This window comes from Astatotilapia calliptera, chromosome 20, assembly GCF_900246225.1.
Source record: "Astatotilapia calliptera chromosome 20, fAstCal1.2, whole genome shotgun sequence".
Taxonomy (NCBI): Eukaryota; Metazoa; Chordata; class Actinopteri; order Cichliformes; family Cichlidae; genus Astatotilapia; species Astatotilapia calliptera.
In genome coordinates, this window is record NC_039321.1 from 5,361,069 (window position 1) to 5,604,695 (window position 243,627).

A 243,627-nucleotide genomic window follows, 5' to 3' on the forward strand; every position below is an offset into this window, starting at 1 on the left:
ACCCATTTAACAGATAAGCTTTAAAGCTATAATTTCTTCACTTTTGAGCCCTTATAACAGCAGTAAGTACTTCTGCAGGAGCCATGGGACATATAATTTCAAAAAGGAGGCAAACTATTATTTTATTAAAAGTGTATAGCCACAGAAGGAATATAAACACACCAGTCAAGACTCTAAATTAGTGTGAGGGTGATCTTTATTAAATTTATTAACCTCTACTATCTATTGAATCTGTTAATCTTATAACCCGTGAATTTAAAGTGAACACGAAGAAAAGGACCTAAACGCAGGACACAGGAGGCAAAATTAAAATAGTTAAACTCTTTAATAACTTAGCAGCGGTCGCAAAAAAGGGCAAATAAGACTTGGAAAGGAAAAGCAAAGGTCGATAAAATGAGTAAAAAAGCCATAGGGGAAGACAAACACGATGAACCACAGAAAGAGAAAAAGGAGAATTCTGGATTGTAGAAAAAGCCGAACTTGTGAAAAAATGACAGCAAACACGTGAAGTAAAACTTAGAGGGAGTGAAGACAAAAATAAATGCTTATAAATTCATAGATGACGAACTTAAACGAGTCCTTATAGTTTTTATTCATTTATTTATTTAGTTTTACATCTAATTAAAACCTGTTGACTTAGTTTTTCCTTATTCCTGTATAAATATATATATACTGTTACTATGGTGAATATTAGTTTTTCAGATAATGGGGTCTGTTGGCATATTTCCACAGTTCTGCTGCGAGCACACACATGACACCCATCTAATGTTCAAACCTTTTGTTTGTGAGGGGCAGCCAATCACAGGCAGGTTTGCTTAACGGGAAAGGAAGGGAATAAATCATATTCTGTTTCGGACAGAATGTGATTTGGGGGGATTAACAGGGATTATTTTGATCTTTGAATCATGTAAATCTATTCTATTAGAGTCAGAGATATAAATTCAGTTCAATTCACTTTTATTTATATAGCACCAAATCAAAACAAGGAACTTTATATCGTCATGTAAAGACTCTACAATAATACAAAGAAAACCCCAACAGACCTGCTTTAGCGACAGTGGGAAGGAAAAACTCTGTTTTAACAGGAAGAAACCTCCTGCAGAACCAGGCTCAGGGAGGAGCGGCCATCTAACTTCAGTTAGTCTCTGTATTGGGTTTAGCTTTGGCTAGTTTTAGTTTACTTTCTGTGTGGGTTTTAATCGGGGTTTTTTTATGTTTTCACATCATTTTTGTTCACACCTAGGTTTGACATTTAGTTAATCATATAGTTATAAAAGCCATAGCCTTTATTCTGAGTGCAGGAGTATGTTTACACTGTTCCTCTGGTACTTTTGTTCCTGTAAATGACCTGATTTTTTTCCCCCACCACTGATATTAAAGTGTTTTCACCCTCAGTGGCAGGCCATCTCTCTGACCGTCATTGAGAAGGTGCAGATAGCAGCCATTATTCTGGGTTCCCTGTTCCTCATCGCCAGTATTTCCTGGCTCATCTGGTCCTCCCTCAGCCCCTCAGCCAAGTGGCAACGTCAGGACCTGCTCTTCCAAATCTGCTACGGCATGTACGGTTTCATGGATATCGTCTGCATAGGTAAAAAGACAAAGAGACACAAGACTGACACACAAACATAAGATGCTTTCATAAGTGAACGTTTGGGACGTGATATAGTTGTTCTGTCATGTAACACACAGCAAGAAATAGTCAGCTTCAGATGTGTTTGCACTACTGGAAATTATTTAGGTGAAGAAGCTGCAGGAGGCTGCACACATGACACCAAAGAAATCGGGTCATTACTCAAAAAAGTCATGCATTACACATATTCTTTACTTTTTTTAAATGCAATGCATTATTTTACTCGTTATATCAATTTTCGTTACTTCACAGCAGCTGTGTGATTGCCAGAAAAGAATAAAACACCAACATTTTAATCTGCACACATAACTGCTTGAATCCCTCTTAAAAAGGACATTGTCAAGATTAGAGCATGGGAGGACCCAAATGATGACTTAGGAAGCAAAAAGTAAAAATAAAACAAAACAAAAAAACGACAACACAAACTAAGAAGGTCGATGCATGAGATAGGAAGCACAGGTGCAGGGAAAGATGGACCTGAGAGGTAAACAGATGGTCTCACAAAGAAGAAAGACTACATATACTTACACAAAGAGCTGATAGTAGAACAAAACACAGACTGGAACAATTAAGGGGCAGAGAAACAAGGAAGAGGAAAGAAAGAAAACCTACAACAGGAAGTAACCAGAATAAAATGACTAACACTGATCGGTGAACCCAGAGTGCAGGATGACATGGAAAAATGCAAAAGTAACATAAGAAAAACAACAAATATTACAACGACCATGACAAACATATAGGAAGTCTTTCTGAGGTTTTCAAACACTCGTTCATGGCTAGCTTTGTGCCAGCATCATAGACTGTGTATAAAAGATGGCAGCATCTTGCTTATGCAAGTGCTTGTAGAGGTTTGATTTGTTCTCAGCAGATTCGGGACATCTTGGCCGTCTGATCACAGCTGATCTCAGGATCGACAGATGAGCCAGGAGATGAGGACTCTGTGTGACCACAAGGGTCACAGCGAGTGGGTGTGCACTGTTAAGTTTAGTTAGGTGAGAAAAAGGGGAATTAGAGCCATAAAGAAAATTGCTACAGGCTAAATGGGCAGCGAAGCAACAAATTGAAAAGAGGGTGTCCACTGACCCCGAGACCCTCTGCGATCCAGGCCCGTCAGGGATTTAGAAAAACTCCTTCTGGACATAAAGCTGTGTGATCTGTCTAAACTATTATATAGAACATGTGAACATTAGTGTCATTTCAGTGTTCAGTGAATGTGGTTAAATTTAAGAAAAAAAAAAACTTTCGACATGCTCTAATTTTGCCAGCCACCTATCCCACATGTCATGTCTTCATCACAGAGATTAAATTTATTGAAATTATGGTATATTCATGATACCGATGCTCAAATAATGCTAAACAAAATTAATATTTAAGGTAGTCTTAGATTTAGATCGTGACACTTGGAGTGGATGTAACATTTATTTCGTTGTACACTGTAAAAAAAAAAAAGTAATATAAAAGTATTTTACTGTGTATTTTACAGTTTTGTACTGTTTTTCTAGAGTATCATTAAATTTACATAAATAAACTGATTTTACATTTAAAATGTAAATTAATGTAAAATCAATGTAAATGTAATAAAACATAATTTTCTCATTTTTAAAATATATTTGTCTGTACATATGCATATTTAGATTGTTAAAATACATTCACAAATGTATCATAATTTCACAAATATTTGTCCGTTATTATTTGAAAGATTGAACTGTTAAATTCAAATGTAATGTTATGGAGAAATATATAAAATTATTCTTATAAACTTTTTTTACATCACATAATTATTATTATTATTATTATTATTATTATTATTATTATTATTATTATTGTTATGTAGGTCAGCGGTCCCCAACCTTTTTTGCGCCACGGACCGGTTTATGCCCGACAATATTTTCACGGACCGGCCTTTAAGGTGTCGCGGATAAAAACAACAAAATAAAACTAGTACCGGTACCGAAAAAAAGAAGATTTATTCATAACACACGTGAAAGGAAAACCGAGTTAACGATAAAAACGATAACAAAATAACGCTGAAAACCGATAAAAACCCTGAAAACTATACATTTCACACCTGAGCCTCAACTCTCGCGGCCTGGTACCGAATGACTCACGGACCGGTACCGGGCCGAGGCCGGGGGGTTGGGGACCGCTGATGTAGGGCGATCGTGGCTCAAGAGTTGGCAGTTCGCCTTGTAATCAGAAGGTTGCCGGTTCGAGCCCCGGCTCGGACACTTCACCACCACCTACTGGTGATGGCCAGAGGGGAATTATAAAGTGGAATTGTAAAGCGCTTTGAGGGTCCCAAAAAGCGCTATATGAATGCAACCCATTATTATTTAAACCAACTGTTAACCTTATATTTCTGTACATTTAAGTATTATTATTCATATTGCCACATTCATTGACCTTTTTTATAAGTAATTTCATTGTTTAATCACGTTACAATGTTCCTAGTTTAATGTTCAAAAGCACTTGAAAAAGGCAAAATCCCATGTAAAATTAGGGCAACAAACTGTATTGTCATTACTGAAAATAACCGTATTTTCATGTGAAAGTTATTTTCTGGTATTTTCTGGTATTATTTTGGCGCCCCAGCTGCCCGAATATTACTGTTTTTTTAGGATTTGTTTTTTTTACGGTGTAGTTTTTAATCCTGTTTTTTTTCCTGTTCAAAGCGGCATTTAATTTCCTCTTTTAAGTTTGTCAGAAGGTTCAATAAACACTCCAGTTTCAAAAGAATTAGAATTTTATGCCAATTATTAAATGGTTCAGGCAGTTAAGAGAGTTTACATGTGTTTTTTAGCACTACAAATATTGTGTGGATTAACGGCGACAGCTCAAAAACACTGTTAAATTGAATTAATTTAAGAAGTGTCAAATTTCAACCCATCCCTATATACTTCAAGGGGTTGTAACTCTGAAAATATTCATAGTATGAAGGTGAAATTTTCCATGGCTTGATTAAACATTTCATATTGTTGGTTGATTAAGATGAGGTTGAATGATCCTTATTAAGAGGGAGCATATTCAGTTTGTCCAACTAAGATAAATATATAATATTAAGAGTGTAAGGTCAGATTTAGTGGCTTTCTGATGCACTCTGTCATTATAGTCCATTATTGGTAAGTTGATAAAAGGTTACAAACTGGCTAATGTCCAATTCTCATACCCTACCTCCATCTGGTAAGTCCTAGAAAAGCTCAAGGTTGGGAATTGACTCCGTTTTTGGAGCCAGCCTCAGTGCAGGTGTGAAAATGTCACACAGGAGTCGTTGACTGCAGGAGCTGAAAACATGAAAAGATGTAGATCGAAGGCTTAGGCTGCATTATGCAACATCAAGACGAGCAAAGAAAAACAGGATGCACTGTGCAATGACAAAAATATTAATAAACATAAGTTGGATTATGCAAGGACAAACTAGCGCGGGGATGAAAGCTTGTATTCAGCTCACATTTTTCTGGCTTTTAAGTTCATGCACAATTACAACACTAAGCAGGCAGATGGTGCATAGGTAGGAGATAACAACTACACTAAAAGCCAAACAAATTTTTGATGATGTTGCAGACTACAAGAGACTGTTTTTGGGGGGAGGTTTGGAGCGACTGGCTTGATTGTTCTTGTGTAACTGCGAGCTGCCCGCCTAAGACAACAGTGAGAACAGATGGCATCAGATATCTGTACTGTGATTACTGCCAACTGTCTATTCTCAACCACAGATGAGATGGAAAGTTTCTACCTGTGGTGCCGATGCAGCTCTCGGCTACCTTTCATGAAATATCTCCTGCCTCCATGCACTGTCCTTCACCTTCTGCTTTCTTCCCCACCCAGGCCTAATCATCCATGAGGGATCGTCGGTGTATCGAATCTTCAAGCGATGGCAGGCTGTCAATCAGCAGTGGAAAGTACTGAACTATGAGAAATCGAAGGACTTGGGCGACCCGGTGAGTTCGAGCAGTAAGACAGGCGCTCGAGGCTCTCGCGGTAACCCTCACGGTCTGGCCAGCAGCAGCAGCGGGCGACCGAGCAGGAGGCTAAGAACTATTCTGAACCACCACTGTGGATACACCATCTTGCACATCCTGAGCCAGCTGAGGCCCAACGACCCGCGGATCAGCGCTGCCGCCAACCGGGAGGTGGTGATGAGGGTCACCACCGTATGAGCGGCACGACAGGATGAGACCCCGTCTTTTGTGTCCCGATGTAAATGACAGGAGGGACTTGATGTTGAATACTAAAGACTAAGTAACAGGAGCCCCGTGAGGAGCTGAGTGATGCCCGGAGCATCAACAGACAGCACACACGAGGGTTTCTCCTCTTGTTTCATACAACAAAAGAAAGCCAGATGCTCCTTTTCAATAATTAAAGAACTGATGAAAATACAGGATTAAAAAGCATTAAAAGACATCAAACGTGAAACATGTGAACAGGCTTTACAAACCTGATCCAAGATGATGAGACGTTTTTTCCAGTTCAATATCAGGATGCACAGAAGCATTTTTTTTCTTTGTTTTTAATCCTCTTGGTTTGATTTGTATCTCTTCTTCTTCTTCTTCTTGTGTTTTTTTTTTTTTTACTCACTTTGATTTTGTACGGATGTATGATTTTAGAGGAAATCATGTAACTCCATACATGCCAAGCATTTCCAGACAGCTATGTATCATGATCTTAAAAAAATTTCTACAAGCTAAACCGATGCTGGTAAACAGACCGAAAACTGAAACTAAACAAACATGTGGGCTCCACAGAGGTGACAACAGGACAATAAGTCATAATGAGTAAAAAAAAAAAAATGAAAAATGAAAAAAAAGAAACAAAAAAAAATAAAGAAAGAAAGAAATCAGTAAGATTTCAGTTACACTTTTAACCTTTCTGCAATAAAGATACGTATGTACATTTCACAGGGAATTTTGCATGGGTATATAATTTTATTCTTGATCACATTACATAAGCACATGACAAAATTTGCTCTATTTCGAATGGTGCTTGCCAAAATAAACACTTAAACATCCAATTTCATCGCACCAACTTTTTGTCAGCAGGACAAATGGCAGTGTGTTACAGCTCTTTCAGCTAAAATACAGTTTGTTGCTGCTGTGTGCTGATTCAAATTTGATAATAAGTTAAATCATTGGATTAAAAAAACGGGGATCGGATGATCTCTTACTTCTCAGTCTCACTCAGTCTCTTATTTACCCAACCTGTAGCGTAACGCATGGTTTGGTTGAGTGTGTCATTGTTTTTCTGGTGTGGAAATGTAGTGATGTGCTGGAAATAAAGCGGGACATCCTTCATTTAGAATTTTTTTTTTAAACTTGATTAACCCTATTTACAGGGGATCAAGTCTGTTTTATTTCTCTCTTTTTCTGTCATATATCTATATACTGTTACTATGGTGAATATTCATATTAAACATGACCAAAGTTTCAAATAATGAGGTCAGCTCATGTGCAAATAATTTCTGTGATTTAAAAGCTCAGGCTTCACACTGATCTAAACACTCATTCTCAGGATGTTTTTTCCAACTCTTGGCTCTGTATGATGTCAGAGAAAGAGAGCGTCCCTAACATGGTCATCTCAGGCCATTTAACAGGTGACCAATCAGAAGAAAGTTGGCTTAATGCAATCATTTTCAGCTTCTTCTCCTAACTTGTCCTTGCCATCAGTGAAGTAAAGGTGTGAAGGAGAATTTATCAAGGGTTAGGAAAAACCCTCTTTATCACACATTCACACTTAGAATCGACTCCTTGTTTCATGAAGGAACCAACAGTGAAAGTATCAGTTACAAAAGCTGGACATTTTAAAGGAAAAGCATCATATAATGTAATACATCTTATTTTATTTATCTTGTTTTACCTTCTTTTAGAGATGACGCAGTTTAACTCCTTCACCCCTCCTTGGTTCAGTTTAATGCGAAGCTATAAATCTAATTTTGTCTCATGCGTCACTTACCCCAGCTTCCCCAAAGTAAACACTAATTCACGAAAGGCTGCAATGCAGCAACAGATAACTAATGCAAAGTGAACCTTAAATGCATTTTGATCAATGAATGTAGATCATCATGTGGATTTGGAGAATTTATATAAATCATGGTGTCGTGGTCTCCTAACAAGTGATAAATAGACTTATGCAGCACCTTTAGCTGAGCACTCACAGCTAAATCCACCGATCTTCTGATTGGTAGCCCCACAACGAGCGAATGATCCCCAGTTTGATTCTGGGAGGAGACACAAATCCCCTGGTGGTTGTGTCGTGAAGGGCATCTGGTGTAAAAATCTGCCAAATCAAACATGCGGAGCGACCCGCTGCGGTGACCCCTGGTGAATAAGGGAGCAGCCCAAAGTAGCTCGGCTATTTAAATCTGTGAGCTTCGTGCGAGGCGGCTCGTCGATAAGCAGCAGATTTTGTTCCAGCAGTGTGATTTTCAGAGTTCAGCTGCGAGTTTAACAGGCTGCTGTTGACAACATTTCAGCAGATTATGGCATGAAATGAAAAACACACTTATAATAACATTTACATGATATTCGCTTCTTTGCCAGTATTCCTGATCATCTTCATGAACGGTCAGATGGTCGGTCGCTGTGAATAACAGGATGGCATTTCCTCCTCTCTTCTCATAAAGGATGATTAAATCTATCGTCTTTTGAGGGAGGGGAGACAGGAAGCACTGAAGCTCCTTTCTTCAGTATTTGGAGACTTCAAAAGGCTCTTATTGTGGCCCCCATGCAGATACTTCAATGCCATTTCACTTAGAAACCTTAGTATTCAAACACACCCCCAATATAGGATGAATAAGCACTATGATTCATGCAAAGCTACCCTAAAAGACTAAAAGGATAAAAATAACATGTTGCAAATGTTGGAGTGTAGTGTACTATTGTAGTTTAAGACTGGATTGTAAAGCAGACTATTCAGCAAAAGGTGAGAAACAAACTGCATGACTAAGCAACTCCACCAGGAACATAACAGGCCATGCAACAAGGCAAAGAGGAGGCCAGGACTATCGGTGCATATAACAAGTGAATATCAACACAGACAGGAAGTGAAACCCAGAGAAAACAGGAAACAACCCTACAGAACACCAATAGAGGAAACAGGGGAGGCAAAAATAAAAAACTCAAGACAGGAAGCAAAATGAAATGATGAGTCAGTGCAAAGAATTTCACAGCAACAACCAAGATATTTTAAAATAAGAAAAAGAAATGTAAGTCCAACAGTACGTCTCAGATTTTAAGAAATTCTGCTGTAGAAAAGGAAAGTAGTCTGTCAGACTCTTTGGGTATAAATTGTAAAAGATAAATGTGTAAAATGACAAAAAAAAGTTCTGTTAGGCGATCGTGCAGACTGTCCTGTTAATTCACAGAATATATCCTTATTTTATTTTTTAGCACTATTGTAAAAACCAAATTTCCATAGCAGTCGAAAATGTAGTGAAAAAAACAGGAGCTTTCTGTCATTTAACTGTTTATCTGCTACTTATGATTTATGCTGGTGCATTATGGCTGCAAAAATACAGTTAAAAATCTAAACTCTACGTCCTCCTTCACATTTTCCAAAGCCGCCCAGTGGGCCAGACTGGAGCCCCCAGGCTTTATTTTTGACACACTTGGGCTGGAAGCTATGCATACCGTCTGAGAGGGTCTGTAAAAAGGAATGGCACTGGCATGAATAATGGGACTGGCTGACTGAAAGCGGCGAGTCGTAGTTTGTATTCCTTACTTGTGATGAGTTAGAGCAATGAGAAGAAGAGCCAGAGGGCAGGCTCGGTTCCAGGAGAGATGAAGAGACGGCAACCAGAGAATATGGATTTCAGCGGAGGGTGCAGGGCTGCAAGCATGGATCTCCACGAGGCAAGGCAGGTAAGTCTTACAGGTAGGTAAACAGTTTCCTTAAACACGACACAGAACAAGAGACTGGAGTTACATGGTGAGAACAGAAGTCATCAATGAGAGCCAAATTACTGCGATAGTGACATAGAAAAACATTAAACACGAGTCCAAACATAACCAGCCTCAGCGGCCATGGCAGCATAAATGTTCCCCTTTACATTTCAGGTAAAGACCTAAGAACTAAGACCTCATCCAATGCATAGAATACCAACCCATTTCACAAGCTTCAATATCATAGCTTTTCCTACCTTTGGTCATTTAATAAGAATTAATTGAGCCTGGTGTTAAAGAAAAGTAGTTGATCTTTAATCTTGCCCTTGCCCGAGGATGACAACCCAACAGCTGTGCAGGAAGTTTGGTGAAGAACCAGCAGAACAAAAGTTTATCTGAACCCTTCTGCCATGCAGCTGGTGGTGCATAAAATTAAGCCTCTGTTCTCTGTCTTTGAGTCCATAATTTGTGTTAATATTTACATTCAAACATCAAAGTGATGAAGCTAATTACTTTATTTTACAACAGAAATAGTCTTGTGGCCAATCAACACACAGTCTTTACACTCGGTAAGGATAAAGGCTGCTCAGTCTTCGACCGCCAGTGAAACTGACTTCCTTCAGCTTCAGATTTCCTTTTTGTAGCCATTCTGTGTCAGCTAGTCCACAGTTACAGGTGCTGTAGAGCTGCACCTGTGTGTTTAGTTCTAGCTATAAATGGATGAGACAGAATTTTACACTGACACGAGAGCCAGTTTAAAAACTGCAAAGGACCAGATCTGGCACAGTGTGAGATGAATAAGGATCTTTATTGAACTTTGAGTCATGCAAAGCTGAATTCTGTCTGGTATGATCATTTTTTTCTGATACATCACTTTTTGCTGAACTGAAACTGAGATTTTGTTTAATAACTCAGGGTTTTAAGGCTTTTATTTAGCCTCTAATTCCTTTTTGATTAGATGGATGTAAAAAAAAAAAAAAAAAAAGTCAATTTTGCAGTTTTTCAAATCTCGCTCACAGATTTGTTGTATTAATAACTGTGTCTGATTCACAGAGCCCAAGGTTGTTCAGCTTGGCCTCACAGCTGTTACTGACTAAATCTGACTCTATCTATATGCTTTTTCATTTTAAAAAAATATCCTTACACTTAAAGGATGACTAAAAGTCTTTCTGTAAGAGCCAAGAAGATCACAGTTAAAGTCATAGTTGGTTAAAAAGCTTATTCCTCGAAGAGCAGGGTTCCAAGGTCCTTGAAGCTACAACTAGCTTCCTTCTGCTTTAAATTCAACAATAATCATCATCATCATCATCATCATCATCATCATCATATTGGTCACAATTTTCTAAGTAAGCCATTAATCTTAAATCATAACCTTGGAAAAGCTGGGCATCTTATTACTTTCTATAAGACTATAAAAGAAACATTACCAGTATTGTGGCAACTGTGCTGGGAGCTCTCTGCCTGAGGTTAAAGTATTAGCCAAACACAGACAAAAACAGCAAAAAGTATATTTTCTTGAGTATTTATGCAGCATTATCTGCACAGACGTGTCCGGTGAAGTAATGAGGGCTTCAACAGACGTTCTTTTGTGCCCTGAAGTATGATGCAATACTGGGTTTTACTTAAGAGTTTGCATAACCTTAAACTAAAACATCAGACCAGAGCACAACAGTCCCAGCAGATGTCATCCTGAATCAGCTGACAGCCCAGCTGATTCTAAGCATCTATTTAATGAATCGCATACATACCTGCTACTGCAGTCTGCTGCTGCACACATGCAAGCCGCTTTGCAAACCACTTCCATGAGCTCACAACACATATTTCAACACAAACACGTGACCCAGTCATAAAACAGGTCGGGAAATTTGTACCAAAGCCTCCACATGTGTGCTGACAAATGTCGTCAGCTCATCAGTAAACATCTCCTGCACAGTTATTTTAGTTATTTTAATTTTGTAAGTGAATTGACTAAAACTAAACTAGACTAAAACATCAACACTTTGTTTTATATATATATATATATATATATATATATATATATATATATATATATATATATATATATATATATATATATATATATATATATATATATATATATATATATATATATATATATATATATATATATATACACTTTTTTTTTTTTTTACATTTAATAAAGTATAATCGCCTCGACAGGGGCAAATAACAATAATAAAATAAATAGGTTCTCTGTGCCAGCGTTGATTTTATTAGTAATTCTTTTTTCCCAGCTCTAGTCGCTCAGTTTGCCTGTTGTTAAAAAGAACGATGAATCCGGAGTTTCAGAATATAAAACCAGCAGATGAAGCTGGTGTGTGATGTTCAAACGTGGAGAGCACCGTGTAACTGAGGCGTCAGTAAAATAAAAGCTCAGCACAGTGACACATCAGTGCAGTGAGCTCTCAGCAGAGTGGCGCTTCCGGAGTGTAAATCAGTCAGCATTTGTCGCCACCTAGTGGCTGCTCTCATTGTTGTAACTCACTCCAGAGAATGGCTCAAGTCTCTCTTGGACATAAAAACAAATCACAGCTCTTGCTGCTGCTAGAGGGCGTACAGACACCTGCAGCAGGAGGTGACTGCACTCTTTAAATGTATCCTTGCAACAACATATCTGATAAGGACAATAATTATGGCTTTGGATTAAATATGTTCATTTTACAAAGCAAACATCTCGATTTTTAATTTTTGCATGAAAGCAACCCTGTTAAATTCACATTACATGTAAATACTGCAACAGCAGTATACCACAATTAAAGGGTTGAGAGCATGGCATCTTTTGTATTTTTTGTTAATAATTTCAACATTTTAAAAATTAAAATACAAAACAAACACACATTTTGTCTCCAGCTTCCAGTATGTTTGGACTCTTAGTGTTTTAGAAACCTTATTCAGACCTTTTCACCTGTCTGCCTGTCTGAGTAGTTTTATTTCTCAGCTTCGCTCATATTCTTTTCTTTACATGTTCTCTTTTTAGTTTATGTGTTTAGGATATTATAGCACGGATTTATAGTGTCACATAAACTTTTAGTGTTTAATGGGATTTGTTGTTTCCTGTTGTATAAAGCTACATAATCACAGGAACTTGTTGTCATGTGCAAGGAAAGATAATTTTAGCCCCTGAGTGTCCTCATTAAACTGCACTGTTGATGCAAGCTGCAATTAAATCGTTGTTTGGTCAACAAGACACCAATCTGCAACAGGATTAACAAGGATTTAGAAACATTCTTCTCTTCCACATCCATTTCTTTGTCTTGTCTAATTTTAAATCGAATAATTTTGCACCACAGTTGGTTTAATTAACTGTAAAGCAAACAAAAGACGTGTTTTATTGTACTGTGGGATTTTAAAAATGAAACAAACTATTTAATCAGTATTCTTGTGGTTAATTTGCACTATTTAAAGTTATAACAAGAGCAAAACACACACAAGTTTGGTATCTTAACACTGGCTCACAGTGTTTTTAGATTCATTGTCTCACTTTTAACAAGCCAGTACATTTAGCACATTGTTGCTCCTAATAATAACTTCATTATTGATTGATTTGCTAGTTAAACAGCAGTGATAAGTGGCTTGTTTTGCCCACTCTGGTTTCTGGACGGTTTCCGGGTTATAAATTAAGTTTAAAATAAATAATTAATAAGCTAGTGCCGCCCAATTTAGGGACCTGACTCACACCAGGTGTCTTGAAAGATGATTACAGGTTAGTATTAAATGACTAAAAGCTAAATTCTTTAGAGAAATGTATCTAAAGCTACAAATTTACCTGATTAAAAGTAAAAGTAAGTTTCTCATGGACACAGACGTGCGTCAACCTCGTTATGGAGGTTGTGGGAACGGCTGCATTAGGTTCCTTTAATTTATGTTTTGATGGTCTTCTGTCAGTGTCTGTATTGCTAATCCCGGCAGTATGGAAAGGTGTTGATGTGTTGTGTATTTGTATAGCTGTCACTATTAATTAACCATACTCACTTATTTTACAAAGCCAATGTCGAGACTCTGAATAAAACCAATAATGTGACATCTTTGTGTACTATAAGTTTTACATTTTGGAACATTTAACCAAATGGGGAATCAAGGAACTCATTAAAATCCCAATAATATCCATGCTCATGATAAGTGGATGTAAACCTCTGATTACAACTGTAGCATTGCTCTTATTTTTTTAATTCAGGTTTTATTCAGGTTTTTAAATGTTAACGTTATACTTAAGTTGTCAGAGATTAATAAAAAGCTGTCAGATAATACAAATATACAGCGTCCCTAAAAGAACATGAGGTGTGGCGTGAAAGTGAAATTCCTTTTTTATTCAGACATTGAGACGCAAGTAAAACTTTAAATTCAATTTTGCATAATAAGCAGTTAAAGTCTGTCTATTCTAATGAAAGCTAAAATGTGCACAGAAAATTACCATATACGTACAGAGATGTGATTATTCTTTTACAAAACCTGCTATGTAAGTCAGGCTATAAAGATACATATATTTTTGAATACAAAAAAATAGGTTTTCGTGTAAATTTCGCAGATAAAAGGTTAATAATTGCGTTTAACGTCCAAAGTTTGAAGCGGTAAAGTGAATAATTTCACTTCCCTGTAATTTGAGAGCACTCTAGTCTGTTTATGTACCTGTCACTACCTCATGTGGACTTTACTTTGAAAATTGCAGCTCGGAACGTTTGATGTGACTTTAATTTTGAATTGAAGCCAGCACAAAAAAGAAAAAAAGAAAGAAAAAAAAGCTGACGCGTGGATTTCAGCTTCACTCCCACCCGGACGAGTGTGAAAATTAATGTTTCATTAAAATATTAACCAGGTCGTTCGCTTTATTTTGAAATCTCCTGCACAAGATCTCATTTCCTGCTGTTCAGCTCAGGTTGTTCGGGCAAACCTGGTCACGTGGTAGAAAGTGGCAAGAGGACGGGATCATTTATCAAAGTTTAAGGTTATATGTGTGACTTTGTCCTCAGGGAGATTCCCCTTCCTCCTCCTCCTCCTCTTTACCTGCACGATAAGTCAACACCTTCAGTCGTGGAGAGGATGTCCAACCTGCCGGATGTTCCTGCTCCGCGTAAATTCCACTGGATCCAAGAAGGAAGCGAGGACACGTTTAGCGGCTTGGAGTTCAGAAGTTTAGTTCTGGTTTCGTCCGATGAGAAGATTTCAAAGTGTTAAAGACACAAAGAAGAAACATGTTTTCCTTCCTGCGCTCAGGTGAGTTTTCCCTTTGGATTGTTTCCTCGTGCAGCACAGGTGATGATGCCTGGAGATCTACACAGACACAAATTAAAGGATATTATAGTGACAGATTTATCGTGTCACAGAGTTCATATTAACCTAGTCGTGTTTATTGGGTTTATCGTTTCCTGTTGTATAAAGTTACACTATCACAGGAACTTGTTAGGTAATTATACCCCCTTAACTGCCCTCATTAAATTTACAGTATTGATGCGAGCTGCAGTTAAATCAGTAAAGTAACCCGTGTGTTATATTATACAATTCTAAATGACTCTATAATAAAAGTAATTGTCCATCTGTGGAAGTTTAATTGTACCAATATTATTTAGAAATGTGTGATGAGCGCTGTAAACAGAAAATATGTGCGTAAAATACTGATACTTATAAATGTGTGATTACAGGCTTCTTTTCTGATGTGATTTCAAATAAAATGCTTAATCATTTAAAAAGCATGCTGTTATGAATAAAAACTGTAACTATTGAGCTGAATGAGCAACAAAAGCAATGTAACATTATTTTTGGGGGGCTCAGGCTTTTATTAGAGGTACACGGTGGGTGTCTGCATCTGTTAGCCTGTAAGACTGGAAAGTGTCTGATTGAGAGAAGCTTCATTTTTCAGCATGACAGTGATCCCAAACACACTGTCAGTGCAGTAAAGTCATACCTGCACAGAAAAGTATACAGTGGAAGTCTATCAGTCATGGATTGGCCTCCCCAGAGCCTGGACCCCGACATTATAGAAGCATTATAGGGACATCTGGACAGAGGACAGAAGAAAAAATGAGCCAACATCCAAAGTAGAGCTTCGAAAGTCCTTCCAGAGGCCTGGAGAACTAACCCCGAAGACTGGTCACACCAAATATCGACTTTCAAGCTCGTTATAATTGTACAAACTCTGTTTTTTATCTTATATTGCACATGTTTCAATAAATCTTTGCACCTTTTTCACATTTTGCAAGAAAAATTTAAAAACTGAGGCGTGACTCAAGACGTTTGCACAGCACCGCACATGTCTTTTGAAGTATTAGAATACATAATACATACACATATGAGAGAACTGAGTGGAGCCCCGACTACACATTTGTACATAGTTTCTCATAGTTTTCTGTGTGTGAAGGATTTGATTCTGTGTATGTACTCTGATTACATAAATCACTTTAATCCCAGTATAATTACCTGTTTGCTTCCAGGCAGAAACCCCGCTCCTGAGCAGATCCACATTACCTCGCTACCTCCCAGTATTCCCACAGACCAGGAGCCAGAGCAAGCTGAAGGACAAGGTGAGGATGTTTATCCTGTACACAGCGTTTTTTTTAAGGACTCATCACATTTTTATGAAATACATGAAACCTTTCAGCCAGACTCACTCAGCGACATGGAGCGCTACAGGAAGCCGTTACAGCGTCGTGACAACAAAACACAAATCTGCTCCGTGTCGGGGGAAGTGAAGCATCAGCTCCTCTTTTCCCCTAAAAGCAGAACAAACTGTTGACTTTTATCGTATTATTAATTCATCTCTGTTCAACCAAGACTCGAACTTTGCTTTCCCTTTCCAGGCGTTAACAACTTGCCTCCAAATAGATTTCTCAACAAATTTGTGTACAAGTGAATTAATTTGAGTCCTCTGATTTTTTTTTATTTTGCATCTTTTTTCAATTAAAATATGGAGACCATTAAATTACTAGCTTGCAGTATTTCTGTCTCCTTTTGGAGTCTCATTTCACAGCTGACCAGGGTTATGGTGGTGCATCTTCCACAGACATGCATCTTAGGTTACCTGATTCTAAATTGGACGTAGGTGTAAATGATGGTTGTCTCTGTGCTGTGGAAACCTCTCCTAGATATACAGTGGGGCAAAAAAGTATTTAGTTAGCCACCGATTGTGCAAGTTCCCCCACTTAAAATGATGACAGAGGTCAGTAATTTGCACCAGAGGTACACTTCAACTGTGAGAGACAGAATGTGGAAAAAAAAAATCCATGAATTCACATGGTAGGATTTGTAAAGAATTTATTCGTAAATCAGGGTGGAAAATAAGTATTTGGTCACCTCAAACAAGGAAAATCTCTGGCTCTCACAGACCTGTAACGTCTTCTGTAAGAAGCTTTTCTGTCCCCCACTCGTTACCTGTATGAATGCCACCTGTTTGAACTCATCATCTGTATAAAAGACACCTGTCCACAGCCTCAAACAGTCAGACTCCAAACTCCGCCATGGCCAAGACCAAAGAGCTTTCGAAGGACACCAGGAAAAGTATTGTAGACCTGCACCAGACTGGGAAGAGTGAATCTACAATAGGCAAGCAGCTTGGTGTGAAAAAATCAACTGTGGGAGCAATCATCAGAAAATGGAAGACATACAAGACCACTGATAATCTCCCTCGATCTGGGGCTCCACGCAAGATCTCATCCCGTGGGGTCAAAATGATCATGAGAACGGTGAGCAAAGATCCCAGAACCACACGGGGGGACCTGGTGAATGACCTGCAGAGAGCTGGGACCAAAGTAACAAAGGTCACCATCAGTAACACACTACAACGGCAGGGAATCAAATCCCGCAGTGCCAGACGTGTTCCGCTGCTGAAGCCAGTGCATGTCCAGGCCCGTCTGAAGTTTGCCAGAGAGCACATGGATGATACAGCAGAGGATTGGGAGAATGTCATGTGGTCAGATGAAACCAAAGTAGAACTTTTTGGTATAAACTCAACTCGTCATGTTTGGAGGACGAGGAATACTGAGTTGCATCCCAAGAACACCATACCTACTGTGAAGCATGGGGGTGGAAACATCATGCTATGGGGCTGTTTTTCTGCCAAGGGGACAGGACGACTGATCCGTGTTAAGGACAGAATGAATGGGGCCATGTATCGTGAGATTTTGAGCCAAAACCTCCTTCCATCAGTGAGAACTTTGAAGATGAAACGAGGCTGGGTCTTCCAACATGACAATGATCCAAAACACACCGCCCGGGCAACAAAGGAGTGGCTCCGTAAGAAGCATTTGAAAGTCCTGGAGTGGCCTAGCCAGTCTCCAGACCTCAACCCCATAGAAAATCTGTGGCGGGAGTTGAAAGTCCGTGTTGCTCGGCGACAGCCCCAAAACATCACTGCTCTCGAGAAGATCTGCATGGAGGAATGGGCCAAAATACCAGCTACTGTGTGTGCAAACCTGGTAAAGACCTATAGTAAACGTTTGACCTCTGTTATTGCCAACAAAGGTTATGTTACAAAGTATTGAGTTGTATTTTTGTTATTGACCAAATACTTATTTTCCACCCTGATTTACGAATAAATTCTTTACAAATCCTACCATGTGGATTCATGGATTTTTCTTTCACATTCTGTCTCTCACAGTTGAAGTGTACCTCTGGTGCAAATTACTGACCTTTCTCATCATTTTAGGTGGGGGAACTTGCACAATCGGTGGCTGACTAAATACTTTTTTGCCCCACTGTACCTTCCCTCTTCCGTATGAGATCTGGGATAGGCTCAAACACTCCTGAATAAGCTTAGGAAAAAGGGATGGATGCCTGTATTAGACCAGTGATTCCCATAGACTGTATATAAAGATGGACATAGCCACTGTGACAGTGGTTAGTGACATCTTGTTATGAAGCACGGAGCTTAACATGTCTGCCGTCTGTCATATTTTGAAAAAAGGCGTAACAAGCAAGGGCGGGGTGGATCTGACAGCCTGACAGGTTTATCCTCCTTCCTGACTTGAAGAGTGGCCACATATTTTCTAAATACCTTTTAAACCTTTGTAAATACTTTTGTAAATAGTCAACGGTGCAATAGACTCAATACTTGAAATGTGCAATTCACTTGTATTTTTATTTTTATTCCTATTTATTCTATTTATCCCCTTCGTATATTTTATTTATATTGTCTCTGTATTTATATATATGTGTGTGTGTATAACTCTAACTTCTGTCGGTGCTGTGCTTTTTTGGAAATCGAATTTCCCAGAGGAACCCACCCGAGGGATTAATAAAGTTCTATCTTATCTTATCTTATCTTATCTTATCTTAAACAAACAACTGAACACATAAAGTCACCAGTAAAGTATTTACTGAGGCCTGTTTTCCCCACAGGCATCTATACAACTTAAAGGCTTTTTGCACCCTGCTGGACAAAAGAATACATGTTTAAGGCGCCTTCAGATTAGCTTTTTACCCTTTTTTTAACTTTATCTTCGATACTTTGCACACACTCAGTCCCCAGTCCTTTGTGCTGCTCCCAGATGGTGGGAATTATAAGACTGTACCAAATCAACAACCCCGACTGACAGCAGGAAGGAAATATGATCACTTTTTTCCTGTGGCACAGACCGCAACTAAACACCGGTGCAGACGACCGTCCACCTAAAGAAGAGAGGGAGTTGGTACAGACCAAAGTGACAGCTCCCTGTCTTCTGGCTTCAGCTGGACTCAGGATGTCAACAGCCTTCAGCTCGAGTGTGTCACCCGCCTGGAAAAGCTGGTTAAAGTTAGCACGATCCCAGGCTAAAGAGACAAACTGCAAACCAAATGTGTGCTCTGAGAGACACCTGGTCTGCTCAGTGTCTCGTGAGACCATGAAGGCAGGACGTACACCGGTTGAGTGGGGACACTTGTTAGATGTCAGGCTAGATCTGTCAGCGCAGAGGTGTGCGCACTTTAAAGACGTGAATTAAAACAGTGCTGAATTATGCTAAATATATGCTAGACATAGTAGAGAATAACCGGTCCTTGTTTTAAAAACAAGATTTTTTTTTAAGGAAAAAGTTGAAAACTTCTGTTTTCTTTACAATTGGAGAAAATTTGTTACAGTTTATAACTAAAAGTTTGTTTGCAAACTCAAGTGGAGCGTCCACAGTTGAAGTAGACTTAAATCATATATGATGGTCTATGGACCAGTTCTGGCCCTGGGGCAGTTTTTCGCCCATGATCTCCATGTTAAAAGAAGAAGAAGGCCGTGAACCGAGGATATATCAGCAGACGTACGTTTTTTATTTGTTTTTGTAAAGGTGTGCCTTGAAATTTTGGCTTGCCCTTTGGTGTGCCCTGGGCAAGAGCATTTTGAGAAAACTGCTGGATTGAAAGTCTTTAAAAAGTACAAAACAATAAAGAAGACGTTGCGATGTGATCAAGAGCTCCTGAGCGGTGATTGTTGGTCACCTGCTGATTGAAGGTAAAGAGAGAAAAACCTGGATCTGAGTGTTTCTTCTGCTTGACTCAGAGAAGTTCCTCAGGCCGTGAAACGCTGCACTGCATTTGTAGTTAATGCACTTCTCAAAGGGCATTTCCACTCATAAACATATATTGGCTGTTGCTTATTTTGGGCTGGACAGTATTGCTTAAAATGCCATCAGGATAGATGTCTAAATATCATTCAATATAAATATTTACAATGATAAATGTCAGCATGTTGTTGATTTTTTTCCTGGCAGTTTCCTGCCGAGGATTAGGCTGATGCTGGTCGACTCATGGGGATCGGTAATGTTCCACTCGCTGCTGTTATAGGATGTGAAATAGTCTCAGTTTATGCTGTTCTGATGTTTGTCACATTGGAAAAAGCCCCGAAAAACCTCTCCTGAAGTAATGACAAGTTCTTATGAATTATAAGCTTAAAATTGATCAGCTCTTTGCTGAATATTTGAGTTTTTGTTCTTATTTTATTTATTTTAAATTATGATAATGATTTTATAACTTTTCTCTTGGATGTTTGAGCTTCACTGTGTATAAGGATTCAGGCAGAAAACTCAGGATCTTCTGCCGAAAGCTTTTCTGAGCTCAAACAAAATTTTACTTTAAGCTGCAAAGCTGTGAGCAGGATTTATGTCATGGCTGGTCTTGGAAGTCACTCCTGGTCCAACGGGCAACTTAAACTGGGTTAATGTGTTTTAGAAGCATTAAGACACTTTAACTTTACACAATGTTCTTGATATGAAGAAGAACAAGTTCTGAATGTATTCGTGCTCAGCCATAATTGCAGCTCGTCTGCTCAGATAAGACTGATGCAGCTCATGTTCCTGATAGCAGAGACATTGCTGGCTCAGATTAAGAGACTAAAACAGGAGAAACCTGCTGTAAACAAAAGCCTTCACATGACCTGGACCCCTGAAGGCTTCAAAAAACAGGAGGAACAGGGAGGAGGCATAACCCATCACGTGTTCTGGCTGAAAAGTGAAAAGGCGGAAAGTCATTTTGCTAGAAAGTTGAAAATAGTTCTACAAAAAAAAGGGCAGCAGACTAAGAAGTAAATGTCAGAACGGATTATTTTATCAGGGGTTTTATCATTTTTATTGCTTAATTGATGAAAGGATGTTATTAAACAACTAGAAAGCCCAGGATGGATATCTAGCAGACGGTGACGTGTCCAACATCAGTTAAAGTTGGATTTTCAACCAAGACCAGACATTTAGAAAAGACAGTCAGTTAGCCATATTTTTTTAATATTAAAAACTTCTTTACACCACTGCGTTCTCTCTACATGTGAAGCATTGTCTCATGGAGTGTTGCATGATGAGCTTATTTGTTTAAGCCTCTAAACCTACCATTTCCACCTGCTAAGTCAACACAGTGATGCACTGTAACTCTGACGCCTCTGAGCAAGAGATGCCCGTCCTTAAAGTTTGGAGAAGTGTGGCACTTTCCAAGCAGATTTAGACACACGTAATTTATTCTTTGTCTTTTCGTTGACCTTAAAACCTTTTAACCATAACTTGATGTTGTCTAATAAAATATTCTTCAACAAGTTTTCGCTGTTTGGGATGAGCTGTGTGGAGATCTGCACGCGGACAGTGGAAACGTAGACCTGAGCCTAAACTAAAGACTCTAATGTTGACTTTCCAGCTCATAAAGTCATGTTTTTAAAGGATTTTAAATAAGTGTTTGCTGGGTGTGAGATTACTGTTTAAAGCAGAGTATTTTTTATTGTATCTTCAGTTATGTGTTTGGGGCCCTGTAATCTCAGCAGACACATGGTTATAGTTAATAGATGTTTGGATGGACGATAGACTTTATCTGTTTAAAGGATAGGATTTACAGAAAACGCAGAGGAAACAGAATAAAAGAAAGGAGACAAAACACATCTGACTGAACGTGGCAGCATTATTACCTGCACCTCTGACAGCAGTTAAACTTTGGTTTATATGAAAGTTTAAAACAAAACTGCATTCTCAACAAGCTAAAAGATAAACATGGAACTAGGGCTGTTCGATATAACGATGTATATCGATGACGATATAAAAACATCTATCGTTTCATCTTACGCTATCGTTTGTTTCGTGGTGTCGCAAAATAAACTGTTTGCGGCAATGTTTTTTTCATCGTTCTGATGGTCACTGTAGTGGCTATATTAATTTCTTAAAGTTCTCTCTTTGTCTTATATTTAATATAACCACACTACTGACGGACAAGCGCCTTTTTTATGCGTTGTCGTTAGCAACAGCGACGGTAACACCTTCGCGTGTCCGCTTGTTTATGTTCCACATAAACCTTTCACAATAAAGCTCAAGATCCTGTTGAGACCTTTCAAAATAAACTGAATCACGTGAAAGAGCAGACTCAAACGTTAGAACAGGCTTTTCCGCAAGTCGAGCTGCCCGAGATTCACAGAATTTACAGAAAATTAAAAAATTTTGTGATTTATATCGTTATCGGGACGATAGAATTCTTATATCGGGATATGAGATTTTGGTCATATCGCACAGCCCTACCTGGAACACATTATGTTATTATACTATAAGCTTCGCATTTTTATGTATATATCAGTTGTTTTCCTACCCGTCTGCCTGCCTAACATGCTGTTTGTGTGTTGTTGACCTGTGTAAAGTTCACTTTTCTACTTTCTTACGATGCTTTTGTCATTATGTTGGTGTTAAATTTCAGCGGATGACGTGGTTGAAGAGAAAGGGGTGATCCAGACCACATACACTCACAGAGTACACTCCACACCCTCGGTCTTCCTCCAGAATCACAATGATGAGCCTGTTTCCAGCACTTACCTTGATGAGAAAGTCCCTGTCCCTGAGGAGGACGGCGAGGTAAATCAACCCTGGATTACATATGCAAACCTGAGTTAAATCAAGATTTGATGTTATTAGTGGTGCAACTTTTGTTTCCCCCTGCCACAGAGGTGGATAAGTCTCCGCAAGCTCTGGGCCTTCACCGGCCCGGGGTTTCTGATGAGCATAGCCTACCTGGATCCAGGTAACATCGAGTCTGACCTGCAGTCAGGTGCCAAAGCTGGCTTCAAGGTAACTGAGATCATGCTTGGTTTGTGTTTTGGTTGATTAAGAGTTAGCTTATGTCAGAGAAAGTTAAACTGAAGTCATTTTTATTTGCAATTATGATAATTATTTGGTAATTAACTATTTTTCCACTATACTTCCCAAATTATTTTGTACAAGCAGCAGTTTTGTCCCCAAATATCTAAGTTATAACAACACAGGACCAAGAAAGGCAACAAATTCAAAAAACGTTGATTACTTGGTTACTAAAATTAAAAAGAAATGCAGCCTTAGTTAAAAAACAAAGTTAAACATATCTAATATTTACAGTGGGAACCTTTTGTTTTAAAATATCTGCTCATTTTAATTTTTTTGCCGGCAGCAAACTTCAATAAAGTTGAGACAGGGGCTGCTTCACCTCTTCTTCACACTCTGTTAGTGTTATTGAAAGCATGAGTTTCTATCATTTTGAAATAAAAAATATCTTCCTGTTCTTGCTTGAGGTAAAATTTGATTTGCTCAACAGTTTCTGGCCTTGTTTATTGTTTAGTCTTTTACTGTCTTCCAAATGTTTTCAGTGGGTAACAGGTCTGAGTGAGTGTACTGCAAATACAGACTGATGGGTCGCACGTCTTGCTTTTTTAAACTTGGCTATGTCACCATGGTAACCTATGCTGAACACATCAACTGGTCCAGAGCAGGTTACGTTCGGATTTCGGTTTAAATTTGTCTGAAAGTGCCACATTCACTAATTCTTTTCTCTAAATTTCTTTTTAACATTTAATCTGTTGAGAAGTACCTCACAAAGTTATACCAGCACCAACTGTGCGTCACATGTATGGATGAGGAATGTGCATAAATATGATTTTCAGCTTGGTCCTAATCAGATGCCCAGTGTTGGAGTTGTAGCAAACACAACATGCATTAGATTAAAAAAGAATCACTGTGTTTGTAGGCTGTTTATCACCAAGCTGATTTAGTCAATGAAATTCACTCCACACTCATCCGACAACTAAACCAAAGTGGTTTTCTCCATCATCGCGCTTTGGGCCAAGTCAGATTTTAAGTTTCTAACTTTGCAGCTGTCGTGTTAGAAATAAACAGCAGCACTGCAGTGAAAGCTTGAGTATTCACAATATTAGTTGCAGATTTATTTGCAGCACCAGTGGCATGTTTAACCTCTCATATTATTTATAAATTTCTATCTCCTGGTGTAGGCAGCAATGAAATAGGTAGCTCTCAATGACAACATTTTGTGCAGAAGAAGACTTTAATGACGTGCCGTGTTTCCACTTTTCTGTGAGCGTGCACAGTCTTTGTCTTTCCAAGCTAATACAAAGAATGTCTGGCTATATTGAACTTCCTTTCAAGAGCGTTAGCAAGCCCGTTTAGCGCTCAGACTCAGATTATGGAGCATTGCTGCTGGTAAATGTGCAGAACAGACAAAGCCTTTACCTAAATCATCATGTGTTGCTCTGCAACCTGTAGATACCTTTCAGCATTAATGGTTGCTCCGGTTATGTCATTTGTTCTTTTGCATTTCAGCAATATTTCTTGAAAGACAAGTCCGACTTTGAAATTCACCAGTCCCACAGCACTGCAGGTCAAAGTTTAACAAAAGTGTCCTTTGCCCTTAAACAGGTGGAAACATTCCTGAACTTCGGAGTCGCATCATTTAAACTGAGTGAATGTTTACTGAGACTGGTGTAAGAGTGACCGGGCCCTAAGCCTTAATCCTGACCGTCAGTCTTGAGGTATGCAGGGCTTTTAAAGGTTGTGAGCCTCAGCCAATCACAGCGACAAGGCTGCAGCACAGTCACAGAAAAGCAGTGCTCAAGAGTCTCGTAGCGGCTCAGTAATGTGAGGATTAATTATTGTTAATTAAGACAAAGTTAATCTGTTTAACATTTTTCAACAACAATAAAATTCACATTGCTTCTCATAAAATAACATAAAAAGCTTTGAATAAAACTAAATGCAACATAAGACTGTGTAAAAGCACATTAGAAAGAAATTGGTTCAAGAATTAATTGGTTTTAATAAAAGGCAGTGGCAAACAAAAAGTCTTCAGTCTTAGTTTACCAGAACACAGAGTTACTCCTGCTTTATGTGAGTTTGTTCCAGACATGTGGAGCAAAAAGCCTGAAAGCTGCTGCTTCTATGTTTAGTTTTATCTCTGAGGACAGAAAGCAGACCTGTACTGGGAGACCTGAGGGGTCAATACGCAGCAGACCAGACATGTAAAACATGCTGGCTTATAAACCGTTCTGTGCTTTATAAACCAGCAGCAGCAGTCTTTTCAAACAAACATTGAACACATGTGCTGAGAAGAAGTGTTAATTGATTTAATTCAGATAAGGCGATCAAAATATGTTTGTTTGACAGGAAAAAAAGAAAGAAAGACATAAACAGATTATATTCAGAGTTCTAAAATGAAATAAGAATATAGATGAAGAGTAAAGCATCATCTCCGTCATGGGGGAGGCAGAGGGAGTGCGAGACATAAGAATAAAACTGCATTTCCTTTATCGTTTTTAGGTTTTCCACCAAAGAAAGAAGTATGTCGCAACAGGGGAAGTAGAAGCAGATGGTAAAAAAGGGGTACGGGACTCGTGAAAGTTCACGTCAGGTTAATGTGGCCGCAAAACAACAGTCTCTTTTCACAGAAAACGCGCTCACACTGACTGAAAAGCAGAGGCGCTTCATAAAATGCAAAGGTTCCAGTTTTCTATATGCGCAAATCTGTTTCTGTCAGAGGGCCACAACTTAAGATAAAGAAGTCAAGCTGGGCTTAGACGTACTTTATTTATCCCAAAGGTTGATAACTTGCTTTGTTACAGAAGATAAAACATTGACACAACCAGTAACAACATATAAAAATAGCTCAATAACAGACAGTAGTGCCAAAAAATAGAATTACTTTCAAGTAAAATACAGTTGACTATAATCTAAAAGAAATTTATATAAGCTGCATCGCTCCAAAAAGTAAGTGGGCCCTTGATCATCGGTGTAACACAAAGTCCGTTACACTTCAGGGCTATATTAGTGTGCAGTCAGGAACATAAACCACTGAATCAGTTTATGCTTCCTAACTGAAGTTTAACCGTTTTTTGTCTTTTTTTTTGAGCAGTGTAAAATGGCTCAATAACACACAATAAAACAAAAATAAAGCGGAAATTCTAAAAATAGGATACTAAAGGTAGTAGAAGGAAAGGTATGAGGTTTAGTTTTACAGAGTTGAGTAAGTGTAATAGTTAAAAACAGAGTCTTGGGAATAAATTAATGTCAGTGCTGTCACAAAGCCAAAGCAAACGTGGTTTTATGTGTGTCTGTGTGCATAACAGAGCAGAACTTTCAGAGCATGTTCACACCTATAGTTCGTTTACTCTGGTCTGAATCAGTCGATGAGTTTGTAAACTTGTTGCTTTTCCTTGTGGTTTAGTTTGTTTTCACACAGAGAAAAATCCAAATGAACTCCAAGCTAACCGAAATGAGTCACGAACAAACCACATAAGAATATTCGGTCTGCTTATCGGCCAGATGTGTCTGGGGCGGGAACAACAAAAGTAAATACAGGAAGCAGGTGCCGTGTTCTGGACTATCAGGGAACACGGAGAATTTAGGTTTGTTTCACAGCTAGCTGCCAGCCCGTACAGATCCTTGCACGTCTACCTTGCTGCATCTCTGGATACAAGACAAGCTTGCAATGTACCCATGGTAGTTGGTTCAGATCACGTTCACAGGATAAACAAACCGTTCTGAAGTTCGTGTGGAACCGTACCAAGACCCGAGGCGATCTCAGTACGGTTGTTTTGGTGTGCGATTGTTGTGTTCACATCTGCACAAACGAACCGCACCAAGAGGGAAAACAAACCAGTTTGATTTAAACTGATGAAACACGGCAGCTGTGAAAACAGCCTTAGACAAAAGATAAGAACCACTGATTCAAACAACCTCAAACTACACGTACTCGAGCAACAACTCGCTGGGTTTCAAGCTGATCGAAGGGCAAATAACAGACAGAACGACATACAGAGATTTCATAATTTACTGGTGGTGTTTTAAACCACTTCCTGGCTTCAGTTTCTTTTCAGATCTTAGGGCAGCTTCACAATCATGTTACCTATCAGCTCACAGGCTCTGATTAACTGTTCGGCTCTCTGCCCTCGTCCTTTCAGCTGCTCTGGGTGCTGCTGGGTGCCACCATCGTCGGCCTGCTGCTGCAGAGGCTGGCGGCTCGGCTAGGCGTGGTCACCGGGATGCACCTGGCTGAAGTCTGCAACCGCCAGTACCACACTGTGAGATACGTTTGCCGTTATTGTCCTATTTTCCGTTGTTGTTGTTGTTGTTGCTGCTGCTTCTGCGCTCTCTCTTCTCATCACCGTTCTAAAACACGAGCAGGATGAAGTCTGACTGAGAGGCTGTGAGCAGAAGCAGTCTTAGTTTACTGAAACTGCCTCCTTGCATTACAAGCACTGCTGTTACAGTAGCTGTAATCCTTGGATTATGCGTCTCAAAACATTAAATCAAACCAGCGTGAGCCGGTGACACTTACAAAATAGTGACAGCATGAATTATTCATGTGGATATATTTTTAAATCCAGCTTATAAGAAATATTTGCATCTGTAAAACATGAAGAGAGAAAATAACTGTTACAAATGTGCCTCTGTTTGCTCTCTTTCTGTCCTCTCAGGCTACACTGCCCACTGTTGGAAACATTTTTTTAAGCTTCAGTAGGGAAACGTATGCAGAGCTGCATGAATGAATTGACTTCTTATCTTTGAATCTGTTAACTTTTCTGAGTTTACAGGACTAGTGACACAGTTGAAAATGCAAATGCTTTGACTGCCGGCTTGGTTTATTAATTGATTTATCGAATGATGAAAAGCTGAAAAGAAGTCCCGGAAAATTAATTTGTGCCTATAAGTCAAAGGTAAATTAAGGCTGTGTCCTCAAGCAGGAATGCATGAACACCTTCTGCCATCGTAAATTCACTTTATATGTTCTTGAAAAGGTTTAAGGCGCAACCTGTCCCAGATGGGATGGGAGAAGAGCGGGCAGAGAAGGCTTCTGTCCTACATCAAAGTCCTTGAATTGTGGTGTGACTGTGTATGATTGTTGCACCTCCACGTCGACATGCCTTAAACCAATAATTCTCATTGTGCAGCTTCAGCTTTTCTGTCCTCTGTTCCTCACACCTCGCTCACATTTTTGCAGAGAAGAGCTTAGACATAAAACTAGGCCTTCATTTATCCACGTGAGCAGCGTGACGGCAATGACCAACTGAAGCAGCAGAGGGCGAAAGGTCCTGACTTTTATTGTCAGGAGATTGCTGGATACTAATTCAATAAAAGTCCAGTAAATACGGCACCAATCATGCTGTTTAGTGCTTTACAGGTGATGGACAAGCTGATAAGACAGCTGAATTCCCAAACACTGTAAGAAGCAGTAGTTGTGCCACAGAGTAAAAATCTCCAACAATAAAAGGTTTCCTCACATGCCGGATGTGTTGCAAACTGAATTCTATGTCAGCTCAGACCTTTGTAAACACTGCCTGACTCTGATAGGTGCCTCGTATCATCCTGTGGGTGATGGTGGAGCTGGCGATCATCGGCTCAGACATGCAGGAGGTCATCGGCTGCGCCATCGCTTTCAACCTCCTCTCGTCTGGCAGGTGGTGTAAACAGACTAAGCATCAGTTTAACGGCCACTGGGACTCAGTCGCAGTTTGATGATTGCCATAAAATGAGTCGATTACTTCCTTGGCGATGATCTTTTCCGTTGTTTGTGTTTATCCACAGGATCCCCTTATGGGGGGGTGTCCTCATCACCATCACTGACACGTTTGTCTTCCTCTTCTTGGACAAGTACGGTAGGTTGGATTAATCACTTCCAAACTGTACGTCGGCATGTCAGCAATAAATGAAGCACGCCGCTTATTTTTTGTCTCTGCAGGTCTGAGAAAGCTGGAAGCCTTTTTTGGTTTCCTCATTACAATCATGGGGATCACATTTGGATATGAGGTATAAACACTTACACACGATTATCTGGAAATTAGTTGGGGGGGGGGGGGGGGGGGTCTCTCAATCAGCGGGTCACAACATGTCAGTGGGGGAAAAGTAAGCAAAATATTTTTAATACTACCTGGAAGTCCCTGGATCCAAAATGATGTCCAAATCTCAACCGGATATTTTTTTTAAGAATATCAAGACAATAGACCTCATTCAATAATATGTGTTCAGAAATGTTCTTACCCCTGTGCAATCACACTCATTCTCAACTTGTGCCCACTGTGTGAAATCTGCTTATTGCCACTCCTCCATTTCTCTGTATAAATAAACACACTAACTTGAGATGAAACTGAGAAAGTTAAAGTTGAAGTTGAGTGACCTTAAATCTACCCTCACTTCTGATTACAAGCTCTGGGTAGTGACTGAGAGAATGAGATGGTACAAGTGGTGGAAATGAGCTTTCTCCAAAGGGTGGTGGAGAGAGGGAAATCAGTCAGACTGAGAGTAGAGCCACTGCTGCCAACATCGAAAGGAGCCAGCTGAGGTGTTCCACACGTCCTTCCAGTAGGAGGTAGGAGGAAAGGCTCAGGACATGCGAGAGCGATTATGTCTCTCAGCTGGCTGGGAATGCCTCACTGTTCCCCTGGATGAGCTGGAGGACGTCCAGGCTTCTCTAGAAGAGGAATTGATGGATGGACTTTCGGCTTCCATCGATTATTAAAACAAGAAAATAGAGATATTTATCAAAATGATCATGATTATGATTTTTTGGCATAATCAGTAAGTCATAGTGGGAAATATTGTTTTGGTCAAATGTCACAACATCCCTGACACCTCGACAAGATCACAGACTCCAGGAAATACAGAGAAAGGCAGTAATCCCGTAGACAAGACAGAGGAATGGAAAGACAGGGAACCACTGGGAATACTAGGAACAGAAGAATGTGGGAAACTCAACAAAAGAGGAACCAAAGTTATATAAATACAAAAAAAAACCCACAACACATGAGCTTCAGGTTGTTAAGACTTCACTGAAAACCACAAATGTCGCATTGAAATCTTTTGATCACCGTGTTAAGATTTTTCCTCTAAACATCACATGAATGTTTGTACCAAGCTTGAAATGTGCCACCCAACACTCACCCTGAACTCTGGTGGTGCAAAATCACCAAGTGTCTCTGGTCTCTTCAGGTTCGTCCTAATTTACATCTTCTAAATGTTTTGCTTTTGAAATCACTCTTTGCTTCCTTTTCAGTATGTAACAGTGGGTCCAGACCAAGGCCAGCTGCTGAAGGGGATGTTTGTGCCGTACTGCGAGGGCTGCGGACCCGTCCAGCTGACTCAGGCCGTCGGCATCGTGGGCGCCGTCATCATGCCTCACAACATTTACCTCCACTCTGCTCTCGTCAAGGTCAGACAGTAATGAAATCCCTGCTTAATCAGCTGTGTGAAACCTGCATTGGCATCGTCAGTGAGTTTCTAAATCTTCTCTCTCAGTCTCGAGAAGTAGATCGGTCAAACAAAAAAGAGGTAAAAGAGGCCAACAAATACTTCTTCATCGAGTCGACCGTCGCACTGTTTGTCTCTTTCCTCATCAATGTGTTTGTGGTGGCCGTCTTTGCTGAGGCTTTCTATCAGCGCACAAATGAAGAGGTGGTAAGTATCTCTGCAGCTGCTTTATGATCTAATAAAAGTTCAGAGTCGAGATGGAAATTCAGCAGTCTGTTTTGCTTTCCTCCCTCCCCCCGTTTTCTTTTTTCAGTTCAATGTCTGTAATCAAACAGGCAGTCCGCATTTAGACCTGTTCCCTCTGAATAATGAAACTCTCAAGGTGGACATCTACAAAGGGGTAAGCGTTTATGTATGGGCTCAAAATGTGGTCATAAATATTTTGTACTTGTAAATCACTTTTGTATGTGTAAAAAGAATTTGTGTGTGTAAAAAAGATTTGTGTGTGGACCCCTGCAAGTTACAAGTACGAATTTTTTCTTCCTTTCATCTGATTGGTCAATGTCATGTCAATCACAAATGTAACAATCCAATCAGAGAACAGATGGGTTTGGCTGTTGGAGGGGCGCTTTTTTTTGAAACATGATAAGAAAAGTCTGTGACCATTTAAATGTATAACAAAACAAATATGTTTACAAATAAACAGGTAAAGATACTGTTGAATGCACGCCTCTCAGCATATTTGCTCATACCACATGTTTAAATTGAGTGCGATTATAAAGTAATAAGACTCAAACTACAGTGGTCCCTCGTTTATAGTGGTAGTTACGTTCTAAAAATAATCTGTGTGAAATCCGCGAAGTGGCTAACCTGATTTTTTTTTTTACAGTTATTATAGCTGTTTTAAGGCTGTAAAGCCACTCACTACACACTTTATACACTTTTCTCCGACAGGCTCGAACATTTCCACACTTTTCTCTGGTTTAAACACTCTAAAAGTTCAAACCTTCGTAGAAAAATAAGTCCAGTATTATAGAACGAAACGAAAGTCACCCGCGGTTGCCTTTGATGGTGCAAAACATTTCATCGAAATTTTTGTTTGTTGGAGAAAACTTACAAACATACAGTACCTCACTTCAGAGTCACATTGGTAGTGATCGAAGATTTAGGTAAATTTGACAAGGTGAACCAATGACTGTATAAAACATGGACGACGCGACAGCTCCCCAAGAATGAAGCCAAAACGTCTCTATCGCCCCCTGGTGTCTGGCTGCAGTATAGGTCATAAACCCCGCCTCCTCCATGTTAGCGGATAGGACCATTGACAGTCATTGAGGTGAATCAGAAATACTTTATTAATCCAGAAGGAAATGGTCTACAGCCAATCAGAATACAGAACACAATGTGCTGTTTAAAAAAAAAACAAAAAAAAAAAAACATGCAAAATTGCATAAAAAAGATCTACAAAACAGTGAGACCACGAAAGGTGAACCGCGTTATAGCGAAGGACCACTGTATACCAAAACTTGACCTAATTTAAAGATTTTTAAGGTCATCTCCTTGTGCATGTCTGAAATGCTATTTTTTTTATGCTTCTTGCAATTCCCGTTGAGATCAGTGATGAACAACAGCTAAAATCGAAGTCTGTGCAAAGATGTGAATTGATGCAAATTCAGACCAGGTGACACATTTAGAGGCAAACACGTGTCTGCAAGCTTTGATCCACACAAAATGCGAACTTTGTTTTTTCCTTCAGAGCTGGCATCAATTAAAAAAGCTGCTGGAACGCAATTTAAGATTTTGGCCCATATTCACATGATAGTGTTACACAGTTGATGCAAATCGTCCGTTTAACCTCATCTATTCAATTGACATCTACCATCCGAATGTTGCAGCAAAAATAAAGAACACTTTTCTCCTATTGCCCAGTTTTGCTGAGCCTCTGTGTATTGGAGCCTGTTGCCTGCTCTTAGCAGACAGGAGTGGCACTGGTGTGGTCTTTTGCATTCAGAGATGCTCTTCTGCATGCTTTGGTTGGATTTTTTCCCCCGAGAACAGCTGCTCCCTAGATATTTTTCTCTTTTTCGGGCCACTTTCTGTAAACACTAGAGATGGTTGTTAATTATTTAAATCACAACGTGTTTAGCAGCAAGTTCTCTTTACCGTTCCTGAATGTATTGATCTGCTAACATTTAATTAACTCATTAGAGCTTTGCCTTAATAAGCAGTTGAACTGTATCTAATGAAGTGACCGTATGTAGTGGAATTACAAGAAAAGGAGTGAACGAACTTAAGGGAAAATATTTGTGGCTTTTTTCAGAAACTGTGTGGACACATTTGGTCTGAGCATACTTATACTTGCATATGCATGTGTGATTTCACCACAGAGCTTTAAATTGCACAAAGAGCTATCATCAGCTTCTGCGTCAAATTGACTCAGAGCGCTTGCTGGGGATCATCACTGATCTCCAGCTACGGCCCAGAAAACAAATAGAAAAGCTCGGGGTCATTTCTTATTTTTAAATTTAAAGGCTCATTCATGCATGTGTTGCTACATCAGATTATCTATCCAACCAATCACTCGTTTTATTTGCTGATTATCCAGCTAAGGTCTGTCCATCACATTCTATTGCCGTATATTATGTCGTTTTCCACACTGTTATGAAATATTCCTGTAATAAATCAAAGACACCCATCAGTACAGCTCATTGGGCTACACTGTAGGGAATAAAGGATTCCTACGCTGTAATTAAAAGCAGAAGTTATCCGTGAATTCACAGAAATTGTTGTTTTTTTTTCACTATTTTAAAAAAAGTGGTGTGTTTGACGCCCCTGCTTGCGAACAGAACTCGGGGTGTTTGTAGCCTCCGTGTAGTTTATTCAGTAAAACTTAAAAGCACATAAACAGGTCAAATTTGCAGCACATAATGACAGGATTGTGTTTTATATAGTATTTCTGAGATCATCTGGATTCAAGCCCTGCAGGAAATGGTGACAATGACATTAACATGCATTTATTCTTAACTCCCTCTCTGGTTTTAGTGGCAGCAAAGTGGGCCTGCGCTGGTTTTGCAGAGCATGTTTTCTGTTTTTTATCCACTGTCATCTGTGTTTGCGTGTCTGTAACAGGGAGTGGTGCTCGGCTGTTTCTTTGGCCCAGCTGCTCTCTACATATGGGCCGTGGGGATCCTTGCAGCTGGTCAGAGCTCCACCATGACTGGAACATACTCCGGCCAGTTTGTCATGGAGGTCAGTGAGAAAGGAAGAACCAGATGTGAACAAAAACCACATGTAAAGCTCAAACAGTGGAAATGTCAGCACTAACTCTTTCCCTTTAACGCAGATATGTTCTCCCATTCTTTCTTTACTTGAGCCCTTTATTTGGCCTGTTCAAAAGCTCCTGCGTGTAATTTACTTATTTACTTATAATCACGTACAGCTGCAGTCGGTTTGCTTCACTAAATCTTTTGTAAACAAGCCCCGTTTTCTTGTAAATGTCACCGACTCATTTGTTCTTCTTCCCTCAGGGCTTCTTAAACTTGCGCTGGTCACGTTTCGCTCGGGTGTTGCTGACCCGCACGCTTGCCATCATGCCCACCCTGCTCGTGGCCATCTTCCAGGACGTGCAGCACCTGACAGGCATGAATGACTTCCTGAACGTGCTGCAGAGCATGCAGGTCAGACAGAGGTTAAAACCAGTTCAGCTTCATTCAACCATCCGCCAACAGCACCACTATTCTTTTAGGCTTATTTATCTTTGTAGTGCTGTTCTTATTAAGTGCATTAAGGTCATTAACATAACTTAAATGCACAAGCAAGCAGGACTGGTTTTCAGGTTTTGGATCAAGTTCTAGGTTGGTAAAATCAAAACAGGCTGTACTCTTATCGTTAAATGATAAGATAAGACTGTCTAAGTGGCAATAAGAATGCCTCGTTGGAAAAAAGAAACAGGGTTGACCCAGTTGCTTCAGATGTAATCCTGCAGTATGAAAGAATTTATTGTCTGTAGTGAATAAAATGTTGCCAGACTGGGTCCAGTTGCTTCAGAAATATTGAATACACAGCACGAATGAGTTGCAAAGCATCTTTGTTACTTAATTTGTGTGTAATTAATGTTCCTGCATACTTAATATACACTGATTCACAGTCCCCAAGGAAAGCAGGCAAACCTTAGGTCCAGGCATTCATGTGGATATTACTTTGATACATAATAACTACTTTATTTTCTTTAAAGGAACCCATTCTGTTCTATTTCAGCTCTGTATAATTATCCCCAGAGGCTACTACAGTAGCTTTAAGCAGCTTAAGCATCTCTCCCTTTAAGCTGACTTCTTCTGATTGGCTGCACCATACAAACAAAAGGTTTGAGCGGTAGATGGACGAGTTTCTGTATTCCTGAGATGACCATGTTTGTGATATTCGCTCCCAGATATTTCATACTGATCCAAGACAAAAAACCTGTCTGAAACAGTTTATGCCTAATTCTGTGGAGAATCTTTGTAGAGCCTAGGATGTAACTTATGTAAGGGCCCAGTGTCATTGCCCACATGTATGCTTCTCTAGTGTGGTGCATACGTGTTAATCACAGTGCCTGTCCCGAAAGTCCTAATATATTATATTGATGCTATGATTATTATTCCTTATACTGAGGCGGTTATTGTTATTCTCTCGCTGATAAATTCAAAAACAGCAGTGAAAATGTTGCAGGTGTTAATTACCATTATAAGTCAGGTTTACTCATCGTGGTTTGTGCTGCTCAGTGTGTGAAAACAGTTAAATATGATCATTAATCTTTATTGCTTAAAAACAGCAATATATCATCTGGACGTTTTCAGTGGGAGAAACATTTTATCACTCCCACTGAAATTGCTCCATCCAGATGGATCGGCTTTCTGGGATTTCCTTACCTGGATGAGTGAGCGTGCATTAGGACAGATGCATGCTCAGATAAGCTAAGCAAGACAAAAATTACAGGGGAAAAATTCAGCTGTACCACTGTCTGCATAGTGGGATTGGTCATGTGTAGAACTACATCTTAAAACTGATAAATGAACATAAAAGAGCTTAAAGGCATTAAGCCTCCTCAATTGAAATCACTGTGCATCACTGCAGATTAATTTATACATGAGGTTTCTTGAAGGTGTTGACTGCAGCAGCTACAAACACTGCAGCTATGCATCATTGTAGTCTATCATTATAACAGCAGGTGTCCTGCAAACAGGTGTAAAGAAGCATTTTCACTCTTTCCATAACTAGGAAGGGAAAATGTTTGCTTGTGCGTACATCGTACGACATTGTGTATAACTACCTTCATCATGTCTCATTTGATCTGTAATAACATGTCTACTAATATGTTTTTGGGGGAAGTTTTCATAACATGAGGAACAAAAACCTCAAGACTTCCTCAGGGTTTTTTCTCAGGGCGAGGTGTTAGCTAAAAACCAGAGTTACAGAGTGGTGTTGTGGATTATAAAGGCAGTGGGCATGGAGGTTTTAATGGAAAAACACGAGCTGCATCTGGGAAATGTGGGATCAATCCTTTTTGGGGGACTTTAATTTACTCCTCAGTTTCCCTCAACTTTACAAGCACCTAGAATCAAACAAACACCACATCCCTTTGAAAAGATAAGTTTGGACACTTATTCCTTAGAGACATCAACACTGAACACATCAAAACCATGCCATAGTTATTGATATGGAAATATTTGTTGGCTGTCAAACAAACTCAGCTGGGTTTTGGTCAGATTGCTGCAGAGGTCAGGTCACTCCATCACTCTATTTCTTGGTCAAGCAGCTCTTACGGTGCTGCTGGAAAAACAAATTATGGCCCCACTGAGCATGAACCACATGGGATGGCGTTTCGCTGTGGGATGTTGTGGTAGCCATGCTGTTCAAGTGTTGCCTTGAATTCTCAATAAATCACCAACCGTGTCTCATGCTTCACAGTGGGAACCACACATGCAGATAACATCCGTTCACCTTGACTGTGCCTCACAAAGACACAGAGCTCACATCTGGATTCATCCAGATGTCTAATATTTGTTCCTCCAAGTTTTCTTCTTCTTCTTGGTCTTCTGAAGTCTTGGTTTCTTTGCAGCATTTCTATCATAAAGGAATCATCAGTGGTCTGATGTGAGCTGTAGTCTGAATTATTGATTTCCAGTGCTCAAACTTCCAAACTTAACAAGAGAATTTCTAGATTTTTTTTAAGCATTGCTTAAAAAACTGTTGTTGTTTTTTAACCAAAAACATTTACAACCTCATAAAGCTGAATCTAATGATACTGTGTAAAGTTAAATAAATCCAGTCGAGCCATTTAAGACCACTAAAATCAACAGTTTTGCTCTGCATTGCACAAAATAATGAAAAACCTTTTAAATAAGTAGGGTTTCTAAAAATGTTAACAGTAATACTTAGTGTATGTAGTATTTGAATGTAGTAATACTACATTCAGTATGATTATTACAGCTTTAGTTAGTTATTTGCTGTTAACTAACAAATAGTTGATAACTAGTAATATCTCCAGAATTTATGTAAACCTTTCACCACCAGGGGGCAGCAGTTTAGCGGGAAATGTTTTTTAGATGCCTCACTCCTCTTTGAAGTCACTCATATAAAGCCAGGGACACCTTGTTGTTCCTCCTGTGCATGCGAAGCGTTGTAGGAGAGTCACCCCCGTGTAAACCACACCTGCTTAAAACCACAAGTTCCTTTCCTAAAGCTAACATAACTGTCTCCTTGGAAGCGGCCTCACTGTGTGGAGTTTACTTGCTTTCTCCAGGTATTACAGCGTCCTCACACAGTCCAAAGACATGCATGGGGTTGAGTTCATTGATATAATTCTAAATTTAGTTGTATATCTCTGTGTCAGCCCCTGCAGCAGAAAGAAATAAATAAGAAGATCTTTGTAAAATCTCAAAATACACAATTATTTAAAAAGTACATCAAGATTACAGTCATTTGCAGCACCATCTTGTGATACAGACTGGTATTACATCAAAGACCAGCTCTAATTCATCTTCAGTAGATATCACTTCAACACAATACATTTGAGATGTGTTTGTTTTTTCACATGCTCCAGTGTTTGGTGTATGGTAATGTGTAGTGTGAAGCCTAAAATAACCAGGCCAAAGCCAATCAAGTAAATAACACGGTGCTATGTGAATGGACTGAGTGCAAAGACTGAGACTTAAATGCTGCCAGTTTCATTGATTAGCTCTGCCAACAAGGAGCCTGCCAGACAACACAGAGGGACAAACAAAGGAAAACATCTGCCAGTGAACTCCAACACTTCAAGTGCCCATAAAAACAGGAAAGCAGCTAAATAAGTATCAGAATAGTAAAATGTACCCTTTTTTCACTGATTTGAACTTCCTCATTTCATTACCTGAGTATTCTACCTAAACTTTACTACAAGTACAAGCAGACATAGAGGTAGCTAAAAAGAAAAAAAATTACAAAATCACTCCACATGTGCCAAAAGACTTCCCTCTGCACCTCCCAGTGGACGAAGAGGTTAACAGTTGGTGTGATCATTTAGTGTAACACATCATCTTCTTCTTCTTCTCTCCCAGCTGCCATTCGCCCTCATTCCCATCCTCACGTTTACCAGTTTGCCATCTCTCATGAACGAGTTTGCCAATGGACTGTAAGTAAATCAAATCAAACCTGCTTGTTTTTATTATAACCCTGTTCTTTAAACAAAGCAAAATACAAATCATATTATAAATGCGTATATATATTTAAATATATATTTAAATGCAAAGTGATGACACTGAAAAATTGTGGGGTTTTTGTTTGTTTGTTTTTTTTAAATAAAAGCTTCTTTTGAATTTGATACCAGCAACACCCTTAAATGGGAGCAACAAAAGACTGGAAAAAATGAGTAAAAAAACGTGATGCATCATCTGAGAGCAAATGCAGTTAATTAGTAACATAAGTATAAAATTACACAGAGAGTACCCCAGAGAGGAGGACTTTAGAAGCAAAAATGAGAAGGGGTTCAACACTGTGAGAGATTACAAGGGCAATTTGTTTAATAATTTGGAAATAATTTTCTTCAACATCAAATTGAAAAGAAATAGAGGAATTCATCATCTCAGAGAAATCTCTGTATACAAGGCAAAAGTTTAAAAGAGCTGCGATGCTGCAGTTAAAATCTCTGCATGGGCTCAGGAACACTTGGGAAACCCTCAGTGGTGCATCCACAAATATAAAGTTAAATATCCACCATGCAGACAGATCTAAACGCCATCAAGAAACGCCTGTTCAGGGCTCATTTAAGAGGCACTGTGGCCAAGTGGAGAGCCTGACCATCCTATGTCAAAGTTGGTATCTGTGCATGGATAATTTGCATATCTTTAAAGGCACCATCAGTGCTTAATGATGTGCGTGGGTTTTGGAGCAACATAAGCTGCCCTGCAGACTTTAGCAAGTCTTTGCCAAACCATGTTCTGCACGGTTCCAGACATGCCAAGCACGAGGACATAACAAATATAACAAAGGCAACGGACCGGTAACCCATGGCAACGGACAGTTAACCCATAACAACGCATGTAAACGCATGGCAACGGACAGTTAACCCATAACAACGCATGTAAACGCATGGCAACGGACAGATAACCCATGGCAACGGACAGTTAACCCATAACAACGCATGTAAACGCATGGCAACGGACAGATAACCCATGGCAACGGACAGTTAACCCATAACAACGCATGTTAACGCATGGCAACGGACAGTTAACCCATAACAACGCATGTTAACGCATGGCAACGGACAGTTAACCCATAACAACGCATGTAAACGCATGGCAACGGACAGATAACCCATGGCAACGGACAGTTAACCCATAACAACGCATGTAAACGCATGGCAACGGACAGTTAACGCATGGCAACGGACAGTTAACCCATGGCAACGGTCAGGTAACCCATGGCAACGGACAGGTAACCATGGCAACGGACCGGTAACCCATGGCAACGGACAGTTAACCCATAACAACGCATGTAAACGCATGGCAACGGACAGTTAACCCATGGCAACGGACCGGTTACCATGGCAACGGACCGGTAACCCATGGCAACGGACAGTTAACCAATAACAACGCATGTAAACCCATGGCAACGGACAGTTAACCCATAACAACGCATGTAAACGCATGGCAACGGACAGTTAACGCATGGCAACGGACAGTTAACCCATGGCAACGGTCAGGTAACCCATGGCAACGGACCGGTTACCATGGCAACGGACCGGTAACCCATGGCAACGGACCGGTTACCATGGCAACGGACCGGTAACCCCTGGCAACGGACAGTTAACCCATAACAACGCATGTAAACGCATGGCAACGGACAGTTAACCCATAACAACGCATGTAAACGCATGGCAACGGACAGTTAACCCATGGCAACGGTCATATAGCCCATGGCAATGGACAGTTAACCCATAACAACGCATGTAAACGCATGGCAACGGACAGTTAACGCATGGCAACGGTCAGGTAACCCATGGCAACGGACCGGTTACCATGGCAACGGACCGGTAACCCCTGGCAACGGACAGTTAACCCATAACAACGCATGTAAACGCATGGCAACGGACAGTTAACCCATAACAACGCATGTAAACGCATGGCAACGGACAGTTAACCCATGGCAACGGTCATATAGCCCATGGCAACGGACAGTTAACCCATAACAACGCATGTAAACGCATGGCAACGGACAGTTAACCCATAACAACACATGTAAACGCATGGCAACGGACAGTTAACCCATAACAACACATGTAAACGCATGGCAACGGACAGTTAACGCATGGCAACGGTCAGGTAACCCATGGCAACGAACCGGTTACCATGGCAACGGACCGGTTACCATGGCAACGGACCGGTAACCCATGGCAACGGACAGTTAACCCATAACAACGCATGTAAACGCATGGCAACGGACAGTTAACGCATGGCAACGGACAGTTAACCCATGGCAACGGACCGGTAACCCATGGCAACGGACCGGTAACCCATGGCAATGGACCGGTTACCATGGCAACGGACTGGTTACCATGGCAACGGACCAGTAACCCATGGCAACGGACAGTTAACCCATAACAACGCATGTAAACGCATGGCAACGGTCAGGTAACCCATGGCAACGGACTGGTTACCATGGCAACGGACCGGTAACCCATGGCAACGGACCGGTTACCATGGCAACGGACCGGTTACCATGGCAACGGACAGTTAACCCATAACAACGCATGTAAACGCATGGCAACGGACAGTTAACCCATAACAACGCATGTAAACGCATGGCAACGGACAGTTAACCCATAACAACGCATGTAAACGCATGGCAACGGACAGTTAACCCATAACAACGCATGTAAACGCATGGCAACGGACAGTTAACGCATGGCAACGGTCAGGTAACCCATGGCAACGGACCGGTTACCATGGCAACGGACCGGTAACCCATGGCAACGGACCGGTTACCATGGCAACGGACCGGTAACCCATGGCAACGGACCGGTAACCCATGGCAACGGACAGTTAACCCATAACAACGCATGGCAACGGACAGTTAACCCATAACAACGCGTGTAAACGCATGGCAACGGACAGTTAACCCATAACAACGCGTGTAAACGCATGGCAACGGACAGTTAACCCATAACAACGCGTGTAAACGCATGGCAACGGACAGTTAACCCATAACAACGCATGTAAACGCATGGCAACGGACAGTTAACCCATAACAACGCATGTAAACGCATGGCAACGGACAGTTAACCCATGGCAACGGACCGGTAACCCATAACAACGCATGTAAACGCATGGCAACGGACAGTTAACCCATAACAACGCATGTAAACGCATGGCAACGCATGTAAACGCATGGCAACGGACAGTTAACCCATGGCAACGGACCGGTTACCATGGCAACGGACCGGTTACCCATGGCAACGGACAGTTAACCCATAACAACGCATGTAAACGCATGGCAACGGACAGTTAACCCATAACAACGCATGTAAACGCATGGCAACGGACAGTTAACGCATGGCAACGGACAGTTAACCCATGGCAACGGACCGGTAACCCATGGCAACGGACCGGTTACCATGGCAACGGACCGGTTACCATGGCAACGGACCGGTTACCCATGGCAACGGACAGTTAACCCATAACAACGCATGTAAACGCATGGCAACGGACAGTTAACGCATGGCAACGGACAGTTAACCCATGGCAACGGACTCCTTGAACAGAAACACAAAAGCCTTTTCTTGTAGTACAAAGGAAGTGCTGAGCAGCTGAAATTTTATACCAGGCACGAATCTGAAAATATTTTGCTTTCAAATATAAAGCAGAAAGTCTCCTTAGTTTCCAAACTGAGATGAAACAAGAGTAAAACCTTACCATTGTCCCGACCTTTTTTTTTTTCCCCCCAACTGGGGCATCGGTTTTTCAAAAATCCATAACATCTATTATTTTCATCAGCTGATGTGTTGTTTATGTGCCTTTTTAGCGCTAACACATCATCTGAACTTTTATTGGAGCGTGCCTCCCTTTAAACTTCACCCGTTCTTATCTTTCTGCAGAGTATTTAAGATAGGAGGCGGAGTGGTGATCTTGATCGTGTGTGCCATCAACATGTACTTCGTCGTAGTCTACGTGAGCATGCTGGGCAGCGTGTGGCTGTACGTGCTGTCGGCTTTCCTGTCCATAGCATACCTGGTGTTTGTTGGATACTTGGTAGGTAACAGCAGGTTGTATGGGAGCTGTCCTTGGCAGGGTTTAACTTTGTTTTACTGAGTGAACATTAACTTCTTGGGCATTTAATAGTCAAAGCGTGTTTTCACAAATCTTCAGAGAATTATCTCTGAGCTCCCAACTTAGCCTAAAATTATTAAAAAGGAATTCCAGCTTCAGAGTGATTTTGGAGCAACTCTGAACAAAAAAGGGACCAAAACTTTTACGTCAGTGAGGAGGTGTGGTTGTGGGTTTAATGGACCTTTTACTTTTTACATGCCAGAGCCCATCGATGACACGCATATAAAGGCACAATGCAATTTCTGCAGTTAAGCATTGTTATTACAGTGGCATGTTTAAATTGAGTTCAATTGGTTAACTAACCAGCCAATCAAAATGTTGATCATCAGCGAGATACATGAGAATTGCTCTTTGGGTCCATCTTTCACTTTTTTCCATCAGCAACTGTACAAAATATAGGAAAAGAAACACTCAAAGGCAGCTACGATAACCTTTAATTAGTAATGTCCTCTTGTATAAATGAACACTATGAATCAATCACCACATCTTAACCCTGTAACACTGTGTCGTATTTTTAATTTTTGTGTCAATAAATTGCACAAAAATGCCAGATATTGTCCTCTTGCATACACGGTGGGGATAGCAGCACAGAACAGAGCAAGATCAATGACAACAGATTTGAGGTTGTTTAAGTCAGGAAAGTCAAATCAAAGAATTGGAGTGGAGGTGTGTTGTAAAGTGATGTGCCGATACAGGCCAGAGCTATAGCATGACCAGGTGGATGCAAGGATTTCAGCTGACGAGATTTGGAGTTTGGGGCAGAAATACCACAAATTTACTGCTTCTAGCCTCGTGGCCGTCAGTGTTTGCTGTTTTTTTTTAACACAAAAAATTATTTTAAGATGTTAGTTATCATACTAAGCTTTTTAGACCATTAAAAAGTGATTGTCTGACTAAGTTGTCGGTGTGTATCGCTCTTGTATGTTTGGGTAATTTTGCTCCTTTTGCATTGCATTCTCTAATTTAAAGTTATGCAGCCACTTTGAGAAGTATTCAGGTCCCTTCACTTTATTAACACTTCTTTTGTTTCGAGTTTTAAAGCCTATAATAAACAAAATAAAAATATTTTATTTTTTTAAATGTTAGAAAGTCTCCGCTCCACTGAGCAGTACATAAACAGAACTGTTTAGCCAGGACTTTGCAGAAGCAGCTGCAGCTTTAAATCTCTTTGCGAGAGTGTCTGCAGGATTTGGACACCTGGATTTGGGCAGTTTTCTTTCCAGCAGATCCTCTTGAACTTTTCAAGGCTGGATGGGAAAGCATCTCTGGACTGCCGTCTTCATCTCCGCAGATGTTCTGTGAGGTTTAAATCTGGTCTTTGGCTAGTCCACTCAAGGACAGTCTTAGACATGTCCTGAAGGCTCTCCGGCGGGTCTGAATGCTTTCTCAAGTGATGCATAACTTGAACAAATTCATTCTGTAAACCTTTTTTTTTTTTTTTTTTTTTTTTTTTTTTTTTGGCCTGTGTGTGTGTGCTTTTTTTCTTTTCTTTTTTTATTCTGTCTTTTTTTGTGCTGCAGGTGTGGTTATGTCTGATCGCTCTGGGGGTGTCCTGGCTCGATCCGAGCACCAGGAGAGGGAACGACACGACCATCCTGATCCAGCGGCAGCCTGAGTTTGACTCATGACATTCGGGTCAAAGGTGCATCTGTGGACAACCTGACTGACTGTGTTTAGCTCCAGATGAAGTCTTATTTAGTCCCAAGTTATTTATACGAGATGTTTGTTGACTTTCAGATGAACTTTGACGTTTGGTTGGTGCTGTACAGATTTTTTTTTTTTAGTAATGAAGAAACAAATTTATTTGTCACTGTAACTTTATTAAAAGGTAACATGCTGATTGTGAAAAGCTTAGGTGAATTTTAAAGATTGACAGGTTTACAGACGTCTGATGTTTATAATCATTTTTTGAAGGACTTAATATGACAGAAAACGTGTCAGGACTTTTTTAAGAAACCAAACAGACTGAATCCCTGTGAAGAAGATTTACAAATGATACCCAGGCTTTTAAAATCAGTGGTTTCATGTTCAGGAGGGAGTTTTAAAGTTTTAAAGACAAATTCATGTCTTCAAAAATGCCTTTCAACAACAAGGCAGTGACGTGCTGGATTTCAGCAGACATATTTTATTTTTACAGCTCACTATCACACATTTGCTCAAGAAGCTTCAGAATCTCAGCAGCATACGGAATCTTCTGACATGCAGCAGAGATAAGGAGAAACTTCCCCAAATGCAGGAAGTCGCTAAAGAAAAAAAGAGGTCAGGAAGAGCCGCTGAGGAAGGATCCAGGATGTTATGCTCAGAAAAGCAACAGTGCAGACTTCCAATGTGAACAACTGAGATGACAAAATTAGACCTTAAACGTCTGAAGAAACTGAATTTATCGGAGAGGTGTTAAGACGTGATGAAAAAAAGAAATATAAAAATAAATGAAGTAACAAAATCAGCTAAAATTGCACTAATATAATTAAACAGGAGAATAACGTGTAAGTTATTAATAAACAGACTCAATTTTTGTTCTTAAACGGCGCTAGAAGTGTGCAAAAACAAAGTTTTCTGGAAGTTCACTTACAAACGCTAAAGACCGCTTCAATCCAAGAAATACAGTAAACAAACATTTTTTGGTTTGGTTACATTTTTTGTATTTTGAGCTAATTGAATTCAAACTGCAGTTTCTCTTTCAGCCACAGGGAGGTGTTGCAGGCTTCAGGAGAGACTTCTCATTTACAGTAAACATTTCACTACCACAGCTTACAGCATAACACATTAAAGGACATGCAGGCTTACATCATGCCCATGTGCAGTCACCAAAAGCAGCGTTACTGTGTGAGACTAAATGACTGCTGAGCGCTGAGACTCACTGCTGCTGCTGCTGCACATGCCTGTGGTGGTATGTCAGAAGAGTTGCAACTTATTGTGCAACTGAGAGCCAAACACTGCTTGTTTCACTGTTTGAATTCCAGTGCTGAAGTGCTTCGGCTTTGCGAGCTGAGCTGAGGCGGATGAACAGGTTTTTCTTTGCATTGTGGCGGGGAACTTTTTTTTTTTTTTCCTTCTCTCTCTCTCTCTCTCTCTCCCTGTCATGGAGGCAGACTTATGTAAGAGGGGAGAGTCTTCCCACCGCCCCTCTCTGTTTTTGTTTTTCTCAATGAGCCAATGTCTCCCTGCCTAGGCCTCACAGCCTGTCCAGTAGGCCCCTTTCCTGGAAACATAGCCTAGCAGAGGCCACTCAGGGGCAGGCCTGTGAGGTGGGAGGGTGGGGTGGGGGGGCTCTTCCAGCAAATCACATGATTTGACCCTACAGTCATAGCTCTACATGAGGCTCAGATGCTGCAAGAACATTTCAGCAGCCAGTTTGTCATCAGCATGATTGGATGCGGCTTTAATGCATGGCAGAATGCATGAGGCTGTAAGTAGACTCCGTGCATCCCCAGGTGTGACATTTTTGAAGTAGAAACACAACATCTAAAGGACAGTGTGTGTGTGTGTGTGTGTGTGTGTGTGTGTGTGTGTGTGTGTGTGTGTGTGTGTGTGTGTGTGTGTGTGTGTGTGTGTTCTTTAAAGTCAGTTATGTCATTTATTTTTATGTTGTTGGCCTTAATGCCAAAATAAACTTGATGAACAGTTTTGCAGAGATTAAAAAAATATATTTTAGTATTTGATTATGCTCACCATGATATTTAAAAATGTAATATTGATAGAGTGTCAATAATGCACATGTGATAATAATTGTTTTTTTGTGTGCCATTTCCACAGCGATGGTTACAGACTCTCCTTTTGTAGTCTTTGCACTTATTTTAAGTTGAAGTTATTTGCCATAGATTAACATTGTAGCTATTTTTCTCTCTGTATATATTGCAATAATATTGATTCAGTCTGACAATAATTGTTAATTGAAAATCCATTATTGTGACAGCCCTACTTGATGGAAATTCAGTGATGTGTTTCATCCAATCTAAAGCTGATGCATCGGGCTTCTTTATTGTGTGTTTGTCTTTTATATTTCCAGTTACGTTGCTGTTAGAGCAGTGGTTCTCATTCTCAAAGTGGGGTCTGGGTTCGTAGCCATGAAGCAGTCTTTGCCTTCCCAGTAGATACATCTCTGGTGTTAACCCCAAATCATTCAGTTTTAATGCTGAAAACCTGCATTTAAAAATGATCAAACTTACACAAAACTTCACAGTTTCATCAATTTATCTCGACTGTTTTGGCCAATATTAGAACACAGTTGATGTTACTAAAATAATCATTTGCTTTGAATTAGTTAATTGACCTTCATTATATAATAAAGAACACAAAGATGTGAACATTTACACCATCCAAACAAATATCTTGTGCCCTTTACTCCCACTCATTTCAAATATGAGCCAGCAGAAGCTCTGATATGTTGTGACACATTATGCCACGTGTCTGACGTAGAAAGGCTAAAAATAATTCCCACGTAGTAATTTAAATACTAGCAGGATTAAAAGGTGGTTCTGGGAAATGTTTCCAAGAACCCCCTGGTCCCCGGCCCCCAAAAGGTTGAGAACCAGTGTGTTAGAGGTTAAAAAGTCAATGATTGATTTTTTTGTTTTTGGACAAATCTTTTGATTACCCTTGTTATGGTAGAAAGCACCGTAGTGTTTTTATCACTGTGGCTCACCAGAACTCACTGTTTTAATGAGTTTCAATTATTAAAATCATTAACTGTGTTATTGAATTGTAAACAAAAAGCTCCACACTGGGGTGGGGGTGGGGGGTAGAAAATGCAATAAACACTAACATGGCTTCACATGTTGACTTTAAAAAATGCACGGGTGCACTTATTGCTCTTAAGTGGTTGCGCTTTGGTCCCGTTAGAGCACTGGAAGATTGGTGGAGGGTTACGCCTGCAGCACCCCCTCAACCCTTAGCCCTTTTAACAGCTGCTGACCCCGCTGCTCTTTTGCTGTCTTGGAGAGGAATACCAGAAGATGAGGGCAGCAGAACGCAGGCACTGATAATGAATTTCAAGTTGATTTAGTAAACAGTGGCATCAGCTTTAAACCACATGACATTTTCAAGCTGTGCGGCCCGTACTTGTTTTGTATATATTTTTACACCGAGCTGTCAGTGCTGCCTTAAAATGTCCCACACCAGGAATGCAAACAGCGGGGCCATTCTTGTTTATGTCTTGCATTGTGGCCGCTGTGGGCACTGGCTGAGCTCGCGGTATAATGGGCCCACATGTGTTTGGAATGGACCGTCTCAGCTGTGTAGTTATTCCTTTTATTAACAAGCTGCTTCTTCGTTTCTTCCTACAGGTTTACGGTCTGTGCCGCTTTCAGTGTGCTTTACATGTGTGTTTCGTGTGGTTAAATATAGCAGATATGTGCTGTTGCTTAATTTCACACCATATTTGCTTACTGTATGCTGCAGGGGAGAGGATCACTTTGATTTACTCAGAGGTCTTTGAGCTTTCAGAGGATGAGGAGGAGGCACTCTGCAGAACCTCCACGCTGTAAATATAAATATCTGGGGACCCGATGGTTGACCACATTGCCTAACATCATGTCAAACCCACTTCTGTTTATTTGAGCAAGGTCAAACAAATGTGTTTTAGTTCCAGCTGCTCAGAAAATCGCTATACTCGGTGTAGTGAAAATGATTATATAACACACAGGATTTGTCTGCAGTTCAATGCAACTTATTCAAATGAAAAACAACTACAACCACAACTGTTTGTGATTTTTCCCCCTCCCTCCCGGATGAATAAGTGGATGTAAAGACAGATAGCTTTATTAAATGCCACGCTGCACGACTCTATTTCTATATGATGCAACCATCCTGCAATGTTTATGAGCAGCAGCCTCATGCTAAAGTACAGTAACTGCAGCACAGTCTGAGTGCGTTATTGCGCAAATGTTCAGTGATTGCCATAACACAGTGGCTCCCAGGGCTGGAGCCGCACCCCCCCCCCCCCCCCCCCACCCCACCCAAGCAGTTTTAGGCAAAAAAACAAGTTTCATTTTAGTAGGAAGTGAAATGAAAGAGAAAAATGAAAGGAGCTTGGGTCATTGGTTTCACTCTGCCCTCTCTTACCTCCGTACATGAAGCTCTCCCATGTACTCCCGCATGGGGTTATATCTCTACCAGCAAAGCCTTTCACGTCTCCATGAAGGAAAAGGTGAAAAGCTCTTCCTGTCACATGGATTAAAGGTGATTATTTCAACTTTTAAATGAATCTTGTACAATTGTAAAATACTTTGTTTTTGAAAAGAGACACTTGAATCTTCTTACAGCCAGGGTTCTTTAAAAACTCTTATGTGCTCACGTTTTACTACTGCTACAAACACAGATTCCCTGTGTATTTGTTTAGTGTTTATCACTTTTATGTCCTTCAGTGAGCCCGGTGCTGAGCTCTTCCTACTCTTTTTCTTCTAATCAGAGGTTATGACATTGGAAAAACCAGGAATTTAGGGAGGTAAAGTAAAAGTTAAGCCAGAGGAAAATGCAAATTAGAGGCAGAAATCCAAGTATTAAAAACACTAAAAATAATGATAAAGCAGTATTTGCGGAGGTGCTGGTGGGTGTGTTTATTATTCTGGGCTATAATTTAAAAAAAATGGTAGCTGGTCATCTGGTTTAGAGGAATCATTATCTTTTAAAATTCATGGTAAGAGACTGATGAGAAGCCTGGAAGTTAAGTTAGCTCATGCTCGTTTCTCAGGCGGCAACCTATCTTTTGGCAGCAGATTGAAGGTTGTGCACCAGTCCCTGACTCTGCAGATGCCAGCACTCTTAAACCCTTTGATGTCACCCATCATTGTACCTTCTACAAGAACCCTTCAAATAGAAAAATACTTTTTTTTCTCCCCCATTTACAAAGCCATTCTTGTATATATTATGACTTTTAAGGTTTTAAAGTTTAGGTTAGAGTGCACAGCAATGCATTACCTTAGATATCTCTCTTGTGACTGTTATTATTAAGCGGTCTTGGGTGAGACAAGTATGTCATTGTATGTTTAAGCTCATGTTCTGTGATGTTTTATAAAAATGAATGCTCCTGCTTTTCCTTTTGTGTCACCTTGTTCTTGATTTTTTTTTTATTATAATTATTTTAAATCTTACATATATGTGTGTTTGAATGTAGAAATACATTTCTGCATATATTCACAGCCTTATCTTGACAGACTGCTAGTATCAGAACTGTGCAAAGCCACTTTTAAACACTGATCTGTTTTTTTATTATATATATATACATAACTTTTATTCGGCATTCTGTAATGTACATTTTATCTCTGTGTCCTTTTCTTGGTTGTATTTCTATCCCTGAGAGATGCCAAACAACATTTCAGAGTACCTGAGCATAGTTACACTATAGATGATTTATATTTTATGTAATTTACATTGATTTGCCCCTGACTAAATAAAGGTTTCTATAATTACTTGGACATGATCACAATTTCAGCCACCTCTGATTTAGTTTTAATTAGAATAATGCACGTGAACAAACAACAAAATAAATAAATAGCGTCCCTAGTGTTTAGTTTAATAATGAGTGTATTTTTTTTATTCCTCGTACACTCGCATGTTTCTTGATTAAGTTGTGTTCATCAGCATTCGTTTATTTATTTGTTAATAATTCACAAACAACGTGATCTCATTTGTTGTACGAGCAGCGCTGGAATGTGTTCGCTGCGGCGCGTGCTGGCCGGGGAGGAATGCCTTGACCACGCCTCCCCTCCTCCCTGGTGTCCAATCAGGGCGCGGGTACCGTTTCAAGGCGCCCGCGGAGTCCCAACCGTAGAAAAACAAAACCTGGGATAACAACAAAACTCTCGTTTTACACCCAACTACGAACCAGAATTCGTTTTTCCGCGCTAGATCTTCCGTACGCGATCGATCCTCGCTGTTTTCCGTCGCTCCTAGTGGCCTCTCGGGCGATGTTGTTTATCTGTAGTAACGGGGGGCTTGAAACCGCCCTCCCTTGCCCCATTTCCTCGGTTGTTTTCCTTCTCTCGCCTGGATTCTCCATGTTGTTGCTGCAAAAGTGAGGACTCTCAAAAGAGAGGGGGGCTTCTCTGCGATATTACCAGCAATACAATCGGCACATCCGAGAAGACGGGCCGCACGGAGTCTCAAATAGCGTCCGAAGAACATATCCAAGTGCCTTGCCCCCTCCCCAGGCGGACCCTCCGAGGGAAGAAGAAGAAGAAGAGGCGGCGGACGGGAGAATAATAAAGAAAGCCAGGAACAAGATAAATCCTACTCCCATCGAGGATCGTAACTGAGGCGGATGACAAGTTAACTCGGCGAATAATAACGTCAGCTTGTCAATAAAACCCAATGAGGGATGCCCATCAGTACTCGGGGACAGGATTTGAGGATTTTGAGGGCTCCGTGATTGTCAGATGGAAAGTTCTGTTATCACCCAAGTGCAAAAAGAAGACGTCCAAGTGTCACCGAAAACAGGTGAGATTGGGTGTTGTTTACATCCCAAATATTCCCAGTACTCTCTTTTATGTGTACTGTTTTCTTATAAGTGATTAGTGCGGTAAGAAATCGCGTAGTGCGCCCTTTTATTTGACAGTTGCGCGCTGCGGACGCGCGGTAAGAGAGGCGTATTACCCTTTTTTGACATCCACCACCGAGCAGAGTGTAATCTTTACATCTTATCGCTGGAAAACACAAAGAGACCGTGCCGAAAGCTATCTTAATGTGTTTATTCTGTTTTGCCACAAACCTGTTGTTTTCCTCCACCAATCGACTGCTGTTGAATTTGGAAATAAAACCGTGAATATGAATAAATCCCTGTGTTTGTTTTTGTATCGGGGGCCAGATCACCGTGTAGTTCAATCTCCGTCACTATAGCTGAATTAATGCATCGGACGTAGGCTCAGGTACAAGTTCACAGTCTCCATTACGCACCGAGCTTAGTAGCTATTGTTGATCCAGTTTTTGCCTCTCTTTTTCTTTGGCAGTGTGTGTGCTCTTGTTGTGCAAACCCATCTTTCTGGTGTATTTTTTTTTACCCCCCCCCCCCCCCCCAAGTTGTTCTCGGTGTCGTTGCCATGCCCAGCTTTTCCAAAATAAAAAACGAGCTGCTGTATTTATATCTATCGGGTTCCAGCTCGTTTGGCAACATCCCATATCCTTCTACTACTACCACCAACACCAGGTCGAGAGAACACGGGGAGCCCTGCCTGACTGTCACCACAGGCAGCACTTACAGCTCGGTGTTTTTCAGTCTTCACAAACTACTCTTCGTGTTTTTGTTAATTGACCATGGTGGTCACATATCCGTGCGCCGTCGCTGGCTTCACGAAATAATGCTGCGCTGCTCTTTTTTTATTTATTTATTTTTATTTTTATCGTTTCATTTGACAAAACAGCCCGAGTGGGATTTGTATTACACCATGCTGTATATTACAGGCCAAGAGAGCTTTAAGGGCTGCTGATTATACAGCAGGATTGTATAGAAATACCCGGTGCCGCGGTATTGACAGCGGAATGCACAAACACACCCCTCTGCACACGCCCGTTGTAGCGCCGTTTCAAAGATTTCGTTGTTTGCACACTTTGCTTGCGCTTGAAAGAGGCTTTGCTCGTTGATTCAGCCTCTTGGTTGTAGTTATTACAGGTCTGTGGTGCTCCAGGTCATGTGTTGGTTTTACAAAATAATTCTTCAGCATTATTCTTATTATTAATGTCATTTTGCATTGCGTGTTTTGTGAGATTAAGGGATGTTTTGGATTTTGGATCCGTGTGTGTGTGTGCGCGCCATTCATAAAGCTCTAAAAGATTAATCTCCTTCTTCTCATCTCTCCATCCTTTTACATGCAGAGGAGATCTAATGTATGCTGTTATGTCACACATGGCCAATAATGTCTTCCTGTGGAAATCAATAGGCTGATTTGCATGGCAAGATGCACATTCGTGGGCTATAAATAATGGAGGTTGTAGTTTTTCCCAGTGAAAATGCTGTGTGCAGAATTACCAAATCAAGATCCAGTGTCCTTTGTCTCCTAAACATGGAGTTGTGCAACATGCTTGTTGTTGTCTGCATTATGTCTTCAGAGTGTAGAAGTAATAAATGTATAAATCTCTGAGTATGCAGTTGTTTGTCACTCTTTTCCACACTTCCTCTTTCTAGCAGGGACTAGAGAGTGTTTATGAACTATTTTGATGGGTAAAAATTCTGCAAGTCCTCACATGAAATGCACTACAGGGGAATCACAGGGATGTTTTTCCTCCCTTTTCTTACACTGGCGGTGGCACAAGTCTTTTTTGAGGCTGGGACGCTGGTGGTCACAGTGGCTGATCAAAGACCTGCACAGAGCACTGAGGTGTGACTGCCTGTCCGACTCGCTGGCTGCCTGACTGCCCGACCAGCTGCCGGTCTGGCTGTTCTGGCTCGCTTCAGGCAGCCCCGAAAGGTCCCCGAGTTTAAAATGGTTGGAATGTTTTCTGTCTGTCGAAAGGTACTGCTGAAAAGTGTGGGTTTTCCCGCCCTCTGTGATTATATAACATGTACCAGCCATTTCCAGCAGCAGCAGCAACAGCAGCAGCAGCAGAGGCATTAAAAACAGATTTCATGTGGAGGCTGTGCCATCCCTGTGGACAGATGGATGGTACCTTCAGGAATTAGAGAAACTCAATCTGTGTGTCACAAGCAGCTCCTGCCTAATTATCTTTTATGGATGAAAAGGAAAAAACAAACAAGAAAACATTTCAATGTGTTTGCATCAAGATTTCATTTTGGTATAAGAAAAAAGATTAGATAACATGTATCTGACCCAAGTTGTGGGCTGTAATTCAGGCCTCCACTCACCATGTTTCCCATGTTGACGACACACAGTTTCAGTGTCCGACATTACTTTTTTTTACCAGTAGAGATGAAAATTTTACTAGCCCAACCCCAAAAACGCAAAATTAGTTATTGCTAGTTTTTAATCTAAATTTGCAAAATAATTAATAAATAAAACTTTAAAATAAATGTTTTGTTAGCAAAGGGCACTCCCCTCTTTGAACACACTCACAGGGAGGCTTTTTGTCATCTTTTAAGTTTACAAGAAATCTTTGCAAACGAACAGGCAGCCTTCATTTTATCTTCCTCTGGATGTAGTTGTGCCATCGCTGCGTAAAACACATCAAGTTAAAACTATCTTTGTGGACATTTTAATGTAAAAACACCAACTGGAAGAAAAAAAGTCCTCCTCGTGAGGGTTCATTTTAGCCAATTTGTTTCACAGGTGAACTCAATTTGTGGAAATGCAGTAGCTGGCCAATCAGCTTGCTCCACATACCTTTTTATTGGTCCACAAACATTGGGAGCACTGGTTCTGTTGAGTGCTGCTGTTTCCTCATGAAGCGTGTTTGTGTCTCTGCTCCCGGCAGGCCAGGTGAGCCGGTCTGCCCTGAAACAGCCGCGGAGTTGCAACATCTTCAAAGCGCTTTTCTGTTGCCTCCAAGCTCAGGATGGCCCCAAATCACCAGCACTGCCGCCGCCGCCACCGCCGCCATCACCCTCCCAGCAGGGATTGCTGGAGTCACAGGAAAATGGGATGGTTGTCAAGGTAACAGTATTCGCATTTCAGAGATATTTCCGCACAGCTGAAATCAATTTGAAGACCTCAGCTTCAGCCCCTGCCTTTACTTTTGTTTATTTAAGATCTTACTTCCTTGTTGCACACACCCACACACAGACACACACACACACTGCTTGCCATAAAAGAGGTGTGTGAATAGTTTAGCCATCTGTACGGATAAACTTAACACGCTGTTGTAAAACTGCACTTATTGTTGTCGTCTTTTTACAACTAAAACCACCGCTGCACCTGCTCTAAACGTCTTGAAAGCTAACCGCAACTGTCTGTGGATATGGAATCACTTTGATGTTCTCGCTTTATCCCCCCCACCCCCCGAAGGAAGATAAGAAATGAGAGAGTGACTATCAGTCCTTTAGGCAGGCAGAGAATCGGTGTATTGTGTTCCTCATAATTGCTGAGGTGGAGGGGAAAAAAATAAAATAAAGCTCAGAGCGCTTGCTGGCCACGCTGGTGAGCGCTGTCAGCTTGATTAGGGCTTCACCACCATGTTAGGGGTATTTTAATGAGATGCCATGTTTGTTCATGTTGAGGCGTGTCCTCCAGCATCAGGAGCAAACAGCAAGCAGCATCTGTAGGACCCTGGTTATTGTCTGCCAGGCTCCTACTGATATGAAACCAAATTAAACATTTGGCACCGCTAGCTTTGTTTCATTTGGTTTCTTGTGTTTAGTTGAACAAAATTGTTCTAGCAGTCTCCCAGCACCCCCTCCCCAGCATAGTCTTTCCTCGATCTTAATTTGCCATCCGTAATAGATAAGCCATTTCTGTTATGTAATAAAATTAATAATTAATTTCACTTTGCCTCTTCTCATAAAGAGGCTGGAATGAAACAAAACTAAGAGTGTGTGTGTGGGGGGGGGGCTGGCTATCTGAAAATGAGTTTGAATCAAGGTTATCGTTTTCCCCTGCAGGTGAATTCCTGTTGAGTTTGACAAGATGCATTGGAGAAATACTGCAAAAAAGACACATGCTAATCATAAAGCTATACCACACAGAGGCTGTTACAGTAAATCCTTAAACTTCCACACATGCATGCTTAACAAAAACCAGTATAATCGAATTTCCCCAGAGGTAAAAATCCAGACCAAGCTTTCAGGTTTTCCATATAACTCAATGCCCTGTTGGCTACTTTGTGTTTCTCAAGTGTAATGATGAATATGACAGTCTACATGCATTTCTTTAGCTATCTGAACCAAACCTGCTGCCTGAGGTGACGGCCCAGGACCAAGGGAAGCTATGTGTGGTCATAGACCTGGATGAGACCCTGGTGCACAGCTCATTCAAGGTACCGCTAACACCGGCCCAACATTATTTCAGCATGTTTACCCATGTCAGTTGGTGATTTGATGTTTCAGCTTTTCCTTCCTGCAGAAATGACAGTTGTATTTGGGTAACATTGATTAAACGACCGCCTGTCTATTGGGCGTGTTTCTGCTGCGATTCTTTGTTTCTCTTAGAAAAGTCGTCGCATGTGTTTGAGGAACATCAAAGCGAGTCATATTCTATTTGTGTAGCCTATGTGCTGTGATTTATGGCAGCGATGAAGAGCCTGGTTCTTGCTGTTCAGCTGTTATGTAATGCCATGTGAATGTACACAGCGTGGCTCATGTGAATGAGCATGCCAACCATCTCCCTCTGTGTTCTCCCTCCAGCCTATTAGTAATGCAGACTTCATCGTGCCTGTGGAGATAGAGGGGACCACACACCAGGTAAACTACTCTGTATGAGTGCCTTTCCTGTAAGGGGGTGGGGGGGTGTATGTATGTTGTGTTTGCAGTGGTTGCTGAGCTGAAAAGGGATGGGTCAGTTAAGTTTTTTTTTTTTTAAGATGGTTAAACAGAGCCCTCTAGTGGCCAGAATTTGAACAAGACTGCACAAGTCAAAGTGGATGCATCAGCAGGAAAATGAGTCATTTCAGCTAAAATGTCATTAATAATTGATACAGTGCCTCTGCAAGGAAGATTTTGAAATAAATACACAAGTATAGCATTGTGTTGATCTTTGGGGCACAAGGTCTTAAAGTTGGACGTGTGGAAATATTAACTAAGAAATGTGATTCGAGCGACCCCTGTGTGATGGTAAGGAATCCTGTGGGCCTCTGCCTGGTTCAAGTAATCCAGGATAGGCTGGTTAACACTGCACGGCCTATTCTTGATTACTTGTTTCAGGAACTGGCCATTAGCAGCTGACGGATGGAAATGAATCGTGCAGATGAACAAAAACATGGAAATCCCTATTAAACCTTCACGCTTTACAGACTAGTTGATCTTGCAACTGCATTGATAATGGACATGGCACAAAATCTTTCAGAAGTGAGAGATGCACTTTTTTTGTTTAAATTGTATGTTGTGTACTTTTATTTCCACTTGAACACTTACAAGATCCCAAAGCAAGCTGCCAGTTTAAGAAGTTATTGCTGCACTGATCTTACCAATTATCTGTAGTGTCTGGAAGACTAATAACTACCTTCTCTTTAAAGTGTTCTCCATGTATTGGATATCTTTAGGATTGGCATATTTCTCTTTATCTTGTGCGAAGTCTGCATTTGTTTCAGCTTCCTGTCTTGATAGTGTATTTTTTTAAAGGTGACAGCTTCCTTATCCTGTTTCCCAGTTAGTTTTAAAAACTTGTGTGAAATCAAGCTGAGGCATAATTATTTTTATAAGACTTAACATATTCTAAGCTCTACTTTACAAAAAAAGCCTTGTCCTAGACCTCTTGAGCACTAAAATTATTATTTTTTTTTTAAATATACTTTAAGCTTCATTGGCAGTATTTGGTTAAATGACAATCATGTTTGTTGAGCTGTTCACCAACCTCTTGCTTCCCTTTCAGGTGTATGTGCTGAAGAGGCCGTATGTGGACGAGTTCCTGCAGAGAATGGGCGAATTGTTTGAATGTGTGCTGTTTACAGCCAGTCTCGCTAAGGTACGTCACATCAGATATTGACAGTGATCCTGAAATTAGATGCTGGAATAAAACATGAAGATCTTTGTTTAGCTGATGTCTGATCTATCAGATCTGCTTTCTCTCACCTTTTTAGTTCCCTCTCTTACTCTAACGTGCTGGTAGACACCTTAGTGAACACCCACACCCTCCATGCTTAAAGGAATAGATGGGTGTCAGTTTATACACAACTCATCTTAAAGTCTTAGTGCCAGCTGTGTCCCAGCTTAATATTCTGTAGCAGCTTGGGACAGCTTAGCCCAGCCTTGTACATCCCTGCTCTTCCCTCACCTGCTACCCAATCCTCCCACCAGTACGCAGACCCGGTGACGGACCTGCTGGACCAGGGAGGAGTATTCCGGACCCGGTTGTTTCGGGAATCTTGTGTATTCCACCAGGGCTGCTATGTCAAGGATTTAAGCCGCCTAGGCAGAGACCTCCACAAAACCCTCATCCTGGACAACTCTCCTGCCTCTTACATATTCCACCCAAATAATGCTGTGAGTTTGGACCAGTCTCTGCAAATCTGGTGCACACTGCCTTTCATAAAGGACTTAGTTGGTTGTATGTGTCAAATTTAGCTGTCTGAGAACTTGAACCACAGAAGTGAATTTGCTGTATTTGATCAATCAAGCCAGGAACATAACCAAATTATGAATCTGTCTGTACTAGGAAAAGGTTTTCCTGACCAATATGATGTAAAACCGCCAAACTAAACACTTGTCTTTAGATCTCTTTTTCCTGAAACAAAAGGTAAAAATTACTTTAGTTATCATAGGTTGCTGTTAAGGGTTGAATTGGCTTTGTGTTTACTTGGTGCACGCTTAGCTAGGGTAGATGCACCTTATATAATCGAGTGTTTCTTTGCCCCAGATTCCGGTGGTGTCGTGGTTTGACGACGTGGATGATGCTGAGCTGCTAAACCTTCTTCCTGTGTTTGAAGATCTTAGCCAAGCTGATAACGTTTACACCCGGCTGGACCAGCTTCGTGGACAATAGCTTTCAACAGACCTGCTCGACTCCAACGGGAGCAGCAGCGCTAAAGTTGACTAAAATAGCCACATGTATTCAGAACATAGACATACGTTTCCAGACTGTTCTCTTTGCCTGCGCACAAAATCCTTCTGTTTAGAAAACTGCATTGGTATGAGGTCAAGGAAATTCTAAGCCTGGGGAAAGATTGTTGGCTCAATTGAAAGTGTATGTCACAAAGTGAGGCCTCTCCTCTGATCCACAGTGCTGACAATAATCACAAATCACTACTTTTAAGCACCACGACAGAGCTGCAAACAACAAAAAAACACCAACCAAAGCACTCCCATCACAATCACTCCAGTTGGTATGAATTTTAAAGGGGTTCTTTTGCCAAAGCAGAAGCTTGCCTGTCCTGACTTGACTTTTGGACATTGTTTTTTTGTTAATTGTGCCTTGTATGGAACAACAAAAACACCTTTTCTAATAAACGATTTTATACCTTTCATTTTAATAGGCTGTTTTATAAGGAAATCTATTTTTAAACGGTCAGCGCGGTTCCTCTATGCAACCCAGTTCTGTGATCACATGGACAGTACCTCTTGCGTCGCCAGTCAAGCAGACATTACTGTAGCCTTATTTAACTATAAATGGGTGTCAAAACAAGTGTATTTAGTCATTTGTATCATGAAAGTGGTTTCTACATAACATGCAATATAAATCCTAAGTGGTCAAATTGACATTTGATACTATTGGTTATAAAGTTGGATAAATGGGGTGAAATCTCGTTTTTGGTCCTTTCAAAAACAGACACTGGAATTTTTTTTAATTTTTTTTTTTAATTGTTTTTCATAGGACACATTTATTTCTAAATGCCACAGTTTTAAGTCATAGCTTAATATTTCATTTGTTACTATATTCTTCTATTGCTCAATGGCAAACAACTTGCACTTTTATATTGACAGTGCTGTAAGTAAAAGCTGTGCCTTTTGAAATTAGGACAGAATGGTGTTTTGCCTGAACAGAGATTTGTAGGCATACACACTGATGTGTCATGCTGAGCGTGAGAAAACACTGTCAGGAGCAAGTTTAATGCCAGGGGCTGCGGTACTTGCAGTGCAACACTTGAAAATATCAAATTTGATATATTTGGGTTTCTTTTTTTTTCTTTTTTTTTTTTTTTTAAACGTGTCTTTTTCTATATTTATTGGCCAAAAACTTGTGTCCAGTACTTCATAATGCTCAACCCTGTGTATTGTAATCCGTTTGCCTGTTTTGAGGCTGGCCTTGTGTTTAACTGTTTTATCTGTGCCTAAATCATGCACGTTTTGCTGTCAGAATTAACTATACAAAACCTTACAGTTAAATCAGCGATCGGATGTAAAGAGGAGATTCAATCATTCAAGCAAACATACATTTGAAATCCAGTACCACAGAGATTTTGAGAGGTTACGTTTTTTTGGGGGGGTTGAATGTTTTTTTTTTTTTTTTCTATGATGTTTTATGTCTGCATGTCAACTAGTGAAACATGACAATGAGAATATTGAAACCAGTTGTGATGACCAAAAGTATTTGTTTAAAGTCACAATTTGTCTTTGTATGAGAATAAATCCAGAACTTAATTTTTCTCTACCTGGTCTGACCAAAACTCTAAAAGACCTGCTACCAATTTTTATTTTCAAATAAAAATTGGTTCTATTTTACTACCTTTGCGTATGTGTGTTTTATGCCATGTTACAAAGAAAATCACTGTAGTGTATTAAATATCTTTAAATATTTGATTAAGTTTTTACATCTAATGAAAGAAAAATTACATGTTTGTACAGTATATAGTACTTTCATGACCAACTTTACTAAGGTGCTGTTTTTAGGGAAACATTTGGGAACCAAATTACTTTTTGTCTTTTTTTTAACTTCATTTCAGAGCAGAGAATAATTTGTTTACTCGTTTAGAGTTCTAAAAAACTACCATCGTACAATTCGTACTTAAAAAGAAATAACATAATAAAGATGATACAGGCTTTTGTGGACTATTTAATTTAGGATTTTTCTTAAATGGATAAAGCGAAAGAAAGAATTTAAAGCTTAATTGGGAACTAATTTACACGTCGAAACATTTCATTGACCAAAATTAATGTTTAGTGGAAGCTACTTCAAGTATTAAATTTAATAAATATTTAAGATGTAACCATAAAGAAACACATTTTTTGCACATTTTTCTTTTCTTTTGCAGAGCTTAACAACTAAGTAACTTATACAATACAAAGTGCTATATTTTTGTCATTATAAACTATTATTGCATAGGCTACTTTTGGTATAATGACTAAAACATAAGTGAAAATATTTCACATGTTGCATGCAGTTGCACCATTCGTCATGACTGATATCTCGGTCATATCATCGAACTTATATTTACACTCTTATATCCTCCTTATTTCGGTTTGATTAGAAACCGTTGAGACGGTTAAGTGGTTTCTTTACAGCGTTTATTTTGTGATCAAACAAACGTTGTTTTTACAGCACTAAAGACGCTTTGCTGATGATATCAGTTACATTTTGTGTCGGCCATTTTAGGTGCACCGGTGACATTCTTCGATGACAAACCAGGCAGTGCAGCATAATATAAATGTTATTCGAAAGTGAAGAGAAAATAACTTGTAACGTTTAATGTTTTTGAAAAAAAGAATTCATAATTACAAACAGCTAGTTGGCTCATTAAATCGCATTAGATAGCCGGTGATATGTCGTACTTTCGACCTCGCTGCGCGTGACTGGACTACAATCTTCTGGGCGTTTCCATGGTGACATCAGCAGGCTGACACGTACGGTTTTGTTTTAGAAAAAAACTTAACTGTAAAGCAGAGAAAAGGAAACAGCTCGTAACAGAGAGGTAAGTAATATGCAGGTACAAATGCAACCGTTTTGTGCTTATCGTTTTGTCGTGTTAACTGGGGCTGAAAATAACCGAAGAAAGAAGGGAGACGTCGAACTGTGTCGTTAGCTCGCCAGGCTTCTTGTTATTTGATGGGTACTGGCTAGCAGCGTTAGCTATTAATACATTCCCAGGCGTCTGCTTTTTGGCTGTCTGGTGCTCAGCTATCGTGTCGAATGGCTTATTCTCGTATTTCTGTAAGAATAAGTAGTTCAAGCAGTCACCATGCTTCCCGAATCGGAGGCATGGCGACTACTAAACAGGTTGTTAGCATGTTTGTGTGCTAGTTATGGCATAAAGCTTGACATTTAAAGCTAACCTGTTGTGTAACTTCATCAAAGTAGACTACGCACTTCTAATCTTCTGTGTGAATTTCCTTAATAATGAAAGTAAGAATCACATTATTTTCATAGCTTAGACTCCCAGTTGCTAAATTAAAGGTTTAGATTTGCTGGAAAATAAAGAGTATGGGGTTCGTAGAAAGGCCCTTGTCATTGTTCTAATGTTACTATTCATGTTATAGTGATAACGAAATCGCCCTATGTATGAAATTTTAGTGTGAGACGCTTGTATAGCTGTTGAAATTGCTGCAATGTAAAGGTACATACCTCACTCTGAGTTGCTCAGTCACTTTCATTAAAACTTTGAGTTGTTTCTCTACAACTTTAGACACCGACAACAGCTTCACGATACACAGCTCTTTTCAAAAAGCAAATTACTTTTGTGAAACTGAAATAATTATGCTTTTGCACCAGTGCATTACATGCAAGCAACCAGATATTAAGTTTTAAACTCAATAAGTTGGCAATATTTAAAAATGCTAATTTGTTGGTTCAAAAAGTTAGGGTAAGCTTAATTTAAGAATGTTGTGCTGTGCTATCTTATACTGATTGTGCATTGCTAAAGAGAGAGAAAACACACGAACTTAAGGGTATGAGAATGTAAACATAAAGCAATATTCTGAGGTGCTTTTTAATTTTAAAGGATCTTCACAAAACCTTAGTTTAGCAAATTAAACTTATAACTACTAAAACTACTAGAAGAAAATATAAATATGGATATCTGAAGTATTTTTTTTTTAAGAAAAGTAAGAGAAATTGTACACAACACATATCTCTCACTTTGTTTTGAGACTGATCAGGTTTTTGTCATGTGTCCTATACACTGCACAGTTTGACAGATTTAACATTTTTAAATGTAATTTTACTTGATAGGTGTGATGCACTTTAACACAGTTCCTACACAGAGCATGAAACTGATGTGCTGCAGTTTAGCTATCTCAGCTTTTTTAGCATATCTGTGCCCCATACACCACAGTTACAGTTAGACTGATTGCACCATTCATGTAGGTTACTGCAAAATAACATTTACAGTAGCCTGTAAATGCAGTAAGAGTACATCAAGTGAAACTTGGGAAATGCATGACATAAGGAAAGGATGGATAAAATGCATTAAAATCTGAGACCAAAATGTACTTTATCCAATAAACTGATCATAATTATGAATAAAAAATGTAACACAGTATCACAACTGAAATAATAATGGATAAATACCCATGTGAGTCACATTATTTAGAAATATTAAAATTATGTAGTCATTTAAACAAGAGTGCACAATTGTTGGCATTCTTGTGCTTTTACGGTGTAGTAGTAGTTTTGTGTATGAAGGCCCAAGAAGATTACATTCAAGTTTTTAATTAAAAGAAGAACAAAGTGTGGTATTCTGCGCATAAAAATACCTTTAAAACTGATCTTAGTACATGCATTCTTAATCTCCTCAAAAACAAAAGTGCACCTACACAATTGAGCTAAATCTCCCAATCCTTACAGGTTTCGGAATAACACATTGCATGCTGTGTTGCCTTGTTGTAGGCAGCGAGAAAAGTACTGGGGTGCTGTGTCTGAGTGTGAAGAAGTAAGTTGTGTTATAAAATTAGAAACTGAGTGTAAAGAGGAGAAGGGTTTGGCACACTTGGTGAATATTTTGGCTGCAAGTGTTAGTGGCATCAGTAATCACCGTTACTATTTAAACATTCAGAGAAAACTGCAAAGATATACCCAGTTTCTTTCCACTAATCATTAACAAATGGTTGCACTTGTACTACCTGCTCCAGGCTTACAGTCATCATGATAGAGGAGTTTTTACTCTTACTGTTTTAAGTGGAGCAGAAGTTTAATTTACGTTCATATCTGTTAAGAGAAGACAGCGTTTCATCAGAAGTCTCATCAGATCTCAGTCCCTGATTTCACCATGAACGTGTTTGACCGCAGCATCAACATTGATGCCCTCTTCAAGTTCTCCCAAATGTACGTAAACAATTTATGTGGTAATGAAACGGTCGTCATGGTCTGCTTTTTAACTTGCCCTTTCATCACTCATGCCTCGTTCATGTATTATCCCTCTTCCTGCAGATCTCATTCCACCCAGGTGCACTTGAAGAATGTGTACTCAAGCTTGGCAGTTTGTATGTTTGTGGCCGCTGCCGGCTCCTATGTCCATGTCGTCACACGCCTCTTTCAGGTAAGCATAACAAGATGCCGCTTGGCCTAGCTGTACATGTACCTGTAGATGGTCTCCTACAGGAAAGTTTGTTTTATCCTCCTATGCTAATATAATTAACATAAATTGTACCTATCTAGGATCTGAAACTATCAATCTCAGATATTCAGTATATCACTATGCAATATCTTTTACATGTCAGATTAATAAAAAATATATTTGGTTACAGCTAAATAGAAGGGTACTCTGTCTTTATGTAAAACAAAGGAAAAAAAGTAGTCCTAGTACTGACAGCACTTTTATTTTCTAAATATTTTATTTTATAAATGTTGCCTTATAAAGGTCTGCAGCACTTCATTATATGGATGCTGATCTCCACAGTGACCCTAAATCAAACACAGTCACACAGCTAAGGTGGGAAGTTAGTCCAACAAAGACCAGCTAAACTTTCATTACTGATATTTATTTATTTCATGTGATTATTATTATTATTATTATTATTATTATTATTATTATTGATGACAAGCTCAAAATTTGTTGCACAAATTTCTCTGGGGATGTTCTGCTGTTCTTCGGGCACATTTTAAGCTCTTTTTTTTGTCCTCTGTTTCTCTTTAAAACACCCCAAAGGTGTTTGCTACTGGATTTGAGTGAGGTAACATGTGTCCATTCTGCTACAGTCTACTTCCTCTGTTAGTTGTCTGCAGCCAGGCAGGCAAGTTGTCACCCAGTATTTTTGGTATTCCTAACAGGCATACCTGTAACCATCCATAAATCCAGACTTTTCCAATACTCCTCAGGCTTCTTTTTATATTCATTGCATTTTTTAAATTCTTGGATGTCATCTAAAGCAGCGGTCACCAACCTTTTTTTGCGCCATGGACCGGTTTATGTCCGACAACATTTTCACGGACCGGCCTTTAAGGTGTTGTGGATAAATACAGCAAAATAAAACCAGTATCGGTACAAAAAGATGGGTTGGGGACCGCTGATCTGAAGAGAATAACATTATGCAGTCACTTTCATGCTCTGTCATAGAAAGTGTTTTTCTCCCTCTGATAATCCTCCTGCCAAGCCTGAAGCACAAGGGTCAGATTGTGCAAGCACTCGGTCAGTGACATTGTGGTAGTAGGAAAGACATCCGAGCTCGACTAGTGGCCTATTCTGTACTTTGTGATTACTGCTTCAGCTATGTTCTGACTGATTTCTAGTTGTTAACAGAACTTCATGTGTCCCCTTTTCCTCTTTTATGAAGAGCTTGCAATCAAGTTTCAATTCCTCAAAGTTCTTTCACATGTGGAGCTGTGATGCAGACAGCCCATGTGTCCAAACCTAGAAAGCTCTGGAACAACCTATTTCATAATCATATTTATTCATTAAGGCTGATTGAGCCCATGATTTTCAGTGAGTTGTGTTTCAATAATCAACATTTTCTAACTTGTGTGAAGTAATCATAGGTGTAGCCTATTTTGAAGCCTGTATTTCCAGTGTAGTGTGTCTCTCCCTTCACCCTGGATCATCGAGTGGTGTTGGATGACTTTGCGTGATGAGTCTTTCCTTCATCAAAAACAAGCGGCTCATGATAGGTACTGATGTTGGCGTAACAGAAAGTTACAAATATTTATGTTCTGGCATCAAACTGGTTTAAATGCAGTGAAGATGTTTCAATAGTCCATCAGAGAGGAAATTCAGTTCCCTCAACTGAGTAAGTAATTCTTTTTATAGAACTATAAAAGAAGTATTTGGAAGTATATAAATCTGTATTTTAGTTTTTGCATTACTGCTTGGTTCACAAACCTAAATCTGTCAAAACAATCATCAGTCAGTAAAAAAGAAAAATAGGCGTGGCAGTCTCATGAAAATGAGTAAGATCTCAGGTACGACTCAGGCCATGTTTGTCATTTATAACAGGCACGTCTTCACGTCTTGTACCCACGCTCACACAGGAAGCGGCTTCAAGCAGCCACAGGCAAAATAACCACTGACAATGCAAAGTAGCCGGGTCCCAGGTGAGGTGAGGAATTGAAGCCACTGCTATTAAGAGCACATGATTGCAGTGATTTCCCCCCCATTTCCATTCCCTTATTTTGTGAATTCGTGTTGCAAAACAAATTTCCACAAGGAAAGTAAATGTGACCAAAAGGCCTGTGTTTGCATTGTTTTTGGCAGACCTGAGGGAAAGTTATGGAAATCCAGCCTGCTCAGATACTATGGAGCCCAAAAAGCCAGCTGATTGGGTGGTTTGAGCAGGAAAGAGGAGGCACAGTTCAACACAAAGAGGATGTTTGGGGGGGGGGGGGGACATCAGACATAAAGTAAATAAGTGGGCCAATTTAAAAAGACAAACAGTGGCTGCAGTGGACAGTTTTCATTGTTTAAACACTTGGTTTCACTTCGCGAAAAAGTTCTTTCGCTATTATGTCTTCTGTCCACAGCATGACCAAGAATAGCCCACATTACTGGTTGTTCCACATATTTTTATGCCCTCCAAGTCACAGTACACAACTACAATATGTACAACTAACATACCAGACATGTTGAGCATGGGCATCTTTGTTTTTGATTATTCATTTAACTTTACAAGTAACTTCCCAAGTTTTGATGCAGTTTCAACCAGTCTGTCATTTAACTGATTATTGCACAGAGATGTACTCACTTGTGTTGTGTAGTGTTTTTACTGGACAGAATAACACCAAATACTGACAGCTTTTCTTCAGCAAGTCTGCTGCTGAGGTGGCTTGTTTGAGATGTAGTTTTCTACTAATACGATTTTGTTCTGCTCTTTCTTTGTTTTGATTTGGTTTGTTTTTTGTTTTTTTTCCATTACATTTGAAATTCAGGTAGTTTCCAGAGTAAGTTTGACAGTTTCGGTTTTGTTTTTAATGTTCGAAAAGTTTTACTTTCGATTGTGTTTGTCAAGGGGAAGATTTTATAGCTTCAGAATGAATAAAACAGGACAAACAGATCACATTTTAAAAGTCTCAATAGGTAGACAAGGCTTCTCAAAGTGACAAATACTAAGACTAAAGAAATTTCCTTTATATTTGTTTTATTAAGTCAGTAAGAACATAATAGTCTGTTTGTTTTTTTTATCAGGTTTTTATTCCAGTTCAGTTACCTAAAATACTTCTTAAAGCTTGATTTAACTATAATAACCTTGATCCTGACCTTATTCTCACGGTAGCAGATTATGGTTGTTTACACCATCATGTGCTGCTGTAGATGATGGTGTAAACAACAGGTGGTATTTACTGTCTAACAGATTTTTTTTCTCCCCTTAAGGTTTAAATACTGTGAGAAACCTTGGTTGTATTTGTTTTTTGTTGTTGTGGGGTTTTTTGGTTTTTTTTCCTCTTTGTGAAGTATAGAAGGTCATCGATGGTCATTTACAGTGAGCATTATCACCACTAAGCCACTCAGCACATACTTTGAAGCTTAGTCACCTCTATTCCATGTTTGATGTGATAACAACAACAGCTTTTAGAAGAAAATGGGGGGGGAGTCTCACCATTCATCAGCCATCTTAGATTAAGTCTGAGCAGGGCTTTTAAGCCACTATTTAAGTTAATTGGGACAGCCAATTTTAAAAGTTATTACTGGGAGTCAAAAGTCAAATCTAAATTAAAAGAGGTAAGTGTCTCTGTAGTTATTTGGTAGCAAGACTTGGACGTAAAGACTGAAAGACGTAGGTGACAAATTGGAAGGAGCACAGACATTTAAAACCACTGGCAATAAAGAAGTCCAGACGCTTTTCTTTGCAAGCTCCTTTGACTACGATGACCTGGATGACTGAGAACCTTCACAGACACTGGCAATAACCATGAAAGAAAATCATGCACACATGAAGAGACACCATAGAGCAAATGGCCATAACAGAAGCATTTATTGCGCATCACAACTCTGCAGGTGCATTTCAGATAATGCTCGTACAATGGGTCAAAATACATGTCTGTAATTTGAATCTGAATTTTTATATAAGTAGTTTATTAACACCTTGTAGCTTTTTTTAAAATAATGTATTGTCTTGGCCACAGTACTGGTACCTGTGTTTACCCTGTACCCCTGTTTTTTAGGGTGGTGTGCTGTCTGTGCTTGGATCCCTGGGGTTGATGTTCTGGCTTGCCATGACCCCCCATAACCCTGAGACAGAAAGGAAAAGACTGGCTATCCTCGAAGGATTTGCCTTGCTCACAGGTAAGTTCACAATGTGTTACTGTTTGTGTGCTCAGAGGTGAATGGTCTGTAATTATGCAAAAGCCTAACACAGTGTTTACTCACCAGGTGTTGGCCTTGGACCCACACTGGACTTTGTCATCTCTGTCAATCCGAGGTAAGTGACAGATTAAACTTTGTCTGCTAACAGCTCAGTGAGTGAAAGTTAGTCACATAAATCTGAACCTCTTTATGCAGCTCTAAGCAAACCAAAGAGTCAATAAAGAACATATTATTTATTTGTCCTGGTATTCTTCTCCTCAGTATCATCGTGACCGCCTTCGTGGGAACCTCTGTGATTTTCATCTGCTTCACTCTCAGCGCCCTCTACGCCAAACGCAGGACCTACCTGTTCCTTGGAGGTAATTGTGCTATCTGCCACCCATAACTAAGACAGTTTACATCAGTTTTTGTCCATAAGACAGATTATAATTATTGTAAACTCAGGGTTCACGCTGTAGTTTGTGGATCCAAAAACAGATTTAAAAAAAGACCCCTCTGTATGTTTCATTTAGTCACAAATTAATTCACAAGTTTAAGTATTCGAGTTAAAAACAGCCCAGTGAAAGATTTTTGTTTTTTAATATTCACAAATATACTTGAGAAATAATAAAAAAAGCAAAACCAAAGCACAAAAAATACAACTATCATTTTAGGTGGTTTTATTTAATTTTTTTTATATTTAGTCATCTGATATTAGAAAGTTTAAACAAATACTAGATGATATAAAATCCACAAACTCTATACCTGGTAGCTACTGAATGAGTTCAGGCAGAAACGGTGCTTATATATTCCTGGCATACCTTCTTCTCATTACTGCTAAATACCCTCTAAAAATTGTATTTATTTATCTATTTATTTATTTTTAAATCAGCCAATTAAATACAAATGAAACCCCTCAAATGATATTCGCTGCCCTGATCTGGAAAAACCTTTGTACAAGATCTCCAGTTTACTCTCCCCCCCCCCATCCTCCACCCCCCTAAGAACACCATTTGCATTATTTTAAAATATACCAAATTGTTAAAGTGACAAAACTGACGGACTGAGCAGTCAGGGAAATAAAAGCAATCAACCCAGCCTAAATCTATTACAGTTTTAGGCTATGTCTACACTAGCCCAGATAAATTTGAAAACGTTGTATACGTCTGAAAATGCTCCGCGTCCACACTATTGTTTTAATTTGTTTTCACAGAGTTGTTCATCCACATTGAAACGGCCAAAAATGCTTACGTTAGAGTACTGCGCAAGTACTGCCCTATTTCTGTCTGCCGTTTATTTACTTTCCGGCACTTTGAAACATCGTGGCAAAATGTTAAGGAAAAGCACCGAGTTTTTAAAATGGACTAACAATGAGGTGTTGTTGCTGCGAGTAACACAAAGGTGCAAAGTTGCAAAAGCGAGTGAGAATTAAAGAATTTGAAGAAAAGCTATGTGGAGCATGTGCAAACTGATATTAATCTTTAATGCGGCTGTCACAATTGAGAGCAAACAAAACAACTGCTGTGTAATGCCCTCCGCTATCTTAGTTTAATTGGTCACATGACTGCATCACATGACTAAAATGTGTCATCGTTTTCGAAAAGGCTCCGGGTTTGCTGTCAACACTGTGACGTGAAAACGGCGTTTTCAAAACGCTCCGTTTTCCTTGACCCAAAACACCGTCTCAGTGTGGACGGGAGGCCAAAACGGAGAGAAAAAGATGTGTTTTCAAGCTAAAACGTATTAGTGTGGACATGGCTTTAATCTCAGTTCAGTTTTGGCAGCAGTGAACTTTCCCTAAGAGCACAAATTCACTCACTCGTCAGTGCAGCTGAAACCAAAGTGAGTAAAAGTGCAATAAGAAAGTCTGTCTGGAGCTGATAAAACTTACAGGTTCACTTACAGCATAGGTGTCAAACTCTGGCCCGCGGGCCAAATTTGGCCCGCAGCCTAAGTACATTTGGCCCACGAAGCCATACCAAATTACTATTAGAGCTGGCCTACTGGTATTATACAGTTAATATATATTGTTTAGTATTAAGCTTTGCTTGTTCCATATTCAGTTTTTCAGCAAAACTTGTTTGAGTCCATAAGAAAAGATTCATTCTTATATCTAGAGGAAGATTTTTTTTTTTTCAATAAATATTAGCGTTAGCCCGCGACTTTGTTCCAGTTTTGAATTTTGGCCCACTGTGTATTTGAGTTTGACACCCCTGACTTACAGAAATCTTGTAGGTGTGTTTGTCTCTAGATTTCTCACCTGGGCCAGTTTCAGCTTTCCATTCTTTTCAAACTGTTGGAGCGTTTACCTCTATAATCCAGAAATCTCTGAGCTCCAGTACATCTGTATTGTTAGCAGTAAAAACTAACATGATTGTACAACAGTGACAACAGTGAGCATAAGCTAGGTTTTAGACAGGCTTTACACCCAAAACACCCTAATCTGGGCTTAAAACTCTACCAGATGAGGCAGTCGCCCCCTCGCCTGATTTTTGTTTTTGTTCAATTTGCTTTTTCTTTTAAATTATATCTGAAGCTCAACAGAATCGTAAAAGGGTCCGTATAAGTTTAGGAACTGTGTGATGTTTAAGTTACTTAATCATATTAAATAACCAAATAAATAAATTAATAATAAATACAATTTTTCAAAATTTTCTTATATATTCATAAACCCCTGACATTAGCGGTAGCATTATCCAGGAAAAGTGATGCCCAGCTAACCACTTTGTCTCCTCAGGCACACTCATGTCCGGCCTTTCCCTCCTGTTCCTGATGTCTCTGATGAACATGTTCTTTGGATCTATGGTTCTGTTTAAGGTAAGTGAACCAAACAGGGCCATCCACCCTCTGCTAGAAGTTTGATCAGCTGTAAGTGAAAATGTGCCGTTTAACATCGTCATCTTCTCTGACAGGCACACATGTACCTGGGGCTGCTCATCATGTGCGGCTTTGTCCTGTTTGACACTCAGCTCATCATCGAGAAAGCAGAAAACGGGGACAAGGACTACGTCTGGTGAGGAAATGTGCTCACTGCTAGCAAAGTTCCCATGAGCCCTTTATCTGCTGGCCTACATTTCCCTATAACCAAATGCTGTGCAAATGCATCATCCCACAGTGAGCCATACAACTGAGCATCAGTTCTCAAAAAAAGTAATTTGATGCACCACATTGTATTATCAGACGAGCTGGCAGCTCGTTCTACTTGATGATGTTCTTCAGTCGGTCTGACTGTATCTCAGCTGACTGATTTCTGTAGCAGAGAGGGAGATTCTCAGTTAGTAGACAACAGTATATTTGACGATGACCCCGAGGCCACGACCAGTTCTGATAAAAGACAGCATAACTCTTATTTGGGTAACTGGTGTGTTGAACAGTCTGTTATATTTAGTGACAAGAGTTGTGCCTGTGGCGGCTGATTAACTGTGACCACAGCCCTCTCTGAGAGGGTGGAGTTTGTTTTTTGGCTGTGCTGACGGAGCTGTTTTGAAGAAACGTCATTTGAGGTACTCCATCTTCAGGACTTTAAGCTGGGCTGTTGGATTGTTGATGGATCAGATGTGTAATGTGAAGAGCTGAGCCGGAAGGCAAAGCTTTGGCTTTATTGATCCATCTTGGTAAATCACCTGGCTCACATTTAGACCAGTTCGACTCATTGCAAAGACTTTGGGTGTAATCACGCTGCTGAAAATGCTGCTTTGTGTTCGCTTTGCATTCACTTTCCAAAAGATTGATGGAGTTTCCTCAGCTTGATAATGGCGATAATGTCCCCCCCAACTGTTTTCCTGCAGTTCATCAGAGCGATTTCTTTTCCAACCAAGAAACCGCCATATCATGTTATGAGGCCACAATCGATCTACTCAGTGCTGAAGATTGATTGATCGGTCTGGGCCTAGAAAAGCTGCATACTGTATGAAAACGCCCAATATGTTTTTACAGTTCAAAAACCACCTCTGAATATCTGTTTTTATTTTTCAGGCACTGTGTGGACTTGTTTCTTGATTTCATCACCATCTTCAGGAAACTGATGGTCATCCTTGCCATGAACGATAAGGTACTGATATTATATGACTGCAAAATACTGTCTTTGAACATTTCCAGGAATGTCTAGTGATGGCTTGTTGTAATAACAAAAGTTGTTTGTGTACATTTTAACAGTTAAAAATACGTAAGGGAGTTTCCCTGACGGTCTAGTCTATTACTCTAAAGCTATAAAGAACTACAAAAGCACTTTAGTTGTTTTGGCTCAGTCCCAAATATACCATCTTGCTGCTGTACAAAGTCATTAGAGCAACAAATGTGTAGTCTTCACTGATGTAAATGGTCTCCATCTTGACTAAAATCATCACTGCTCAGCTGGTTTCACAAACTTATTTGTAAGACCATTTTTGTGAGCTGTTACTACAGAACTTAAACATAAACTGACTTCAAGCTGAAATCCAGTGAAGTATAAAAAGGCTTATTGTTTTTTGGCCTTTTCATGCTTAACAGTAACAGAAATATAAAATATGTTTCATATTTATTTAAAAAAAAATGCTGATGTTCTAAAAGCCAGTTCACTAAAGTCACACAAAGAGCACATTTTCTTATTTGGCCCTCATGAATTTGAGCTATGCAAATATTTGTGGTTTCATTTGCTGAGGTTTTGAGATATCTGAGAAAGCACCACAGTACAATGACAGGAAATTTTATTAGTGGTCCACAAAAACAGTGAAAACTGAAACTTAGCATTGTGGATTTTCACAAACAGGGTCACAGAGATCTAAACATTCGTAGTGTTAACGTCTTAATTTCAGGAAAAGTTTGTTTTAAAGCTTTTTTTTTTTTTTTTAGTATTCTTAATTTTAACTTCAGACAGAAGGTACTTGGTACTTTTAATTTTAGTTAACTACACCTTGGACAGTTTTCATTTCACTTTATACTCCAGACACCTGTCTAATAAACTCGCATGCACTCATGAAGAAAATCATGTAATGAAGAAATAAATGCCATACTTGTAGCTGTAACTGTAATTTAAAACTGGGACGTCTGATTGTATCTGAGTGATGACGATACTCGGAGACGGGTAACTAAAAATATTCGGGATCTTCCGTGTGATCAGCGCGGCTCAATATCCTGAGGCTGAAGTGAGACACTCTGTTTCATAATACATAACTACAGCACTCACAACAGCAGCTCGACCAAACTAACTGTCTGTGTTTGTGTTTTTGTTTTCAGGACAAGAAGAAGGAGAAGAAGTAAAGAGTCTTTGAGTAGCAGGAAAAAAAAACAATCAGAAAAGGCATAATTTGCAACGCACTTGGTGCTTTTCACTTTGTCTTCATTTTGAAATTTAACTCCTATGTGGTCTTACATTGTTGAAAATTCTTTGATTTATCATATACTTTTTTTCTAAACTTACAAGGGTTGAATGTAAGTTTATGGTATGGTATGCTCGTCCCATCCTGGCTGTGAATGAATACTTTAACGCTGCAGTGATAACGCTTGGCCTGTAGAGGGGAGCGTTGCCCTATGATTGCTCCCAGAAGCTGAGCGGCACCTAATGAGGATTTTTTCATATTTACTTGTTCTTTAGTGCCATAAATTAACATGATAGGCTCCTTTTTATAGTGGGTCACGTGAGCTTCTGAAACTGATAATTGTAATATTTTATGTAATTTCATTATTTATAGTTTTCCTTGGATCTCTTAAGTGAAATGTTGCCACATATGGTCCCATGGTTTTTGACAGCAGCTCCTCCTTTTCAGAAATTTTCCTCTGATTTGTTTTGCTCCCACGTTTTTTGGTTTTGGGTAAGAGTGAAGAGTGCTAACACTGATTAAAACCCCAGAAGCCTGTCAGACTTGTTATGATCTACACTGAACTCATTCAGAGGGACTCTCAGCCACTTGCTGGTTTGGATTTTGGATTTTGGCCTCATTGAGGAGGAAGAATTGCTGCCATCTGTCCTTTTCTCTTTCATTTTGTTCCTTCAACTTGGATTGACGGGCGAATGATTCAGACCGCTCCCCTTGTAAATCTGTTGTCTAGACAATAGTTTGCCAGATGATGATGTTAACCTGAAAATTTGGCATCTGTATAATTCCTTTTTTTCCTCTTTTTGCCTTTTTTTTTTCTTTTCAAAGTGTATACTGTGAAAATTTTATTTTGTTGATGTAAAACTGAAACTAATAATTTGATACATTTGCTCAAATAAATGTGTTGAACGTACTGAGACAAAGTGATTGTGTCTTTATTACAGGCCTCTGTGGTTGTACTCTAATCTATGTAATCTGTACCTGATGTGTTATAGATGTGGGGGCATCTGTGGCTCAGGAGGTAGAGCAGGCCGTCTACTCAGATCCCTGTGTCAAAATATTCTTGGGCAAAATACTGAACCTCGAGTTAGCCCTGATGCATCCACCAGAGTGTGTGTGTTTATGGGAATGCTGGGGAAGCACTGAAGCATAGAAAACAGCAGTTTAGCTTTTAGAAAATGTAAGATTTGGCTTTGAAAATTGTTATTCCAAAGCTTTGAATCCCCCCCTCCCAAAAGGACTTTTCTACTCAGAAAAAACACTTTAAACAGCCTACCTCTTTCTATCTACCATCCACACTCTGGTGGGCACACCAGAGGGGAACTTGGGGTTAGTTTTTTGTTCAAGGGTGTTTGGCACACAGACTGGAATCAAACCACCAACCTTCCAATCAGTAGGTGACCTGCTCTACCATCTGCACTACAGCCAATCTGTGAAGCAGAAAGGTTTTGGTGCCCTGAATCTCTCAGTAATAGCACAAGAAACAGCTTTTCGTCACTCATAATAAAACTGTAGCTTTTGTATCTTGCATGATGTGGTACTGATTATTAATTTTTTTATCGTGTTATGCATTTGCAAATGTTTTTATAATTAATGCTTCAAATATTCAAATATATGTAATTTTTCAAATAAAAAAAGCTAATTCTAATTTTTTATTTGCATAAAATATTCAGAAATAAATTATTGCCTTGATGGGAACTATAGGGGCAGGGATAGCTCAGTAGGTAGAGTGGTTGCCCCATGATCGGAAGGTCGGGGGTTCGATTCCCCTTAACAGCTACCCTGAGGTACCCCTGAGCAAGGTACCGTCCCTACACACTGCTCCCCGGGCGCCCAATGGCTGCCCACTGCTTCACTAAGTGAATGGGTTAAATGCAGAGAGCAATTTCCCCACGGGGCTCAATAAAGTACAATAAAGTACACTTTCTTTCTTTCTAACATTTGTCCTCAAGCCTGTAAGATGTTAGAGAGATGTTAGGCCCTTTATTCTCAGTAAGATTATCGCTCACCCTAAGGGGGCAGTTTAATTTAAAGAATGTAATTTACATATTTTTCCTCTGCCTTGTAGTGCTGTTTAGCTGTTTATCCATCTAGATTGCTTTGGTGTGACTTACCCAGTTTTTGAGATGTCTGCCTTTTCTTGAGTATAATTTAAATCAATAGTGTTTTCTTTTTGGGGTTCACAGTGTTAAAAAAATACATTTGAAAGTCAGCAAAAATGTCCAAAATTATTACCCACTTACTGAAAGAAATCTACAAACATTGTTGTGAGTCATGTCATGGAAGAATTTTAGTGTTAGCTGTATGGCTCACTAACATGGGAGGATGTACACAATAGAAAAGATTCATGGAAGAAACCCGTCGCTTTATCTGTGAGACATAAACATAGTCAAAACATGCTTGTGACAGTCACATGGCTGCAAGCAAGATGTACTGTTTTTGTATCATTGTTGAGTTCTTGGTCAGTGTTGCAGTTACTTCATGAATGTAATCCCTGTGAGCAAAAGGGTCAGGCTTCAGGTTGCTGCAAACACTCTGCTGAGACAGTTTTTTGTACTTTTGGCTCTGTATGATGTCAGTGAGAGTGGGAATTCCTAGTAAGACCATCTGAGGCCCAGAAAGCCCACCGACCTGCTGTCAAATACGTCTTCATTGGTCTGATTTTGAAGCCTTAAAACGAATGTTCTCGCATTTACAGTCTTTGTGTTTGGAAACTGGATGCGCTGAATAAGAGGTTGATGTGACTAACTCAAAGGTGAACAATTTGTCAATCACAAGTCGTTGATACAGTTCTTTGTCCTGTTGTATGACTGCATTTGGGCCACGGTTTATTTGTCAGACAGAGAAGAGCACGGCTGACTCGATGACCGCGAGGTGCTGTCCTGTGTCTGCAAAACAGGCCAAAATCATCACCCTCCTACCACCGTGCAACAGTTAGTATGAGCCGCTTGTGCTACTGTGCTGTGTATGACTCGGTGCATCTCCACCAAACATCTCCACTCCAAAGTATTGCGGTTTACTCAAATGCAGCTTTTCAAAGCTAAAGCGTGCTGCCATGCTCTTTTTAGGCATGGCAGCAAACAAGCCGCACTTGTTCAGTCTTTTTCCAATTGTCTTGTCATAAACTTTAAAATGAACACGTTAATTGTGGCCTGTAGAGTCTGAGAAGCAGCTCTTCAGTTTTTTGCAGTTTTGTCTAAATATGGCACTTGGAGAGCGTTTGCTGTGACGTCCACTTCTGGCACGATTGTGGCAACATGTCAACACAAACCTGAATGCTACAGATGAGAAAAACTGCTTGAACTTCTGCTTTCATAGAAGTGCTCACACTCACTGATGATCAGTGAATTTGATTAGCAGAACCTGGCTGGTTACCCTCTATAGAAACAGTAAGGGGGTAATTCGTTTTTCACAGGACTCCACCGAGTTCTATAAAACCTCTTTTTCACAACTGTGCAAATAACACTGCAGATCCAAGTCTGTGAGCTACTACAACCTCATATAGTTACTAAAAAAAAAAAAAAAAGACTCAGACAAAACTAAATCAAAACATTTTAATTAGAAAGTTGAAAAACGGCAGTAGGTACATAGGACCTCTATTTTTGCTAGGGAACAAACGGCAATAGAGATGATGCAACACAAAATATGAAGATAACCTACTAAGCGAGGAAACTGCAGTTTTCACAGAAAGATTACAAAAAAAAGATGACTGCAAATGATGAACATTTAAAATAAATAAATAATAGAAATACATATTCATTGAATAGTGTAGCCATTTCTCTTATCTATGTTATTATTGCTGGTATATATTACCTTTAAATGTATTATGATTTCAAAACAAACATACTCTGACAACCTTCCTTGGCCGCAAAACAATATCAACATGATCAATAAAATCGTTTATACATTTAAAATCGTGATGCATGAGTTTCGCAATTAAGAGTCACAGACATGAACATTCATTTTTTTTAAAAGGCGCTCCATGTTTTTTGTGGGGTTTTTTCTATTTTTTTAATACATTATGCGGTGAAATGATGCCAAGAATAGAATGGATGTATTGATACAGTACAGTACGCCATCTGTTGAACCCCTCGCCAATTTTTTCTGACGTACGGGACGAAGCTCCATCTACGATGAGAGAAACGAAAGAGAGGTCACCGAACGACAACTGGGAGTGACAACTTTTTGTGCTGCTCATTAGCTTGGCCATGCGTTTTGTTGTCCTGTACACATGATTTAAAGAGAAGTGTCCACAGTCGAGTCTGATCGTGAAAAAGTGAACAACCTATACGATTTGGGTGGCTTTTGGCTTCACGTTTATTGGAAATCCTGAGGAGATCAATCCATCTTTCCAGTTACAACAGCTGATGAGACGTCACCAGTTTTTTCTTCGCGGATGTCGACGGGGAGCAGTCTTCTTTTCCTCAGCAGCATCTCAGCGCAGCCATTGACCAGGAGACGCGTCCTCCCCGTCGTCGTCCTCCTCCTCCTCCCTCTCCTCCTCCCGCCCTTGGCTGCTTCATCCTTGGCTGCCGCAGGATGACAGACTGTCGTACAGAGAATCGCTCAGAGACTCTGGAGTCTCCAGGACCTGAGGGCGACTTGGGGATAGGGCTTCCTCTGGCCGCTCCCTGAGCAGCTCCAGCCCGGCCTCCCGGCTCATCTCGGGGACGCTGGGTGTGCGCGTCTTTCCCCGGCGGCTCATGCCCGATTGGGCGGGGACGGGCAGGCTGCCTGGATCAACCACCCGGCTGGAGGAGGGGCCGCTGGCCTTCGTGCTCTGAAAGGAAGCAGAAGGATGGGAAACATTTAAGGTCATGTGCTGTCGTCTTATGTAACGCCTTCAGGTGACACTAAAAAAGTGGGTTACAGGATTCATCCAACTGTAAATTTTTAATATTCAGCTGATGAATAATTTGTACAGGGAGAATGTGGCTCTGTGTTTTTTTACATTATGTAAGATGTAAGTGCAGATTTAAAAATGTATCCCTTCTTTTACTGCCTGTAAAGGATTTCAGCCTGTAAGTGACCCAGATAAGTCTTTCTCTCATGCTCTTGCTAAGCACTTTTCATTAAGTACAGAATAATATTCTCATTAAACACTCGTTAACGAAAGCATAATAACCTTCAAAGCTTCTCTGGTTGTTCTTCCTAAGGACTAGTCTCTAGTCTCTGCATTCTTATTCTTCAGTTTCTTAGTCAAAGCTGGGATTGGTAGTTTGAGTTTCACTGCAGATGAAAAATTGATCTTCTTTGAGTTGTCTTGATCAGCGGAGGATAAGAGCTTGTGTCCACAGGAAGTGTTTTTTGCACAATTTTCTATAAAAAGCTCAGCGTCAGTGACACATGGAGTCCTCAGCTTTTATCTTTCCCCAGTTTACGCCGTCAGTGAAATAGTTTTGGAACGGTGCTACACTTGTTAACGTCACTTCTCTTTCACCTGCTGATCGAAATCAAGGCAGGCTGGGACTTGAAACACCGTCAACTAAGGCTGTCACTATATTCAGGTTGTCATGTTACAAGCATGCACTTGACAATACAGTAAACATTCCAATGGCAGGACAATTACAGTTAACAGCAACAGCATTTCTATAAAATGCAAACAGAAATCAGTTTCCCACAACGCCCTCCCCCAAAAAACAACCCTCAGTATATTAGACTGTTAGTCATACAGGCGCAGTTAAACAGTCATTACTTTGCTGAGTTGTTGTCTCCTCTTGTTGCTCCTCACCTTTTGTGTGCGTTCCAAACATTTGGGTAAACAGTAGCTCCTCTGTGGAACTGTGCTACTGTGCCCTGCACCTTGACTCACAGGAGCCTATTCAGGTTTGTGGATGGTCTGATTGAGTCACTGCAGTTTAGTGCAGTCATGTAGGCTTAGAGACCAGTTATTAGGGGGGGGATGTGTGTGGTGAGTAGTTGTGGAGAATAGCAACTATGGTAGCAGAATCAACTCATAGTATCAATAATAATGCTTAATAATATCAATATAAAAATATCAGTATATCAATGTAACCTTGTCAGGTCAGTTACCTCTGAGAAACTTCTGGTCTCTAGGAAAAAAATACTATTCCCCCACTGGTTGACAAGGGGTTACTGGCTGTCATGTATTGTGTCAAAAACCTCATTATGATTGCTTTTGTTGCTAGCAGATTCCCACAGTCATTGTAGTGTGTATAGAAGATGCCAACTTGTCTGCAAACACTTGTAATTTCTCACTAAGTGGTTGTGAGACTGTGTGACACAAACCAGAAACTCAGTCAAAGCAAAAGCGGCGTCTTTGGTTTAATCGGTAAGGTACAGCTTTTAATTTGAAGGCGAACAGTCTCCCTTTCTTGTTTGCGTTGCAGTAATTAGTTAGATACGATTTGCAGACAAGTCGATGTCTTTCATGAGGATGGGTAACTGCAGCAATCTGCTAGCAACCAAAGCAATCACAAGGTTTTTGTGCAACACTTCTTTGTGACGTTTTTCCCTAGAAAGGGCCTGTAACTGGGGCCTTGTCCGGGATGATAGTAAAGTAATAAAGTTATATGGATAAAATAAAGCTCATAATGATGTTTACTGACAGGAAATAAAATAACAAAAAACTGCTAATGATATATCACATTATTACTGATAATGTGAAATTTTATTTGCTACAATAATTATAAATTGAAATTAGTGAAATAAATTAATTTCCAAAGCACTTCCAGGCCCAATAGTCAGTCGTGGTAGAGGATCGTGGTCGTTACTGACCAGCCAGTTATTTATGATCTACGAACAAAAGCATTTTCTTCATGTGTTGCTTGAATTGAATGTTGCTTCTAACCCTGCAGAGGTGTTCCAAACACCGGAACTGATAAAACTGACAAAAGATTGAAATTTCTTCACCACAGTAAAAACAGGAAACGATTTCAAACTCCTGACACGTGCACAGCTGCTCTCAAGCACTGCAGGTAGAAGCGAGAAAAAAAAGCGTTGATTAATTTGATGGCAGAAGAGATTTCTGCGTCGCAAACCAACCAACAGTATAACCTCTTGATTGATCAGCCAAACAGCAGAAGTGCCGTGCCTAACCTTTCCCGTAAAGTGAAACGTCGTTGTGTTTTCTCCTTTGTTGTTGTCGTCTATGCCCCTCAGGGCCACCGTAGTTCTGTAACCTAGCAACAACAAGTGCTCTGAAAATGAGGTCATGGATGCTTCCACTGCAAAAAATAAATAAAAAAATGTTGCTGTGGACTCAGAACCAGAGTCTTGTGCAGATGTTATGTGCACACCAAAACAGAAAAATTAGCTCATCGGTCAGGAGTTTTTCTGACTCAGGAAGGGCTTTTTGTTGGTTTCTGTGGATGCTGTTAAACATACAGTAAAGGCGGTGATTCCACATTACCTTAGCTATCAGAAATCTTTGCATTCTTCAGTTATTTCTCACCATTAGTTAATGAAATACGTCCATTATGCCTGAGTACATCAGCAGCTCTTTCTGTGCTACAAAACAGTCCTCACAACTTCGTTTGAAGACGATAAAAGGTGCATTTGAATAACAGTAAAACCACAGTATGCCTACCCCTCTGAATGGTGATCCAAAGGATACCGCCTCCTCCTCTTCCTCCTCCACTGCCAGGTACACCTCCGCAGGTCCTGCTGGAGTCTTCAGGTTGGGGAAAGTCCAAGTCTTGGAGCGAGGCGAAAACATGTTCCCTCCATGTGCCTCTTTGTCTGCAGATGGAACAAATAAAGATGAGTTTGTGTTTCTTGTGCCGAGGATTTTCTCCCGTGGGTTATTACTGAAGTGAATTTAAGAGCACAAGTACTTGTCGAAATTCCCAACATGAGGAAGGTTAAAACTGTTTAAGTGTTAGGCTAAAATGGTTACTACAAAAGGGAATAAATGTGTTTTGTAACCATGCTACTGGAGCTTCATGGCTTTGCAGAGAAAAGGTTTGACCCAAAATGAACCAGCTAAACATTTAAGAGGGATATTGGTGGTTTCTGGAGGATAAAAGTTCTTTAATACTGTTTCCTTTATAATTCTATATTTCTTAGTGTCCTCTTTATGCTTTTATTTACACTCATACCATCCTAAAACACATGAACGTAGGGCTGGGAATCGGCGTAACAGATCCCATTTAAGTAACACTGTCCAACAACCTGACCTCTTCCATCTGTTATTGTTATGTCTAAGTGGGGCGGAGTGTTGACACCTTCGCGGATGACGCCGGCTGAGCCTCTTCCCTCCAACACGGACCCGTACTGAATGGTGGGAATCAGCTGCTTGTGTGGAGCGTAGCAGTCCTCCTGTGATGTCAGCTCTCTGTCCAGGGTGCGAGCTCGCCGTCCGGCTCTCCCTGGGGAGCCACCGCCGGAGTGGTGCTCGGCTCCGCCCTTCGTCTTAGACAGGCCCCGTGCAGCTACACCGCTACTGCAGTCGGGCAGAGGGAACGTACCGATGCCGCTGTCCAGGGTGTAGGTGGAAGCACCGGAGCCTGCGGAGGAAAAACACGGGGGAGGGAGATTCAGCAAATGTGAATTAATGAACTGCTTGCATAATTTAAGAATTTAGAAGAAAAAAAAAAAAAGAAAAAACTTCACAAAGCAAATGTGTAAATTGGTGGCGTCCTCATTTATTTGATCTTTTACTGCAGCCTCAGAATGAGTTCCCCTCGGGGGTGTGCCCTGTTTGTTCACCTTTGATATGCTAACAAAGGTGTGAGGCAGCTTATTTCCCCTCAGTGTTTCAGTCACGCCCTCATGGAGCATCGCTGATTCTCAGTGCCTGAATGTGTGATCATTTACACAAATAATACCGCAAAAATACTGAAAGTCCTTAAGGAAAAGTGTGTAATTATTATCTACAAAAAACATGCTTAAATTATAAAAAATAAAAGTACTCAGTGAAAAGTACAGATATTAAATGATTGGGGATTAATACATTATCTACACAGAGGTATTGAAGTTGATCGTAAAATGATATGTCTAATTGCCATATTTCTTTTTTTTAATACTCAAGTTTTCAATGCAATCATCAGCTGCCCTATCCTGTCCTCAGAGAAGGAGAAAGCAACAAACACAATCCATTTACTGTGAATGTGAAGCCCGGATGACACGAAAAGATAAACAAAATTAATTGACCGTTGAAAGGTACTAGTTCAAATTCTTTTATTTTGAAAGTCTTTGGACTACTGTGTAAGTCTTCAATATCCTTCAGCTGGTGTAGAGGATCCCCATTCACCTCTGATGGGACAATATTTATAATATTTAAAATGTATAATATCTAATATTATATAAGCTCTAATACTATTGCATAACATCGAAATGTGTTCAGCAAAGTTTGGTAAAATGTTCCAATCTGAGGAAGGGCTCGTAGGATCACAGTAGCAGTGTTTATTTCCATATTCCTTATCATAAAAGCAACATTTTAATATTGCATCCTGTTGGTGTGAAGCTAAGCTAGGCCACTGCGCACAAGCAAAGTAAATAGCAACTTTATATTAAAAGTGCAATATTTTCTCTCTAAAATGTATCAGGGTAGATATATGAAAGATTAAGTAGCAGAAATACTCAAAATAGTTTCATTTTTCATCTGAACGTACACATAGTTTATATTGTTATCACTTTTCTTTCTTTTTTGCATTTAATTTACCTACTTCCCTTCCTCTCTGTGAATTTCTTATTAACCTTACTTCCCTGTGACTTCCACCTAAGTCTATTTTGATCCTCCACAAAGGCTGCAAACCTTTTTAGACTCCCGGCAGACTTATCTTACCTGCAAAGTGTTGAGAGTGAACTGAATCTGCGAGGTTTTCATCTGATGTGATCTTGCCGATTCTTTCTGATCCCTGCATGAAAGAACAACAGAGATGCAGAAAGAGCCGTGACTGTGCGGAAATCTTCAAATCTCAATGCAGGAGACAAGTCTAACAAATTAGATGCCAGGTTTAGACTTGAAAGTCGGTTCAGTGTAAACAGATTCGACTCGATGAAAGAGAGCTCCGTTTTTAATGTCCTCCCTCAGGTTTCTTTTAAACTCTGTTAGTCTCTGAACTGCAGATTAATAAGTAAAGAAATACCTTCTCCATGTCGTCGTGACTGGTGGTGTGACTGATGATGTCGCTCTGCTGGGTGAACACCGGCTTCGACGTCTTACAGTCGAACGACAGCCGTCGCTGGGGCACGCTGATCATCTCCTTTCCGTCCACTCTACATTTAGAGTCAGAAACGGCTTTATTGGCCAAGTCTTTGCACACATACAAGGAAGTGGGCTCTAGCTGTACACGGTTTACACAGCTTGGATTTGTTTTGTTTTTAAACCACACACAGGCTGATTAAAAAAAAATAATGACGACGTCTTTGATTCCTTTATTTAGACATTGAAGACGTTTTACATAAAAAGCAGCATTCATGTGATAGTTGGTGTAGGAGAGGAAGAGCTGTCACTGCTGGAAAACGCTGGGAAAGATTCATGATATATCTCAGTGGAAAGTTTCCTGTTTTCTTCCTGCATTAATTATGGATTTTAAAACGTATTTAATTAATGACCGTCATCAGCATGCAGGAGGACACTTGCACTTTCTGCACCGTGAATTTCATCATTTACTAGGCAGAAGACTGGGCTACCTTTCATTCATTATTCAAGGTATGTGGTATTAATGAAAGTTAATAAATAAAAAGGACAAGGGGAGCTGGTCAGATTATTACTGATTAACCTTTTTTTGAAAGACTAACATTAAATAAAATCTCCCAGCACTCAGTGCAAGTTGTCGTATTTCAGCAGTTTCTTGTTTTAAAGGATGTTTACAGTGATCTTAATCCCTGGATATATATACATATGCAAAAAGCTGCTCCAGACTGGTGCTTGCGATTAGTATTCAAATGCTACTTGGCTTCTACAGAAAATAATTCTTGAGTTGAGACCAACATCTATAATTGATTTTGCATGTACTAAAAGCGGCTTACATCTCTGCCAGGAAGAAAGAAGAAGTGTACTTTCTTAAAATATTACATCTCTGATGTCCTTTCTTGAGTCCTCACCTGTTTAGCAGCTGTTGCATGAAGTTGTCAGAGCGCGCTCCCCTGTACATGACCGCCAGCTGTCCCTGAGCTTGATCCATCACCACCTCACACGAGTGACCCCTGCCTGATCTCTCCACATAGGCCCGCTCCTCCTCCAGGGCTCTCCTCAGCCCCTCGGCCTTCTCCATCAGAGTCGAGATGTTCAGACCTTCCACGCCTTCTTTACACCTGGAGGCCATTTTCACAGAGTCCCTGCCGACCGAGGGAATGTTTATCTTCCACTCCTTCTTCTCCTCCTTTGCTTTAGTGCCGTCGGTCTTGCGGCTCAGCGCGGGGAGTTTGCTCTTCTTCAGGCCGAACCAGCTCGCGATGCCGTTGGAGGCCTTCTGCTTGACCTCTCCGCCCTGCCCTCCTCTGTCCTGCTCCTGAAGTTTCAGCACGTTCTCCTCGATGCCCTTCATCACCTTCTGCTCGATGGCGGATTGCAGGGTGGGGACCGGCAGCGACGGCTTCTCCACCTCAGATGCCGGAGGTCTCGGAGGAGGAGGCGGGAGGCTGTCTCCGTACATTGGATTCTTTTTCCCTTTCCCGCTGATCTTGGTCCTCTCCTCTGACTTGGACGAGTAACGCGGGGCCTCTGCGGACTTGCCCCCTCTGTGGACGGACGGGCCTTGGCAAGGTTTGGACGGTGACTTTGGAGGGATTTTGTTGGGGCTGTTGCTACTGTGAGGAGCGATGCTGGCTTTAACGTTGTAGGCCAGATTCAGGGAGCCAGGACACTTGATGTTGTTGCGTAGTACCTGGGGAGCATCTGTGTTGGGTGACGGCAGGCCCATTTTACTCTTCGGTCCCTCTGGCTTGGTCACACAGAGTTCTTGTTTAACCAGTGCGGGACCAGAAGATTTTACTGGCTGCTCATAGAGCTGAGATGACCCCGGATACTTCAAACCACCACTGCTACCTTTAGGCTTACCGTCCGAAGAGTCTGTGAACTTTGAATGTCTCTGTTCCTCCTTGTGGATCTCTGCCGTCTTGCCTCTTTCTTCTCCGTAGGTGCCTTCATTCACCGCATCAGTGGGCCTGAGGCCGCCTTGTAAATCCTCCGAGCTCCTCAGCTTGCCGAGCGCAGCCAGTCTGTCTTTGAAAGCGTGGTGACTCGAGTCGGCCTGAGATCTCGCCGCCCCAACCGTAGGCCTCTTGGGAATGGACGAGGAGTCACTCCTCCTGGTTGGAGGTGCAGGCGGACCCTGAGTGACCTCAGAGCTCGCTATGTTCACCTCCCGTGTGTGCCCATCCTGCTTCTCTCTGGTTTGTGAGTAGTTAGTTTTGCTCTGAGCTTTGCTGAGGGCAGAGGAGTTGGGTAGGCTGTGATGATTAACCCACACAGGGCTGTCTGAATCCTCTTCATCATCTGATGTAGACTCTGATGTCGATGAGGACGACTGCTTTCGCTGAGGCGCGGGATTCAGGACGCTTTCTGGTAGCGATTTAACAAGCTTCCTCTCACCAGCGTTTGCCTTAGTTTGAGATGGAAGAGTGGTTCTTTTCTCCTGACCTTGGGTTGGTTCCTCCTCTTTAGAGCCGATGGACATGTCACAGACATTTTCATAATGAGGGACCCTCTGAGAAACTTTGGGTGAGGAGGAGGGAGCGCCGATCTTTGAGCCCACAGTGGGTTTAGGTGCAGACAGGCTGCTATAGCTTATTTCCTTAGCGGGTGGGGAGCAGGTGTCTTCGGGCTGTGGAGGGGAAGTTGGTGCCGAGTGTGTGGCGGGGTACGACTCGGACCGGGCGGGTGGAGGAGGGGGCTGCCTGCACCTCTCAGTGGTGGTCGCTCTGCGTGTGGGAACAGGCGAGTGGTAAACCTCGTAGTTATTGGTGCGGCAGGGGATCCTGGAGTTGCGAGTGAGCTGAGGGCTCAGGCGGACAGAAGAGGTGGGAGCCTGCGACTTCTCCCCCATCGAGGGAATCTTTAAGAACTTGAGCAGTTTGGATGGGGAGTTGATAGCAGCGGCTTTAACGTCGCTGAGACAGGAGGGACTGGGGCTGACGGATGCGCTGGCTCTTACACAGGAAGCCTCCGGATCTGTGCCGTCTTTCTCAGGGACGGCTGAGGGTTCATCACCAAATGAGAGCGCCAAACCATTGGGAACGCCATCGCTTGTATCCAAGTCACAGTGGGCCTCCTGTGCAGAACTAGGCAGGTGGGAGGTGGCACAGAAACCAGTGAGCTCTTCAGAGGCACTAGCGTTTAGCTCCGAGTTATCCTCCTCTCCTTCCAGATTCTGACTGGCTGCTTCTGAGATGGATGAGTGGGCGGCGGCGCCCGCTGGTTGCTGGTTGGCTTCATTCTTGGTGCTCTGTTTAGACTCTCCCGCTCTGGTCTTACTGTGACATTCACTCATAGCAGCTGCAGGAACTATATGGCTCTGGGTGGCTTTTGAAGGACTACAGACATGGTTGCATGGCTTTGGAGGGCTCTCTGGGCTCCTCTTGCAGTGTAAACAGCAGGTGTTCCCCCCCTCACACTTCACTGCTCCGTCACCATTCACATGCTGGTGTGTGTCTGTGTCCGAGCAGGAGCAGTGGCAGTGTGTGTGGTGGGATTTGCACTGCAGCGGGAGGGGGTCCGCAGAAGCCAAAACAGCCTCTGTGGACATGAGCACCTGGCTGTAGTCGCAGAAAGACAAGCTCGTCGTGGATGGGTGGAACTTGAGGGGGTCTGTCTCCTCCATCTTGCGCAGGACCTCCAGGATGTGTGCTTTCTTCTTGAAGAAGGGAGACAGGGCCTCCATGTTGGCGGCGGGGCCACGAGGGCCCGGCGAGGCATGTTGTGTGCGGTAGCCATTTCCCTGTGGACAGACACAGATTACCATCAGTATACAGTTCACGGAGAGAGCCAAACAGCTTAATTCATCGGGACCTTTGAGTGCATGCGTACAGGAAAGAGGGCGAGGGAGATTAGAAGTGGAGTCTTTTTTTAAAGCACAATAGTTGAAAGCAAAGCAAATGTCAGAGCGGTTCAAACATCACACGCAGATGGGGATTTTTGTCTGATTCAGAGGCTCTTATGGTTTGTAACAGTCACCTTGGCTTGTGCTTCAGTCTGTGCCGGCTCCACCTGTTTGGCCGAGTCATTGTGCAGCTGTGCATTGTAGTCTGGGAGCGGTCCCGCCTGAACCTGTAACAGGAGATTCATGAGGCAATTATGATGAGACTGTATATGCTACAGGCTATTATATACACAGACGACTGAGAGCTACATTGTCCTGGCATCGGCAGAAACTATTTAGAGTACAGGTGAAAAGAGCGAGCTCCGTACAGGCCCACTGTCGTTGGAAAAATAACGAAAAATCAGCAGCTTCAGCGCTGCACTAACACACAGGTTCTTAAAATATACTGAGACATTATTGGATACCTTGCATTAAAAAACCCCAATAAAATATAATCAATTATTAAATTCCGTTATTAAGCAGTTAAAGTAGTTCAAATGAGCGCCGCTGTGACAGTTTGCAGACAAACTGCAAACTGACTGAGTGTGCAGTCCTGCCTGTTAAGGCTGGTAGAGAAAAGAAATCAAAGTAAAGATATAATTTAAGAACCACGCTGAGGAAAGAAGGAAGTGCAGGCAAAGACAAGACATGTTAGAATGACGAGTGAAAAATTCTAACTTTATTTATTATGGATTTGCAATGTGAGAAGCACTGAGAGGGTGGCAAGTGGGGGATAAATATGGAACAACGGCAAAGACGTGTGCCGTTTCTTGACGATAATGGAGCTAAAAAGCACTCAGCGAGTGGTGTTCAGACCACTAAAAATATACTCCGCAGCAGTGTCTTTCCAGAAATAATGACCCGGGCTTATAAAAAACTGAACTAAACTAAACAATACAAAACTCATTGTGACTAGTTTTCTAAAGCAACTATTTTCCTTCTATCAAAATAACATCTGCCAACTTTATCGCTGAAGGAAGCGCATTGCTGCTCATCCACCAGCAACAGTGCAACAGGATGTAGGTATCGAGTGCATTTCCCTCAGCTGAGCTGTAATATTAGCTACATGGGTGCTTGTTTTGGTTGGCAAATGGAAACTATAGAAAGAAAAAAGTGTTTACAACAAGGTCTTTTTGATAAATCAGATCATCATAACAAAAAGCATGCATGCTTTTTAACCTCCTAGGACCTGGCGTCCACATATGTGGACATCACATTTTGGGTTATTTAGACCAGAATACTCAATTTTGCTCTACAAGGGCCCGATATCCACTTATGAGGACATTATACTGCTACTGTTCCATCAAAATTTTAAACGAATATCCTCATATGTGGCTCTCATCTTTCTTAGAAATAAAAATTAGGTTAAAAAAATCTGGTAAGTCTTTATTTTTACATTCATCCCGTCCCAATCAGCCCAAATATCAAAGAGAAATTAACAATGCATGCTGGTGGAAGAGTTCGGGACTTAGGATAAATAAATATCAGCAAAGTGCCATTTAGTTCCATTATATTCAAAAGAAAGCAGACATTAAATCTCCACAACTGGCAAACTCATAAAAACGTACTGGATAAAATCCAGTCCAGCTGATAGCCACTTGGGTCCTAGATTCAGGTGTTTGCTTTGTGATTTTACTTCACACACTGTCAATAGTGACACGAACACAGAACCATAACCATAAGGGACATTTGCTTCACAGCAATCTTCTTTTAAGGTGGACCTTTAATGTTTTCCAGGTCTATATTATTATTATTGGACTCTTACACTTCAAGATAATCTTCATTTATCTCATACCGAGCCTTTGGTGCACCTGCTCTCTGAAACGAGCCATTATATCTCCTCTCCCTTTAAGCCAACATTCTCAAACACAAGTTTGAACAATAGGTGGACGTTTAGCCAGAGCCCTGTGCCCGAGATGACCATATCAGGGACCGACATCATACAGAAAAGAGGAGAAAAAAAATGTCTGAAACAGGGAATTACTTGTTGGAATTACTTGTAGATACAATGACCTCATAATTTTCATGTATAAACAGTATATATGAAATGTATACATGACAGAAAATTAGGAACAGTGACGCATTTTAATACTGTGTGTCGTAACAAATACGTAACACAGGAATTATAGAAACACAATGGAGGGTTTCTGTTACAGTCTTTGGTAAAAATGTCTTTTGTTTTCCAACTGATGCAACAATCTTTGCCGCTTAGAAATCCTGCGGCTGTAAAGGCGACTTTAGAGATGGTCCGGCACAAAGACTCAGTCCTCTATTTTATGTTTACCAGCAGCTCCAAACACAGCAGGTTATGAGTATAGGAGTGGCTGAAGAAAAAAATATTTTCCTTAGTGTTCTGCAAGTTCTGCACTGGGAATCTGATGCTTTCATACTGGTGGACTGCAGAGATGGCTCTGCACACAGACTCATGCCTCTAGCTCATTTAATTTGCAATATGCACACCAGCAGAAACAGAACCATCAGTGCACTCACAGCCTGCCGGCTAAGCTTTGTGCAGCCTGCAGCAGAAATAAAGTGCAGCTACAGAGATCTCATAAACTCGGTTATTTCTAGTTACGTATTCAGTATTTTTTTTGTCTAAATAGAGAAGAAACGGAGTTTGTTACCTGGTAGTGAGCGGTGGGGTGGTTGGGTAGTTTCTGCTGAAAAAGCTCACACAGCGCTCGGTTCTGTCTCTCCAGGTCAAACACCAACATCTTCAGCTTGATGCACTCCTCCCTCAGATCCTGTTCACAGACACAGAGCAGTGAGACACGATGGATGGCGCTGAGTCTATAATCCAAGATAAATCAAACCTAAATATAGATATTTAACTTTAAGTTACCTTTTGATTCAGCAGAGCTTGGACCACATGGTTGGCAACCTGATAGCGTGAGAAAGCATTTACATGAGTTTATGTTTCGTGAGTGACTTTGCAGATTTTATAACTTTCATCGTGGACTCACCTCATCCAAGCATCTCTCGTAAGCTTCTCTCTGACTCTCATTGGCCAGCACGAGAGCTGAATTCTCTGCCTGCGAAGCAAATGATGAATAAATCATGTAAACATGAAAAAAAAACATTCAAAGGTCCCAGTATATGCTTAGTACCCAGCAGACACCAAAACTACCACTGCAGTCCAGTGCAGTAATTTCCCACATATAACATTACAATGCAAAAAAACAGATGTTGTAACATAAAACACAATTTAGATGTTTTCATTATCATCCAACCAGAAAAACCTGTTAGAAGCAAAGCCTTTAGGAGCCATTTGACATTTGGTGTAATGAGCTTATTACCAAGACTCAAACAGAAGAGGCCTGAGGAAGTTACTGATTCCAGTCAAGAAACAGTATGCAAGATTAGGCACAGTAAAATGTCAATTGGCTGTTTTCACACTGTTTTTTGTGGCTTAAAGTCCCAATGAAAAGCAAATATATATCTTCAAGTTTTAAACGTGTGTCTCTGCGTCCATTCTGCTAATAATGCTCCAGAAAGCAAAATATTAGAATTAAATCATTTTGGTCAAACATAGTTAGATTATTTTATTTGAGAGAAGACAGGAAGTCTGGGTAAAGCTACTGGTTTGTCTGCACTAACACAGGTGCTTTTGCCACATATTACCTTCCCACCCTCAACAATTTATTTTAAAATCCACCCACGTGGACACATGTAAATATGTCACATCGATAAACGTATCAAGGCAAGCTTCCTTCAAGCAGCCTGCTAATCCCCAACAAAACGATTTTGTTAGCTTTAAGGAGAGCTAGGTGGTGAGTAGCTTCTGCAATTCCAGTCAAAGCTAACCAGCTGCTACCTGTAGAGTTATACTGGAGTGTGCAATGTGCTCATCTATCAGCAAGAAAGTGAATAACTGTAACTTTGTCCTTTAGAACATTAGCAAAGAAGTGTAAACTTAAATCAATATCAATAAATCATTGCAGTCTTTGTGAGCAGTTTCTTTCCTTTGATATCACCACCTTTAGATTTATTTTTACATTTTAAATTTCAATTTGAAGCCTTCACAAAGTCAACATTCAACATCTGGGTTTATGTAGCCAGAGCTGTGCACCCAAAACGACCGCATGAATTGTCTCTTATGGCCCAGATTGTGTGGTCTAAAATAATACCAACATCAATGACAATTTATTGCCTGCAGTTGCTTTTGTATGTAAGAAATCTCCACAGAACTAACGGGAAACAGCAGACAAACGTGTGTCGCTGCCACTGGTGGAGGTGGTTTGAGTTGTCAATGATCCCAAAGAGGACGGCGAGTCTTTCGCTCCCTCACCTCCAGCTCTCTCAGTCGGTCCATGAGCTCGCTGCTGTTGTCCTCCAGGTAAGACTCCACGTCTCCCTCCTCGCCTTCCTCGTCCGAACCAAAATCCTCGTCGCACATTCTCTGTTCTGTCTCATCAGACATTGTTTTCATCTGCAAGAAATGAAGGTTGTTACCACATTACGATTAATCTGAAAGCATGAGACCAAAAACGTCAGTCGCTCGGTGGGGCGTCTACATACAGTTCATCTTATTTGTGGAGAAATCACACAGTGTAGACCAAAATAAGTCATAATGAGGCACCAGCAAGATTGAGCCCATCCTTCTGTGCTTTCAGAAATGGAAATGTTAAAGTTTGCAGCTCTGAGCTGTCAAAAAATACAGAGAAAAATAAATAAAATGACAAACTGACAGTTGTGATGTTAACTGGCAATCTCTCAGGTGATGATGTGGAGTAATTTGAAAGCAATGAAACAGAGAGTGTTCGATTTACAAATATTTTTTTAAACTAAAGAGTCGTGAAGTAACTGAAGCACTTCTTTCGACTCACAATCCAAACACAGACCAACTCAACAACTTCTGCCCAGCAATAAATACTAAAAATAACCCTTATCGTCCGATTTGTTGTATGCATGGTGAATAAAAAGGAAACCATGAAATTGTCACGTCTGACACACTGCTGTTAATCAATCAGTCATTTCATGTTGTCTCAGTTCCTGCTGCCTGCGTCTTATTTGTGCTGTTGCTGTAAACTCCACCCGTCTGGCTCTCCAAGCAAACCAAAACAAACACCGGGGATACCAGTAAACTGCACCGAGGCCTGTTTTACATCAAACCCTGTTTTCATCTCCAGGAGTGACGTTAACGTTATTACCACCATTAAACTCTGTCTGTACTCTGACAACAGCAGCGTCTCGTTTCAACACCACTTCAGAGTGAAGCCCTCTACACTCCACGCGTGAGCAGCCTGTTACTGCCTCCGCATCGCAGTACCTACTACATATCGAGGATCGCTCCACAAATGCATTAATCCATGGATCCTGCGTTGTTTCAGACACTCTGGACAGAGATAAGCCTTTGTGTCCATATTGCACTGCTTCAGTAAATCCACAGATCGACGTGCAGCTCCACGCTGAGCAAACCGGCTGCCCGAGTCTGCGAGCATGGCACACTGCGGGGCATATGGCTGAGCACCAGTCCATCAGGCACGGCTCCAGGTGTGTCTCAGAGTACAGAGAGAGAGAGAGACAGGAAGTAGGTGTGACAAAGTGGACCCAGATCCAAAAGCCACATCTTAAAGAGTCATTAGAGCGGATGAAACAAGGCTGATTCTGTGGCTGGAGGCCAATCAGGACCTGGCACACTTTCCTGTCTTCCTGACACGGACAGGTGACACACAAACAAACCGCCGTGTGCACTTAACGCATGCAGAGAGGCTCTAATATTCAGGGCACAGTGTCCAACCTCAGTTCTGTTTCCTGAAACATATTTTGAGCCTGAAAACCTGAAGTTGGCATGTAAGGTCGTATTATTTGAAATCTTTCTTTATTATTCAACCAAAACAGTTCAGGTAATATTCACTGCGCTATCCACACCACTTCACCCTTACTGTTATACAGGGTGACGCCTTTGCTCTCTACCGTCAGCCCTATATACACCCTCCTGCTGCTATAAATACTCACCGGAGAAACAAATCTGGATTAATCCAAGGCTGAAAATAGTCCCAAAGAAACACACGATTTACTCCCGATGACTATGGTTAGGTAAAAGCTATGTCCTTCCACTCCTTTATTAGTGTTTTTTACACAAAGTTACACCTGATTCTTCCTTTTTAATCAGTTTTCAACATATATATATATATATATATATATACTAACTTATTGGAAGTTACATTTCTACTTTTTATAATACACAATCTGTTCTTTTCCAATTATTCTAAATATTCTTGACTATTTAAATACTTATCTGTACTTTAATTTTAATAACTGTACAGTACTCTGTTTTGGTAACTATTGTCCATGATGTAAATATGTAAAAAAATGTGTGTGTTTCTGTTCTATGTCCTGTGTCCTGTTCTGTTTGTATATGTGTTTTTTTGCTGCTGTTACAACCAAATTTCCCCCTTTTGGGACAATTAAAGGATTATTCTATTCTATTCTATTCTATTCTATTCTATTCTATTCTATTCTTGTTTTGGTTGCTAAATGCAGCAGAGTATCACCAACTAGCTGATAAAGTGACAACTGCCATTTTTTGGCTGAGAAATGAAGCCAGTGTAAGAGTGCAAATGCAGTTCCTCTCATGGCCACTTGACTGGACCTCAGACTTGAGTCCCAGTCCTCAGACTTCCACCGTAGCCTCCATCCTCTATCCAGACCTCTGCAAACTAACACGGCAGTGGCCACAATCTGAAGTTTGAGACTAGGATTCACCATCTATGGCCTGCTGAGGTAATACAACGATAATGATTAGCCTAAGCTAATGATGAAAGTATTGCAAAGCTTATAAATTTTAAGGATTAACAACTAGCGTTGGCGGCGACATTCCCAGAAAAGCCATCATTGAAGCAAACAGAACATTTTCTTCTGCTGCTATCGAAACCCGAGTTGATGCTCATTATAAAGTAGCCACAGGAAATGCGAGGTGCTCGTCAGCAGTGAGCTTACAGCCATCAGTGAATCAGTCTGAGATTTCTGCATTAGTAACAGTCAGAGAAGGAGCCACGGTGAGCTGTTAGAAGAAGAGCTCCAGGCGACTGCTGCACGCCTCCAGCTTCGCAGCACTGCGCCCTCCTGTTGACAGACTCATGCCGAGTGCAGCAAAAAGTGACGGAAAGAGAAAAATTATTACCAAACTTCTTTATTAAAGTGAAAATAATTTAACTTTAGACACCTGCAGCATGAAACTGGGTTTGCTGTTCCCACCAGTGACTGAGATGAAGTATTTCCTTGTTTGTGACGAGTAAAAAAAAGGACGTGGATGGGGTGTAACTTTTTAGTTTTTAAACTTAAAGAGAGGGTATCCCTTTCAATATTCTATAAAATGTGTGTTTGTCACTACAATATTAACAGAGAAAAATGGGGGACTTTTATTTTGGAAGAAAATGCTATAAAGCTCCAGTTGGTTGCTGTAAAGCTGGATTGGTTATGAGTGACAAACAGTTTGCAGCAGAGAAACTCATGCAACATGAAGGAAACAGCAAAGGTCAGCAGTTTAGAGAAATTTAAGCTGATATATCAACAACTTCTATTTGTATAAAAGTTTTTCACTTAACCACAAACTGAGGTCGAGTGAGTGGCTGAAAAGATACAAGAACGACCGTTTGTCTCTCTCTCACTTCTTCTTTCATTATATTTGGTTTGACACTTGTCGGGAAGCTTTTACTACACTTACACTAACACGTCGTTATGTTGTCAACTCAGTTATTTTTATTATTTCACTTCACCCGTCTCTTGTCAGCTACACGTCACACACACAGTGTGTGTGAGGAGCAGCAAAAGGAGGTGCACTCAGACGGAGCCGGTAAACAGCAGCAGCATGCAATAATGACCTACACTGAGCTTAAAGGAGACTAGTCTGAAGAATTTAAAGTGATTAACATGAACCTATAAATACCATCCATCCAGCCCATAAGCAGAGAAGCCCAGTAACTTCCTCCAGTTCCTGTATCCTCCGCCCTCCGCCCAGTAGGACACGCCTGCAACACCTCACCCAGGAGGTGCCCAGGAGATGCTTGAACCACCTCAGATTGCTGGTTTCTATATGAAGGAGTAGTGGCCCTACTCTGAGTCCCTAACAAATGACTCCTCACCTCATCTCTAAGGATGAAGCCCACCGACCTTCAGGGAAATCTAAAATTCATCGTTTGTATCAGCGATTTTTTTGGTCATCGCTCGGAGTTCGAGGCCATAGGTGAGGTTAGAGAGGTAGACTGACCTTTAAATCAACAGCTTTACTTTCACACACACCTCTCTGGACAAGCAGACTGGTATAGCCATCTTCTCTTCCTCCCTAACTCATGTAAAAGATACTTAAACTCCTCCATGTGGTGCAGCAAAGCATCCCTGACCCGGAGTAGCCACTCCACCCTTTTCTAGCTGAGAACAATGGCCTCAGACTTGAAGGTGGTCATGGGAAAAAGCTGTATCGCTGCATTATAAAATAAACGATGAGAAGCCGAAGTCATTTAAAAACAAACAAACACACTGAGAATCTGTGAGCTGTTTCACAAACGTGTCATCATGTTACTGATGGATTAGAACCGTATATTAAGACATTGCAGAGATGTTTGTGGACACCAACTCCAATGTCAAGTGCCAAAAAATGCATCATTTTAATGTCACGTTATTGGCCCAAGTATTGAAGTACAACAAGCCTTAAATATGAACTCAACAAATGCACAGAGAATTAAAAGCACTGATTGGAAATGTTCAGTAGCTTCTAATAGTTTAAAAACATAAAAAATAAAAACTCAGCAGAGACCCACCAGGCCTCGTGTAACAGGAGCTGTTTGCAAAGCGTTTACGGGAAGATTATCGAACATCGCTGGGCTGTGAACGCCGACTGACAAACCTGAGCAGCACCATCCAAAGTGTAGGCTGCTTATTGAGCCGCGATCGACTCCACGCGGCCGAATCTACACGTATAATGGAGGGATGATCAATGAACCCCATCTAAGAACGGAAGCAGATATTAGTATCGTTCCTGCATCCAAGGTCAAACGGATGGCTGAGTGGTTATAAATACCAGATCTTCTCTTCACTAATGCACATCAAAGCTCCGGGCAGCAGGATGGAGCAGCATGCACACATCCCTCTGTGTGTGTGTTTGCGAACATTCACATGGAAATTACAGTGTGCACCAAAAGACAACAAAAGTGATTCTAAATATAACACGAAAATGTGGTTTTGCCTTGGCTGCTGTGGTTTTTCTTTTGAAGTGCACAGATAATGTCACAAGCCTCTCTGGAAAAAAAAACGAAAAAAAAGCCACCAGCAAAGAAGCATCTGTTAGAACGAGTTACGCTCATTTTTATTTTTATTTTACAATTTACGGTATTCGGCTTCTTGGGACATAAAACAGCAAATCTTCACATCGACAAGCAGCCAGGCTGAGGTTCGATGACCGAATAATTGATCAACAATCAATTTTTTTTCCTCAGCAAATATATCGTGTGCCTATTGACTAATCGGCTATAGACTGTACAGAGAGATTATTTACCATAAAGCTAAACACAGAAGCAGCTTTTCCCCTAAATGCTGTGCAAAAGTCTCGACCCACCTTCCATTTCATCACATTTTCCTAAGATAATGGGAAACAGGTGCAGCGACTTATTGAAATATGTGCAAACATACATGGAACTATAGTGTTTAAGGTTTGTACAGTTCTAACAAGCCTAAAAGTCAATATTCAACACAGTCTGACCTCTTTTAGGCAGTTTTCTTGTACTTTAAACAGTCTTCAGAAATAGTTTCCAGGCTTTTTTAAAAGACATTCAAAGCTTTTCTTTGTTTTTTTTTATCTGCTTTTGTTCAGTGCTCTGTCAGGATGATCCCTGCTTCAGTAATGTTGAGGTCCAGGCTCTGGGGAGGCCAATCCATGACTGACAGTCATCCACTGTGTGCTCTTCTATCCAGGTTATTGCCAATAAGACACTTTTTCAAATGTTATTGTATGATGTAACAAAGTCTGAGGGAGCTTTTACTAGAAAAAAGTAGAAGAACGGTGTTGGGGATTTAGACAGAATCTCTAACACCTCTAGCTGGCATGCATCCCCACAGCTGTAGACGCTGCTGTAGCTCTGTAACTGTAACCTGGATCCACTGTTACAATGGTAGATTCTCATATTAGACATGAAGAAACTTGAATTCTGCTCTAACGCTAATGCCGGTTCAAAATACACGATATCAGCCCATCTAATCTGGACCACATAGGGCGTCTGAGACTGGAACAAAAAGTTTATCATCTCATCTTGCACACTGTGTCACAATGGACAAAAAAAATGATGCTCCAACTGATACGCCTCATAAAGTGTGACAAAACAAAAATGCCACAAAGTCTTTCCACAACAGCTCACTCACTGTCGTGACGCTGACCGCTTTTTCTGTGTACGACTGCAAACATCACAAAAGCAGAAGGCGGCTGGTGTAGATGTAGTTTGATGTAGCTATGAAACTAAATTGACCACTGATGTCAGACATGCTGCGTCAGCTGCCATTATCTGTTTACATTCTTTGTTTTAAAAAAAGAAGCAAACTCTAACTCTTTTTCCCCCATAAAGACGAAATTTGACGACCTTTATATTCAATACACATGCGGTCTGATGACCTTCAGAATAAGTTCTGGGATTTTCCAGTTTAGCCCCAGTAAACTGTACAGGCAGAGATAACCCTCTCTAATAATCGCAGTCATTTTGTTCTGGAAGCAGGCCTGAAATCTGACAAACTATTCAGCTCAGAAAAGAGAAACAACTTTTTACCCCAGGCAGGCATCCAAGGTGGAAAACAGTTAAACTATCAGCCATCATTTAATGACAAATTGGCTTCTATTTTTTAATTTCTGCACTTTTAATCAATGACTAGCAGATAAACAAAATCCCAGCATTTTGGCTAATGTGTTCACATCATTTAAAAAAAAAAAAAGTATTCTTACTAACAGACCTCTTTTAATGCAGTTTTTGAACACACTCAGAAATATCTGGACTACAAAGCGGGATCGTATTTCTCCCACATTAGCTTCCCTTCCTTGGCTCCCTGTTAAGAATTGAATTTAAAATCCTTCTTCTCACATACAAAGTCCTGAAGGATCAAACCTCCATCACATCTTAAAAACCTTTTAGTATCATGTTATCCCAGCAGAGTGCTTCGCTCACAGACTGCAGGCTTACTTGCGGTTCTTGGAGTTTCTAAAAGTAGAATGGGAGGCAGAGCCTCCAGCTTTCAGGCTCCTCTCCTGTGGAACCAGTTTGGGAGACAGAAACACTCTCTGCTTTAAAGATCTGATTTAAAACTTCCCTTTTTGATAAAACTTATAGTTAGACCAGGATCAGAAGCATTTCTTAGTTATGCTGCTATAGGATAAAGCTGCTGGGGGGTTTCCCATGATGCCCATTTTCTCTCCACTCCCCTTTCTTTTCACTATTAATGTCTTTAAACACCATCACTCCATGATGCTAACTTTTGGCTTCTTGTTTGTGTTTTCTCCCTTTCTCTCTATGGTCTACATTTTTCTTCCTTCTTGCCAAGCACAAGTTTTCTTTCTCATATTGTGGGCATTTACTGTGCAATTTTAAGGGGGTTTCAGCACGACTACACAAAATCTAGTAAAGCCAAAAGGTGGGCAAAGGAAGAATTCGTTACATTTTGAACCAGATCTGCAGCGCTGACCTTGGCAGATGATGCACTCGCCGACTGCTTTTCTGCTTCATTCATCTGCAGATAAATTGTTTCATCTACAAAGTGTCTCAAAACTGTGAAATATTTCAGCTGTAGCTGCCTCGTTTTGTCCAGCTAACAATCCATAACCCAAAGAAATGCAGTTAGCAGATCATCAATGAAAAGGAAAAGCATCAAAAGCTTCGCTGCTATTCATTTTCGGTCTCAGTGTTGATTTATATCGAAAGTAAGCCACATATTCATTGCCATTTTGTTGGTACTACAGAGATAAACTTGCTGTAACATCTTTGGGAAACACGGAGAGGGGGAGGTGAACTAACAGACAGGGAGTGAGGGAAGGAGGGAGTGAGGGAGGGAGGCTACTTCTGGCTGCTTTCTGAACTGCGGTATTGTCACGATGGGGGTGGTATAAGAGGCTGTGACTGGCCTGAAAGTGCACACAGAGGCTCATTGACAGGGCAGAGGAGAGGAGGCTCGGTGGGTCCCGGCGGGGCTGCAGCAGTGCCAGCAAGCTCCTTCCACAGACTCACAGCCGCTGGTGCTGTCAGAGAGAAACCACGAGGGGAATGCAAACGGAGTCGATGCTGCTGCTCTGCTCAGCTCTTTTTTTTTTTAATCCACCTACTACTGAGCGAGGCAATATTCTGAGCACATTTTTATTCATCACTGAGAGCAATTGACGATAAAAAAAAAAAAATGTCCTTGCGACGGCATATTCTGATAGGATAGTGATGCGACAAGGTCGATGTGGGATGTTCATTTATTCACATCTGAACAGCCTGATCGCTGAATTTATTCTCAGGTGCAAGAAAAAGACTTAAAGGGATATTCCACTGATTTAAACATGTATTTAACCATCACAGTGGGGAAACTACACAGACTGAGAAATTTAAAAATAATAGAGTTATATCAGCTTTGGGTTGAGAGTTTAATTTAGCCATTAGCCCTGTAAGGTAGGGACCATACTCTGCTGCGGACAGCGTGGATGAGAAGTCAAGCCTGCTGTAGACGACTGCAGTGCAGCATTTCTGTGGACGACTCTGTGGAGTCACACATGTCAGCACAGAGCCTCAGTCCTACCCTTCACCAAGATCCGAGCATACTTGTGCACGCAGAAAGTCTAAAACACTTTTATGGTCTAATTATTCTTGCATCCCTTCACAGGCTTCCAGTAAAATTCACAATCAACTTTTAAATTCTGTTACCAACATATAAAGCTCTACATGGAAAGGCCTTTACCAGAACAGCCGGCCTCGCCAGTCCTCTGATGTGTGCATGTCGGGATGAATGCCTGACTGTATGGTAATCAGGCGATAAACTTAAATTAATAATTAAACTACCTGATGCTAAACAGTTTGCAAAAAAGAAATCTTTCGCCAAAACACAGAATTACAGTTATGATTGGTTCTCAGCATCCTTCAGCTGGAGGTGTGCCATTTGACAAGAGGGGGCATCCACACTTTCACTCAGTGTGTGTATCTTAATGGAGGATCCACCACATTAAAGGCTTTTAAATGAAGTAGACTTATGTGGAAAAGAGTTAAAAGTCCCCCCAACACCAAGTCTGCACCAGTGTGAACTCATAACGCATCCCACCCACTATCCAAACCTTCTGTTTACCAGGGCCAGCCAATCAAAAGGACGGGCTCTAAGAGATAATGAACCGAGAGGCTACACCAGTATAACATAAATAAGGAACTGCACTGGGAATCCCAACAAGCTTATCAGGCATCAGAAACAGATACTGTTTGAAATAATCGGTCAAAGTATCAGCAGGTTAACCGATAACAAAAATAACTGTTAGGAGAAGGATGTGATGAGTTGCAGTGAATGTAATATTCACTCGTTCCTTTATGCATGAGCAGTAACAAACATCACAGTCACTGTGCACAATATTTGCATTGAGTGGGCAATAAAATCCATTCCTGTGGAACCAGTTTGGACTCGTGGGACAGAAACTCTCTCTTCGACTCTCACGTTCAGCTTCAAACTTTCGTTTTGGTAAAGCTCACGAACGGGACTGGATCAGGTGACCCAGAACAAATCCTTAGTTACCCTGCGACGTGCTCAGGCTGCTGCAGGACTTCCACGATGCAGAGAAGCTTTCTATGCATCTGTTATTTCCGATTTTATAATCTTTGCATCTTCATGCTCCCTGCACCTTTCAACTCTGGAGCTGTATGTTTCTGATCTACTCCAACCGATAAGACTAGTGCAATTCATCATGGCCTCCAACCATGCATGTCACTGTATCCTACATGATAACTGGACAAATATGTCCAATACTAATAATATCACAATAACCCTATAAAGTCTGTTAAAATCATCCATAAATTTATTTTTGTTTATTTTTAAAACAGTACTGGCAACTTTAACTTGTATGAAGACATATTCCTGCAGAACTCAGATCAGACAGCTCCAAATCACAGGGCACCGTAACACCATCTCAGAGGAACCGACGTTAGCCCGAACGCTGGGTAAGCAGAGGAGCAGCAGGAAGACAACAAAATCGTAATTAAATTAAGAATTAAATTAAGAATTAAATCTTCAACAGTCTCCAGAGCATCACTCAACAACATAACAGCAGCCTGACTGCACCTGCATGAGTGACTCGGTCTAACTGGGCTGAAGTGTTGTGGGAAAGTGAGTCTCTCCAACTGCAAGATGGGATCCAGCCAAAAGAGAAGAGAGCCAATATAAACCACAAAATGTGGCCCAAACTGTGCTGCTGCTGCTGCTGCACGAATTCAAACCACAATTATCGATACCTTTATATACTTCTGTACTTCTGTACTTCCAACCAGATTATCAAGATAATCAAGTTAAAACAATCATCTGTCATTTTGCTCTTTTTCTTCTTTTTATCTGAAGTCAGGTCACAGTGGCAGCAGCTAAACTGGGTATTCCACACATGCTTTCTCCTAGCTACACTTTCCAGTTTCTCCTGTGGGATCCCAAGTTTCTCCCAGGCCAGATGAAGCACATAATCTCTCCAGTGGGTTCTGGATCTACTCTGAAGTCTCCTCCTAGTATGGCATGCCTGAAAAACCTTCAGGTAGACATCCAGGAATCCTTTGGACAGGAAGGAACCGCGACTCTACTCAGAGCTGCCCCTTGGTGTCTGAGCCCAGGCACCCTGCAGGGAAACCCATTTGACCTCGTTCTTTTGGTCAGCGCACAGCTCACAGGGCTGGCTGAGGCAGATTTGCCTTAGCGTGAACCAAGACGACTGAAAGAGACTTTGGTCATCAAGAAAATTAAACCCTGCTGGGAAACGTTTTAGCTTCGAGGAGTCTGGAGAGGAAGTTCAACAAATGCACGAAGTTGCAAAAGCTGAGGTAGTATGATGAGGATTTTTTTTAAAAAGGAGCAGCCCCCGCTGAGGCCCAAAGGTTGTCTTCACTGGCTCTGTCTGAGGTTTCTTTCTGTTAACAGGTTTTCTCCCCGTTGCCACCGACAGCTGCCTCGGTGTCATTCTACACTACTTTAAGGTTTTGGCCTTGCTGTGTAAATTCCTAAAATAAACTCGGCCAAAAAAAAGTCTTGGTTGTTTTTTATGTCTATAGAAATAAGGAAGCAAACAAGAGGACACGAGCAAGGATGCACGCATAAAGAAGGGATGAAAAAAAAAAAAAGAGCAAACAGATAAGATGAAGGTCAAAGTGAGCACAAAGTGTTTTGTTTTTGTAAATGCACCCTTCTGGAAAACACAGCCACTCAATCAGACATCGCTAAGTGTAAACACAGGGCAGCGAGGCGCCGCGTTCGCAGCTAAAAGCTCCAATCAGTGAAGAAAACAGGCAGGATCATGTGTTAGCCTCTGAGCCAAGCGGGCATGTGGTGCTTTTGTTCCTCCTAAAATGACTCAAGCGGATACCTGCGTATGAAAAATGTGAGCTGCGGGGACACTGCTGCACATTCATCAGCAAACAAATAAAGTGCAACTTGACACCAGAGGAATACTAACATGTCTTCTGCTGGAAACAAATAGCTGTGGTGTCCTTTAAACAAATCAGCCAGCAGCGACTGCTGCAAAGGACGGATTAACTTTTCATGGGTGTAAAGCATTGACACAGAAACTACCAACAAGCCTGATGACTAACAAGCAGGGAGACGGAGGAAATGAAACAGAGAAGTGGCACCGAAACCGAGTCAGAGATACATTTTTTTAAAGCTCAGACAATAAAAGAACTGAAGCAAAGGACAGAAAGGAAAGTTAATCTGCAGATACATTCATGATCGCCTGTTTTTTAATTGAAGATGCAGAACTTTCTTTGTGTTTGCTCCTTCTTAAATGTGAGCATGTGCTATAAAATCTATTACGGTTATATAATTAATATTTACATATAGAGTATACACATATAGGTTTGAGACTTGGTGATTAGTAACATTTTTATATCAATAGTGTGTGAAATTTTGGTTAAACACTGCAAAAAACCTCATTTCCTCACTTATCTGGTTAATGAGGCACACGGATGGTTACAGCTCCTTAAACGTGAGGATGTGGTGCTATTCTCCTTATATTAGATTTACAGTTACTGTATGTGGAACAGTTTGTGGTTTGGTTTTGAGATTTTGTGCACGAAACACCAAAACAATAAATCATTAACTCAACAGGTAGCAAATTAATACCGAGCAGAAGATTTTCAGCTCATTTAAAAACAAATATGAACATAACAGTTTAGATTAGCTTTCATTGCATGACATTTAAATAAACAAAATTGATGCCAGCTGAGTTTTCATTTAAATTTGTTATATGACTATTTTGCATCTTTATTCCGATACTTCCTGCCACGTTGCTAGCCGATTTGAATACGCGCTCCGACGCCATCGTAGGATTGGACACGTGCCAAGGAGTTTGAGGGAAACATTAACAGTGAGTCACGTTTTCCCTTTCCCCCCCTTTTTTCTTTCACAGTAACATCTTCACAATAATGTGCTGTGTGTGTGAGAAAATTGCTAAACTAGCACAGTCTAATCTGAGTAGTCTAACACAGGGTTAACCCAGCTGTGTACTCTGGGATTTTGAGTGAGTATGAGATTTAAATTTAATGGTACACATCAAAGGGTCTGATTAATAGTGAGGAAGTAAAACAGATGCTTTCTTGTGTGAAGGAAACTGTAATCAACTAAACTGTGGGTGTCACGCTGCAAGTGTGCTTTCAAAAGTGCCTTTGTTTGACATTGTATAACTAAAAGAATAACTGGCGACATTTAAGACGACATCCGGGCTATTTTCTGCAAATACGAAGGAGCGTGTGCCTTTTATATGTGACATTTTATAAGCTCAACAATGAATCAATTTGTACACAAAATAGTAAATAATAATTATTAGCCTTCAGGAAATCATAACATTATGAATCATGTACTCACCTGCGGGGTCAGCTCTTGTAATGATCCTTGAAGAGGAGTCAGTCTCCCGTCAGGCACCTCTGTCTCCCAACAACAAAACCACGGAGCTGGGGGCGAGAAAACCGGGACATGTTTTAAAACACAACAGCTCCGAGGCTGAAAATCTCCTCGGCACAATGCATGAGCGGACTCCCGGGAGGACACGGAGAAGGATATCTGAATCTTGGATTAGATTGCGGTATTTTATGGAGAACATCAAGTCTCTGTATTTCTCTCATTTCATAATTTGACACACATTTGTGAAGATATGAAAAGAAAGGTGCAGTTTTAACCCCCCATCAAACAATGGGGAAGAATCCTGGATTCAGATCGAGCCTTTTTTGGAATAATCCTGCTAACAAAGACGAACCAACCAATCACAGAGGCTCCTCGGTGGAGGTAATAAACCCCCGGCCTCATCTTTCCCCCTCCCATCCTCCTCCTCCTCCTCTCTGCATCTTAAATCATAAGAAGAAACCGCAAAATCTGCCCGTGTGTAACCAGATCTCAAAAAGTTTGATGCCGGAGTTTAAGATGGGGTTTGAGGTCAATGTCACCTCTGCGATGGGACGCGGGGAAAGGCCGCAGCCTTCCTCGGCTCCACAAGCGAACAGGAAACCGAGAGGAGAGGAAGATGCTCCCTTTGCCCTCGGGAGACACCGGCACTCGGCAGACGCCAGCCATGCAAAGACCACAAGCCCCCGCTCCTCTATCTCGCCCTCTTTCCTCAATCTCGTCTTTCCTTTCATCTCTGAGTCATTGTAAAGTGTAATGAAAGAAAGATGGATGAATAATTCAGTAGACAGGATTTAAGAACTCCCCTTTTATGTCTTTCTGAGAATGCAGGACAGTGCCACACAAAGATTTCCTTTAAAGTTTCAGCCTAATGTGGGATTCCCCCATTAATCGAACTCCCCGTTAATTATGCTCGCTTTCTACAAAGGTTTACAGCATAAGTGGGGCGCCGCGTCTGCAGTAGGGTCTCCTCAGCCAGCGTTTTTTTTGTCTCGTCAACACAGAAATGTTTGGGCGCCGAACTGCAGTATTAACTCTTCATTTCTTCATTTCCAAACGTGCTCTATAAGGTAACGGGGCCTGATCCTGTTAGATCTTGTCAAACTGAAATGGGATTAGAGGTGTTGAGCATCTGCCCACTCAATCTGGGGTTTTAATAGAGCAAGAGCAGATCCGCCGTTCTGGCCTTGGTTTGCCAGGTGCTGAGAAACGGAGACCACAAAGTGGCCGGCAGATCGAGAAAAAGCCCTAAACAAGACTCTTACTTTCAAATCCTTTTTTTTTTTGAAGGTGGGATGATAAAAAATTTGAAATATTCAAGGAGGCAAATTTAGGTTTTCAAAGTGGTTTGGTGGGATGCTGGGGATGAGGATGAGGATGAGGAGATTCATGGAATGAGGGCAGGGATAGGGGGAGAAAATTCAAAGGCGACTCAGCCAAAGCAGAGCGAAGAAATGCACAAAAGCTTCTTAAATCATGTCAGTCTCACTCTTGGGGATAGGCAAGGCCATCCGAGTATATGTCAAACACCACCCTTTCCATCTGCCAATCTGTAAAGGCAAAGACTGAAGTTCTCGCTGTGTACGCAAAGTGTGTAGGCGGGATATGTAAACAATGTGACAAAAACCTCAATCCTCACACGCTGGAATTAAGCAAGACTCGGGAATGGCTGAATCTCTCCCAAAAAATGTAGGCCAAAGTCATTTTTTTTCCTCGTTTTCTGCAGACGCACAGTGGTCGGTATCATTAATACAGATGCAGATAAATATCAAAGTGGAATAGAGATGTGTGTGAGACAGAATCAGGCTGGCGGGTTCCCTCGGCACCGCTTCCTGTCTGATGTTTGGCTACATGAACCGAGACGAATCGCACACAAGCAATATTTGGGATGAGGAGCGAGAGGAGGTGGGGGAAGGGATGGATGAGGAGAAGGAGGAGGAGGAGAAGGAGGAGGAGGAGGGGAGCTCCCTTCCCAAAAGAGGTCTGAGAGATTGGAAGTGAGCCATGCAGGTCTGAGAGCAATCACACAAAACGCAGGGATCCTTCTTAAATCTGTGCCAGCCAACCTCCACACCCATGGAGGAAGCACATCAAGGGTCCCTTCATCCTCCTGATATCACACATTCAGGCAGCATTCAGGCAGCACACCATCCACCACCTCCACCCACCCTCGTGCACGTTTGGCAGATTTATGGCACTTTGTTAGCGGGAACCAAAACAGGATTTGGAGCTGGTTCAGCCAAACATTTAAATAAAAAGGACACAGAGTGTTAACAGTGCTCAGCCTGCTGCTGTCATAAAATGTAAGCTAACCCACGGATATTAATGCTAACCTAAACAACTCACACACACATATGCACACAGGGAAATCAGCCCTCCTTTAGCAGTCATCTCGTGCCTATTCACGTCAAGTCAACACCACAAAACACGAGTCCCCTCGCTGTCATTTCAGGGAGAAAAATCTGCTTCACTTGGACACAGAAACAACATCCCAACAGGCAGACAGAGCGCCGGGCGCTGAAGACCATGTCAGCTGTAAAAACTGCATCACCAATACAAATTAACCCCCTCCTCCCAAAGTACACATTTTGGGTCATCTCACCTTTCTCCTTCTGCCTTTTCTGTCATCCAGTCATCTGAGAGCTCCTCACACCAGAATGAAACGTAAGGCACGAGAAGCAAAGAGGATAAAAAAGACATGAAAGGAGGCCACAACCTTACATTTCTGCTTTCCGGCCGCCGAGGAGATTACGTCCCCCCCCTCCCGCACCACCTCCTGTTAAAAGTGCCGTCACTTTGCGAGCGTGGCGAGGAAGCCGGTTTCCTCTATGCTACAGCTAGAAAAGGCCTGTCCTTGGGCATGAGCATTGTGTATGTGTCTGTGCTGTCTGCAGAGGCTGCCATGCCTCCCATTGTTCCAGGGCGAGTGAGGCAGGCTTCCTACCCCAACAGACCCTGCCTACTACAACAGCTGTGGACCAGCCCCCACCTCCCAGTTGCTCTCCTTCTCCCCTCCTCCTCCACCTCCTACAACTCCTGCCTGTGCTGCTGCTGCTGCTAAACATTAACCCCACAGCTGCCGGCTTGGGTCATAAAGAGGAGGAGAAGGGGGAGTTGTTTTCACAGGAGACCCTACCTTGTACGGACAAAGGGACGTAACAGGGAGAGGATATCCGACATCCCGGCCGAACTGACAGCAGCTCTGCACAGAGCCATTAAGTGCCCTAGAAAGAAAACAGGCTCTGCACTAAGAGGATTGTCCTTCTCTTTCACATTGGCAGTACGTGTTGGACAGAGTCCTGTGCGACGGCACAGAGGGAAAGACTGGAAATCAGGAGGAATCAGGAGGCTCCAGGTTATGATTACTTTCATTAGAAATTATAGTCTCAATTATTCTCTGCTGTGGCTTAGAGAAAATGGAGCAAACACAGCAGCTAGAGTTAACAGAGCCCAAATTATGTGCCGAGATGAGGTGACGGGAGGAGAGGTCCAATTCAGGGACTTCGGTTCATGGAGGTGAGACCTAGCAGGCAGCGGGTTCAGTTCAATTTGATTTATTTAGCACCAAATCAACAAACCATGCGGCACAAAGCTGTCACCCTGGGTTTGATTCTGTCCTCGGTCATTTGCTGCACGTCTTCCTCCTCTTCTTTGGATTGTAATGATATTGATATGATAGTGGTTAAAAGAGTCATTGAGGCTATTATAAAACCATTTACATACATCTGTAATTTATCATTTCAAACTGGTCGATTTCCAGACAGAATGAAAATAGCAAAAGTTATACCTCTATACAAATCTGGAAACAAACACCATTTCACAAACTACAGGCCTGTCTCTTTACTACCTCAATTCTCAAAAGTTCTTGAAAAACTGTTTAAAAACAGACAAATTTATAGATAAACATAAACTACTCACTGAGAGTCAGTACGGATTCAGATCAAGCAGATCAACATCATCAGCACTATTAGATTCATTAGAATACATCACAAATTCCATAGACAAAAAGCAATATGTGGCTGGGTTATTCATAGACTTGACAAAGGCATTTGACACTATAGATCATGATATATTAATAAGAAAACTGGAACGTTATGGTGTCAGAGGGGTAGCTTTAGATTGGGTCCGGAGTTATTTAAGTGACAGAAAGCAGTTTGTGAAAATAAATGGTGGTTGCTCCTTATGTATGGACATTGCTTGTGGTGTACCCCAAGGGTCAGTTTTGGGTCCAAAATTCTTCAACTTGTACATTAACGACATCTGTAAAGTGTCCAAAGTATTAAAAATGGTTCTCTTTGCTGACGATACAAACATTTTTTGCTCTGGTGATGATCTGCAGAATTTATTGGAGGATATGACTAATGAAATAAGTAAAGTGAAGTTCTGGCTTGATAAAAACAAATTATCATTAAATTTGAATAAATCTAAACTGATGTTATTTGGAAATAGTAGTTTAAATACAAATGCAAAGATTCAAATAAATGGTGTTGATATTGAAAGAGTCAGTGAAAATAAATTTCTGGGGGTAATAATAGATGAAAAACTTAACTGGAGAGCTCACGTAAGATATATTCATTCCAAAGTATCACGAAGCATTGCAGTACTAAACAAGGCAAAACAGGTATTCGACAGAACATCACTTCATATTCTCTACTGTTCACTGGTTTCACCATACTTAAGCTATTGTGCAGAGGTCTGGGGCAATAACTATAAAACCACATTACATTCACTTTTTACTCTTCAAAAAAAAGCAATTCGAATCATCCACAATGCAGGTTATAGGGAACATACAAACTCACTATTTTTGCAGTCTGAAATATTGAAAATTGACGATACAGTGAAATTCCAAACAGCACAAATTCTATTCAAAGCAAAAAATAAAGAACTGCCAGGTAATATTCAGAGTATGTTTTTTTTGAAAGAAGGAAGTCATAATTTAAGGGGTTTTTGTAACTTCAAAACAATGAAGGTACGTACTACAAGAAAAGGCTTTTGTGTTTCTGTTCAAGGAGTGAAACTATGGAACAAACTGAATATGGAATTAAAGCAATGTCCAAACATAAAACTGTTCAAAAAGAGTTATAAAAATATGATCTTCTCGATCTATAAAGAAAAGGAAAATATTTAAATTAAGTGAATGTCTCTATTTAAAAACAAACAAACAAACAAAAAGTTCATGATGTGATATTATAGTATATAGTATATCAGAAATCTGTTCACTATTTTTATTACAAATTATATCAGTAAGGAAGCTGACTAAATATTCACTGATAATTTATGGCAAAGGGGTGGGATTAAATAAGTGTATACTTCTTCCCACTCCCTTTCAACATGTAAATTAATCAGAATGGTTTTTTGTATGTAATTTGTATAGTATTTTTTTCTCTCTTATTTCTTTTCTAAATGTACTTGTATATTGTACACATGTTGAAATAAATTACCAATCAATCAATCTTCTCTCGCCCACCTTTCCTGTCTACTCTCAAACTGTCCTTTCATAATAAAGTCTAAAAAGCACAAAAAACATATCTGTGAAAAAATAATAATGATAAAAGAGGGGATCCACAAATGGCAAAACTGCTTTTTAAAACTGTGAATTTGGATATCTTAACATGGTGAGTCTATAGGGATCGACCGGCCATTAGAGCCAACCAAGTGCCCGTTAGAGGAACTGCAGTTCCTCTAACAGACAGTGTTGCCTTGACATTTCAGTCTCTGAGCCATTTTTTTCATTACACACACAATATTTGAAGTATGGGAGGAAACCTGAGCATCAGCAGGAAGAAAATGCACTACATTCAGGTGTTAGAACACACTCCGTGTCATCAATATTTCCTCATTTGACAGCTGTAATCTGCCCCACTCAGCAGACTCTCTCTATCTGTGTATCTGTTTCCATGCTTGCTTGTTTGTTGTTCATCAGTCCTGGAAGTTGCCACTTGTGACCCACCAAAAGAAGAAAGGTTGCACCGATGTTGGTGTAGCCACAAATAAAATGGAATCTATCGACTTTAGTAGCCGATGTTTATGTGTTGTGCAACATCCGTTTTCAGCCTGACCCTAGCTCAAAACCAGTCATAGTGGTTGTTTCTTTATCTTCTGTTGATAGCTTTAGTTAACTTCTAGAGGTTCTAACCTTTCTTTCCTTTTTTTTTTTTTTTTTTTTTTTTTTTTAAAAAACACAGAAAGAATTAAAGTTCCCTGAAAAAGTCTCTTTTCTCCAACCCACCATGTAAGAGTCAAATTAAAAATTAAACAAGTAAACTAAACTGTGAGTCTTTTTTTGAAAGCCTCTGATAATTACTTTTTAATAAAATATGCTGCTTTATTTTCTCAGTACAACAGTCCCAAACCCAAATGGGTCACACATTTCAGAAGTATGGGTGAGAAAATGTTTGGGGTCTTTTTGGTTTTAAATAACTGAAACAGTTATTAGTTCCAGATTAATCGCTTCAATCGATTAATGAGTTAACAGTGTGGCTGTTGTGCAGCAATCTTTGTGAATGGGGGGTCACGGCTTCCACAATCAGCGTCTTGTGTGAACCGGTCAGCGCCCTGGCAGGTTTCTCGGCACAGCGTCTCGGTGTGGTTTCTCTCCCCAGGTTTTCACCCGGTGTGACTCAGCTGCTGTCCTTATTAACAAGGCCACATCATCCTCACATACCAGACACAATAAACCAAGTCTGATGACAAAATGACTGGGAGCCACGGCAACAGCGAGAGGAAGAAAACACGGGTTTCATGAGCAGAATGTGGGAGGATAATATAATAAAGCAATAATGGATGGCAACACATCCCTGCAGCATCCCTGCCTCCGTAAACAACTCTTTAAATCGCAGATATGTAGGTCCTGATTTAAAGTAATAATATGACCCTAATTAACCAGACAAAAAAAAAGACACCTAACCCAAATTGACCTTGCCCCACACCAGACATCCTATAGTGGAAATCAAATGCCCCGGGGCACTTACAATTGTATTCAAATCTCAACAAAACACCCGAGCCCGTTTGGCAAGTATAGAGCTGCCCCAGATTCAGTTCCTGGGAAATGAGACTGTTTGTTTTTCCAAGATTAATGCTGACACTCATGAATCCCATATGGAAAAAATCACGGGAACCCCCAAAGACAAAAATGCTGCTTTATCAACTCAAATGAGCTGTTTGTCTGCGGAAAATTTCACAGGTCATCATCGAGAATCAACCACAACAAAGAAAAAAAAAAAAAAAAAAAAAAAAAAAAAACACACGACAGATGCCGAGCCTCACATCAAAAATCACCCAGATCAAAAGAGCTTGTGTCCACTGAGGATTTATCCTCTTATTGCTGACACACATGGCCGTCCTGCCCAGTCTGTACTCACCACCAAGCCTCTAATCTGTGTCCGCCTAGTGGCTGAAAACTTTAAAGAAGCCGTCCTAATCATCCCACCACCACGTGAGCAATTAAACCGTTTCTGCTAAACTCCCAGGGTTCTTGAAGGGCATTACATTCATTCACAATTCACATTACACTGCGGTACAGACAAAAATAGTGTTTCTGTTTACTTTCAGCTCCTCTGGAGAGACTAAACTCTTAGCACTAAAAAAATGCACTTAGGGTACAGAAACGCTACCTCACTAATGGTTAAAAAGCTGTAAACCAGCACCAAAATGACAGTCACAAACCAAAAGCCACCACTCTCTTAACCAATAAAAACTGTTTGATGTGTGTATTCTTCATGTGTGGCCTTCAATCCGGCACTCAGTCATCAAAACCTTAAAAACCCATGCTATAATCATTGAAGAGCTGCAATAAAAACATGTAATCTGTATTTATTTTGACCAATTCTTAACTTTTTAACTGTAGTTTTGAAAGCAACAACCAGAATATCTTTATATTGTTGTTTGGAGAAAGCAAGACGTTTGAAGAAGACCTTGTATGTTTTTGTACCATTTAAAAATTACATTAATCTACTAAATAATCAGAAGAGCAAAGAAGTAAACGGCTTGTGGTGTCACTTTGTGATTGCCTAATGTCTTTCAAAAGGATGAGATAAGAGCCATCTGAGTCCATCTAATCACCCCAAAATCTCTTTTTGCTTTGCCAAACTACACCCGCCAATCACAGCACTTTGCAGAAGGAAGTGTTCATCCTGTGATGAGACTGCGAGTCACAGCATGACAGGATGTAAGCTCGCTGCACGCTTGTTTTTGTTGGCGGATGTAGACAGAAAAAAATAGTCCCTACATGTTACTGCTCATGAGGTTTGTGGATTTTGTGAGTAAGTGCATCATAATTTTAATAAAGAGAAATTGATGCTGAGCAGTATTTAGTTGCATTATGTTAAAACGACTAAAATAGGCGATGCACGCAATACAGATCAATAAACAGCAGTACAGCTGGCAGGAAAAAAAAACATCTGAATTTTATTTTCGGGTGAGCTGTCTCTTTAAAACTTTTACTGATGCTCGGTGAGGAATCTGCTATTTTAAAATCTTCCATTATTTTCAAATTTACATTTAAAGAGCTTAGAGGAAGTGCTACAAGTAGGAAAAAGTAAAAGTATGGAAAAACATTTTTAAACTTGGCTGTGGTGGAAAACTTGGTGAAGTAAAGCAAATAGTGACAATGTGCAATAGAAAGAAACCTGTTAAATGAATCATGACAAACCAAAGGAGAGAAGTGCAGCTCTGTGCGGGACATCACGATACTCAAACCTTCATCAAATTCAGATGATTTTTCTCATTTTGTCATCATAAAAGGTGATTAATTGCACCATATCTTTTCTTCTCCTTTCAAACTGCATCCAGTGGGAGAATTGGCAAAACAATTCCTCCAATATGCCTCTAACAGTAGGGAATCCGCTTTTTTCATCTGCTTTGGCCCATTTTTATAAGACTTGTGAGCAGAGATGGGCAGTAACACGTTACTGTAATCCGATTACTTTTTTTCAAATAACGAGTAAAGTAAGGGATTACTATTGCAAAAACGGTAATTAGATTACCGTTACTTTCCCGTAGGAACGCTGCGTTACTGCGTTACTAAAACCGTGATTTTTTTGCGAGGATGTCTCATGACAGTGACGTAAGCGAGTGCGACGTTCATGGCAACAGCTGTGTGCAGATCAACAATGGATCATATATCGAGTGCGGGAGAGAGTATGAGCGTGCAGCGTTTAAAGCGTGGAAGTACTGACCTTACTTTGAGTTTGATTCCATAAAAAGTGATAAAAACATTAGTGTCCGTTGTGCGTGGGAAGAAAACTTCTTTTTACACCGAAAAACCCCCCTAAACAAGCACCGAGTGCGCAACGACGTAATGGGAAATTCGCAGAGAAACTCGCGGATTCTTCCACTGACCGCTGCGACACACCTGCACCAGGGCAAACCTCCGCCTATGCCACTCCTGCTTTACAGGTGAAAATAGAGCAACAGGACCGCTGAGTCTTTGACTTTATTTATTTTCTGCTGTGTTTTACTTGCATCTATTTGAAAGACTGAGTGTAAACACAAAAAAATTTTTTATTTTATGTGCAGAAAATAGGTTTAAATGTTAAACTAATTTATTCAAGTCAGAGAATGTTGCATATAATTAAATTTTTGCTTGATGCATAAAGTTAAAAGATTAAAACTAATGAAACAAGTTTTAAAAAGAGACTTTTCCATTTGATTACATTTTGTATGATGGATTATGTAGAAAAAGTAGAATTGGGCTGAAAGATCTATCACTTTATCACCTCTTCAGGTTTTAAATCGTGTTTTTAAAAAGTAACTAAGTACCGTAATTAATTACTTTTGAAAAGAAGTAATCAGTAAAGTAACAGGATTACTTTTTTGGGGAAGTAATTTTTTCAAGTAACTTGACCAACACTGCTTGTGAGACAACCAGATAAAAATTGGAAAAGAAAATCATGGACACACAAAGGGAGACTTAACTTTAAAAGGCTCTAACCCAATGCTCTGCTTTGTTGCCTCAGCAGGTGGAGAACTTGCGTGGTGTTGCGGTTAGCCAGAAGTGTGGACCTAAAGCTTGAAGATCATCTAAAGAGCAGAACAGTCCTGTCACCAGAGGAGTTTGAGTATGTCCAGCCACAGAAAGAGAAACAGCAGCCCGATCAGTGAATAAGCTGGTATACTTGACAGGAAGGACTGCATCTAGATGGCTAGAAACGACTGGACTTTCAAAATAAAAGCAAGGCATAAACTGATAAATGTGCAGGTAAATTTGGCACATGCCCACCACCCTGGTGCCACTTAAGCCTTAAGATATTTTTAATGTGTAGAGATACTTTTCGTCAGCAGCTGTGAGAGTGCTACAGTCACGCTACCTGTGGAGGTCTGACAGAGCAGTGTTAGCACTACCATATCGAGCTCAGAGGGAAGTCAGGTGCCCTCTTTGATATCTCCGGTGGAGGAAAAGGTGGGTGATAGGAAATCACAGTCAAATTTTTCCAAACATGCACTTACGACTACTTGATGCTTCATGTTGCCGACTGAACGACCGTTTTTGCAAATGTTTGAGAAGGCAACTTTAAATGAAGGCAACACAGAGACACCTGAACAGGCACTCAAATATAACCGAACATAAGATATACAGATGTTTTATTAAACATACTAATGTTAGTAATCCCTGCACATTCGTTCAGATTATAGCAAGAAGATTCTTGAACGATTCAGATGCTTCCCCTTTCACACTATGGGTTTCAGGGTTTCTGTATCAGCAATGTTTTATTAATATACTTGATAAAAATAACACAGGTCTATGGTTAACTGCCACATGCAGCTCACACAGTACATAACGCATCTTTGTGGCACCTGTGCACAAAAAAACCTAAGCTTGTCAACCCGCAGCGCTGCGCATCAGCAGTTAACATGTCACTTGAAAAAGCTGAATGAAGGGCTGTCAGGGGTTTGTCATAACGCTGCTGTGTCAGGCATTAATACACACAGACATCTGTATGGGATGAATGGGACATTGAGGGAGTAGCTTCCCTTCTAAGAGGGTCAAAGACTGAGAGCGCCGACATGACCTGAATGAGGGCTGGTCACATGTTACCCCGAAGCTAACACAAGGGAATGAGGATAACTCACAACATAAAAGGCCTATTGTAACCCCCCTCCGCCATCCACTCTACCCCTCGAGTGAGGATCTTCAGCAGCGGCTCAGAGAAACTCAATGGTACCAAAAACCATGAGCCAAAGGGTGATAGAAATGCATCTTAATGGAAGGAAACTCGAGGGGAAGAACATCTCCTGGAGGCATCCTGGCAACGGTCATGTGGCCGACTTCAAATTCAATGCAAACAACACATGAGACGTGACCTGTGACAGTGTCACGGCGCCGTCTGACAGCTCTGTCTCAAACACGCCGTTCGCACACTTGCAGCTCTTCATGTGCTGATTACATAAGATGACATAGAAACCCCCCCAACCCCCAAAACAAAGAACAGCAGCAAACAAACCATCCAGACAGGAAGTGAAACAAACGGTCGACTAATCAATGATCCACAGAAACATTTAGGGCATCAGCTAATGATTATTACTTTAATTACTTAATCTGACAGTTGCTCTCTACACGTTCATAGTTTGAGCTTAAAACTGTTGAAATGTCATCAAATGTTTTGTTTTCTCCAGGAAAGACAGAGAATTCATTGCAAGAACAAAGAAGAAGCAGCTGATGAGGTCATTTCTATTTGCTCACAAATTACAATTTTGTGCCACCAACACAGTTAATCATTATATTTGAATATTAACCACACTATTTTCCAGCATAAAGACTCTTTTGAGCGATAACTGAACAAAAGTTGTCTGTTAAAAGGAAACTTTTTTTTTTTTCCAAAGCAGAAACATGAAACACTTCCTCATTTTAAGTTGTCACTTGAGAGGATTTGCTGCATGTTTCTAAAACGCAAATATTTTTGGACTGTTGTTGGGGAAAAACAAGTGATTTAAACCTTCTTTTCCATAACACCAGAATGTGTCTTTAAAGTTTAATCAGAAGAAATTATTTTTTCATGCTTTTATACCCTCGGTTTCAGCCCAGTTACAGCCTGAGCTTTTATGTCGGTGCTGATGACGCCCCTCTCAGAACAGTGCAGTCCCTTTCCTTTTGGTCCCCAGGCCACAAATGACACTAACAACCTCTGGTGACTTATCATAACTCTTTGAGTTTGGCGGAGCTCTCTAATAACTGTCAGTTGCTAACAAAAAACTTACACACTGAAACCAGAATCTGAGCCAGAAGACAGAGATACTTATGCAGAAGTATCTACAGTGAGATCTGGTGACCGACGAGGCCATTTTGAGTATAATGAACTCATTCTGCCTTCAAATCAGTTTGTGATGATCCTGCTGGAAGCAGCCATCAGGAGATGGGCACGCTGTGGTGAGAACGGGAATATTCAGGTAGGCTGTGGCACGTAAATAAAGCTCAGTTTGTACTAAGGACGGGACGGATCCATGTTTTCATGCTGTTTCTTACGGTGGCCCTGAGAGGCCAAACGGACTGCAACTTAAGAAAACACCAGCGATAAGAAAAATGCTGCAAAAGCACACAAATAATAATGGATTGCATTTATATAGCGCTTTTCGAGACCCTCAAAGCGCTTTACAATGCCACTATTCATTCACTCTCACATTCACACACTGGTGGAGGCAGCCACAGTTGTAGCCACAGCTGCCCTGGGGCAGACTGACAGAAGCGAGGCTGCCATATCACGCCATCGGCCCCTCTGGCCAACACCAGTAGGCGATAGGTGAAGTGTCTTGCCCAAGGACACAACGACCAAGACTGTCCGAGCCGGGGCTCAAACCAGCAACCTTCCGATTACAAGACGAACTGCCGACTCTTGAGCCACGATCGCCCCAAAACACAACAGAAATAGGAAAAAACACAACAGAAATAGGAAAAATAACCCAATAACCCAACGGACCAGTTGCAGGAACCCAAAACATGGTAGGCATGTTTTATCATGATTCATATAATACTGATGACGGATTTTTAGGCTAATAGTTATGCTAACACACTTACTTCTCATCTTTTCTTTCCTCACAGAACCGATAGATCCTTCACTTCTTTTAAGTGTCTCCCAGCGCAATTCTTAGCATATTTTGGTTCCTGGAACTGGTCTCAACTGGCACAAGGGAAGGGAACCCGTCAGGTTATTGTATCCCCAGAAACACTTCCCTTGTGCTTTTGGAAATCTGTTTTTCCTTATTTCCATTGTCGTTTTTCCTATTTCCTTTGTGTTTTGTGTGCTTTTGCACCGTTTTTCTTATTGCCCGTGTTTTCTTAAGTTGCAGTCCGTTTGGCCTCTCAGGGCCACCGTAGTTTCTGCCAAATTCTGACCCAAAGATCAAAATGTTGCAGCAGGAACAAGAGACTCATTAGATCAGGAAACATCTTCTAATGGTGTGTGTTGTAAACCGTGGCCTCAGTTTCCTGTTCTTAGCTGATAGGAGTGGCCTTGTGTGAGATCCTCTGCTGCTGTAGTCCATCTGCTTCAAGGTTCGACATATTGTTCCTTCATAGATGCTCTTCTGCGTACTGTGGTTGTAACAAGTGGTTTTATGGATTAACTGTTGCCTTCCTATCAGCTCCAAGCAGTCTGACCGTTATCCTCTAACCTCTGACATCAACGTGGCATTTTGTTCAAGGACAATCAGCTGGTTCTGAAATATTCAGACCGACAACTATGACACACTCAAAGTCACTGAAATCCCTTTGATGCCCAGTTTGAACTTCAGCGGGTCGTCTCGACCACATCAACATGCCTAAATGCACTAAATGCTGCCATGTGATTTAAAGACTGTGTTAACAAGCAGTTGAACGAGTCTGTCTGAGCCACAACAAGCTCATTTAATGAGTGGATAATACTTATTTAATCAAGAGCCTCATTAAATTGTACAGACCACAATTTACTTGTGTACTCTTTGAAAACACAACCAAAAATGCTTGTTTATTTTGATAATAATTACAAACTTAGCCCTTTTTCAAGCACAGTGTTACAGTGTTTCACAGTTTGGATATTTAAACATTTAAACTGTGCGGCTTTCCAAATGTACGGCTATAGCTCAAAAGTAGGGGGTGGGAATTCTTCACATGCAAGCAGGTCTTCCTACCAGTAACGGAAGGTTTGGTGTACTTTATCGTAGTCGAGATCTTTGAGAGTAAGCAGTGCCTACTGTTGTGACATCACAATGTTATTGAATTCCTGACTGCTGAAATATGAGGCGTGCATTTGTTCCATTGAATGAGTGTTTAAAAAGTTTCACTGTGCTTATAAAGCCACCAGATCTTTTTGATAATAAAAAAAATCCACAGAAATCGCCCTTCCTATAAAATCAAACCTTTAAATATTTTACCTGTGAAGTTTAAAGAAAAAGTGGTTGAGAGTGTTCTCCTTTTTGCCATTTACTAGTCCAAAAACAGCTAGATAAAAACATCTTTGCTAAAAAAGCAAAGATGGCATAATTTGTTTGTTTCTAACTTTTTTGTTAAGATGACATTTGGTTGTGTAAGTGATACCACGGTTCCTGCGGAGAGACTTTTTTTTTCCTTTACTCAGATTTCTCAGATTTTAAACCAACTGTTTGTTTTTGGACTGTTGGTTAAAAGAAGCAGTTTCAAGACATTGCCGTGGGCTCTGCTAAATCGTGATTTTCCTTCATGTTCTATTAGATTCATTGAGAAAACATCTGGCACATTTTTTTAGCAGATGGTCCATCGCTGCCATTTGTGGTTGGGCAAAAAGAAGCAACTGTCTGAATAAGAGCTGTAAATCAGAGCCGTGGGGTACAAACGCCCATTGAGAGGCAGACAGTTTAATGTAATGTGCGCAGCCCCAAGTGAGGATGGAGTGCTAATCCACCGACATGAAATGTGACACCGGGATGTGCGGGGTCTACAGCTGGGGCTATAAAAAAAACCTTAGTGTTAATTTGCATGAAGCTTCGGCTTAGTCGGACCTCATTAGGAAGTCAGGAGTTGTAACCGGCGAGCCATCATCACCGGCTGGCTGTGGTCTGCCTGGCTGATGGTGTTTGCTGTGCAGCAGAAATGGCTTACAGAGAGCACAGAGTCAGCGGCATCAATCAGTCAGCAACTCTCTATGGAAACAGCTTCAGTAATTTTAAGATCAAACAAAGTAAAATATTCTCTATTTAAGCTTCTCGTACGCAAAAATGTGATGCTTTTCTTGGTTAACTAAAAATCGTGCTTTTGAGACGAAATCTAGAAAGCAAGCTGTAAAAGACGCATTTTCTACATGTAATAAAAGAGAGAAATAATTATGCGTATTTAAGGGGTGCATTACACCAAGCTGCTGCCAATCAGTGAAACGGGGCGACAGGCCCTAGACCAGACTATCTTTGCATAATTCAAACTTTAAAATAATCCCTGTTCATCTTAAACTGGGCCTTGTTAGAGCTACTCACTTCATCTTCTGCCTGAAACAAGGCGTTTCAGCTCCTCTCGCTTTAGGACAACTTTTTTCTGATTGGCCCCTTATTGGAAACTTTCACCATGTTTAATATCTTCATCCAACACTGAAACAATATAGGAGGTGAGACTGCTCCTACACAATGTAAAAACTGGAAAAAAATCTGGCTGCTCCGTTGACATTAGGAAGGAGTGTCGGGGAAATCCTTTTTTCTCAGTGCATGAAGCTCCATTAGCACTGGGCACAGGACCACCCACAGTGTGTCAAATGGTAAGCCTTCAAATCGATTTTAACATTTGCGAAGTGGATGAAGGTGCAGGTAGCCAAATATGATGTGATGGTGGTCCCGGTATAACTTTCAGGTCTACAGTGAAATCGTAGAGCTTACAGCGTAGCGCTGGGTTTATACTCAGCTGCAGACACCACAAGGGAGTTCTTCGTTCCAGTTATAGATATTTGAAATCCGACTAAGGGTGCTTTAAGCGTGCATTGTAGTTTTGTGTGTCTGCAGAATTGTCTGAGTGGTTATAAAACATTAAAAAAAAAATCTGATCCGTCTGATGATGAAATGCACATCAACCAGACCCAGGCAGGTTCGTGGACACGGAAACGATAGCACACATTTAAGCGTTCAGAAGTTCCAGGGAGCAAACTAAAAATAGCATCAAGTCAGGAAGCTGCCTTAACATGTCTAACAACAGGACTGTAAACATGAGATCATCCAAATTTTAATCAGAGAAGGTTTGTCGCATTTATTTTTTGATCACTCCTCATATACAAGACAGAAAATAAAGAAAAGGACACAAGAATCTCCTAAATATTCCTTAAATATGCCTCCACCAAGGCAATGTGCAGGTTTATTTGCCCTGTTGAAAATCATTTTAATATACATAATCTTTAAGAAACATAATTGTGGCTACAATTATTTTTACTTATGCAAATTCATTCTCTTTCTCTTGATGAAAACCCTTCTTTTTAAAGTAGTGCTGTCAGCGTTAATCTAATTAAAATGACGTTAACGTCACAACCGCATTAACGCGGCAAATCTCCGTTAACAAGTTAACGCGGATCGCCCCGTGCGTGGGGCTGCAACACGTGAGCGCGCTTAGCTTGTTAACGCGTTAGCGCCGTGCAGCCCGATGCATGGGGTGACCTGCGTTAATCTAGATTAACGCTGACAGCACTACTTTAAAAATCTGAAACATTGTAACATCTGCCTTTGCAAGAACAGCTCTTTGTAGCATTGTTATCACTTTGACCTTCAGATCAATCTATTGACAAACCAAAGCAGACAAAAGCCTTTTTTTAATCAGTATTAAAAGCCAGTCAGTAGTAATGTGTTTCGGCTTCTCCAATGCCTCCTCACTTTTAATGACATCAATGATTACCTTTGCATTTTTAAGTTGTTCTTTAAGCAACTGTAATTGTAACAATTTGCTTTTTTTAAGCTTTTAAAGACCAAATCATGATTATATAACCATGAGAATAATCAATTAAAAGAAAATGTTCAGGTGCAGCCTCGTTTCCCTGTGTAAACTTTAAAGCAGCTTAGTCTGATTCCAGACGGTGATCTTAATAAATCGCTCACATGTGAAAAGATTCAAAGTATGCTCCGCAGTCCATTTCTGCGATCATAAAAACCCGGTAATGAAAACCATTTGTTGTGGCCCCTGTAAAGGCAGGTTTCGTACCGCTGTAAATACTCCGCAGAGAGGTGCCGTCCTCTGCCAACCAGACGACGAGCTCGGCAGGCAGAGGAACGGCTGCACGTCGTCCACCGCTGCACCACATTTCCATGTGTGTCAGCAAAAGCCTTTACTACAGGTCTTCGGTGACTCATTTTCACATCAAACTGTTGAACCCTGACATGCCTGGAAAAAATGTGAAGCTAGAACAAGACATGCTGCTGACGCCAGACGAGCCGATCCAGGACAAAGGCTGCTACAGCGTCCAGTTTAGAGAGCTGCAACGAGGCCACTCTGAAACAGGTGAAACCAGCTCTGGCACAAAGATTAGCGACTTATCCAGCTAAATTTGGGATTAAGTCAGGATTTAGCAAGTCACCTATGTGCGCCATTCCACCACAGGAGCTTTTACGTAAAAGCTTAGCGAAATATCCACGTCTACACTCAGCCAGCTTTTTGTATTGGCACCCATATTACAAGGCTAAAAACAGGTAACTCCTCTTACTGAGTCAAAGACCAAATTTACACCAAGGTAGTTACATTAGTAAAAGTTGTTTCCCCTCAGTTTTTAACCTCCGTTTTCTTTTACTTTCCTAAAAAGCAGCCAAACCTTCTTTTGGATTTTCCAGCAAACAAACCACAGATCAAAATGTTTTACCCCCAAAATCTTTGGGAACTTTTAGCACTCTGGTGTTTTCCACTTTATAAGATTTTCAGCTTGTAGTTTTGGCCAACAAGGAGAATATTCAGAGGTAACTTGGATAATCTTTATACTGATTTTGCGATCTTTTACCTCTTTCTATTGACAAATACAACACTTTGGTCAGAGCCACTGAATTTGTCTTAAGGCAGGCTCCTGACTGTGTTAAAAATGCACATAAAAACTCTATAAAATGCAGTAATCATGTTTTATCAGCTATTTGCAACATATTAGTCTGTTCCAGTTGTTTGGGTTCATCTTATATATTTCACGTCGCTCTAAGTAAGGCCTTCCTGCTGCAGTATCTATATATCCTCATGGGGATCATCATTTCATCCCCTACCATATTAAATTCTCTATCTGATGCTGCAGTTGGGGATTAGCTTGTAATTAACTACTCTGCCTCATTTCAAACAGAGATAGCAGTCATCCGGACGTTTAGCTCGGTGAAGGCTGATAACCCAAAGAAGATCCAGAGTGCGAAAAAACAAACAAACAGCAACACCAGAGAAAAGATGGAGCGCAACATGGACATTTTCTGCAAATTTGGCCACATCTGCTTGCCAGCCGCAGCAGCTCAAACTCAACCAGGATTCAGCCTTAGTAATCATCATCATCATCCACATCCTTTTCCCAAGTTCTGGCCAAGAAGAAGACCTATTTATGGTACAGACTATATGGAGGGTTACATATGGAGGGAGAGCTTTGTTTGAGCTCCAAAGGGGGGGGAAAGTGCTCTATATCTCTCTGACAAACAGTCTCGATGGGAAGATGTTTTTAAAGCTGTACGACTGGAGCTGATGGGCGAGGTTTTTGAAACAGGAAGCTCATGAGATTCTGAAAACACTGAAGCTGCAGAAGCGGCTCGCCAAGCACCTTGTGGGAGGCGAGCGGAGGGAAGGGGGGAGAGGGATTGAAGGAGTAAGGTGGGGGTGCATAAATCTCCTCAATAGCAACTTATTTTAAGACAAATGAAAATGAACTGCAGCAGTGCACAAAGACACACTGTTCAAGGCAGGCTGAATTAAAAAGAAAATCTCCCTCTGTCGCTATTCTTTAACCGCAGAGTCATCACGGGTCACGACTCCAAGTGTAAATCTGAGAGAGGAATCTTACAAGATTGTTCCTCCGTCCAAAACTAAACAAAATGTGGCCATTTAATCCTCTTGTTTTTTTGGCAAGGCAGGACGTGGTGGGGACCCGGTTAGCTCGCGAATTGATTAAAACTTCATTCCAAGCCATATTTTCTCTGGCCGGACGGATGAATCGAATGTTTGTTACAGCTGCGGCGGCTAAAGTGGTGTTTTGCCAGCTTCGATGTTTGCACGACCGCAGATTCCTCTGTAGGGTGGCCTCTGCATTTGGTGGGAGCTCTATTAGCATTCCTCGAGCACGTTCAATCATGCATATTTTAGAGGCCACATTTGACACAGCAGGCTCCGGTGCAGTTTGCGCGAAGATGGAGAACACGAGGTCAGGGCCTCAGGCTGGCCGCTTGTGACTCATTTGGCTGATATTCTCTGTGATGTGCACACAAATAAGCAGAATAAGCTTCGTGTTGAGGTGGCGGGGGTTCTGGGGGGAGTAAACAAAGGGCTTTGGGGGAAACAATGCAGGGGGAGATAACTCCTTTGATGTGAGTGTTTGTGCTGTGAGCGTGGAAACAGTTGGGATGAGGATGATGATGCCTTGCAGAGCTCCCCGTCAGTCCCGCCTCCTGCTGTGAGCTCCGTCTTACTGCGCCGACTCTGTAGGCAGCTGATGGATATTTGCTATGCTAATGCAGGAGTGCCTTTGGTGTATAACCATGGTAACTACACTACCTGCATGCATCAGACAGTGGGGTGATAAATGGCTGAACTGATAGCTGATAGGGAGCAAGGCCCAGCCCCAGCCCAGCCTATCTTCAAAGCACGAAGAGGAGGTGGGGGGGATACGGAGGAGATAGGACGACTGCGGGAGGCTCTGACCTGTCTGCAAACCCCTACCAGACTTCAAATCGATTAAATTATTGTCCCGTTGCTCTTTCCTCCCACTTAAAGATGCGAACAACCACCTAATAAACTGATATTTCACAGCCTGACTGACCTTGAATGTCTGAAAGGTCCGTTGAACCACATGTTATCTACCAAAGTCATGTCAGCTCTGAGGCCGAAAGGATTAGTTCGTTAACGCTCAAGCAACCGAGATATTTTAGTGACTTTTAGAAAAAAATAAATCACAGTATGGTCACTTATGACGATTTAATGGCTGCACTGTTGTTCATCGTGTTATTCCATTTCCACTACCCGTGGCAGATATTCAGAATTATAGTTATTAATGGTTTTAAATCTTTTTTTAATGCAAAATCTTCATCATTTGAGTTGTTTTCATTATCGGTTTGGTCATTAAGTATCTGCCTCGAGGCTTCTGAGGCAGTAAATCTCGCTGCTCTAGTTCTGTTAGCTGTAAAACATGATAGTGCAGTGATCCACACATGTTTGTGTCACACCTTCTTGCATCTGTTTCTCAGATTTATAAGACACATATGATTTATTAATGCAATTTGCTCCAATCTCTTCCACAACCTAAGTCTAACTTTTCGGTCTTCTTTAACATAACCTCATTTTTATTTACGTTGTTTTACAATCAGTGTTTCATATGTAACAGTTTTGCGCTCTCTCGCAGTATAAGACCGTCACTATGCACCCGGGATGCTTTTACTTTAACCGTGTTGTTTATTTATTGCGGGCTGTTTTATTTTCACGCTTCATCCCACTGCTGTAACGCAACATTGATCTCACAAGCGAGAATAAAGAGTCTATCTATTAGAAAAGTAGAATAAAATGCACACCTCAATCTGTAAGGATGCAGAATCTCATATACACAAAGTGACTTTTTGCACAATACTCAGTCTTTCGCACATTTCTATTGCACTGTTGTGTCTTTGTTTTGGTTTTTTTGCAATTTCTGCACATTGCACTTTATGTAGTCCTGTGTTGATTGTCTGTTATATGTCATACGTAGCATAGATCTTGGAGGAACGTTGTCTCGTTTCACTGTGTTCTGTACCACTGCACATGGTTGGAATGACAATAAAGCCACTTGACTTGATTGGCAGAAACTGCATTTTTCTGCCCCCTTGATCAACAAAAATATTTTATAGACTTAAGTAAATGGGATCCCAACTAGAAATAGTATTTTAAAGAACGACTTCATTAGGATTCTGGTGATTTTTCAGCAGTTGGATCTAAATATAATCACACTAGCATGTATAAAGACACAGCTGGGGTCACTCAGTCATTTGACGGTTTGTACTGCAGATTAGCCAATCAGGAACTGTGTTGCTGTATCCTGTATCAGACACAGGAAATCTTTTATACCTCGTGCAATAATTTTGCACAACACGACACATCTGTCGAGCAGAGGATCCGCTGTAAACTCAGCCCGGCTGTGTTTAGCACACGTTGTGTCTTACATTGTGCTCCAGTTGTTGTTTTTTTAACATTTACATGAATCCATTTTTAGTTCCATTTTCTCTCGTTTCAATTGTTTGACTTTATAGATTAGCAGCGATCGCCAAATTCGAAAAGTCCTGACAAACGACGATCAAAACATTTTCTGCGACCCAACAAACTTTAATACCATCTCGTATCATCGCACAAGCCGAAGATTTCCGATGACTCATTCACAGACTTAGCTGATATTTCTTCTCCATTAACAGCTTTACTTCCTCTACCCGATGGCCACTCACTACATTTGTAAGACAACCTCTGGATCACAAATAAGTCAGAAAATGAAGAATTATGTCGAACCTCTCTCTGTCTTTCAAAAAGAGCTTATTTTTATTTGTTTATTGTAAACTACTCCTAAAGCTGACCTGCACTTCCTCCTCGCCTCACCAGGCGAGATCCTATTATAGTTTTTCGTGTTATTAGTTATGTTTACAGTATAATATAGTATTTTTAACAAAATGTAAACAAAAACAAACAGTCTGGTTCGAGTGTCCCACATTTCTTTGTTTTTGGTTAACTCGCGTTTGGTGGTGTCACTTTTAACCTTGAAAATTGGAAGGAACATTTTTCCTCAACTTTTTTCTCCAACATTTTAAACACCAGAAAAAAACCTTTACCTTCTCAGGATCCAGTACTGTCATTTTGTCAGTAGCTGAGGCGACCAGGAGGAATGTTCAACCAGGAGGAGACATCAGAGGCAGACCCAGGACACCCCGGGGACTTAATTTCTCCATCTCAGCTAGTTTGGGAATGTCTCTGTATCCTCTGGGGGGCTACAGGGGGTGGCTGGGGAAAGTGAGGTCTTCTTTTGTGCCTTATCTGCGACCCAGATAAGGCACAAAAGAAAATAAATGGATGGGGGCCTTTTGGAGTGAGTCCCTTGATACCAAGATATATCGGTCCTCTTTTAAACAGCATCAAAGTTTGCATTCTGTGGTCAAAGGCTGGATGGGTGGTGGTGGTGGAGTCAGTTTGTTAGCCAGCAGATGACAGTTTTTATCCCAGCAGGGACTTTGTTGTGGTTTGTTTTCACTCACTTCCTGCTTTTACTGCTTTCACTCGCTGCTTTGTCAAGACAAACACAGATTGTGTTTTGGGTTCAAATACACACTTTCACAACGTTAATGTTACATATAGGAATGAGTCATGTCCAGTGATTTTAAATGTAATGCAAGCTGTCCTTTACAAGCTATGTGCTGAGTAGGAAGTGACATCTGATGCTTGTTTGAGCAGGGTTAGCGTGAAGGCAGTCTGTGGGCAGTCAGGGACTGCCCGTCTACCTGCAGACAGCGGCGTTACATTGGGACAGAGTCACAAATATGCGGTACCACCGGTCTGTGGGCTACTCCTGCTTGTAGCCCACAGACCGGTTGTGTCACATGTTGGTCTGTCAGGCAGCCGTGGAGAAGAGCAAAGTTATCTGATACAAAGATCTGAAGTGAAACAATGTGTCAAAAACAATTTAGTGTCGGCAGACGCTGTCTGTTCTTTTCATGCTTAATGTTTTTGTCACACTTGTCCCATTCCTGGTGAACGCGGCTGTCACACCCTTCCCTGTTTTGGTCCACTCGTCAACCGGTCGGCATTCGAGGGCCGTATACTTAATCCATGTCCAGCGACATGCCATTGGGATTTTGGAGGACTGCATGGAAACTCATTTGCGGTGGGTGAAAATCTCTCTCAGTTTGCTGTCCAAACGGAAACGCGTACGCAGACGGATACATTTGCGGGGCGATAAATTACGCTGAAGCCGTGCTATAACCCCGAACACCAAAGGACACCGTGTGTGTGCATCTGCAAGACTCCATTAGTTTTGACAAAACAGCAGCATTTACAAAGGTCATATAATTAATCATTCTTGGTGGCTTTACTGCTTGTGCTGAACTTTGAAATCATGAGTAATATTTCTCTTTATAAATGATCCTTTAATCTCTTGACTACTTTTTGAATTATGAATTGGTAACAGTTTCCCTGGTCTGCTGTGTTTTTATAGGGATTTTTAACCATAGCTCAGTTGCCATAAGGCACTGGCCTGCCATCAGAAACACACTGGCTTGCAGCGACCGGCCCAAAGAACACTTTAGAGGACAACCTGCTGCCACCAAAGCCACAAACTCCTTCAAGAGGACGTCTTCAAATATTTGTCTGACAAATACTTAATTTAGCCTTAATTGAAAATACAAAAAAGCACAAACTCTTCACACCACTGAAACCACTTAAAGCTATTAATAAACAAGAAGAAATCCAGACACAGTTACCATTTGTCAAACCAGAAAGTTCAGTTCCCTCCAAAAATCACAGTGCCCAGCCTCAAATGATAAACTTTGTTCTTCAAACTAAATCTGTAGTTTTCTGGTTTCTGTTCCTAGTTTTTTTTTTTTTACAGTATGAAATGTTTTGATGAATCGTATCTGAGCAGGTTTTAGCTGCGAGACAGTAAAAAGTCCATGTGGAGAGCAAAGGAGGTTCTGAATGTGACAAAAGTGCAGTTTTGAAACCATCTAATGTCTAGCAGGCTTCTTTAATTTATCTGCTTCAGTAAACAACGACTAGAGGATGGAAAGTCTAAAAAAACAAGTCAGTTACAGTTAGATCAACCTTAACTGCAGCTTCAGCTAAAAACGTTGGCACTCTTTTGGATTCAGAAAAGCATCAGGCAGTGGCCCAAATCAGAGACAAATGGGTGCCAACATGGTGGTTGCCTCCATCTTTTATACGCTCTTACCCCCAGAGGCTAAGCTGATGGGTTGCCAGATTATCAAAGTAGCTGCTGATGAATTTTCTGCAATAATTAACATTTTATTAGTCGCTTACAGTTTGCAGTAAAATAAATAAATAAATCCACATCTGACTCCCTTTCTTGTTGCTTTACTCATTTATCAAAATTGTTGCCGATTAATTTTCTGTCCATAAACGAACAGTTTGGGTCGCCTAATCGTTTCATCTCAGCTCAATCCCAGCGGATTGCAACCGCTAATAAAGTTTTTAATAACTGAAACCAGTTACTAGAACCAGCAGCCAAGTTAAACACTTACTCCATGCCACGTTTCCCCCTCTGCAATAAAGCCTGAACAACGTATGTGGCGTCTGCGCGAAGCCGGCTGCAACAAGCTGTGGCACACAAAGGCGTGCAGAACATCTGTGGACAATTAGAGGCGAACAGAGCGGGCGAGCACTTATACTGCCCATTACACTTGAATATGTCACTGGCTTGACTTCTCATGATGTAATGCGGCTATCTCAAAGTTGCATCGGGATGGAGCGCTCGCAAAACTTCAATCGAGCTCAAACACAGGCACACAAACCGTAAATGTGATCTTGCGAGCGCAGAGTGGAACCACATTTCTCCGCACAGCAGCCCCATAATACTCTCATGCTCTGAGGTCATTTTATCAGGAAGAACTGCTCGGTGCGCTGCATGTCCCTCACCAAATATTGTTCCAAATGTGACACATTCAGGCCTTCTTGTTCTGAAATCCTCCCAGCCTCATGTTTAAATTCTTCCAGTTACGTGACTCAAACAAACACATGCCAGTAATTCCACCCAGTTAGCAAAGGTAGACTTTCACATTTACAGCTCTGCACGCCTCGCTGCTGTGGTGTGATATAAATCCATCTTCCACACAAACAGAGAGGTGGTTTGCTCACTGTTGTGCAGATGTTTTCCCAAACATCTGCTAAAGTTTCTCTGAGCTCACTTTAAATCTGTACTTAAGATCCTGTGATCCTGCAAGTAGGCCTTTTTGGCATCGGCAGGCAATTATGGTGCAATCTTCAGATTAAAGCAGCAAGAATAGACTTTGCTTGAAAGCAGGAGGCATGATGTATCCTGCAGTTACATTTTTATGATAAATATGTGTATATTTATTGATTTTTTTAAAGATTTACTTACTATAATGAGACTTATGTTTAGCACCTAAGCTGAAAAAAGGGAAAATCCATACTGGGAGTTCTCTAATGGTGCTTCAGATGACACCATGATGACCTGAAACTACAGAAATCTAATACTGTGTTGTAGGGATGGTCGTGGTTTTTCAAATATTTGACTATTTATTAAATAATAATAATAACAAAAAAAGCAAACAAGTGGTTACTGACTGTTGCTTTCTGTTGTAATTAGCAGCATCTATAAGTAGTTAATGGGCTTGTACAGTCAGTGGGGGCAGTAATGGACCTCGATGTCAAACCATTAAACATTTGAAGGTGCAGAGAGATTAGATGCTACTCTACAAATCTGTAAAGTCAAAGACGACCGCTGGCAGAAAGTTCTGAAAAACAAACATAAATGTGATCCAGTGTAAACTTCACCAGGTAAAACCTGCAAACAAACATTATTCCCGTAGTCAAAACCACAAAAAACGCTCCTTAGACATCCAGATGTTCATGCTGTTCTCACATACAGTAGAGGTCCAATCAGAACGCCAACTTCAACCATGAAATGTTGATCTGATTATTCCAGTGAATGAATAAAACGCATGCAACTGACAACTAATAGTGTTAATAAATGTTGGTGAACTCTTTTCCACATACAGCATTACCAAAGCTTTTATTTTGGAAATATTTTTCAAACAAGACTAGGTGTCAATCACAACTATGTGCTTTCATATGAGAGGGACTCTATTGAAATGTACCAAATATGAAAAAAAGGCCTTTTCTTGTAATGCCCTCGGTCCATTGAGGGACTGGGGACCTCTGGGAGTCTTCTCTGGTGCCTGGCATGGCGACGCTGGCAGATGACTCTCATGGTTTGAGCTTGTCTCATCCTGCAGATACTTGATTCGATTGTTATCTAGAGAATTTGGAGGCTTCGGGATCTTTGTTGTGTTCCTCGAGGCGTTTCTGTCTTTTCTGTTGGTCTTGGCAAGCTTCTGCAGGTGTGGTTGGTTTGCCAAAGCTTACAGTACATGGCTAGTAGACGTTGATAGATTGTACATGAAAGATGGATGTTTTAAATCTGTATTCCTCGTGATGACCTGCAGGGGGCCACTGTTCTGCTTGCAAAAACATGTCTATGAGAAAATGAGCCCTTCTGATGCCTTCTATGGCCTCAGTAAACACTTTCCTGATGGATTTCATGAAGTCTGTTCCCCATTAGAGTCAGAAAGGACTCGAATGTGATGTTATATGTTATGACATGATAATACCTATAAGCACGCGGAGTCCCACTCCACCCTTTGCTTGTCACTTTCGATTTCAAAAATATCGATATGGTGACAGTCAAAATGCTCAAGTCAAGCTTTCAAGATGGAGCTTCACTAAGCAATGGTTGACGTCACCATGGCAACATACAGTTTATGTACAAGTCAAAGTAACCTTTCAATTAATGAAAGATTTCCCAGCACCGCACTGCAGATGTTCTGAAGTTCACAAAGAGCTCTTAGAAATACATCTTTAAAGTATCAAAAGGTTTAACTGAGTGACCTCAAATCCTTGTCTCAAACAATTTTGCTGGGAACTAATCAGTCACTGTGTTTAAAATATGATGTAACCGTTTCTAGGTCCTTTGTGCCATGCGGTCAGAGCGGATTTCTTACATGATATATGGTGTTTGTCTGCAACTGCCAAAAACAACAAACTACATCATTACAAAAGCAGACAATCTGGACGAGGAACCGAACGTACGTCATTTCTTCTCAAAGCAAAAAATCAGGTAAAAGCAGCCTGCAAACACTAAAAGATTCATCGAGCGTTTCATTGCAGATCTTCAGTGAAACTTTAATATTTTACAGCCTGAATTCCAGCCATCTCTGCAAGCCTATAATTCAGCATGGTTCAAACAATGCTTGCGTCCTCGTTTCTTCTGACCTAAAGCTTGGTCCTTCTTCAGAAAACGATGAGACAAAGGAAACAGCATGAGCGTATATCTGGCCTTGAACCAACAGGCACAGATCATTAAAACTGATGTTTTTCCTCCAACAATGAGGACTCTTTAATAGCTGCACAGCAATTTCTAAGATGTTTTAACTCTCGTGTAATCGCAGAACGGCCCTACAACTTGTTAAGATTGCTGGCACATGTTTTATAACCTATAAAATTCCCCACAAGGTGAAAACAAACAAGAAACAATTCACCCCATTCAGAAAATGTGGAAGGTATCACAGTTAGTAAAATGCAGCTTTGTTAACACGAACCAGCAGATGGTGATAAGCTGTTGTTGTGCTGGGTGACATGGATGCATGCAATCTGTTGCTTTCACTGACGAGTTGAACTATCAGAACTTAAACAGGAGAAAAACAATACGAAAACATATTTTAATAGCCAGCAGAGAAAAGGTCCAAAATTCTCCAGTTTGTACTTTACTTTGTCTTTTGTGATTGAAAAAATTCAATGACATCACATCAGGCTTTAGGAAATCTTAATAAGAATCCCAAAAATAAATCAAGAAATCACTGCATGTCTGTTTGGTTTCCACGAATCTCAATAGTAAAGACTTTTCTGGTCTTAGTCGCTAGATTCTAGTCTTAAAGAACAACATGATGTTCATATTATAAATTATGGTTCCCATTATAGCCAAAAAGAGCACTAAAAGTAGCCCCAAGGTATGTATCACATCTAGTTCCATAAAGCTAAAACAGTGACAGCCAAAACTCGAAGCTTCACCGATACATCCGATAAAGTCCAGGTGTCCCACTGGGGCATCATCCACTGATTTCATATTAGCTGCATTCACATATCTGCCAACTACTGATAAAATACCAGAATTTCACTCACCTAAATCGAATCACAAACTTATAGGATGTTTTGCATCACAGTGAGCTCCAGTGTATGTGAGCACAAACCTAGCAGACACCAGTCATCTCCAAGGAGCCACGCCCCAGACTCCAGTATCCATACAGGTAAGTTATAAAACAGTTCAGCCCATGGTGTTGCTACGAAGTGCGAAAAACTGTCCACAGAGACCAACTTTATTTCTTCTATAAGGTTTTAACATGAGAGCATTTTTGAGAGGCAGCTTCAAATTGTGATTTCAGGAACTGCAGTCATTGGCACTCCAAAAGTTGCCGTTAGAGTGGCAACAACCTTGTGAAGAGGGAGGAAGTTGTACTGACCAGCTGGTTGCACAGAGGCCACCTGGAAGCTTTGTAGACAACATTTCGACAGATGGAGACACTTGTGATTTTTGCTGCTTTGTCACAGTCAGTTGCTGTACTATCACTAAAAGACTGCATGCAGCTGAAACTTGTCCCCATTCTATTAAAAAAATGAGCTTTATTTAAGATGGCGGGTGAATGTGAGGGGCCGCTGACGTGGTCCCCATCTTTGGAGCAACCATTTCAAAGGCAGCAAGATTGTGCCGTGGTCCCTAACCACTGTTATCCGTACTGTAACTGTAGTATAGATTACACGGAAGCTATGTCCTGCTTTACCATATGGTCTGAGTTTATAAATGAGCCTTGAGTGACAGTGACAGCTACTGTTGCCAGCTTTACGTCATTTTCTAATATTTTCTAAATAAAACTGTTGTAATGAAAATAAACCCTGCACTGGTTTAATGCCATGTTGATGAAAATCAGTTTGTTGACAGTTGGATTATGAAAGCCAACAAGGGCAATGATATTTTCCAGATGACTAGATTAGGTTTCTTTTTAAAAGTTGTAAACAAACAAAGAAACAAAGACAAAAAGCATCACCGTTCTTGTTATCTATAGCCTAACAAGGCCTGACCAGCCGTCCTACAAAATGATCAAAACAAAGTTTTCACCAAATCTGCAAAATCAAATGCAGATTCATGAAGGTTCGACTTCTGCTTTGTGAATGTCATGTTTAATTCAGAAAGCAGCAGGCAAACATCAAACGTCAGAAGATCTGATGAAAATATGGCATTTCTGTTTGTTTCATGTGTTAATTAGAGAAAGGTTATCCACCCCTGTGTGACTTTTCATATCTGCAGTTTATGACCTGCTTGGTTGCATTTTCATTTTATCAGCACAACTACCAACTATTGCAATGTTTAACCTGTTTTAAATGCACTTATTCCGAAAATGATCACTTTTAATTCCTCAAAACATTTTCAGACTTCTCCTAGACAAGCAGATCTGCCAGGATTAGTTGGCTGATTACAATCACTGAAATGTGGGGATTGTCTTTTTTACCCCTGGTGTAAAAGAAATGATTTAATTATTTTTTAATTAGACACAGCGAGTCCTGAACTTTGGGTAAGTGTTTAAAAATGATAAAATGACCTGTGGAACACAAAATATCTCCATATTAAAGACTGACTGCTTGGCATTGCGCATCCTGTTGTTAAGCGGGACTCTGGTGGTTTTCCAAACTCATCATATTCATACATGCACACATATCAATTCAGACTGGAGGTCAGCGCAGACCAGCTGAAGTTAAAATTCCTCTAGTCTGCACGGTGAAAGACACATTTTAAGAGGAACTGGAGCTCAATTCGGCTGGTAAAATAATCAAACCAACAGCTCTCCTCCTTAAAAATGATCTGAACTTCACATAAAAAAGGGTGGCTCATCCCTCCTCGCATCCATGCTGCAGACACATTAATTCATTCACGAACATCATTGTGAGGCTGATTTATTCTTGATTTAAAAATTCTGGTTTGTGCAGCGTCAGCCTCCACTCACAGCCTGAATCTCTGACAAAGCCCACACTAATGAAGCGCAGTTTATTTCCATTATAAACTGCCTTTTCTCTGCATCGCTGCGAGATGACAAATGAAAAACGAGCCGCACTTACAGGACTCGGATGACAGTTCCTTTTCCATGTTCCCTTTTCAGGTTTTCGAGGCTCAAACGGCGACAGGATGTATTTCAGCTCCCGCGTAACGCAGCTGAACCAAACCAGAGCTGAGCTTGGGAAAGCCTCCAGGTTTTTCCTTCTTTTTTGGCCCCTTTTCTTGGGGACAGGCCCTTCAAACCCAAACCCTGCGCCGAAATGGGTCCCCTCCGCCACGGGTAAGCGCGCTGTTACGCCCTTGCGTTTCTCCCACAAACGAAGAAAACGCAGGAAAAACGCCGCAGCGTTTAAGGCTGAAGCAGCCCGCAGCAGCAAATCAACATTTTCAGCTGTGAATCGGCGCAACCTTTACATGCCCGGTGATGTTAAAACAATGAAGCGCATGCAAACGGATCAGTGTCGGTATTCCTGCGAACCCATCGGCCAGCCGAGCATTTCAGCACATGAAACGGCGTTTTTCCGTTTTTGAAAAACTCACCTCATTTGGATGGAAACTGCCGCTGTGTTGCCATGTCCGGTAAAGATAAAACTATACTATTTTTTCTTCTTTTCTTTAAAATCTCTACCTTGGGCTCATTTTTGCGGCGGTGTCCTGCTCCCCCAGCAGCGGCCGCTCTCCTCCTCTGCCTCGCCGTTTAAGTGTTTGGGTTGGAGGAAAAGTGATGTCATTGTATGAAATTTCATTACCCGCCCCACTTTTTTTCCCTTCTTTCGGAGGCTGTCCCACGTTGCCAAACATAACTTCGCTATATACTTAAAAAAAATCTGCCCCGTATGTGTGGTTTGCCGTGCCTTAAAATACTCCTGCAGGCACCACCGATATGGACACGACCAAGAAATCCATCAAAAAATAATTTGTGGTTGAAAGAGTGACATTTTTAAAGTTAACACACAAACAGCTGAAAACCTGATACAGCACTCAGGCTTCAAGGCAATTTAACCCAAACTAGAAATAATACAACCGCATGACAAAAAGAAGGAGGGTGAGTGTATGGAGCTAAAACTGGACTAGAGGCCTTAAACAGCTATTTTTCTGAAGGTGACCTCAGGCTTAAGTGCAAATCTGGACTCGTCTATGTGGAACTGAAACATGCTCGAACACTTTACAATACAGCCTGTGTTTACTGGTGTTTGAATGGAGATGCAGAGGAAAAGAACAGCTGGAGAATAAACAAATCTGGGTGCGAAATGACTTCAGCTCCAAATTTTCCTCATGTACACTTGACAAACATGCACTAAACTGCACCAAATCTTTAGTACTCACAGAGGGAGTAAATTACAGAATCCTTCCAATGGTTCCTGTTATCTAAAGCCAGATGAAGGTTTCTTAACAATGTGTGAAAGCACAAACTACATCTGTTAAAGGTTTGTTGTTGATCATAAGCATAAAACAAGTTTAATAACCATATATTGTCTTTATTCATTTAAGGTTCCCTTTTCTCGCGCAGTAACAGCTGAAGCTATAAACTGCTTTTCTGCAGGAATCAACTATAAATTTAAGCAGTGAAGCATTTGCAGATCAGCACACATGTCCTGTACTTTTTATTTATTTGTAACTACAACCAATGAAAATGTGGGAGATAAATGTGGGTGATGAAAAGGTTTGCTGTCCTGCATAAAATGAAACGACTGGTCGCTCAAACTGAAACACAAAACCACCTTAGCAGACAATAAAAATTACATCAAGTATTTTCGTAAATACTGGCTACAAGGGCATATGCAACAACAGAATGTGTTAAAGTGTAATAATGGGAGAAAGTTTCCAGTTGCTTTAAAGTTTTATGGAAATGTGTTTTCTGCTGCAAACATGCCGATCAGAAACAAAGTTACCTAAAACCCCATTTATTTCCTCATCTTTATTTCAAACCAGGCAGTAGGAGCAGAAACAGTGAGGCACATTACAATGATGTTTATAACTGAAACTGCACAGTGTAACATTTTACCTAAAACTTCAGTTTTCTCCCTGCATTCCTCTAACATGTCCAGCTGACATTTCTGATCCAAACGCTTCCCTCTCAGCTGACCTTTCCCTGCACCTTCACACGACTCACCTGAAACGGCCTCACACTGGGTGACGTCTCATCTCAGGCTGGATTTTCTTTAGTATGAAACCAGGAGTCTAGTTCCCCACATGAAGTACAATATGCTGAAAGGTTATTATGGAATTTCTGCCCATTGATTCCAAAAACATGTCGCCTACTCCAGCTTTCAGTCTCAGTAGGAGCCGCTGAGTACTTTAGTACCTAATGTGGGCTGTATTATAAACGAGTAGCAGTGACAGTTCTTTGAAATGCTGGTTCATCTGGGAGCGTCGGCTGCAGCAGAGTCGATGTCTTGGAGCGAATTGTCAGTCGTGTCTTCCTCACCTCCGACTGCCTCTGACACCACCTGAGTGGAAGAACAAAGATAAAGCACATTTACTGCTAGTTCAGATCATCTGTTTGTGTAAAGGGCTGACAGCACGGTACAAAAGCTTCTTTTCAAAGGGTTCAGTGATTCTCTTAACCCCACTGAACATCTCACTTCATATTTTCTTTACACCACAGCTTTCAAAGTTTTGATGACAGATTGCAAAATCTAGAGTGACAGACTGAGGGGCAGAGAAGAAATACAACATCAAATAAAATAAGCAAAAACGAATAATTAAAACTCAAACTTCCCTGGCAGCACAGGACAACCTGCAGAGAGGCTGTTACATTCCTAACCTGATGCATATGGAAATATTATAAATGCTGCTCTTATTTTCAAACATGTCTATGACAGACTGAGTAGTCAGTCTGACACGAGGTAAGGTCTGAAATTTTGTGTTTTAAAATTTAAGTGTCAGAAAAAAGGTTTTAGTTAAGAGGATTTAATTTAGTCCAGCTAAAAGTGCATTTGTGTTGATGGAAAATGCACAAATCTCATTGCCTCCACCGTATGCAGATAAATTGAGCTTAGGCATGTAGTGACTGCACAAAGGCCTTTTTTGTAGCAGGAGAAACCCAGCTGCAGGTAAAGCCTGTAATGAGTCTGTTCCAAGGACTGTAATTGTTTTGCCTCTATATAGTTTATTCTTTAGTGAGATGGCAGCTATAATTCGTGAATACATTTGCTCTCAGGAAATGTTAAAGGGTACTACTGAAACTGGAAAACTTGCTATTGGTGTTGTCCTGGACTGCTGCATCTTAGTATGTAAAGTAAATGTTATGGTCTGTGGGCCACTTTGTGAACCACAGCTTCACAGACTGAATGTGACCAGCAGAGGTCTAAAGGTCTTTGCAGACCAACATGTACATGTTGTAGCAGTCTATAGCCACTGGGGGGCAGTCACAAATACGCCTGTTTATTGCATGTTTGTTAATACGAAGTTTATTTTTTATTTTCTGGGAACTAATCAGTCACTGTGTTTAAAATATGATGTAACCGTTTCTAGGTCCTTTGTGCCATGCGGTCAGAGCGCATGGCACAAAAACATGCCAGGTTCACTTTCTTCACTGTCAGTCACCCAAGCCCCCCTTTTTCTTAACTGAGGCAAGATTTTATGGATATATTTTAATTTTTTTAAGACTTGTGAATTTCTCTCTCTCTCTCTTTTGAAGAAAATACAGCTATGACACAACACATGCCAAAGAATACACCTGTAATTTGTTATTTGTATCCTTTGTATTTGTTCAAAGGTGTTCATAAATTAAGTCAAATCATGTCAATTAATGTCAAAAAATGATTTATTTTTCTTCAACACTGTTCACTCATATGAAGACAATGGACATAAAACAGATTAATTTCATAAAGGAGACTGCATCCTCAATAAAAGCTCCTAAAGGTACGTCTGAGATAGAGAACAAATAAATAAAAAAAATAAATTCATTAATAAACTAAAATCAACCCTAACCTTTTTTGAGTTTTCTTTTTTCCTGTGATCAACCTGAAAATGTTTTCAACACAGTACAGTTTGAATTGAGTGCATCAATGTTACCTGCCGCAATAAGATATTCACGACGACAAAACCCCTGATTGAGAGTTAACCTGGTTGTTCATGATGGCGTCCACATCTCTCTCTGAGAGTTCCTGCCCTGAGGTGTCAAGGTCCTGGTCTGGGTCCTCGCCAGTCAGGATGTCCATCGGGGCCTCAGCTATGGCTCTGATGGTTTGGTCCTCCAGGGCCAGGGCTGTGTCAAACTGCAGAGGGGACGGAGGACCCTGCATACCGTCCCCTTCCACATCCAGGTCCTGCAAAACAGAGATGCTCAAAATTGCTATTGGAGGCATTTTTGATGGTATATTTATAGAAATCCCCCCGTGTGTATTTGTTTTTTAAGCTTGCTTTCATAGCCATTTGTTTCATTTGACTCAACCTGAGATCAATATTAATGGATCTGTTAACAGAAGGATAACATAGAAGCTTATATGTCCCTTTATATGCAGACAAACAGCTATGTTGGTAATAACCCACAAACGGCCCATTCAAAGTGAGGAAAAACCTGATTGGGCAAACCGTACCAGCATTTAAGATGCTGCTTTACTGAATCATTGTAACCTGCTGCACATGCAACAGTCTGTCCACTTGCAACCTCTGCCCCACTTGAGCCAGACTCCCTCTCCTTTAAAGGGTTAAAATCCAGAATATATAATTAAATATAATTAATATTTGAAATGCATATTTCAGACTGAAGTAGTTTTATAATAGTCATTAAAGTGGAATAAATATTCCTATGTAATAATTTTACAGTATTTTTTGGAGGGGTGAAGTTTTTTTGTCATTAGGGTAAAATGTGTTAGGATTTTTAAGGCTCTTCCAAGGGTTAAAACTCCTAAAATGTTTCCTACCATAAAGCAACTTACTTACTCAGCTTTTTTTTTTTTTTTAACTTTTTAAAAAATTATTAAACAGATATTGTCCCATTGATAATTTGTGGGCTCGCACAGTGACACAGTGGTTAGCACTCTGTCTTGAGTTAAATTCCAATATCAGACCAGGGAGGTGTCTGTGTGGAGTTTGCATGTTCCCCGTGTTTTTGTGTGTTCCCTTTGGATTCCTCCCACAGCCCAAAGACATGCAGTTAGTGGGGTGATTCTTAATTGCCCATAGATACAGACAACCATTTGGTTTTGTGGTAGCCCTGCGACAGACTGGTGACCTGTCCAGGATGTACCCTGCCTCTTGCCAAAATTTAAATTTTTTAGAGTGATCACACTTGTCAATTTGCAGGTCATCAGTGACACTGTCGCACAATTACATCAGTTTACGCTTGCCATTATGGTGTTACCAAACCCTGCAACATTCCCCTGAAAGATCAGTCAGCACTCAGAGAAGAGTACAGGTGTCATCACACAGAGATGATAAAGAAAACGTAACTGGGTAACTTCAGTTGTAAAAAATAACTTGCTCAAGTAAAAGCCTTTCGTCTGCTGCAATTTGTAACTTTCTGTAGCTTTTCTTGTTTGTACTTTTCTGCTCAGTAATGCATTTAAAATAAGTGTGGAGACCAGCAACCTCATTAAACCGAAAAATACTCTACTCCAGAACAAAAAAACCAAAAACATACTACAGCAGCATGACTTGGTACACTATCCCCTGCTGTGGTGGAAACTTTACAACAGCTTGTTGAAAAACGCATTCAGACTGATACTCATCTTTCACAAGAGGAATTATGTGGAACGTGATATGTGTATTAGAGAGAAGAGGTTGGTAGGTGACTGTCATTTCTACGTACATCGCTGAACTCGAGAGGGAGGTTTTCTGTGGGCTGAAGCTCTGCCGCACTCAGGTACATGTCTTTGCTCATAGGGGTGAACTCCTCCTGTGGCGGAGCCTCCTGCTCGGGCTGGTACATGGGCGGAGGCAGGGTGAGGTGCAGCGGGCAGCGGGGGTCGTCTGACTGACCCATGTGCACAGTACGATCACATGGAACATCTTTTAACCCTGGACACATTTTAAAAAGGATCTGGTTGCTGTCCTGGTAGATATCTGAACATGTGGCTGTCAAGGAAAATTTGATTATCAAAAAGAGAAAAAAAAAAAAAAGATAAGAAAAGAGAGAGAATACCAAAAAACTAATTAAAGGGTAAGAGTTGCGGAGAATTAATGGCAAGCTGCACTGATGCTTCTCTGGAGGCCCTCTGTTGTCCAACGCTTGCACCGATTTCTAATTGGCTTTCAAATGTCACCCATCAGCATCCAGCACCTACAGTCGGCCCATTTTCATTCTCTAACACCATTTCATTGTAAGTATATGACAGTGAGACAACTGCCTTCAAAAATCATGGTTTGTATTCATCTGGATTTCTCAAATCTTGTGCCTGATTAAAAAACAAACAAACAAGAAATATCTTAGAAATATTTAGAAAGCCTGATAAACGTCCTTGTTGCATTAAAGTGATGCCTTTATGGTTTTGTAGAGCATGTTAATGATAAAATTCTCATGTCTGGGTTCAATCAAACTAAACTGGCTATTGAAAGAACAAAATTCTTAATATTCAATAAAGGAAAAATTGTTATTCTCACACTGTGAGAACTAAAATGCAAGACTGAAAAACATGAAACGTTACGCTAGTCAAAGTAGGTTAAGAAAGATTTTGTTCCTTCCAACTGAATTGATTAGCTCCTTTGTTTTCTGGGAAACAAATCAACAGACCACAGGAAGCTGTTTATCTAGGCTCCCGTTGAAACGAACAGCTACTACAAGCTGCTGGTCTTGATTGGGGCCAAGGGGAGGAGGGCGGAAATGAGAAACGTAACTGAAGAGTGTAGAAATCAGCAGAGAGCAGATCAGTCTACATCTGGCTCATTCATTCAACAGAACAGAGCTTTAAAACACACTCCATTCAAACTTAGTCAAAGCTAACACCTGTTAGCTAACAGCTTACCTTTGTCTCATCAAACCTTTCCTGGTGCATTATGAGGAGCTGAATGAGATCAGCCTAGTGTTAATGTCCAGCACAGAAGCAATACGAGCGGAAATTAAGCAAAGAGAGTCTCATTTCATGACACGTCTTCAAACACAGCTCCTCTTTTCACTGTGGAGCATCTCTGCACTCAACTCTTTATCTCTGGTAACCATTCTTGAATGAAGCCACAAAGCCGCTCCCAGCTGTTAAGAGAATATTACACTAGCTAGCATCACCCAATATGCCCTTTGGCATTAAATTTTGTATCTGAGTAGTTACTAGTATAACAACAATAGCAATAGCTTATTTCACAAATCATATAAAATTGTGTGTTACAATGTTTGCCCTGTTAAATTTGGCTGTGCATCATTTAACATGATCTTATATTAATGTACATTGGTCATTTGATTCATTGTGAGTGGAAAATGTGTACAGTTGGTACAGTCCCCCTCTCAATACAGTATATATTTTACATTTAAACCCACCAATTGGCAATAGAGGACAGTCTGTTCACCGCTGTTAAGCTGGTTTTGAAAAATTCATATCATACGTGATACTATGATGAGTATTCCACCCATCATCTTTCATTCAGTGATTATTTAGTCACACTATTAAAGCCATCAGAGGATACGTGAGACACAGTGTCGGGCCATAGGCAGGCAGGGATTGGTACATCGGGTTCCCTCCATGAAGGAGATGCATTTTTCACTCACTGTTCTTGTGTGTGGCTACAACCGAAATAACAAACAAACATTAGATAATGAAGTGAAACGTAATCATAAACAGTTGACGTTTTTTTAATTATCCCTCTATGACACGACTGCCAGAGAATATAAGTAAAGAAAATGTACAGATTTCTTTAAACTCAGTATCAATTCAAGTTAGCACCTGAGGGCCTCCTTCTGTCACAGCCTGCCTCCTTTCCCTCAGCTGCCGGTGCAGCAGGGCCTCCACCCCGTACCGGCGGCGGTATCGACGCAGAGCTTTAAGCTTCTTCAGGTTCTCCCTCTCCTTCATGGAAAGACCTTCAGGCCCTGTCAGGAGGCTGGTACCTGTAATCAACATTAAAAGGTTTGTGTCACTCAGAATTAAGAGGGGTGAGCAGTAAAAGCATAAATTTGTCCTATGATTACCTATAGCTTCATGCTCCATTTTGCGGTTGTGCAGGTATCTGCGCTTCTTCTCTTTCAGCAGGTGCTGCAGGCGTTTGAACTGATCAATATAGAGGGACTGGAGTCTGATAAGTTTTTCTCGAGTGATTAGCGCCACTTCTTCTGCAGTGTACACTCCTGCATGTCTGCCAACACATAGCATTGAAAATCTAACGTCCATTGAGTTTCAAAACAATAAACTACTCAGTATCTAACAATTTAAGACTAAGATAAGTAATTCTTAAATCAACATACAACATTATGTTGTGCCACTGGATGATGAGCTCAGGTATTAAGTCAGAGGTATTAAGTGATTAAGTCAGAGTCATCACTAACAGCTTGTCAATAAACACGATTCGAGCCTTTGTAGGTTTGCATATTAACTACTTACTTTTTTAAAATTTTCTGTCAACGTTTTTAGCAAAAAGAATGTAAAAAAAATCTAAGACTTATGTGTGCCTTATAGTCGTGAAAATACGGTAAGACGATTGAACTGCTTCACTTCCGTCTGCCATTTATTTATTTTCCGGCTCTTTGAAAGGTCGCAGCAAAATGTTGAGGAAAGGTGTCGAGTTTTATCTGGAGCATGTACAGACTGATATTAATCTTTAATAGGGCTGTGAAAATTGAGAGCTAACAAAACAACTGCTGCACAATGTCGTCCGCCATCTTAGTTGAACTGGTCACGTGACTGCATTATATGACTAAAATGCATCCTTGTTTTCGAAATCTTCCTTTTTCGCTGTCCACACAGCGAGGCACATGCAGCGTTTTCAAATTTATCCACTTTGGAGAGTGTTTTCAAACCAAAAACGCCGTCTCAGTGTGGACGGAAGGCCAAAAGGGGGGGAAAAAAGATGCATTTTCAAGTCTGGACATGGCCTAAGCCTTCTATCTTGAACTACAGATTCTTATTCAAACTACATAACTACACAATGTGGGTTGAGAAGAAAATCTTAAGAGCTTACTTCAGAGGATCCTCGTGATCACTATCGATGCTGTCAGCCTCGCTGTCCGGATCTCCTCTCCACGTCTGGTCCAATACCAACGGCCCCTGCTCTTCCTCACTCAGACTGTCCTCATCTAGGAAGAGGGAGGAATTAGTGGTATTTTTATCTGACTTTTGGTAGAGCATGCTAGCGGGCCATCGTTATTACCGTGTTTTTTGGAAAATACGGCACACTTAAAATCAATCCTTTGACTTTTCTGAAAATCAACAGTGCCCTTACAATCCCGTGTGCCTTATGTATGAATTCGGGTTGACCTCGAAACGATTTTATGTACACGGCGCTTGGAAATCTGTCAAATGTTTTAGTATGACTTTGCTAGGCTAGGAAGCCGCACCGCTTGATGGATTGTCGGAGCATTACGGCTATCGAAAGCAGGAGCCTCGCGGAGTGATACGTACGGTGCTTCAACATAATATTACCGTATTGTGTGTGTATAACCTCTTTTTAACTTTTGTGGATATTGGTTATGCTGAGGATATGTTGCTCAGTTTCCACTGGAAATACCTTTTGGTTAAACTGTCAGCAAGGAATTTGCATTTGCACTGTTAAATTTTTATATAACTTTAATGCAGATAAAAAACAGCTGCTTGTTTAAGTGAAAATACATTGATGTTATGTGGTTTTTTTGCACTAATAAAGTTGTGGCGTTGTAAAGTATTTTGTCTAGTGTCAATTATATCGTCAGTTATATCGTTATCGCAAATTTTCAAATGTATATCGTGATAAATATTTTTGGTCATATTGCCCTGCTCTACAACTAATGAATGAAAGCTATAAACTTTTTAATCTTTTCACAAGTGTACCAAATAACCCAACAAATAAAACTAATAAAACAACAAACAGTCTGTACAACTACATCAGCTTAACCCACATGCACCCAAATTACTATTTCCAAGTCAAAAAGTGGCCATTACCTAGAATGCGGCTGGCTTCAGAGCGTCCTCCATCAAGGCTGTGTGACTCTGCTCGGCTGTACCCACTAAGTTGAGACAGCAGGGCCTCCGGTGACGGACCAGAAGACGCCTTTCTCATTTGAGCTCGAAGAGCCATGGCATTCCTGCGAGCGTGCTCCGCACAGAAGGTCACTCTACAGAACAGACATTCAAATTGAAATTAGGAGGCTGCATGGTACTGATGAGTTTATTTACATTCCCCCTTCTCTTGGGATTAAGTTCCCATTAATGAGATTCACAGCAGATAATGATGAGATTTAATTTGTTTTTATCGATTGTTAATGGCTGATTTAGACCTTCCACCCACCCGTCTTTCCTCTCTGCCTTTGGTGCGGCATTGGGACACCGCTTCCCGTTCTTGGCAGAGACGTAGCTGCACTGTTTGTAAGGCGCATTCTTGTCCTCCAAGATGTGTTTGATGCAGAATTCCAAGCCTTCAAGTCGTGGCTGAGAGCAGGGCCGCTGGGTGAAGGAGCAGGCCTGTGGCTCCTGAGGTCGGGGTGTCTGGGTCACCCGGTTCCGACTTGAGGGCAAAACATGAATCCGTATCCTGTTCATTTCAAGCCTGCATTAAATGTAATAACAAAAAATAATAATAATAATAATACATTTTTCCTGTTCACACCAAATGTTTGTATGGCTGCATGCATGAATAACAGTAAGAATTCCTATAAAAACATTTGTTTGAATGTTGGAATAATGTTGGCTTCTTTAATGTATTTTTATTCAAACTACTAACTTTGGTGACCAACAGGCTGGTATTTCAGAAACTGCTGATCTAGAGATCAAAGATGGGTCACACAGATCCAACTCTAGGGTTTATAGAGAACAGTATGAAAAAGAGAAAACGTCTAGTGAGCAGCAACATGTCAATAGAAAGAAATTAGAAGAGGCTAGACTGCACTGAGCCGATAGGAAGGCAACAGAAACTCAGATAACCGCTTGTTTAATCAAGGTATGCAGAAGACCACAGCACGTCAAATCTTAAACCAGATGGGCTATAGTAGCAGAAGACTGGACGATGATACTCCTGTAAGCTAAAGCGAGCAGGAAGGGATTGGAAAAGCAATGTCTGGTCAATTTAATATATACTGAAAGGCCAGGATCTGATGTAAACAACATGAAGCTCCATCCTATGTTGTATGACCAGTTCAGGCTGGTGGTGTCGGTGTAATGGTCGTTCTACCCACACTTTGTTAAAATCCCACAGCATACCCGATTCTGACAATGTTCAACCCTTTATGACCAGAACACTCATCTTCTGATGGCGGCTTCCAGCAGGATAACATACCGTGTCAGAAAGGTTTAAAATGGTTTTCTGAACAATTACACTGTACTTAAATGGGCAGGATAGATACTCGTGGTTTTTCGCCTTTTGATCCCAAATATAACCAAAATAGAAAAAAAAAAGCATATTGAAAATATGCACATAAGGTGTAATTGACCAAATCACTATGAGTACTTAAATCTAAATAAAGCTGTATAAAACTAAAACAATGTTTTCATGTTATTGGTTTACTGACGGGCGATGTCAGATGGTCGTTATTAACATCAGTAAAAGCTTATAAATGTTACGCATACAACCTAAAGGCAATTGTAATAAGTAACAAAGAGTAATAAAGGCCGCATTAATGTAAGAGAGAATGGCTTTTTTTTTTTTAATTCAAATATAAATCGAGGAGACAAACTCCTCTCTGCGTTAATGGATAAACTCTAACCGGGCGCCACACCGAGCTTCAGCCCGCCTCTCCTTACTGCGTCACTTTAACAGTTAAGACGGCAGTCGCCATCTTTGATCAATCGCTGCTAACGGCAGCTAAATGCTAATTTTCTCATTTTGCAGCGAAGATAGCAAGTCGGTGCCACAAAATTGCCGTATCCCTCCATAACGCCAACGTGATTGTATGCCAGAATATGAACATATCGCTAATTTCTATTTGCGGCCCCCTACCTTTGTCTCGGACATCCGAGCTAGCGTGAGCTCCCGAAGAACACTGTTACGTCGATTTTCCTGCATTCCCTGTTAACTGCCACAGCCGCCGCTTACAATAAGTAACCCCGCCCACCTAGAGATCCGATTAGCCAGAGCGCCGGAGTGAGGTAGCCCATTGGCCAATCCAGTTGCCATTCAAAGTGGCATCCACCCAATGTATTTACACTTTTATCATAGACCAGGGCCTCGAACTCTTTAGAACACAACTTGACCTCAAGAGGGCTACACTTACAATACCACTGGATAATACCCCCTATCTTTTAAAAATAGAAGAAAAAAACAGTATATTTTGAAAACATTCAAATGTAAAACTTTGACACACCATGCATTTACAAATGATGATATATCAAGTAGAGTAAGTGCAATTCCATCAGTTGCTCTACAATGCTTGTATTACCCCTCAAACATATTTTTTTTGCAAAATATAATGGGTAAAACTGGATCTTCTTTCAGGGCAGATCAAGCTCCTAGACCGCATTTGACACCCCTGGCATAGATTGATTCACCTATAAAATGCAATGTTATTGATGAGCCAAAAGCAGCACTTTCTTAAAATATTTTTTATTGACTTTGAGAATAAAGCAACCACATTATATCAAAAAAAAGAACAGTGTTCACATATTTTAAACGGGAAAAAAAAAATCTCAAAACTTTTTCTTTTTCAGACCTGAGTGTCACTGAAAACACCAAGACATGAAAACACATGAAATTTATTGTAGCTATATGATTTTTGCATTGTTAGGTTGCATGAGTGTCGTCCGTTTTTTCTTACATATGGGTTTTAATATGAAATGTGTCCTTTTTGTGGCTTGTTCACAACAAAATGGTAATACTTAAAATGGAAGCTTTGCCCAGATTAAACAAAATGTTTCAAAAACAGTGGCAATTTCACACCAGAAAATCTATTAGTCTAACCATTATACACGTAACACTTTGTCAATTGCATTGTAGGCAAACCTACTGAGATAAATATTCAGTGCATTTACTGTTTCCCTGTTACAACCAAGAATAATAAAACCTCTGCTGCATGAGCAAGAAGCTTCTCTTTTCAAGCACATTTTCAAATATATGAAGGGGGTAAAATATACAGCTGGACGGCTGATTTGCTGTGCTACATTACTGTAAAATAAGAGCACTAATCCTAAACAATTAAGTTTTATGAATAGGCAATAACCTGCTTATCTTGCCAACAAAATCTGGGTATTGGCCTTCATGCTCAAGAAGTGGAGGTATATAAATAACCTGCTGGTCACATATGATTCTGTACAACCACAGAAAACATGCAAACATGTTTTTATGATGAATGATGGCATGTGGGCAGATAATAAAACAAACCAAAGTTAAATATCCACCAATTTAGTTTAGAGGAATGCACTCGAAAGACAAGTTTAACATGATTAAATCAGACCAGAGTGAAGTGACAGCTACACTAGGGTTTACACTTTTAAAACATCCCCACAATTAGATAAAAACAGATGAGCTATTAACTTTTATACTGTGTTAAAACTCTGTATACTGTGCTTATTAGGGTCTAGCAAATCTGGGAAAAAGTTTTTCCTGACATAATTTCTTGTCTTCTGAAAATTATACATTTCCATATATGATGCTTATTTCTTTGTCTTTGCATTTACCTGTGATCACCCCAAAAAAATGAACTCCTGAGGAAAAACAATAAGGAAAGAGAAATAGTCTAGATAGATGCTCTTTTTGTTGAATTTCCTTCATTGTGACCAAAGTGCACAGATGTTTCAACCGTTTGTGAACAGATGAATGTTCTTGCTATGAACTTAGTGTATCCATTCAAGAACCAAATATGAATATTTTACAACCATTTAAAACAATGACTGCAAGACTTAAAAACTTAAAGTGAAAAGTACAAGCTTTTCCTAATTTACATCCTTTTTTTTTTTTGCAAATTTGCAAATATAAAGGTTCCAATGTTTGTTTTAAACATTTTTTTTTTTTACATTTTTTCCTCAAATCACCAAATAGCACAGCAAATATAACATATACATGAGGGATGAAGCCATTTTTATGGCTCACAGAAAAAATAAAAATGGGAAAAATAAAATAAAGTAAAAAATATATCGAAAAGATGGCTTTGGAGACATGCACTCTAACTAGGCTGTACAGTCTTAAAGAAATGACCATCTGTTCCAAAAGAACAGAGGTTTAACCCTAAAAAAAGGTAGAAAAAGGGGACCTTTTTTCTTTTTTAAAATCATTTGATCAATAAATAACACCCTATAAAAACATTATAAAAAGAATCAGTAAGAAGACCAACCAGGTATGTCATGGAAATTTTTCCAAACAAATTGACATCCTCTAATTCCCGTCTTCTTGTCACATATCATTTGAATTTTTCAAAAAGAAAAAACAAAACACTATCTACACTTTCCCATGATTCTTCTTGTCTCACATTTTGCAAGTCCCATTATTGCCCCACGAGTACGCCATAAAATCCATTGTTACCCCCAGTACATTTCTCTGCTGTCACACTGAAGACTATAAAATGTTGGGTGGCTGGAAAATATCATACAACACTTTATGTAACAAGATGATCAAGATGTCAAGTAAAATGTACATAATGTGGTTTCCTGATTAGGAACTTATTTGGGCAAAGGCGGCAGTGGGGGAGGCGGCTCCGTGGGCAGGGGAGGGGGCCTAGGGTTGTTTCCTCTGGAGCTGCTCGAGTACCGATAATCACCATACTGAGATCTGTAGTCAAACATAGACTGCTGGGACGGCTGCACACCCTGTGCACTCAGCAGTGAGTTTAGCATCTCAAAAGTGTCCTGGTACTCGTTGGACTGGGCTCCGCCAGCTGAACTGTGACCATTAGTGTCAGTTTTGTCGCTTTTGGAATGCGAATAGCTTCCTTGGTGGTGGGGGAGTCCCAGAGATGGAAGAATGTCAGAACCGTGCCCCAAAATTTGTCCAGAGGAGGAAGACAGGGGAGGTAACTGGTAGGGATTCCTAGACTTGCTCACTTTGGAGGGTGGGTGAGATCCTGCTGAAGGATCCTGGGAGTGTGTCCTCTTGCGTGAGGCAGACGAGGATGAGGACGAGGATGAGGAGCTTGTTCTAGAGGAGTCACTTGGTACTTTTTTGCTGCTTCCCAGCGTGCCGCTGGAACTAGATGAATGTTTGTGTGAAGAAGAAAGTGAGGCACTACTGGAAGAGGAATGGTGGTGGTGAGAGTGATGATAATGGTGGTGGTGGTTAGAACGCTCCCTGTGCTTGTCCCTGCTTTTGCCATCCTCTCCTGAAGTCCCCCTCTGCTTGTCAGGCACTCGGATTTTGACTTTGATGTCTGGATCCTGGCCTCGACCACTGCTGCTGTGTCCACTGCTTCCTCCTGATCCTCCAGCAACTGGGAAGCGCATTTTTAGAGAGTCATGCCTCTCCTTCTCCAAGGGGATTTTAAGAATAATGGGTGATGGGTTGGACATGTCAGAGGAAGCGCTGGGTGGATGATGGTGATGCTGCTGCTTCTCCTTCCTCTGTTGCTGGCCAATGAGGGCCTGAGCTGCATTGGCATAATCTCTCTTTACGCTGGCCTCCATGTTCTCCAACTTTCTCTTTTGGGCAGCCAGGACGTCAGCATTTTTGGCACGGTACTCACTCAGCGACACCTTAGCTGGGGCGTGGACCTCATGGTTAGGCTGCTGCTGTGGTTGCTGTGACTGCTGCTCAGATCCACCTTGACCTTTACCACTCCAAGTCTGAGCACTGCCAGAAGCATTTGTGTCCTTGTCGCCCACTGATGAGGAAGAGGAGGCAGAAGGTGGAGCAGAGAGGCTCATCAGGCCTGCCACAGTACTCTCTGATGAAGCCATGGAAATCATGCTGATCATGGTGTCCCTCTGGTCACCCTCCTCCTGGACTTTTGGCTTGGCTTTTGGTGTCTGTCCGCCAGCCTGGAAGAAGAAAAAATTAAGTCAATGTCCACATTGAATCGGGAATTTTTAATAGCAAAAAGGAGAAGTTAAATTTGCGTTGTACCTTCCAGTTGCGAATTCGCTTCAGTCGGCTGGGTGTTTTCTCCAGGATTTGCAGGAACTCGTGTGTAAGTTCTGGAAGAGGAGGAAAAAAAAACAAACAAGTCAAATCAGCCCTTTTATTATCTAAACATTTTTTTCTTAAAGAGCATTTATTGCACATACCGTCCAGCAGCTCGAGGGTAACTGTAGGGTCAACATACTCCCACCAGTGTTTGCCATCTGTAGACACAGGGATCTCCCATTTGGACCACTTGCAGGCCAGGTGGATGCAGACACAGGCTACAACAGGCGGACTATACTGCAGGCAGAACGTTGTCAAGTGCAGGCTATATGGCATGATACGTCCAAGAAAAAAAGCAAACAGAGAAAGAGAAAACAGAAAATCAGTGTATTGAGCTTTAACAAACTACACACAAACTTTGGTGAATACCTAGCATTCACATAAGAAAGACACAACCCTGTGTGTGTGTGTGTGTGTGTGTGTGTGTGTGTGTGTGTGTGTGTGTGTGTGTGTGTGTGTGTGCGCGCATGTTTGAGAGAGAGAGAGAGAGAGAGAGAGAACTATGGGTGAACTCTGAGCATACCTGTTGGTGGCCATAAAGTATGATGTTTGGGCCAAATCCTTGCTTGCTGGAACAACAGCAGAACAAAGAGAAAAAAAATTTATAGACACAGCAAAAACTTGAAGATAAAATTGAGCAAAACCATAAAAATGATGCTCACCCCTGACAAGCTGAGTGCATTTGACAACATGTGTATGAGGATGATCGATGGTGATTTCAAAAGCTGTAATAGAAAGAGAAGAAAATGTAGGTAGACATTAATAAAAGAAATGCAAAATCAATGTATACTTATAATCCATATGGAATACAAATCCACTTCCCACTGGCAAAGATAACATTAACAAAGCCGCTGAAAACCAGAAAATTTGCATTGTGTTAAAAATCAAGTGGTGGGGAGTCAGAGTTGAGTGGAGTGTCACTTTTCATGGGAAAACATCCTGGACAACATGAAAATGTCAACACCTGAATATGAAAAAAAAAATTAATGGCATGTAAGAAGGGGAAAAAAGTTGTTTTGAGGCTCCCTCTTTAAATGTCTTAAAAACACATAGGTGAAAAAGGTAAAATGTCAAAAGTTAGGGCTGATAAAAATGAAAAAGCTGAAACAGGAAATGTAAAAGTGGGTGATTCAGTTTTGAAGCATAAATATCACTTCCAGTGCTGCTTACTGCAAACTGTGAATTGAAATAAAACATGTTAACTATTCTTGTTCTCTGGGGGGGGAATTCAAGGGACCCAGTTCTTCCTTCCAAACTTACCCAAGGTCTGGAGAATTATGCTCTCAAGAATGACCAGGTCTTGGGCTTGTTGCAGGTAGGCCTGAGGTTGAGAGGACAGGCACGTTACTCACTGGGAGGCCGCCAATTGTTGAAAAACAAGAGCAACTGTACACGTTATGTGGCCGAGAATTTCTGACCATTTGTCTGAAAGGCTTTCTGGCATACATGTTTGTTGAAGAAGCCTCAGATATAAGTGATGAAAAGTGAAAGCTACATAGCAAGTACAGATGCTCGAGTTTTACAACTGCTAGACATCACATTGCCTGCATGACTCAAAACCTACACAGGCTAAGATGTATTTTGCCTTTTACTCTCTCAACCCATGTAATCAAGCAGCCTTCCTTAACAGCTCAGAACAAATACGTGACAGAGTAAATGTTCTCAGATTACATGCAAGAAGATTGCCATTTGCCTTATTGTAAGAATTTTTTTTCTGCTTCAAAAAAAACCTCCCTCGGACAATTGCAGTACAATACTTACATCACTGCGAATATCTGGTGAAGGGTCCTGGGGATTGAGGCAGGCATGGGCCACCTTGATGACATGCTCCAGCTTTCGAGGCTGCTCCTCTACCTTTGCTGCCAGGAACAGAGCAGCGGGTGCGATGACCTGGAAAGGGTCAGTGGAGATTTAAAAAGATGATTCACATTAAGTACAATCATTTCCATGATTCAAGCAAGAAAAGCATTACTTACATTTCTGTGAAATCTGGTGAAGGACTGGATCATGTAGAAGCGATGCATGTACACAATGGCTGTATTAATTGTAAGTTGAGAGCTGATACATGGCAGTTAAGGAAAAAAGGTAAACAGTGGGAGCAAATTACATAACATCTGTAATGACTGCATACTTTGAAAATGGGCTGGAATCGTCGGTATACGTGTGAAATAAAATAATTATAAAATAGTTATAAGGATAACTATAGGTTTAATATTGCTAATTAAGTATAAAAGTTAATGTTGATAAGCCTGTTATCGTAGCAGCCACAGAATAACAAAGTTAAACAACACTTTAGCCACCGGCTAGCTGGGATAAGACTCTTGATAACACACAAAGCGATGTTTTCTAAAACTAACACATCTAAAACACTTTTTCTGAAACATTCTACATTACTATATGTCTAAACGTGGCCCATTGTCCTTCTAATTTGCGTTTATTCGTTGATATTTACCAGTGGTGAAGCTAACGCTAACATGCTAACGTCCTGGAGGCCGCCGACTACACAGGCCTCTGCGGCCCAAGGGTTAGCCCACTACGCCGCTATCGCGTAACGCTTGTAAGCTCACGTACACCTTGTAAAACCAAATTCCACAGCGTTAAACAGAAGTGGAAGACAAAAACAAACGTGAAACCGTCGAACAAAAGACAACAACAAACTAACAAACACCAGCCACACTCCTTCTCCGAGCCGGCTCGGGAGAGAAGCTAAAGTTAGAGCGCTAACAAGAGCTCACGACAAAAGGATACACATTGAGCCGCTGTCCCATGTCCTGGAGGAGGTTCGCCGCCTGTTGTCTGTATGAGAGCTCCTTGTCGGGATCAAGTCCAGCTCGCCGAGATGGGCTGTTGTCGATCTGCTGCCGGGTGAAGTACCATTTGTTGTTACTGCTTGCGGGGAGAGAGCGAAACGAAGCCGCCATCACTGAGAAGGACGAGAGTTTAAAATTTCTGCGCGTCACAGGAACACACGTCACGCCGGGCGGCGACGTCAGCGCGCCTCGAGCGACGGTACAGCAGAGGTCTCCAAAGCGCAGAGGGGTCTCAAAACGTAACTTAAAGTCTCATACGATCTCTCTTGTTATTACGCTGTAACAGCCAAAAGCGAAATCTCCGGTAAGCTAGCTACAGCCTCTGTGCTCCATACACCGCACAGCTCAAGAGGTGAATCTCCTTGTCCTGCATCAGTATACGCCCACTTTTCTTCCTAGGTACTGACTAAAAGTGCACATACCTTTACTCATGGTGCTACCTTACCACAAGCCCCTTCCCAAACCCCGCCCCCTAGCTGTAAACGTCAAGTATGAATGGAATCTAATAACAATGTGAAACACAGTCTAAATCAAAAATTTAAAAGTGCTGCATTAATAAACTTGCTATTATCACTGATTTCGCAAAACCAGTGCATTTAGGCACTTAGGCCCGCCCCCATGGGTGAGAAGTTTAACTCCACCATCTGGCACATAAGAGGAGAAGATAAGTTGCAACAAATAGCTGAAGTAGGAAGTCTAATATTAAAGTTCTCAGTAAGAATCTTCAACTGAAACTTGTCATAAACAAGTCTCTAGGCTTGTGTGTCTGGGGTTTTACTTGCTTTTGAAAGCATGCTAACGCTGGGCAATAAATGGTGGCCAGTTATATGATTAGCCACGGTCACTGAGAGAGCTACGTTCCCTTCCATTTTCCCTCATATGCCTGTTTGGTCAGCCTCTAACATCACAGTCTTAGCCTATCTGTCCATAACCAAATAGTGCTATGTTAGAAAGTTCTATGCTAACGCTAAACTCGTCCCGACAGCCATGCTGTCCCAGATTTTTTTTTCCCGGGATTTTCCCTTCAGCACTAAAGACTTCTGCAGTACAAAAATCTGTGTATATGAGATGATGCTGTAGGAGGAATAACAATCTAGTTAATCACCTGACTTAATTGACACTTGACATGATCAAGCCAAATGACCAAAGAGGTTGATCATCTTCCTTGATTAATATGATTAACTACCCTTTAGTGGATGATGAGTGAAACTTCTCCTGAATAGGTGCTCAAAAGCTAAACGATATCATATCAGTCCTCCTCAATTTAATCAAAGTTTGCCCAACACAGCACACACACACATAAAACATATTAATGATTGTACATTAACATAAAACTGTTGTCGGAACCATACTGAATTTCACCAGAGAAGATTCAGTATGCTACATCAGTGTCTACTTTTTAAAATCATAGCCAAGTGACACTTCACTATCCCTACTAATTGATGTTATCTTGTTGTATCTCTGTTGTGGTCAGTGCTATCTTCTATGCTGTTGCATGCTGGGGCAGCGGGTCGAGGGTCACAGATGCCAACAGACTAAATAAACGGATCCACAAGGCCAGTAATGTTGTGAGGATGGAGCTGGACTCCGTTAGGGTGGTGTCTGAGAGGCAGATGTTGTCCAAGATAAAGACAATGTTGGATGATACCTCCCACCCACTCCATGACATGACATGCTGGCTAGTCACAGAAGTACTTTCAGTGAGAGACTGAGATTACCAAAAAGCACCACCGAATGACACAGGAAATCATTCCTGCCTGTGTCCATCTCCCAGTGCAAAACCTCCATCTAACACACTGTGAACCCTGCAATAGTTACACCCTTTTTACACGCGCTCTTTTCTACTCTGGAATATTCTTGTCAATTTTCTTGATATTTATTTATAATCACCTTTGTTAATCCTTGATATTTAGAACTGAGTGATCTGTATATATTAGTGCTATTTCTTAAATGTGTAAAATCTGTAAGATAATGTATTGTTTGGAGTTTAGTCTGTTACTGTTACTATTTTTTTTTTTTTTACCATTTCTTCTTGGAGCAACTGTAACACACATAATTTCCTTAGGGATTAATAAAGTATTCTGATTCTGATTGTTTCAGGATGACCTGCCATTATCCAATGACACATCTGCTTTCCTGTATCTTTTGCTCGTTTCTCCTCCTCTTCTTTTCTCTAAACTGAGCACCTGATGGCTTTGAACTTTTCTTGCCCATCTTCCATTGGTTTTAATTTTGCACTCCAGTATGAACACCCATCCCCCAAACCAAGGTTCACCACAACATAACCTAATAGACCTACATCTTAGTTCACAGATGGGCGGTGTATTTCTGTTAACCTAACTCTACCTGGGTTAGTTTATATATATATATATATATATATATGTGTGTGTGTGTGTGTGTGTGTGTGTGTGTGTGTGTGTGTGTGTGTGTGTGTGTGTGTGTGTGTGTGTGTGTGTGTGTGTGTGAGTACATGTGTTTTAAGGGGTCACATAACAATTTTATTGCACACCACTATTTTGGAGCACATTGATACAAAAAAAGGTTTTATAAAAAAAAATCCCAAATTGAATCATTAAATGATGTAGATCAGGTTCCATTACAGCGTTTTCAGTCAGTGGTGAAAGATAAAATTGCTCCGTTTTTTATTTAAAATTAAATCTGGTAATTTGGCCAATATTCTTAAGGTTTTCCCCTTAATATAAAAGGTGAAAAGGTCAATTTTAACACATCAAAAACAAACCCCATATTTCCTGTTGAGAGGTCATCTGCAGCGTACCACTTTATTTTCTCTTTTATTATTTTTTTATTTTTTTATTTTTTGTACCCACTTCTCTGCTAATATCCAGGCAGGGAATGCTGGGACCTCTTAATCCTTAATCCTCTTAATAAAAAACAGATGTGCTTGGTGACAGACTGAAAAGCCATGCAGGTGTCAAATAATTGACACGTTGTATTGTCACAGAGTACTAATGGTGAAAGCCCACTTCTGATTGTATTGTATTTGGGTGGTTGAGGCTGTCTCTGTCCCACAGCAGTTTTTGCTCCATATCAATACAGAGTTGTTCAGACTAATCACCCTCATTGTGTCATGAAACTTCAAGCGGGAGCGGCCTCTTTCTGTAGGTGTGAGGGGGGGTTTCAGTTGGTTAGGGCACATTAGCAGGAGTGATGAGGTGATCACCAGGAAGTTTAAAATACAGATAATTCTGAGTGGACATGATTTTTAACAGTGAGCACTAATTTACACAACAAAACTTATCAGTGAACCGCAGATATTGAACTGTTATTTTAAAAGTACATGCTACGAAAGTGTTAACGTTGACCTTGTTCATACTTTTTCTTCTCCTTTTGGTTTGTCGTCTTTAAACAGTTTGAAATGCAGCAGTAAAGCTTCTTGCTGGTTTTAGGGTCGAATCATTCCAATCACAGTTCTCTGCAGTGGCTTTCTGTATGTTTCATAATTGATTTTCAGATTTTTCCGATCACTTTTAAAACTTTTGATTTGTTTGCAAATTACAGCAGAAATATTGCCCAAATGAGCCTTTATGTTGTTAAGAATTGTTGATTTTCTTCAAATGTCTGTAAAAATATCTTTTTAAAATCTTCCTTTTTGTTTTTTTATTGTGACTTATTGGGTTTCACTCATCTGGGTATTGATTTTTCATCATTCCTGTTACAACCGCTTTACTGCTTTTGTTTTTCAGACAGTGTTTATATTGTTATTTGAGGTTTTACAGTACAGCTAAAAACTCTAGAATGTGTTACTGCAGCAACATTTTATCAAAATGGGACAGAAATATTATTTTGTCATACTGCATCAATTGTAAGCTAGATGTTTTAAACCATTTTCCCTATCATAACATTGTTTGATATTATGGGAAGAAAGAAAATAAAGGGTAAAAATGACCCAAACTTCACTGAAACCAAACTTTTAATGAGTAAAGAATTGATCCTTTGATAATTGAACCTCTCCGGAGCTGTTTTCGATTAAAACCAGCTCAGAATGACTGTTTCATTTGTAAGATAGTCTGTTTTTAGACTGTAATATGACTAGTCACTTAATGTTAGGTGAAAAAAATATTCCCAGTAAAGCAGCAGCAGAATGTGCTTGATATAGGAAAGCATACAAAATGTTAAAACAGGAAAAACTGAAGAGACAAACTCAAACTGCTCCTGTAATTCTTACTTGAAAGGTTATGGTAAATTATTATTACTTGCATTTTATAGTGCACCGAAAACTCACAAATGTTTTACTTTAGCAAAATTGAAATTAAATACTTTACATCGCCCGTGCGTTTAGCACTCAGACAAGGACTGTCGGCTGCTTTCTACGATGTGTGTCAGGCACCCCCTTTGGTGAAGCTATCTGACTCTAATCCCCGTGCTTCATCAGTGCCCACCAGGGGGTAATTACACTCGCAAAGCTCTTTGTCATTTGAATCAATACTCCAGATACACATTTGCCTTGTTCTGTTATCTCTGTGAAATATGAAGATAAACCTTACAATCATACAACTTCTAACTGGGGGTCTCTAACTGGCCTGACTCAAAAATAACATTTCTTAATGTTCACACACTTGGAGAGAAATATGAACACACAACTCCAGCCATATTTAAAGATAATAAACAACTGAGGAAAATACAAACTACACTTCGACAGAATGTGTTCTTTAGTACTAAAATGGTCCACACTGATGATCAAACTCCAGTAACAACAGTGATGAGACAAGGACGCAGGTATCAAAAAATTGAAAACAATTTATTTTAAATCACAAAATGTTATAAAATGGACAGATAACTGAAGCAGTGTATCAGTGATGCCCCAGCCCCCCTCCAAAAAACCCCCAATCAGACTATCTGACCAATCAAAAGTACAGTTAAACACACAGTGAGAACAAATTACAGTCAGTAATCTTCCTTTTCCTATTTCTACTGTAAACTACTAGATGTTTCAATCGGTTATCACTTCCATAACAGGTTTCATCATAACTGGAACACTCTACAAAAACATGTTTATATAAAAAGCATAAATTTTTTTCTTTCACTAATGGAAAACTTTACGCAACGGCTTCAGAACAAAACATTTCAACCTCGTCAATGGTTTCATTTGTAAAATGATTTTATTGATTTCACTGAGCAGTTTATCTTAAGATTATATGATGAGTAATTAACCATCTTTTACTGTAAAGTAGCTGCTTGTTGCTGTATTTGCTTGATATACATTAGAAAAATGGACTGTAATGCAGTTGAAACGATGAGCAAAAATCTTAAAACTGAGAAACTTCTGCGTTGTTTACAAGCTCCTGTTTGCACCCCTTCAATTCTGTCGTTACAAAAAAATCCAAATATGTGCTTTTCAACTACCTTAAATGATACAGCTGCATTTAATTGTACTTTTGATTTTAGCCTATTCCGGTTCTCATCCTCAGGAATCTCTGATGTACAGTCACAAAAAACCCTTAAAAAAAACAACAACAAAAAACCCTACTTCACACTTTATTTACACTTTTCCAAATCTTTCCGCACGTTTCATCTTCTTGGCCTGCAGAGACAAAAAGAAAGAAAAGATTAATCAGCCTCTTTATTTCATTCACTGTGGTTAAATCACATGGCATTGTGATGAAATATGAATCACACAAAACCAAAATCGTACCTCGACGTCGTCTCCACCAACTGAGCCCGCGCTTGTTAGGGCTCCAAACCGCTCCTTCCTCTTCTTAAGCTTCTCATCCTCCTCAATCTGAAAAAGTCAGTATAATATTAATGATTTAGCTATAAATTATTTTGTAAAATATAGTATTACTTAACATTAGCACAGATTCTCAAGGAAAAGTAAACAAAAACTAAATAAAAGGGCAAACAATAAAGACAAGAAAAAAAGAATCAGAACAACATTTAACCTCATAAGAGGACATTTGTTTTAAATCTTGATAGAACAGTGGCAGCATGATGTTCTCGTAAGTGGATATCAGGCCCTTGTAGAGCAAAATTTCGTAATTTGGTCTAGACAACCCAAAATGTGATGTCCACATATGTGGACGTCAGGTCCTAGGAGGTTAAAGAGGGTTAATAAATAAAGAAAAAACAAGTACTATTAGGGCTGTTTGATATAATGACATATATTTTATGACAATATGAAAACGTCTATCATTTCATATCACGCTATTGTTTGTTTTGTGGTGTCACAAATATAATGATGACAATTTTTCTTCCAATTTTAAACAGATCATCTGCAAAATAAATACATAGAGTAAACTTTACAGGAATTTTTTATTTTGATTTATTGATTAATTTTAATTTCAGGCTTTTTAATGTCCAGCATGAACCCTGATTCATTAGTTTATACACCACACAAAAAAAACACTAGAGCTCACCCTTTGAGAAATAGATGAGACGTTCATGCCAAATCTTTCTGCCCTCTTCTTCAGCTGATCGACGTTCACCTTTAACAGAGACAAACATGATGATTCAGTGTCCTTTTTGAGTCAGATGGAGCAATAAAGAAATAAATGATCAGAATTTTTTTTTTTACTTTGACACTTACCGCAGCTTTACTGTTTACAACGACACCTGTTTGAAAGACAGAAAGTAGAAAACTGTGAGAAAAACCATAATAAACACTGAAATACTTGTAATAACACTACTACTAATACTAATGCTACTAATATTGTTGTTAAGGGGTTGGATGTGGCTGATTACAACTGATTAAATCTATGTTTAGCAATTTTAGTTTAGCACTATCAACTTTTATTGGCTGAGCATGAAGTCTCACTTTAAATGAAAACTACTGCAGTAACAATTTCCCAGAAAAAAAAAGTATTTTCCATTTATTTTTAAATTAGTTACATACAGAAATACATTTAAAAAGGTAGTATTGTTCACCATATCGGCACTCATCGCTCTCCACAGGCTACATATGAGTATGAAATGATCAAAAAGTTCTAGGTAACATCTCATGGGGGAAAAAAAAAAATTCCCAAAAAACACATTACCTGATTGGCTGATCTCCAGTTGAACATCATCTTCTCAAACACGTCCACATGGCTTTCAGCATAACTGTTATTTTTAGATTGCACTATGGAAGTTCCTTTCTGACCAATTTAACTGCTCTGTGATTTAATCTGTCTTGCTCTGCATATTACTTGATATTTTTCACTTTTCATGCTGCTTCTGCACTGTGAGTTCTTCAACCACTCCAGTGCGTAGAGCAGAGGCACAAATCAAGCGGTCAGAATGAGACCTCCATAGAACGATTTCAAAATAAGCTACTGAAAGCTATTTGGAGGTGTGAGAGAAGCTGACATGAAGGAGATGATCTGCTCATTTAAATCAAGCAGATACACAAAAAAACCCGCAATCTTACAGAAAATATTTTTCATATATGTTAATGTATTTTACATGAGCTATCACTAATGCCTTGTATTTAATTAAAGGTGAAACAGACTCATTGCCCCATCTTGTGGTTTAAACTGGTACAACTGTTTTAAATTTAGTTGATAGTTTTGATGAATTCTGGGAAATTTTAAATTCTTCTTAACGGAATTCATTTATAACAAATAACATTAATTATAAAATTCTTCTTTTATAAAAAATAGATTTTTCTAGCAGTAGTATAAGTTAGTGCTATCATAGTATTACTATTATTATTGCACTACAATAATACAGGCATGTATAAAGGTTTACAAAGGCTTATGTTTCTTCTCTATAGTACAATTAGAAAATAAAACATTTTGTAACGTCATCATATAAAAGAAATAAATTCTGAATAAAATACAAAGATTCAATTAGAAAGTGCATTTTCTGAAGAAACTGCAGTGTGAATGCTTGAATCTGAATGTATGCATTGAAATGAAATAATTACTGAATTTAAGTTAAAAATTTTGAATGAGATAAAAAAAAAACCCGAATTTAACCTGAAAACAAAAGTGCTGAACTGCTAAAAGCTGAAGGTTACACAGAAGAAGAAGTTGGAAAAAAGCTGAAAATGTTTTAATTGTAAATTAGAAAAACCTAAGAAATGAGAAAAGAACATTTAGAGTCAGAAAACATCTGAAAGAATATTAAAAGGTCATATTCTTTGAATCACTGAATGACTAAAATGTGATCCCTCCACTTGGACCCACACAGTATAAAAAGTTTACATCTCTGAGCTTTGAAAGACAAGATGTTGGAAAAAGAACAACGATGGCGACGTTTTGAGGGTAAAATGATGGCTGTAACACTGTGGACACAGCAGCAGTTGAAAGAGAAGTGCTTAAGATGAATCTTGGCAGAGTGGCAGAGAGAGCTCGTTAAGCAGGCAGGTGTGAGCCTGGTTGCTATAGTGACCGCACCCAATGGCTCCATACACACGGACACAGACATGCACCTCACTTTTGCTGCTTAAAATGAACAGAAAAGTCAGGCCGAAACAAATCGTTCCCAAATGAAAAGTAAAAGTCGTATTGACAAAATTCTTTCACTGTGAGCGACAGCAATGTCTAGTCTACCAAATTCTCAGTTTTCATGTCTGTGGAGTTTATTATATGGACGTGGTGACAGTGGAAAGACACCATGCTCTTCTGATTTTCAAACGAACCTTCTGAGCCATTTTAACATTAGAGTCTATGGAAGAGTTGGAGGGAGGAGGCTGTGCATTGGTGACATTTATGAAAGAACCATAACACCTAGTACAATAGTAAACACATTGGATGAAAGAGGACAGCCATGGCTACGTTTTGAGGGTAAAATCATACCTGTAGAGCAAACGCTGCGGACACAGCAGCAGTTTTAAAAAAGATTTTAAGATTATTTTTTTTGCTCCTCTCACTCTAGCAGTTGAGCTGCCTCACTCTAGCCCCAACATTCCGTCCCATACACACCCATTATAAACTCTGAAACGGGTGAAAAAACATCATGAAACTTAAACTGGAACTGAAGAAAAAGTATAATAGATATTGAAAAGATAAATGCAAGTTGAATAGTTGAATGTCTTGTCTTCGTTTTAAAGTTTGAATGGTGGCTCTATGTCAATGTATGTGGAAGTAGTAAGAGTTTAAAAATGAGTAAGTTGAATGAGGATTTGAAGGGTCTCCCCATTGAAATACATTATAAATTTTTGTTGAATAAAGTTGAATAAAATTAAAAATATAAATGTTAAAAATATGAAAAATGGAAGCAGTGTTGTCCAAAAGAATAGGAATCTAGTTTAATTTTTTCTAAGTGAACGGTTTAAGAGTTTACAAAAAACACAACTAATATATAAATAATAAGACACAAAACGTGAGCTCAAGATCAATATTAAAAAACACAAACATATTTTGACACAAGCCTACGAAGTCAGTCCTTAGCTTCGATACATTTCTTATAAAAAACAACAACCATTTGTTTAGTAAAGAGTGACAACAGACCTGGAGAGGGACTTGAAGTAGCAGGTAAGCCAAACCTAGAATATAGGAGAACACATGTTTCAGTTTTAACACAGATTTACTGAAACATAAATCTGCTTCAAGAGCTACATGGGTGCTACTCGAGAAGTCATGACCATTATTTCTGTCATGTATGATGATGTTTGATTCATCTAAGTGATTGCTAACTCAGGGAGGAGTCGCATAAACTATGCTATTTTTAAGTTATCACATTTTATTGATACAAAAAAATGTCAATAAAATACATATCATATAAAATGATGAACAAATTGAAAAACAACTACAATTTAAAAGAGCCTATGAGGAAAAATAAGATCACTTAAAAAAATGCTCCAGATTTCATTGAAGTACTGAAATAAAATAAAGTAACATTGGAAAGATACAATAAAGAGATAAAGATTTGATTCATCGTGTTCTCGGACAAAAAGCCAAATGCAGCGAGCACAGTTATTCTACCGGTACTGTTATTTTGAAAGAAGAAATAATTGAGGTAAGGCCTCACCTTGCTGCACGTATAGCCTTCTTGCTTTCAGATGACGCCGGCAGGTTGAAACGTTCGGCTCTCTTCTGAAGTCTCTGCTCAACAAATTAGATAAAAAACTGACATTACTGCTGTACATGAAGTAAAGTCTAAATTCTAAACTTTGTATACTTCCTATTAAAATCTCTCTTACATTTACACCTATACATTTGATGTATTACCTTTGCTCATGAATCTATATGTTTTGTTCATATACACTCCTAAAAATAGACCACTGAACTTTACTATGAGCTAAAATTCCCCTCTGACTCACATTTAACCTGACACATTTAAGTCATTAGTGGATGCAAACAGGTTGTACACACCTCGCTGGCAGATAATGGAGGAGTTATTTTCACCACCTTCTTCTCGGCAGGCCTGAAAGTAAAAAAGTAAAATTTCAAACGTCAAAAAGATGACGCGAATCATAAATTTTAGTTTCTGCTGGCTGCCTAGGAGTGGTAAGGACAAACATCGCTGGTGCATATGCTTCATAAATCTGAGAGTAACGTATACTTATTATTTGCTTAGTAAGAACATTTCTACACAGATATTACTGAATGAGACCCAAATGTCACATTGTCCACAGCCAATAAGTGATGAAGGAACAAAAAAAGGTAAATTTAATGAAGATAAACTTACGGCTCAGGCTCGATCGTTTCAGAATCCTTGTCGTCTTTTACGTCGTTGGAACTCTCAACTTTAGTGAAGTCCTGAGATAAATAAATACATTTTAAAAAATTACTTCTCCACAATACAGTGTGAGAGGCGGATTTAAAGAGAGCATATTGTGGGAAACATTGTAAAAATTTACCACTGCATCCTCTGCAAGTACATCATCTACGTCCACATCTTCCTCTGTTGTTCAGAAAACAGGAGAAAAAAAGAAAGAAAAAAAGAACGAACAAATATAAATTTCAGAATATTTAAAAACAAAACAAAACACTTAAAATGCATCCGCATCATCTGTAGAAACAATTTATGTCACACCCATCACATGCACGTGTAACCACCTACAGGGGTTGTCGATCTGTGGGACCAGCACCCGAATACAGGAAGTGTGAATCGGCTCTTTCTTTAACTACCCCTAAACTGAACATATGAATATTACTCAGCAGGCAATGCAGAGTTCAAATGGAGCTGATGGATGAACTATACTCAGATTTTTACTGTTTCACAAAGTGCTAAAAAGGGAATTTAGATGTTAATTGGAGGATATTTTTAAAAGCAATATAGCAGGAGCAAGGCAAAATCTAATAATAAGAATCACAAAATAACAATCAATCACCTCAATTATACTTATCTAATTAACACACTCTGAGCTAATGTTGATTTTGTTCTAATCTTTGAAAGGGGAGAGACTGGAGAGGAGATCGGGAACATGCAGGCCTGAAGATGCACTTCTCCCTCCTGTAAAGGTAGAATGTAAGGAAACATGTCCAGTAGAAAACAATCGAAGTCCAAATCTTCTTGAATTTATAATGTAATACGGCAAAAATGAGCAGAAAAAAAAACATGAAACCAATTTGTAGGTTCAAAGTGTTCGTGTGGTGGTGGCTCCTATGGCATTACTTGCTGCACTTTCTAACTGTGGACCCTCAGCACCAAATTTTAAGATGATGTGTTCTGCTCATTGCAAGAACTAGAGGAAAAACCACGCTGAATGTTCCTAGGTGCCTTCTTTTATACTCTCTTGGCTGTTTGCCTCCCCCCCCCCCCCCCCTCTCTCTCCTCTTATCTGGACACCGAATCGCTGTCATTTATATATAATCACCTGATATCCAGACATACCCTATCGTCTTCTCCATCTTCGACCTTTCAACCATTTTTAACTAAGAAAAAGTTACCTCACTTAAATCACTTCATTACATTTGATTCTTTTCCATGTTATACTTAAAATAATTTGTCAATAATTACACCATATATGAGCCTTCAGTCAAGTATGAATACAAGTCACTTTATTTTTCATTTATTCATGTAATTCCACTTCAATAAGATTTGTCTTTAGCACTTTCTCACATGAGCATTCATTTTAACATAATCCCTTTTTGATTCAAACACAGAAAAATGTTTTTTTTACGCAATACAACTTTTTTTTTTTTTTTTACTAAATCATACATTTGAAAAGCCAGACATTCTTTTGTGGTGAGCGACGCTCACCGTATACTCTGTTTATTATTAAGCAATTAATGAATGAACTATCAGCAAAATCAGGTATGATAAATATGATTCTGTGTTTAACTATTACAACACTTTACACCATTTCTTTTATTTAAAATCATTATACATGCATTATTCATGTATAATGTTGGGTTGGCAACAAGAATAAAGATGATCTAGCAAATATGGACAAGCTCTGTTTTAGCTAGCTAATTTCAGATATAAATGACTCTTCTCTCACGTCTCACATTGGTGGATTTTAAGCCCTTTATTTAGGCAGGTAAATGAAATGTTTTGTGCAAGCGTGCGAGTTAAATGAGTGACGGTATGAAAGGTATTGTTCCTCACCGTGTTCCTCCAGATAAGCCTGAAGTCGGGCGATGAGCTCCCCTTTGTTTCCCTTGGTCTCCAAACCTCGGGCATCGCATTCCTGCCTCAGTTCAGCAAGCTACAAATAAAAAACCAGAGTTCATTTACTTAAACCTGACATTTTCGGTCATTAATCCATCTAACACAGACCATTTACTATTTATGTACACTATTACTTCTGTTATGTTGATGTGACAAATTTGAAGGTCATAGAATATGTGAGGGTCAGCAAAAGATACATTTCATCATCAGTTGGTGAGCATAAGTCTCAGTGCAGATGTTTGTGTACCTGTCATTTTTTTGTGAGAAACTAGCCTACAGTGCAGCTACTACGAATGTGCCCTTCAGGCAGACTTTAAAGAAGTATAAAGAGGAATGAGTAATTTTCATTCTCTGTGTCAGTGATGTAGAATAACCCTTTTTATGTGGCACAATCTTGCTTTCATTAGGGGGATGGGGCTCAAGACCAGTTCTGTTGTAGAAAACAAGTCTTGGCTGGGGTGCATCACAGGTATATGACTGCCTGCACAAACATTGCTGTGACAACTTTCTTCTTCTTAAAAAAAAAAATCCCAGAAAAACTACAGAATAAAAATGCCCCTAACTATTAGTTAGGATAGTCAAAAATAGATGTCTCCAGCCCACACACAAATATGAAAACACAACAACCACACATGAAATTCATTGGATTAAATCACATAAGAAGCCCATTTAGGTAACAAAATTGGTTGCTTTTAAAAGAAATTTCAGTACCAAATTATCCATTGATATTTTTCCCTCTAGCACCTTTTCAGTACTTTTAATGTAATGTAATGCACTCTGGTATGTTTTCTTTCTTTCTTTTTTCCTGGAGGCTACTCTGCATTAGTTGTCAGATAATCGTTTTCCATCACTGCCCTTGGAGTTTGAATCAAATACACTATTTGGATTCCTCCATCAGCTGACGCATAGAGCATCCAAATGTGTGGACACAGATAACAAACAGACCCAGACCACACTCAAGACAGAAAATCTTTACCTTCGTTCATTTATTATATTTTTACTAACTGGCCTCTTTAGTTTCATTTCCCCTCTTCCTGTCGCTCCCCTTGTGTGATGTGAGCTATTTTATTTATCTAATAATTTACTTTATTTCTTTGTTGTAAGTCGTGTTCAATGTTTCGGCTTCTGTGACTCGGGAATCTCCCAACACTTTGGGGACACATAAAATCCACAAACACACAGAGTTTACACATACTGCTCATTTTTATGTTGTGTGGCCTGAGATGGAGTCAAATACATTTTTAAAATATAACCCTAAACTGCCTGCGAAGCATTTGATATAAGTTTGCACAGGGCAAATAGCCTGGCGGCAGCATTTTAGGACACTTGTGGATGTAAAGTCAGAGACCAAGTAAACTGAGCTGCACTTTTAAAAGCTAATGTTGGGCTAGCCTCGGCCAAATTAACTTGCTGTTAACGTTCTTACAGAAGGACAGAGACAGTAGGTGACTTTGTGCATATATATATGACAGTATTTGTTATTTAACATTAATAATTTCATATTTAATGTTTTTTCTCCCTCCTTAGCCGATGTATTCTAACGTTAGCCCGCCGTTAGCTCTTTGAACACATGCCGGGTGTTCGCCTTCTCAGCCGGACGTCATTTTGTCCTTCAAAACGGTTAATTAACGTAACCCCGACCTCCGGTCCTGCATCTAACTCCGGTTAAAAGCTATCTTTATCTTTAAAAACCGACCAAATGCGGGTTATTAAGTGCATATTTTAGGGAAATACCAACCTTAAGCTTCTGCAGCTCTATCACTTCGGCCATCTTTCTTTGTTGATGTGTTTACTTCCTCCAATCAAACCGGAGTTGCTCTCCTTCTCAGCTCCTCTACTCTCACTCAGTTTGTTACAGCGCCTCCCACCGCTGCGGCTGACACCCTGCAGGCGTGTGCACGTACAGAGCCCGCGGTGTGATGGTTGTGCTATTGCAGTGTCTTACCTTACGGTATAAATCGCCTTGAGGCAGCTATTGCTGTGATTTAGCACTATATACATACAACTGAATTAAACTTAATTGAAAACTAACTAAATACAACTCATTAGTGATACCTTTTTAGTAGCAGGTTAGACCCACTTTTGCCCTCAAATCCGCCCCCAATCTTCAAACCACCTATTTTAATGCAAAGCTAACTGAACCTTGTGCTATATTAATGTAGTATTAAAATAATTTTAGTAGATAGGAACACTAACATCCAAAGCAGGAGATTTCAGTCTAAATTTTAATCCTAATGAAGGTAACTCAGCTTGAACTGGTTAAGTAGAACATCAGCAGAGAAGAAATATGAAAATAAAAACAGCTCTATTTTCTGTTGCCTACATTGAAGAGGATGACTTTGCCTCTAAAGAGGAAAAAGTGTAGGCAAGGAGTTAAAGCGGATTCAGCAACCCTAAAAGTCAGTTGACTCATTGTGGGCTAACCCTAACCCACTACTGAGAGTTCCACTAGATTTTCATATTGTACAGGCTGTGATCAGCTGACCTCCTGCTCTTTGTGGATTTACACAACTGAATTCAACAAGATGTCAGCAGATGTCTCAAAAGTTCTCCTGGCTGACTTCCATCCCCTACACTGACAGTACACTGTTTATGCTGTCTTTATATTAGACAGTATAAAGTTGGTATAAAGGTGGAATTCAGTGAATGAATCTCAGGATCATGAGTTTAGCTTCAGATTTATCTCTGCTAAACTTGATGTAACCTTACTGACTGTGAAATCACAGCCACTGTGCACCAGTCACACACTGTTCTTTATTTTAAATCCATAACAATACAGATCCTGCACTAATCTACAGAGGATTTTCATGTAACAGTAAATAACACAGTTAGTTTACCTCAGTTTGTTTAGCAGCATGTTTCTTAATATAAAAAACACAATGTCACACGTACAGACCCAATAGTTGATTTAAAAACACGAGGACTTGCATGTCAGCTTTAAATGAGGAATCCTTACCTTTAAATCTAACGTCTCTTCTTCCTCTCCTGTCCTGTCTTTCTTATCTTTGTCCATCTCTTTTGTTTCTTCCCTGTGAAATACAGCAGCTGGACCTTTAGCTAGCAACACACTGTGAGACAAACTGCACACAAACAGTTTGTGTGTTTGGTGATGTTTGTTAAGGTGATAGAAATTAAATTTGAGTTTACTATTAGTCAGAATAAATAAATAAAAACCCCTCCCTATGGCACAAAAATGAAAGCATAAAACAGTCCAGTGTCGCAGTTGCAAAATGGATAAAACACACAATCCAAGGCCAGAGTCAACAATGCCCCAAGTCAGTTGTATTTTACATGTCAACAACTTTAACAGGGATCAGCAGTTGTCCACAGACCCACCACCCAGAAGGCCAGTAATCACTCCAGCCTCAGCAACCCAACTCTGCCTTCAGGCTGCGGCTTATAGTCCTGGCCTGCACAGAGTCGTCTTAGATCTGGCCATATGACACACCTGCACAGAGAGACAAAATATCAAAGCAGCATTTGTAGTGTGGGCTATTCGTCGACTAGAGTATCACTGCAGTCAAATACACCTGCCTTCAATTAATCCAATCCAATCCCATCACAGCCACGGGCTCACAGCAAATGTGACACACAAAGCTACTCCCAAACCAGTGCAGCTTCCCATAGCAAATATGGAGATGAATAAAAGGCAACATTAGTCCACCGTAGTGCACCTTCTTTCTCTGCCGACTTGAGACAGGCTTAAACTGACTCTGTGACAGAAGATCTTCATGTTGGAGTGGCAAAGCCTCCTAACCAGGTCACATCAAGGAGAAAAAGTCCGTTTTAGAGTTTACACTGAATTTTGACACCAGGAAGTAAAATAAAAGCTTCAAAGCTAAAGCAACAAGTGGAGGTTCATTTTCTTGCAGTTAAATAAGAGGATTGGTCCAGTCTTATATTCATCTGTGATTTTTGCAGATAGCAACAACATCCCACCATCAATCCCATTTTATGTAACTTGTAGAAACACAATTAAGGGTCCAGTCAAAGTTTTGTTTTGCAGGAGGTTATTTGTTGGTCTTCAGCCTCATTTCCAGTGTTCAGGAGGGGGTTTACATCTTGAATGAAATGTGTGTATAACAGTCTTGAAATCTGGTGTACATTAAGTAATATCAAAAAATCTCTAAAGACAGAACTCTGAAGCAAAATTATAATATTTTTTTTCTCCACATCACTTGGTTTGGATTAGTGTGTTATACTGGGTTTGGAATCACAGCTTTAATTTTTTTAAAATTTTAATTAATGTTGTTATTACAACTTAGTAACATTTTAGCAGCTGATCAATGAAATCTTTCTAATCTACGACTAATCTACTGTTATTTCTTTAAATTTTTGCATTATTTTATCATTATTTTCATGCTAAGGGGCGGTACATGTTGGAGATGAGGCCTGAGGGGTGTTACAGGGTTCACGTTCAGCAGATGAAAAAGGTCTGATCAGGATTTGCTGTGAATGTGGACATTGTTTGAAAAGAGGTTTAAAACGTGTGGCCGTTTGGCATATGATACGGAGACAATAAAACTTTGAGCAGAGTGACTTTAAAGTTGGTGGAAGGACAAAGCCGGATGAATTTAAGGAGTCACAAGCCCTTCAGTAATCCTCATTAAGGTTGCATTCCTCCCATTTCTTTCTGCAGGCCTCGCTTAGCATTGTGTGTGACCTATTGTTAGAATAAAATGTAAAAAAAAAACAAAAAACAAACCCTCTCCATTGTGCATTTTACATAACATTTCAGATATTATGGTGTATCTCAATGCCACAGTGAAGCATATAACTGCTATAACTTCTACAGATTGAGAGCATTTTTAAAAATGCATTTATTTATGTTCAGTTTGTTATGATTTTGATTTGACAGCATTTCAGTGTAAATCAATACATAATAGAGATGGATCAGGTGACTTTTGGAGAGATTTAGGAGCTTTCATACTTACTTTTAAGACCAACAGAATGCAGTATCGTCTGTTCCTGGTGTATTGAACTCTGTTGAATCATTAAGTTGTCTTTCATTATGCTGGCAGATGATTTACATTAGATCTAAATACAATCAAAAAACAAACAAGTACAAAAAACAAATACAAAAAGCAGAAAACGTATAAAGGTTTGGATAATTACACAAGTAAACAGTTATAAACGTAATGATAATATTTGTGATATTTGAAAAAGTATATAACAAGTAATGATATTCATATGATAACACTTTAAGCTTTATCATATGAATTACTGTCAACAGTCCAGGATCAGTAACATGCAGCAGTTATTTTTGTACACTTTTGTGCTGTTATGGTTACAGAGTCTCTCTCTCTCTTCTTTCATACATTTTCATACAAAAAGGTAAAAGATTAAAAAAACAAACAAACCAATAAACAAACTAACCTCACATCATGCACACTAGTCCGTTTAGCTTCACCCTCATGATTTAAAGGGGATCCTGGTGTATCGTAACAAAGATTTTTATATATTTGTTCACGTTAATAATGCTTCAGAATAACTACAATACGTTTGAAGTGATGCAAATATGCAGGTACTGACAGTAAGCATTACATCTGAATACTTAGTAATAATTTTATATCACAATGTTGTCTATAGTGCTGGAATCTCGGTGTGCAACTGATGTTTTTGAACTCTTTTTAACAGTTATGATCAAAGACTCTCTTTATCTCTGCGTCGGTATAAAAACAAACAATAAATAAATCAAATTAAAGATGGATTGGACAGAATATGTGTTTCTCTCAATCTGATGAATATGAACAGATTGAAAGTTTCAGACATGTTTGTTTAAATGTAAACTTTATTTTTAAATTAAAATCTGAAGTTACATGTTAATGCAGAATTATTTTAATTATATAGTTATTACAGTTGCATAAACTAAATACTGAATCCAGGCTGAAAAATATTTTATTAGATGAAATTTAAAAAATTGACCATAAATTACTACAAATTATATTATAAGGTTATAAAATTAATGAAAGTAAAATAAATACTGATATGGGAGTCAGTTACCTTCATAAAATGAAACATTTGTAAAATAACATCAATTGTAATGTTGATGTCGAACTGAAAACGAAAGATTTTCAAATGATAGAAACTGAACTGAAAGGACGAAGTCGACTGAAAATTAACTGTAACTGAGCTGAACTGAAAAAAACAAACAAAGCCACATTAGCATGATAATAAATATCACTAATGTTTATTACTTGGTAATAAAAAAATTTAAGAAAAAAGTAAAATCAATGCAAAAATGCATTAAGTCCTTAGATGACATGTAGCTTAATGATACTTTAATGCCACTGTATCATTTTAGTATCTAGGTTGGCTAAACTGGAGCCTGAACCGAGTCTGAGTAATTAAGTACATAAATTATATGTTTTATATAGGTTTTATAATCAAAATAAATACTAATGTCAGCTGTAAAAATGTACTGTAAAAAGTGAAATGTTTTCCTCTTAAATGTAGCGTAGAATGTGATGTTAGTAGAGTAATGCTAAGTAGGCCAATGCAGAATTTGAGTGAAAGTACTTACTAGACTTTTACTTGTGAACTTGTGAACCTATGTTAAATGTGGAATTACCGTAAACATTCCTTAAGTGATCGTGTGGCTCTTTCCCAGCTGGAGGTGTGACTGTAATCCCTGAGACGAGCTTTGACTCTATGCACACCAGGCCTGTTGCTTCAGGCGCCCCGAACTCTGAGTGGAGGAAGAAGGCGTTTCTGCTGCTAGTGCATCACGTGAGGTCAAACATCAGACCGTTTATAAAGCCAGTTTTCTGTTGCCTGCTGCTCACTAACGGGATATTTCACAGAGATGATGTGGACGTCTGCTGTACTTTTGGTGCTGGTGGCAGCAGCTTCACAAACTGTGGCAAGTGAGTAAAGAAAATGCTTTTTCATTTAAAAATGCTTTAAGCAGTAAGAGGAAGACGCAGAGTCACGTATGATTTAGATTAGAAATCTTCAGATTTAAAGAGAGAATTTTCAGTATTAGGATGAGATTTTGATTCAGCATCACAAACGTAAAAATGAACAAACAACCTGGAGAAAGCTTTAAAAATCAACTGTGTAAAAGTAGCTGAAGTATGAAGAAATATTAATAATTATAAATATGCCCAAGTTTCATACACTCCATTAATATTTAACTGGCATTTTACTGCCATACTGGAAGACTATTTTTATAATGTTGTGAGTTTTGGGTGTGTTAAAATGTTATTGTGTACTGTTATATGAATCTCTGCAAATAACTGAACCATTCATTTAAAGTAGTAGAAGTAAAGTAGTAGCATTCTGTTACTGAGATTGTAGATGTGAGTGATTAAAACATTACTACGTGTATTTTACACAGATTTAGTTACATTTTTATGGAATTCATTTGTCCACACAACAGTTTTAAATGTCCAAGTACCTTCAGAACCCCGAAGAATACAAATTTGATTTGATTTCTTTCATGTTATCCGTCATATTTGTTTTTTTAAACTAGAAAATTGCTCACTGTACAAAGAAAAAAATAATACAATCTATTTATTTCTTGTTTCTAAGCCACAACTCTTTAGATTATTTTATGAATATGGGGTAAAAATAGAAACATTTAGATGTGGTATTACCATGAAACTTGTGTAGATGATTATTTACACTGAGAATCTTATTTTTATATTACAAGTTTTCTGAAATGCAAATGAAGAATTATCTCTCTAAAATGGCTCTACTTTGCATACTTCCACAGAAATCTGTGAATATTTGATAAAAGCTTCTTCAGCATGTCTGTTTAATTTTGATCACAGGTTTCCTCAGAGAGGGAATTTAAACTTAATGTTTTGTCACTTCACAAATAAGAAATACAACCTGTGTAGTAACATAAAGAGCGACATGTATATGCAGAGTCATGTGTAATAAAACGGTACAATGTTGTGGTCAATAAGATGTGACCTCTGACCTCTTTACTCAACCATGCATGAAAGACATGACACATGAATAACACAGAATTCAGTCTTTGCAGAACAAGAAGCCAAACACTCACTTTAAAAACTTACAGTAAATAAAAAAGAGCTGGGAGTTACCGATTGCTGTAATAATTCCTCTTATCCAGCCTTTGAAGAGCTTTCTTCCTAAATGATGGGCAACAAAACCCAAAACTTGAATAAATAATAAAGTTGAGCGGCTGTCACTAAATTCTGCCTCAGCTCCGGAGTAAACTTTTTACACATCTAATGTTCACTCAAGGTTTTCCATGAATTGACTGAAAGAGGAAAGTGATTGCTGTAAAATAACTGAGGCTAAATTCATAATTGGAGAGTCTTTATCTGCCAATAGGTTTAATCCAAACTCAACCCAGCATGTGACGCTGTTAATCACACACACTCAGCTGAGCATCACATGAGAGGGATTGAGATCAGAGCTCCATACTGCAAAACCCCTCATTCATCTATTTATCCATCTTCAGCTACATTTTATAAATCAAATCATAGCTCCAGTAATAAATAAATAACAACAGTGACTTTTGGGCTGCTGTAAGAAACAACAAAGAGGTTTGTGAGAACTATAAAAGTTAGTTTTAATCACTGGGACAACTCCCTTTAATGGCACCCGTTCTGTTTAATTACTACCAGATAACAGAGAATTACAAGAAAGCTTTAAACCCACAGTAACAAATTAAATCTTTAGTATGGAGGAGAGTTTGTATTCTGTTTTAAATATTTATTTCCGATATTTCAGAGCCCAAAAACCGCTTCACTCGTTACCCGTCATGGAACACCAAGATGTACCCGATCTGGAAAGATGGAGACCCACGATACAAAGACTCTTGGAAAGGTACATCAGTTGTAAACTATCTCTTCTAAATCTAAATCTAAATCTAAATCTAAATCTAAATCTAAATCTAAATGTCTGTCTGTCTGTCTATCTTTAAAGATGTTTATTTTATTCATTTATTTGCTTTTTTATTGTCCTGAATGAAGTATTATACTGACAGATACTTTCATTTCTGTCTTTGGGACAGGAGGAAAAGTGACGTTTAATGTTGGAAATGATTCCCCAACTTTGACTGGAGCCAGAGTTACCTTCACTATTGACCTGCAGTTTCCACACAAACAAAAGGTGCTGCCTGATGGAGACGTGGTTTGGGCTGAAGACTGCGTAATCAATGGTAACGCATGCACGTTTGACCCTCAGTGACTTAATGCATTTATTTAATCAGTGCAATTAAAAGTGTTTTGCAGCGGCCAGTCCCCACAGGAAGAATAGTAATGAATTATAATAACTTTCCACATTGCACCATCACTTATTTAACAACAGCATGTCAGGGGCTTATCTGTGAAATCATAAATTATTAGAATCTCTCTTCCTGTTACAGGAACAAAGCATCTTGAGTCTGAGCCAGTATACCCAACACAGAACACAGACTGGGAGGCTGTGTTCCCTGATGGAACGCTAGTGAAAAAAGACAAGAAACCCGCCTACGTGTTTGTGTGGAAGACCTGGGGTGAGAGGAGCTCACTTCTATTAATAAATGAGTAGATGAATAACAAAATGAAATGCTTCTATGAGGAAAACACGACAGTGGTGAGGTGTGCAGTGGGAGTGGCAGACGGACTGAAGGTGGGGCTGTGATTACATTGTGATCTGTAGTGAGAACAGAGAACAAGTGGAGGAGAGCCTGGAGTGGTGGAGATGCTCTGGAGTGAAGAGGAATATATGTGTGTGAATTAGAGGGAAACAGGTGGAAAGGTAAACAAGGAGTAGAGGTAGTGAAGGCAGGTGAGTTTAAATACCTGGGTTTAAACATCCAAAGTAACAGACGATGCTAAAGAGAGGTGAAGAAACTTGAAGCTGAAACTTTTGTTTTCTTGTACTGAGATTTATTATGACTGTATATCTATATACAAGTCAGAAAGCATTGAAAAGCACTTCAGTTTCTCTTTAAACGATCTGTTCAGTGTTATCTCACTGGGCTTCTGCTGCTCATTTGGCAGGTCAGTACTGGCAGGTGGCAGACGGGCCCTCCTCCTCCCTGACTATCGGCACAGATGACATCCCTCTGGGCTCCTACACCATGGACATCGTTATCTACCACTACCGCAGCAAAGAGAAGTTCATTCCTTTGGGATATGCCTCCACACAGTTCTCCATCACTGGTTAGTAACAGACAGAAAACAGAAACATAGCGTTCAGGTCAGGCAAAGGAACAAAATAGTGGAATTATAATTTAGTAGAGATATGCATGAAATAAAATAAGAGTGCACTGCATAATAAGATGCTAACTGAAACATTCATTAAAAGCATAATAAATCTGTTTGTTGCTTAATAAAGCCTAAAATAAAGGAGTGAGGGGAAATATTTGCTCTCACGTTCTCTCATGATAGTCATGAAATGCAAATCCGTTGCTCATTTATTTGTTAACATCATGCTTTGGCGTCCTCCTCAGATCAAATCCCCTTCGCTGTCTCTTTGGACCAAGTCAATGACATCGAGGTGGCCGACATGCGCTTCATCCAGAACAGGGCGATCGCCTTCACCATCACTCTCCACGACCCCAGCGAGTACCTCAGCAACGCAGACATCACCTTCAACTGGGACTTTGGGGATGCAAGCGGGGCTCTGATTTCCAGAGAGCTGACTGTCACTCACACCTACATCAGCTCAGGCTCATTCAAACCTAAAGTGGTGATCCAGGCGGTCATCCCGGACAAGGCCTGTGACCCACCAGTGGATACCCCAACCAAGACCCCTGGTCCATCTAACAATCCGGGCACCACAGGTAGCACACAGTTATTAAAGGATCATAAAAATACTTAGTGAGTCTGAGTCATTTACTAACATGAAAAATATTATTCTCATTATTCTCTAGATTTAGGTTTGTTTTTTTCCATTTTTTTCTTTTCAAATGTCAAGTCAACACTGTGTCAGTATTATTATGCACATAGATGATTACATTAACTCTCACTTGCTGATGAATTCAACATTTGGAGTGAAAATATGAATTAAAACATAATAAAGTAGCCAAAATAAAGTGAATTTTGCCAGATCCCACAGCGAGTCACTCCACATGTTTGCTTTGGCAAAGTTTTATGCTGGAGGCTCTTCCTGATACAACCTTGCCCAAAGGGATTTGTGTCTCTAGCTGGAATTGAACCAGCGACCTTTGGGTTGCCAAAGTGAAAGTGTAGTTAAAATGCAAAGCACTACACTACATTTTATTTGTTTAATTCTCTTTATTTTACTTGGAAGTCCCATTGAAATAAAAATCGGTTTTACAAGAGAGATGCGGTCATGGTAGAAGTCATTCAGACTCAGAGCATGTTAAAAATGTGACAAATACAACAGTGGAATTTACAAATACCCATAATAAAAACAATTAATGTTGCTTCCTTAAAATTCAGCAATAGATATAATAACATGTTTAAACTGAAATCTTTATGCAAAGTATATAATGTCTAAAAACTATGTAATGTCTAAAAACTATCAACAAAACATGAAAGAACAACCAAAATGATTTTATATATAAAATAATAATGTGAGATATCAAATGAAGTTAAACTATGGTCAGGCTGTACGTTTATGTAATACCTATTTGAACCACAAGATGGTGCAGTTAGTTAATCATATCTTTCTTCAGGAGTTGAATGGGAAAAATCTCTTAAGCAAATGGGGCTGGAGCTAAAAAGAAAAAAGACCCCCCCCCCCCTCCCCCCAAACAAAACAAAACAAACAAACAAACAGAAAAAATGTGCATCTGAAAGCAGTTTAACACAGCAACTTGTAAAACGCTGCCCCCTGGTGACAGGAGCAGCAATAATCAGAAGTTAAGTTCAAGATGAGCACAAGTTTAAAACATTAAAGTTTACTGTGATCAAATACAGGAAGTGTTTTATAATATAAGGTAAAGAACTCCAGTGATCCACTATGAGTAAGAAAGTGGTGATGAAAGGGAGGAAGAACGATCTTTTTAGGGGAAGAAACCAACAAGGGAATGAGTCTGAGTGAAGGGCTGCCATCTGCTTTGATTGGTTCAGGAGTGAGCGAGAAGAGGAGAGAGAAATGCAGAGCAGACAGATAGATATGTGTGTAATACTGATCCTGCCTTCATGAACGTAAATGAATATGTTTGCAGTGAAAGCTCCTGTACTGGCATCTGCTGGGCCTGTTCTGGTTTCCACCAAGTCAGTTGGTGTAAATGTCAACACTGGTCCTTCGGACACGGAAGAGGACAACACCGAGTACGAGGCCTCCACTGCCCCCAACACTCAGTTGGCCCAGGAAACGCCAACTGTGGAAAAGACTCCGTCTCCCATCAACCAGCTGCTAGCTCACAGAGAGGCGGGGAACAGGCTGACAGCAGGTGAGCAACATTTGCATGAAAATAGTCAAAAGTTTCCTGGAAGATAAATGTTTCAAGCTTAGCCACACATGAGGAAACATGTGCAGGATTCATACACATAAAACTCACACAGACTTCTCATTAAAGCATTATGTACAGTTGTTTCATACACCTGGTCTCTCCATCATCCTCTTGTCCCTCAACCTCAAATCCAAACCTCAAACGGCAGTCTCTTCCTCTTGAGACGGAGTTCTTTGTTCCCACTGTGGCCAAGTGCTGTTCACAAGTGATCTGATTGGTCTGTTCGCTGGATTCTTTTGCTATATTATAGCTAAAATTTTAGGGTCTTTTGTTGTGAACTGGTGATTCATTGCATTACATACATTAAATATAAAATCTGAAATTGAACGGCCTGCTATTACTGAAACTTTAAAAACTATGGCAGAGATATTAACGCTTATAAAAATGTATTTTAGCATACATTAAGAGTCTAAATGACATTGTTAGATGTAAAAACTTGTAACCTGCACTGGACTTCTGCATTTCACACCAGCAGTTATAGATTCAAAAAGATTATATAAGGATAAAGATTTTAGATTCTAAATGTACAATGTTCAACCGTCTGTCACTTTTCCTTTTTGTCAAGCCGCTGAATGACTTGAGAGTGACTCAGCAGTCACGCCTTACAGTCATACATCAGTTGAGATTCTTGTTTTGCACAAAGAGACAATTCATGGATTACTTCATGCACACCATGGACTGGCAGCTGCCACGTGCATGCCGCACATGTCCATCTACAGACGTGGCTAGAGTGGATTAGAAAAATATCTGGGAATCTATTAAATATCTATTACTTTCAGATACTTTCCCTGTCAAATACTGGAGCTTATTAAAATGTGCAGAAACAACAAAGCATCCTGTTAAAGGGCAAACATATCAGCAAGCGAACTGTCAGATGATCAGGATAAGATCATTGAATGATTTCCTCAAATGTAAATGTTTTTTGAAACACCACCATTGTACAAAGCAAGCTGAGCAAATTCAAACAGCTGTGTTGGACTTTATCATCTTTACATGCGATTTGCATGCTGGCTGGGAGATCTCAGTCCATTTTACCTTATTCCATGTGATTTGATTATGAAGCTACAAAACGCACCAAAATAAGAGTCGACATGTTAAAGGAGCAGTGAAGTAAGTAAGGAAATCCAGGAATAAACATGCATATAAACTAATCTTACTCCATAAATTTCATCTTACTAACCTAACAGCTGTCTGTCTTGCATTTTCTTGCTTTTGCATCAGTTTGCGCTCCTGATGCAGTTGTAAAATTAAAGATGTTGCAAATCTTGTTTCACAGCAGCCAAAACAATTTGCAAAAGTTGCTGATGTGTCTTTGGTGCAACTTACAAATGCCAGTATGAATTGTTTGTGCAATAATTCTCTGGCTGTTCTCACCAGACACTAAGCGCACAGTCACACTCACGGGACAAGCTCCAGTTGTTGTGCTGGTTAAGAGGGATGCCGACAAAAAATCCTCTGATGACGATTGTGTGATATATCGTTATGGATCCTTCTGCACCAGCATAGAAATATTTGGTGAGTTTTATTTGTACCCTTTTCCTTAAATGTAAAAAACACAGCCAGAGACAAATTAAAAGGTGATTATCAGTGAGATTCTTTCTCTGCGTCTTTGTTTTCAGAGGGAATTGAAAAAGTAGAGATTGTACACATGGACAATACAGTGATGGCAACACCCAGGATGAACAAAAATGTTTTGGATGTCACCGTGACCTGCCTGGGAAGGTGAGTGGTTTTAAGCTGCCACAGAATAAATGAAAGCCTCTAAAGGAAATCTAGTCATCTTATTACATTCACAGAGGTGGAACATTTCCAATAGTAAGAACGGTTTATACACAGGCTCCTTTGTAAACAGGCTCCAGATGGCTCCAAGCACTCAGCCTTCCTGATAACATTGACTGTCAAAGTGTTTCGTGTGTGAGTCTGAGGCCAAGGGGAGAGTAGCTGAACGTTTGTCTGCTTCCTCAGGAAGTTTTTGAGGGGATGATAACATAATCGTACAGATGATCTGCTAAGATATGAGCTCTGTCATACTGTAACCAAATCCAACTAATTGAATCAGGAGAAATGGATCCTTTTTTAACATTAAAATCTGTTTTCAGTGTCTATTTTTTATTATAGTCGATTGTAAATGGCTATGAAATAGAGAGATAATAACCATGTTAATTAGAAAGCAGCAGATTTTGATCTTATTCGCATAACAGCATGAATTATTTGCACTGCATTATTATGTGGTGCAAATAACTATATCTAAGACACTATGGATTCACGACTGTCCCTGCTTATATGATTCCAAACAAGAAAGAAAATCCAGACATGCAGAAACAATTTGACCATGTGAAGTCCAGTCTACTTTGTCCTGCTTACAGGTCTCCTGTTCTACCACAATATGAATGTGCTGAATAATTAATGTCTTCCATATGAGGCCTCAGCTTCCTATATGACTAATATGTGATTTTGGCCTTTATGTATGTCTTTAGTGATAAGAAATTAGGGGAAAGGATAACCATTATAACACTCATCAGTATATACACTATTTTTTTTGTTTCAAATGTTGTTTTCCCCCCTTTTACTTCTGTTCTTGGTTGTTATTATTATTATCAAACCTATTTAAGCCTTCTCTTTGTGAAAAGAAATTTGGCTTCGGAAGAAAAGAACCAGAAGAAAGTTGGCTTAAAGGGAATCGAAAGAAAGTTAAAACATTTAAGACGTTTAAGACAGTTGAACCAGTATCTGATTAAGAACTGGTTATTTTGAACTCTGGGTAGTGCAAAGCTATTTAGTAGAGTCCAAGAATCAAAGCAAGAACCTCTAAATGAGTAAAAATAGGCACACTTTAAAGTGTACAGTTAGATTTTACTCACTTTCTTTCTCCTGCAGCCTTCCCAAAGAGGTCTGCAGTGTGCTTTTGGATTCTGAGTGCTTGAGGCCAATTCACTCAGTGTGCAACATGGTGGAGCCATCAGAAGAGTGCCAGCTGGTACTCCACCACTTCCTCAATGACTCTGGTGTCTACTGCATCAATGTTTCCTTGACCAATGATGTCAGTTTAGCTGTAACAAGTGCCAAAGTCCACGTTGACATGGGTATGCAACATAACCCCCCATACAACAGTAACATGAATTGATTTGGTTTGACAGCATTTGATGTGTCTGCTTCGACCTGACAGTGTGATCCTTGTTTCAGGCTCTGGTTTGTCCTCGTCGGAAATTATCGCCATGCTGCTGGGTGTCCTGGTATTTGTTCTGGCAGTCGGAATAGTGGCATATTCTTACAAGTAAGAACTCCAACTTATTTCTAGATGGCTGTTTTCTTATTACCTCCACCAAGGAGGTTGTTTTTGGTAGTGATTGCATGTGTGTGTGAGTAAAAAAGTTTTCAAGGTCAACTTGATTGAACTTAATGATTTATTGGTGGAAAAATGGACAAAAAGCCTTATAACTTTTAGAAAGTGCTATATAGAGATTTAAAATATCATGCCACTCATGACCTCTTTCCTCTGCGTCAAGGTCAAGAGATTGATGTGAAAGTCAGAGTGATAACAACGTTATATAGATCTGTTTAAAACTCTGTTTCTTACTGCTATTGTTTGTATTGATAACAAAAATATATATAGGGAATGATATATGGGGATTCAACATTTAGTAAAGGACAATGGTTATGATTTGTTATTTATGTTACAGTAACATGTTATAACAATTTAAATACATGTCAACTTGAACACGTGCAAAGTTTCTGAATAAATATTATTTTTTGCAAAACAAAACTTCAAAAATATTTTCACATTTTCAACTAATTTCACTTTATTTTATTATATATTATATTAAAATATAATATATGCAACATATAATACTATTCCCTTAAAAGTAAATATTGCCCAGAGAGTGAGCTGCCTTTGCGAAGGGTTGTGCTCTCGAAGTGCTTCTTGTTTCATATATTTTAAGAGGAATACAGAGGAATAGGGTAAAAATAATATGCAGCCAACAGCTAACTTAGATATCATCATTAAGCTCGTTATGAAAGGTCGAAACAAAAATGAGAAATCAAAGTGTTTATTTGTAGCAGGCTGTTAACATGTCCAGTATTTTAACTGACTCGGTTGAGGAACCAGCCTAAAGCAGCCATAAGAGGAACTGTGGTTTTTCACATGAAGGTGACCACTTGTGCTACGGCACTGTGGTTACATCCATCTTTGATATACAGTCTTTGATGCACAAACATGACAGGTTGGTAAAAAGACATACAAATTTGTAGGCCTTTACTTTGGGGCTGAACATGTAGCATAAAGAGTTTTTTTTAAATGAGTTTTTCTTTGACAAACAGAAGCCTGCTGCAGCAAAAAAAGACACCAAAAGTGTAATGAGAGTGAAAAACACAACATTACTGTCAGTGAACTTAAAATCGTTAAAAGGTTATGTAGAGTGGAAGTGATGTGCATATAAGAATCTGTTGGTTTACTAATGAAGGCAACCCTGTTAACATTATTATTTCATACTTTAACATGAATAAATCATAAATGCTTAAAAATAGCCTGTGATTGTTTTGCTCGACAGGCGCTTTAAGTCCTACCGTCCTCTGAAGGAAGACGTCACTGTGTCTGGAGGCTCACAGCTCCGCGGGGCTCAAAGCACCTCTGGACCCTCATCTTTCTGGAACATCCTGAACCGGCGAGGAGTCGTGGACAACTGTCCTCTGCTGCAGGACAAGCCGGTGTGAATCGTCACAGCCTCACACAGCTAAATACAAGTGGTTATGGGTGTCACAAGCACCGGGGATGTTTTTTTTTAATACTTTTTTTAAGCATCTGTTGAATTACAGACACTGATGTGTTATATTTAGGATGAAATCAAACAATTTCCTAGAATTATACCTTAAACATGCGCTGATCTTTTTTTTGTACCTACTTAAAGCAAGTGTGGTAGATATAAATGCATAAATCTGGACAAAGTTTGAATGTTTTTTCAATAAACATTACTTAAAAGAGTTGTCTTTCATTTATGTTTTTGCCAATAAAGTGACTACACTGATGCTCTGCAGAGCTTATTGGGGGATTAAAGAAGTACTTCCCAATACCTTTCTGTATTCATGTAAAATCTGACCCTGCATTCCTTCTCATTCTAACTCTTCATTAGTAAAAAGTAGAAAAAAGAGAATTACTATGTGGCAACCAGAGGACTGCACAATTAATTAATTTTATTTCTCATCACTGATAAATAACAGCTTTGAGATACTGATATATTCTTTCTAAATTGTTGATGATTATTCACGCATGAATTAATGACACCAGGTAGAAAAAAGTACTGGGTTTCTGTTGAAGTAATTGAAATTGAAACCAATTAGTTGTCCAGCTTCTGATTATAATAGACATTGTTAATGTTTAAGAAAACATAATATATCCACGTATATATTCTGACAAGCTTTGAGCTTTAAATACAGAATCTTCAAAATTATAGCTCAAAATTTGGAGTTGCATCATTTTGTTGTTGTAAATATGTATTTGGGTTGAATAAACACAGGGCAAAGGACTTCACATCACAGAGGTTTTATTTAGAAGACAGCCAAACTTGACATTTTCAGGAGTTTTTAGTCTTAACAGCCAAACTGACAAACATTTCTGTTTGGAATGCATTCAAGAACACATTGCAATCAATTATTATCTGTTAATGCTTGTTTTAATACTCCTCTCCTTCCTCCTCTCCCTCACCCTCAATGGAGTCAACTCCCACCTCCTCATAATCCTTCTCCAGAGCTGCCATGTCCTCTCTGGCCTCGGAGAACTCTCCCTCCTCCATACCCTCACCCACGTACCAGTGAACAAAGGCACGCTTAGCGTACATCAGATCGAACTTGTGGTCGAGGCGAGCCCAGGCCTCTGCAATAGCAGTGGTGTTGCTCAGCATGCACACAGCCCTCTGGACCTTGGCCAGATCTCCACCAGGAACCACAGTGGGGGGCTGGTAGTTGATGCCAACCTTGAAACCAGTGGGGCACCAGTCCACAAACTGGATGGTGCGTTTGGTTTTGATGGTGGCAATGGCAGCATTGACATCTTTGGGCACCACATCACCACGGAACAGGAGGCAGCAGGCCATGTACTTGCCGTGACGAGGGTCACATTTCACCATCTGATTGGCTGGCTCAAAGCAGGCGTTTGTGATCTCAGCCACTGAGAGCTGCTCGTGGTAAGCCTTCTCTGCAGAGATGACTGGAGCATAGGTGGCCAGGGGGAAGTGGATACGGGGGTATGGCACCAAGTTGGTCTGGAACTCTGTCAGATCAACATTGAGGGCACCATCAAAGCGGAGGGAAGCAGTGATGGAGGACACAATCTGACTGATCAGCCTGTTCAGGTTGGTGTAAGTAGGACGCTCGATATCGAGGTTCCTACGGCAGATATCGTAGATGGCCTCGTTATCTACCATGAAGGCACAGTCAGAGTGCTCTAGGGTGGTGTGGGTGGTCAGGATGGAGTTGTAGGGCTCCACCACAGCGGTGGACACCTGGGGAGCTGGGTAGATGGAGAACTCCAGCTTGGACTTCTTGCCGTAGTCGACAGACAGACGCTCCATCAGCAGGGAGGTGAAACCAGAGCCGGTGCCACCGCCGAAGCTGTGGAACACCAGGAAGCCCTGAAGACCAGTGCACTGATCAGCCTGAGGACAGAGAGGAAGAGATGACAACCAGGCATGAGTTACTTCATTCAATAATTTAATTCGTATATACATTTTATACTAGCTGCTTTGAATTCACCCACCAGTTTGCGGATCCTGTCCAGAACCAGGTCAATGATCTCTTTGCCGATGGTATAATGTCCACGGGCGTAGTTATTGGCAGCATCCTCCTTGCCTGTGATCAGCTGCTCAGGGTGGAACAGCTGGCGGTAGGTACCAGTGCGTACCTCATCTATGCAAACAACATTACGTTAGTTTTTCTTTAAAGATTTTTTAATTTTCCTACATTAGTGTTCAGCGAGCGGTGATGACACTTACCGATGACAGTGGGCTCCAGGTCCACAAAAACAGCTCTGGGGACGTGCTTTCCAGCTCCAGTCTCGCTGAAGAAGGTGTTGAAGGAATCGTCTCCTCCTCCGAGAGTCTTGTCACTGGGCATCTGTCCATCCGGCTGGATCCCATGTTCCAGGCAGTAAAGCTCCCAGCAGGCATTGCCGATCTGGACACCAGCCTGACCAACATGGATGGAGATACACTCACGCTGTGGAGAGAAAAGAAAAAGAAGAAGGTCATCTATCTATATTTAATTTGGATTTTATTCCACATTTTGTCACTGCTTTTACATGTAACCTCTCTCAAGACATGCATCTTAAAATTGGACACATTTTGTTGCTCCCTCTATCTGAGATGAGCAGTGCAGCAGGAGGTACCTCCCTGCACCACAAACAGCAGGGAAAAGAAATGCCTGACAGCAGCAGCCCCCCAGAGGCAGGACGCTCTCCTCTTCCCTCCAGTGTTTTTTGTCCTCTTGTCCTTTTATCCCTCTTACCTCTCCCCCTCTTTTGCAAGCAAAAGCACACATGCAAATTGATTTCCCTGTTCAAATGCACACAGCCTGGAATATTCCACTTGCTTCCATGTCTTGAGGATGCAAAATCACAGTGAAGAAAACATAACATCAATCTAGCTAATTAGATCTATGTCTTTTTGTAATGCACAAAACCTTAATTTGGTCCTAATAAATCATCATACAGAACACAAATCGTCTTCGAGAGTGTAGGTTTATTTAATATTTCAGGACAAATATAAAAATAGAGGCATTTTGTTGTGTCAATTTATTTTCTTTAACCTTTGAATTAAATTAAATTAAAAACACATTTGCTGCTGCATCCTATGAATTAAAAATGATAGCTGCAATTTAATTTCTCCATCCATCCCCACCCAATCTGCCCCTCCCTGCCTTTAAACAGGGTCGTGCGTTTGTAAGGTGCCAGATTTATGATTTTTACGTGTTAAAATGACAAAAAATGTGATTATTGACATAAATAATGCTATTCATTTATATGAAAAGCAGCTCTACTGTCTTTATTGTCAGTCTAAACAACGCCACTCTGTGCATTGTTCTCATCTCTACACAATGCCACTCACATCGTGCCACTGCCGCAGACCAAATCTGTGCATCATCTGTGTAATACGATTTGTTTTCACGCTAAAATATATCTATATCGAGTGTTTCGGTAACACTTGCTATTCTATGCGTTTATGTGTCTACTGAGTTTTAAAAATGGTTTTCTAGCGATGGGAAACCCGTTCAACAACCGAGACACCGGCGCCTGACTAACCTGAAATTCCACCTTACAAAAACGGTTTCAGAGACGAACGAAGGGAAATATCTTACCATGATTCCGTCTGAGGCTCAAAGAGGAAGAGGAGAAGGAGAAAATGTGAAGAAAGAGGCTTTTTTTTTTTTAAAAAAAGGGTCTGTTTGGGTTGCGTGTTGTACCCAACGGGGTCGATGCAACAACTGCTGAATGGGAGGGCGGCGCTACCAGATTTATACAGGCAGGGCAGGGGATTTGCTCCTGTGCACGGAGGAAAAAAACGCGTTTACTACCACCATTTGGTGGCTGATGCAGTTCTGACATAGCTCCTAAATGTTTTTGCAATTAAATAAGAGAAGTACAATATATTAATATTTTAGAAGCCAGCAATGAAATAAGAAAAATATAAATATCGTGATTCTTACTAGTGGATATGTGGGTATGTTACGTTTTTTTGTTTTGTGAAAAATATTCTCATACATTACATGACAAGAAAGACTGTCCACGAGCTCCTTGCAATGTAAATTTTAATAGCAGCGGCAGAAGAAGAAGTCTGAATTTCATTTCATTTTCACTGAATAAAGGGCTAATTCAAACAAAGCTCATTTATTATGCATAGAGGCTTGAGCATCTATTATTTAGGTGTGGCAAGCTGCAAACCAATACAAAGCTGTCCTCTTTGGTGAGATTTCGACTGTAAATATTTGTGGATTTTATTGTTTATTTTTCCAGAAATGTAGTGCATTAATATTGATGCTTTTGCTGCATCCACCCCACAGGTGCTGGTATCATCCGGGCACCCAATGTTGCAGGAGTCTGCCATGGTATCTGCCTGCCATGCCAGCTCCTCGGCTCTCCTCCCTCTTTGTCCTAGATTCTCTGCAATGATGTCATTCAGTGGGCCGATCACGTGGCTGCATGTCCGCCTGTGTGTCTGTTGTTCGGCAGCACCCAGTGTGGGTTGAGCTTCTTCTGGTTCTGTCCAGTTTGAGGAACTGAAATCGGCTGAACTGCAGTTTATGTGACATAATGGCTGTGTTAGAGAACCTAAACGCCACTAAGACTTAACAGTCTGCAGTTACAACATTAAAACCCGTCCCTTTAAGCTATCTGAAAATCCAGTTAAGAATGGGAGTCACCTGAAAAGGCATGTAGCTTAATGCTTTTAAGTAAGGCTGAAAGAAAAGGGGGAAATCCTTGATGCAGTATAAACTAGTAGCCACCTAAATGTGGGTTCTCTCATTAATTATTCAGCAAGGCAGTGAGGATGTATGATTTACAGCCAGCCTTTAGTGGTTGCTACACTCAAAATGAACTGCAGGAGATGAAAGAGAAGGACAGGAAGCAGCAATGGCTGACAGCCAGGACTTCTTGAGAGAACATTCTCCACTCCCCTTCCTCCTCCTCCTCCTCAGCAGCTGTGAAACAGGGAGGGTCTAAGCAGCTGCTCACCAAGAGGAGAGAGGGAGGATGGGAATGCTGTAGAGATGGGAGTGGTCCTTCATGGCGTTGAAACTTACCGCAATGCATCCTGCAAACTGGGAATCTGATACCCGACAAAGTGACCGAGCATGTTTTCCACCTGTCACAGCAGAGCTCGCATGCTGATGGCTTTAACGCAGGTGCAGGCAGATCGACGACATGGATGTGTATTCATCCTCTAGGACAGAAACAGAAGCATTTCGAGCTTTTGTCTGTGTGAGGCTGTTAGGGCGGGGCATCGCCTCACAGGAAAACTGGACTGGAAGAAAATTAATAAATAAATATAAAATAAGAAAATCAGAAAAATAAAAGCGATGATAATTTAGCTGAGAATGTAGGCCAGATTTCTGATGTAGGTCAGTATATTGAGTGCACATAAATCACAGCATCTCACATAAAGAAACACAGCTAACACACAATCCAAAATCACTGCGTAACTGCTGTCATTTAGTTTTTAGATCTAGATTGCATCATTGAAATCTGCATTATAAAATATGCACAAAATATAAAATATAAATAATGTGTACGTAAATGGAAATAGCAAGTTTGTGTGGGTACATTAGGGATGGAAAAGAATGAAGGCAACAATAGTTTGCTCAACCTCAGATCTGTGGCATCGTATATTGCAAAAATAAATAATATAATGCACTGGTTTCCAAATGTTACATTGTGAGACAACTATATTTGATTAATTAATTATTAATTTAGTGCAGGAGCACTCTGCATGCATTCTTTTTCTCACGCTGCTCACCAGTTCAAGCATTTCACCAACAGCTTCAGCTGGCCCGGGGATGTCAATGGCGCTCAGCTGGAGCAGATCATCAATCAAGAAAAGTCGGTGATAAATACATGGATGACACACTTGAAGTCAAAGAATTTAATCAGAGAACAACACCACAGATTGCTAAACTGTAATAAAGTGTTTGATAAGCATTGAGGTCTCTGCACAGTTACAGGAAGAATGATTTTATTACCATTTAAACAACAACCTTGAATCAAACACTGCTTGAGCTTCAGTCACGGTGGATTGTTAATAGCTAACCCTTTACACCATTCTTGGTCATATAAATCCTGGAAACCACAAATCCACAAGTACCAAAGTCTAAGCACAACATCACAGCATAACGGAAATACTGATCACGGAACGACTACATTAAGTATTTGAAGGTAAACCTTAACAGTCCCATGAGGGTGTGTACTTCCCTGTACAGGAATGTTCTTTACTTAGAAAAACGAAATAGAAAAACTGAGTAGGGGAGACCGGGGATAGTTGTAACATTTTTGACATTTCTGTCTGTAAATTGGAGCTCTTTTAAGGTAGTGGATTCAAAATGTAATGCAAAGTATTTACATGTCTCTGCTATTAAATAGTGCAGCTATTTTCTCTGCAGCACAATTACCCATTGCATGGTATGGTCTCAAACACGAAGAGTGAAATGTTACAATTAACCCCATAGTCTGGGTTAGTTAACCCAGACTATGGGGTAACATATCCTGGGGTAAAATGTAACACAATGAAATAAGGGTACTGACAAAACATTAACATGTAATCTTTGTTTATTCAACACATGAATGCACTTAGAGCCATTTATGTAGCTATGTGTGTGTGTGACAGAATGCAGAAATCTAGCTTTTGAACATATTCCAACCCCCCAAAAAAGACAAATTATGGAATTTTCTGCAACTGAATATTTCATTAATTTTGGTTGGTCTTCCTTGAGTTTGGCCTCATTGGCTCAGTGGGCATTATAACCTACAACTCTTGCACCAATTTTGAACATAACAATGAAGCTGAAAAAATGTAGTTGTTCACCAGCATCGCAATTCCATTACTTTTTATCCTGGCTTACCTTGGTGTGGTTTGCAAAGTGCTTCAGAAAGATGAGGAAATCTGTTTCTTGCACCCATCCTGATTTATTTCCACTACCAGTACTTCCTACTGGTCCATCTCTGACACAGTGGTCTGCATAATGTATGTGTGGGAACACAAACAGTGAAGTAATTGTGTTGCTAATGGCATTAACCGCATATACAAAAGCGACCAGTGAACCTCTCTCTGCTGATGTCGTTGCCCCAACTTGTTTAATATAAGTTAAAGTAATAGTGTGGTAAGTTGTAACATCTGCATTATTGTTACAACTAACCCAGACTGTTGCTGTTACAACTGACCCAGACTCCTATAGCCATGAACTAGCTAACATTACAGCCAACGGCTAAAACACTAGCACTAAAGACCTACACAGAATATATCCCCATAGACATACAAATAACATAATTTAAGTTTGATGAGTTTAACTGCAAAGCAGATAATGCTATTACAAATTGAAATAAAGTAGAAAAACTTACTTTTTGGCATACAAATTACTTTTTTCATGTTAAATTGTCTGTGTTTGACGAAATGTGCTGATTTTTCACATGTGATAGCAGAACTGAGTTGGGCATGCACAGGATGAGTCACATCATTTGAAACTTAGCCCTGATTGGAGAAATTGGAAGTGTTACAACTGACCCACGTTACAACTATCCCCGGTCTCCCCTACTATTATGCTCCTGTGTATCTGGGCAAAATGTATGGACATCAGTATTATAAAAATGGTAAAGGTGTGTAAAGTTTTTACAGATGTTAAGTCTGAGGGTTTTCCCCATCGGCGTCTATGCGGAGTCCCCCGATGTAACCATTAAAAAGAACGCATGATTCACTTTTCAGACTTGGAAGCTATGTCCGTCTTTTATACAATCTGTGTTTTACATACACTGTGTGGCAATACGCTTGCTCAAAAATTCCAGGTGGCATGCTTGGTCCAGATGTTAACCCACAAGAATCGCTGGTGCCCATCTCCAGCTCGGACAAACCGTGAGGGTTGCGTCACGAAGGGTCTCTGGCATCAAAAGGGTGGATGACATATAATATTGCTATATGATCAGCTATGTTGTTGTTGGAGATGATGGCACTGATGGAAGGACACGAGGCACAGCTGATGGTAGCAGAGCTATGAGAGGCAAGGTTGAGATGGTTTGGACATGTGCAGAGGAGCAGTAGTAAATATAATGGGAAAAGTTATGTTGAAGAGAGCTGTCTGGCAAGAGGAAATGGGGAAGACCAAAGAGAAGATTCAGGAATGTAGAGGGGTCAGTGTGAGAGGAGAGGATGCAAGGGGATAGGGTGTTTGCACATGCAGTTTATATGGAGCTATAAACAATATTAACTAAGCTATAAAATATAATATACAAAATCTAAGTAACGGGTAATATAATCATAATCATATATACTCAAAAGTGTTTAAACAACCTTCAATTCAATAACCTGTGCCATGTAAGCAGAGGATAAATCAGGATGATAAGAGGTAAAAAAACAAACAAAAACGTGGATTTTTTAATGCTGACACAACTGTTTCTTGGGATCCTTTTTTAGATGATGAGAAAAGACAATAAAATCTAGTCTCGTTTTCCATCTGCTGTTACTGTAAACACACATCTCTCGGGTCTGAGTCTCAACATAAAGCAGCCCCTCGTTCAATGGGATACCACTTGGGACTCTGGGACAACTGTTGTCATAGAGTTTCATTTGTTGTTAGAAACCAAAGTGCTTAACTCCCTGCCAGTTGGCCCATGAAAACCAATTTATGGTCCGTTTCACTGAAATCTGAAGGTTTAAGAAACCAGAAGAGCCGCATTCACAGTCTTAAGAAAGAGTGATGCTTTGGATGAAGTGCACCATGCATGGAATCAGTCAGCCCCACCCTGACATCCTCACGACATTTTTAAATTTTCACTGGCTCGATAAGACAAGGATGCATGCACATGTAGGGAAGAAAAAGCCTGTTTCTTTACAGACCGAGGAGTGATGATAGATTTTAGGAAAAACGTGGCTTATATCCCACCACAGAGGCAGCTGCAGTGCAGGCCCTTAATGCTACTATTTAAGCTGGACCACGTGACCACCAGATAAAGGCGGTCTATGTGGATACTGGTGTGTATCCAGGCAACTCCTTTATTCATTTCCTAGCAACCGTTAAATCTTGGGAGGGGGGCTGGGGGTTGGGCGTCGTTGGCCTACATGTCCCTCATATATGACTGGGCAGTTTGACCTCTTTTATCTGAGGAAGACAGGAAAACAAAGCCAAATGGCTGTTAATCTGCTCAATAAAACACCACATCTACCGTATCATGTAGAAGGCAGTAAATTTTGAACAGTATGTAAAAATCTGTATGCATGAAAACATACAAAGGTCATATCAAAAATACATTTAACAGTGATGGTTTGATAATAACTAAAGTTTTGTTGTTGCCAGCCAACGTGGATGGGTGTTTAAACTCCTCTTTAGGTTAACTGCAAATGCACATTTTATAATATAGCCTTAAGGAAAAGTAAGACACTGGAAGATCCATATATATCCGGTGAAAGGCTTGAAATTCAGTCTGATGGTAACAAATTGGAGGGGCGATTTGAAGAAAGATTAGCTGATTGATTTTGTATTGGAAAATGTGAAATAAAATAAGATGTATTATGGATAAAACCTGATAAAATCAATTATAAATAAAAGTGAATACAGTTTTCACTTTTTAAGTGTTTCTTGAATTTTATTATAAGCCTTCCTATTAGTTATTCTGTTTTTGTTTATTAGTTTTAGCATGAGGAGCGACATATGGAGAGTTTGTGTAGAGCAGCCGGGTCTGTCTGGCACAAACATGCTGAAAATTACGCAGCATTTTTCCCATAATCAGAGGCGCCATGCTTGCAGCACAATACGGCAGGATAGTAGGGTGGGGTCTGCTGGGCGGTCCTTGCAGTGAGGAGAACCGCTTATCCAATCGAAAGCCGCGGAATGATTCGAAACGTCAGACTGACGGGAGATTGGCCAATAGGGCGCAGCAGCCACCGGCGCCGGGTCTTCCCTTGCATATATACCTCTGTCCATCCTCATGTGCGCCATTATCTCTTACATCGACCCCATAACAGTCGAATTGTAAGACTGCTTATCGAGGAGCTTCTGCCAACCTCCACCGCGACTATAACATAACAAAATGGTAAGAACTTTTAAAAAAGCTTTGTTAACAGGCCATACTTGAGGCACACTTAAAAAAAAAGAAGAAGGTGGGTGTGATTTGTAAGTTGAGCTCTTATAACGGAGGTTTGCTTTACCTTTAAATGAAAAGTGGGATTTAAAACTGTGTGGCTGATTTTGCTATATAGATATTCAATTTCTTGCAGTGTAGTGTGGGGGGTTTTAGTCCCAGCTTGAGATGGGGAGATGCTCTGACGCCTTTCAATTGGGGGACGTGGCGGGCAGACCGAACAAAAGAGGTTTTCAGGGGTGGACAGAGGGAATAATGGAGGCTTCAGTCCAGCCGGTGACTCTGCGGTATTTTATTCTCTCACTGGCATGACAAAAGCCCCGGTCATCACTAGTCGTGACCGCGACGGGCTGTAAGGGCACGGCACTGGCAGGGAGAATGGCATTAAGCTGTATCAGCTTAAAAAGAATGCCCCACACCCACAGTAACCCAATCCTTAGGGAAAACTGGATGAAAATGCCCTGTCAGCGCGGCAAGCCATTAAAAATGCATGCGAGTAACGGACTCTCCCGGGCTGATAGTTACCGCACTGATGCACAGCCAGCCACCTAGCAGATGTACAGCCGGCAACCTAGTAGTATTTTCTGTTATAACGGTTTAGTTTCAGTGATGAGTCGAAATCAGTGGCATTAACATATAGACAGACCTAACACTGAATTAAAATGATCAATTCTCTGATGGCAAAGATGGCGTAACTTGTGGGGGGGGGGGGGGGGGGGGGGGGGGCGCAAAACCGCATTTTGGGGCTAAACTGGCAAACTTTTGAGCCATTTTTCCACATTTGAATGGTGGTTCAACGCATGCAGTTATTATGCTGTGAAATCAATACCCGTGGGCAGGCCCGGCCCTAACCAATCTGGCGCCCTAGGCAAGATTTTAGGTGGCGCCCCCCTACATCGGCAGTGTAGTGTATGTACTCACAAGAAACTGAATAGCTTTGTCTTTGACCTTTTTTTTTTACTTAAAGAAAGCAAATTCACAATCAGAATAATTAACAAGATAAAAAAATATACGAATAAATAAATGAATACAAAAAGTAAAAAATGAATATATGAAATACAATAAATTTTACATACATAAACACAATAAAACGTGTCAACAAGTTGGATAAAATAAATTAAAAATACAATATAAATAAGGCAACAGGAAGACCGCTTGATGCTGCTGCATCATGGCTGGGTTGTGCTGCTGATGCTGCATCACTGGTGGGTTGTGCTGCTGAAGTGGAGGCAGCGGCGGTAGATGCGGTAGATGGCCCAGGGGTGGGATTTAGAAACTTCAACAGTGCATCTGAAGAGAGGAGTATGTGACACCACTGAGTATTAAAGTCTAATAATAAAAACATATGATTCCAGGAATAAAATGAAATGATATAATATAAATGAAAAACCAAAGAGATATATGTATGATGTTAACTGATATGCAAATTAGATTAGATTCAATTTATTGTCATCATTACAGTGAAATGCTGAACAGCAGAATGCAAAGTAACAGTATAATATCATATGAGAATGTTATGTTATGATTATCTTTGACCGAATCACAGCAGTGCTCATATTAAAAAACAGCATTCCCTCTCATGTGATATTGCTTAATTAACACTAATGATGTGCACTTTAACAACTAGGCTTTCAACTATAATATATACAGGGGTGGAAAAGTGACTATTACCTGCAGGGTAAACGTTAGCTAACCAGAAGGCAATAACAATGTAAACAAAAAACACCTGCTTAAAAGATGAATACAAATGAGGAATGGTGGGAAAGGTGGGAGTACTGTAATTACCTAACGTTACATTATTATTTTCCATAACAATTTAGCCCCCTCCACAATATTAACTGACGTTAAAACAGTTAACTAGCTATTTATTGATTAGCAATTAGCGAATCATGTAACATTAGCTTAATGCTAAAAATTTAGGTTACTATCACATTCAGACAAATAATTTCATGTAGGCTAACGTTACCTACCTCTGTCTTTTTCTCGTTTCTCCTCCTCTTCTTTTCTCTTTTTTCTTCCCTGGGCACCTGACAGTTTTGGCCGTTTTGACATCTTGTGTTGATTTTTTGATGTGGTGACGTCCAAAAGGAACCATGATACGGGAAGGGAGGGGGCGCACCGTGCGGGGATTATTTGTTGTAACAAATAATATTTCTATTAAATAAGCTTTACTTTGCATTTTAATTAACGTGGGATTATTTTTTGTATGTAGAAATAATAGTACCAACTTTTTTTTTTTTTTTCAACATTTGTGGCACTGGCGTGGCGCCCCCTGATGGACCGCGCCTTTAGCATTTGCCTATACGGCCTATGCCACGGGCCGGCCCTGCCCGTGGGCATTACCACTATGGCTGCCTTGCTTCCTTGACTAAACTTTTCTCCTTTAACGGCTCAACCTTTTCTAATATTCACGCTTCCCAACGAATTTCAACAGCCCCGACGTCATCGGTTGCCAGAGTGAAGGGTTTGTCGCATAGCAACGAGGTTCCAGACACAATCCAGTGCACCTGTTGGGCGGGAAAAAAATAAGACTAGTTGTTGCTAATAAAAGAACATGTTTGGATCAGTAAAAGTGACTCTCACCCAAAACAACTGAATGAAGAAAAACACTTTGAACAGTTTTGTCCTTTGTTTTGTTTGCATAAATAAATTATTTTATTTTTGCATAAATAAATAAATAAATAAATGAATACATTTACAGCTAAATTAAACCCCCCCCCCCCCCCTTTATCGCTTTGTTTTCTTCTCTCCACAGCGTGAGTGTATCTCCATCCACGTTGGTCAGGCTGGTGTCCAGATCGGCAATGCCTGCTGGGAGCTTTACTGCCTGGAACATGGGATCCAGCCGGACGGACAGATGCCCAGTGACAAGACCATTGGAGGAGGAGATGATTCCTTCAACACCTTCTTCAGCGAGACTGGAGCTGGAAAGCACGTCCCCAGAGCTGTTTTTGTGGACCTGGAGCCCACTGTCATCGGTAAGTGTCATCACCGCTCGCTGAACACTAATGTAGGAAAATTAAAACATCTTTAAAGCAAAACTAACGTAATGTTGTTTTCATAGATGAGGTGCGCAGTGGTACCTACCGCCAGCTGTTCCACCCCGAGCAGCTGATCACAGGCAAGGAGGATGCTGCCAATAACTACGCCCGTGGACATTACACCATCGGCAAAGAGATCATTGACCTGGTTCTGGACAGGATCCGCAAACTGGTGGGCTAAATTTACAGCAGCTTGTTTCAACTTTATCTTCAGAAAGACAAATTAAATAAAATAATCACTGGTTGTCATCTCCTCTCTGTCCTCAGGCTGATCAGTGCACTGGTCTTCAGGGCTTCCTGGTGTTCCACAGCTTCGGCGGTGGCACCGGCTCTGGTTTCACCTCCCTGCTGATGGAGCGTCTGTCTGTCGACTACGGCAAGAAGTCCAAGCTGGAGTTCTCCATCTACCCAGCTCCCCAGGTGTCAACTGCTGTGGTGGAGCCCTACAACTCCATCCTGACCACCCACACCACCCTAGAGCACTCTGACTGTGCCTTCATGGTAGATAACGAGGCCATCTACGATATCTGCCGTAGGAACCTCGATATCGAGCGTCCTACTTACACCAACCTGAACAGGCTGATTGGTCAGATTGTGTCCTCCATCACTGCTTCCCTCCGCTTTGATGGTGCCCTCAATGTTGATCTGACAGAGTTCCAGACCAACTTGGTGCCATACCCCCGTATCCACTTCCCCCTGGCCACCTATGCTCCAGTCATCTCTGCAGAGAAGGCTTACCACGAGCAGCTCTCAGTGGCTGAGATCACAAACGCCTGCTTTGAGCCAGCCAATCAGATGGTGAAATGTGACCCTCGTCACGGCAAGTACATGGCCTGCTGCCTTTTGTACCGTGGTGATGTGGTGCCCAAAGATGTCAACGCTGCCATTGCCACCATCAAAACCAAACGCACCATCCAGTTTGTGGACTGGTGCCCCACTGGGTTCAAGGTTGGCATCAACTACCAGCCCCCCACTGTGGTTCCTGGTGGAGATCTGGCCAAGGTCCAGAGGGCTGTGTGCATGCTGAGCAACACCACTGCTATTGCAGAGGCCTGGGCTCGGCTCGACCACAAGTTCGATCTGATGTACGCTAAGCGTGCCTTTGTTCACTGGTACGTGGGTGAGGGTATGGAGGAGGGAGAGTTCTCCGAGGCCAGAGAGGACATGGCAGCTCTGGAGAAGGATTATGAGGAGGTGGGAGTTGACTCCATTGAGGGTGAGGGAGAGGAGGAAGGAGAGGAGTACTGAAAGGGACCTGAAGGCATTAGTTAAAAAAGAAATATTTGACTAAAATGTTTCCTTTAAAGCATTCCAAATACAAATGTTTTGTCATTTTGGCTGTTCAGTTCTAAACCCTTGGAAATGTCAAGTTTGGCTATGCTCTAAATAAAACCTCTGTGATGAAAAACTGTTTAACTGTTTGTCTTTTAAATATTCAGTGATATTCAAAAAGATATTTTCAGAATGATTTTTAAATATTCAGAAACTTTACGACATATTAGTCATGAGTAAGTAGCACAAAAAGGTTTGAATCATGTAATTTAAGATGTTTCAAATTCATATGTTTTTAAACAAGCATGTAAAAAGCTGATTAGTTTTCTCAATAGCGTTCCAATCTTTTTTCTTGTAATCGATACATAAATCCTACCGCCGTGTTTATAACTACTGTTCATAAATACAGATTTTAAATATTAGTGTGAACCATTGCTTGAAGTTTCAATAGTTAAAGTCAAGCTAAGAAAATCAGTTTTCAGCAGGTGTTTAAAATTCACCTGCTGAATATCTGAGTGATTCAGCCGACCTGAATGACAAAGGAAGACTCTTTCAAAGCTTAGGTATGACAACTGTAATAGCACCAGCCCGTGTGACCCACCTGCCACAAACTTTAATACAAAAGCAGTAAATTTAGGTCAAGTAATGAATAATATCATAAACTAACCACCTTTGATTAAGTTTTTATATAAATAAATATGTTTATGTAAATATATAACTTGGCTGTTGCCCGCTTGCAGTACCTTTATGGTCCACCAGGGGGCCCCAGCCCACAGTTTAGGAATCCTTGCACTGTGACAAATCTTTAGACCGTAATGAGGATCCTGAGGTTTACAATGCGGTCTTCAAAATTTAATAATTAAATAGTATGAACTGTTAAACTGAAACCTTCAACTCACAATAGATCCATTGTGTGAGACTGGAAGGACACACAAACCCAGCCACCGGTGTAAAGTTTGGGCTAAAGCAAATATGTGGATCCATCTGCTGTGACAACCTCATGGAAAATAAGGCTGCAGCCAAAAGTATTCCACTACAACTAAAATAAAAATACTGAATTGACAGCTGTAGTGAATTACTCTTCAGGTCTGGTAAGTCCACGCAGGAACTATAAGATTAAACTATAAGAGGAACCTCAGATGGGCAGCATTCTCACCTGACCTCCTACTTTACTATTGTATCTAATGAAGCCAAGCAACAGCTTATCCTGACCTTATAAAAACATCTGGAGTTACAAAAGGTACAAAGTACATAAATAAGGTTAGGTGAACTTTTTTTTTTCCAGGATTTTTAGCCCCACAACCTCTGAAGTACAGGAGATATCCACATGAAATGTTCAGGGCTGAAAAGCACATTTACTGTAGATTTGCTGCTGTGTTTGGGAACTTAGCCAAGCTGTCAGACAGACGGCCTTACATCTGACTCGAGAATACTTTGATATACTGAGGAGCTCATGGGCGACTCAATGACTGCAAGGCGCCCAGGTCCTGTGGCTGCAAAAAAAGCCCAAAATCATCACTCCTCCACCGCCATGCTGACAGTTAATGTTTGTGCTGATTTACTCTTTTTACCAAATACGATTGTGTGCATCGTAGCCAAACATCTCCACTTTGGTCTTGTTTGTCCAAAGGGCTGTTACAGTTCAGATACTAACATAAATTGTGATGTCGTGTTCTTTTTTAGAGATCATGGCAGCCCCTTCCAAACAATCTGTAGTTTTTCCATTTTTTGTTAAATGAATGATGTGTCGTTCATCTGAGGTTGCATTTACCTGCTTTTAAGACCTCGTCTTATCACCCGATATGTAAAGCCTCAAGCGTGATTTATGGTCCCAGTAATGTGTCTGTCTGTGTACAGTGGATGAAAAGGGGTTTTTACACACCACTAATGTGTTTCCAACTGCACATCACTGAATTGAGTGCTGAATGACTTACAAATGGGCCGGAATGGAGGAGGGAGCAACAGCGGACTGGGAAAGGATGAAGCATAAAACGAATGTTAAAGATAAAAAATTAAAGCATGAAAAGTACAAACAGTGGCTGCGGTGGACAGTTTTCAATACTTATTTCCTCTTCAGATCCTTGCACGTTATCACTTTGTTGTTCTCAGCAGATGGCTGATGGACCAACAAACAAGAGTAGCCCACAGACCGGCTGTAACACATATTTTTCACACTGCCTCCATCAACAGCAAACACTCTCAGCATTCCATAACTACCTGCCTACCTGCCTTCCCACTATCACAGCTCAAGCATAAAACAAGCATTAGAACTTTCAAGAGTCTATTTTCTTTTTTGGCATGATTGCATTACAGACAAATTGTACATAAAGTAATTATTCTGATGAAAAAGGATGCCTGTTAGTGTTATAGGGATTAATACTGATGTTAAGATGTCGAGCTCATTTTAAACCGTTTGCATTCTGTTTTATCTACAGTGATTTATCATATTCCATAAAATAACATGTTTGTAGTGGCTGTCCTGTGAGGAATACATACCTCCAAAACAGCTTTTATTGAGCTCAGAAAAGCAGCTCAACTACTTGATTAAAGGATTAAAAAGCATAATAAAATATATCGATACATAAAAATTACAGCTGAATTAAAAGGCTTGAGCACTGTGTGACATGGTTAACTGCCAGTATTCACAGGAGGATTACAAATATTAATGAAAAAGTAAGTTTGAGATACTAATACTAATCTGAAAGAGTTTGTGGAGCCTTTGTCTGCTCAGTTTATTAAACAGCAAGAAGCGACTGTGCCACAAGATGGCAGTTTAATACAGGGTAGACGCAGAGACTTTGCTTTCACTTTGGGACATTTTAATTTCTGCCTGCCTATTTTTTTTATTTTATTTAACTGAACTGAACTAACTGAACAAAGCACTGCTTACTTTGCTTTGCTTTGCTTGCTCTGACACAACGCCACAGCTGTAGCTGTGACTTCTTCTGGGTCAAAATAAAATTCTAGCCCTTTTTCACTTGCCTTTAAAATTTGAGATTTGTGGAATAGGGGTTGTAAATGTAATTGTAATTTTAAACAGAACTTAGATGTGATTTTCAGGCTTGACATTTTCACGTTTTCTCCCTTTAAAAGTAATGAAGACTCACTGAAAAGGCAAAAATGCAACTTAGAAGACATCATCTTAAAATACCTAAATTTAGGCTTGGGACCTAAATATCCATATAGTATAAAAATATTTTGCATGCATTTAATTAAATATGCTAATAGTAAAAATATCAGCTCATTCCTAAAGTGGTCAGATGGGATTTTTTTCAGTAGAGTTGTATATTGATTTTCAGTCTTTTAGGCTTGCTACCCTTGACAAAGAAGCAGTGTCTTGGAGCCATTTCAGATAGTAGTTTTCTCTAAGCTCAGACATTTTTATTCAGTTTGCCAGTTTTTAAGCATGCTTTTTCTTCTTTTGTCTACCACTTGTCCAATTCCTATAATTTTTTTAAAAACACATTTGCTAAATATTCAGCTAACTCTATGGGAATCACCTGTTGGTGATAAATACCATATTATATCTGTCTAAGTGAATGTTTGGCATTTTATTCCCCCACTGAAACTGGAACAAATAATAAGTGAGTTACTTCGATATGCTTGAATCCTCACAGGTCAGTTTTAAGTGGGTTAATAAACAAACAGAAATTCCTCTGAAATTGATCAGGTATTTGTATTTGTTGTAACTGTTGCTCCCCTATTGGCCAACTGGACAAATAAAGGAAAATAAGGTACATGGACTGGACTGAATGTGAGTGAAAAAAACAGCCAGTGCCCAAAGAAAAACTTTGAAAGACCTTCAGGAAAGTCTGGAGAATTATTGCTCAAGCTCTATTGTTACTTAAAAAAAATCTACAAGAAGCCCAGCTCAGGGGAAACAAAGCAAAGAAAAAAGAACGGCTCAAGACTTAATATAGACTTAATGTAATATTACCCTCCATGTTTACTTTTTGTGTAAGTCAGTATGTTTGTGTTTTTACTTTTTCAGGCTTCTGGTTTTGTGGAAAGAAGAATAAGCTGCTGTTTTGAAATGTGTTCTATAAATAAATCTTGCTTGTGACTCTTTGGACCCCGAGCACCAGGTTGGGAGACATAAATCGACATTGTTTAGAGGTACACAGATATTTAAAAACAAGCCCGCAGCACCAAAATGATTCAGGTCTGGTTAAGTAATAATGTCATATGTGATGACAAGTTTCTTTTCTTACAAAAGGTTTTTTTTTTTTTTTAAATTTTGCTGACAATAATGCTGCCCTTATTTTTGAGGGAGTCTATTGGAGTGGATTTCTAAGTGTCATTTTCTTTATTTGAATACTTCTCCCAACACTCTATATTGTGCTTATAATACTCACTGAATGTCATTTAACTAAATAAAGCAGGACTGGGGAACTCAAGGTATATCCCACCCTCCAAGATGCAAGTCTCACCATTCTGTAGCCGGGATGAATCTCCTCCAGGCACTTGTACATAAAACCGGCACGTATAGAATCACCAGTTATATTAAAAAACCGCCTAAAACCTTAATTTGCTTCCAAATAGGGGTTTAAAAAGTTATTTTCCTCGTGAAAACATATCTTTTTCTCTGTTTACTTTAATTGCCATGTCTTTCTCTTACAATGTATCCGATCATATTTGGTAGATGCTGTAAAGTATGAGTGAAAACAGACAATAAAAACTTAAATGTGAAATCACTGGGGGAAAAAAAGCACAGTTCCTGCCTGAAACACACTGCTGGCAGCTGGGATTGCCTCACCTTCCTGAAAAGTTTGTGCCGTGTCAGGCTGAACGTGACGCTTATAATCTAACCAATAGGAATAGGGCTCGTGTGACGTGACCCAATCAGATTCAGCGGAGCGTTTCCGGCGGGTGAGCGAGTATAAAACGCCCCGCCCAGAGGCAACGCGTCAGTTGCCTCTTACACGGGACTCATAAAGGCCTATTTGTGGGAGCTAACGTTTTTCTCGCTTCCTATTCCTCATTTTAATCCTGAAACTTATCAACACAAGGAAACATGGTGAGTGTCAAGGGTTTTTTTTTGTCTTTTCCTACAATTAAGTTCAAACTGAAGTTATATCACGTGGTAGCCGGTAATTCAAATCAGCTGAAAGGGTCGTTAAGTTCAGTCGTTACTTTAATAGCTATAAGAAGTTATCATTTCAGGCTGCTAACCAACCCCAGTGTTCAACAGACATTTAGTGTATTTTTGGTGTAGCGTGACGAGGCACAGCCCAAATTCAAGTTCTGCCCCGTCTGTCTGTTTCCGGCTTCTCATGCGCACATTGACCTAGTTGGCAAAGGTCAGCCTGCAGCATTCCTCTGATTAGCGCCTCTCTGAAGAGGCCCGGCCTTTGTGAAGTTGAAGCCACAGACTCAGCAAACAGAAGCAGCTCACTTAAAGTTTATGGGGTTTTTTGTCTTTTGTTTGGTTTGATGTGAAAATGTTTGTTCTCGACACAAAAGATTTGCTTGTTGCTTTGCTTGATGTACATGTGATATTTCTAAAGGGCTCAGATGTTATCAGCCTCAGGGGAGTCATGACTGTGGCATCCCACTGCTAACAAAGAGCCTTATTTATTTTCTTCTTCCTCATTTCTCACATTAGTTCCAGAGACGGCCTCAACATGTGATGAGTAGCTTTCAGCTACTATTGGGATTAAAAAAATAGAATGGATAACAAATGAATGACTACTTTTTTTTTTTTTTCCCCCCCCTCTCCACAGCGTGAGTGTATCTCGGTGCACGTTGGTCAGGCTGGTGTCCAGATCGGCAATGCCTGCTGGGAGCTTTACTGCCTGGAACATGGGATCCAGCCGGATGGACAGATGCCCAGTGACAAGACCATTGGAGGAGGAGACGATTCCTTCAACACCTTCTTCAGCGAGACTGGAGCTGGAAAGCACGTCCCCAGAGCTGTTTTTGTGGACCTGGAGCCCACTGTCATCGGTAAGTGTCATCACTGCTTGCTGAACAATAATGTAGGAAAATTTAAAAAAATCTTTGAAGCAAAACTAAAGTAATGTTTGCATAGATGAGGTGCGCAGTGGTACCTACCGCCAGCTGTTCCACCCTGAGCAGCTGATCACAGGCAAGGAGGATGCTGCCAATAACTACGCCCGTGGACATTACACCATCGGGAAAGAGATCATTGACCTGGTTCTGGACAGGATCCGCAAACTGGTGGGTGAATTCAAAGCAGCTAGTATAAAATGTATATACGAATTAAATTATTGAATGAAGTAACTCATGCCTGGTTGTCATCTCTTCCTCTCTGTCCTCAGGCTGATCAGTGCACTGGTCTTCAGGGCTTCCTGGTGTTCCACAGCTTTGGCGGTGGCACCGGCTCTGGTTTCACCTCCCTGCTGATGGAGCGTTTGTCTGTCGACTACGGCAAGAAGTCCAAGCTGGAGTTCTCCATCTACCCAGCTCCCCAGGTGTCCACCGCTGTGGTGGAGCCCTACAACTCCATCCTGACCACCCACACCACCCTAGAGCACTCTGACTGTGCCTTCATGGTAGATAACGAGGCCATCTATGATATCTGCCGTAGGAACCTCGATATCGAGCGTCCTACTTACACCAACCTGAACAGGCTGATCAGTCAGATTGTGTCCTCCATCACTGCTTCCCTCCGCTTTGATGGTGCCCTCAATGTTGATCTGACAGAGTTCCAGACCAACTTGGTGCCATACCCCCGTATCCACTTCCCCCTGGCCACCTATGCTCCAGTCATCTCTGCAGAGAAGGCTTACCACGAGCAGCTAACTGTATCTGAGATCACAAACGCTTGCTTTGAGCCAGCCAATCAGTTGGTGAAATGTGACCCTCGTCACGGCAAGTACATGGCCTGCTGCCTTTTGTACCGTGGTGATGTGGTGCCCAAAGATGTCAACGTTGCCATTGCCGCCATCAAAACCAAACGCACCATCCAGTTTGTGGACTGGTGCCCCACTGGTTTCAAGGTTGGCATCAACTACCAGCCCCCCACTGTGGTTCCTGGTGGAGATCTGGCCAAGGTCCAGAGGGCTGTGTGCATGCTGAGCAACACCACTGCTATTGCAGAGGCCTGGGCTCGGCTCGACCACAAGTTCGATCTGATGTACGCTAAGCGTGCCTTTGTTCACTGGTACGTGGGTGAGGGTATGGAGGAGGGAGAGTTCTCCGAGGCCAGAGAGGACATGGCAGCTCTGGAGAAGGATTATGAGGAGGTGGGAACTGATAGCTTGGGAGAGGATGATGAGGGAGAAGAGTATTAAATGACTTAATGGTCCTGTGCCATTTATTTCTGTCATAAATAAAGTTTGTTCAATGACTGCAATTTGTCTTTTCTTTTTAAAATACTATAAAGGGCACTGGATATCAAATTTAGAATTTCAGTTATTAGAGCTTAATCTAACTTGTGTGGAATTAAAGTGCTCACATGATGCTGTAATACTTTCTGGTACGCACCACTTTAGAAGCCAAAAATCTGCAAAGCCCATCCATCACACAAAGGGTTGATCCTTTCTTTTAGGTCAGAACAATCATAATGTTAACCTTTCAAAATTCCCCACTTAATAAAGATCTCATAACTTGATTTCACATTTTTAATCTCATCAGCATCCATCTGTAGAGGCTCTACATCCCAAACCCTGCAAGACCCACTGTGGTTTAATATAATCTAACAGGTTTCTTGTGTGGTTACTAACAGTGTTTGAAAGTAAAACTGATTAAAGTCTAGTCACTTGGGGGCAGTGATGCTCCACAGATGTTCTGAATCAACATGTTGAAGCTGATCCACACTCACGTTGTTAGTGCTCCACTTGTTTTATCCATTTCAGTTCATGATTTGGAGGTGTTCATTTCCCTGTGAGGTACAGTGCTTCTCATTACTGAAGTGGCAGTCCAGGCTTATGCCCACAAGTCACTGTGCACCTCAGCTGAATCCTACCGATACACCTCAACTAAGTTATGCCAGTTCATACAGTTTTGTAATGAAACTTAAACAATCATGTAACTGATAAGTTGTTGCAGTGTGAGCTCAGTTTAATTACAGTTTACGGTGAATCGTGTTAACCACCATGACTGATGAGGACAATGAGCAGATGGGTCAGACTTTGAAGTACCCCTCACATCTATAAAACAATAAAGGTGCCATTCATCAGGTCATACAGCTATTTTTAAAGCAGGACTGTTTGAAAATTGCAAAACAAAATGTAAATGTGTCGAGGATACTGTGAGCACAGTCAAATGTTTTAGTGAGTGGTGTACTCTGGAAAAACATTCTCTCCCATTTGTCTCCAGCTTTGTCTCCGTATGTAATCTGAGACAGATATGTTTGCCCTCTCATAACTTTGCCTATATTTTTCTGTGTATAAGGTTTAAAACATGAATCTTTTTTATGATGATTATTTATTTTTAATGGAATAACAAAGTGACTTCAGCAAAATGCCCCCGTTCATATTGTCTGCTGCCACCTCTGCTCATACCTCCAGTAGTTCTATAGGATGGATGAGAAATAAAAAATAGAAAAGCAGAAAATAGCCCAGATTTCAGAGACTCCAAGTAATAGAAAGGATTTAAAAGATGAATTCCAATGGCAATTTTAGCTTTTTGGACTTTAATATTTTTCTAATAAAATGGTGCATTATTTCCTTTTATACTGTCATGTATATCCCCGACACTGCAATATAAGTTTGTCAGGAACTGTAAGAGATGAAATATTGTTAAGTATAGAAAACTGAATGTCAGCAGCCTCATACAACTTATTTCTTATTAAACCTGTGAAGTGGACGTGTAACGTCACCAAAAAGAGGCCTAAAGGCAGAATGTGGGGTAACCAAAATGTAGGTTATACAGCAGGAAATTTCATGCTGTCAATAATGGCAACAGCACCCTGCCACCTGGCATTCCTTCCCCTCGGTGCACCCCTGCTTGACAAGAGGCCAAAATCTGATTCCACACGTATGTCCTGATAAGTTAGATCGTCCACCAGCCAAGGACATCTGCGTTGAGAGAAGCCCTTCATGCAGGGGCAGTGCCAGAGCATAAGCACTGGGCGGGAACCCAGCTTTCACAGGGGTGGATTTGGCTCACATCAATTTACTGTTTCAAGTCCATTATGTGCAGGAGGTTATTATAGGTACTAAAAGTGAAGTAAAAACTGAAACTAGGTGTTAGAAAAAGAATGAACTGAAACAAAAATACAAACTAAAAAGAAGGTTAACTAAAATGATAATGCACTTACAAGATTAACTAAAATAAAAATAAACACTAAATCTTATTTTTGGTCTTTGATGAGGTCAAATTTGTAAATCAGTTTATTGAGACAAGGATGTCTACATAACCTGAAAATGTTTATATACGCATTAAAATATAAAGCTAACAGTGAAACTGAATATTTTCAATTAATAAAAATGAAACAGAATGACTCAATACGCTGTGGAAAGTAAACTTAATTGAAATAAAAATTAATACAAATAAAAGAAACATGTAACTCTGATGTTCAAAGCTATACTTGTAGTCACGTAACAGATCCATAAAAGAGAGGTTATAAACAAAGATGCAAAGCAGAAAAACCCGTTGGATTTACATTACATTTAAAACAGCAGGTCTACTGCAGGAGGCTTTAATAAACTTCTAATTTGGCCACATTTACAGGCTACACAACAAATGTAACTTTAAACTATCTGACGAACATATATCCTTAACTACAAGCATTCAAGTGGCTAAATTAATTCACCACATACTAGAAAAGTTGGAGTCACACTGCAGAATTTCTCACCCCATTTTTATTTATTTTTCGATTGTCTTGCCAGATCATGCATTAAAGCTACATGAGCTGACGGATGACTGTTTTTACTATAGCTCCAAAGACAAAGTGTAGGATCAGTGTCTTCAGTCATACTAGTGATCTTTATGACTGTATTAGCACTAAGCCTGAGCTTTGATATCTTTTTACTCGAGTAACTTAGTGCAGATGTTTATTTTAAGTTCCTTCAACCATAAAACCTATTTAAATAGTTTGGAAAGTGTATCGGTAACATTCAGATGATGGGGAACAAAGACCTTTTTAAACATACCTGAATCAGCAAATGAGGAGATTTCCATAACCTGTTTTCTCACATCCTTGTTGCTGTTTTTCAACCTCATCTAGCTTCTTTTCCAGGCAATAACCCAATTCCCCAATCTGCATCATTAGTACCTTTCCACTGAATTTCCAACCTTTTCACATAATCCTGAACAACAGCCACAATGGCAGTATTATTGCCCATCTTTAGTTTCACACCTGCGTGCTGTGGGTATCTCTGTTAGAAGAGGAGTGAGAAGGTGGCTGAAGTCAGCCTGGAACAAAAAAAAAAAAAAAAAAAATCAGCAAAATTCCAGGATTGGTGGCTACTCAACTTCCAACATACTTTTCTCTGGCTCAAGGCTATTATTTAAAACCGCTCTGGATCAGAGCTTTTAGTTGAGGTTTGAGGTAGAGGTGCACACAAACCTGAGAATAGAAGTTCCAGATCCCACTATCAGGACTCCTTTCTTCCGTTCCTGCATCGCTTGGACAACTTAATGCAAAACCTTCTGGTTGGACGAATCAGTGTTCTTTGCAAATAGGTGGCAAGTGACCAGATCCATTAAGCCCAGATGTTAGATCTTCATAATGTTTCTTTATAATTCTGAAGTCTATAAAAGCCAAATGTTCATATGGAAGTGTAACATATCCATTCTTCATATAATGAAATAGCCCTAATAAGTTGTTAAAACCATGTTGTACTCCACAAATATTTAAGAAATCGTAAGAAAGCACCTGCAGAGATCTCCATCCTACCGTCTGGTCCATTTTAACCAATAGGCGCAGGTCTCATGCGACATCAAACCAATCAGATCCAGCAGACTGTTTCCGGAGGATCTAGGGTTATAAAAACCACCGTGTAGCAGGAGCTGGTCATTTATCTCTTACACAGGATTCATAAAAGCCTGTTTGTAGGAATTAACTAATTTCTCCTCTTTTTCCTCATTTCGGCTCTGAAACTTCTTGACTTCAGGAAACATGGTGAGTAAATTTTTTTTCTCTTATTAAGTGTCGATTTAATCAAAAATCATTACTGAAATAGTCAATAATCAGGTGGCAGACCGTTAACTGAGATTAGCCGGAAGTATCAGCAGGATTTAGCAACACCAATTTCATTTTTAAAAGGATAAAATTCACACTGTTAACCAGACTACGCTGTCCTGACTGTATTTTTGGTGCGATATGACAGGACACATCCAAAATTCAAGTTATTTGCTTGTGTCCGTTTCCGGCTTCTTGTGCGCGCACTGAGCCAGTTGTCAACAGGTCATCCTGCTTTCAGGCTGAAGCATTCCCATGACTAACAACTCTTTGAAGGATCCTGGCCTTTATGAACCTGCGACCGCAGACTACAAACAAACCAACTCACTTGAAGCTCAATTGTTCTTCTTCTTCTTCTTCTCATGTCTTTAATGTTTTTGGGCGTGTATGGGCTACTTTTTTGTAAAGAAGTCTTTCATTGTCTACAGCTGTGTTTGCTTTGCTGAACTCTGATGTGCACTTGTTTGTTCTCGATTGTCTTGTCCTGGCTCACATGCGACATATTTCTAAAGGGTTGTTAGTTCAGAGCGTAAAAGGCCTCAGGTGACCACATGAGTAGCGGACAGGCTATGTAAATTGGAGTAGCGATTTCGGACTATAGAAAGCGGCAAATAGCGGGCGGAATTTTTAAGATCCCACACATTCTGAACGTCCTGAATCTGTCGCCATCTCCTGTAGATTGCTCTCGCCACTGCGACCATAGCGCGCGGGTGCGCTCCCCAAATACGCAAAAAGTTGCGCACACGCTGCCATCTATCCGTCTCTCTCCCGTGATCGATGTGATCTCTTTCCAGTGTCTACCTGCTAATTTATGACGAAAATGTTTCTGATGTAAGAGGGTCTAAAGAAAGTTAAAGCTGAGACAAAACCAAAAACTGATGTCACTACTGAAGAGTGAGAGACCGGAGGATGTACTACAGACCATGTTCTCCAACCTTAGGCTTTAGGTTTTGTAGAACCAACTAAGTCAGAGTCGGAGATTATTATCAGACAGTGGTTATGATCCTTCTGCAGGGTCTGTGAGTGCTTACACAACAGGCAAGTTTGGTGCATCATTTGACTCTTCTGCACCAAAATGGATTAGTTGAGCAGCGACTTCTCAAATCAGATGCAAATGATAGAAAAAATAAAGCTGACATTCCTGAATACAGGCAAATTTCTGTGACTGGTCCTTTGTTGGTAGGATGTGGTTTAACCTTTTAAAATAAAAGGTGTTACTTCAGAAGAAAAATTACATCAGTGATGAATTCACCCTTAAACCAAAACTCTAAACATAACCTGGCCTGACTTCCGCATAAGTTACCTTTGCGATGTAATTAGGTTAAGAGAGCTATGCAAGTGACAGTGAAAACTGACTTCAAGTTCAACTTGGCTCGCTAAAGCATTAACAGTGTTAAGAATTCTCTCAAGTGGGATTCATTTGTTGCAAGGGACAAATTACATAGCTGACTGATGGAACGATTAAATATTTTTAATGTTCTATACTAAAATTCCACTATTGCTGAAATCACAGTCCTAAATCATGAAGCCATATTCCCCCAGGTAACTTTACGTTAGTTGAAGAGCAGGTCTAACAATGTAATTTTTGGATAATAAGTCAAAAATGAGGTCACCAAATAAATGGCTTTTCCATCTCATTTCCACAGCGTGAGTGTATCTCAGTGCACGTTGGTCAGGCTGGTGTCCAGATCGGCAATGCCTGCTGGGAGCTTTACTGCCTGGAACATGGGATCCAGCCGGACGGACAGATGCCCAGTGACAAGACCATTGGAGGAGGAGACGATTCGTTCAACACCTTCTTCAGTGAGACTTGTTCTGGAAAGCACGTCCCCAGAGCTGTTTTTGTGGACCTGGAGCCCACTGTCATCGGTAAGTGTCATCACCGCTCGCTGAACAATAATGTAGGAAAATTAAAAAATCTTTAAAGCAAAACTAAAGTAATGTTGTTTGCATAGATGAGGTGCGCAGTGGTACCTACCGCCAGCTGTTCCACCCCGAGCAACTGATCACAGGCAAGGAGGATGCTGCCAATAACTACGCCCGTGGACATTACACCATCGGGAAAGAGATCATTGACCTGGTTCTGGACAGGATCCGCAAACTGGTGGGTGAATTCAAAGCAGCTAGTATAAAATGTATATAAGAATTAAATTATTGAATGAAGTAACTCATGCCTGGTTGTCATGTCTTCCTCTCTGTCCTCAGGCTGATCAGTGCACTGGTCTTCAGGGCTTCCTGGTGTTCCACAGCTTTGGCGGTGGCACCGGCTCTGGTTTCACCTCCCTGCTGATGGAGCGTCTGTCTGTCGACTACGGCAAGAAGTCCAAGCTGGAGTTCTCCATCTACCCAGCTCCCCAGGTGTCCACTGCTGTGGTGGAGCCCTACAACTCCATCCTGACCACCCACACCACCCTAGAGCACTCTGACTGTGCCTTCATGGTAGATAACGAGGCCATCTACGATATCTGCCGTAGGAACCTCGATATCGAGCGTCCTACTTACACCAACCTGAACAGGCTGATTGGTCAGATTGTGTCCTCCATCACTGCTTCCCTCCGCTTTGATGGTGCCCTCAATGTTGATCTGACAGAGTTCCAGACCAACTTGGTGCCATACCCCCGTATCCACTTCCCCCTGGCCACCTATGCTCCAGTCATCTCTGCAGAGAAGGCTTACCACGAGCAGCTCTCAGTGGCTGAGATCACAAATACTTGCTTTGAGCCAGCCAATCAGATGGTGAAATGTGACCCTCGCCATGGCAAGTACATGGCCTGCTGCCTGCTGTTCCGTGGTGACGTGGTGCCCAAAGATGTCAATGCTGCCATTGCTGCCATCAAAACCAAGCGCACCATCCAGTTTGTGGACTGGTGCCCCACTGGTTTCAAGGTTGGCATCAACTACCAGCCCCCCACTGTGGTTCCTGGTGGAGATCTGGCCAAGGTCCAGAGGGCTGTGTGCATGCTGAGCAACACCACTGCTATTGCAGAGGCCTGGGCTCGGCTCGACCACAAGTTCGATCTGATGTACGCTAAGCGTGCCTTTGTTCACTGGTACGTGGGTGAGGGTATGGAGGAGGGAGAGTTCTCTGAGGCCAGAGAGGACATGGCAGCTCTGGAGAAGGATTATGAGGAGGTGGGCGCTGACAGCGTGGTAGACGACGATGAGGGAGAAGAGTATTAAGTGCTAGCATATTCCTTCTCTTAATCTCTACCATCTAGTTTCATAAAGTTTAATTGAACGCACCATTTGTGCTAATGAATTACAGGATAGTAGAATTTCTTTATAATTTTCAGATTATTCAGTTTTAGCAAAAAACAAAATTATGTCTTGGCTGGAATCAAATACTTTTATCCACTGTGTACTTTTAACATGACCTAATCTATCTTTACGGATGTTGCCAGCATGGGGACTCATACTCCTTTCTAGTCACTTGAGGGCAGTGATGCTCCACACATGCTGACTCAACACCATGTTGAAGTGCTTGACATTTCAAACTATTGCAGGTACTTTACCTGACCTGAGGCATTAGAATGGTGATATCACAATTAATAGTGTGACAATTCTCCTTTGATCATGGCTCAATTCACACCTCAGTTTTGGCTCAGATCTTGAGCTGGATTATTCAATCTACATTCTGTTCATGGTCTGGCATTAAATTATTTTTTCAATTTACCAAAACAGGTGTATTTATAGTTTTATAACAGAACATTGGGAAGAATACAGAAGTCTTTGGTACGAAAGGTGAGGACATCAGCAACCAGACAAAGAGAACCCACCAGAGAGGAGGAGAGGCTGTGTGTATGTGAGGGCACTTGCATTACATATAGCGTTATCTTAGTGGAAACCTATTCTGTTTGATTCATTTTCCATTTAATATCACAGAATAAAAGACTTGGTTTGAGTTTATTTTTCACTTTCCAGTCCAGTGCTCTGTAATAAGGAACTATATGTGAAAGGAATAACAAAAAACAAAAGTCTTTATTGCTGGCAGAACCCCCTCTATTCTGATGTTTGTCCATTTTCTCCATACCTGAACAATTTCCAAATAGACAGTACAATGATCTATTGTCACTGTTTGATTTTTGGTGTAGATTTCAGGATTGTTACACCCATATTTACCATTCGGATGAGGTTTGACATGCCTGACTGAGAACCACCAAGGCCAAACGTTGCCTTGGTTTAAAATTGGGTGTGATATTCACTGTGGCGCAAGGCAGGGACAGAGGGCGTCTCATGCTGGCAGACAGGTGGTGTTTAAAAATACTTTCTTCTTCTGTTACTAGACTGGATTTCTTCAGGGTAATGAATGATGACGAGTACGTTCAAAATCTCAAAGCTAACAGTGGGAGCTGTTACAGATCATCAAAAATAAAAGATTCACAAGTGTAAAAGTTTTTAATTTGACTTCAGCTGTATTTCTGCTCTAAAACAGAAAAAATAAAGTGGCTTCCACATTTGCATTGACACTGGTATGAATCATTGGTAGATTACAGGTAAACCACAATGGGGAATTTCTTAAACTGGTTTTTACTACTTTCAAAACAGTTTTATATGCTTGTAGACTTTTTCACTAGTGGTCTGTGTGTACATTTGCAAACTCAAAGGCAAAAAAAACAACAACAAAAAACTGCAGCTAAAACTCTGTTCCTTTTAAATCCTAACTGGGTTAAGAAAATAAAAGCTTTCTTCTCAATATAAGACATGGAGTTAAGAATCTTTCTATTTTCCTCCATCTCACAAACATGAGGTAATCTGACTCATTTGGGAAACAAATTTTAGGATTACAACTTCTGATTGTACTAATGAGCCCTCCCCCCAAAATCCTACAACAGAATATTTTGAATGCTGTAAAGATGTGCACTTCAAAAAAGGTACAAAAACACAGATGCATACAAAGTGTTCTCATGTGTACAAAAGCTGATCTTACAACAGGCCCTGAAAATAAAGCAGTGGACAGTTTTCTACACTGACACATAAAATAATGAACCCAACCCACTCCCTGCTGCAAGATAATTATGTAGATCCAGCAACCTTACAACAACATACAGTGACAGTTTCAAATTAGATAAACTCCAGCCATCATTTTCCTCTTGCAAAACTTGCACAACTCTGTATTAAAGCTGCCTGGGTGCTAAACAGCATTGCACGACACCACAGGAACCTACGCAGCAGCAGCGGCACTCATAAGCTTCTTATTTTCCCTTCTCTATTTGGTTTATCAGCTTCCCCAAAGCAAAGCAGCAGAATGACAGGAAATGCACATAAATCCCAGTGAAAACTGAAAACTTCACAGTGTAGTACACCACAGTCTCAAAGATTTTGCAGAAACTCACAACGCTTTGAAAATGTTGCCAGTAAATAAACCCCTTTTTTTTTTTTTTTTTACAGTACCACTCGGAGAGCTTCTTGATGAGACTCAACACACGCGAGATCCCTACTCCTGACAGTAACAGTTATCACGCCCAAACCCTTCACACATCTGCTGTAGTTTTTGTGTCTAAACAATCAAGTTCAAGGCATTATAGAGAGAATATTCAGTCTGGCGATTAAAAACGTATCTAGGTGGGTTTGTCTTATGTGCCTGATTCACTCTTGTGAGATCCAGATAGTCTGAATGCCAATTAAGTGTTTATTTAAAAGCCATATTGCAAAAATGTTGACACGCTCATGACACACTGTGAAAAAGTTGAATTCTTGAGTGCCACCCTTCTTTCCTCAGCATCATCACCGGGACATAACCTACCATTCACCCACCAATTTTTTTTTTTCCTCTAAACAAATCATTTTTAGATGCACTGAACAGTGCCAGCCCTTCAATGTCCTTCAGTTTCTCTAACCTCTTGAAAGAGAGGAGCTTCGCAGAGCCTCACGAAGTCATATCAACAAAAACCATCCTAGGAGCTGCAGCGGTCTGCGTGAGGCTTCTGTTCCTCCTCAGTGTTGTCTTTGATCTCTGGTCTTTACTGAGGAGGAGGAGGAAGCCCATCTCTCTCTGACACTGCTGTTAACCTGTAGCAAACTGATATTAGTGGATTCATGTTTATTTTTACTGCATCGCCTCTTCTGAGTACATTTTGATGGTGTGTTTATTACCTGAGGAGGTGGAAAATGTCTCATGACAAAATGTGAACGAAGAGAATGGCCAGGCCGATGTTGAGCAGGATTACCATGCAGATCATGATGGTGTTTGGGCCCTTAAAAAAGGAAAAGAACTCAATGCAGAATAAGGACAGCGGATCCAGTCAAAACTGGAGATGAGTGAAAAATTAAAGGAAAAACCTAAACCTTAGCTCCAACAGTAAAGGGACCCAGTGGTCCTGTTATGTAGAAGGGTACATTACGGTGTCCTGATGGGAGGAACGGTTTCCAGGAGTAAAATGCCTCCATGGATGTGCAAGTTAACTTAAAATTAATCCAAATTACTTTTCTTTTTGCCATAAGTCAAAAGCTAAGGAAATATGAGACAAAAATAAAACAACAAATTCAGAAAATTCATAAATTCATATCAATTAAAACCTTAGAACTAAGCCTAAGTTAATCACACAATTAAATACAAGGTCCAAAAGAGTGGTTTCGTGGATCAGCTTACCACATGAAAGGGGGACAATGAGTCATCAGAGAAATTAGTTTCTAAGTAGAGCTAAAAAAATAAAATACTCAAAGAAATATTGATAATTGAACCCTTGATAATGCTGATAATAATGATTTGATTATTAAATAAGTCTTACAACTATTTTCTCTAAAGTTGCAAGTGATTCTGCAAAGATTCAAGAAACAAATGGAAACTTACTCAGTTTTGAGGTGTTAAACACCAACATGTAACATAAATGCTACTTAAAATGCAAAATTCTTAGAAATTTTTGAGAAAATGTATCCTGATGTCTACGTTGGGGGGAAAAAGAAAGTAGAGCCCCTGCCTCTTCTTCTACTGTTATCACTTGGAAAAATCTTAAGCGACATATACAACATCAAATATAATGTCAGTTATTCATTATGATGATGCTACATGAACTTAAACTGTATAACACTGAGTGTACTGACTACAAGTCAAAACTTAGATATGCAAATTTACATTTGATTTCCTTAAAAAAAAGTTGTCAGAAGATTCAAAAAACACTATAAAAATAGAATTTTATGGGAATTATTTCATGGTTCAGGCTTTACAGGATTAAGACTACATATTTATCCTGGAATAATATTGTGCGAGCTCAACCCGATGCCGTGGTGAAAATTGCATACTCTACCAAATCAGAGCTCCACTTTCAGTAATGCAGTCACCCCTTTTTGTACAATGGGACTCCATGAACATATGTGATGACATTTAAACCTGAGATAATTAGCTTCTGACACAAAATTGATAATGATACTTGGGATACTCATGAAGATTTTGACAGACTTTAGTTTCTTTCCCACAAAAAAGGAAAATGCTAACTAAATTCAGGGTCAAATGACAAACAGTGTTTGAGATCGCCCAGATAAAGGTCATGGGTCAGCTTGTCTACTGGCTCTCCCCTACAGACATTAAATCTGAACCTAATGAAGCCCTGTGGGAGATTTTGAATTTACGTCATACATAGCACTCCCCACCACCATCAACACACCAAATGAGGCAAAATCCTCTGGATGAATGGTGTTTATAGTGTTCCAGCAGGCTGGAGAATCACAAAGACTCAGAGTGCTCTGAAACCTTTCTAATTGCATGTGATGGCCATAAACCTTATTAAGACACTTGTTTGTTTTTCTTTAACCTTCCTAATCTGTGGCTGTTCATGTTGGGTTTTATCTTTTCAATGCAAAGAATTAATAAAGGATTATCAAAATTATTATTTATAGGAGATGGTTGTACCCAAAACATATCTTGTGAGCAAGTTCAAAATAAGACTGCAGGAGGAGCAAGACAAAAAAAAAAAAAAAAAAGAGACAAAAAAAGGGGTTTAACATCTAGAACAACCTAGTTAAAGGGTAAGAAAATTGTCCTACCAGCACCTTTAAAGATCAGAAATTAACACCCCTTATCCCTTTTGTGAGATTTACGGGTGCAGATGGGAGCAATCTGCTAGCTTTGGTTAGCTCTAGGCTAGCCATTTCTTCCTGTTTCCTGTCTTTATGCTAAGCTATAATCAGCCTCCCACATTCCAGCTTCATATTGGCAGGTACATTGTGTACACTGTCTTCTACTTCCCGAATACAAACCAATTTAAGCATATTTCAATAAAAGTTGCTTCAATCCTAGCTTATAACAAATATTTACAATGTAAAAGTGAGCATTTCTTTGTCATGCATGCTATTTCTAAGTGTATTTTTATTTATTTATTTATTCCCATCTAGCCAGCAGGGAAACTAAAAGAAAATTGTTTGGACATAACAGATAATTATCGTCCACTGAGATTAGTAAATGTCATCTTATTTGGTGGAGGTTAGTACTGGCTGATACAGATGTTTGGCTGATATATTTATAGCCATAATTATAACTTAATGCTGATGTTTAGGGTACATGCTTAGCTAAAACTTTAAAACCAATGTAACATTAATACCTGAAATTGGCAGGCAATATAAAGCAAATGCACATTTAAAATAGAGAAAAAGGAGACATAGCATTCATTTACAACTATTTCCCCCTCCAACAAACCAGAACAGTAGTCTGGCTTTGCCCTTATACGGTAAATAACGTGACTGGATATGGTGTACACTTTTATTTGACTATGATGGTGTCAAGCTGTGCTCTTTAGTTAGAAACTAGGACTTATGGTCATTAATGTCAGCAGTAATGCTAGTGTATATTTTTAAGGCTGTACTGAGCTAAATGCTTATACGAGCATCGGTAAGAATTACTCTCTGGGGACACTGAATGTGTGTGGAAAATTTAACAGTAATCCATCTGATAGCTGTTGACCAAAGTCTTGGACTGACAGACTGACACCACCATACATGTTGTGACAATATTGATGTAGCAAAAAATAATGAAGAGTGAGTCACTGTGTATATTTACTGTCTTACCTCCATGTCCAAAGACTCTGGGGTCACCTCGTTGCTGAGGCTCGACAGGATGGGCTTGGGTCTGACTTCGGCTTTGGGTTCCACCTTTGCTGCCGGTCTGGCAACTACAGATTTTGCTTCCACTGGCTTTGGTGCCATTTTAGGTTCAAGACTCGGAGCAGGTTTTGGAGCTGGAGCTGGGCTGGGTTGCCGTTTTGGTAGCGGTTTTGTTTCTGCTTTACTGGGAGGCCTGCTCGGTTCCCTGGACTCCACTTTGTTCTCAAATACAGGCGTCACTCTTTCTTTTGTTGGTGGTGCTCTTTCGCTTTTTACCTCGGAGGCTTTAGACTCAGGAGTTACAGATTTGTAAGACGCTTTGGAAGGCGTTTTGGAGGGAGCTTTGGAGATGGGACGTGGTGCTTCTTCTTCTTCTTCTTCTTCTTCTTCTGGTGAGATGAGGCTATTCCTTACAGGGGCAGCAGGGGCTGCAGTGGCATCTGATGCTTTTGCCTCAGAGTCAAACTTCTGCAGTGGCTTGATCTCCATGTCAGAACCCTGCTCGTTCTTGTTGCTCTGGCGGCTCGGGGTACGAGATGGGCCACGACTGCTGGTGGCCCCTCCTCCTCCTTCAGATACAGTTGAAGCAGGAGCAGGGGGAGTAGTGGGACGACTGCCTTGCTTGCCGTTGAGTTTACTACTTCCACCACTTTTACTGGTTTTGTCTTCATTCCAGCTACCTGGACTGAGGAGTTTGGGCTCTTCCTTGCTCATGATGCCTGGGCTTGGAGAAGGCGTGCGACCTGGGGATGAGCTAGGCATGAGGCTGTCCAGTTCATTCATAACCGGGCTTTCAGGTGGTGTAGGCAGTGGCTCCTCCTCAGCTAGCAGGGGTTCATGCATGATGGTCTCTGTGTTCTCACTGCCTTCCACGGCCAACTGTAACGCTCTCTTCTTCAGATACTCAGGACCTGAAAGCCAGTTCAAATACTTTTTAATCACTGGTTTCTACCATCAGTCATAAGTCAGAGGAATTATTATTTTTTCCATAATTTAAAATGTATAATAGATACAGAATGTGGGCTTTCAAACTCCTCCTACACAATCACAAACTGACTAATGAAACTTGGCACACAGGTACGTCTTAGACCTGTGTAGGTTCTTATCTAAAAAACATATGATGCCATCATGTTGCCTACAACCATCTACCAACATTTATGCACCTACAATGCCTCATTAAAATAATATTATTTGAATGACAATAACATGTAATTTATAGCCACAAACTTGAATTATGAATTATATATGATGTCATGTTGCCAAGGAACCACCTAACAATGGACCGAAATTAGAGATACTGTAGCATGGGTATGTACTAATCACGATAATTAGAATTAATGTTCCATAAAAAGGCCATGGTATTTTTAACACTAAGTAATAATGCCTCAATCCATTAGGGATTTACAAACATCATAAATGATTTATCATGTGAGTGTCATGACTTAAAGTTCAAAATAATCCTCTTTTGTTTTTAGTGGTTTCAGTCATTCACCATGTGAAAGTAGCTGTTTTAGTGCCTCTCACTTTACCCAGCTTTATTCTGATTGGCTGCCATTCACAAACAGAATAATTGAGCAGCAGATGGGTGTGGCTACTGTGCTCACAGAGAGGTCACACTTCATGGCGCATAGCGCAGTATTGGGTTAAGTACAAAAGGAGTCTATAACCGAGTGCTCACATCAGTGAGGCCTGAACCTTTAGCTTACAGTGAGAATTATTATTATTATTATTATTATTATTTATTGAGTTATTTTTGCAGGTAAATATATTTTTTTAGAAATATTCATTTATATTAATATCTTTCTGCTGTTTCATAATTATCATGGAGCACAGCTCACTGTTAGATAAATTCCTGTTGGCTCGAAAATAGCTAAAGGAGCTCAATTTAAAAACGGACATTTTTCCATTAAAAAAAGATTCCCTTGATAAAAATGTTAGCTCAAGTATTGCAGGGCTGAGAGGTCACAGATTGTCTTTATAAGTATCATCCCCTTAAACCTCCTGAGAGCACAGGAAGCAGCTACAGAGGATATTAGAGATGCATTCAGCTGCTGCATCCCCTTCCTAATAAGCTTTCGCTGGAGTACACATTTTTCCATTAAACACAAATAAATTCTCTGTTTGCTCACATTTCAGAAAAAAATCCAAAGGAGAAAATTTGTCCCAAAATGAAATATACTAAAAACAATTAATATTTTTGATATTGTCAGACAATCCATACCTACAATGCACTGATATGCTTTCTCTTCATATTTGGTTTGAATTGAACAGCTGAACACTGTAGTTTTGAGCAAATGTTACTAAAACAGAAGAAATTGTTGGGAAACATTTTTTGTTGTGGATGAATACACATGCTGATGATGATTACCAGCTGTAGGACACGTACAGCTGTAGGACAGCTGTACATATGATACTTTTCTTATGCTAAAAATAAGAAAAGTATAGAATATCAAAAGTCCGATCCTTAAATTTATGAAGTGTTTTGAAGCAGATGTTTCTCAGCCAGCGCCAGTCTCAACCAGACTTTTAGTGAAAGACTAGTCATTTAGAAAGTGAGAGACAATTCATTTAGAAAGCTGGACGACTTTCTGTTTGCATCTGACTTCTTTAAGCTCTCTGCTGAGTGAGAGCGCAGGAGTGAAATGCAGGAGGCTCCCAAATAGCCCCTTTGCTTTTGTGTCAATGTGTGTGTCGACAGACTCGCAATGAAACTGATACGATCCCTTCGACCCAATAAGATGGTCCTTTTTTTAGACAGTCAAACGCGACTATCCCTGTGATGGGCCTCAGCAGAAGGATATACTATCACAGGCTGTGAGGACAGAGACAAAGTAGAGAAGTAGCTCTGCTGTTGGGATTTTACATTTGCTGTTTCCTTCATACAGTATCATACATAAGTAGGTAAAAAATTTTTTTTCTGAATTAGCTTTTTTAGTGTGCATTCCCGTGATATCTAGTGAAACTCAGAGCTTGCATACAGCTGCAAAGTCCGTGAGTGACATTATGATGCCTTAAAAGGTGGCCCTTTTAGATGCTTTTTAAATTAATTTTGCTGATTTTTTTCTAAAATGTGGTGTGGAGATGTCGATTAACCTGGCTGGTAGAAGGAAGGGGAGAGCTCTTTGGCCACCAGTCTGGCAATGCTGGACTCTCTGTTGGAGGCCTGGGCAGCCTGCTCAGCTGCATCTGCCTTGGCCTTGGCATGGGCTGTCCTGCAGTGGAAAGATGCAACACAAGTCACTCAGCCTTCTTTCATCTTCTCATTTCATTAATGGTCTGAATCCTAATCTCCCCCCCCCCCCTATATGCCAGCAATGAACATGCTGTTTTCAGAAAGCATCTGTTGTTCACTTCAGTGTGTTTTATAAATGACACAATCAGTACCACACTTGGCTTAGCTGTCGGGAGGAAGAGTGGGATATGAGTGTGTTTTCACCATCAAGAAAGCAAAGTCAGAGTGTCTCCCAAATAGAATAATGCTATTAATTTAAATGTGAAACTACAAAACCTGGTTTTGTCCCCACAGGAGGCAACAAAGTCCACCTGTTAGCAGCTGTGAATTGGTGAATTGGAATATATAAATCAGAATGTATAAAACCATTCCTTTAATAGCAGGGCAGTTTCACAAATGTCGGTTTATACTGGTCTATAACTTTAAACCAGGCTTAATTTTACTAATAAAAAATAATTAAAGCCAAAGAAGGGGAAAAAAAAAAGAAAAAAAAAGAAGAAGATTCCCTCAGGTAAGCCTAGCACTGATATTACCATTTCATCAGCGACACCTCCATTGACAAATAACAGGGAAAGACAAAAACCAAAATAAACAAACCGGTTATATTTGAGGAAAAATACCAAAATCAATTTATTTTGAAGGCTACGCTATAACTTGCTGATCTCGTCTCATCATTAAATCATCAATCAGTTCATTTTGGAGTCACTGTTAGACAGAAACCACCTTTAGAAAGCCAAAAATTATATTTTAATTGTCCATCGTTTACGCTCCAAAACAAAAAGGGAAATCCCTTCTATTTATCCTCTGTGTCACCTTTTTAAGTAGCTTTAAGCTTTTCTTGTGTGAGGAAACACAGCTGAGGGGTTGGATACACTCACTCAATTGAGCATTTGCTTGTCACTTTCTTGTTTAACCTCTTTACAGCCACCAGTGATCAGCACATGCATCAACCAGGATGCAGCCTGTTTCAGTTCTACATACTTTTTCTGCTTTCTATTCATTTACGTCATACTATAATGGTTTAATGGTTCATGAGACATTGACCTCGACCTTCCTACACAAACACTCTCAGAGATAAGGGCCTTAAACAGAGTGACCAAAAATATCGCAGTACAAGGCTTGTTTATAGTATTCAATCATGGTCAAATGGATGCTGGGGTGGGCAGTCGCTGGTCATATGGCTCATTAGTATTATTAGCTTTGGAGGAAAGGGGTTGTCCTGTTCTACCGTTTGCCTGGGACAGAAATAAATTACACTTTTGCCACCATGAGTGAGACAATGAGTTATTGCTGGCAAGCTACTGAGGCCTCCATCATCACACAAATGTCTGTGTGGGTGACAGGCAGAAAGCACTGCGGCCTGACAGGCGTACATTTGTATATTTATAGTTGTTTTGCTGCACACTGGAAAATTTTACTTATCATGCAACACTTTGCAATGCAGAGTTCATGAACTTTCACTCTGGATTTCCCCTTAAAAAAAAAAAAAAGAATCACTGAAGAACAGGTAGCAACCAAGAAAACAAGGCTAATTCCAGCTGCTAAACCTGAAATGCAGTCTAGTTATACCACGAAAATAGGGCAGCACAATTTATTATTATTTTAATACTATTATGCTTCTCTACTCGGGTAAAGACTGTAGCCATACTGAAGTTTTGTAGAATAAAAGCTGTTTAACTGGTTCAGTGGTTACCATCTCAGTTTAGCTTGTTAGCATGCTAATGGTAGCTCTTTAGCAGTGTCAGCAGTGCGCGATTGCTCACGCGCACAGCTTAGAGGGAACATAGCGGTGTGTCAGGCATTTTGACTTTGCACATGTTTTATGATAACTACATTTAACCTAATTTCTACTGTACGATTCAGCTCAGTGTGACTTTACTCTCTGTGTGTTGGGTTTCTATTGTGGAAAGAAACTGGATTGTTTTTTTGTAGCCTTAAGTGCCTAAACCAATTATTTGGAATATTTGGTCAGGGAAAATTATCAGTAGGAAGCCACTTGGGGAATGTTACATGGAAAATGAGCCCCAACACATTGCAACAGCAACCAAACAGTTCCAAAAATCATATCATCTCAGTGAAAAAGTACACATATAATTAATTTAATCTGATACACCTCCTGCCTCTGTAAACATACAGTCAAATTTCAGCTAAGCGGATCAGGGAACTTTTAATTAAACAATTAAAAACACCTGCTGATATACTTCCTCAAAACCATAAAGTAAAACATCTGGCAATCACAAAAGGATCAGTTAATAGTTAAGAAAAAAAATCTAATCATGTTTTCATCATTAGTGATGAAAGAGGATGATATTAGATGATGAATTGCTGCTATATCCAAAAACTCGAGAGGTAAATGAGTTAAAAGCTGCTGCTGTTTGTCCCCAGTAACTGCAGGTACTGAGTGTGATTACTCTGTAAATACTCAACATGTTGTAACTTTACACCAAGATGAAAATAGCTCCTCTTAGGTGGGGAAGATGCTTCCACCAGGAACAATTAGAGGCTCCTGAGGTCCCCTGATTGATATAAATGAGCTCCACCTGTCCACACAGACTCAGCACCTACTCAGGAAGCTGTTTTTCCTCAAAGTTATTCTAACAGCTGATCTTTAACAACATGTTTCCATAGCAATCTCAACAATATCTAAACTTAGCACAAAAAGTAAGGAAACTTTGTTTTGGTCGATTACTTCTTTGTTGTAATAATGCTTCTTGGCAATAAATCTTGTACCACTGGAAAGCCTGTTTATTTCCCCTTAGATGATGCCACATTTGCGAGGAAAATGCTTTTGTGTGTTGAAAAGCAGAGTAAAGTATGTGGGTTGTGCCCATGAAAATCTTGGAAAAAAAATCCCCTCTGCCAATGCCAAACAGCTTATTCTGCTATCAGCTCTTGTTTGGTATCATTTATTTGACCAGATGATCAAAGTCTATGCGATCGTTGTTATGTTGGAGGATAGAATTTGGTCCAAGACTGTGGAGATATGTGATTACCCCTGGCTGCAGAGACTCATCTTGATCTCTCTATGCATTGAGATGCCTCTAATGATGACAAGCCAGATTGTCAGCACCAGGGTACCAGAGGCTCAAAACAAGAGTCAATAGCAGAATAAGCTGTTTGGCTTATTCTGAGAAGATTTATAAAGTTTTTTTTAAAGGCACAACCCACATACTTAACTCTGCTGCTCAACCCATGAATGGATTTCCACTGGTATCAATTTTATTGCCAAGAAGCAATTTTGCAGCAAAGAAATAACTGACCAACCAAAAATGTCCTTACTACTTAGTTGTTGTGCTAAGTTTATTTAAAGTGCTAATGAACACAATATGCATACATGTTTATTATAAAAATATACTCTGAAAAGCCTCAACCATCTTCTCCCTTACCTAACAATATACTATTACAATTTAGTTCCTGACTGCCTGCAGACAGAGTGGTGTGTGAGGTAGCAGACAAGATGGCAGCCTTTCAGTGTGGACGGGTAAACTGCCAGTTGGAAGAGAAAGATGTCGACAGATGGCTTCTTCCTGGAAACTGACTCTACCTTCCACCTCACAGTGGCTCAGTGTCTTCAGGAGTAGGAATAGAGTTTCAACTGTTTGTTAACTGCGGAGGCTGCAGAGGGGGGCTTCATTCAGATAACACTGAATGTTTGGTCTGAATGTGGACCACATCTGCAGTTTTCCATTGGCCATAGTTGACTTTGACTGATGGATTAACTCAGGGGGAGTCCGGCTGCTTGATTTCACCTCTGATACACCTAAATGGTCCAGATGTCTGATGTCTTGGACATCTGGCTCAAACAACAATGACTGTAACCCACATCAGGTCCAGCTCATATTATTACTATGATAGCTTGATGTGAGCTTGGGTAGATTAGTGGCTAACAGCTATTTTCTTTAGTATGCCTGGAAGCACCAGGGTAATTCTAAGCTGAAGCAATCAGCAGATTTGACACACCGGGCTCAGTTCAGCTTCCTGCCTCTCTCTTGTTCTCCTTCCTGTTGGGAACTCCACAGTTTTCCCATTTAGTTTAGCTTATTGCCAACAAAACATGGCATCGCACAATAGTCACAGAACCACGTTTACACCACTGATATTACATTTGTACTACTTTTAACATAATAAATGGTTGAATTCAGCATGAAATACTGTGTTCTTTCCATTTCAGTTGTAGCATAGGAGACGGACATTACAGCCAGGAAGCTAATTATGAAAGAAAAGGGTAATCTGAAAGTGACTGCATGTATCCTTTATATACAGTCTATGCTTAAATACAGTGGTTAAGTATGAAAACTCACTGTGCACTTTATTAGAAAACACCTATGAGACCTGCATTTTTTTATAAAGTGCTATGCATGTAGCAGAGCTACTGGTAAGTACTAAAATGGCTAAAGGCAGCAGACGGATATAAACTGACCCCTGTAGCAGCCTCACATCCATTCACAGCTCACTGAGCGTGTCCATCACTGACCACACAACTCTCAGTACCATAAATATGGTGAAATCTTTAGCACAAGCACAAGGTGAAAAGTAGGGACTTAGGCCTGCATGGTTAAATCAAATTCAATCCTGTAAATTACGAGTCATATAATCAAAATGAATAGATTTGTGCAAATCACTGACTAAAATAATAATAACAAAAAATAAATAAATAAATAAACCAGAACCTGGCATGAAGGATTAAAGCAGCCAAGCACTGAGCAGTGTTTTCCTGCTGGAACACTATATTTGTTTGGGGCTTTTGGTGTAATTATATATCTTCCAGTCTGGTTACAGTTGCTAAAAAATGTATATCATAGCTCCTCATAATGTCAGTCAATGGATGTTCTGATTGATAAATCCCACCTGTGACCTCAGCAAACACTTAAATGAATAGTTTAAGGCTAACCAATGTGTTATGCCATGACATTAGTCAGTGAGAATACTTTAGCCTTCTTTCTGGCTCAAATTGAGCCCAAATTTTCAAAATTAACCTTGTTTTCACCAAGCACAAAAACGATCAAGTCAGCCCATAACGCTAAGATTAGTGAGGTCACAGATCAAAAGTTTTCTTGGGCTGTTATTCTATAGGTTTATATACAAGTCTTTTTGAAACCAGAGGAGCTGCACTCTACTGTTTGTTAGAAAACAAACCCCCACAAGTGTAAGAGAATTCTGCACTGAGTTCACTTCTCAGACACAGACAGCTTTTATATACAGTCAGCGAAGGAAGCATTCAGAGGCTTCAGCTGCAGAAACAAAAGTACAGTAAAGGTCACTTTACACAAATGCACTGCAAAAATAACTGTGTGTACTTTGAATTAAAAAAAAAAAGCATGTGCTAGTGTTAGTACATTAATATACTTTATTTTCTGTGCGTCATAACTCCCCACAGCTATGAGATCACAGATTAATGTACAACTTAAATTTGGCCTAATATATAAGTATAGATACAGTTCTTTAAATAAGTCCTGGTACTCTGCTGTTTTGTAATGTCTGTTTTTTTGTCCCGCCACCATCGTCTTGGAGTCTACTGATGGCGAGAGAGATGTGCCACTGGATCTTTGTGGAGGGTCCTTTCCAACTCTGCAGCAACTATGTGTGCATACACGAGGCAGTATGCAAGAGTGATTAGCTGTTAATAAAAAAGATGACAACATTTTTAAATATAATTGAATCTGTTGGCCAAAATATTCGCACATTAAGTGCTAATGGAAACCTCGTTACTGCAACATTACTCAGAGGTCACGTCGCAAGAAATAGTAGAGAGCTCATCTATTTTTCTAATTACTGACCAGTTTCTTTTTCTATCAAATTAAATAAGTCACTTGATAAAAAAAATAGTCCTCAAAGAGTCCTGAGCCTTAGTCTGAACTTTGTTTACAACTTTTATGACCAGTTGATCGCTCACCAGCACAAAATGCTAGTATCAGCAGTACAGTATGTAATCCAAGCCCCACAACTAAAGCTAGGTGTGGTACATATATACACTAACCCTTTATACCCAAGCACTTGCTTATGAGGTGTGCCATATTTATATCCATGGAGGCATTTGACACCACTGCTGACGCAAGATGGATCGAGATCTGTGATCTCGAACTGTTGGCGGCTCTTAGCGGAGCTAAGGCTTGCAGGAGGTGACAGAAAGAGAGAAAAACAGCAAGCAGATTACTGTTTTTGAGCACAGCTGTGTGGTGTATGGGTAAGTATTTGATTTCTGTCTGCAGGGAAAAAGAAGAAGAATCGCTGTCTGGGTGTTTGTGACCAGATAGGAAAGACGGGGTCTGACAGCAGCAAGGGGGGAGGGGGACAATCAGCTGTTGCATTCCCCCGCGATTGTGATACAGCAAGAGTATGCCTGTCCATATTTAGTCAGGGCTCCTCCGTGACTACAAGGCCCCTATGTGTGCGTCATTTACACCCTGTCCTGCCACACAGGTCCTCCTCCAGACGCCCAGCAGCCAGTCCACAAAGCAGAACAATGTCCACAGACTGTCTGAGTGTCAGCAAACACTTTGACTAACTGGGCTTGAAGAGGCCTGGTCTGGGATCGCATGCAGTGTCCTGGTTGTATGTGTATTTTTAAATCCAAGACATCACTGCCAAAGGATCATAGTGTGAGGAAACCACTGCCAGGAACAGATGTGTCATGTCTCCTCTGCTTATATAATATTGGATTTCAGTTTAATATCCAGGACTACAGGAAGGCTGTTTTGTTAGGACCAATGCAACAATATAAAAATACTCCAGTGCAAGAAAAACAGATTTTAGAGGGTGCAAAGGACATTAAATTGTCAAAAAGAGAATAAGAAAGATGTAATATTATTCCAGTAGCTGTCTACGTAGGATAAAAAGATAAATTCGAGGTGCTGTGACATAGTTAAACTCCTAAAAATAAAGAGCATTCCATGCACTTTTGCAAGGAACTCCTCAGTCACTTACACCTGCTCCCTATCAGCCACGGCTCCAGCAGATAATGTGCACTGACACCAATCAGAATTTTAGACTACTGCAAAAACAATGAATCCACTTTTTCAGTTCAATTCAAATTCAATTCAGTTTTATTCATGTAGCACCAAATCACAACAACAGATGCCTCAAGGCACTTTATATTGTAAGGTAAAGCCTCTAAAATAATACATAGAAATCCCCAACAATCATACGACCCCCTATGAGCGAGTGCTTTGGCGACAGTGGGAAGGAAAAACTCTGGCAGAACCAGGCTCAGGGAGGGGTGGCTATCTGCTGCAACGAGTTAGGGGTGAAGAGGAGGAGGGTAGGACAAAGACATGCTGTGGAAGAGAGATTAATAATAACTGATGATTAAATGCAGAGGAGGTGTATAAACACACACTGAGTTAGACAAAAAAGTGGAAGTCTGGAAGTCCCCAGCAGCCTAGCGTTATTGCAGCATAAATAAGGGATGATTCCGGGTCACCTGATCCCACCCCAACTATATGCTTTAGCAAAAAGGTTTTAAGCCTAATCTTAAAAGTAGAGATGGTGTCCGTCTCCTGAATCCAAACTGGAAGCCGGTTCCACAGAAGAAGGGCATTTGTTAACAATACTTTACATCTCCTCTGCCATTTGATTTAAATGTTTGGACACTGAGTGTATAAAGCACTGATATGTCAGTGGCATGTACACTGTTTTCTGCTACATCTTGCAATGCATTTTGTCTCACTTTGCAGGTACCAGACTGGCTGTTGATAATGATGTGATGATGAATCCTCACGCAGTGGGTATTCACCATAAAGACACTGAATAGATGCCTGTTTTGCATCACTGAAAAAGGATTGCCATTTATACTGTGCTTATTTGGTCTTACCAGACACTCAAAGTGGTTCAGACTGCACTCGTCAAGGAATTTGAAGTGCTGTGATATGGTTAAAGGAAAATCTCATGCTTGAGCTAGTTGCTGGTAACAAGCTCATTCAACAGAAACTTTTAAATATAAATGATTTATCAGCCCAAGCACATTAGCAAAAAGACTCCACGGTCACTTAGACCTGCTCAGAGTCAGCACTGGCCTCTGCTTTTAATGTGTGCCAGTAAAGAGGATTACAGCCAGAGCTATCTACTGCCCAACCCGTACCCATTTCATTTATTTATCTATCTTTTGGATTGTGCTTCCTACGCATGCAGCAAAAGAATTCCATCTGAAACTTGAATTGACAGAAGGGAAACATATTTTTGTCGGTTGGAGTCTACTGCTTAGTTTGACCCAGTCTCACCTGGCCTGGACATGAAAAGGACTGACAGTTCTCAGTTCTGCGGATGGTGTTCGATGGAAAATAATGCTGCCCTTATTCTCTGTGGGTCCCACTAACTCAGCAGAAAACTCGCTATACAAGAACTTGCACCAAACAGGGCTATTCAAAGTACATTTTAAAAAGCGTAATTTCTCTTGAGACCTTTTAAGTGTTTGTTTTTACCACCTGGAATGGCCATGGCTTATGCTTGCTACAAAAAAGCTCTCCATCAGTGACATCTACGACCTAATTACAGTGCAATTCCACTTTATTAGATAATCTAATGTTTGGTGGAAATGGGAAGTAATCCTAAAGAAGACACTGTGTGCACAAGGGACTGCATGAAAGAGTGATTAGATGACAGCATCTTTAAATATAATTGAATCTGTTGGCTAAAATACACACACATTAAGTGCTAATGGAAACTTCATTATTGCAACATTGCTCGGAGGTCACATAACAAGAAATAGTACAGAGAGCTCATCTGTTTTTCTAATTACTGACCCGTTATTTTATTCCCCTCAAATTAAACAAGACAGCCCTCAAAGAGTCCCGAGCTCCAGTCCGAACTTTGTTTACAACCAGTTTACAAAACTGTTTTTATGGACGGTTAAAGAGCCAAAAATACTCAGAATCCTAAAGAGTTAATATGTAAATAGTAGAAGTCAATTTTAAACGTAAACAGTAACTCAAACTGCCAAGTAAATGTAATGAAAACCAAAGTTTGCCTGTAAAATGCGGTGCAGCTGAAATTTCAGCACTGACCTTCCAGCACTTTTTTAGGCTCTTCCTGATGACAGTCGTGTTAAATGTGAAATCTGCTTTTCTCTGTTCAGACTTGCCTCAGGTGATCCTAAAGCACTGACACAATGAGTAACTCTCATATACTGCTTATCTTTGCAGTACAATATTTAGATTTCAATCTGCAGGGATGGGGGTCTGCAGTCCATCAGTGCAAGTCTCACTGCTGTAAACACTCAGCCTATTTCAGGTCTTGAAGACGGCAAAAACACCACCGCCTTGTATGGTCAGACAATCTGAAGGTAGACATGTTTGTGCACACATGAATCACATAATAAAAAAGGATTTCCTGCATTAATTTTAAATCAGATTGTGCTGCAATGTGTGAGAGAAAGGTTTAAATAAATCTGTGAGACAAATCGGGGTAGCGATTAATCACAATAATGACTTAAACATAATCACACTCATGCATTCTGTGCTCATCCAAAAGGTTTTTCACCTAGTTAAAGGAATAGTTTGACACTATGGGAAATGCTACTCTTAGGGCGATTGTGGCTCAAGAGTTGAGAGTTCGTCTTGTAATCGGAAGGTTGCCAGTTCGAGCGTTGTGTCCTTGGGCAAGACACTTCACCCGTTGCCTACTGGTGGTGGTCAGAGGGCCCGGTGGCGCCAGTGTCCGGCAGCCTCGCCTCTGTCAGTGCGCCCCAGGGTGGCTGTGGCTACAATGTAGCTTGCCATCACCAGTGTGTGAATGTGTGTGTGAATGGGTGGATGACTGGATGTGTAAAGCACTTTAGGGTCCTTAGGGACTAGTAAAGCGCTATATAAATACAGGCCATTTACCATTTATACTCTCTACTGAATTTTGTGACTTTTGGAGTGTTTTTAATTAATTTATCTGACAGATAATATGGCTCGCTGTGGGGATGTTAGCAAAAACAGACCTTCCAAAAAAATTTGTGGCAGGCATCTTTGTCTGTGCATTGCAGCTGCACTGTTTACGGATACAGCTTGGTAACCAAGCTCGGTACTGTTGGCTTAACTTAGTACTCCCACCTTCTCATCTAAATACAATCAGCAGCCAAAAAACTAAGGTTCAGGCTTCAAAAGGTAAAGTGTAGAAACCACTGAGTGCCAGTGTCCATCTTTTATATGCAGTCATACAATTAAGTACATTTTCCCTTCTAATAGGATTCAGCAAAGGCCATTTCTGGCATCACAGGGGGTTATAATAGGGTCAGACTATGTTTGTGTGGGGCAGGTTACAAATGCTCAGAGGAATTTAGCGTGTGAAGCACATTTCCTGTGTGAATATATTCCTTGCTAAATAAATACATTGTACATAAAAGGAAGTTGTTTCTTACTCTCATGTGGCCTCTTTTTTTATTTCACTAAACTGTTCTTAACTGTTATTTCAGTTTCTTTTTTGATCTAGAAATCCTTTGGGTTTTAGCAGGGATGCATCTATCAACTGAAACATCTCTGAGCTGCAGGTTTCTTGTGAGACTAAAAAACAAAGAAAAACAAACTTTCTGATCTTTGACATAGCTGAATTTGCTTTTTACTTGTTCTACTTTTTCACCGAAGCCTTCCCAAATTGGCATAGTTTGTTACTTGTAGTTTTCCACCTTGGAAAAGACATCATGTTTTCCTACAGGACTCCCAGGATGACAGTCCCTGGTGGTTTCCCCACAGTCTCTCCATTAAAAATATTCAAATTTAGAAGACTAGATGCAAAATGTGGAACATGATCATTGTAGAACAGGCGAACAAAGGATAAAAATGCTGTGTAGTCTTGCATAAAATGATACTTCTGGCTACAAATACTCCAGAAGATCACCTGTTTTACTTCCAGGCTTTGGGTGTAATAAGCTCAGGAATTTGAACCACTGATCAAATGATTATTGGAAACCTCAAACTATTAAAATCAAAAATTCTGAATGACCCGACCTCTTACAATGACACACAAATATAAGATTACAGCATGTACGTCCACACATGCTTTAGCGTTTTCACACCAGGAGGAGCATGGCTGTAAGGACCCTGGGATCCCAGCGGGGAGTCATTTCTGAGAAGTCGTGTTCAAGGCCAACAGTGGTGAGCTGGAAACTGATACTGTGGAGCTGCTTGCTACATTCCAACTATTGTAAGATACATCAACATTTTGACAACTGCAGGGAGTAAAAGTGTCAGATTGTGAATCATCTAAGATTTTCGCTAAAAGGCCAGCATCGCCATTACTCAAATACCCTGCACGACTCCATGATAAGTACTCTTCTGTTCACAACTCAAATATCATGTTAATTATTCAGCTTTAGAGATTTTGGATTTTGTTTCTCTTTCATGGGGATGATGAGACTTATGGGTTCCCCTGTTTCTAGGCTCTGTGTTAAACTATAAGCAAACTCATTTAGAAAAATCCAGAGATCTTCTGCTCCTCAGGTATTCAACTAAATCCTCTGTCGACTACGATCTGGGCTTGCAGCAGGAAGCACATATAGAGATTTCAGATATGTATTCTCCTCCTAACGTTGAAATCTATCAGAAAGCTATCAGATATTCAGCCACTCCTGTAACTGAGTGCAGTGGAGCTCTAAAGGTCACTCCAGTCTCACTGTTTGAATATGTTGTACACAGTGCCAATTCAGGCAGATAAACTGAGAAACACACACTGAGAGGGAGAAAAGTTATGCCTGTGAACTTTCCAGTTTCACCACAAAAAACTAAACAGGTAACCAGAAGAACCCACATGAATTTTTAACAATGGGTTGTCCAGTTTGTGCTATAATACATTGATTAAAGGTATTTCTGTTATAGGTTTATTTGGACTTGCAGCCAAAGCCATGGATGATTACAATGACAGATAAAGGCTCTAAATAAATGTTAGTAGTATGTGAACTTCATTTGCCTTCACACAAACTGACCTTTAGCAAATCCTAGCACGACTTTAAGCCTTTTAACCATTTAATTTACATATAAGTCACAGGGCTAAGCACCTGTTATAAAAGCAGTGCTGCTGAAAGGTTCTGAAGGCATTTCCTGGATCATAAAAGACTCTTTCAGCCATCTGAATAAATAAATATCTCATCGGCTCTACTCCAAAGGTTGCCAAACAATTCAAAACTATCCTTATTCACATTACGGAAAATCATAGTAGCTAAGACAATTACAGCACATAGTGTGTTTGTGTTTATGTGGATTGCAGTTTGGGGGGTGCCTACATACTTGTCTTTACTCCCTTTTGTAGGATTTTTAAAATAATTGATTTTATTTTTGTTTTATTTATAGATATTTCTGTCTGAACCAGTGCAGTGAAAAGAAGATTGACATTTCCATCTGCTGTGATTTATATTTGGTGATGTCGGCTCTTTAGAGGTGGGAATCACCATACATCCCACGATACGATATTATCACAATACTTAACGCACGATACGATATTATTGCGATTTAAAAAAAAATAATTTTTTTTGCAATATTCAGATTCTGTACATAAAGGTAAACTTTGATATTAGATAAAATGAATATTGATAAAGTCTCGCACTCAGTCTTTCTCTCATTTCAGTTAGTTTTATTGTTGACAAACTGAACGGTTTGTATTACAGTCTAGTCCAACTTAACTGAATGCAACCATCTGGTACAATTATAGCTATTCTGAACTATGCAATATGAAAACTATGCAGCCCATTCAGCAACTGAAGAATTTGAGAGTAAATTAAAACAAAATATAAATTTACATTAAATAAAAAAGTTTTAAACTTAATTAAAATAAAACATGTCTTAAATTAAAATAAGTAAACTGTCATGTTTATTGCTGCCAAAAAAAAGTTAAACACATTTGGACAGTGAAGGAATGTCAGGATTCTTGCTCAGAAAAAGGATCAACATGCTCTGAGCACAAAAACCTTTTTAGTAACAAAATATCGATTTCTGCTGTCCCTGTATCGATACATTATTAGCAAACAAAATATCACGATACTACACAGTATCGATTTTTTCCCCCACCCCTACGGCTCTCATCGCTCTTCCATGTGTATATCGGTAATGGACAAGCTAGTGAGAGCAGCAGAAGGACCCAAGGACAGAACAGAGTGGGCTTCAATCAAAAACAGATCAGATATTAAGTCAAAAACAACATTAAAAGAAGAGAAGGAGTGCAGGTGCAAAGCAACATGCTTATGTGCAGCTACTGTAAGGAGACTGTAAGGAGACTGAAGCACCCACATGGGATTTTCCAATTGGAAGGCACCGATATCTGCTGATCTGCTGGGTTTGTGCCGAGTTTGACAAAAAATACACTTGTGCAAATACTTCAAAAGTAGCCAAATTCTACAAATACAACAGAGCCAGCGACCCTCAGTGGTATTTAATACCACTGTTAAAGATCGCTGGAGATTTATCCAGCGATCCATTTTCTTGACAGCTTAGCCTCACTGCAGGGGGCTGAAGCTGATCTTAGCTGCAACTGGACAACAGGCTGGATATACCATAGAAAAATTACAAGTCCTTTGTAAGGGAGACATCCACTAACACTCACATTCACACTTGAGGCTAATTTAGAATCACCAGTTAACCTAAGAAGCATGTCGAAATCATAGTTTTGCTCTGAGGATAGAAAAAAATACCCATAATAGACCAAATATGATTTAAAAAAAAAAAGGCATGAGAAGAATGATCTCTCTGGTTTCTTACCTGGAAGCAGCAATCTCTGCCTTCTGCTTGCCGATGGCTGCAGCCCTCTGAGCACCCTCCACTGCCCGCTCCACCTTCTGCTTGATCTTGGTTCCCTTCAGCTGGATCACCCTCTTCTTCATGGCTTTCACCAGCATGTTGTTCATGTACTTGCCTTCTTCCTTCCCTCCCTCAGCGAACGTGGTGCATCCGTAGCCGTGTCTTTGGTTATTGAGCCACTCACCCTCATACTTCAGCCCGCTGGACCTCTCGCTTATTCCATATCCTGAGCGCTTGTCATTCTTCCACTCGCCCATGTAGACCTCTGTGGTGGTGGCGTCAATGTCAGCCTCCACTGGGGGGAAATCCTCAGCTCCAGCCAGACTTTCATCCCCAATGCTGACTGTGGAGTTGGTGTCGCTGGCGTTGGAGCTGAGAGCTGAATCCGGCCTCAGGAAGCTGATCTTGCTCTTCTGGCTGGACAGCGATGTGCTTGAGTCGGACTTCTTCAGCTTACCCAGTAGGGAGCTCCTGCGAAATAGGCCCTTCTTCTTGTTTTTAACAGCCCCAGGGTCCACCTGGAGTGTGAGGGCAAAGCCTCCTCGAGACGGTCCCAGCTGGGTAGGAGTGGCGACGGGTGTCTCCTCACCTGAGGCATTGGTGGTGGTGATGATTGGGACGTCTTGCTGCAGGACGGTGCCATTGCTGTGCTCGCTGCGAAGGGAGGTCAAGGAGGTACGAAGAGGGGAGCGGACAACTGCTGCCATGCCGTAGGGGACGCTCTGTCGAACACCATAGCCGTGCCGCATCCCACCAGTGAACTGACCCTGAAATGTACCTGGAAACCATTAAAAAAATAAGTTGTAAATATTTTGTTACTACACCGCAGATCCTGAGCACAAGGTATTTAACCCTAGAAACGTGTTTCCACCTTGATCAGGATGAAATCAACACCAAATCATCTACACTGGGAAAGACTGCACTGCACTTTTTATGGACATAGAAGACAGACCCCACTAACACTGGAAATCATAATGACATTTACAATCAGGTCAAAGACTCCCTGATCTTTTGTTCAAGAATGCTTTTTGATCTTAGAAAGAAGTTTTCATAGAACTTTAAGATTTTGAGATGCAGATTTTATTGACTTCCCCATCCTCGTACACTTTTATTTCTGATCAAGCAATTGCAAAACCACTGGAACTGCAAGAAGGTGGTTTGAACAGCTTACTATCATTAAGAACTTTGTCATAGACTCTGGGCAGAAAGCACAGGATTCTTTTGCTTTTATTTTGAAATGATTGCTGTTAAACATTCCAGTCACACGTGACGGTGAGACAATCCAGTTAATCAAGACACAGTCGAGAAATTACCAAGAGGGAGAAGCCCTGTGACAGCCTGCCTGATGGACAGACAGGGAGCGCAGCAGCATGTGCCGCCTGTTCTTTCTTTTTGTTTATTCTCTCCTGTAGTTTGTGATTCATCCTGTTTACTGTTTGTTGTCTCTCCTTTTCTGTCTTCTCTGTCCACTCACTCACCAGTCAGTTACAGTAGCTCCCTAATTCTGAGTGTGTATGAGGTCTCTTCCTGTTAAAATGGAGCACTTCCTCCCAGTGCTTGCACACAGCGTGATCATGTTGATCTTTCATTATAAAGCACCTCGAGATAGCTTGTGTGCTATGTAAATAGCACCTGCGAAAAAAGTATGATTTTTATTTGTTGTGCCGTCTGTATTTTGTGCTAATTACACAAAGGAGGAATGCACTGTGTTAACCCTACATTGTATCTTATACCCTATCCTGATGCTCACTATCTGAGAAATGTTACCTAACATCACAGCTATACAGACTTCAACACCTTTGATAAGTCTGTTAAGAATATGCGGTATAAACACATTATATTGATTAGCAGAAGGATAATGGCTCAGAAATAATTTAAGAGGCTGCAACTATCTCTAATTTGCTCATTACATTAATGCAAAAGCATGTGATGCTTTCATAGCTCCTGCAATAAATGTATTGACTCAAAGTCAGCTCTTAAGTTTTTGCTCCTTTCTGTGTCTTAGCAGAAGTTACTGTTCAGCAGTGGAAACACACCAGCTCACAGTATGCAAATGGAATCACCCACTACAGCAGGGATTCAGTGCATTACCATAAATTAAATTGAAGATTGTGAAAATAGTAAATCTTAGCACCTTAGTTTCATTAGCATGTTAATAATGCCATTCTTAACATATTAGCCTGTTAGCCTATTTGAGTCCAGGCTCACAGAGCTGCTATCGCTCCTGGAGACTGTTGTTTAAACGTTCATTTCTGCCAAAATGTCATGGATATCTTTAGAGTGACACATCTCATTCAGTACTACCCTCGCTGACAAATCATCTTAGTGTCTGTTCTCATGCTAAAATTGATGTGTGTGGATTACAGTGACAGCGAGGCCTCAGCCTGCAAGGCCAAGAGGGCACCAAATATGTGGGCTATTATTAAATCCTGACATCTGGTGCTCTCACACCCACCCGCCTCCAACCACATCTTCCAACGCACCGCACCTCAAAGCTGATGAGTCAGAGGTTAAGGAGGGAAACCACTGCTGTTGTACAAACACAATTAATTTTATTCATCTAACTCATTTTATTAAGTAAGTGAGCTGACGGGCTAAGTAGAACCAAGAGAAGCGCCCAGAGAAAGTGTACAAAAAAATGCACACACAAAGTTTGATAATAATGTTTCCTTCCTGATACACTGTTAACACTGTGGCCGCATTCATAAATGATATACAAATGACATAATATACAACGTATAACAGTTGAGAGGACTAGTACTGCTGCACAACTACTCACTTTACTACACGTTTTGTATGCTTAGTACTTTTACTTGTGTAAGACGTAGACTTGAGGGCATTTCTTTTTGTGTTTTTATTAATTTTGAGTACTTATTTTGCCACTGTGACGTGTAGTGTAACAAACTGGAAACATCCATGTAGGGGTTTTTAGCTCCAACAAACTCTGAGCACCTCTTGACTGACAGCAGCAGGGTGGTGTTTTCTTCTTGTTACAGAGGCATCATTAAAGACCACCGAGTTCATCAGGCCGGTCTGTTTTGCACTCACGGATTTGTCTCCAACAATCTTGGCAGGAGTTTGCTTGTGATGTTGCAAGATTTACAAGCAGAACAATAGTAATAAAGTACTGCACTTCAGGACTTCACATTTATTTTATAGCTATAGATAGCAGTTAAAACCATGAAGGTCATGATGTGTTCAATTCAGCTTTTAAAAGCACATCAAGAAGTTGAATCACCTAAACCTTTTCAGTTGTCAAGTGCATCAGTAATCTCAGCAATACTGACTGAAAATCCTCAAACTAGCAACGTTTCCTCATTGAGAGGAATGTTGTGAAGAGGTTCAGCCACACGATGACCTCTGACCCTACTGTGGTCTGCTGCTGCAGTTTTAATATATACAGTATATTTCTTAGCTGCCCTTAGCCATCCTGATTAATATTAAAATAATCTGAATACTCATAACTCTGCAGAGACCTACAGCAGCAGCATTATTTTTATTTAGTAGTAACTATGTACATTTAAATCGGTATTTTACTGAGTACAGTAACAAAAATACTCAAGTCCTTCATTTATCTATTATTAGTTTTACTTAAAGATTCAGAAACCCGATTATCCTGCTGAGACATGAATCTGCAGTTTGACCACAAGCATCTGTTCATCTCAGTGCCATGTACTCAAGTGATGTACTCAAACATAGATAAGTGGATGTGCTTGAGCATGTGTACTTACTTGCTGTAGTACAGTAAATGGTAATTTATTTGATTATTTCTATATTTAAGGAGTAATACGTTTATCAGCACTAGCTTTAGAGGCACATTAGCATTTTCAATGACTATAAGTAACTCTTTTCTGTGGTAACTAAGTACATATACTCAAGTATTTCACAATGGTTTTCAGGTACTCTTTCTATATGTAAAGCGTTCTCCATTTAAAATATCTGAATCGGCAGTTTTAATGTGCACGTCTTTCTTTAAACAATAACAAAGTGCATATATGTGAATATTTCACTTTTTCACAGTTATAAGGTGCCCCCCCCCCTTTTTTTTTTTTGCTGTATATTTGTTATCCTTCTGTATAGATTTTTGTAGAGGTAATAATTTCGCTTTCCATTGCACTGTTTATGTGGCAACTTTAGTGTTTTCTTACATTTATTTACGAATTAAAGTATCGAGTCTATCATACAAGTCTTGCAAAGAAGTAGCCTTTACAGACTAATGATAATTATTAGATACACATGGCATACAAAATATGTGATATTCAATTAAAACAACGAATACTTCACATATCAAACTTCTAACAGCACATTATCGAAAAATATAAAAACATCAAAGTTTTTTCCCCCCCCCCCCACTTGTTGGTCGTTGTGGGCATATTTAATGCGACTCTCACCTCCATCCGCATACGTCTCTGTGCCATATCCATCCTGGAGCCCGTTATTCCATGTCCCCTCATACTTTGCTCCGCTGCCAACACTGATCCGGACGCCATATCTCCCTTTGAATCCATGAGTCCATTCCCCTTTGTAAATCCAGTGTCCTTTGGTTTCTACTCCCAGACCGTGACGCTTCCCCTGCGACCAGTATCCCTCGTAGGTGTTCCCGCTGGGCCAGGTGTAGACTCCCACCACCTCGAAGCCGTAGTTCCAGGAGCCCGAGAACTCGCCCTGTCCTTTGGGTCCGGTGCAGATGCCATGGCCGTGGGCTTTGCCCCCCTCCCAGCCTCCGCAGTAAGCTCCACCGTCATCAAACTCAAAGCGACCTCCACTCATTCCTCACCGCAGAAAAACGCACAGAAAGTAAAGCTGATTTTTTTTTCTGTTACCTGTCTAAAGATAAGAGCTCCGTTAGTCTGACTTCACCTTCACCTGACATTAAAACTGGCAGGAGATACCCTCAGTGCTGAACTTGGTTTCTTCTTTGGGTTTGGGGGTTTCTGAGCGTGTCCATGAAGCTCCGGGGCGCACTTCACACTTTATTCTGTTTTTCCTCCCTTCTTTTCTCCGGATTACTCCACTGTCTTATTGGATTCGTCGATTAAGCTAATTAACTACCCACTCCACAGATTCCCTCCAGGATAAATTATACCTCGTTGCAAATTTGGATCCTATTACCGGTTACTGAATCGGAATTGTTTCTGTATTTCTGTCTTGAAAAGCCAGGGATCTTACATGGCTTTACCAGGTGGCCACAGAGAAAAGCCCCTTTCCCCCTGTCCCTGCCACCCAGCTATCTCCCGACAGTCGCTGCTGTTGGAAATATTTTAGCAGACCTAACAAGGCGACCAATCCACACACACACCCTTCCAAAAATACAACCCAATCCTTACTCTGCTGCCTGCAAGGAGCCATGCCAGAGAGTCTTGCCACTTCGGGACAGGACTCTGCTCTCTATAGGTTTTACTGCTGCACACACGGTGCGCCCAGTTAATGCAGTTGGAGCGCAATTATTCTCTAATAGGCTGTTAAGCTTCAGCAGAGAGATATGTGAGCGCACATGCACCACTGTTGCATCCAATTCATCTTCCTGTATGACGGAAAAGCGCCTGTGGTTCTCGTGACATTAAGTCAAGTGCAATATTTCCAGTGCAAATTAGGCTTCAGCATGTGTCTCTGTGGTTTATTTCTCCATAAATGTAGCCATGCATATAGATCCCTTTTGGTACCATGTGTGCTGCTAGTATGTTATATATTCCTGTTTTACTAGGAAAAAAATGTTTCTCTGTCTAGTTTCTTCTGCTTTCTAGTTCCCCTGTCTCCGTCTTGTCTGTCATTTTTTTTTTAGTTTTTTTTTTCCAGTTTTACTTTGAAAGTTAGTTTTGCTGTATTTTACTTCCTTTTTCCTCCTTTGTGGTTGTATCCCTCATCCTCATCAGTTTCACCTGTTGCCCACCTGACTTTCATCACTAATCACACTTATCTGCTACACTCACTGGCCCCTTTATTAGGTACAGCTTACTAGTACAGGTTTGAGATGATTGGAGCGTTGTGATATGCTGCATTACCCTGCAGGAAGCAGCCATCAGAAGATGGGAATACTGTTCCCATTATGTCACTACCAACAACTTGACCTGTAAATACAAGGCAGGATGGAGTCATGCTTTTATGTTGTTTATGGCAAATTCTGACCTTACCATTCAGGTGAGGCAACACAAATGTCATCAGGTCTGGTTTTTCCAAATTACTCTTGTATAATTTTGGTGAACCTGTATGAATTATAGCCTATCTCCTTCAAGGTTTGACATGTTGTACATCAGAGATTCTCTTCTGTATATAATGAGTTGTTATTTGAGTTACTGGTACCTTCCTATTAGCTCAAAAGAGTCCGATCTCTGGCATCAATAAGGCATTTTCACACAGAGAATTGGTGCTCACTGGATATTTTATCTTTTTCAAACTGTTTTCTGCAAACCCTAGAGAGCACTGTTTGGTAAAATCCCAGCAGGTCCTTAAATAATTAAACACTTAAATACTTAAACCAGCACCAGCAGCTACGCCATATCCAAAGTCACTGAAACCACCTTACCCATCCGGATGTTGAATTTGGACTTCAGCAGGTTGTCTTGGCCATGTCTATATTTGTATATGCATTGAGTGTAAATGCAGTCTTGTGGTTGGCTGATTATTTATTTGGAGTAAAAAGCAGTTAAACAGGTGTGCCTAACAAAGTGGCCAGTGCGCATATATTCCTCTTTCCTTCTGTTTCCTTCTGTTTATGTTATATATTCCTGATTCCTGATTGTCTGCTTGTGCTCTGTGTGTTTACCTTGGATTTAATGTACCCCTTTTATGGATTCTTGCTTTAACTCCCAGACTTGATGTATGACTTTGTGTACTTTGTGAACAACCATGAATTCTTTTTCTTAATTTTTTTGTGTGTCCAAAATCTGAGCCAATGTAACAACAGGAGAAAAACAAATCCAACATAAACACTCACACTTATGCCCCTTCCAATGAGACATCAGATCTGCATCAGTTATGTATCACTCTTCAGCCCTCTGCTGGAGCGTTTTGGTAACAACATATTTTGCTTGAAAACTTGAGTTGTCAAACTTGGGATGACTCTGTGCCAATTTCAGGAGCCAGCATACGAATGAGGGCTGCACAAGGAAGTATGCTGTGTTTGTAACTTAAACTAAATCTGAGTCAGTTTATCACTGATTTATATTTCTGAAACATTAGTGAGGTGACATATCTTGATCAGCTGCATCTATCAGTATTTAGCTTTAGTCAGCTTTGATTACTAAAACAGAACAGTTCAGTCTGAAGGGACCATGCTCCCTTGTTCTCATTCTGTTGTATCATATTACGTAATGAAGGAAATCTACCATGCAGAATGAATTCCTTGCTTATGGCGCCGGACAAAAAGTTATAGCGGTGCAGATTGTCTTGCAGACTGGCCTAAGAACACTGGGCTTAACATATCCTAAATCAATTGAACCACTGGGTTCTGTAGAAGAGGAATATGTACTCAGCTATTTTAATTGAGTAACGGTGTTTGTGCATTCATGTTAAGTATCCTATTACAAGGAAAGGGTTTGCACTTATACTCCTTTGCTTAAGATAAAAAAGGTAGAAAAATGCCTGTCTAACATACAATGTTAAGCTTTTGATAGCTTGACCTTGATATTAATCAATTGCCATTTTAAACTAGTGTTTTGGGATTGTTGTTTTTTTTTGTTGTTGTTTTTTGTCTAATGAATCCAAAATTGGGCAGTGGGGTCTGTTTTTGTTGCTTCCAAAGGTCAGAACATGAATCTGTGATTTTTAGGAAATTATTGTTACCCAATTTGACTGCTTAAAACTGCTTTCAAGTCTTGGTAAGAACATCTACTCTTTTTGTATCTGAAAAATGTTAACTTCTATTATTTGAGGTAGCAAGTCAGAAAGAATCTGAGCAGACTTCTTTAGCAACTCATTGTCTCAGCTGCAGGCTCAATCATTTACCAGTTGTTTCCCTCAGTCTTGAATAATTACTGAAATAAACTCACGTGAAAGGCCTAGAGGAGGAATCATATGTGGAATATTTTTTCTAAGGAGTCAAACCAAAGACTCAAGCCTCCCAGTTTATTCTTTAAAAACACGTTTAGTTACACATGTTTAAACTGTAGAGTCTCAAGCTAATAAAATAGGTTTAGGGACAGGATTGCTTAGACTTTGTCAGATAAAAATTAAACTATATTGAAATGTGCATAACTCTTCAGTCTTCACAGGGTGCATTTAGAAAGGCATCTGAGCTACAACAAACAGGTCATGAAAAGAACAAGGAGTCCTGTGAACAGATGGTAAGACCCCTGCAGAGCCCTGATTCTGGCTTCCTGGAGTCTGTCTGGGATTATGCAGGAAACCAGCAGAGACTGAGACAGACTAAATCTCTGGTAAATTCTGGACTGGGCTGGCATTTCTATAGCAAGCCATGTCCCCAGGATATGGAACAACCAGCCCAAACTATGTGCTAGGCTGCCAATGAGAGCTGCTGTTTTGGAGATTACACTCAATCATTCACCTTATTTTACATGGTTACTCCAGTTTGTTTGCACCTAATTAATAAAAACATTTTCAAAAGTTCTCAATTTTTATTAGAATTTTTGCAGAGAACTGGCCTTTATAGTAAGCTGTTGCATTTATTGCATATGCAGTCAGTTTGGTAGAGCACATATTCAGTTCAGAGTAGCATAAATAAGTCTGAAAAATGATGCTCTTTAAAAGAACAAAAACACTATAACATCATACAGGAAAGTGTTTGTTGCGTTGCAAATTATTCTATTTGTTGTGTCTAACACTGAAACAAAACACTGAATAGCATTTTTAAAAATCAGCACCCTGACTTAAGGTAGACTTCTGCACATAAACAGAAGTCAACTGTTATTGGATATTACTAAAAAGATGAATATAGTTTACTGTGCTGCAGGATGTCTAACATATTTTTTTTTTTGTAAAACCAATAATATATTTCTAATCTCAATGCTAATTAAGTCAAAAAGCAAAGAAATTATGTATTTATTTCCAGGGTTGGGATTAGTTTCAATTAGTTGTGGTCAAACGTTTACATCCACTCATGGACGTCATGGTTAGTTTGGGCTTTTAATTTGAACTCTTCTTTTTCCAGACTGGAATCATCGTACAGCATACTTCTTTTATGACTTTAAAATTAGGTGGAAAAGTGTGAATTTGAAACTTTCTATAATTCACACAGGATCAAAAGTATACATGCACACCCACTGATAATTAAATGTCCTTTAGAACAAGGGTCAAACACAAGGCCTGGGGGCCAGAATTGGCCCAGCAAAGACTCCAGTCCAGCTGACTGGATAACTTTAGAGGAAAAACTCTTAGTTGCTATGTTTTAGTTTTACTACTGTTTTCTACCATTTATACTACACTACAGTAATAAAGTAACATAAACATTCTCCTTTTTTTTTTTAAAATAAAGTCCTGCTGACAGTTCTTTCATTTACTACAGCAGCATTTCTTTATCATTCCTTTATTTATTCTTATTAAACGTCTTTACACTGACAGAAAGTGGAGTTTCACCGCTCTGTATGTGGGGGGTAAAAAAAACTGATATATACGTGAGCTGTATGTGGCCCTTGATGTAAAATGAGTTTGACATCCCTGCCTTAAGAAACTGCACCTCAGCTACATGCTTTGGTAGCCACCAACAAGCGTCTGGAATAATTCTGACTGGATATTTCACCACTCTTCGTGGCACAATTGATAGAGCTCATTTAAATTGGTTGGTTTCCTGGCACAGGCCTGGCTTTTAAGCATAGTTCACAAATAATAATAATAATGGATTTCATTTATATAGCGCTTTTCGGGGCCCTCAAAGCACTGTACAATTCCACTATTCATTCCACTATTACCCAAATAGAACCCACACAGGAACAGGGAAAACATGCAAAATGCACACAGAAAGGCCCCAGGGAACCAGTGGGTTCAAACCCAG

General features: G+C 40.3%; 12 protein-coding genes, 1 long non-coding RNA gene and 1 other non-coding gene across 23 annotated transcripts in view; 6 read left to right on the plus strand and 8 right to left on the minus strand.

Moving 5' to 3' along the window:
• marchf9 (membrane-associated ring finger (C3HC4) 9) overlaps positions 1 to 6,164 on the plus strand; it is a 22,710-nt gene extending 16,546 nt beyond the window's left edge. Inside the window, exons 3-4 of the mRNA XM_026154041.1 lie at positions 1,396 to 1,588; positions 5,456 to 6,164. Coding sequence (XP_026009826.1) covers positions 1,396 to 1,588; positions 5,456 to 5,787 — 525 coding nt within the window. The 3' untranslated portion in view covers positions 5,788 to 6,164. The remainder of the gene's footprint in view (positions 1 to 1,395; positions 1,589 to 5,455) is intronic.
• A 2,620-nt stretch (positions 6,165 to 8,784) lies between these two features.
• Positions 8,785 to 11,355, minus strand: LOC113013276 (uncharacterized). 2 transcript variants are annotated; one of them, XR_003270810.1, is made up of 3 exons: positions 11,253 to 11,355; positions 9,344 to 9,512; positions 8,785 to 9,265 (listed from the first exon to the last, which is right to left on the minus strand). It is a non-coding gene; the product is annotated as an uncharacterized LOC113013276 (long non-coding RNA). The 2 variants fall into 2 exon arrangements; XR_003270809.1 differs by lacking the exon at positions 11,253 to 11,355 and having other exon boundaries at positions 9,344 to 10,050.
• Positions 11,356 to 14,395: 3,040 nt separating this feature from the next.
• On the plus strand, positions 14,396 to 44,123 carry LOC113012914 (natural resistance-associated macrophage protein 2-like). Its single transcript, XM_026153354.1, has 16 exons — positions 14,396 to 14,736; positions 15,951 to 16,040; positions 22,633 to 22,787; positions 22,878 to 23,000; positions 27,152 to 27,271; positions 28,542 to 28,648; positions 28,776 to 28,846; positions 28,930 to 28,997; positions 30,241 to 30,396; positions 30,483 to 30,641; positions 30,748 to 30,834; positions 33,564 to 33,683; positions 33,962 to 34,111; positions 38,009 to 38,082; positions 42,043 to 42,196; positions 43,795 to 44,123. Exons 1-16 carry the CDS (start codon positions 14,715 to 14,717, stop codon positions 43,900 to 43,902), a joined length of 1,764 nt encoding a protein of 587 aa, XP_026009139.1. The 5' UTR covers positions 14,396 to 14,714; the 3' UTR covers positions 43,903 to 44,123.
• A 5,767-nt stretch (positions 44,124 to 49,890) lies between these two features.
• Positions 49,891 to 58,492, plus strand: ctdsp2 (CTD (carboxy-terminal domain, RNA polymerase II, polypeptide A) small phosphatase 2). The gene is made up of 7 exons (XM_026153356.1): positions 49,891 to 50,710; positions 53,636 to 53,814; positions 55,031 to 55,132; positions 55,500 to 55,556; positions 56,683 to 56,775; positions 57,108 to 57,293; positions 57,667 to 58,492. Exons 1-7 carry the CDS (start codon positions 50,650 to 50,652, stop codon positions 57,790 to 57,792), a joined length of 804 nt encoding a protein of 267 aa, XP_026009141.1. The 5' UTR covers positions 49,891 to 50,649; the 3' UTR covers positions 57,793 to 58,492.
• A 1,803-nt stretch (positions 58,493 to 60,295) lies between these two features.
• Positions 60,296 to 73,597, plus strand: tmbim6 (transmembrane BAX inhibitor motif containing 6). Its single transcript, XM_026153943.1, has 10 exons — positions 60,296 to 60,655; positions 62,895 to 63,003; positions 63,109 to 63,217; positions 67,270 to 67,390; positions 67,478 to 67,526; positions 67,673 to 67,770; positions 70,128 to 70,207; positions 70,303 to 70,403; positions 71,366 to 71,441; positions 72,605 to 73,597. The coding sequence occupies exons 2-10, from the start codon at positions 62,948 to 62,950 to the stop codon at positions 72,626 to 72,628; spliced, it is 714 nt and encodes a 237-aa protein (XP_026009728.1). The 5' UTR covers positions 60,296 to 60,655; positions 62,895 to 62,947; the 3' UTR covers positions 72,629 to 73,597.
• Positions 73,598 to 76,224: 2,627 nt separating this feature from the next.
• nckap5l (NCK-associated protein 5-like) lies at positions 76,225 to 135,489 on the minus strand. 4 transcript variants are annotated; one of them, XM_026155277.1, is made up of 13 exons: positions 134,222 to 135,489; positions 103,716 to 103,801; positions 90,961 to 91,101; positions 89,636 to 89,704; positions 89,515 to 89,553; positions 89,297 to 89,416; positions 86,768 to 86,860; positions 83,698 to 86,531; positions 82,737 to 82,866; positions 82,433 to 82,505; positions 80,871 to 81,152; positions 80,234 to 80,385; positions 76,225 to 77,464 (listed from the first exon to the last, which is right to left on the minus strand). In XM_026155277.1, exons 3-13 carry the CDS (start codon positions 91,099 to 91,101, stop codon positions 77,204 to 77,206), a joined length of 4,194 nt encoding a protein of 1,397 aa, XP_026011062.1. In that variant the 5' UTR covers positions 103,716 to 103,801; positions 134,222 to 135,489; the 3' UTR covers positions 76,225 to 77,203. The 4 variants fall into 4 exon arrangements, with proteins under 4 accessions (XP_026011062.1, XP_026011061.1, XP_026011063.1 ...); XM_026155276.1 differs by lacking the exon at positions 134,222 to 135,489 and adding an exon at positions 133,744 to 134,212; XM_026155278.1 differs by lacking the exon at positions 134,222 to 135,489 and adding an exon at positions 106,351 to 106,727.
• A 95-nt stretch (positions 135,490 to 135,584) lies between these two features.
• Positions 135,585 to 145,760, minus strand: kansl2 (KAT8 regulatory NSL complex subunit 2). Of its 2 annotated transcripts, none has more exons than XM_026155279.1 (10): positions 145,679 to 145,760; positions 144,035 to 144,292; positions 143,689 to 143,861; positions 142,733 to 142,847; positions 141,747 to 141,910; positions 141,502 to 141,665; positions 141,245 to 141,341; positions 139,440 to 139,693; positions 137,752 to 137,955; positions 135,585 to 136,131 (listed from the first exon to the last, which is right to left on the minus strand). In XM_026155279.1, exons 2-10 carry the CDS (start codon positions 144,283 to 144,285, stop codon positions 136,042 to 136,044), a joined length of 1,512 nt encoding a protein of 503 aa, XP_026011064.1. In that variant the 5' UTR covers positions 144,286 to 144,292; positions 145,679 to 145,760; the 3' UTR covers positions 135,585 to 136,041. The 2 variants fall into 2 exon arrangements, with proteins under 2 accessions (XP_026011064.1, XP_026011065.1); XM_026155280.1 differs by having other exon boundaries at positions 136,071 to 136,131; positions 137,702 to 137,955.
• Positions 140,300 to 140,434, minus strand: LOC113014055 (small nucleolar RNA SNORA2/SNORA34 family). Its single transcript, XR_003270922.1, has one exon. It is a non-coding gene; the product is annotated as a small nucleolar RNA SNORA2/SNORA34 family (small nucleolar RNA).
• Positions 145,761 to 146,414: 654 nt separating the features above from the next.
• Positions 146,415 to 152,803, minus strand: ccnt1 (cyclin T1). Its single transcript, XM_026154661.1, has 9 exons — positions 152,534 to 152,803; positions 151,762 to 151,843; positions 151,547 to 151,675; positions 151,046 to 151,106; positions 150,448 to 150,510; positions 150,309 to 150,363; positions 149,887 to 150,050; positions 149,726 to 149,796; positions 146,415 to 149,640 (listed from the first exon to the last, which is right to left on the minus strand). The coding sequence occupies exons 1-9, from the start codon at positions 152,704 to 152,706 to the stop codon at positions 148,330 to 148,332; spliced, it is 2,109 nt and encodes a 702-aa protein (XP_026010446.1). The 5' UTR covers positions 152,707 to 152,803; the 3' UTR covers positions 146,415 to 148,329.
• A 4,893-nt stretch (positions 152,804 to 157,696) lies between these two features.
• Positions 157,697 to 166,957, minus strand: sarnp (SAP domain containing ribonucleoprotein). Its single transcript, XM_026155136.1, has 11 exons — positions 166,832 to 166,957; positions 165,031 to 165,130; positions 163,337 to 163,380; positions 163,165 to 163,235; positions 162,849 to 162,900; positions 162,505 to 162,578; positions 161,985 to 162,019; positions 159,140 to 159,165; positions 158,970 to 159,038; positions 158,249 to 158,335; positions 157,697 to 158,137 (listed from the first exon to the last, which is right to left on the minus strand). Exons 1-11 carry the CDS (start codon positions 166,862 to 166,864, stop codon positions 158,096 to 158,098), a joined length of 633 nt encoding a protein of 210 aa, XP_026010921.1. The 5' UTR covers positions 166,865 to 166,957; the 3' UTR covers positions 157,697 to 158,095.
• Positions 166,958 to 171,861: 4,904 nt separating this feature from the next.
• pmelb (premelanosome protein b) lies at positions 171,862 to 182,461 on the plus strand. The gene is made up of 12 exons (XM_026153344.1): positions 171,862 to 171,959; positions 173,800 to 173,895; positions 174,083 to 174,229; positions 174,437 to 174,565; positions 175,056 to 175,217; positions 175,508 to 175,840; positions 177,194 to 177,421; positions 178,859 to 178,996; positions 179,101 to 179,203; positions 180,359 to 180,564; positions 180,665 to 180,755; positions 182,032 to 182,461. The coding sequence occupies exons 1-12, from the start codon at positions 171,899 to 171,901 to the stop codon at positions 182,192 to 182,194; spliced, it is 1,857 nt and encodes a 618-aa protein (XP_026009129.1). The 5' UTR covers positions 171,862 to 171,898; the 3' UTR covers positions 182,195 to 182,461.
• Positions 182,462 to 183,004: 543 nt separating this feature from the next.
• On the minus strand, positions 183,005 to 185,970 carry tuba1c (tubulin, alpha 1c). The gene is made up of 4 exons (XM_026153349.1): positions 185,828 to 185,970; positions 184,468 to 184,690; positions 184,233 to 184,381; positions 183,005 to 184,131 (listed from the first exon to the last, which is right to left on the minus strand). The coding sequence occupies exons 1-4, from the start codon at positions 185,828 to 185,830 to the stop codon at positions 183,151 to 183,153; spliced, it is 1,356 nt and encodes a 451-aa protein (XP_026009134.1). The 5' UTR covers positions 185,831 to 185,970; the 3' UTR covers positions 183,005 to 183,150.
• Positions 185,971 to 192,154: 6,184 nt separating this feature from the next.
• LOC113012909 (tubulin alpha-1A chain) lies at positions 192,155 to 212,179 on the plus strand. 4 transcript variants are annotated; one of them, XM_026153347.1, is made up of 5 exons: positions 192,155 to 192,260; positions 195,064 to 195,286; positions 195,373 to 195,521; positions 195,617 to 196,543; positions 203,830 to 203,939. In XM_026153347.1, exons 1-5 carry the CDS (start codon positions 192,258 to 192,260, stop codon positions 203,875 to 203,877), a joined length of 1,350 nt encoding a protein of 449 aa, XP_026009132.1. In that variant the 5' UTR covers positions 192,155 to 192,257; the 3' UTR covers positions 203,878 to 203,939. The 4 variants fall into 4 exon arrangements, with proteins under 4 accessions (XP_026009132.1, XP_026009130.1, XP_026009131.1 ...); XM_026153345.1 differs by lacking the exon at positions 203,830 to 203,939 and having other exon boundaries at positions 195,617 to 196,762; XM_026153346.1 differs by lacking the exons at positions 192,155 to 192,260; positions 195,064 to 195,286; positions 195,373 to 195,521; positions 195,617 to 196,543 and adding exons at positions 201,524 to 201,638; positions 202,345 to 202,567; positions 202,653 to 202,801 and having other exon boundaries at positions 202,903 to 203,939.
• Positions 212,090 to 239,480, minus strand: jph2 (junctophilin 2). 2 transcript variants are annotated; one of them, XM_026153340.1, is made up of 6 exons: positions 238,073 to 239,480; positions 233,643 to 234,459; positions 219,840 to 219,958; positions 216,711 to 217,657; positions 213,807 to 213,907; positions 212,090 to 213,722 (listed from the first exon to the last, which is right to left on the minus strand). In XM_026153340.1, the coding sequence occupies exons 1-5, from the start codon at positions 238,449 to 238,451 to the stop codon at positions 213,827 to 213,829; spliced, it is 2,343 nt and encodes a 780-aa protein (XP_026009125.1). In that variant the 5' UTR covers positions 238,452 to 239,480; the 3' UTR covers positions 212,090 to 213,722; positions 213,807 to 213,826. The 2 variants fall into 2 exon arrangements, with proteins under 2 accessions (XP_026009125.1, XP_026009128.1); XM_026153343.1 differs by having other exon boundaries at positions 212,090 to 213,732.
• Between the last annotated feature and the right edge of the window lie 4,147 nt (positions 239,481 to 243,627).

Coding starts and splice junctions, on each gene's coding strand:
- LOC113012914 (XM_026153354.1), top strand. CDS start 14,715: ATGTTTTCCTTCCTGCGCTCAG. Junction 27,272..28,541: donor GCAACCGCCAGTACCACACT/GTGAGATACGTT, acceptor TGACTCTGATAG/GTGCCTCGTATCATCCTGTG. Junction 42,197..43,794: donor TGGTGTTTGTTGGATACTTG/GTAGGTAACAGC, acceptor TTTGTGCTGCAG/GTGTGGTTATGTCTGATCGC.
- ctdsp2 (XM_026153356.1), top strand. CDS start 50,650: ATGGAAAGTTCTGTTATCACCCAAGTGCAAAAAGAAGACGTCCAAGTG. Junction 53,815..55,030: donor AAAATGGGATGGTTGTCAAG/GTAACAGTATTC, acceptor GCATTTCTTTAG/CTATCTGAACCAAACCTGCT. Junction 56,776..57,107: donor TTACAGCCAGTCTCGCTAAG/GTACGTCACATC, acceptor TCCTCCCACCAG/TACGCAGACCCGGTGACGGA.
- tuba1c (XM_026153349.1), bottom strand. Junction 184,382..184,467: donor CCTGGAGCCCACTGTCATCG/GTAAGTGTCATC, acceptor TTGTTTGCATAG/ATGAGGTACGCACTGGTACC. Junction 184,132..184,232: donor TGGACAGGATCCGCAAACTG/GTGGGTGAATTC, acceptor CTCTGTCCTCAG/GCTGATCAGTGCACTGGTCT.
- sarnp (XM_026155136.1), bottom strand. CDS start 166,864: ATGGCCGAAGTGATAGAGCTGCAGAAGCTTAAG. Junction 163,381..165,030: donor GGCTTATCTGGAGGAACACG/GTGAGGAACAAT, acceptor TCTGAACAACAG/AGGAAGATGTGGACGTAGAT. Junction 159,166..161,984: donor TACTTCAAGTCCCTCTCCAG/GTCTGTTGTCAC, acceptor TCTTTCAAACAG/GTGTCGTTGTAAACAGTAAA.
- jph2 (XM_026153340.1), bottom strand. CDS start 238,451: ATGAGTGGAGGTCGCTTTGAGTTTGATGACGGTGGAGCTTACTGCGGA. Junction 234,460..238,072: donor AGAGACGTATGCGGATGGAG/GTGAGAGTCGCA, acceptor AATGGTTTCCAG/GTACATTTCAGGGTCAGTTC. Junction 217,658..219,839: donor CCCTTCCTTCTACCAGCCAG/GTTAATCGACAT, acceptor ACTGGCTTTCAG/GTCCTGAGTATCTGAAGAAG.
- LOC113012909 (XM_026153345.1), top strand. Junction 195,287..195,372: donor CCTGGAGCCCACTGTCATCG/GTAAGTGTCATC, acceptor TTGTTTTCATAG/ATGAGGTGCGCAGTGGTACC. Junction 195,522..195,616: donor TGGACAGGATCCGCAAACTG/GTGGGCTAAATT, acceptor CTCTGTCCTCAG/GCTGATCAGTGCACTGGTCT.
- pmelb (XM_026153344.1), top strand. CDS start 171,899: ATGATGTGGACGTCTGCTGTACTTTTGGTGCTGGTGGCAGCAGCTTCA. Junction 178,997..179,100: donor CACCAGCATAGAAATATTTG/GTGAGTTTTATT, acceptor CTTTGTTTTCAG/AGGGAATTGAAAAAGTAGAG. Junction 180,565..180,664: donor CAAAGTCCACGTTGACATGG/GTATGCAACATA, acceptor TCCTTGTTTCAG/GCTCTGGTTTGTCCTCGTCG.
- kansl2 (XM_026155279.1), bottom strand. CDS start 144,285: ATGAACAGGATACGGATTCATGTTTTGCCCTCAAGTCGGAACCGGGTG. Junction 141,911..142,732: donor GATCACGAGGATCCTCTGAA/GTAAGCTCTTAA, acceptor ATGTGTTGGCAG/ACATGCAGGAGTGTACACTG. Junction 141,666..141,746: donor AATGGAGCATGAAGCTATAG/GTAATCATAGGA, acceptor TGTTGATTACAG/GTACCAGCCTCCTGACAGGG.
- ccnt1 (XM_026154661.1), bottom strand. CDS start 152,706: ATGGCGGCTTCGTTTCGCTCTCTCCCCGCAAGCAGTAACAACAAATGG. Junction 151,107..151,546: donor CACCAGATATTCGCAGTGAT/GTAAGTATTGTA, acceptor TCTCAACCTCAG/GCCTACCTGCAACAAGCCCA. Junction 149,797..149,886: donor TACCCTCGAGCTGCTGGACG/GTATGTGCAATA, acceptor CTCCTCTTCCAG/AACTTACACACGAGTTCCTG.
- nckap5l (XM_026155275.1), bottom strand. CDS start 92,113: ATGCTCGCAGACTCGGGCAGCCGGTTTGCTCAGCGTGGAGCTGCACGT. Junction 91,102..91,945: donor GGAGCGATCCTCGATATGTA/GTAGGTACTGCG, acceptor CATTTCTTGCAG/ATGAAAACAATGTCTGATGA. Junction 81,153..82,432: donor TCACTCTCAACACTTTGCAG/GTAAGATAAGTC, acceptor TTTCCTCCGCAG/GCTCCGGTGCTTCCACCTAC.
- tmbim6 (XM_026153943.1), top strand. CDS start 62,948: ATGAACGTGTTTGACCGCAGCATCAACATTGATGCCCTCTTCAAGTTC. Junction 70,404..71,365: donor GGGGACAAGGACTACGTCTG/GTGAGGAAATGT, acceptor TTTATTTTTCAG/GCACTGTGTGGACTTGTTTC. Junction 71,442..72,604: donor TCCTTGCCATGAACGATAAG/GTACTGATATTA, acceptor TTTTGTTTTCAG/GACAAGAAGAAGGAGAAGAA.